The sequence below is a fragment of the Anabrus simplex genome, chromosome 1 (assembly GCF_040414725.1).
Source record: "Anabrus simplex isolate iqAnaSimp1 chromosome 1, ASM4041472v1, whole genome shotgun sequence".
Taxonomy (NCBI): domain Eukaryota; kingdom Metazoa; phylum Arthropoda; class Insecta; order Orthoptera; family Tettigoniidae; genus Anabrus; species Anabrus simplex.
The window spans coordinates 1746120017-1746368621 of record NC_090265.1 but is presented as its reverse complement, the minus strand read 5'-3'; the positions used below and the strand labels follow the sequence as shown (position 1 = coordinate 1746368621).

At 38.0% G+C, this 248605-nt stretch overlaps 2 protein-coding genes across 3 annotated transcripts; one reads left to right on the top strand and one right to left on the bottom strand.

Moving 5' to 3' along the window:
* Positions 1 to 17976: 17976 nt before the first annotated feature.
* On the bottom strand, positions 17977 to 62854 carry LOC136858737 (F-box/LRR-repeat protein 15). The gene is made up of 5 exons (XM_067138487.2): positions 62387 to 62854; positions 62125 to 62301; positions 51613 to 51770; positions 37096 to 37227; positions 17977 to 26330 (listed from the first exon to the last, which is right to left on the bottom strand). The coding sequence occupies exons 1-5, from the start codon at positions 62579 to 62581 to the stop codon at positions 26150 to 26152; spliced, it is 843 nt and encodes a 280-aa protein (XP_066994588.1). The 5' UTR covers positions 62582 to 62854; the 3' UTR covers positions 17977 to 26149.
* Positions 62855 to 63178: 324 nt separating this feature from the next.
* Positions 63179 to 247815, top strand: LOC136858733 (uncharacterized). 2 transcript variants are annotated; one of them, XM_067138482.2, is made up of 9 exons: positions 63179 to 63452; positions 84083 to 84320; positions 90691 to 91194; positions 111019 to 111344; positions 146533 to 146676; positions 157874 to 158223; positions 163363 to 163556; positions 189717 to 189886; positions 247452 to 247815. In XM_067138482.2, the coding sequence occupies exons 1-8, from the start codon at positions 63243 to 63245 to the stop codon at positions 189854 to 189856; spliced, it is 2106 nt and encodes a 701-aa protein (XP_066994583.2). In that variant the 5' UTR covers positions 63179 to 63242; the 3' UTR covers positions 189857 to 189886; positions 247452 to 247815. The 2 variants fall into 2 exon arrangements, with proteins under 2 accessions (XP_066994583.2, XP_066994584.2); XM_067138483.2 differs by lacking the exon at positions 84083 to 84320 and having other exon boundaries at positions 63280 to 63452.
* Positions 247816 to 248605: the final 790 nt, after the last annotated feature.

Sequence of the window (248605 nt, the reverse complement as noted above, 5' to 3'; positions counted from 1 at the left end):
AATGCAAGGCCAACTGTTCAAGAACGTATTTTATGTCTGGCTCTGTGGCTAAATGGTTAGCGTGCTGGCGTTTGGTCACAGGGGTCCCGGGTTTGATTCCCAACAGGGTCGGGAATTTTAACCATCATCGGTTAATTTCTCTGGCATGGGGGCTGGGTGTATGTGTCATCTTCATCATTTCATCCTCATCATGACATGCAGGTCACCTACGAGTGTCAAATCAAAAGACCTGCACCAGTACTAAAAGCATACGCCATTTCATTTCATTACATATTTTATGCTCACACTGGAGTACTTAAATCAAACCATATACATCTAAGTCTTCAAAGAATTAACTGGGAATTTAGATTTCATCACCTTCATCCTCTCCCCAAACCTCTCCATTCTTTCTAACCTGGCTGCCCTTTCTTCATCAGATATGACATATTGTTTTCATTGCAAAGATTTTAGTTTAAGTCTTATAGGTTTGTTCTTCAGAGTCTTTTTCTCTTTTCTGCTTGCAATTTACTGCATTGTAATACTCAACTCTTCTGAATCTTGGACTTCTTTGAAAAGCGCATGGTTCTGTATGGTCCTCACATTTAAACCCTGTCTATCTATCTAGGTATTCTGCCTTATGGCAGGTCTTGTCATGGGATGAACCTCTTCCACTGTTGCCTGTCCTGCGCCAAGTTTTTCATGTCCGAATATTTATTTCCTTGGATATTGTCCAACATTTGATATTTTTTCCTTCCTCTTCCTCGTTTGCCTTTCACCATTCCTTCTATTCCTTCTTTCAGTAAACAGTCCCTCCTCAAACAATGTCCGATCCAGTTCATTTTTCTCCTTCTAATGGTTTGTAACATACTTCGTTCTTCTCCAACTCTTCGTAATACCTGCTCATTCCTTACCCGGTCTTCCCATTTCACTCGTTCTATTCTCCTCCATACCCACATCTCTAGTGCCTCCAATCTTCTCTCATCTTTCTTTCTCAATGTCCAAGTCTCTGCGCCATACAGCGCTATGCTCCAAATGTAACACTTAGCAAGTCTTTTCCTCAAATCTTTATTTAGTGGTCCACAAATAATTTTGATTTTTTCCTAAAGCCTTCTTTTGCTATGGCAATTCTTTTCTTAATTTCTGTTGTGCAATACCTATCATCTCTGATCATACTTCCCAAATACTTGAAGTTACTGACTTGCTCTATTTCTTCTCCTATACTAATATGACAACTTCTACCTTTTCCTCCAATTATCATACTTTTGGTCTTCTTCTTATTAATTCTCATTCCATATTCTTCTAGTTTCATGTTGAGTTTATCTAACATTTGTATCATTTCACGTTCGCTTTCTCCCATCACAACCACATCATCTGCAAATCTTATACATTCTACTCTCCTACCTCCAACACAAACTCCACTATTTCCATTAAAACCCTGTGGATACCCACAACAAACATTATATTTTCTGAGAAAAGTGTACATGTGAAGAACTTGTACAATACCGTATCATTTTTTTAAATAACAGCTTCTTCTGTCTCTTGAAACTAATTTAATGAATAAATAAAATTTGGAAAATATTTGAAAAAGAAAACATATAACAACAGATTATACCTGAAAAGGAAACAATTAATTTTAATTTATACCTGAAAAAAGAAACAACTTAATTTTTGACCTATACAGTACTGGTCAAAAGTTTAGGACCACATAAAGTAATCACGAAATGTCATCTAGAACCAAAAATTGTGCCACTAGACCTCTGTCATTTTCTTTCTGAGCTCTCACATCTAATAGGATACATGTCGCCTGATTTCATTGAGGTAGTCCAAATACTGTAGAAGTTATGAATTTTTAACTCTTCGAAGGTCATACCAAAAAATTTAAAATTTTGGTAATATACTGTACTGCATACTCGAATTACACTAGTGTCCAAAAGTTAAGCATAATCACTAAACAAGGCAATACCACCTGATAGGAATGTCAGACGGATTGCTAAACATATGGAAGGTGAATCACACACCAAGTCACAAAAAAAAAAAAAAAAACAGGGTCAGAAAGGTTCTGATAGCTAAGGTACACCTTTAACAACAACTAACAAAACCGATGGGATAGGAAAGGAAAGCCCTAGGAGTTGGAAGGAAGAGGCCATGGCCGTAATTAAGGTACAGCCCCAGCATTTGCCTGGTGTGAAAATGGGAAACCACGAAAAACCATCTTCAGGGCTGCCGACAGTGGGATTCGAACCCACTATCTCCCGGATGCAAGCTCACAGACGCATGCTCCTAACCGTACGGCCAACTCGCCCGGTAAATATGCTGTTAATAGGGTGTACGGTTACCCCTAACGGCCACACACGCTTTGCAGCAATGTGGCATGCTCTCTATAGATGGTCCAAGAGCTCTTGTGGTAGTCTATCCCATCCCTCCAAAAGGGCAATGCGAAGGTCATGGAGGGTCCTTGGTGAAGGCAATTCACCTCCCCAATGCATCCCAGGCATGTTCTATAGGATTCACGTCCGCAGACCTTGCTGGCCAGTCCATGCGATGAATGTTTTCCCCAGCCAGAAATTCATCCACCAGAGCAGCGCGGTGTGGTCGGGCATTATCGTCCATTAGGAGGAAGTCTGCACCAACCGCACCTCTGAAGAGTCGAACATGTGGTCTCAGTACCTCATCCCTGTATCTCCAAGTGTTAACTGTGTTCTTCGGACTACCCATGAAGATGTGCAGGTCTGTATGGCCATTCAATTTTGTAATCTACGACGTGATTTTATGGCTGATGAACTCTCAAATAGAGACGAAACATATCCCTAAATATATTTAATATTTTTAAAAATGAAATAGTTCACTTGTAAACATTGTTTTAGTTTTATCGTCTCCAAAGCCTGGAAATGACACTTTGTGGCACATTCAAGGATACGGCGACTTTGGTCTGTGTCTGACCTGCTTCCAGGCGGCCAAGTATACTACCCTGCAAAACGAGGTCCAAATGGCGGTGTCGTGCTATTATATTGTCACATTCACCACGAGGCTACACTCCGCACACTATAACAGGGCAAACACTACTGAGGGAATATGGGGTGCAAGCAATGGCTGTGATTACTTTGCAGTTATGCCGCTAGTCAAAGCAGGGAACACTCCTTTCCTATCCAGAGCGAACACGTAAGGTTGGTAGGTACATATGTTGTGCGATTTGCGGTCTATTTCCTGTTGCCCTGCTTACTCGTAACTTATGCTTAACTTTTGGACACTAGTGTAGTTGCAAGTATCACGACCAAGATTTTTTTTGTGGACTTAGCAATAGGTGGGGGCCATTTTAGTATAAATATAAAAATTACAAAAATACTGTAATCTGTTTTTATATGTTTTCTTTTTTTTCAGGTATTTACTTATTTTTATTTATTAATTAAATTAGTTTTGACAGACTGAGGAATCTAGCAGTTATAAATTAACTGAGTCAAAACTGAAAAGAAGCAACTTCCACTAGAACAAATTATACAATACCATGTGCTCATTCTTTTTCTTTGAGCAAATGTACAATGCTAATATTAGGCCAAGGTAGTGATGTGTTTGCACAGCCTGTTCTCAACCCTCTGGTGGGTGAACTTTTTCTTTGTAACATGACCAATCGCATGTTACACTATGTACTAGTTTTGTCTTTCTGGTTTTTTGGGACAAGAAATACGAAGTCATTATTTCTTTTCATGTGATCACCAAGATGATTAATTTATCAACATTCCTTTTTCTTTTCATCCACTCATCAAAAGTAACATAAGTATTATGAACTGCATGTAATGAGCCAGTTACAAATTTCTGCCAGACGTTAACACAGTTGTTATTAAAATGGTGCTGCGCTATATTACAGCGTACTCCTGCCAGAGGTTTAACAGACCACAATTTCTGTCATCCCTGCCTGCTGTAGAAGAGAACTAAAGGGGGTATGTCAAGTGATGAGTACAAGATTCTGGAATCCTAACATCCTTTGCCAGCTCTTTCAAGCCCTAACAGCAGGTTTGTGGAGCCTAAGAAGTCTTTCATTTGCCAAATGCCTTCATCTTTGAAGTGTCAGAAATCCATTCTTCTCCTATGACTAGTGTCAAGAGAGGCATTTTTTTTTTTTGTTTTTTGTATTTCTCTTACAGCTGTAACCACCACTACCAACAAAATGTTACATGAACTGTGAAACAAATCTTAATGAAATTTATTCAAATATCTTATGTACTAAAACTAAAAGATCAAGATTATAAATATTAATGGAAAATTCTGAAATATCTAAGAAAATGATACAAAAGTTTCAACACAAATTCGAAACAGTCATGTACTGAGAGATGGGACCATGAAAATGAATACATGATTGGATGAAGACAATGACAAGTCAGTATGGAGAGAGGGAGCAATAGAAAGAGGAGACAAGGACAAACAAACAACAACAGGGAACGACAAACTCTCATACACTGCTATCTTTGTATATTGGTTCTCTCATCACCAAACCCAGTTTTCCCTGACATCAGAATCTGCACATTATTACCTATTATTTCTCTTGGCAGAATTCTCTTCATCCAAAAAAAAAAAAAGCAGAGCAGGCCACCTTCACTCAGATATTACAACTTGTTCAGTAATTGCTTTGCTCAGAACAGCTGTTGTTGTGTGTGCACCGGCAGGAACTACCCTTTCTTTATAACATATGACATATATCAAATGGCCTAATACATGACAGTGCAGATTATGCCCTTGCACACTTGAAGATCACTTGCAATGGGGGCTCTCACTGATAATGTTCTGCACCTGCATGAACTGTAGTGTCCTCATACTATTCCATTGCTGCGAGTCCTTTTCATACTTGGCTATATCTGAAATAATTCTGCTATAGGCTTCTAGCTCCTCCTGAACTTTGTGACAAAATGACTTGGCAAGCTTCAAAAACCATACAATCTCAACATCATCTCTTTCCTGATACGTTTCTGCTTATGCAGGTCGTTCACAGAGCCTCTTCCAATCTTCTCTTTTTTTCCCACATTCTATCGTTCATCACTGTCTGCCACTGTAGTCCTCTCCGATTTACATCATCCTCCACCTGATCCCTCCATCTTGTTCACGGTCTTCCAATTGGTCTTCTTCCCAGATTTTGTCTGTTCCAGAGCTCTTCTTGGTAATTTTTCTTGTCCCATTCTTTTGACGTGGCTGAACCGTTTCAGCCTATTTCTCTCCATAGTTTCTTTTAGAGGGTTGATCTGTAGCATGTTTCATATGGTTTCATTTCTTATCTTGTCCCTCCTTGTTTTACCCAAGATCCCTCGTAGAAAGCACATCTCTGTCACTTGTAATCTACTCGGATGTTTTTTTTTCTTTTTGTCCCAGTCCAACATTCTGCTCCATATGTCAATATTGGCAAATAATACGATTTATATATGATTATTTTTGCTTTGGTAAGTACTTTCCAATTTCTAATTATGCCTGATACACAGTAATAAAATTTTGAGCAATTTCCTATTCTCTCTGAAAATTCTTCCTTGATGTTTCCCTTCCCAGTTAGCTTACTTCCTAGGTATTTAAAAGCATCCACTTCTTTAAGAATTTTTCCATTACACCTAACATCCTTCATTTTTTGTTTTCTCTACTGATTTTCAGTACCTCACTTTTCGTTCAACTTATTTCCATGCCTGCTTTTTCAATTGCCCTCTGCCAGGTATTTAGTTGTTCTTCCAATTTTTGTTCATTTTCTTCCCATATCATTACATCATCTGCTATATGCTATGACTTTCATATCATTTGCTGTTGACCCTTGGCAAACTTTACTCATAATGTTGTCCATCACTCTATTAAAGAGCACTGGTAAATGTACGCTTCCTTGTCAAAATCCTCTGTCTGTTCTAAACCATTCTGATTTTTTGCCAACTAGTATAACACAGTTCAGACATTTGTTATACATATTTCTAATTCTGAATTGCATTTCTCTTGACAATTCCATTCTATTCAGCCCTTGCTATATCTCTTCTCTTCTAACCATGTTATAAGCCTTTTGTATATCTATGAATGCAACTGCGATGTCTTTCCCAAATTCCCATTTCATTTTTACTACTTGTCTAGCTGTAAATATGGCATCAATAGTTGATCTTCCAGGTCTAAATCCTTGTTGTTCTTCTCTAAATTGTGAATCTATCTTGTTCTTGATTTTCGTAAGATTATTTTTTCATAAATCTTCATGCAATGACACAGTAATGCTATTCCTCTGCAGTTCTCACAAAGTGCCTTATTACCTTTTTAAAAAATGGGTACAATAATTGCCCTTGTTCAATCATCAGGAATCTCTCCGTCAGTCCATACTATCTTCATTATTCTATACAGCCACTGCATTCCAATAGGTCCTGCAGCTTTAATCATTTCCACTGTGATGTCATCTATTCCAGCAGCTTTGCCATTTTTAATTTCTAATACAGCTCTTTCTACATCCAACATTGTACATCTTCTCTTCCTATTTCATCTGATTGTTTATTCATCCCTTCCACTGTGATGGTGATATTTCTTTTATCTTCATCTATTTCCTTGGGTTCATTTGTTTCATTTTGTTCTTCATATAGATTTTGGAAGTATTCTTTCTATACTTTCAAAACTTCTTTTTCTTCCCACACAGGTTTTCCATCTTAATGACTTTTGATGTATTTTGTTTTTGGCTTCTTTCTGTTACTTAATATGTGGTATAACATTTTCTTGCCATTCTTATAATTCTCTTCTATCTCCTTTGTAAATTTTTCCCAGGACATCTTTTTAGCCAGTGCTATAATTTTCCTTGCTGCTCTGCTTAGTCATTTCCATTTGTCTCTCTGATGTTCTGTTCTGTTTCTGAACCATTCTCTCCACGCATTATTCTTCTTCTTGACTGCATCTGGAATTTTCTCACTCCACCATGGAGTTTCTTTGTGTCTGACTTTTGTTGATGTCCTTCCACAGGTTTCTTCTGCTGCTTTGACTAAAGCCTGTTTGAAACTTTTCCATTCTTCCTCTGATCTTTAGGAAGTTGAGTTTTAATCCTTTCCCTATATATCCCTTGGATTTCTCTATCTTTTAGTTTCTAGCATTTCATTTTTGCCTGTCTTTTCTCCCCATATTTACCCCTTCTGAATTCCAACAATGTCCCCACCAATGGTCTGTGGTCACCGTCAAGATTAATGCTTGGTATCACTTTCACATTTGTCAAGCATCTTCTGATTTCTTCTGTTATTATTATATAATCAATTATGGATTTCTGTTGCAAGTTCCAACCGTATCGGGTAAACTTGCGACAATCCATTACCATGATCCATTTATTTCTCAGACACATGTCTAATAACATCTCCCCTTCCTCTTATCTTCTCCTGGCTTCTTATAACTGTTTCATATCCTCTTGTATTATTCCCAATTCTAGCATTGAAGTCTCCTATAATCACAGTCTTGTTAGATGTTACATCCTCCAGTTTAGTGATAAACTCTTCCTTTTCATCTATTTCACAACCTATTTGAGGAGCATACACCCTGATTATATCAAGGATATTTCCTTCCATCATTAACTGAACATTAATTATTCTGTCACAAACATAATCCACATTGAATACTTTGTTGACCATCACTGTGTTTTAAGTGTTTTGCAAAAACCACAGCATAACTTTTCATCTTTGCCTAGGCTGACAATGATGCTCAGGAAAGATAAAAGTACAGCAAGGTGCACAATTACATGTCCTCAGATATCTTATGCTCCTTGTACATCTGTAATAAATAAATAGTTACCACTGTTATAATTCCAACTCTTGTACAAGGCTCTTTTCTGTTATTACACACCCATCTTTCCTTGATGTAATTTGTACAATTCTCTTGTACATCATCTCTAAAAATATATTTGACAGAGATTTTAATTTAAGAATAATACCTAGATTGTACTTTAATTTCCCTTAAAGACAATCTTTCAGCCTGACAGTCTAGGAATAGCGAGCTTCCCTCTTACTCAGAGACCCCAGATTCGATTCCCGGGTAGGTCTGGGATTTCTCTCTGGATCTGAGGTATGGTTCGAGGTCTACTCAGCCTATGTGAGAACAACTGAGGAGCTATCCGAAAGTGAGATAAAGGTCCCTACCTAAAATGCCAAGAAATGTCTGAGAAGATCTGTTGTCCTTATCATGCATTTGGGCTGGGCAGCGGTCACTTAGCAGGCCAAGGCCAACCAGGGCTGTAAGTGCCATGAGGTTGGTTTGTTTAAGGACAATCTACAAGTGTTTTCAATACAGGAATATTGCTAAAACATTTCCACAAAAGCAGCAGTTTTCCTTTTATAATGAATATTTTATTAACAGTCGAACATAACAATATACAGTACAATATCCATAGTAGTGGCAAGGGTCACAATGCCAGTAACCTTCTGTACCCAGCAGCATGTAGGAGCAACAATATTTGGGTAATGAAGATATCCAGTCTAACAAACCTACAGCACAATATGGAAGATAACAGTAAACTTTATTATAACATTCTCTGTTGCAGCAGGTCAGCTTACACTTCATAGTTATTATTGCTTAAAATTGAGATCTTTATCCAAAGGTAGCTACCCTACAAATTGTATTCAAACAGGCACAGCAAACATGCAAATCAAAAGAAGCCATTCATGAAATATACAGCTTCATTAAATATAACTACAACTGTAACCAATAACATCCAAGATGGGGCTGAGAGGGGGTTTATGTAACAACATCCTTTTCGAAACTGTAATAATATGAGAAGTAGGACAGAAGGAAAGTAGAAGGTTTAATTAGAACTCCTGAAGGGAAAAATAAAGCAACAGAAGTGAAAATTTCATAATTTCACTAAATTTATATACATACATACAGGGTGGCACAGAAGGCACACGTGTTGAACCACTTACAACTTTTTAAATTCTGAAAGTACTGTAATTCTATTTTTTTTTTCTACCACAAGCATTAAATACCTGATTAGGAAATATATGCACACTTGTGAGAAATTATGTCTTTCAAATGACCATAATTCCCTTCCTTCACAACGACGGGCTCTTTTCATAACTTTTTGAAGTTTGTGTGCCTTTAATGAATCAATTTCCACCCACTATAATGTTATTCTTCAGCTCAACAAAGGTTACTATTGTTAACATAACTGCCTCTGTGGATCAGTGGTAGTGTGTCAGCCTCTGGAGGTAGCTGGTTCAAACCCGGCAGAGGTAGTCAGATTTTTGAAGGGCGGAAAAAAGTCCATTCGACACTCCATGTCGTACGATGTCGGCATGTAAAGGATCTCTGGTGACACATTTGGTGTTTACCCAACAAAATTCATTAAATCTCAGCCATAGATGCCCAAGAGAGTTTCGGTTTACTCGGTCTGCCATCTAGTGGGCCTAGAGTAAAACGGAACGTCAAAATTGATGAGCAGACAGCCAGATGGCGTCAAATTAAAATGTCTGCACACGGTTGCTGAGGCCATATGATTATTATTATTATTATTATTATTATTATTATTATTATTATTATTGTTGACATATAAGTTATTTAAGATAAAGAAATAAATCCAGGTCTGTCAAATGTGACGATTTGCAAAGTGAAGTTCAATAAGTTCTATCCGCTGTTTGATCAACTCTTCTATGGTTCATTTCTTAAGTATTCTTTAGAAGTAAACAGTGTGTGGACTGTGTTGAAGCTACAAATGCGCTCTTTTGGATGCAGTATACATTGCATTGGGTGTTAAAAGATGCAAAGTTAAGGTTTAGAGAGATTTTTTACCTGACTGGCCTCTCATCATGTGAAATCACAAAATCACACTATTTCCAATCTCCATTGACATGATGCACCATCTGGGTGATTTCTATCTCCACACACTAGACAGGAGAAATAACTTAAAACCTACTCTGTTGCTGCTCGTAGTGCTTGGCTTTCTTACATTGTACATAGGCTCCCTCATGCCCAGTCTCTGACAACTTGGGCTTGTTTGATTCTTTACGACTCATTCTTTCTACTTGTCATAGGCCTGGACATTCTTTAAATTAACATACTGAGACATTTAGGAAATTTCCACAAAATTCTCAAATACAATTTTTCATGCATCTAGTTTTCTCATAATATTGCAACATCTTGCAATACTTGCAATTAGGTTACAATGTGGAGTTATATTAATTTTACTGCATATTCTCTCCACTTTCTCCACAAACTGATTGGTGCATGTGCTGCTCACAGTTATGCCCTCTGACCTTGAATGCTATTTGGGTAGACTCTTTGCACCTGCCTCTTGTCAAAACATGTTTTATATTTTTGCTAGCTTTTATAGTTTTGAAAATATTGCAAGAAGTCTTGGTGTACACTTTTTTTGGGGGGATTTTTACTGAGGGACCCAATACTGGAATGAAACAATAGACGTCTCCTTAAAAATGTTATTGTAAAGGTAAGAGTTACAAGGTATTTTAACCTATGCATAACTCCTGTGTTGCCATGTATGTATGTATGTATGTATGTATGTATGTATGTATGTATGTATGTATGTATGTATGTATGTATGTATGTATGTATGTATGTGATATTCTTTAGTAGAAATTCATATCAAAATATGTCATATTAGGAACAAGAAAGGAACACATAATAGGATGAACACAATAGCATGTCACTGTGCAAAGAGGGAGCAAAAGAGATAGGAAAGAACAAACACACAAACATAAAAGACAAGGACACACACTACATCTTTATAAACTGCCTCATCAAATAGATTTGACACATGTTCGTTCCTTTCCAACACTCTTTATCAAAGTAGGTTTACTTCATCCATTCTATCCTGTTTCTACCATTAATTATGCTACATAGTGTGTCTTATAACATCTTTAATGGAACAATTTCATCTTTGTTTTCGCTAAATACTAAGTGGGTACAGAAAATTAAAGATCCTTCTTGTCACTGAGTGGTGAACTTCTAATAATTAAGAATACGGTATGTTATAAAAATAATGAATTTCCTTATAGCCATGATATAGGCTTTTTGCGCTTAAACCGTGTCAAGAAAATACGGTGAAATTCTTTACGTTTTGCAGAGAACTTTGCTCTGCGTTTTCAGAAGAAAATCTTGACTGTTCATGAGGAAATGCCTCAAACTGCATTTTGAGCAGTTGTTGTCGGCAAATGATTACTAGGTCAGGAACAAGGAACACTGTGTTTTGTGTTTCGGTTGTCAGTTGCCGAGGACTGCTGTTCAAGAATAGTTTGGAAGCGCCTCAACAAGATAGTATATAATACCTTTTTTCAGTTTCAACTGAGATAATTTATAACTGTTAGGTTCTTCAGTCTGCTGAAACTAAATTTTGACAAATACATTTACAAACTACAATAGAAACAGGGAAAATTTAAAAGGTGAAGAGAGGATATGATGATACTTGTTGTTTAAAGGGGCCTAACATCGAGGTCATCGGCCCCTAATGGTACAAAATGAAATGACAATAAAAAGTTCAAAATCATCCACTGACCAAAATAAAAAAATGCCATGAAAAATGAATGGATGGACATGAACCCAAAAAAACAAAAAGAAAAACAAGCAAACAAAAAAAGTGGATCCGACTCAAAAAAGATCATAAATAATAGTATTACTGACCAAGGGACCATTTATAAAGCACAATCCTGAATCGAGGATGCTTTATGTCTAAAGGGGTCCAAAATCTAGGTCTAAGGCCCCTCAGAATGGTACATGTCGCAAGTAAAGTAGAACCATGGTATTTGTCATGTTGGGGTACTAATCAAAAGTAGTGAAGACTCACGGTGTTCCACACAAGATGGTACTACTCACAAGTATTGTACTTCGTACAGGGAACGCAGACCTATGGTATTTCTCACACAATGGCGCCACTCATAGCCAACGCAAACCGATGAGGTTCCTCACCTAGGTGTACTAGTCATGGGTGCCAGTATTCCCATGGTGTTCCTCACATACTGGGTACTAATCACAGGCAACGCAGACCCACGGTGTCGCTCATATAGTGGTACAACTCACAGGCAACGCCCAGACCCGCGGTGTTGCTCACATGGGTACAACGCACGGGTACTGGAAACCCACAGGAGAACCAACTCTTTGCTACTACTAATCACAAACCTATTTCGTACCTAATATAGTGGTACTACTCGCAAGTAGAGGCAACCCATGGTGTTCTCCGTGTGATGGTACGAATCAAAAGTAGTTTCATGGTTCTAATTCAATCATCCCTTGGTCGCCCCTTTTAGTTGCCTCTCACGACAGGCAGGGGATACCATGGGTGTATTATTCATCTGTGTCCCCCACCCACAGGGGGTAAAAAAAGCAATAGGAGCTCAAATAGACAAAACAAATTTAGCATACAAACTAACTATGAATGTTTACAATCAGAAGACATTTCAATTAATACAAAATTGAGATATTACCAGACAGTGATCCACCCTGAAGCCTTATACGCAGCAGAAACTCTTAATCTAGTAAGAACAGGAACACTTAAGGGATTAGAAATGGTGGAACGAAAGATTCTCAGGAAGATATTGGGACCACGAAGAACAGAGGATGGTCAATTTAGAAGACGAGAAAACCAAGAACTGTATACTAAGATACAGAAAATCTCTGACATCATATGGAAAAGAAGGAGCGTGTTCTTCAAACACATCCTGAGAATGGACCAGGGGAGGTTAACACTGCAAATAGTATGGTTTCTTGTGAACAAGAAAACCAAAGTACGCTAGATCCAAGAGGTACAAAGGGATCTAGAAGAAATGGGAATACAGGACCCAGAGATATACAACAGAGTGATTTTTAAATAAAAAATTCAGGCTTGCACAGGTTTTCAGGACAGAAGTAGGTCCAGAACAAAATCACCATGGACAGAAGAGTGAAGAACATTGCAAAGTATGACAATGAAAGAATACTAGACAAGGAGAAAGACCAGAAAAAATGAAGCTGATACGAATTAACGTGGTCCTCAGATGTCCAAAATGAAAAGAAGAAGAAACTACCTGAAAAAGCAAACATATGGTAACAATATTATACTCCAAAAAGAAACAAATTTAATTTAATTAGGTTGTTTTAAAAATACATTAATTTAATTAAGTTGTTTCGTTTTCAAGTATAATACTGTTACCATATGTTTGCTTTTTCAGGTAGTTTAAAAATTTATCGCTCAATAGTTTCAGCAAACTGAAGAACCTGGCAGTTATAAAATAAATCAACAAGACAGTTTATATACCACCAAAAATAGTAGTGAATTTGTTATATTTGTTATTAATACTGCATAATGGACATCAACATTGCAAAAAAATGTTTCAAATAAGTATCAGTTTTGAACATTGTGAATATACTCTGTCATTTTTATATCAAACAAACAATATTCCAACAAGTGTAATACAGTTATAAACAACAAGTACAAGGAAATTGTAAAACAATGAATCCATTATTTAACAGATCTTTCTATACACACATACAACAAAGCACAAAAATATCTTGCTTATATAAGGAGACACTTTTAACTCCAAAGAATGCCTTTCTTTTAATTTCCTTAAAGGAAGTGTCTGCCACATCCCTAATAATAAGTAATATTATTGTTTACAAAACACCAACTACTTTTTGACGGATTTTGGAGGTGCCAGAAATTTGTCCCGCAAGAGTTCTTTTATGCGTGCCAGTAAATTTACAGACACGAGGCTGCGTATTTGAGCACCTTCAAATACCACCGGACTGAGCCGGGGTCAAACCTGCAAAGTTGGGGTCAGAAGACCAGCGCCTCAACCATCCGAGCCACTTAGTTCGGCTTTTTCTCCCCTAACCAGAAGTAAAAAGGGTTGATATTTTGCAGATATTTACACTTTGAATCTTCAGGAGAAAGTACAGTTGTGCTAATAATGTGCTATTGAAGATTCTGACGGCAAGTTTGAAATCTTCCATAGGTGCTTTGGATTCTTAAGCTCTGTCATATTTTGGAAGACATATAAGATGTTCCAGAAGGTAAGTACAAAAAAAGGGTTGTTTCAAGGAGATGCAGTTTAAAAGATTTCTGTGCTAAGTGAACTCTCCAACAGTTCATCAACCTAATTTCCTTTTTATTATTATTATTATTATTATTATTATTATTATTATTATTATTACTTCACAAGGTTTTAATTTAGGCTAAACAGGGTAGATCCAGAATCAACACAAAAGAAGCTGAGGTAACCACTGAACTGAATTTATGTAGAGGGTGGGCAAAATAAAACCGGCGCAGAAAATATTTATAAGACTGACGGTGGACTGACGCTTGTTAATCAACAGGAGAACTATCCATCATAGGAAATGCTGGAAACCATAAGTTTGATGCACCAATTGATTGATGACACATGCCTGCATTTGTGCATCTCCTGTATCTTCCAAGTTCGTTGCTGTGTCATTACGTCTGAGTGAGTGAGTGAGTGAGTGAGTGAGTGAGTGAATGAGTGAGTGAGTGAGAGGAGCAGACGTGTTTCGTGACCGGTTGAATGCAACACAAAATGGTGTTCACGATAAATCAGCACGTGTTCACTGTCAAGTGCAATGGGAAGCACGATTCCTGTAAAACCTGTGCAGAACTGTTTGCGCACGAGTTTAAGACTGGAAATGTTTGGGCAAAACCTCCAGCTAAGTCTGCAATGGAAAACTTAGTGGCAGAATGGTGTGAAACAGGCTCTGTAGTGAATGAAAACCGTAACTATCCGAAAAGAGCTTGAACATCAGAAAGCACTGCTCGAGTGAAGGAAAGCCTGGAACGCAGTCCAACGAGATTGCAATGTCGTTTATCTGTGCAGGTGGGAATTAAGATCATTGAGTTGAAACTTTATCAAAAAGAACCTGCATTTGTATCCGTACAAATTTACTGTTGTGCACGCGAACCTTCGCATGCTGAGTTCTGCCGGTGGTTTCTGAGTGAAGTGGAGTCAGGACTTTTGGATCCTCAGCTTTTCACTTCTTCAGATTATGTCATTTCCAGCATCTTCTGTGACGTTCATTAACAAAGATCAATCTCGCGTCAGTCCTATGGTAAATATTTTCTGGGCCGGTTTTATTTTGCCCAACAGGTATAAACCACAGGAAATCAAATGAAAAAAACAAAACATACAAAATAACACACAGAGAGTTCATAGGTAGGTACTCCACTTGATGATCATCTTCATTAGTGAAGTTCTCATATCACCACATACTTCCAGTATGTTTGTGAAGATTGAACTTCACAGCAATAGGATGTGTGGTAGTAGATACTTTAAGTCTTTCAACTTTCCAGGTGTTACAACTGTTGGTGAATTGTAAGTCGTGGTAAATGTTCAATCCCAAGACTGAATGTATTAATTCAATTTATGGTTTTTGGAGACGCTGAGATGCCGGAATTTTGTTCAGCAAGAGTTCTTTTACATGGTGGTAAATCTACTGACATGAGACTACTGTATCTGAGTACCTTTGAACACCACCGGACTGAGCTCGGGTCGAACCCACCAACTTGGGCTCAGAAGGCCACCAGTTCTACCGCGCAAGCCATTCAGCCCGACTGGAGATGGTAATGGTGCGTAATGGAATTGGGGCTGGGGAATTCACCCTCGCTATTTGAAACCTAATTTTTTACGGGAATATGCAAATACCTAATACCAGGTGCCTAAAGTCATATTTTAGTAAATATGCTTAAATAACTGTATATTACGAATATAACTATGAATTCAAAAATGAAACTGTGGGCATGTGTTCTGCCTGCCACAGATCTGTTTTGTGTTAAAAACCAAAAACAAGTTAGTCTTTATTATCCTGCATGCCTCATATGTTTCCCCAGCTAGTGCAGAGAGAGTAAATTAGATTCCACTGTGTTCTGAATAGTCTGAAGGTGTTAGTGCTTGGAGGGAGAAGATGCTAGATGCAATGAAACAGTCTCAAAGTTTTGTAAATATCCAGCAGTGGTACACCATGCCTTTTGTAGCTTTTAAATAGGTTTGTGCAAGATCTCAACAGAAAAAATTCTCTGCCTGCCATAAAAAGTGACTAAAACGGGGCACCAAGGGTTAGTGACCATGGAGCCTTCAGCTGAGTCCCGGCATTGCTTTCCCTTACTTGTGCCAGGATCTTCACTTTCATCTATCCTATTTCACCTCCCTTGGTCAACTCTTGTTCTTTTTCGACTCCGACGGTATTAGGTTTCCAAAGCCTGGGGAGTCTTTAATTTTCCCGTCCTTCGTTCCCTTTCTTTTGCCCATACCTTCATTTGACCAAGTGTGAGACCTCTCCATTTTTTCCCTCTGATTAGTGTTAATAGAGGATAGTTGCCTAGCAGTACTTTTTAAATTAGTAACCATCACTCCGCCTGCAATCAATCAAGAATTAATGGACAAAAATTCCTCTCTTTACAAAACGGTTATGAACTCATTGTATAAACACAAAAGTACTGCATGTTGTTCAAACTTAATCAAGATATTAGAATGAAGATACAATGATGAGCAACTACATTAGAGATACCTGGCTGGTAATATGTAGGACCACCTTTCGCCCTGAGGACGATGACGATGCGGGGTGACATGGGCTTAACAATACACTGAAGTGTTGGGAGGCCAGCCTCATCCACAATCACTCCACAACCTCCCATAATACATGGAGTTCTGTCAGAACAGTGCCCAGGATGTGCATATCCCCCTTGACAGTATTCCATACGGGCTCAGTAGGACTGAGATCAGATGACCTTGGGGGCTAGGCAAGCTTCCTTATGCCCATGGAGTGTTAATCAATGCAATTGGCCACAATTTTGGTTCGGTGAACGAGTGCATTATCTTGCTGTAGGTGTAGGTCACCTCCAGGATGCTGAAAAATTGGGTGGATCTGATCTGACAGCATTGTTCACCAGTGAGGAACACTGGCAAATGTACCAGTGGCAATATTTTCATCTCATGCGAACAGTCCCCACATGAGGTTACTACCATCACCAGCCTGAATTGTACCTTGCTGGCAAGAGGGAACCATTACCTTATGTGCTTGGCAACACACTCATACCCTGCCATTGGTGTATACCAACTTGTACCTTGACTCATCTGTTCAGGTGATCTTTTCCCACACTTTGAGTGTTCAATGGCGATGTTCCTTTGATCATCTCGGTCTTTGTTCCTTATGACATGAAGTGAGCAGAGATCCCCCAGTGGTAAAGTGGTTTCTATACCCCTATGTGAAGAAATGGTTCTGGATGGTACGGTTGCTCACACATCGTTGTTATCTAGTAAAGAATTTGTGGGTGATCTGCTGCACTGTGATCTGTCTGTCCGCTGTTACCATCTGAACCAGCAAACAGCGACCTCTGTCGTCAACATGTACACCATGACAGTTAACACTGGGGCAAATATTCATTCATAGGAAGGGGAGTTAGGGATTGGAATAACTTACCAAGGGAGATGTTCAATAAATTTCCAATTTCTTTGAAAACATGTAAGAAAAGGCTAGGAAAACAACAGATAGGGAATCTGCCACCTGGGCAACTGCCCTAAATGCAGATCAGTATTGAATGATTGATACTAGGTCTGACAACACCGCAGTCATGTACCATGATGTACTACTGCACTCACTGGGTCAACGGCTATTCATTCAATTGCTCACCAGTGTATTTTAAAATTAATATTTCTTGAGCTAGGGTCAAAAATATAAGAAACACTATGTCTATCAAGTATGCTAATTTTTAAAATTGTTTATTTTTATTTTTTAGAATTTACTTTACGTCGCACCGATACAGATAGGTCTTATGGCTATTATGGGATAAGAAAGGCTTAGGAGTGGGAAGGAAACGGCCGTGGCCTTAATTAAAGTACAGTCCCAGGATTTGCCTGGTGTGAAAATGGGAAACCACAGAAAAACATCTTCAGAGCTGCTGACAGTGGAGTTCGAACTGACTATCTCCTGGATGCAAGCTCACAGCTGCGCACCCCTAAATGCACAGCCAACTTGCCCGGTAAGTATGAGAAAACGTTAATTTAATAAAATACTAGGTTTACCATTTCGGACTTGCTATTGACCAACTACCTAGATATTTTAAGTACACATATCGTGCACAAGGGATTAACAACCATCTCCGTGCAGAGATATACAACCCAGTATAGGTTTATTTGTAATTCATAAACCTCAAAGAAAATAAATAAATAAATAAATAAATAAATAAATAAATAAATAAATAAATAAATAAATAAATAAATAAATAAATAAATAAATAAATAAATCCATACATGAACAAAACTCAGAGAGCCAAACATACACCACTGTCCAGCAACCTGCAATATCAGAATACTGACATTAGCAGATAATCAAGAAAACATTATCTCTGATATTTTTGAAGAAGTTACAGTTTATTTAATATTTGACTTCCTATGCTTGACAGCTTCCTAAGAAATTCTTGTAGAGTAAAAAATTACTTTATGACAAGTTGAAGCTGTGGAAATTTCAATAAGATGTGAAAACGAAACAGAAATTTGGATGAAATGACTAAAGAATGATACTGAGATGACTATTTGATCATGCAATACGTACTTCGGCATGGACCTTTGTGATCACACTCTATTCATAATCGAGGTTATGTAGGCATGAGGTATAAGAGTGGCATACAGCCCTTGTTGAAAAGCAATACTGTTTTATGTGGACACTGAATTTCGTCTATTACACTATTGAACATAACTCCTTACACAGAAGGTTAATCTTTAGGTCTCATGTCATGAAGGAGACCAAACTTCAAAGGAAAAGCTTGCTCTCCTCAACACAAGCAAGTAACATTACTAAGTTGGAAGTCATGGCTTCCATAATAAATTTTGAGGAAAATGACAGACAAAATAGCGCAGAAACTAACAGATACTTCAAGGAAAACAAATTTAACAAATACAGAAGCAACATACCATATAAAATCTAAAAACGAAATATGCAAATCATTTCTCCCACAACTTGAAAATCTTTAACAAATTAAATGCTTATAATATATTGAAGCTATCAAGCTTAATCTGTAAAAAAAAAAAACCCCTCCTCATTCTCTGATCTGTAGGATACTAAGACTCTGTCAAATATTTTGTAAACAACCAGAAATACATATCATTTTCCACATTTTTTATGAATTTTTTTTTAAATCTGTGATATTGTTTATTTTGTAAACTATTACAATTTGTACTCACATATGTTGGATTAAATTGATGTAGAACTCAACAAGGAATGTTTCCTAAAAATTAAGTGCATTAAATTTTGACCATGCTGTGTCCTTGGCCAACAATTGTAACCAGATCCTATTCTAATGTGTCACAGACCAATCATTTTAGTTTAAGCCTTTGAATAACCTATTGACATTCTAAATAACAATTTTTATAAGCTATTCAGTAAGAGTACCAGCAGCCTTGAAACTCTTCTGTATTAAACTGCCATAGAAATAAGGTCACATTTTTTTGGAAGATCATATACAGTTCAACACATCTCGCATCTTGCAGCTGGTACAGACAGTATATTATATAGCCAAAAGCAACCCATCACTTGATTGGTTGAAAGTTATTAGAAATAGAGAAGAGAATGGATACAGTAGACAAACAGTAGAAAGAATGAAAGAATGCACATGTACACAAATTAAAGAAGCTTCCTCTATAGATCAATGGCAGAGTGTTGGCATATGGATCCCAGGATTGTGGGTTCAAACTCGGCAGAGGTAGTCTGATTTTTGAAAGGTGGAAAAAAAATTCATTTGTCACTATATAAAGATTTCTGATGACACACTTGCGGTTTATCCAAAAAAATAACCTCTAGACTTATGTTGTCCTACAGAGATCCCATTTCTCTGCCATAGCAATACGGAACATTAAAATTCATATGTGGGCATCCTAAACGGTGTCTAATTAAAAATATTATGCCTGCACAAGGAAGCTGAGGCTGTATGATGATGATGATGATGATGATGATGATTATTATTATTATTATTATTATTATTATTCATTTTCATTTCCCCCTTGTCCAGCTCCTGACAGTTCGGGGTGTTGATGGTACTTCTCCACCGCTGCCTCTCCTTCCACCACTTCTCTTCAGTAATTGTATTTTAGTCCAATCTTCCTTTCTTATACTGTTCTTGACAGTCTGTCCATCCTGCTCTGGGCATCCCTCTTGTTAAATTATAGATGAATGATGTAACTGTATGATTGTGTATAAGAACTACTGCAGTCTTCTGCATCCATTCTAATCTGTTTTTCTAATATTTATGATCCCATTCTTCATTAAGAACCATGATATTTGAGTAGTTAATTTGCTAAAATCTACAGATGATGACTACTAACCTGACACATTCCATTGCTTGTAAATTCTTTATCACAACCAACTGAAGTTGATGATAAGAAGTTTAAATTATCCTCTCACACATGGTGAATAAACAAAAGTACATTCCCACTCAGTCACCAAGCATCACAAACAACGTGCTTTTATTATTTACACTTAAAAACTCTTCTGTTAAAATGAAACTTGCATGTCAAACAGCTCTTCACACATATACAATAGGTACATTTTATTTTCCCATAACAGAACTTAACTAATGATATTTAACTCTGTATTCAGTTTGTACCTTAAAGAAAAAATATCACAGAACTGAAAATTTAGTTCGACCAATGCAGTGTACAAAATCGGCAGAATAGTAGGCACCATACATACTACTTAGCCAGTCTGTCTAAGCTGTTTTCTAAATTCACTTTAATTCAAGTTATTTTTATCTTAAGATCATGAAACACAGAAAAAATACTAGAACAACTTACACAAGGAAGACTGAGTACAGATCACACAATAATTATGTTAACCATACAGACAGTTTTCTGTATTTCATTTAAAACACGATCACACATATGAAGTAATCCTTCATATGGTTTGAAATAACCACTGAACGATCAAGCTTAGTCTCACATTTAAGGCATACATTTAATCTAGGAGAGGTAGCAGCATATTTGTTACATTATGCACGTTTTTATTCCACTAAACACACAAAAACGATGACTACATTGAGTAGTCCACTGCTGAAGTCTAATAGCTTCCTATCCAGTTGGCCCAGGTTCAATTCTTGACTGTCATGAATTTGAGTATCACCACCACAGATGGAGAGACAACAAATGATGTTAACAGCCAGATAAATAGAGCCAGGGGCATCTTTGCAACTTTATGCCCAATATGGAGATCCAAGCTACAAGTATTTCATAGTAATGTGCAGTCTGCAAGGCCTGGAAAGCAACAAATTACCACACCCACAAGCTACAGACATTCACTAATTGGTGCCCAGCCCCCTCTGTGGATCAGTGGTTGACTGCCAACCTTGGGATCCCAAGATCGTGGGTTCAACCTGGCGGACGCAGTTGAGAGTTCTGAAGGACGGAAAAAAGTCCATGATGTAGGCGTGTAAAAGATCTCTGGCAACATGTTTGGTGTTTGCATGATAAAATTAATTTTTAAAAAACTCAGCCACAGATCGGTCAACAGAGACTCATTTCTCTGCCATGTGGTAGAGTAAAACGGAATGTCAAAACTGACATGCAGGCAGCCCAAAAAGCACAAAATCAAAATGCCTGGACACTGTAGCCGATGTCATACGATTACTATTATTATTATTATTATTATTATTATTACTAGAGCCTGGAAGTTAGGCAAAATTGCCTTTTTTATATGGGTGGTTATATGGAAGTTTCACAGAGAAACAAACATGTTTCTGTACGTTTGGGAATGGTAGAATCACTCATTATTTTGCCTTTTTTGGCTATTTTAGATTCTGTACCCTATTTGATAGTTTAATGCCCTTTTTGTTTTTTTTAAGTTGTGGATATTTTCTCCTGTTATTTACGTATTGAAATTAATCAATGGAAAAAATATATAATTCCAATGTACTGTATTAATAATAAAGAAAAATTAATTTTAACTTAATAGATAAAAAATAACATTTACACAAATGATATTTTCATATCCCACGTAGCTCCATCTATAAGATGGGTTGGCGAATGAAGCCCCTCCACCAACTTCTGTCTTTGTACTTTTCTCCTTCTTCAATGTTGCCCCAGACACAAACAATATTACATATTCATATTACACAAATCTCTATTGAAAACTTCACAAGCCAAATGGTCCAGAGGGTTGCCAGGTTTTGTCCTTGCTTAATAAAATTAAAATCTCCTCTTATGACAGACAGGGGATATCGTTGACGTTATTAACAGCGAGGAACCTGATACCAGTAAGTGGAAGGAATGCCAGACACAGTTAGGGGAACCTGTGTTGCCAATCTATATTCCCAAGTTGAGAGGCCCTGGTTCCCTTTTTAATCATCTCCTCTTACGACAGACAGCGGATATCGTTGACGTTATTCTATCATCCCACCCATAGGGGGATGTAAGATTAAGTACTAAAATGTGATGCAGATGTGTGTCACGTAGCTTACATTAAAGGGCTATTTTAGTGCCCATTTTTGTCATTATGAATGCCTGTTTTAATTATTTTACTACCTATTTCCTAAATTTTAAGTGTTTATTTGCCTGCCTATTTTAGCAAAAATAAGTGCCTGAACTTCCGGGCTCTAATTATTACCAATGCCTGAGGAACATCACGGGGATCTGGTGGCCAAATGTAATCGCCAAAGCTATGTTCTGAGAAAGGACCAATCAGAAGCTTGCAGAAATGGAAATAAGAATGAAAAAATGTCAATGGGTGGGACATACCATATAGCAGGATGATGTGGAAGTGGACAGGCTATCAACAGGGAAAGAGGCAGGCAAAATCAAAGCTCTAGCTAAGAAAACAAGGGGGGCTCCTTTATTGCAGCCCTATGCTCTCCCATGAGGAGTTAATAGAAATAAGCCACTAAACCTCAAGTTGAAAAGGTTTGCATAGTCCAGGGTATCGCTCATTTTCATGCCCTTCCAGGCCATTCCCTCTCCTTTGCCAATACCTTCATTCTTCGAAAGATCATATCTCTTCCAGTTTTTCCTCTGATAGTGTTCAGAGAGGATGGTTGGTCCAGAAAATGAATTTCTAGTAGTTTGCTGCCCTTTCTCCATATTTTCACTGTTTGATTTTTTGTTTCTTTACTCAATCCAGCCACACAACATTGTGATCATTTTCAGAGTTTTCTGATGCACTGTTGCTTTTCTTGGATCTGCCACTGTCATCACTACCACCGGGTATATTGTATATCACCTTTAACGCGGTTACTCGTTTAGCACCACCCGGGGGTCACGTGTAGGGTAATTTGAGGTAATACCTATGGACGTGAGTAACTTTACTTCAGGTACAAGTGGGGTTGGATCAGTTCACCAATGTGTGATTGTAACCTGGAAGAACAGACGATTGAGCACCCGGTCCAACACTGTCCTCTTCATTCGTACCCTGGCACTCCTGACGATTTGTTCGCTATCACACGTTTAACTGAATGGCTGAGAAGGATGGACTTTAAAGTTTGATTTTGCCTTGTGCATATATATAGTATAAAATCACTATACAATTAAATAAATCACTACCACTAAACAATTCTTCACATTTAAGACACTATCACTCTTGCTATCACTATCACTATCTCTTAGCGAAACCCCTGAAGTACATTCTCAAATCTGATTAATCTCACATGGTTGAGAGCTGCACGAGCATGCTATGTCCTGCATGATATTGCATGTCTGGGAGCTGCAAGTGTATGCCAGTGCATTAAAATGATCACCATCACCACAGAAAAAGAGTAGGTTAGCATCTTCTGCTGTTCTAGAAGGGGTTTTCCTGTGCCTTGCAACTTCAAATCACAGTAAATGCTAAGAAGGTACCTAATACCAAACATAAACCAGAACCACTTCCTTTCAAATCCTAATGACAATCAGTCACAAATACACACACCATAGCCAAGTTAAAACTTGTGGCTTCAGCTCCATGATGCTAAAAAAAAAACAAAACATAATACTCAATATGTCTTCCTTTCTCCTCTCGTCTATAACTTTCTTTATATGCTTACCATTACTTCTGCCCCCTATCCCCATTTTGAACTTGCTTCCCTCTTCATCCCCATTTAGATTGTATTCCTTTTTGACTTATCTGTCTTTCTTTCTTTCAAATTCTTCTTTCATTCTTTTATTTTATTTTTGATATATATAATTCCCCTGTGGGTAGGGACAGTATGATCAGAGGTAACTAAATGGGGAACCCCAGGGACTTACATCTTGAGATTTTGGATTAGCGACCAAGGGCCGATATGTCTGGCATTGCTTCCACTTATGAAAGACTCCTTACTTTCGCCTTTCCTGGCAAATCTTCCCCGATCAATTCTTATTTTCTTCCAACCCTGATGGTGTTAGGTTTGGAAGGCCAAAGGTGACTTGTCATACCTTTCATGGCCCTTCCCTTTCTTTAGCTGATATCCTCATTCTTGGCAGAGTTTTACGTCTTCCAATTTTTCTTGTGATTAGTATTAAGGGAGGATAGTTGCCCAGCTGCACTTCCCCTTAAAACAATAATCACCACCACCTCCTTTCATTAGCCTAATTACCTTGATATTGCCTATTTGCTAAGACACTGACGAGAAAACACTGCAGATAGAGCAAAAATAGGGAAATGAAATTCTTCTTGGAATGTAACAGCGCATAGCGAGCCATCTGGTACAGAATGCAATTATTGTTTCATCAATAGAGAAATTGTCAATTGATTTCTGACCCTTCAGCATTGACTTTTACAGTTGAGGACAGTCAAGAGTTTGTCTTCCAAGGACAAGAAGCAAAGTCTTTGAGAAACATAAAGACTCCCTGTAGTTTGTATCTTTCACATGGAAAAAATCCCTACGAACCTGGGCCATGGAAGCATTGACCTTAATTAGTACAAATTTTAGGGATTCAAAGAGACTCAGTAAAAAAATAAATACAAAACTGGAGATTCAGAATTCAATTAAAAGACTGTGCAAGGTTTCTAATGAAAATCCACAGCCTGTTTCCAGTTATTAGACTGAGTCAGGAAAGGAGTGAATGAAGCCACCTTCTAGTGGCGAGGACAGGAACGAAATGAAATGATATTGGAGAGTTGCTGGAATGAAAGGTGACAGGGGAGTACTCGGTGTAAAACCTGTTCCACCTCCGCTTTGTGTAAGGTTTCTAATGAGAAAGCAAAATTTACAAGCCTCTAGAGTCTAGTCCTTTCAAAATACTGTATGTGCTATTTGATTCCCATCACTTAATATATATTTCACAACCTAGTTAGGTTTACTGGACCTTGGAATTTAGGCTAATTCTATTTTTTTCCTCCTACAGGGCTATATAAAATAGCTAGGGATTTTATGCTGCCTAAAATGCCTATTTTCCTCATTTTGATCTACTCTAGGGTTTTAGAGCCTAAAAATGTCTATTTCTATTCAGCTATTAAGTATTTGTTTAATACTATCTTTCATGCAGTAATGAAATGAAAAGTTGTGAATATCACAGGATGAGTTTGTTTCAGAGACCTGAAATTCCTGGAAAGTACCAATTAAAATTAAATGGCTAGGAAAAAAAAAAGTAGTGGAACAAGTTACATTTACAAACATTTAATAATAATAAACTGTATAATGAATATAATTGTTATTAGAGTATGGTAGGGGTAGAAACCCAATTTCAGTGTGTGAAATGTTTTTTTTAATGGCCTGCATTTGAATTTTGGATCCCTATAAGATTATTTTAATAATTTAGAGAGCTTATTTTACATGCCTAAATGTTGACTCTTAAGGGCCTAAAATTCCTAGGTCTATTTATTACATAACCTTTTTTGCTATAAAGAGGATTATTGTCTTGATGGACCGAACTACTTGGATACTGTTCCACTCCATTACAACTGTTAGATGACCCCACAAATTTCAAGTTCAGCCTCTCAAAGATTAAATGATTCTCAATGCAGATAATCGTCCTACGTAGGTAGGATACATTGTATTAGAAGTATTTTCAATATTTGTCTATCACTTACAAATAACCTGGTTAGACTGACTAGAATTCAAGAATGTATTTTGGGAAAAGGAAGAGACAATCCTGGCTCGAAAAGACAACTTGTACAGACTACAAATGTAATGAGCATTTGCCTATGAAATTGCAATATAATCATTTGCACACTAGGTCAAAATTTTGAACATTACTCAAATGTTTTTGGCAACAAATAAATTCTGCTCTCATATCTGCCAATAATGCACTTCCTCTGGTCCTACTGGCAAGAGTTATTTCTAAACATACTATATCTGTAGATTCAGTCCAATTGTAGGGAAGCTGTGATTCATCAGTCTGAAGTAGTGGGAAAAATGAGGCTTGTCTACAAACATTCGTCCTCTTAGAGTAGCCAAACTTCTCTCACTGATGTAATGGCAGTCGTTGACAAGTAGGGACTGCAGTTTACGGCAATACTCTCCAACCATCCTGTAATCATCGGAGAAAGTGCTGTATATTAGATACAATTTTACTTCATATTTTAATTTCATTTCTTACATATATATAAGTCACGTCTTTTCTATGGTGTGGAAGCCAGGACACTCATGGAAACATCAATGAAGAAGAAGAAGAAGGCTACTTTGGAGATGTGATACTGCTAAATGCTCTGAATCAGCTCGATCAACAAGATTCAGAATGAGGTTGGCCTACTACTCCAGTGGATGGGAATGGAAGGAGAAGTTCGTAAGACCATTATGATTCAGAAACTCCAGTACTTTGGACATGTAATGAGGCAGCCAGAAACTTACATACCCTGCTGCATCTCATCTTATAAGATACAGTGGAAACGTTATAACTCTTTGATATTTAGAAATTTCATGATCTGTATTAAAGTGGAATTACAATAATTGAAATTAAAAGGGTTCCTCCTATTCAATACAAAGATATTTATTAACGTGAATGAATCACATGTCATTCACGAGGTACCAGTTTCGGCACTTTACTTGTGCCATCATCAGCCAACAAGTCACATCGGGTAAACACAATATAATTTTAAAACACACTATAACACCAGTACAGATGAATATGACATAAAATATGGTATATGATGATGTTTTATTTCAGTTTAAAATCTATTAAAATGACAATGACTCCGTTGTTGTGTACCCAGGGCGGTTTGTCCAGCTTGTATATGTCTTTTAGTTTTTTAAAAATCTGTTAAAATTATGCTGCGGAGTTTAATGTCATATGAAGTTAACACTATGTATTTTCTGTGGTTCGGTTCTGAAAAATAAATGTGTATATGATGAACTTGGTTAGATCCAAAGAATTAATTCTCACTTCAATATGGGTTTTGGAACCTGGAGAAGAAATTAAAAGTCGAATTAGGCAAAAGATAGGAAGGAAAGACTAAAAAGAAAAATCTAGAAAGAAACGAACTCACCTTGAGCAGCCTGAGTGATCGGTGGACGGAGCTGGACTGATGGATGTGATCATGAGGTTAAGGGGCGAGGCGGAGGGGAGGAGAGGATGTGGTAGTGGGGGTAAATGATGTGGGTATATACTGCGTATGGTTTGAAAGATCAAACTGTTTTTAAGCGGTCTAATATTTCTTAACCATTTAATTAAGAGATCATAAAGAATATTAGATTTCTCGGAAATTTCATTTAAATTATAGTTAGGGTTGAAATATTGATCGCAATGAATGAAACAATTTTTGACAATGTTCATGAGATACTTGAAGTATCTCAAAATCATGTTCTATATTAGTGAACTTATGATTAGAGTCGTGAATGTGTTGGCCTATGGCAGAAAACTTGTTATATCTTACCGCGTTGACGTACTCTGAATATCTGGTTGTGAAGTTGTGTCCTGTTTGTCCCACGTAAGAGGCGCTGCAGTCGATATACTTGAATCTATAGATTCCGGATTTAGAAAATCTGTTAGAGGTGTTGACTGATGTTGAATTGTGTATAATTTCTGAAGTCCTATTATTAGTTCTGAAGAAAATTTTTACGTTATGTTTTCGAAAGAGATTGGTGATTTGATGGACATCGTCACTGAATGTAAAAGTAGATGAAACGGTAGTTTTAGGTTTTCTTTTGTGAGAGTAGTCTTAGGCCAGTGTCTAAATTTATTGATAATCTGTTCTATAAATGATCTGTTGTAACTGTTAAATTTGGCGATTCTGGCCTTCTAACCCCAACTTGGCAGGTTCGATCCTGGCTCAGTCCGGTGGCATTTGAAGGTGCTCAAATACGACAGCCTCGTGTCGGTAAATTTACTGGTACGTAAAAGAACTCCTGCAGGACTAAATTCCGGCACCTCGGTGTCTCCGAAGACCGTAAAAGTAGTCAGTGGGACGTGAAACAAATAACATTATTATTATTATTATTAAATTTGGCGATTGCTCTTATAGTGTTGAGTTCGCTATTAAGGTCTTTTTTAGACATAGGTATCATGAATGCACGATGAACCATGCTATTATACGCTGCATGTTTGTGTGTTTGGGGGTGTATGGAAGCTTGATGAATAGTATTGGCAGTCTGTGTCTCTTTTCTGAAGATTCTATATGAAAGAGCAGATGGATTTCTGAGAATGGTTAAATCCAGAAAATTAATTACTTTATTATTTTCGGACTCAAGCATAAATTTGATGTGGGGGGGTCAATGTTATTTAGTTCTTGTAGGGTAGAGGTCGCATTCTTGATTTCTTCATCCATTATAACAAATGTGTCGTCAACATATCTGGCCCACATGATGTTTGGAAAAGTGTTATTTATTTTTGTATATTCCAGAAAGTCTAAATACATGTCCGCTAGAATTCCCAATGCGGATGATCCCATGGCCAGTTCATTTTGTTGATAGATGGTTTCACTGAATTTGAAGAAATTATTGTTGATGACCAGTTTCAGAAGAGAAATAAAATCTTGTATTTCTAATTCTGAAATGCAACATCATCATATACCATATTTTATGTCATATTCATCTGTACTGGTGTTATAGTGTGTTTTAAAGTTGTTTTAAAGTTATACTGTGTTTGCCCGATTTGACTTGTTGGCTGATGATGGCACAAGTTTAATGCCGAAACTGGTACCTCATGTGAACAACATGTGATTCATTCACGTTAATAAATATCTTTGTATTGAATAGGAGGAGCCCTCTTAATTTCAATTATTGTAACGTTATAACTCTGCCAGTGAGTAGCCATGGCCTTTCTAAGAATTCAAAGTGTTGAATGACTGTCATCCTTGCCGTCCCAATTTGAGTGTTATATCCTGCATAGCATATTACATCCAACCTTGCAAGTAGCACAAGTGAACAATGTTTTGTTGCTGCTCTGCAGATTTAGAAACATTTTTGTTTAGGCTAGCAGAATGTCATTCTCTCTCCACTCTCTTCCGAGAACCAATGACGTTTCACAGCAGCAGAATTATAACACGGGCACTGTAGCTGGGAAGAGAGGACCTAGGAAACTGCAAACACCTTAGTTGCAGAACTTGCAGGAATGGTTTGGGATGTCAAGTGAACTAGTGTTCTGGGCTGCCTCCAAAAATACTTACGACAACAAACAAGACCTTCAATATTTGATAAAGGACTTCCTACAATGAAAAGAGACCAAGAACAAGATATTTTCCACTTCTGGTGAGGCCATCCTGCTGTGATAAAGGAGTAGACAATAGAGCCAGTGACTTATACTCTGGACTGCTTTACTTCTAAATCAACGTCTTGGCCGTTTTTGTTTCTGTCTGGTGGTTATGCGCTGAAACATACACATCCAACCAATCCCAAGCTGCCATTCATGCCATTCATATCAACTTAGATCGGCAGAGTGCGATCTTGAAACCTAGTTGCCAACTCTAATATTTACATTCACCACGTAGTTAACCTATCTCGCTCAGTGTGTATGGTATTCAATATGATTTGCGATCTTTAGTATTTTCTTCAGTAATTAGTGTTTTTCATATTAGTATTTACCTCTCCAGTATAGTACAGTATAGCCTAGTTTACAGTTTAGCATAGCATAAGTTAGTACAATACAGGTTTAATAGTTCGGTGTATAAAAATAGCTGTAGTTTTATTTACGTCCGTGTAATGGTTAGTGTACTTAGTTTGTGCATGTTTAGCATGTCTCAGTGTAGTTCAGGAAAGACAGGTGGCAAGAAAGTGACTCTGAGATCAGTGGAGTGTTCGCTTCGTAGGCCAATTCCTCCTTCCTGAGCCAGCCATTAGCGGTGAGTCATATTTCCTCACTCACTCTTATTCTTAATAATGTATTCTCCTTTTAGTGTCAGATGTTGTTAGTAAGTGTAGTGTTTGTGGATTTGTTTTCAATCCCAATTCATGAGCTTTTCTGAGTACGGTATTATATTTTATGAGGGCTGTTTACGCAGTCCTATTTCATCAGCTGTTCTCATGGTAGTAGCGCGTTGGCAACAGAGACAAGGCGATGCTATTAGGCCAAGAGGTTAACTATATCTTAGCATAATCCAAGTTCTACAATACAATCTTGAAAGTAAGAGGAAACACAAGATAAAATATTGTTTTTTAAAAACAAGAAGAAAATATCATTTCAGTACAAATTTAGTAATAACAACATTCTAACTCATGTTTCACAAGTTAATGACCTTGGTGTTTTATTCAGTTATAACCTATTGTTTAATGAACATATTGAAAATATTTGTAAGAAAGCATTTCAAAGATTGGGTTGCATTACTAGATATTCTAGAGAATTTTCAAACTTAGCTACCTATCAATTGCTGTATGTGTCTATGGTACGCCCTATACTAGAATACTGTACATCTGTTTGGAACGCTTCTCATCAGACCTCTATCCATAGATTAGATTCAGTACAACATAAATTTCTTCGTTTATATTCATTTAGAGCAGCATTCTCATATGATAATGTTGATTATACATCCTTACAACAGTCCTTAAATATGCATAGCCTGTCACAACGCCATGAATTATTGGATACACTCTTCATTTTTAAATTGCTTCATTCCTTGGTGAATTGTCCACAACTCTTTGCAAAAATTAACGTACATGTACTAGACAGACGCACAAGGTTCAAGAATACATTGTCTACAAATTGGCATAGAACTAACTACGCATTCAATGGGCCTATTGAACGAATGTCAAGATCTCTAAACAAACTGGATATTGATATATTTAACTGCTCATTGTCAAAATTGAGAAATCACTTACATAATCTCCAAATTTGACTATTACTTTCCTGTGATTACTTGTAATATAACCTGTGTACATATCTGTACATATTTTTCTACTTATACTCCATTGAACTTTCTTTTTAGTGTGTTTTGTTTTGTTTATTCTTCTCTACTGTTATGTAAAATAGTATTATCATTAATAAAGTATTAATTAATTAATTAATTAATTAATTCGTTTTGTGAAATGTTAATTTAGAAGTAAAGCCGTGCAGAGAATAATGCTGAGTATGTAACCGGGTTCCCGCATTACACGATACACAGTTAAAAGGGAGGAAAATAAATCAAATTACATGGTACTTTAAACCCTAGACATGCAATAGACATCACATGAACTGCGCCAAAAGCACACAAACAAAATATCAGGTTGAGTAACTTGACGGCTATAAACAAGGAATGTGGAACGGGGGGCTGAGGAACCTACCAAAGGCCATACAGATGCGAAGGTTGCAAGTTTCCAGAAAATCAATAGTGATCTCTTGATTTCAAAATATTATTTTCAAAATCAACATTACAAGGTAAATTTCGAACAAAATTCATCTATCAACATAATCCAGATATACAATTTAAGAATACAAGTTTAGATGTAGTTTGACAAGATCTTTGCTATTAGGCCAAGAGGTTAACTAAATATATCTTAGCATAATCCAAGTTCTACAATACAATCTTGAAAGTAAGAGGAAACACAAGATACAAATACAACCTCTAATGGGAGTTAACGTGCTTTCTAAGACGTCTGAGAAACATAAAGGAAATAGGGGGAAATCAGAAATATTTAAACTTGGCGCAGAGGCCAGTTCAACTTACTCCCATACCAAAACTCTTCTGATGCGGGGCAGTGGAAAAACTAGCGTGCATCGAGTGACACAGAGTTACTAGAGGCACACCCCGAGGGAAATAAATTAATCTACAAATTACATGTCTAGCAAAACTAGCAAAGGGGAATGCCTCGAAAGCAAACAGGCGGCCCAGCTAAAAGCTAAGGCATCTGAAGTAACTGGGTGGTGAGTAGGGTAAACTCCTATGAGAAAATACAGGCGGACATTAAATATAAATTAAGGTGGAACTGAGATCAATAGTGCTTACCCCAAGGTAGCCCATCCCCGGAGCGAGGATAAGCTGATGTGCGTCAAAAGAGCTGGAGTGACGATAGAATGAAAGACCACGAAATCTGCCTCGCTCACTTTAAAAGGGAAGTCTGTCCTTGGTGCGATTACCGAGTGACCAATCAGAGCACAGGAGCTTGCCCATCACCACCCAGATTCACCAATCACAACTCTCTATCCAGTCGCGATGTTTATACAATATTCCCGAACATATACTGAGCCACACCCCCTCCCATCGCGGAATCAATCCCAGCACAAATGAATACCATGAGAGATATTGAGGCGTAGATCGTGACTGGTAAAGGCCAAAAAAAGCCTTGAACTGCAAAAGAACCTCTTTACAAATTAAAAATAGTAAGAGACTAATTCTATAAGTAATAAAATTCAAGTGCATGTAATAAGGGTTTATTAAAATCATAAAATAAAGGTAGGAGGAAAAGAAAAGAATCAATTAAAAGGATAAGATGGGTACATACATGAACAGTCCTGGTCCAGTTGATGGCACAACACTGTTATGTGAGCATGAAGTTACCAAACCCAAAAAATATTAAAACATTCGGCGAGCTCACTCAGTTAATTACAATACCATTATTGAATGTGCTAGTATTAATATTGGTGCCACAGACCAAAAGAGATCGTTCTTTCCACAAGTATATTTCAATTCATTTTTCACACAACAACAACACAACACAAATATGTAAGATATCAGAGAAATAACTCCGGACCAAGGAGATAATATTATTAACCAAAGGGAAAAATCCCAGACATGCGCATAGCCCAAACGAAAGGAACATAAAACATGGCGGCCCTATAGGTAAGCAAGCGGCCAAGACAGGTGCGAAGGCAAAAGAAATAGCACCATACGAAAATGCACGAATAACGTACAGAAACAAGATCAAATGTAAATTCAGCTGATTCATACGTCATTCTTTCACTCCCCTCTCATACTAACATTCGCGCTCACATTCAGGCACAGCCGGTATCAGCAAGCAAGTCACAGAGATAAAATTCACATCTCGTCGGAAAGATACGACCATGTGATACAAATTCTTACAATTCTGCTAACTACCACCTAGCAAAATTGTAAGAATTTATATCACAAGTAGATCTTGAATACGGCCAAAAAATGAAATTTATAACCTGCAAGATACGACCATCTGTGTCCAACATCGAGGGAGCTGTTCTCTCTAGTACAATCATGGAAGTTGTTAAGTCATTCAAGGTGAAGCCAGAAGAGGCCATTAGCAATGACAGAACAGTAATATTTCTGAACTTGCCATGCAGATATGGTTCAATACAGACACCACGTATACAGACAAGAAATGTGTTCCACCTATCAATACTTTATTTATTATAAATGGATTCACATAATAAATAAAGTATTGATAGGTGGAACACATTTCTTGTCTGTATACGTGCATCCAATCAATACGGAAATGAAGCTTATAAATAATAATATACAGACACCAATCGCGAACTTTCCGTTTTCCAGAATACTAAGGACATATTTCTAGAATCGACAATCGTCAAGGAAAGTCCGCGTCACAACCTTTCTGGACTGTTCCAGCTATTACAAATCAATAATTTTACAACATAGTAGTTACTTAAGTGGATAAAATGAATAAAAATAGAACATACTACAAAAATATTTTATACCATACAGGTTAGGTAGCTAAATAGAATATGAATAAAATATTCTACATTCTACAACATTCCACATCATAGAAATTCTACACAGGTCTTCAGTGTCAGGTGGACTCCCAGATGAGGCCAATGATTGTCAATGGATGAGTACCTTAACATAGGGAGATGATCTCCTCAGTGTAGAAAAGGACACTGGAAAACATCTCTGTTCTCTAAGTACACAAGTTGCAAAAGGCATGTGATTCCTTTTGAGAGGTGGCATTGATTATAGTGGGTATTTCATGTAACACCCAATGACTAAACAAATAGAGAGGAGGGACCTCTTCAGTATTTGCTTCCCATAGGACATAAACAGAAAAAGCCATGCTAGATGGCATTACATTAAACTACATTTCTGAGTTTGCAGCAGTCCATTGCAGTGGCAGTATTCGATCCTACAGCTTACAGTTCACATGTGCCCAAGACTATGGCACCATGATCACAATGTGTGGGTCAGTTCCTGATTGACCTCAAAGAAATAAACACTAGTGGCATTTCATCAGACAGTCTCTTTGTGTCATAAAACCCACAGCAATGGGATAATGTTGACAAAAGATGAGTCACGATAATCTTTCTGTACCCGTGCGACTATTCAGAAATTTGGTCCTTCATGTGTGTTGGGGCAGGTCTATTCAGGATCACTACTGCCCACCTCAAATGAAGAAGGCTCTAGAAAATATGGGTTTAAACCTTCTGTGTGATTGCAGGTGATAGTGATTGTTTTAAAAGGAAGTATAATTGGACACAACCGTCCACTCTTAACACTAATCAGACGATAAAATAGAAGAGGTCTGATGCTTTGAAGAATGAATCACCAAAAGAAAGGGAAGAGCCACAAATGGCATGGAAATGAGACTCTCTAGGTCTCACAAACCTAATAATAATAATAATAATAATAATAATAATAATAATAATAATAATAATAATAATAATAATAATAATAATAATAATAATAATAATCGTATGGCCTCAGCTACCGTGTGCAGACATTTCAATTTGACGCCATCTGGCTGTCTGCTCGTCAATTTCAACGTTCCGTTTTACTCTAGGCCCCCACTAGATGGCAGACCGAGTAAACCGAAACTCTCTTGGGCGCCTATGGCTGAGATTTAATGAATTTTGTCGGGTAAACACCAAATGTGTTACCAGAGATCTTTAACATGCCGACATCGTACGACATGGAGTGTCGAATGGACTTTTTTCCGCCCTTCAAAAATCCGACTACCTCTGCCGGGTTTGAACCCGCTATCTTGGGATCCGGAGGCTGACACTCTACCGCTGATCCACAGAGGCAGCTGACACAAACCTAATACCAGGGTTGGAAGGGAACAAGAAATGACCAAGGAAGGTAAGATAGGAAAGATTAGAGCGAAGATCCTGGCACTAGTAAATTGAAGACCGAGCTCGATAGCTGCAGTCGCTTAAGTGCAGCCAGTATCCAGTAATCGGGAGATAGTGGCTTCGAGCCCCACTGTCGGCAGCCCTGAAGATGGTTTTCCATGGTTTCCCATTTTCACACCAATGCTGGGGCTGTACCTTAATTAAGGCCACGGCTGCTTCTTTCCAATTCCCAGACCTCCCTATCACATCATCGCCAAAAGACCTACCTGTGTCGGTGCGACGTAAAGCAAATAGCAAAAAGTAAATTGAAGCAATGTCAGACTCAGCCCTATGGTCCTCAGCCCACACTCCCAATTTGGGAGTGCCTGGGTGTTTAGAAATTTTACCCAGTCTGTCAACTCACATGTAGTTGAAAAACCAAAGTCCATCGTATGAGGAAGGTGAGCATAGAACATACAATATTAGTATGTTACTTAAATTATGGTGCACCAAGCAGTAGGCACCTGAATTCCTCTTAATGACTGTGAAACACGAATCCTGACCTATGACATCAAGAATATTAAGTGCTTTTGTTCACAATAAACTCAGATAACCACCAACCTTGCAGTTCTTAAGAAAGTGTGTGCTAACAGTATAGAAGCCTACATCATTGATCACTGGCTTGTATTGATAGGGCAGCTCTACTATGAGTAATACAAGATTTACTTTTCATATCCTTCGTGGAAAGATTTGTTCTGGCACACAACCATGAGGATACACTTTCAGTAGTTTTAAAGACCAGCACAAACAAACAAAAAAGTGACAAACACAAACCCGCTGAAGATCGTTTACTTTACCATTGTATGTCTCTACTGCTGTTGATCACTTTGAACAAGAACACTATTAAACACAAACAGAAAGGTGAACATATTTGTAAAAAGTTGGTGAAATCGATGCCAAAATAGGTTTGTGCTGTTATTAAGAACAAGAAAAACAATATGATGATATAGATGTTGATTCCCATAGGGAACCTGAAATATTTGTCCCAAGTGAGTAAATTTATAATAGCAATATAGTTGGTCCGTTATTGGACATTATAAATTTTCCAGCCAACTCATTCCTGGTTAGCAGCGTTTCGCCCCAGTGTGCCAAGTTGGGCTCATCAGTTGGTAAATAGCACACCTACCAAGATGCATGGCTAGTGGGGAAGCCACTGAGTAGGCTACTCATTAGCGACAAATATTTCAGGTTCTCTATGGGAATCAACATCTATATCATCTGATGGTCAGGCAGGCATCAATTTTTGGAAATGAGACAAAGTCTCTTGTAGTGCACTGGCACTGCTGGTGGCTCTAAGTAGCCTATGCAGTGACCTCCACGGTATGCACTAGCCATGCGTCTTGGTAGGTGCGCTATTTATGAACTGATGAGCCCAACTTAGCACACTGGGGCGAAATGCTGGCAACGAGGAATGTGTTAGGTAGAAAATTTATAACGTCCAATAACGGACCAACTAAACTGGTATTAAAGAAAACAATATCAAATCTCAGACTACGTTGCAGAACTGATTTTCTGAACTTGTAACAGGTATTATTCTTTAATCTTCATTTCTGTATCTTGTTCAAATTCATTTGCACACTATTGCTGGTTTGGCATATTTCATATTCACACTGGGAAATTTATATTATTTATATTTATATTATATTAATATTAATTATATTATTGCCCACTGATTTTTATTTTAAAAATGTTTATTCAGTAAGTCAATCATAATCATCATAATTTCCTTTTACTTCTTTCAATCCAAATAACATGGAACACTAATGTGTATTTCGTTTTCTCTATAACTGATATCCCAAAGATGCCTGAAATTACAAATTCAAACTGTGAAAGGAAAATGATATTGTAAATATACTACCTGATTCCATCATCTGTAATTCGCCAGCAGCCACGAACATTGAGGTGTTCCAGCATTCGGCAGTGTGAGGCGATAGATAACAGTGTTGTATCAGTTACTGAGTAGATGTTTGAGATGCAGAGAACTCGCAATCTGTTTACAAAATACAAAGCTCTTAACATTCTTAAAGAAATAAATGCAAGCAAATAATTTATTATTCTCAAGTGCATAGATATACATCAATATTTAGCTAGAACCAAATGAGATATATGTTAGCAGTTCAATTGTTTATTCTTTTATTTATTTTTTAACTGTTAGGATCTTCAGACTGCCGAAACTAACAATGAGTAAATAAATTTATAAACTATCTGAAAAAGAAAACGTATGGAAACAGTATCGCACCAATTTATTTTATTCAAAGTTACTTTCAGCAGTCTAAAGAGCCCAATAGTTATAAAGTAACTCAGTCAAAACTAAAAAGAGATGGCTTCAGATACCACACAAAAAAAGTAGTTCAATTCTCATTTTATGAACATAAATCTCAGGCAATCACTAAGATGATACATCAATAATATGTTGAGTACACAGAGAAGCAACTTGTTTTTCAGATTTTTCAATGCTCTAAGCAGAGGTGGATGGCTTCTTTGGCAGACCTGTATGTTTAACTTGCTTGCTCATTATGAGGGAAATTTCTCTCTTAATATTAGGCATATAAGATGAGTAAAATATAATTTACAACCATGTCTCAAAGTTTTACTGTTTGCACTATAATGGAGATATTTATGATTAATTTAATAATAATAATAATCTCTATATTTAAAAAATTATTAAAAAAAGTATTTCCAGTTCACCTGGCCATTCTAGTGGACCGATTTCTTTTATTCTTTATTATTATTTCCAGAATTATCCATAGAAAAACCTAGTATGTATGAACCAACTAGTTAATAGGTAAGTTAATTCACAATTCAAAATTGTACAATCATCATATTAAAACAACAGTACAAGTTTTGGCCACATTAGGCCATCTTCAGCTCTTGAGAAATATTAGGTCGGTGCATAAGTCCGTAGTGTTTTTGTTTTGTGAGTTAGTACTCCGGTTGCTATTGGTTTATTTATTGATTGTCATTTTTTTATTTGTAGTTCAATGTTTGTATTTGAGGTTACATATTGAAGTTTTGACATTTTGCAGATAGTGAGTGGAGTTGTGGACGCTAGAAAATGGAATGCCAAAGAGGGAAATTGGAACATTTTTGACATATTCTTCTCTTTGAGTCCAATAGAGGGGCAAAAACAGTGGAGGCAGCCAGAAACATTTGCGCCGTGTATGGGGAGCATGGAAGAAAATGGTTTTCTCATTTTAAGGAGAATTATAATCTATTAGTTTCATGTCCGTATTGATGGTTAATATACATAATTGTAAAGAATGAGAACCTTCCACCTAATCAATACTTTATTGGTATATGGTTACTAAAACATGTCTGTACCTTATTAATATACAGGACCGGTTTTGACCTCTAAATAGGTCATCCTCAGCTGATCGTAGAACATGACATTAACATAATGTATATTAAAGCATCACTGAATCAAACTAAGAATGTCATGTGCTATGAATAGTAGTATTGTTTAAATATGTTTAGTGTTTTTCTCTTGGTATAAAACAATCGTCAAAGTTTATATGACATGCAAAATGCGACTTAAAACTCTACTCATGAATAACACGTAATATGTTAAAACATTGTGATATAAAGTTCTTATAACTTGAAAATGTTTTATAACATTCTTGTGACACACATTAAAACTTTGATCTGTGTTGGTAAAAACATTGGATAAATATGCAGGTGAATTTGTGCAGTATGTTCTAGTATGTTCTTCAGTGTGGAATGTTGATCTTGATGATTGCGTTCGTTCAGTTTTTGTTATTACACCACTTAATATTACATTAAAATATCATAATATGTTATCTTATTCCGTTTTATAGTATCAGCCTCGCTGTCTGGAATTTTATAGGTACGAATGCTCCCTCTTTATAGTTGTGTTTTCATGGGATATGTCAGTTATCTGTGTGAACAAAAAGAAAAACGAAGTATAAGAATTTTCATTTTGTCAACTTAGAATGTTTTTTTGAATGTGTGAAATGAGTATTTACTTACTGCTGGGATGGACTACAAAAGATTGTAACTGATTATGTCATCTCAGATGAAGAAAGGAGCAGAATGGTAACAGATGTCAGAGTAATACCCAGCCAGAGCCTTGACAGTGACCACTGTTTATTAGTAGCAGACCTGAGAAACTTCTATGTGCTAAAAGTACAGAACAGGCAAATGCTAAAAATCAAAGTATGGGAACTCCAGAAGACAGATAAGAGAAGTGAGTATCAGAACCGGATAAAAACCCTGTTATCAAGAGATGAAAGGAAAAATGGAGAGGCAGAATGGATCAGACTAAGGGACATATTGGTTAAGTAAGCAACTGAAGTTTGCGGATAGACAAGTATGAAAATAAGGGAGAAGGAAACATCTTGGTGGAATGAAAGAGTGAGAGCAACAATCAGGGAAAGAAATCTCTTGTGGAAAGAAAGGGATCAGGAGAAAAATAAAACGGATCTTACTAGAGATGAGGCAAAAATCAGAAGCCTCGAACAATTATACCGAAACAAGAAACTGGACGTTAAAAGAACAGTTACAGAAGAAAAGACCAGGGCATGGAATATATTCACTCAGAAACTGGAGGAAGACAGCAGAGCCAATAAGAAACTACTGTATAGTGTTATCAGAGGTAAAAGGAAACCAATGAATACCACAAAGGCACTTGAAGATGAAAATGGAAATCTGGTTAGGTCAGAAAGTGACAATGAGAGAAGTCCTGAAGAACCATTTGGACCATCTACTGAATAAACCAATTCAACAACAAAATACAGAACCGGAAATCCAAGCCAACAATGAAGAACTTCTCATCACCTGGACAGAAAGTGAGACAGCCTTAAAAATCTATGCCTAAAGGAAAATCTTCAGGTGCAGATGAAGTGAATGCAGACATGATAAAGGCAGCAGGCATCCAGGGTATACAATCGCTGCACAGAGTACTAAATGCAATATGGACAGACAACAAAATACCTGCAAATTGGAGCAAGGGCATTATAATTCCCCTGTTTAAGAAAGACAGCAGACGGAAACCCACCAACTATAGAGAAATAACCCCGCTGTCTCATGAGCTAAAAATTCTAGAGAAAATCATAAAAAGGAGATTGAGAACCATCACTGAACCACAGTTAGAGGAGCAGCAATATGGATTCAGAAGTAACAGATCAACAATGGATCTAATTTTTAGCACCCACATGCTGATGGAAAAGTATTGGGAGAAAGGCAAGAACCTGGTCATTGTATTCCTGGATAGAGAAAAGGCCTATGATAGTGTTATAAGAGAGAAGAGAGCCTTGACAGTGACCACCGTTTATTAGTAACGGACCTGAGAAACTTCTATGTGCAAAAAGTACAGAAGGGGCAAATGCTAAAAATCAAAGTATGGGAACTCCAGAAAACAGATAAGAAATGTGCCTGAAGGCCTGGTAAGAAAAATTCAGATGTTGTACAAAGACTGTACTTAGTTGTGTACAAATTGGGGAAAGGTCGATCATCATCAGTTTTTTTTTTTTGCTAGTGACTTTACATCGCACCGACACAGATAGGTCTTATTGCGATGATGGGATAGGAAAGGCCTAGGAGTTGGAAGGAAGCGATCATGGCCTTAATTTGAGCCCACTATCTCCCGGATGCAAGCTCACAGCTGCACGCCCCTAACCGCACAGCCAACTCGCCCGGTGTATTTCTTCTGATGATGATGATTGTTGTTTAAAGGGGTCTAACATCTAGGTTATCGGCCCCTAATGGTATGAAATGTAATGACAATTTAGAAGTCCAAAATCATCCACTGACCAGAATTCAAAACATGATGACAGAGAATGAATGGATGTGTATGAATTTAAAACAATCAGTGGATTTGACCTGCAATGCCCCATATTCCCAGAAACTAGCGTTAAACAATAGTATTACTGACCAAGGGACTACTTCAAAAGCACAATCCTGAATCGATGATACTTGTAGTCTAAAGGAGTCCAAAATCCAGGTCATCGGCCCCTCATAATGGTACTTACCCTTAGGAAAGGAGAACCATGGTATTTGCGATGTTGCGGTACTAATCAAACGTAGCATAGACTTGTGGTATTCCACACATTATTGGTACTACTCACAGGTAATGTAATATGCACATGTAACACAGACCTATGGTGTTTTTCACACTGCAGCGCCATTTACAGGCAACGCAAACCTATGGTATTCCTCATCACAGGGACTCGTACTATCCTGTCGTGTTCCTCACATAGTGAGTACTAATCATAGACAAGGCAGATCCATGGTGTCGCTCACCCATGGTGTCACTCATATGGTGGTACTAATCACAGGTACTGTAAAACCCACCCTAATTCACACACTGTTGCTACTAATCACAAACCTATTGTGTACCTAACATAGTGGTACTCCGTGCAAGTAAAGGCGACTCATGGTGTTCCCTGTGTGGTGGTACTAATTACACGTAGTCTCATGGTTCTAGATGCCTTTTAGATGCCTCTTACGGCAGGCAGGGGGTACCGTACGTGTATTCTTCACCTGCGTCCCCTACCCACAGGGGGAGTATTTCTTCTGGTAAATACAGTGATCAGTATTGAAAAGGTAGACTAACCTCAATTTTTAACTATTTTAAGAATTCTTTGTGGATATGAAATTTATTTCATGTGGCTACTTGAATGTGCCTGAATGTCTTGTGTATCACTCAGAGAATTGCCCATAGCATAATATAAGAGAGCAAAAGGAACTTATGAGAGCTGAAAAGAAAGTTAACTTTGCATAGGAACAATGGAGGGCGCTGCTGTTGGCAGCACGTTTAGGGGAGTTGGAGCTACACTATGCACCTAGTTGCGCTAGCTCAAATGCTGTACGCAAAGATTGAGGTGGTGTGTGGAAGGTTTCTGGAACATCATCGTCATCCTGCACTGGGCAGCAAATGGCCCTGTTTCCAAACGCACCTACCCCATGTCGTGCACAACAAAGGTCCTGGAGCATGCACCCCATTCACCAGACATGAGTCCCTGTGAATTCCATCTGTTCCGCAAACTAAAGGAACACCAATGGAAGCGTTTCTATATGTGAAATGCTATACTTCACGTGGTAGGTACTCCATCACAGACATCAACAAAGGCAGCGCTGCTACTGATATCCTCTGGCTTTCACACATCTGGCAACAGATGGAACATGTTACATGTTACAGGGGAGGTATGGTGGTTCTACAATAAATGATTTGTATATGTTGCCTCTATAGTTTTTCCCAGCCCTCATATAATAGGATAAATATAATGATAGGTAAGTGTGAGAAAAGGAAGCAATCAAAAGTGGAGACGACAAACATGAAAACACTGCCATTTTCAAACAGATAGTCTCTCTCTCCCCCTCAAACCCTATTCTTCAGTATCACTCCTTCTCAGCCCTCCAATGAGCTTATTTCTGCTTGTCAACAGAGTCAGGAAGGCAGGAAACAATGCTCATAAACAATAACATAGTTTACACTATGGAGACAAAGCAACCATTTGAATACTTTGTTTCCATGACCGCATTTTACTAGAAATAAATTTCCACATATTAGGTCATGTTCAGTAGTTATAAAACATATTGAAGACAATGAAATATTCATCGAATTAGCCCACAATGAGTGACTTGAATGCACTATACAGCTATGTTAGATCATTTCCAACAGAATGAATATGACCTAGGCCACCAAAGCTCAATGGGTACAAGCAATCGATGCAAAATTGGAAGGACTCATGTCCAGTTGGTCATTTTTGTTCTGTATTTTAAATCTCTATATGTACTATGAATACTGAACATGACCTAATATGCTGAAAGTTTATTTTGAGAGCAAACATTTGTTCATTAGTTTTATTAACAGCTGCATCTCCAATTTCTTCTATCTGTTATAGAGGATTCTATTCTTCGTGATTTATGAGTTTCATGTCCGTATTGACAGATTACACATCAAAATCAAAATCTCTTTATTTGCAAATGAGGTGTCTACCTCAGTGGCAAATGGTACACTAAAATACATTATTGTCAAGCACTAAATATTAAATTAACAACAGAAGAAAATTTTCCTATAATACAATATTATACAATTTATGCTAACAATTTTTTTCTATTAAACACACAGCTCAACCTTAATAAATTTATATTGTTTACAAAATTCTACTTACAATGTCTCCTGTACTACTTGCAAATATAGTCAACTGATATACAGTATGTGGAATTACTTCAAATGATACTATACAACTGGTATAAGACTGAACTTTACATTGTATTTATTTACTTTTTTTTTTTTACCCATTCTGGAACCTAAGTAGCATAACAACCTGCTGCGTCTTAACCAGAGCCCCTTTTGCCACCACTTTTCAGAGTTCCTGAAGGGCCTTCACAGCTACCGTAGTGGTCCCAGGGCCCTCGAAGTCCCCACTGTACTTCACCCCTACAGGCAGTCCCCCTACTTTGGCTGTCCAAACTCCTTAGACCAGGGGATGGAATTAATTTATTCACACACATTTTTTTATTTACAATAACCTGCACTGGTCGAATGCCCTCTAACACTTCATTTATTTTTTCTGTTGCTGTTTATACTCTTCTTGAATATCTGTACAGATTTTGGAAAAGGATCAAACACTACCCCTGGTAAACTGTTCCACTCTTTCACACCCTTCCCAATGAATGAAAATTTATCCCAATCGCTTCTGCTAAAATTCCTTCTAATTTTATATTTGTGGTCTGTCCTGCCGATATAATTATTTTCCAACTGAAGCCTCTTATGGATATCTCCCCATGCTTTTTCTCTTGTATAGGCTCTATATAATCCTATAAGTCTAGTTTTCTCCCTTCTCTTACTTAAAGTTTCCCACCCAAGTTCCTTTAACATTTCTGATACACTACTCTTTCTCCTGAAATCCCCTGTTACAAATCTTGCTGCTTTCCTCTGCACACTATCTATTTCTTTTATTAGGTATTCTTGGTGAGATTCCCAAACACTGTTTGCATATTCCAATAATGGACGAACCATACTTAAGTAACTTTTTTCATTTAATTCTTTATTGCATCCTTTAAGTAGCCTCATTATGACATGTAACGATCTGTATGCTTTCCCAATAACGTCATCAACATGACCCTTCCAGTGCAAATTACTTTCAAATCTCACACCTAAGTATTTGCACTTGTCATCTTTTGGGATAACTACCTCATCCAAAGTATATTCAAATTCAGTTTTAAAGCTCCTGTTTGTAAAAGTTGTAACAGTTGATTTGCCTCCATTGACCTTCATATTATTTTCTGCAACCGATTGTTGGATACTTTCAAAGTCCCTTTGTAATTCTGAACAATCCTCAATGTTATTTATTTCCCTATAAACAATTATGTCATCTGCATACAATCTTATTTTTGATGTTATATTGTTCCCTAAATCATTTGCGTATATTAAGAAAGGTAACGGACCGATTATACTACCCTGTGCAATTCCCTTCCGAACTTTCTCTTCCTGTGATACATTATTTCCTACTTTGACTTTCTGAACCCTTGAATTTAGAAATGTTTTTATCCAACGTGTAACCCTTATGTCCAATCCTATTCCCTCCAATTTCTTTAATAATATTCCATGTTCCACTCTATCAAAGGCTTTGGAAAGATCTATGGCTATGCAATCTAACTGACCTCCTGAATCCAACTGATCTGATATGTCCTGCTGAAATCCCACCAGTTGTGCCTCACAAGAAAATTACTTTCTAAATCCATACTGGCTCCTCATGAACCAATTTTTATCATCACATATCCCTCTGATGTACTTTGATATTAAACTCTCCAGTATTTTACAAACTATACTGGTCAGGCTGATTGATCTGTAGTTCTCTGGTTTCCTTTTATCACCCTTTCCTTTATAAATTGGTATTATTATAGATTCCTTCCATTCCTTTGGTATTACACTATTATTTATGACAGAGTTAAAGAGAAATTTTAAATAAGGCACTATGTACCACCCCATTGTCTTTAATACCTCCCCAGTAATTTGATCACTTCCTGCTGCTTTTCCTTGCTGAAGCAGTTGGATTTCTCTGAAAATATCTTCATTTGTGAATGAGAAGCTTCTTGTTTCCCTCTGTGTCTCTCCTTCTCTATCTTCTGTTTCGGTTTCCAACTCCTAACAATCATCTACTGAATCTCTGAATTCTCTACTAAATAGGTTTGCTTTTTCAGTATCTGTTAAATAGTGTTCACCCCCTTCTCACACCATTGTAGGAATTTGGATTCCTTTTCCTTTTTGATTTCTGATATATGAATACAGCTTTTTCCATTTCCCTTTGTGGTCATTACCCTCTTGAAGTATGCCATTCATATAATTCTCTTTTGCTTCCTTTTTCACTCTATTCAGTTTCCTCATTAGCTGTTTTCTAGTTTCTCTACTCTCCATACCCTCTTTGATTTTCCTGTTTACTATTCTACATTTTCTTTTTAATTTTATTTCCCTTGTATAATAAACAGGGTCGGAGGTTATTTAACCCTTCTTAACAGGTACAAATCTCTTCTCTCCTTCCCAAATGATTCCTTTAAATTTAGCCCAAAGTGTATCCACATTACTCCCTTCACTTATCCAACAACTGAATTGTGATTTAAGGTAGTAAGTCCCAAATTCATCAACTTTAGTTTTTCTGTACAATTTCTTGTCTTGTGTAATCCTCTTATTAAGCCTTTTTGGTACGAGTCCTACATCCATTATTACAGCATTATGGTCTCCTATTCCTTCAATTACCTCAGTTTTATCAACAATTTCCCATGGTTTAACCAAGAATACATCTAGTAAGTTATTGAGACAAGTCGGTTCTTGTACTACTTGTGTAAATCCTCCCTCCTGAATTAACTTATTTGCCAGTTTCTGTTCATGGGCTTCACTTGCAGCTCCATTCCATTCAACTTCAGGCAAATTTAGATCTCCCCCAATTATTACCATATCATTATTATTGTTTTTATGAGTATAATCTATTATTTTCTCAAAGATTTCCATGTCTCTTTCCTCTCTTCCAGGCTTGTATGTTCCTATAATTCCCACCTCCTTCATATTATCACAAACTAAACACAAACATATACATATAAGAAAGGATTTCCACCTTATCAATACTGTTTATTGTAAATTTTTAAATATTTTTTATCTGTATATGATTCTATTCTTGTTCTATACACATATGTATGTATGCATGCATGTACAGAGAGTTTCTCTCATTGGCTGGCCGGCAGGCGCACCCAGCTTATCTGCCTCCCGTTGTCTGATCACTTCCCGTTACACATTGCAGCGACAGCACGGGAATTATGCCCATAATTCGCAGTTGAGGTCCATGCTTAGAACGTGTATTAAGTGTTGACCAGTTGCTCCAACTGTTCTCGAGTTGTGAAGTGTTACTTCGGAGTATAATTCTCATAATGCTTCCACATGTGTTCATGGTAGCAGAAAGGGTATTTATGCACGATAATTATGTGAAAACAGAGTCTTGCAGGGAAGTTGTTAGGTGATTTGTACCACAATTTCCAGGTGTTCGTCCCTCACATAGAGAGATCGTGCAGAAACTCTTAAACAAATTGAGAGAAACTGGTTCTTTACTCGATGAGAAGGGAGGTGTTAAAAAACGTGTACTAACGAGGAAAAAGTAAATGAAATCGCAGAAAGAAAAGCACATATGCCTACAAAATCCCCAAGATGACTTGGAAAAAAAGCTGGAGTTTCAAAGAGCTCAGCATGGCAGGCTATGAAAATGTTAAAATCAGAGAGAAATAGCCTCAATTACAGAAGACGAACTATTGCGTGCAAATCAGAGTTTTCTAAGACAATGCCAGAAATGTGTGGATGCAGGAGGAGAAATTTCCAACATCTCCTGTCATTAGGTACGAGCATATTTTCTTAATTCTTAATTACTATTTTTCTTATTTTTAATGGTTATCTTATGTCATGCACGGATAAAGTGAGCTAACTGCTGTCCTTGTTGCCATGCCCCAGAGCTATTGGCTTTACGTCGCACCGACACAGATACGTATTATGGCGACGATGGGGCAGGAAAGGGCTAGGACTAGGAAGAAAGCGACCGTGGCCTTAATTAAGGTACAGCATCAGCATTTGCCTGGTGTGAAAATGGGAAACCACGGAAAACCATCTTCAGGGCTGCCGATGGTTGGGTTTGAACCCACTATCTCCCGAATACTGGATACTGGCCGCACTTACTCGACTGCAACTATCGAGCTCAGTATGCCCTAGAGCGGGGAGTGATGAGTCAACGGAAGACAGATAAGCTGTGTGTGCCTGCCGGCCAACCGATGAGAGAAATCCCCTGTATGTAATGCGTGTACATACATACATACATACATACATACATACATACATATGTACGTATGTATGTATTATCGGCACACTTTATCTTGGTGCATTTGTGTACGGGGGTGAGGAGTAAGGAAGGTTCCGTTAGTGCTGCCAACTGAATGAAAATTAAATCTGAATTGAATCGAGGATATGATCGATCGATATGAAGTTTCTAAACCGTTATTATCTTAAGCCAACAACTGTGTCACATACACATTATATAACATTAGATAACATTTCTCGATGTGAATCCTGTTCCTAGCATGAATTCTATAGTTTGGCTTTGCTGTGTAAACAACAGTACTAGTACGTAAAGTGTACGCCAGATGTCACACAACGATGTTTAAGCGATTTATAGTTTGTGTTTCAAAGGTTGCCAGTATGTATCTCGAATATTGCCGAGGTCAACCGATTCAGTACTAGGGTGTAAATGCACCAAGATAAAGTGTGCCGCTAATATGTATGTATGTAATGTGTGTACATACATATGTACATATGTATGTATACATCCTCAAAATGAAGCACAGGAAGATTAGGATACTGCATGGAATTAAATAAATACTAATTTAATATTATTTCCTTTACATCTATTAATATTCTAAAACTTCTGTAAGTATATAAAGTAGTGCACAAATGTATCAAGTTTTAGGTTTATCAGCTATGTGCATTAGCTCAACCATGCAATTTATTACAAAAAAAAACCATAGCAAATAAAACTGGTACCCATTGTCTGAGGCTTATCTAGGCAATAAAAAGAAAAAAACACACACACACACACACACACACACCACTATTTATCTCTAGTACTGAAGAAGAAGAAGAAGAAGAAGAAGAAGAAGAAGAAGAAGAAGAAGAAGAAGAAGAAGAAGAAGAAGAAGAAGAAGAAGAAGAAGAAGAAGAAGAAGAAGAAGAAGAAGAAGAAGAAGTTTGCTATCTAAGGGGCCTAACAGGTAGCTCAGTGCCCCCTAGTGGTAAGAGGTGCAACAAAATGAAACAATAATTTAAACTTCAAAATGTATCCAATGACTAGAATCTAAAACGAATGATGATGGAAAAAAAAAAAGACCATGAAACCAAAACAATCAGCGGATCCTATTCATGACGCCTTATTTTCTGAGCTGATGTTTGTTGTCCAAAGGGGTCCAAATCCAGGTCACTGGCTTCTCATAAAAAAGCAAAGTCATCTCCGTACAGGCCATGAAGGCCCTTGGAAGGGTGGAAGGTAAAGGCTTCCACTATTCTACCTCGGCACTTGATGGGGTAGAGTAGTAAGCTCTACGCCCGGCCGCCTTTGCTCCCAGGAATTAAACCTGGTACTCATTTTTGGTGTAGGCTGAGTGAACCTCAGGGCCATGTGCACCTCCGGAAGTGGAAATCTCGTTTCTTAAATTTTACGACTTCTTGACAGGGATCGAACCCACGTCCTTCCGGGCGAACCAAGCACGCCTTTACTGCCTTGGCCAGACAGCCCCTGATAATCGCTGGTAAAGCAGAATCATGGTGTTCCTACAATAGTGGTACTAATCACAGGTAATGTAGACTCATGGTGTTCCTCGCATGGTGGTACTAATCACAGGTAATGTAGATCCATGGTATGTCACACATAATGACACCACTCACAGGTAATACAGACCCATGGTGTTCCTCCCTTTAGCGTACTACTCACAAGCAACGCACGCCCACAATGTTCCTCACATAGTGGTACTAATCATAGGAAGTGTAGACGCACGGTGTATCACACAGTATGGTACCACTCACACACAAAACAGACCCATGGTGTTTCTCACATAGTGGTACTAATCATTGGTAACGCTCAAACCCGTGGTGTTCCTCACAGTGGTACTAATCCCAGGCAATGCAGACCCAGGGTGTTCCTCATATAGTGGTACTACTCATAGGTAACACAGACCCATTCTGAACACAGTGGAACCAACACATTCAAGTGCAACACTCGGCACCTACACTCACTAGACACTAGTCTGTGCAGCCGAGTGCCTCCTTCTCCCCCGCTCGGTGGGATACACACAATGGCACTAACCACAAACAATGCCCAGACCCGCGGTGTTCCTCTCATAATGGTACTCCTCCTAGGTAACATAGACCTGTGGTGTTCCTCACATGCTGGTACTAATCACAAGTAACATTGACCCATAGCATTCCTCATGTAATGGTACTAATCACAAGTAGTCTCATGGTTCTAAGTCCATCATCCCTTGGTCACCCCTTATGACAGGCAGGGGATAGCGTGGGTGTATTCTTCGTCTGCATCCCTCACCCACGGGGGTTTAGTACAGAAAAACTCCCATTATCTGAGCCCATATTCACCAAGATACTGTTAAAAATTAATTTCAAAACTAATTTACTTTTCTTGGGATTCATAAAAACTTCCCCTTTGTGTGTAAAAATCGTGAGTCACCATCTCTGGTCATGGAGTTAGTTGCTCCTTGCTTAAGAGACGGAGACCATTACACGAGAGGATGTACAGGGTGATCCACAATTATATCCCTACTTTTATTTCACTATTATTCTGTCATGAACAATGTTACATGGTTTCTTTCAATTCTATATTAAATTAATATTTCAACGTAGACACCAGCATTAGCAGCACACTGTTGCAGTCGGGGCCCAATGTTCCTGACACACCGTTGCAACATGCTACAAACTTTTGTTTATCCCATTGTTTCAACCTGGGATGAAGTGGACAATGTGCACTTTATGCACGATGGGGCACCTCTCCATTTTGCATTGATTTTGCAAGAATGGCTTGACAATGTTTTTCCGGGCCGCGTTATTGGACGTCGCAGAAATGTTGAGTGGCCACCGAGAAGTCCAGACTTGACCCCATTCGAATTTTTCCTCTGGGGGTATTTGAAAGAGAAGGTGTATGCCAGAAAACCGCGTGACTTTGACACTTTGGAAGCAGTCATTAGGGAAGACTGTGTGCGGGTACCAAACGACATGTTAGACCCCGACTGCAATGGTGTGCTGCTAATGCTGGTGCCTGCATTGAAATATGATACGGCAAGGACCATAGTACTTAACAGAATTGAATGCAACCACGTAACATTGTTAATGATAGAATAATACTGAAATAAAAATAGGGATATAATTGTGGATCATCCTGTACTTCTGTGTCTGGTGTGATGTATGCATGTTGTAAGTTTGATGATGTAGGGAGAGTGTGCAACCCGGTGTCGACCTATTCCTCTTGAATAACACCAAGGAGTCTGTTCAAGGCTGAACATTGCCATTCAACAAATGAATCACTATGCCCACCCTCCAAATGAGCATTGCAGAGAGGCTTGGAATTAAATCCAGGATTTTGGCAAGTGATCTACAGATAAGAAATTGTGTACCACCATCTCTTCTACGCCATCAGCCAACATTCTGATGGTGAAAATTCTTTCCATCTATTCTAACTGAGTAATCACTGTGTCGAATCATAAAGATTGTATGCTATAACAACCATAGCCACTAGGTGGGCTTTTAAAGGTACAATATATTTGGGAATATAATCATCAAATCAAAGGAATCAAACACAGGCAAATTACTGAGACTGTAATCTCTAGAACACGGGAATAATATAATACCAATATTGTTGGTCCGTTATTGGACATTATAAATTTTCCAGCGAACTCATTCCTGGTTGCCAGCATTTCACCCCAGTGTGCTAAGTTGGGCTCATCAGTTGGTAAATAGCACACCCATCAAGACACATGGCTAGTGCATACCGTGGAGGCCACTGCGTAGGCTACTTGGAGCCACCGGCAGTGCCAATGCACTATGAGAGACTTTGTCTCATTATCAAAAACTGATGCCTGCCTGGCGATCAGATGATGTAGATGTAAAAAAAAAAAAAAAAAAAAAAGTTTATTATCTAGTTTTCAAGTATAGGAGTTAGCACTGGCCTGCATTAACTTGGATAGCTAGAGTTCTCTGCCTATATTCAACAGAATGAAATATATATTATTATTTTCTTTCAGAGTGGTACTAAAATGTTAGCAATGTTATTTCTACACTTTAGAATAAGAAGTATGGTATATTCATAAACATGCAACTTACTTTTTGAATTTCTGTGTAAAGGTTACTAGACATGCATCACCTAGAGCCCAGCAAGAAGTAAAGTCTGCTTCCTCCAAATTACTTTGATGTTCAGCAAGGTCTTCCAAGGTACTGACTGAAACCCAATGGCAATTCTGCATCTTCAGACTTTTTAAACTCTGCAACAACACAAGAATGATATAAATTGAAGTACTGCTCATTTAACATACAATAATCTTAAGATGCATACAAATCTGCACATACAATATGAAGTAAAATATTTCTCACAATAGAGCATGCTCATTAATAATTATTTTTTCCTATTGAAAAAGCTAAGCAACATGGCAGAGGAAGTAGTCCCTCCACTATGTCACACCCCAATATTTGTAGTCTAAATGGTCAGACAGGACTTGCCTTAGAATGCTTAAAAGCCTATGAGAGTGGTCGAGTCCCGTCTTTTTGTAATTATGAAATATATACTGCCAGATATGCTCTAGATGAGACAGTTAAGTTCTTGAGATTAAATAGTCATAAACCTTCATGCTGGTATTATTATTATTATTATTATTATTATTATTATTATTATTATTATTATTATTATTATGCTAGTAGTTCAAAGCCGCACAAACTCACACAGGTTTTTGGCAATGATGGGACAGGAATGATCCGTGGCCTTAATTAAGGTACAGATCAAGCATTTGCCTGTGAAAAACTGGAAAACTATCTTCAAAGCTGCCATCTCTCAAATGCAAGCTAACAACTACACAACCCGAAACGTGAAAACAACTTGTTGGGAATATGTCATCAATCTGTTAACGATTATTAGGTAAATTGGAATCCTGCAGAATTATTTGATAAGATAATCAGCTACATGGGGAATAACATAGAAAGGAATGTTATTGCAGCAGACGATCTCAATTTTCCACAAGTTAACTAGGAATGTAATGAAAATAACAGAAAGCATGACCAAATATGGTAAATAAGTTCATCTGGCAAGAACAGGTGAACCAGAAATTAATAGAACCAACTATAGGGAAAATTACTCTTCAAATCAAATCAAAATCTCTTTATTTGCAAATGAGGTGTCTACCTCGGTGGCAAATGGTACACTAAAATACATTATTGTCAAGCACTAAATTTTAAATTAACAGGAGACGAATAAAATTTTCCTAGAATACAATATTATACAATTTACGCTAATAATTTTTTCTATTAAACACACACATCATCCTTAATAAATTTATATTGTTTACAAAATTCTACTTATAATATCTTACAAACATAGTCAACTCATATACAGTACGGTATGTGAAATTACTTCTAATAATACTATACAACTGGTATAAGATTAAAATTAACATTGAATTTATTTACATATTTATATTTTACCCATTTTGGAACCTAAGTAGCATAACGACCTGCTGCGTCTTAACCAGAGCCCCTTTTGCCACCACTTTTCAGAGTTCCTTGACAAGATGCTGATAAAACTAGATGAGCTCTACACAGAAACTGAAGTGATAGATGGCAAAAGTAATTATGAGCTGTTTTTGTTGTAGTTAAAAATAAGTGCGATAGAAAGGAAAGTTGTAAAAGTAAAACCATTAGCCGATAGCATGTGACTGATTAGAGAGGCATGGGAGAAGTTTCTAAAAGATAATTATTATCAGTAAATAGTAATAGAAAATAGGAAAGAAAAATGTAAACAGCTTATGGAATGGGTTTAAAGCAAAAGTTGAAGAGTGTGTAAACAACTCCACAAAAATTGGCAATCACAGAAAACGACATTCTCTCATCTTTAGGATGAATATATTATGCAGTAGTAGGAGTCCAAGTATCATCTCTTTGGCCACCAGCTATCCACAGTTTATGACTATCTTTGCGTTTTGATAGTATTTCTTTGCCGGCCAATTTTTGTGCGGCTGAGCATACCTTTAACCCTGGAACGCCTGATTTTTTTCCTCCCGTGGAATCCTCTTTTGTGTTTATGTTTGTACCTAACAATTACTCTTAAACGTGAATTTTCAATTTTGCATCGCTTGGTACCCCTGTTCACCATCATGTCTTATGCAGCAACTTACCAATTCTACTCTAACAAACTAATATATTACAAGGAAAGGAGACATCAATTAGGCAGTGATCATTACTGCTTGTGAACAAGATACTTGACAGAACATTGCATACAGAGTGAATTCCACAGGTGGTCATCTAACCATTCGATAAATTACCAAGTTCTTTGAAATTATTTCATGGAATACTAGGTAAACAATTGATAGGGAGTCTGTTGTCTGGGTGACAACCCTAAATGCAGATGAATGGCTGATTGATTGATTATCAATTGAGTAATCCGCTTGACGAAAAATGGAAATCCCTTCCATCCAATCGTATTGTTGGATATTAGTAAGAGTATTGTTCTACAGTTTGAAGCCAATTAGGGATGTTATACAGAACAAAATAATTCATATTTCTATCAGATAACAGGCAGTTATACAGAAAAAAACACCTGTGACTTGTTGCTATGACAAACATCTAGCGGTGTCAAATCAATCAATCAATCAATCAATCAATCAATCAATCAATCAATCAATCAATCAATCAATCAATCAATCAATCAATCAATCAATAAATACTGATCTGCATTCAGGGCAGTCCTCCAGGTGGCAGATTACCTATCTGTTCTTTTCCTAGCTACCGTCTGTTATCTTATCTACTTTTTTTGCTAGTTACTTTACGTCGCACCGACACAGATAGGTCTTATGGCGACAATGGGATAGGAAAGGCCTAGGAGTTGGAAATAAGCGGCTGTGGCCTTAAGGTACAGCCCCAGCATTTGCTTGGTGTGAAAATGGGAAACCACGGAAAACCATCTTCAGGGCTGCCGACAGTGGGATTTGAACCCACTATCTCCCAGATGCAAGTTCACAGCCGCATGCCCCTGACTACACGGCTAACTTGCCCAGTGTAATCTTATCTTAAATGATTTCAAGAAACTTGGAAATTTATTGAAACTGAGAAATTTCTCCCGCTACAATCAAGTTCCTTTCCATATCGTTTCCCATGATTATCTTACCAAAAAAAAAAAATTCCGAGACAGTGTCAGTGCTACCCTTTCCCTGTCTGTATACTCCAAAGACATCAAGTTGCCTATTATCTTTAGAGATGAGCCTTACACCTTGAATTTCATATTCATCATCATTAACTTTTTCGTAGCTTACAAGTTCTTCTTTCACTAGAATGAATATTCCCCCTCCTACCATTCCTATCCTATCTCTACGATACACACTTGTGTTCAATGAGAAAATTCCTGCATCCGTTATATCATTTCTCAGCCATGATTTAACTCCTATTACAATATCTGATAAGTATATATCTACTGTATTAACCCTCCAGTACTAACATCCGGTCTCCGAGACCGCCCGCCCAATTACTCTCCTATAACTTTAGTGCACATGCTTCGCTTACGGTTTGCACATTGGTACCTTCAAATTGGTCAGTTTACTTATTGTTGCGCGAATTGTAAGTGCCTGGCTCAAGTACTTAGCAAGAATTCCTTTATTCTGATCTCTCAGACCGAAGTTAGTACTTGTGCTACTTTCTGCTGGAAATGAAACAAAACGAATTACGAACGTGAACAAGAGTATGGGCTGAAATTACTACTGGAATCTGAAGAAAATGACGTGGCTGCAGAAGATTTTGTGGAAGAAGATCACCTTGAATGTTGTGAAGAAGATTCGGAGTCGGAACAGGATGTGGAGGAGATACAAGACGAACAAGATATTGATAATGGGACTTCTACACAACAAAAACGACAACGTAATGTTCCGCACTTCATTGGAAAATACGGTGTCACAAAATGGAAAATGCATATTCCTCCTCAAAATGTGAGACCTCGCTCAGTGAATCTCGTAACTCTTGTGCCTGGGGTGAAAGGACCGGCAAGAAATTTGACTTCTATTGTAGATACATGGAACTGCTCTTTTGATGCCAGAATTCTAAACATTTTGGTCGATTGGACAAATCTTTTTATAACCCGTGAACCTTATGACCAAGAATATCGAATTGCAAGACTTAATGACTTATTGGAAATGAAGGCTTTGCTGGGTCTCTTGTATCTTTCTGGTGTATGTAAGACAAATCATTTGAATGCAATGGACTTACATAAAACTAACGGTACATCAATCGAGATGTTTCGGCTCACTATGTCACTGCATAGCTTTAGGTTTCTACTGAGGAATATTAGATTTGACAACAAAGAAACTAGATTGCACCAACAAGAAACAGATAAATTGGCTACAATTCGGGATGTATTTGACGTTTTGGTGGCAAATTTTCAAGCGAACTACACCCCATCAGAGTTAACGAAAAAACTTGAGGCTTTCAGGTGAAGATGTGGCTTCCACCTGACAATGGTGATTTTATTTCTTTTCCTCTTTATTGTTAATAGTAACAATGCAAGGCTTAGTAATCAGTTTTTGTAGTGTGGTTTCTCTTTAGTAAGAGATTTACTTGCTTTAAAACGTAAGAAATATGCATGTTTACTACTTCGGACTCACAGACCGATGTTAGCACTCATGCTAGGATTTCTCATGTTAGTACTGGAGGGTTAAATTAATTTTATTCCTTTCTTTACAATACTTCTACAGTTCAACACTAACATTTTTATGTCATCCCTACTTGACTTTCAGATCCCTGTACCCTTATCACCGCTCCCTAGACCACCCCGTTTCCCTGAATGTACCTTCCTATAACCCTACTAAACAAATTTTCTAACTTATACGTACTACTGCAGTTTAAGTGAAGGCCATCTGAGCGCAAACCCCTATCTCCTACCCAAATGGCACCTGACAAATATTTTACATCATAGAATCAATTAAAGTACCCCATGTACAAATAACTGTAAAGTATATTACAGGCCACATGTACAAATAACTGTAAAGTATATTACAGGCCACATGTACAAATAATTGTAAAGTATATTACAGGCCACATGTACAAATAACTGTCAAATATATTACAAGCTGACATTAGGAGATACTAACATGTTCTCTAAAATGTATAAATAAAGAGAAGAAATGCTTATAACACCGTAATTACTTCAGTCTGAGTTACTACGACAAAGAAAAATACACTGTTCAGTTCAGCGTCTCAATAATCAAGGTTCTGTGATAAACAGGCAAACAATGACACAAACACTTAAGCGGGAATCTCAGACATGAGTTGTAACCACCACAGTAATTGTTTAATTTCTTTCTCATAGCAATATCAAATGATGTAAGTGCCAAGAAGAAAGTGTTGAACAGGGTGCAAAAAGGATCCAACCTCTTCCATCAAGTACGGAACATAGTATGGCATAAGGGAGTTCCTCAGAGGGCTAAACAGACCCTGTTTAAAACTTTTCTCTGGACCATCATGCCATTACATTTTCCTCGTCGAAATACTAGGCAAAGGTATATTTTTCATCTGCCTAAAGTGAGAACTGTGGCTCGGGCTAACTCATGGCTTGTAAGGGCATTAACATCACTGAATGACGTGGGTGAATCAGTGGACCTTTTACACTCACCCCCGTCTAAAATCAGACATGCCCTAATGACCTCATGAATGTAAGTCCCTATCTGTAAGATATGTAAATATGTAAATGTTACTAGATGTAGTTTAATAATGTAATTTATTTAAGGAGATTGAGTTTTATTTAATTTATTTAATTTATTTAAGGTTTTATAAATATGCATATAAAAAGGTCTCTAGATTTAGTTTGAACTTGGTTATCATTTTAGGAAATTAGTGTTATTTACTTAAGGTGTATTTGTTGTATATTATGTTTTATTGAAACATCTTTAATTGGGAAAATAACCTGTTGTTGATAAATAAATCTATTCTATTCTACAGTCTGGAGAGTTATCATCATCATCATCATCATCATCATCATTTCCCTTTATCCAGCTGTAGCCGGGTAGGGGCAAATATGGTTCCTCTCCACTTTCTTCGGTCTTTCCACCACTCCTCCTCCAACACTGTGTCCCAGTCCAGGTTCCTTTCTATAATGCTGCGTTGGATGGTATCCTTCCATCTCAATCGTGGTCGTCCACGGCCTCTCCTTCCTTGGATTTGCATTTCCATCACCTTTTTTGGCATTCTTTCGTCACTCATTCACTTTATGTGCCCAAACCATCTTAGTCGGCTCTTCTCTATTCTATCATTCATTTTTTCCACTCCAATTTCTTCCCGGATTTTCTCATTCCTTATTTTATCTCTTCTACTCTTCTGTATCATACTCCTCAAGAATTTCATTTCGGCTGCCTGTATTCGACTCTCATCCTTCTTTGTCATTGTCCAAGTTTCTGCTCCGTAAGTTGTTATGCGTACGTAATACATCTTGTACATAGTATCCTTTGCTTCCATTGGCACATCTTTGTCCCATAACATATTTCTTACACTATGATAGAAACAATTTCCAGCTTGAATCCTTTTACTAATCTCAGCATCCAGTCGAGCATTCTCCATTAATTCACTCCCCAGGTATTTAAACGTTTCCACTACTTCCAGGGGCTTGTCTGCAAGTGTAATCTGACCTTTCCCTTCTTTCTCCCCTCTAGTCATAACAAGACTTTTAATCTTTTCTACACTTATTTTCAATCCACATTCTTCAATCTTCCCATTCACCACATTCAACTGTTCTTGAACCTTCCTGTCGTCTTCTCCCCAAATCACAATATCATCTGCAAATAACATCATGTTCATTTCTCTTCCTCCATATGCTGCTTTTGCTGTTCTCATGATGTCATCCATTACTATTGTAAACAGGATTGGTGATAGAACACTTCCCTGTCTCAGCCCACTAGTTATTTTGAACCAACTTGTCCTGCCAGCTTGTGTTTGCACGCAACTACAACATTCCTTATACAATACCATGATCATTTTATTAATCCCTGTCCAATTCCTTTTTGCACCAGACTGTCCCAAACTTTCGTCCTAGGGACACTGTCATATGCCTTTTCAATATCAATGAATGTCATCACCATATCATTCCCGTACTCCCAATGCTCTTCCATTAGTTGTCTCATAATGAAAATGGGCTCTATTGTTGACCTTCCACTTCTGAAACCAAACTGATTTTCCTGTATCTGATTCTCAACCCTCAACCTTATTCTACTTTCCAGTATCCTTTCCATTATCTTAGCAACATGGGATATTAGAGAGTTGTGTCATGCATAAAAGAGAAGTAAGTCAACTGCAAGCTTGTGAAATGAAGTTCTTTAGATCAGCTGTACAGAAAACAAGGAAGGAAAAGAATAAGAAATTATCAGACATGGAGAGACCTGCAGGTCAGCCTGACCATGGAAGAAAAGGCTGAGTGTTGTAGGCTGAAGTGGCTAGAACATGTTAAAGAGATGCAGGCAACTCGAACACCACACGGAAGTATTTTGAAAAGATCGTTCTGGGATGAAGACCAATTGGATGTCCTACAAAAAAGGTAGTTAGACCAGATGAGAGAGGAGAAACATGGGGTCTCCCTAGAGAAAAAAGAAGTATACCAAATCTGTAATAAACGGAGGCACATCGTTCATCCTACCCGGCTTGCTGGAAGGAATTCATGATGATGAGGAAGAGGAATTAGGGAATGGAGAAATTTCTCAATTTCAATAAATTTCTAAGTTTGTTGAAATCATTTAAGATAAGATTAGGTACCAGTAAACAATTGATAGAAAAGGTGTCACATGGGCGATAGTCCAAAATGCAGATCACTGATGATGGTTGATTGATACATGGACCAGCATCATAGTGTAGTGGTAGCATGTTTGCCTCTCAGCCAGAGACCTCAGGTTTAGTTCGCAGACAGTCCAGGAATTTTAATTTTAGATTGAGATCTGGAATGGGGTTCACCTTAGCTGTCTGATACAAGAGGCAATGGACCTGATAAAGAAAGTCAAGCAATACAGATGAGGATTTTATCATACTGACTGCCATTATGGACTGCTGAGCTATAAGTTTCTTCTCCCCCATGGACTTTGTGACTGAAGAGGAAGGTTTATGGCTAGCATATCTGAATGATTTTGTTTACATCCATGATTAAAAATATGGTCTTGCATCTTTACCTGTACTGATAAACTCTCCTTCAACATTTAATCTATAGAATTTCTTTACGGATTCTGCAGCCTTTGAAATGTAAGAGATGCTATTGAAGCAGCCATTCAACAAGCTCGATAGCTGCAGTCGCTTAAGTGCAGCCAGTATCCAGTATTCAGGAGATAGTGAGTTCGAAACCTACTGTCAGCAGTCCTGAAGATGGTTTTCCATGGTTTCCCATTTTCATACCAGGCAAATGCTAGGGCTGTATCTTAATTAAGGCCACGGACGCTTCCTTCCCACTACTAGCCTTTTCCTCTCCCATCGTCGCCATAAAACCTATCTGTGACAGTGTGATGTAAAGCAACTTGTAAAAAAAATAATAAATAGCAGCCACTGATAGAATCCATTGTTCATCTTTGTTCAAGACAGGAATGATACATTTTCACTGATAACAGTTTTTAAATTACTTTCTGATCACTACACCAAGTGTAATGGCATAAAAGTAAAAGATGTTTTATGATTGCCACACCTAGTTAATTTCTAAATAAGTCAATGCCATTTCTGATTTTTGCCTATAATACTCTCCCTATCTACTCCCTTGTAACTATTTCTGGTAAAGCATCTCTATGAGAAAGAGGAGTCGAAAATCACTTTGATGGAGACCTAAGTGCCTAAAATTCCAGAGACATTCTGTCAGAGACCATGAGACTTCCTCGCAAGACTTTTGTTGAACCAGTGATGTGGTTTCTGGTTTCTGAAATAAATATATCTTCAAGGATCTCTAATTTCCACCTTCTTAGTGTTATGTTCTTCCCTTTGCCAATTAGCCTGACAAATGACAAATATTTTGCTGATAACATATAGGAGAAACAGGTCAGAACAGATAAATCAAACCAATAAAGTTTCATCACAATAAATCTGTACCGGTACAAGAGAAGTAATGCCCATTATCAGTCAAACTAGTATGCACCCAGGTTTTTTATTCCCCCTCTCTTAACTGCAAAGAGAGAAAGAGAGTGATTTTTCTCCAGTGGATATTTGCTTCCAGTCTGTTGCATCTACTCTTTCCTGGTCTTCTGTTATCAATTCAACACAGTAGGTTTCATCAAAAACCGATGTTCATTCCCTTCTCTCTAGTTTTGGATGTACCCAATGGGGCTGATTACAGAGATGTTATAGCCACTCAAACTCATTCCTCATTTCGCAGAGCAAAAAATAAAGAGGCTAATCATATGAAGTGTAGTTTTCCCCCTCAGCTAATAATGAAATAATTTTCTTCAGGAGAATCTGAATGAAATATAATAAAATTAACACTGAGTGAGTTGGTCATGCAGTTAGCATCATGTAGCTATGAGCTTGGATTCGGGAGAAGGCGGGTTTGAATCCCACCATTGGCAGCCCTGAAGATGGTTATCCAGTTTCCCCATTTTCACACCAAGCAAATGCTGAGGCTGTACGTTAATTAAGGTAACGGCCACTACCTTCTCAATCCTAGCCCTTTCCCATCCTTAAGTCACCAAAAACCTTTGATGTATTAGTGTGAGATTAAACCACTAGCAAAAAATAAAATAAAAATGGTAAAACCTAATCAGAAATGAATCTGAGGCAGGTGAAACTTACAAATAAAAGCAACTGGAATATAATTTGCAGTTCCAAAATGCATACTTTTAACATATCCATTTGTGCGTTTTTCAGCAACGATACATTTATTTAAATTCCATGGCTCTGATAGGGTGCGGTGTTTGTTGTAGATGATGTTTTTAACTTATTTATGGGAGTTGAGACATATCTGACTATGAGCCATTTGTACTAATGGTTATAGGAATAATCTGATTATCTCTGTTATAGGATTCGTTCATAGGAAGGGGAGTTAGGGATTGGAATAACTTACCAAGGGAGATGTTCAATAAATTTCCAATTTCTTTGAAATCATTTAAGGAAAGGCTAGGAAAACAACAGATAATGAATCTGCCACCTGGGAGACTGCCCTAAATGCAGATTGGCAGTGAATGATTGATTGACTGAGGATTTGTAATACAGTGGTTAACTTGAAACTATTTTGGCCTGAGACTGGATTAGTTAACCCAGAACTTAATGTTAGTACCAGTACGTCCACAAATCCTACAGCCTAAAGTGCGATATTATATATTGGAAGTACGCACAAATGTGCATAGTACAACAAAAGAAATAAAAGTGCGATATTCAATGTTTGTTATCTCTGGTAACTGAACGAGGATGCAGTATTTTTGCACCCTAATTTGTCCCTCTTATACATAAACAAACATTCTATTTGCAGTTAAGAGCACCTATAAATACTGGCAATAATCAAGTTGTTTACCTGTACCAATATTTCACCTAGAATATCAACAGATAAAGAACACTACACGAATTTCAACTAAGGCTGCACTAAAGTAACAAGCCATGCTCTCCTTATTATATTGATACATGTGATACTAGTAGGCTACTCACTTTGCATGACAATATTAGAGGCTGCAGACTTGAGGTTGAAAGACCTAGACAACCATTCAAGTTGACATATACAAGATGTTTGTTGTTATTCAATATAGGATACAAAAGTTCGTCGGTAAGCCATTTACACTGACTTAAATTTAAGTACCGAATGTTCTGACAGTTACTGGAAAGGACCTGGAACAGCAAAAGTACATCAGAGTAACACTGATCTACAATGCAATTTCGGTTAAGTATGAAATCAGTTTTAAAAAACACATACCCTAAATGCTGTTGGAGTAAAATACTTATATGGAGATAGATTGACTTCTTTAATCGTAATGAAGTAACATTCAACGAGATCTTTACATAATTTAGACGAAGACCGCAGATTAAAACAATCTTGAAGTGTCAGCAGAGGCAAAATATGCTGGAAGATAATATCATCCCATGACAAATGTAACAAACTCACAACCATCGTTACGCCACCAAAAACTTCTAAGACGAATTTATAAATTTGTGCGAAAAATCTTTTATCACAGTAATATTGAGAACGAGATGAAATATTGTAGCCTACTACGGATACTTTCAATAAATCTTGTCACATTTCAAATTTAATCTGGATCACTAATACAATAAATACAATTTTATCTCTGTTAGTGATTCTGGACAAAGGTCATAAAGATTTTCTCATCAGTCTTTAAGCCAAATTGACATCATTTTGCATCACGAAGTCATGGAAGAAGAAATCTGTCAAAAGGTTGGTTCAAAGAATACTTTGCTCCAACGAGATACAAGAGATGATGGAGAATTTACGTAGAGACACAGCTAAACACTAAATACGACATTTAGGCGGTTGACGTCCAGAAAAATTATATTTGTCTCAATTCTCTTTATATAATTTGATAGAGGGGCGATTTCCAGTGAAGATCAGTATTTTCTAGTTTCTACTTTGCTGTGCAGTCGCCAGTCCGACAGTCACATTTTTTCTTTCTACGGATATCGTAAATTATCGAGATATTTGACAGTATTCGATAGCCCTCTCATTACAAATTGGCGGGAAAATGCACGAAGTTTCAAACAGTTGTCAGTTTTGTGATATTAGCGTTTCGTCTCACGTTGCAATAAGTTATTGAAATATGTCCAGTAGAGAAGAATATGAAGCTCATTATCGGATTGGAAATTACGAGAGATGTGAGCACACCATTCAGTTAGTCCTTGACACATTGGCTCGTACTGAAGAAAATGCTAGTGGAGCAAGATATGAATTGAAATTAATACCTCCTGGAGTGGACCGTATGATTTGGGAATGGATTCTGGAGAACAATATTGTTGTTGTGAGGGGGTTGGTACGTTGAAATTCATAATTATGCATTTTTAATTTAATTTAAATTGAGGTTATGAGATAAACTTCAGAATAGCCACATGTATACAGAATTCTTTAAGTTATACTACGTTATCTATTCAATATTATATACCACACACTTATGCAGTAGGAGTCATTTGTAATAATATTTGTTTTCTAAATATATACTGTCCTCCGCATATATATAGGGTTATTCACCTAACATGTTACACAGAAATAACTTCTAAACCATTAAAGATATCGGCATTCTGTTTTCATATTCGTACATGGTACCCAGGGCCTTGTAAAATAACGTGCTACTTAGTCTCATGGGGTGATTAATAACCGAGATATTGATACTAACTCCATATTTTTAAATGGAATGGCACAAATTCATACAGCTGGCCTAAAAGATCAACTGCGTACAAGTTCAAATATGTAAGTATTTTCAAAATCAGATAATTACTTTTTCAGATATAAATAAGAACAGCATGTGCGGTTTTGCTGCCGCATCAGACGGCGTGAAGTCGGGCAAGGACATATTGAGGTGCAAGCTGCTTCCTGGCCTTGATTCCAGCCACAGAATGGATACCAGGCATGTACTGTAAACATAATGTGATGTACCGTAACATACCCTGGGTGTGCAAAGTTATTGTATGACTGGCGAACATACAATAGGAAAGGGAGATTAAAGTTGTATTGTTTTGTTTTGACATGTAATAGGTTGCGCTCAGTTCAGCGTTTTTTCTCACGGATGGGAATGGGAAGGATTTGAAAAGGAAGTCAGCCGTGGCCTATCACAAAGGTACCTATCCGGTATTTGCCTGGTGTTGAACATGGGACGCCCTGAAAATCACTTTCAGGTTGGGCGAGGCAGGACTCGAACCTACGCTCTCCCGAATGCACGCTACTACAGTCGCGCTGGAGCTCTGCGGAGATTAATGCGTGTTAAATAAAACATAAATAATAGTGCTGCTGCCATCGCACCACGATCAGCTCTGACCATTTGCTTTTCTAGAAGGAGGTCTTCCGGTGTTTTGTGTTATGTTTATTTCTCAACTCATAGAGTAGTATGAACTGTACACTACAATCAGTGACAATTATAGCTTTCGTTATGTTCCTTTCAAGACAAAGTACTTATTTTATTCCTTTTAAACACATCAACCCTTTCTGTCCTGTCATGTGTTCGTCTGTCATACACATTTTGCAAACCCATCACATGTGTACGAGGTGCTTACATGCCTGGTATCCGTTCTGTGTCTGAACTCACTCCCAGGGAACTGCTTACGCCTCAATATGTCCTTGCCCGACTTAACGCCGTCTAATGCGGCAGCAAAACCGCGCATCCTGTTCTTACTTATATCTCAAAAAGTAATTGTCCAATTTTGAAAATACTTACATATTTCAACTTGTACGCAGATGAACTTTTAAATGAGCTGTATGAATTTGTGCCGTTCCATTTAAAAATATGGAGTTAGTATCAATATCTCGGTTGTTAATCACCCCATGAGACTAAGTAGCACGTTATTTTACAAGCCCCTGTGTACCATTTACGAATATGAAAACAGAATGCTGATATTTTTAATGGTTTAGAAGTTATTTCCGTGTAACATGTTAGGTGAATAACCCCGTATATTACCCAAGGTCAATGGTTGCAATCTTTTGCTCAATTTGATCAGTTTCAACACATCTTCGTTTCAGGAGACTTCAATTGTCATCATACAGAATGGGAAAGTTCAACAGATACCGCAAAAGGATCAAATTTATTATCAATGTCCAATAGACATGATCTTTCAATTCTCAATGATGGCTCTCCAACTCGTATTTCACCTCTCGGTTCCCCACCTAGCGCGGTCGATCTAACACTCTGCCGTACGAACATGGTTCCAGTTACCACCTGGCATACATTGGCAGACACTTATATACTAGTGACCATTTTCCCATCCTCATCACGTAAATGCGTCGCGACATCATTATCATTGACAACAGTAAGTAACATTCGCTCATATAAAAATTTTAATCCCCATGCTTATCGGGAATACATTAATCACGTTTTGCAACTTTTTCGTCCTTATTTGCCTTTTTGACCCATTATTTAAACACATTCACCCTTGCAGATCCATCAAGACATTTAGATCTCCCCCAGTTACCTCAATCACATGATAAAGACTGTCATGATCTTATTTCTCAGCGCAAACTGTTCTTCAAATTATATCGTAAGTCCATGACTCAAGATAATTATTTGCAATTACGAACGCATATGGCGAAAATGAAACTCATTTTTAATTCTAAGAAACGTAAGGCATGGCAAACATTTCTTTCTTCTTTAAACTCTCACAGACCTGCACAATTATGGAACGCAATTCGCATGATTACACGAACCTTTCAACACCAAACCCAATATTCATTTCCACAACCAGTATTAGAAGAATTTCTACAGTCGATCACCCCAGCCTCGGCAATATCCTGATTTATATCCCTGCCAGCTCATGATCGTCAATTTTCTACATCGCTACAACCAATATAATAATAATAAAAAGGAAAAGCGCACAATGTGCAGGAAAAACAAAACAAACAAAAAACAAATAGTTAACAATAGTTATTAGGATAGACTCTCACTGCAAAGCATTTTCAATGAGCACTTCCTTTCACTGCATATCATTGCATGATATCGATCACAGCTTCTGTTGCACAAAGCACAAACACAGGTGACGTCTGGATCATGATATTTGCTGGTCATGCACACCTTAAAGTGGAAGCCATGAACGGCGTAGCGTGTCACTAAATGTCTCAGCTCATAGTTCCCTTGTTGCCAATCACTGTAGATCATAGCATCTGCAGTATAGAACTCTGACCATATTTCATTTTTCTTTTTCCAAAGCACTTCCATGAGGCCTTCATATGCAGGAGTTGCTGGCAAAAGTAGCTGTAGTCATAGTTCCTCAATGAAGAAAGGCTCCCTGGTGAGCTCGTATGCGAGCCGAGAGGGTGTGAATTTGGAAAGGCATAATCATTTTTTCAGAAAAGTGGCTTTCACTTTCTCAATCTGTTCCAGATTTCTCTGTGTGCAGTGTATCCAAATTAATGCTAGTCCATATGTTATGATAGTGATTTTAATTTTGAATAATTTCATTGCTGTTCCAATTGATAGTTTATTGATGAGTTTTATGTCGTTCATCACCTTGATAGCCGTGTTTGTTTTGTCTTCTATGTGTTTTCTGAATATGATGCCACGTGTTTGTAAGGTCATGCCGAGATATTTGAAGTGTGACACTGCTGTTAGTTTCTTTTCATGGTAGAAGAAAGAGGCCTGTGGTCCCCCTTTTCTGAAGCTCATGGACAGTCTTTTTTTCGTTAATTTGTAGTTCATTTTCCTTTGTCCATTGCACCAGTTGATCGAAGGCAATCTGCAATTCTACCTGGTCTGTTGATGTTATTACCATATCATCTGCATAGATATATAGGCGTACCTTTTCTGATGATATTGCTTGAACTACGTCAGCTGTTGCTGCAATGAAGAGCAGAGGGCTCAGTGGATCACCTTGGAGTACCCCATTTGTTTGCTGAATTGGTCGTGAGATATTTATACTGTCACTGATGATTATGCTGTTGTCGTGAAGTATGTTTTGAATAATTCGCAATAGATAGTTCTCTCTTCCAACCAATTGCTGTAGTTTCTCTATTATTAATTTCCGACTGATTGAATCAAAAGCTTTTGTGTAATCTATAAATATTGCATGTAGTTTTTGTCCTGGATTTGAAAAGGTAGTCTGTACGTCATTGAGTAGGCAGGTAATGGCTTGGATTGTGCTTCTATTTTTCCTGAAACCGAACTGTTCCTCAGGTAATTTCAGGTCTATTATGTTTGTAAGCCTCTTGCATAGTAATTTAGTCAGCAACTTGAACATCGTGCATTCGAGGGCGATTCCTCTGTATGAGTTAGGATCCCCAGTGTCTCCTTTCCCTTTGTATAACATTTTGACCATAGATTTCCTCCTTTTTTCTCCATCATTTTTTTAAAACTCTAGTCAGTGGATATGTTTTTTAAAATTTTAACATCATCTCTCATGTCGTTTATCTCATTCCATTAGGGGCCGATGACCTTCGATGTTAGGCCCCTTTAAACAACAAGCATCATCATCATCATCACAGATTTCCTCCAGCTGTCCGGAATATTGCTTTGCTCTAGGCATCCGTTAAGAAGATTGATTATTTCACCTTTCATTTCAGGCCATATTTCTTTAATATGCTCACCGTATATAGAGTCGGGTCCACTTGATTTGTTGTTCCGGATATTTGTTATGACCTCCGCTACTTCTTCCTCCGTAAAAGGTTCGACATTCGTGACATCACTTGCCATTTCCAGCTCAGGGCGTGTTTCTCTATCTTGAACTACTTTGCATAGATGTTCCTCCCATACATCTGTTGAAATGCTTCTAGGAAATGTTGGTTGCCGTGCATTTAGCGGTTTATATGGGTTCTGTTCTGCTTCACTTATCAGTTCACTTTCTTCTTTTTGGTGATGCTCTTTCTTTGCTTCCCTCACTAGGCGTTTATAGATTCTTCGTAGTTCCGCATACTTCATGCAGTTTATCTCCGATGGTTCACTCCTTGCTATGTGTAAAGCATCCAGAGCCTTACGCCGAGCCGCATAACATGCTTCATTGAACCAAGGCTTTGCCTTTCTCGCTGTAGGAAGGACCGGCGATGCCACACTTCTTATTACCTGCTCTATACCAGCTGCTCCACTGTTAAGGTGTCCTCGCCGAATGTGCTCAGATATTTGTTGTTTCAACTCAGGGTCCACTTTCCCCTTTGATAGCTTTCGCCTTAACCTCCTGGTGATCGGTGCTTCTTGTTGCGCTTCCTTGCACAGTTTGATTCTTGTTTCGACCGGTAGCAGCTACAACCGATATCCTATCACGAACTTCAAACAGTGATATCCACTGCAAATAGTTCATCACCAGCACCGGATGCCATTACGTATAATATGATTAAATTACTCCCCTCTCAAGCTTAGCTTTTATTGTTGCAGTATTATAATGATATTTTCAATTCCGTTCAAGTGCCAATGCAATGGAATAATTTTTTTATAACTCCAGTATTAAAACCCCATAAATGTCCAAACGTTCCAGAACACTTTCGCGGTTTTAGCTTCGTGCATCTGCAAAACATTTTGCAAAATTTTATTTAGAAGACTAGTGTGGACATTGGAGTACTATAACATTTTTCCTCAGTATCAATTTGCTTTTATGCGAGGACACAGTATGCAAGATCCCATCATAATACTGATTCTTGATATTTTATTAGCTCGATGGAGGAAACAAACTACTATCGCTATTTTTCTGGACATAAAAGGTGCTTACGATTCAGTCTTACTGCATATTTTATGGGAAAAATTATCTAATTATGGTTTTCCCTTTAATTTTATATCTATCTTGTACCAATTATTCACTAATCGTACAATAACACTGAAATCTTCTCAGTACCAAATCCCCAGTCGTCAAACATCACATGGTTTGCCACAGGGATCCATATTGAGTGGAATATTACTCGCCTTATGTATGAAAGATTTGGAATCTATTGTAACCCCTTACACCCGTATATTAGCTTATGCCGATGACTATGTAATTTATTGTTCCCATACTAACATTGACGACTGCAGGAAAAAGATATCACAAGTTATGTGCCTTGTTTTTCAGTGGCTAACATCACATGGACTTCACCTTTCACTTCCTAAGTGTGCTGCAATGATTTTCACTCCCAAGCGAGTGTTTGATAAAAGTCCAATCAGTTTTGATGGCCATAGCATCCCCTTTGCCTCCCAACATTCGTATTGAGGTATTTGTCTAGATCCAAATCTTAATTGGAATTACCAGCTTCAGCGATTATATCGAAAGTCAGAAGGTTATCTTAACATTCTCAAAACAGTAACTAGGCGTAATTGGGGAGCTGACCCTTCCTCAGCTTTACAGTTGTATGGAGCCACAACGCGATCTACAATGGATTACAGTGCGCACATAATTGACTTAGCACCTAAACAAACTCTCTTAAAATTAGACAGAATACAATATTCAGCTTTACGCATAAGTATTGGTGCTCTTAAAACTACACCTACTAATGCTCTGTTAGTTGAGGCCAAAGAACCACCTCTTCATATTTGTAGGTTAATGCTAGCAAAAAAATTTATTCTCAAACATATCGCTCGCTCGAATTCCATTATAATTCCCAAAATGAAATTATTGTATGAATATTATCAGCAGCAGCCCCCAAAAAGTAGAAGATACCCAGATATACACTGACTGACAGAGCAAATGCAACACCAAGAAAGAGTGGTTCGAAAGGGATGAAAGTTGGGGAAAAAACAGAGACGGCACGGACGAATAATTGATGTTTATTTCAAACCGATATGCAGGTTACACAATGCGCACGGCATCGACCCAGTAGGATGTAGGACCACCGCGAGCGGCGATGCACGCAGAAACACGTCGAGGTACAGAGTCAATAAGAGTGCGGATGGTGTCCTGAGGGATGGTTTTCCATTCTCTGTCAACCATTTGCCTGGTCGTCCGTACGAGGCTGGACCAGAGTTTGCAAACGGCGTCCAATGAGATCCCACACGTGTTCGATTGGTGAGAGATCCGGAGAGTACGCTGGCCACGGAAGCATCTGTACACCTCGTAGAGCCTGTTGGGAGATACGAGCAGTGTGTGGGCGGGCATTATCCTGCTGAAACAGAGCATTGGGCAGCCCCTGAAGGTACGGGAGTGCCACCGGCCGCAGCACATGCTGCACGTAGCGGTGGGCATTTAACGTGCCTTGAATACGCACTAGAGGTGACGTGGAATCATACGCAATAGCGCTCCAAACCATGATGCCGCGTTGTCTAGCAGTAGGGCGCTCCACAGTTACTGCCGGATTTGACCTTTCTCCACGCCGACGCCACACTCGTCTGCGGTGACTATCACTGACAGAACAGAAGCGTGACTCATCGGAGAACACGACGTTCCGCCATTCCCTCATCCAAGTCGCTCTAGCCCGGCACCATGCCAGGCGTGCACGTCTATGCTGTGGAGTCAATGGTAGTCTTCTGAGCGGACGCCGGGAGTGCAGGCCTCCTTCAACCAATCGACGGGAAATTGTTCTGGTCGATATTGGAACAGCCAGGGTGTCTTGCACAGGCTGAAGAATGGCGGTTGACGTGGCGTGCGGGGCTGCCACCGCTTGGCGGCGGATGCGCCGATCCTCGCGTTCTGACGTCACTCGGGCTGCGCCTGGACCCCTCGCACGTGCCACATGTCCCTGCGCCAACCATCTTCGCCACAGGCGCTGCACCGTGGACACATCCCTATGGGTATCGGCTGCGATTTGACGAAGCGACCAACCTGCCCTTTGTAGCCCGATCACCATACCCCTTGTAAAGTCGTCTGTCTGCTGGAAATGCCTCCGTTGACGGCGGCCTGGCATTCTTAGCTATACACGTGTCCTGTGGCACACGACAACACGTTCTACAATGACTGTCGGCTGAGAAATCACGGTACGAAGTGGGCCATTCGCCAACGCCGTGTCCCATTTATCGTTCGCTACGTGCGCAGCACAGCGGCGCATTTCACATCATGAGCATACCTCAGTGACGTCAGTCTACCCTGCAATTGGCATAAAGTTCTGACCACTCCTTCTTGGTGTTGCATTTGCTCTGTCAGTCAGTGTATATATATAGCATACGTTGAAATGCAGAATATTCAAGACTCGGTCCTCCGAACACCCCGCTTAATTATGCATTTGTACAATTATGATACTCTCACTTTCAAACCATCAATAATAATACCTTCTTCCTTCTCATCAGCTCAACCTTCCCCAAGGACAGAATCCTTCAAGTCAATTCACAAAAAATTTAAAGGATCATTAAACTCACAAGATTATAATATATTTACTGATGGACCAAAATCCCCTAATGGAGTAGGAGCAGCTTTCTTTGACTCTCATGCACATATAAGTTTTAAATATCCACTACCAAATTATATAACTATATTCACAGCAGAACTATATGCGATCTATCAAGCACTATTATATGTCCAGCGTCTTGGTTTCCGGAAAGTAAATGTCTTTACAGATTCACAAAGTGTCCTGCACGCTTTACAGTCATTTTCGCAATCCCAAAATACGTATTTATATGAGGTTAAATACTTGCTCTATCAACTTGAGAAGTCAGGCGTATATATTACGTTGATCTGGATAAAAGGGCATACTAACCTTTTCGGTAATGATCAAGCCGATTCTGCAGCCAAAGAGGCAAGTCATGATCCATCAAACACACTACAAATCAAAATTCCGATCTCTGACTTCTTTTCTCGCATTAAACAAGACGCTAATCAAACTTGGCAAACATTATGGTGACTTTCTGCTGGTAATAAGGGTAAATACTATTATCAGTTATAGCCCACTATCCCGATACAACCATGGTTTTCGAAAGGTACGTACACACGACGGCACATCATCAGTATAATACGATTACGTTTTAATCATTCCTTAACCCCGGCGTATAAATACCGTTTTCATATACGTACCTAAACAAAGAAATGGAGATAGTGATCATCTATTTTTTCAATGTCCTCAATATGCTACTCAACAAAGATTATTAATTCAGAAATTAATAAGCCTCCATGTACCTCTGCCAACAAAAGTTTCAGTTTTATTATTTGAACCGTCACCACACATCATCACTATTGTTAACCAATTTCTTGATTCTACTCAAATACGGTTGGAAACATATCTCGTTCATTTGTTTCTTTGCTACGCACAGGGAAATAACACTCCTATATGGTCTTTCAAGTGCTTAGTTTAGCAGCTTATCTTGTGTTAATAGCAGTGAAGTGATTCCTAATATTTAACATTACACTTGGTTATTCATGTGTAAATAAACTTTAATAGTGATGCTTGTGCATAGCAAATTGAATAATATAATTGGGTGAAAATACTAAGTTTGACTTGAGACTGGGAAAAAGGACGCCTCAATCCCAAACAAACTTCTCCAGAGTCGGCAGCCCTGAAAATGGTTTTCCGTGGTTTCCCATTTTCACACCAGGCAAATGCTGGGGCTGTACCTTAATTAAGGCCACGGCCGCTTCCTTCCCACTCCTAGCCCTTTCCTGTCCCATCATCGCCGTAAGACCTATCTGTGTCGGTGCGACGTAAAACAAGTAGCAAAAAAAAAAAAAAAAAAAAAAAACCTTCTCCAGAAAGAAAAGAAAAAGAAAGAAAGAAAACTTCAGAATAAGTGCTCTGTAAACCCACAGTTTTCTTTAAGTAATTGGGGGAGAAAGGTTATCTTATCGTAACACATTCGACTTTCACTCCTTCAAGCCAGTTAAATAAGACTATAGACAGCTGAACAGCTACCTACTTAAGAAGACTGTTGTCTTATCTTAAATTACGAAATTAACATCAAATCAATCAATCAGTCAATCAATCATTAATGATCTGCATTTAGGGCTGTCACCCGGGTAGCAGATTCCCTAACAGTTGTTTAACTTTTTCTTAAACATTTTCACATAAATTTATAGAATATTTTCCTTGATAATTTATTCCAGTCCTTTATTCTTCGCCCTATAAATGAATATTTGCCCCAATTTGTTCCCTTGAATTCCATCTTCATATTATGATCTTTTCTACTTTTAAAAGCTCCACTCAAGCTTTTCGTCCACTTGTGTCATTCCACGCCAACTCTCCACTGACAGTTCGAATTATACCTCATATATCATGAGTATTACAGGAATATTTATTAGGCCACCTCTTCAATACATTCCACAATTTATGTGGTTAGATTTTTACCTGGTACTACAGAGTTCTAAGCTACATGTTTCGCCCTTTGTGTAATGGGCATCATCAGCCTAACTTCATCTTAAAACAGTTTGTTGTGAAGCCTATCTATTCTTACAATGTGGTATTAAACTGTTAGTGTTGTAACACAGTGGTGTCCTAAAACTAGCAATACATAACATCTAAAAACATAGAGAGACACTGAACTTGTTTAAAAGTATTGGTAAATAATAATCTAAAATTATCACTTAGTCAGTCTTAAAAACATATGTGTCTGAAACTAAAATGGATCTTCTTCATACCGAGCTTGATAGCTGCAGTCGCTTAAGTGCGGCCAGTGTCCAGTATTCTGGAGATAGTAGGTTCGAACCCCACTGTCGGCAGCCCTGAAAATGGTTTTCCGTGGTTTCCCATTTTCACACCTTAATTAAGGCCACGGCCGCTTCCTTCCCACTCCTAGCCCTTCCCTGTCCCATTGTCGCCGTAAGACCTATCTGTGCCGGTGCGACGTAAAGCAACTAGGAAAAAAAAAATCTTCTTCATTTTATAGACAATAAAACTTATGTGGCCTTCAGTACTTGAGGTTCAAAATATCTGAGGGAACATTTGACCTGCAAGCAAACTAACACTCTTATAAAGTGAAAGACCAAAGTCTGCTGTATTTACACATCTTTTTATAAATCAGGAGTGGTTGTGCTGTGAGGTATTACCACTAATGTTGTCAACAAGTCATAAACTAAGTGGAGCTTTAGTTGACATAAGTGAAAGTTATATGGTCGGGTATTATTTGGAACTGCTGCTAAATTTTAAAGGTGATCAGCTGGACCGTAAAGATGAACTCGAAAATACAATGTCCCTTACAGAGTTATGCAATCACGTGAGGGATTGTGAGTCATCTGTAACAAAATGTGAACAGGGCTTAGTAGCTTATGTGATAAATAAGAATCTCTCGTAATACCTATGTTTAAAATGGGTACTTACTCAGTAGGGTGTGAGTCATGTGCGTCTGATTGTTTCAGCAGTGCTAGCTTGTCTGACACTTCTATTTCTGGTGTTATATTGATGTAGAAGAGGCGCTGGGGAACGTGGAGGGTAGGTGGGTCTTTGTGCGCCAGTGCTGTTTTTAGAGGGGAGTTACTTGAAGCAGCAAGGGTAGGCCTAGTACTTGGTGAGGTGGAGGGAGCTTTCAAACTTATAGATTTAAATATCTGAGGAATTTTATTATGACCTGAACTGACAGCTTCCAATAAATTTGGCATCATTTCATGTAATGGACTTCTGACCTCAGTGTCATCACTGAAATTCTGATTCTTGTTATAGGTCTGGTCCGAAAAAGTTTACAAGCTTTCTAATTCATTTAATAGTTTTCCTTTACCTATATTTCTGATCTCTGCAAATAACCTCAGCCATTGTGGTTGGGGTTAACTTCCAATAAGTGACCAGGGGAACCTGACCCCTACAGAGCACGTCCCCAGGTGTGTAGGGCAGGTTGAAATACCTAATACAAACTGCGGACCAACAGGTAGCCCAAAATGCAGTACTGAGACACCCTCTCTCCAGGGGTCATAAATATGGAGGGCCCTTGCTCTGTGTTATGGGTGAAGACCTCAATGGCATCTATGGTGGAGAAGATGTGCTTTGGTACAGTGGAGAGGTGGAAGAGGCATGAAGTACAAAATTGCCCAACGGTTAAGCAGGCGGAAGAGGAACCAATAAAATAACCCTGGTTCTCAACGGTTGTGCTAGCAGAAGAGGCTACGCCAGACGGACTGGCTACAAAGGCGTATCTCAAGTTTTGTGGAGTCTACAGCAGTTCGTTGCAGTTCCGGTGCTTGATTCCGCATGTCTCATGCTCTATGTGCTGCGGTGAATGGCTCTGGAAACATAATTGTGTGGACCACTTCCTGGCAAGTTGTAGTGTACCTTAAACAAAGTCACACCAATGGCAATTTCACTTGCTATTCAAAAGTCCAACAGCGATGGGATAAGGATGGTGGGAGCAGGTTTTGGGTGAAACTGGGAGCTTCTAGTCTGAACCTGAACGTTGGTGATAGATGTGTGATGGTCACCTTCCTGAGACCTTGTGACTACTCAGGGATCCGGTCCTGCATCTATAACTGGGCAGGCCTATTTAAGATTACCGCTGCCCACCCCAAAGGAGGAAGGCCCTAGAAAATGTGGGCTAAACATCGGTAGTCACATTCGAACCCGTCTGGGATACTTCACTCAGAGGATCGCCCCCAATTCATGCTCTCAAAGTCAATTGAAAATTAAGAGCACAATTTTAAATGTAGGCATGTAGAATGTCAGAATGTTACTTGACCTGAAAGACAATAATAGACCCGAAAGAAGGACAGCTCTTATTATCCATGAGCTAGCAAGGCTAAACATGGACATCGCTGCTCTAAACGAAACAAGACTATCAGGTGAAGGACAAATCAGTGAAGCAAGTAGCGGATACACCATCTTTTGGAAAATACATAAACTACTTCTTAGGAAGGAGAATATCGTATTCGTGGTGATGGTTTTGCGGTCAAGATGAAGTTAGTGTATGAACACCAACTCACATCAATTGCAGTAAATGAAAGGCCTATGACCCTTCGTGTGCCTCTTTCTAAGGATAGTGCCATTACATTTATTTCTACCTACGCTCCTACTCTAAAAGATGAGGGAGATACAAAAAATCAGTTCTACCAACATCTGAACACAGTTCTCGCCAAGATACCTGCAACAGATAAGATCTTATTGCTTGGCGACTTCAACTCTAGAGTGGGTAATGATAACCGGCTATGGGAAGATGTCATGGGAAATCAAGGTGTAGAGAATCGCAATTGAAATGGTCTAATACTACTTGTTCTGTGTGCTGAACATGAACTGTTCATCACAAATACACAATTCCTATTTCCCAACTGCCTTCAAAACTACATGGATGCACCCTCGATCCAAACACTGGCAACCTCATTGACTATGTCATCACCAGGCAATGCGACAGAAGAGATAGTATGATTACAAAGACTGGTAGAAACATTGATGACAGTTGGACAGACCATAAACTACTTCTTAGTCGACTCCGGATTACTATCCATCAGAAACCACATGTCCATCTCATGCATCTTCCAAGAAGAAAATTCAACACTGTTAAACTTCAGAATGGGGCTGTTGCCTCTGAATACCAGAATTCAACTTTAAACCACTCGTCACTTAACCCAGTCAACAATAATGACGTAGATTGTGAATGGATCACACTATAAAAAATCATCAAGCAATCAGCAGAATGTGCTATTGGCTTTGAGAAAAGGAAAAGACAAGATTGGTTTGATGATAATAATGAAGCCATAATCAATATTATCAATGCCAAGTGGGATGCTTTTTTATCCTCCATACAAGATCTATCTTCTCATTTGAAGAGATCACGTTTTCAAGAGCTAAAGCAGAAATGTCAGACCAAAATTAGGGAAATAAAGAACAACTGGTGGCAACAAAACACTAAAGAACTACAAAACTTGTCAGATGTCAGGGACCTGCCAAATTTCTATGCTGGACCAGAACAGATTTATGGACCTGTCCGCGCTTCATCAGGAAATTTGAAAGCTGCTGACAATACCACAATTCTTACAGACAATCAAGACATTCTGAGACGCTGGAAAGAGCACTTCAATTCACTTTTAAACTGCAGTTCGACTGCTGCTGAAAATTTTCTTCAGCATGTCCCACAACATCTATGCAATCTTCGATGTCAATGCCACCAACCTTTCATGAATTTAACAAAGCTCTTCTCAGCCTCAAACCTAGAAAGGCTCCTGGACCGGACAATATTCGTCTAGAACTCATTCTTAAAGGAGGTCTACCTCTCAAAACGAGGCTATTCTCTCTGATCCTAAGGATGTGGGAAACCAAATACGTACCTGCCAACATGAAGAACTCCATCATAGTCACCATCTTCAAAAAGGTCGATTGAAACATTTGTGGTAACTACTGTGGCATATTCCCGCTGTTTATGGTAGGTGAAATATTCGCCAGGATCCTGCTGAGTTGGCTTCATACTCTATCTGAAAAGTTACTCCCCGAATTGCAGTGTGCATTTTGCACATCCAGGAGTACCACTGACATGATCTTCTGCGCAAGACAGTTGCAGGAAAAATTCAGAGAACGACAGAAACCCTTCGATACTGTGCCTAGAGATGCTATGTGGATGGTGTTAAGGCAGTTTGGCTTCCCCGAACATTTTGTTGGACTCGTCCGGGCTCTTCATGATGATATGGTTGGTCAGGTTTTCTATGAAAACAACATGTCAGAAGAATTTCCTTTTACTAATGGACTAAAGCAAGGTTGTGTGCTTGCAAATACACTGTTTGCCTTGTACCTGACAGCTATGCTTTATGAGACATCTGGCAACAATGAAGGTGTAGAAATTAGTTACAGACTTGATGGAGGGATTTTTAATCAGTCAAGACCCCGCTCTACAAACTTACCCATCTCACTCGGGTTACTGAACTGCAGTGTGCAGATAACAATGCTACTCCAGCTCATTCTCCAGAGGACTTCCAATTGTTAGTCGATTGTTTTAAAGCTGCTTATGAGCATTTTGCCCTGTATAACAACATTCAGAAAACTAAGGTTTTAGCACAACCTGCTCCAGGAACTAGTTTGCCAGACTTCAACATTACCATCTCAGATACATCTCTTGTACAAGTAGACTTCTTTCCCTACGTTGGGAGTATTCTCTCGTCTCGTACCTTGGAGATGGATGTAGAAAATAGAATACGAGCTGCTCATTGTGCCTTTGGACGTCTATCCTGGAAAGCATTTTCTAATAAAGACCTAAATATATCCACTAAACTGATGGTGTATCAAGCTGTCGTCGTCTCCACTTTATTGTATGTATGTGGGACTCTATGCCGCTGTGACATCAAGAAATTGGAACGTTTTTCACCAGCAGAAGCTTAGGATCATTATGAATATCAAATAGGAGGATTATGTCTCCAATGTTGTTGTACTTGAAAGGGCACAGATGAACAGTATAAAGGTTCCATCATAAGTCACCACCTTGGTCATGTCCAACGCATGAATGACAATAGGCTACCCCGACAGATACTATACAGTGAACTCGGTTCTGGCAGGAGGCCACGTGGTGCACCCCTGAAACGCTACAAGGGTCAGCTCAAAGAAACCTTGAAGAGCACAAACATGGACCCCAGTAATTGGCACACCCTTGCTAAAGATCGCCCTCACTGGTGCGCAGTCACGTCCACTGCTGTACTGCAGTTTCAAACTGAGCGTCGAAGACTGCAAACAGAGGCTCGTCTTAGAAGAAATCTCAGACAAATTCAACCACGTTTACCCCCTTCTCTCAGGTGTGCCAGATGTGATCGCCTGTTCCATGCAAGAATTGGCCTGATGAGTCATCAATGTCAGTTACACAAAACTGACTGCATGAATTGCAAGCGAAAAACATACACTCGGATACGAGTAGTGGCCGACGACGACTATATTTCTGATAATTGTAAGATCTTTTCTATAGATGTAAAACAGTGTCCTACTTCCCTCATATGTGTGCTCATTGCTGAGTATTTGTTATGTTTTTCAGTATTATAATGCTCCATATACCTCGTGCAGAAGCTCCGTCCAGTTTATCCAACATAAGAAAATTTGCACTGTGTGCAAGTTAGCCTATACATACCAGAACCCGAATAACGGTTGTTGTTATAATCTATCTTATTATGATTAAAAATATATATTATGAGTTGTATTCACTGTTCTGAAAGCTATATTAACATTATGTTTCTTGAAAGTGTTCATGATCTAATGGATAGCTGGGCTATTGTAGGTGAATGTGGCAAAATTAGTTTTATTAGGTTTGTCTGGTATGAGATTTGTGGACAACTTATTTTTGATTTTATTAATTAACCGATTAACCATCTCGACTTTAAATCCATTGATTCTGGCAAGGTTCCTTATATAGTTTAGTTCAGTTTTTAAGTTAATAGGAGAAAGTGGGATTTTCAAAGCTCTACAGATTAAACTGTATAAAGACGCTTGCTTTTGGGAACTGGTTATCGGGGATTATGCGGGTTTTCTATATACTTGAAATTCAAATGTATTATTAATATGCGTAATCGTTACGTCTAAAAAGTTTGGTGAACTCTTGTCCTTGTCGTCCTTAGTAAATTTTGTTGGGGTCAATTTTGTTTAAATTCTCTTAGATTTCATTACTGTTAGTGGCATTTTTGTCAATGATTACAAAAGTATCATCCACATATCTCAACCATAGACATATGTCATTATAATTTTGTTTTTATTTTTGTGTGTAGATGTTGATTCCCACAGGGAATCTAAAATATTTGTTCCGAATGAGTAAATTTATAATACCAATATAAATGGTCCGTTATTGGACATTATAAATTTTCCAGCTAACTCATTCCTGGTTGCCAGCGTTTCGCCCCTGTGTGCTAGGCTGGGCTCATCAGTTGGTACCTAGCACACCTACCAAGACGCTGGCTAGTGCTTACCGTGGAGGCCACTGCATAGGCTAATTGTAGCCTCCGGCAGTGCCAATGCACTATGAGAAACTTTGTCTCATTATCAAAACTTGATGCCTGCTTGGCCATCAGATGGTGTAGATGTTGATTCCCATAGGGAATCTGAAATATTTGTTCCTAATGAGTAAATTTATAATACCAATATAAATGGTCCGTTATTGGACATTATAAATTTTCCAGCTAACTCATTCCTGGTTGCCAGCGTTTCGCCCCCGTGTGCTAGGCTGGGCTCATCAGTTGGTACCTAGCACACCTACCAAGATGCTGGCTAGTGCATACCATGGAGGCCACTGCGTAGGCATGAGTTAGGTGGAAAATTTATAATGTCCAATAACGGACCATTTATATTGGTATTATAAATTTACTCATTTGGAACAAATATTTCAGATTCCCTATGGGAATCAACATCTACACCATCTGATGGCCCAGCAAGCATCAAAGTCTCTCATAGTGCATTGGCACTGCCGGTGGCTACAATTAGCCTACGCAGGGGCCTCCACAGTATGCACTAGCCAGCGTCTTGGTAGGTGTGCTAGATACCAACTGATGAGCCCAGCCTGGCACACGGTGGCGTGTGCGTGATTGAGTCCGTATAGATGACGGCTAGGATGCCGGATATTGGGTCACCCATCGCTAGGCCTCTTGGCTGGTAGGTTTTCCCGTTAAAAGAAAAAAGTTGTTATTTAATATGAATGTCAATATCTTAATAAATTGATAAATTTCCAGCTTACTGAGGCCGCTATTTATTGAGATATTGTCATGGATGATATTGACAGTTTCTTTGGTCGGTATATTTGAATACATCAACAACATCAAAGGAGCACATTACTTGGTTCAGTTGTAGACTGAACTTACTTAAAATGTCACAAAAATTAATTGAGTTCTTTAGAGGTTGTTTATTGTTAAAAGCATAGTGCTTTTAAAAAAAACCATGAATGTATTTTGAAAGTTTGTATTAATTTTACTCACCTACATCATACGTAATATTTCATTTTCATTTGCAACATTTTAACCACACTTCATATTGTAAAATTATATTTTTCATAAGACTCTTACTGCTAGAAAACATGTTTTAGAATTTCGCATTTATTTTGTGTATGTTTTAATATGGCTGATGATGACCCTGAGTAGGGTTGAAACTAGTGCCGTGTAAAGTAACTACTGTAAATATAACTTAGTACTGAATAGGTAGAAAACTCTACTGTGTATTATTTATATGTTATCTCAGTTCAGTGCGGACCAACAATATGAAGTTCATAACCCTTAATGGTCTTTTGTTGTTCCATTCTTGTTGAGGAGGAGAAATTATTCATCCATATCTCTATCGGTATCTCTCTCGCCTGGGGGATTTGTCTCTTCCTTAGAGTCAAGAAGGGATCTTTTCTTGCTAATTCTGCTGTTTCCCCAATTTTGAATTCAGTGTATTTAGTTCTTTTAGTCTTAAGTAACAGATTATATTCTTCCCTCCTCTTAGCGTATTCTTCTATGTCTCTTCTGTCATTAGTGCACTTTGTTCTATACAGTGCACGCAATGTTGCTTTCCGGGTGATGTAGCACTCTTTATCAAACCATTTTTGTGTATCTCTCTTTCTTCTGGTGATGAAAGCTTTGCTGATACACTGCATCATCTAATTGATGCTGACCAATGGGGGCTCTTATTTCTTCTATACTTGTGTTGTCGTGCAATTTTGTCAGGTCTAAATTTCTGGAGGGACATGGCTCTGGAGATGATTTCACTAATGCTGCCTGTGGTGCTATTTCTATCCATGGGGATGTGTTTTCGAATATTAGAAGCTCCTGAGGCCCACATGCCTTTTTGTTTTAATATGCATATTGCTTCTGCCCTGTAAAACACATGGTCAATGGCGCTTACTCCATTATGCGCATAGTAGGTTTTAAAAGTTTTTTCGTTAGCTAACATGAACCCTTCTTCCTCTAGAGCTTCGAAAATCAGGTGAGTCTTTGTACTATTATTGCTACTATTGTTACTATTGCAACTATCGCAGTTCTCCATTCTTTTTGTATTGCAAATAGAGCACATATTGTGTAATAACGTCCGCCTTCGCAGAGTTAGCAGTTTTAGACCACATGCAGCAGTTTCAGGATCCATGTAAGAGCTAGAATGGTTGCAGCACTGAAAGCGATGAGTGACATTGAGAACATTGCACAGATTGCAGTAAAGAGAGCCATAGTACTCTTTCGAGTAAAAGTGCTACCAGTGTTAACCTACGGGTTTGAGATCGTAGGAGAATTTCTGAGTGTGAAGCAATTAGAAGATCTGGAAATGATAAAATCGAGATACCTGAAGTGAGTTCTGAGTGTATCAAAGTAGAAAAAATCTCATTGGAAATACTAATTCTTATATTCTAATGTGAACATTATTATTTCAGTGAGATTTATTGAACCTGTTGTTCACTGTTCATAAATATCTGAATAACATGTGACATGCAAGACAGTCTTCTGAATTGGATATGTTTGTTATGAGTATGTTGGATACTAGTAAATTACAAGCTTATGAAATGAAGATTTTTAGATCAGCTATGCAGAAGACAAGGGACAGAATCAGGAATGATTACATCACAAGTCACATGCAGGTGAACTCGACAGTAGCAAAAAAACTGAGAGCTGCAGAGCTGAAATGGTTTGGCCATGTAAAGCTAATGCAGGAGATGTGGATTCCCAGGCAGTACTTAAAGGGGATGGTGCCTGGTAAAATACTAGGTGGACATTTTTATTTTATGTTATTTATGTTTTTTACTGGTTAAGTGTAAGACAGAGACTCGTGTCCCTAACTTTGCCAGTTAAAATTCTATCCTAGAACGAGCAAGATGGACGAAATTAAAGGTGAGACATTGGAAGATGTAATGAAAAAAAAATGTTTTTGAACAGTAAAAGATGGAGGTATATCTTACACAGTCTTCTGGAAGGAACTACAGGTGTTGTGGTGGTGGTGGTGGTGGTGGTGGTGGTGGTGGTGGTGGTCAACTGAAAAAAAATCACTGTCATATGTACAGTACAAGGTGGACTTATCAATAAAAGACTGATACCAAGACAGAATGACAGCTTAAGAAAATAAAAGTAATGATAATGACCACTTTAAGTCCCCCTGGTGGGCATCAACTTTAAGGCATGAAGTTGACATGGTCTGACACTGTGGTTAGCCAGTTCTAGTCCTGTTGGTCAAAAAAATGTTCACCATCAGAACATTGGCCAGTAGGGTAGGAAGAGTGGTGGTAAACAATTTCTAATCACTAGATTGAGTGCCAAAAGCCTGGATTCAGTTCCGAAACTCTCCACAGTACTCAAATGGAGTGACGGCATATGTCACTGTTGATGGTGATTTGTATGTCGGATGGGGATGTAAAGCTTTGAGAAGGTCTCTTAGTGATATTCGGCAGGAGTAGGCTATGTGCCAGCACCGGTTTTCACCCTCTCCCTTCTTACTATCATATATCACATCATTCATTTCATCTCATTAACTCCTCTGATGAGGTTGATGTCAGGAAGGGCATTCGATCATAAAAAATCTCGTTTCATACCCAACCTCATACAGAAACGGGACAATGACCACTTTATTGTAAGTATAGAATGAATCCGTGATGATAACTAGTAGACAAATTATTGCAAATGGTATATTTTGCATTGATTAAATGTAAGTTGGGTAGTTACTGTACTGTTTTAAGAATTTTGTATCTCACAAATGTTTCTCTATTTGGATTAAAGATCATTTTTTAAAATCTGTATTAAATCTACAAATTTTCTAGTTCTGGGGAAGAAATCATAACATTGTATTTAGATCCGAATCTTTCATGATACTTTCTCTTGATATAAAGGAAATCCTTAGCTTAGAAGATTGAGTTTCTATTCGTACTTCATATAGAGCATTCGTTTATAAAATGAAAATAGGAATGAAAATGTATATATTTTCCATCATCTAGTTCTGCTGTATTACATAATTTAACATTTTAAATTACTTTATCACCGGACGAATTGGCCGTGCAGTTAGGAGCACGGCGCTGTGAGCTTGCATCTGGGAGATAGTGGGTTCGAATCCCACTGTCGTCAGCCCTGAAGATGGTTTTCCATGGTTTCCCATTTTCACACCAGGCAAATGCTGGGTCTGTACCTTAATTAAGGCCACGGCTGCTTCCTTCTCATTCCTAGGCCTTTCCTATCCCATCGTCGCCATAAGACCTATTTGTGTCGGTGCGACGTAAAGCAAACTAGCAAAAAAAAAAAATTACTGTATCAATCATTTGAGAATTTTTATTTTCAGAAGATAGTTTCAACTCACCAAAACTGGAATGACTGGGACAAAATATCTCAGGCAATGTTGGAGTTTCATGGAAAATTGAAATCCTACCACCGTTTGGGAAAATCAACCTTAGATTTATACTTGGTTTCTGTATATAACAATTTTTGCTGGGAGTGGCTAAAACCTTTGCCTATTCTCAACAACCATGGAAGCAATGTAGAGCATCTTCTTCAGATTATCATAGATTGTTTCTCCAAAGGTAAGACTTCAACATTCTCACGTTCTTGTAATGTTTTGAATTGGATCCTATTAAAATATTTTGAATATGTGGAAGGGGATTTTTTAAATAATTTTTTTTTTCTACATAAAAGAAAAATATTAAAGAAAAATCTTCCTTTGTTGCTAGGATGCGTAGAGAAACACAAGGAGGAGGTGCCCATGATTTCCTTCTCTTTCACAATTTTCACGCACTTAACATCATTACTGGTGGAGTAAGATGTTTGAGGGCACTTCACTCTTATTGAGACAGTTCTACAATGTTCAGTTATCAGACATGGAGAAAATTTTTGTGCAGCATTGAAAGGAGCCATTTTTGTTGAAGCACTTTCTGCAAGAGTTAGCCTAATTGGATATCTTCCAATTGGTTGTCCAGGGACAAATAAGTAAAAGTAGTTAAATTACTTGTAACAATTACATTCTTAGTAATTTTTACTTGTAATTTAATTCTTGAAATAAAATTATAATTCTTACATTGCAGTAGTTGATATATATCCCATGGAAGCAGAAATGAAAAAATAATGATGATGGTGAAGAAGATAACCTTTTAAATTCTACTGCAGTAGAACAAGTAGCTTCACTGCTGCTGGATGAGGTACTTTTTTTTTTTTAAATCTCTCCAGTACTTTGAAAGACATCACACTTATCCCAATGATGTTCTTAAAATTAAACAGAGGTTTTTTTTTTTGGTTTTTTTCTTTCTTTTACAATCTGGTTTACGGCGCACCAACACAGATAGGTCTTATGGCGACGATGTGATAGGAAAGGGCTAGGAGTGGGAAGTAAGCGACCATGGCCTTAATTAAGGTACAGCTCCAGCATTTGCCTGGTGTGAAAATGGGAAACCAAGGAAAACCATCTGCAGGGCTGCCGTCATTGGGGTTCAAACCCACTATCTCCCGAATGAAAGCTTATAAAACACAAGTATTCCTTCAAGTGTTCCTGTAAGACATCTCTTCAGTAAATACAAAGATGTACTTTCCTCCAAAAATATATATACAACAGTTGTTTCATGACATAACCTCACAAATAATGTGTGATTTATAGAATTTTAAGAAATATTTTTTTATTTGAAATGCTAAAAGTTGGTAAATTAAATAAAAAGGATGGGAAAAAATCATTTTGAAAGTTCCAAGGTAGATTCGTTGTATCCACAAAGATGCACACAAAATGCTGTCAGTTGTATACCCTATTTTATTCACAAATTATATTTACATCTTCTACATACACGCCCTAATAAGCCGCGTTCATAACAAAACACTACACAAATAATCAGAAGAAGACTGCAACAGATGCATGTCAACTACCAACCCAATAAAACCAGTTCACATACTTGACTTCAAACTCAAACACTCGGTTAACATGACTTCCACACAAGTTATTCAAAGATATGAGCTTCATTGATGTTTCTGTATTGAACTGAGATCACAGATATGAAATAGATATCCATTAGGTTTCACCTATTCAATACTAATTATGTGTTGATGTTACTAATAACTTTTTCGACACATAAAATGTCATCATCAGCCATAAAATGAATCACAAATTAATATATAAGCAAATATATAATAATCAAAACTATTGTGGATACATATTGAAATATGATCATTAAAAATCTTTAACCGTCCATTCATACCATGTGTTAAGGTTTCTAGTAGAATATGACACAACATATTTTCTAGCTCATTCAAGAGTTTCCAGTACCCTAGTTACAATGTAAAGAACTTTCTATAACTATCTAGTGCCAAAAATACGTTATTCTGGATATTACAGTGTGATGCACAATGTTACATTGCATTATACATTATATGTACAGGTAATAATAAATTATATATTATTAATTACATGTTGTTACATTAAATAAACTCTTATTAATATACATAACCTCACAAATAATATGATCGTGATTTATACCAAATAAAGTCCGAATATAATTACGTAAATAATAATAATAATACTAATGTAAATGGATGTAAATACTTCATAGCCATACCTCACAAATCAAATAATAATAATAATAATAATAATAATAATAATCGTAAAAAATACATACATACATTATTATTATAGACTGTTATGCCTTTCAGCATTCAGTCTGGAAGCCTCTGTGAATTTACTAATCGTCGCCACAATCCTCGATTTGCAACTAGTGTTGTGGCCTCATTTAGTTCTATACCCTGTTATCTTTAAATTGTTAGAAACCGAGTCTAACCATCATCGTCTTGGTCTCCCTCTACTTCTCTTACCCTCCATAATAGAGTCCATTATTCTCCTAGGTAACCTATCCTCCTCCATTCGCCTCACATGACCCCACCACCGAAGCCGGTTTATGCGTATAGCTTCATCCATCGAGTTCATTTGTAAATGAGCCTTTATCTCCTCATTCCAAGTACCCTCCTGCCATTGTTCCCACCTGTTTGTACCAGCAATCATTCTTGCTACTTTCATGTCTGTTACTTCTAACTTATGAATAAGATATCCTGAGTCCACCCAGCTTTTGCTCCCGTAAAGCAAAGTAGGTCTGAAAACAGACCGATGGAAAGATAGTTTCGTCTAGGAGCTGACTTCCTTCTTATAGAATACTGCTGATCGCAACTGCAAGCTCACTGCGATAGCTTTACTACACCTTGATTCAATCTCCCTTACTATATTACCATCCTGGGAGAACACACAACCTAAATACTTGAAATTGTCGACCTGTTCTAGCTTTGTATCATCAATCTGACATTCAATTCTGTTGAATTTCTTATCTACTGACATCAATTTAGTCTTCGAGAGGCTAATTTTCATACCATACTCACTGCATCTATTTTCAAGTTCCAAGATATTAGACTGCATGCTTTTGGCACAACCTGCCATTAAGACCAAGTCGTCAGTGGATCTACCTTTAATTCCATAGTCCCCCAGTATGGCGAATATCTTTTCCCTCGGTACCCTGTCATATGCTTTCTCTAGATCTACGAAACATAAACACAACTGCCTATTCCTCTCGTAGCATTTTTCAGTTACCTGGTGCATACTGAAAATCTGATCCTGACAGCCTCTCTGTGGTCTGAAACAACACTGGTTTTCATCCAACTTTCTCTCAACGACTGATCGCACCCTCCCTTCCAAGATGCCAGTGAATACTTTGCCTGGTATACCGATCAATGAGATACGTTGATAATTGTTGCAATCCTTCCTGTTCCCTTGCTTATAGAGAGGTGCAATTTCTGCTTTTGTCCAATCTGAAGGTACCTTACTAACACTCCATGCTAATCTTATTACTCTATGAAATCATTTCATCCCTGCCTTCCCATTATGCTTCATCATTTCAGATCTAATTTATTCTATTTCAGCTGGTTTGTGACAATGAAGTTTATGTACCATCCTTTCCTCTTCCTCAAGCATAATTTCACCAACATCATTGTCCTCCTCCCCATGAGTTGTATTCCTGATGAACAGTCCTTCCCCACACTCTGCCCTTTCCTTTTTAACACATTCCTAACAGATTTCCCGAATACAAAGTTTATTATGATATAGTCCATTATGAATCTGGTGCCCCCACCGTCCCATGTTTTGCAGTGAATAGCCTTATGATTGAAGAATGTATTCGTAACTGCTAATCCCATACTAGGACAGCAGTCCAACAAATGCTTCCGATTCCTATTAGCTTCCATATCTTCCCCACATTTACCAATGACCCTTTTGTATCCAACTCTTGCATTGAAATTGCCTATTGGCACTATCCTGTCTTTGCTGATGACCCTGACTATGATGTCACTTAATGCTTCATAAAACTTTTCAACTTCATCCTCATCTGAACCCTCACAAGGTGAATACATTGAGACAGTTCTTGTCCTAATTCCTCCAAGTGCTGAAGCTACCCTCATCATTCACTCATGTACATACCAACAGAAACTGTGTTACGTGCAGGAGTATTCCTGATGAACAATCCCGCCCCACACTCTGTTTTTCCTTTTTACCACCTGTCAAGTACACTTTATAATCTCCTATATCTTCCTCATTATGTCCCCTTATCCAAATATCATTAATTCCTAGCACATCCAGATGCATCCTCTTTGCTGACTCAGCTTGTTCTGCTTGCTTTCTTCCATAAGCCCCATTAATATTGATAGCTCCCCAACGAATTCCATTTTGTTTGCCTGTTGTTTCCAAGGAGTCCCTTGACTGTCCTTGGAAGTGGCACTCCGTTACTCCCATAGGTCCAAGGCTTGTTTAAAACGTTCTGAGTGTACTTTGTGAAAATTGTATGAAGCAGGATGCTACCCTTACTTACACATAATCCAAGTGAGGATCTCTCCTCTAACGGGTTAGGGACCACTGGTGCAGTAGATTGTATAGTCCTGGTTGCCTGAGCCAGAGGAGGGCCATGACTTAGAATATGTCCGAGATGCTCACTTCGATTCCATAGCAACTGGTATCCTGACTCTCAGGGCCACTTAGTAGGCCATTCAGCCGTTGCCCATAGTTCACGAACTAGGGCGTGACTAAAGTAACCCACACCACGAACCACATACAAGAGTATTGAAAATATGTAATTCTCAATTCCGTAGTTTAGAATAAAGTTGCAGTTCGATGATTAATAAAGACACGTGTCAAGTTGAGCTGTACAGTCAAAGTAAATTTGCTGAAGGTAAAATTGTTACACCCTCAGAATAAGAAGAAAGCTGAATAAATACAGGAAAATGAAAGAAACAGAGGTAAAGATGCTTCCCCTACATATGATTTGATTCTATATATATATATATATATATATGTGTGTGTGTGTGTGTGTGTGTGTGTGTGTGTGTGTGCGTGTGTGTGTGTGTGTGAGATTTTTTCTAGGTTGATTTCTGTTCAATGTTCCATTACTTATTTTGAATGCTGCCATGTAACATAATTTTTTGAAATGTCGAGTGAGAGTGATGATGTTAATAATAATAATAATAATAATAATAATAATAATAATTTTAATTTTTTAGTCATTTTTTCTTGTAATCATTACTTTTCACAAAATGTAATTTTTACTTGTAATTTACTTCTTGAAGTAAAATTGTAACCATTACACTTTAGTAATCAATAAGCATCACTTTGTATGTTTCACAACTTTGGCCCCCCACCACTCGCAAGGCATCATGCCGGTGGTATAAAATCAAGGAGATGATGCTCACACTCGTTCATTTACTCACAGTTCATTGTGGTTGCTGGTTGAGATTTAGATAATCGTGTACTTCATGGTCGAGAACAGAACCAGACTATAAATGTGATGGTGAAGGTGTGGGAAGTTTTCATTCTGCTGTCAGACTGCACAGCCAAGAAGTTTGCGATAATAACCAAGCAACTTGGCCGTGTGGTAAGGGGCGCGCAGCTGTGAGCTTGCATATTGGAGATAGTGTGTTCCAACCCCACTGTCAGCAACCCTGGAGATGGTCGGTTTTCCATGGTTTCCCTATTTTCACACCAGGCGTATTCTGGGGCTGTACCTTAATTGAGGTCATAGCTGCTTCCTTTCCACTCCTAGTCCTTTCCTATCCCATCATCAACATCAGACCTATCTGTGTTGGTGCAATGTATAGCAACTTGTGGAAAAAAAAAAAAAAAGTTTGCGATAATGGGTTTAAGGAATTTCCATTCCCCTATTTGAATAAATATTTTGAATTACTTAGCCCTGAAATAATTGAAACACAAATGTGAGACATGTCGGCTTTGTTTGGGAGTGATTATTTTGGAAATGTGTTTAGTCTTACTTAGTGAAAATAGCTACTTTAAGTTTCTACTCTAAGCCGAGCTGAGTAGCTCCAACGGTAGAATGCTGGCCTTCTGAGCCCAACTTGGCAGGTTTGATCCTGGCTCAGTCCGGTGGTATTTGAAGGTGCTCAAATACGTCAGCCTCATGCTGGTATAGTTACTGGCATGTAAAAGAACTCCTGCAAGACAAAATTCCGGCACCCAGGCATATCCAAAAAACTCTGAAAGTAGTTAGATGGACGTAAAATCTAATAACATTATTATTATTCTCTATTCAAAAAAACACAAAAAGAAGTAATTTTTTCCTTGCAAACTTTAGGATCATTCCAGTCCCGTGTGAAAAAAAGTAATTGATTTCCTAAAATTCATGTTCTGTGATGTAATTTATAATTGAGTAACATATTTCTCAGGTAACTGTACTTCAGCACAGTTTCTTTACTTTGTACTTTTCCCATCAATGATTGTAAGTGAGGATTTGCACATATCCTAAGCTCTTAAAATAATAACATATTTTCAGAGACAGAATATTTACTTACTTCCTAGTTGGAAAATATTCTAAATTATCCTGTGTTCCAATTTTTGTCATTGTTTTCTAAGCATTAATGTCATTTATGTCTTTATAGTTTCTGAAATTTGCAAGCTGTCTCCCCTGAGTCAGTCATCTACTGAGAAGGTTGAGCTGTGTCTACATCTTATGAAGAGAACAAGTAGTTATGTTCTTCAGTTGGAAATCCGTCATGGTCTACAGCTGGTCGAAACTGTTATGCTGGCTCTGTTGGTTTTGTTGGAATCCAAGAAAATTGACTCTACCTTAACTGATCTGTGTATGTTGGTGATGAGTAATATTCATGAAACATGGGACATTATTGAAAAGAAACTGAAAAAATATGACTGGAATGAAACCAGAGAAGAAAATACAAATCCTCAACTATTTAAATTTGGATTCCAGCAGTTGAATGATTTTGTTCAAAATTCTAACCCTCAGTTGGTGTATGATAATGTCTGCATTTTGGGGAGTTTAGTATTTGTACATCTTGGTGCAATGGAAAAGAGTCTTGGATTCTTTCATATTTCCACAGAACGACATAAAGATGTGCAGTGCCAGTTCCTGTGGCATTACATGCAAGGTGAGTGCAGTTGCGTTGTATATGCTACCATTATTATTTACCAGAGGCTATGTATTTCCCGTCATTTCTTTATAATTTTTAGTATGCAATTATATGTATCACTTTTGCTATTAGTTTCCTTACTTGATGGTGTTGAGCATTTCTGAGTAATAAGACACGGTCACAATGCCCTTGAACGTGAGTAAGGGTTTCATCTTTTGGGCATATCTGCACCAGGAACTATCCAAGGATCGACTGGAAACTACTCTTACTGCCACAACATTCATAGGTAGACTTGTTGGCAATCCAGTTATTGGTGACCTCACTGTATAATTCGATCCCTTTGCCCTTTACTCCCTCTGACAAAGTTTTTCTCTTAGGTTTCTAGCAGCTGATTTATGATTATCTGTTGGGCAGGGGAGATCTAGATGATTACATGTTTCTGTAAGTTCTTCTTCTAGAAGCCTTAAAGTATTCACATGGGGATTATTACAGATCAATAAACTAATAATAATAACTAGTGGACTCGCGCTGCTCCGCAGCATTCCTTATAAACAGGTCAGATAGCTCGTCTTTATATGCCTGTCATAGTCATGTTGTTTTGCCTGCCCTTTTCAGGAGTTTTATGAACATTTAATACTGGTACATAATAACTGATTCATTCGTTATGTAGGTTATAACACTTCTTTCCATACAATATTCACTGTGCTTCGACCATTTGGGCGTATCTTGATCTTAACATTTGCCAACGATCTTGCCGAGATTGTGCAACGTACAATTGGCTGTGACTGAATAGGGGAGAGTCCTACAGTACCGGCCGGCTTGCAGTACCGGCCATTGTTAGTTCTCGTTTTAGGTGCCATATGGCAGTAGCTTACTGGTGGCATATGAGGGATGCTACATTCCCGCGTGTCATACTTTGGGGGTTTTGTTTAGCGTTAAGTCTTGTATGAGATGTGAGTGTTGTACATTGGATGGCTTACGATCGCGTGCGAAAATTTATTTTCAAGCCCCAGGTACTCCATTTCCAGGTAAGCTGTTGATTTTGTTTTTACTTATATATTATATACATTCCTTGAGGACGCTATAGTTGGTAAGAGTTTCACGATATCGTCTGTTAAACAATATCCAGCTGGGGAAGTTCCTTCACGTGAGTATCGTACAGTACCGGCCAACCATATGTCTTCCAGTACCGGCCAATAGGACTTTTGAATAAATAAGATGATATCCACTTCTTATCACTTCTCATAGTGAAATGACAGAGAAATGGGTAAAGTACAATGAAAGTGGATCGAGGATGGGATGAAGATGGCACTGAACTACATTATTTCTAACAAAATGACTGCAGGGCAAGCTGCTGAGGCTTTTTGTGCGCCAAGAAGGACGTTAGGAGATCATCTGAGAGCACGTAGAGTGGGTGTGGCAGATGGGAAGAATTAAGAAAATCCTTTTATTATGATATGTAAAATCAGTTGGTTACTTATATAAAGGATCTAGAAAATCTTCATGTCAGGAAAAAAATATGTACAATTAGCATTCGCTTTGGCCGAGCATTCAAAAGTACCTCACCAATTCAACAAAGAAAACAAAACTGCCGGAAAGCAGTTTTATTATGATTATTATGTAAATACTAAGGAAATGGAAGAAGACACATCATGCATTATTTGTTGTGAATCATTGGATCAAGAATGGGTGCAGTGTACCAAATGCAAAGACTGGTGGCCGGTACTGGAAGAAGATTTTTGTAGTCCTTGGAAATTAAGCTTTGTTGTATTTTAAAATATTATTAACGTTTGGTAATATTTTATGGAAATCACACCCTTACATTGAAAAAGCATTTAGTAAAGTACAAGATTACTGTATGAAAATCTCATACCGTAGAGCATTTTATTTTTTATAAGGGAAAAAGTTAAGGTGGCCGGTACTGTAGGACTCTCCCCTACTGGTTCGGGTAAGTAGACACCCACTTGTTCAAGAGTTTGTCCCTGCGCTTTATTACTGGTAATGGTCATACGGAAGGCTAGTCAACTTCATACCTTACTGTCTGTGTGTACGTCGATGTTTTCTATTAGCAGCATATAAGTTATTAGGAAAGTTCTGCCATTTGTTGAATACATTTGAAAGCTGGGGAAGGTCAGAGAATCAAAGAGTATATAGCACATAACAATATTCTACCAAGATTGGAGGAAGTGTGTATTCTGGCTTGACAGGTGGTAATCAAACATGGCTGCATGCAATGGCATTATTAAGGATGAAAATTACAGAATTAGATGAAAATATTAATGAAAGTGTTAGTCGCTTAGCAACCTGCTAGTGGTGGTGGTGGTGATTATTGTTTTAAGAGGAAGTACAACTAGCAGCCATCCTCTATATAACACTACTCAGAGAGAAAAAATGGAAGGGATCCAACACTTCGAAAAACGAAGATATTGGCCAAAGGTTGGCAAGAGCCACAAAGGGCGTGAAAATAAAAGACTCTCTAGGCTTCAAGTGCTCTAATACCATCAGAGTCAGAAGAGAACAAGAGTTGACTGAGGGAGGTTGGATAGATAGATGAAATTGAGGAGCTTGGCACAAGTAAGTGGAAGCAGTGCCAGGACTCAGCTGAGGGCCCAGTGGTCGCCAACCCACGCTCCCAAGCTAAGAGTCCCTGGGACCCCTTTTAGTCACCCCTTACGACAGGCAGGGGATACCATGGGTATTATTCTACCGGTCCCACCCACAGGCATGTAGCAACCTGCTAAGTACAAAATGTATTGCGGGCTAGAGTAAGCCTCGCCTGCAATTATTGGAGTGATCATTTAATGATTTGATGTTATGATTACTCAAAGTTGGCTGAGCTGTCAATGTCTCATGATTCACCGGCAGGTAATTCCAGAGAGAATAAAATAAAAACGAAGCAAAGCGGTTCAGTAGAACAGACGAATGGATTTGTCAAAGCTGTTTTTAGTAAACTCTTTTATTATATAGATTACACTTTGGAATGAAAGGCTCCCAAGATGCTCGTACCAGACCAAAACCTCTGAACTTCTTACCGGTATATATATCATCAGACTCTGTTATTTCCTACAACAATTGATGAATTTCATTGTTTCCATATTTGTGTTGACACTATCCAATTCTCGAATGAAAGGGTCCACCTGTTCAACACTTTATATTGCATTCTATATTAATAGGAATACATGTTTTGTCTCTTCTAGAGACATCTTCAGTTCCCTGAAAGATAGGCATAACATCACAAGGACAACACTTAGTATTATTACATATTTGTTTTTTAAGATATAATATGTATGGCTTTAATCTTGAGCATCAACTTGCAGTCTATGCACACACAGAGTGTAAGGATAACCTTAAAATTACTTATGTCGGGTATTCGGCCTAAAGGCTGGTTTGATTCTCCACACCTCCATCAACAGCTGTCATAGATAGCCTAGGCATCACTGAAGAGGCATACTAGAGAAGTGAGGAATGAGGTAGTTCCCCGTTGCTTTCCTCACCAAGCCAGAAGTTGCTATTGCATATCAGTCTGCCAAGCCCACTGAAATACATGCATCAACGGACACTATGAGCGATATTTTCACACCATTCATAACAGGGACTGGCTGCATAACGAATGGTATTACTAGCATTGCTAATACCTCAGTAACTTTCATATTGTCAAAGCCAAAGATGAGACTGAGACAGATCAATGAAAGTAAGAAAATTATTCTGGCCCATACCAGAAGACACAGTGCACAGTAAACACTACATTTCACCAGCAAAGGTGGATGATACAGTTTTTAAATTATATCTTGAGAACCAAGCGTACAGTCTATATGAACACACATTTACAATTTAGAATTAGAATCTTATATATCCAGTCAGATACCGTTAAAATGATTTATAGCAATTCAAGTTTAGGGATTGACTACATACATACATACATACATACATACATACATACATACATACATAATCATTATAGACTGTTATGCCTTTCAGCGTTCAGTCTGCAAGCCTCTGAGGATTTACTAAACGTTGCCACAATCCTCGATTTGCAACTAGTGTTGTGGCCTCATTTAGTTCTATACCTCTTATATTTAAATCATTAGAAACCGAGTCTAACCATCGTCGTCTTGGTCTCCCTCTACTTCTCTTACCCTCCATAGCAGAGTCCATTATTCTCCTAGGTAACCTATCCTCCTCCATTCGCCTCACATGACCCCACCACTGAAGCCGGTTTATGCATACAGCTTCATCCATCGAGTTCGTTCCTAAATTAGCCTTTATTTCCTCATTCCGAGTACCCTCCTGCCATTGTTCCCACCTGTTTGTACCAGCAATCATTCTTGCTACTTTCATGTCTGTTACTTCTAACTTATGAATAAGATATCCTGAGTCCACCCAGCTGTCACTCCCGTAAAGCAAAGTTGGTCTGAAAACAGACCGATGTAAAGATAGTTTCATCTGAGAGCTGACTTCCTTCTTACAGAATACTGCTGAACGCAACTGCGAGCTCACTGCATTAGCTTTGCTACACCTTGATTCAATCTCACTTACTATATTACCATCCTGGGAGAACACACAACCTAAATACTTGAAATTATCAACCTGTTCTAGCTTTGTATCACCAATCTGACATTCAGTTCTCTTGAATTTCTTACCTACTGACATCAATTTAGTCTTTGAGAGGCTAATTTTCATACCATACTCATTGCACCTATTTTCAAGTTCCAAGATATTAGACTGCAGGCTTTCGGCACAATCTGCCATTAAGACCAAGTCGTCAGCATAGGCCAAACTGCTTACTACATTTCCACCTAAGTGAATCCCTCCCTGCCATTTTATACCTTTCAGCAGATGATCCATGTAAACTACGAACAGCAAAGGTGAAAGATTACAGCCTTGTCTAACCCCTGCAAGTACCCTGAACCAAGAACTCATTCTACCATCAATTCTCACTGAAACCCAGTTGTCAACATAAATACCTTTGATTGATTTGAATAATCTACCTTTAATTCCATAGTCCCCCAGTATAGGGAACATCTTTTCCCTCGGTACCCTGTCATATGCTTTCTCTAGATCTATGAAACATAAACACAACTGCCTATTCTTCTCGTAGCATTTTGCAGTTACCTGGCGCATACTGAAAATCTGATCCTGACAGCCTCTCTGTGGTCTGAAACCACACTGGTTTTCATCCAACTTCCTCTCAACGACTGATCGCACCCTTCCTTCCAAGATGCCAGTTAATACTTTGCCTGGTATACTAATCAATGAGATACCTCGATAGTTGTTGCAATCCTTCCTGTTCCCTTGCTTATAGATAGGTGCAATTACTGCTTTTGTCCAATCTGAAGGTACCTTACCAACACTCCACGCTAATTTTACTACTCTTTGAAGCCATTTCATCCCTGCCTTCCCACTATACTTCACCATTTCAGGTCTAATTTCATCTATTCCAGCTGCCTTATGACGATGGAGTTTATTTACCATCCTTTCCACTTCCTCAAGCATAATTTCACCAACATCATTTTCCTCCTCCCCATGAGCTTGGCTGTTTGCAACACCACCAGGATGATTTCCTTTTACATTGAGATGATGTTCAAAATATTTCCTCCACCTCTCCAGTGATTCCCTGGGATCTATTATCAGTTCACCTGAATTACTCAAAACACTGATCGTTTCCTTTTTCCCTCCCTTCCTAAGATTCTTTATTACTGTCCAGAAAGGTTTCCCTGCTGCTTGACCTAGCCTTTCCAGGTTATTACCAAAATCTTCTCATGACTTCTTTTTGGATTCAACAACTATTTGTTTCGCTCTGTTTCTTACATCTACATACAAATCCCTGTCTGCCTCGGCCCTTGTTTGGAGCCATTTCTGATAAGCCTTCTTTTTACATTTACAGGCTGCTCTCACTTCATCATTCCACCAAGCTGTTCGCCTTTTCCCATCTTTACACACAGTTGTCCCTAGGCATTCCCTTGTTGTTTCTACTACAGCATCCCTGTATGCCACCCATTCACTTTCTATATCCTCAACCTGCTTACGGTCTATTGTTCGAAACTTCTCACTAATCATATCCATGTACTTCTGTCTAATTTCCTCGTCCTGGAGATTTTCTACTCTTATTCGTTTGCAGACAGATTTCACTTTATCTACCCTAGGCCTAGAGATACTTAGTTCACTACAGATCAGATAGTGGTCAAAAAATCTGTGAAAAACTTGTACAATCCTTACAGATTTCCTGAATTCAAAGTTTGTTAAGATATAGTCTGTTATGGATCTGGTACCCCTAGCTTTCCATGTGTAGCGGTGAATAGCCTTATGCTTGAAGAATGTATTCGTAACAGCTAAACCCATACTAGCACAGAAGTCCAGCAAACGCTTCCCTTTCCCATTAGCTTCCATATCTTCCCCTTATTTACCAATCACCCTTTCGTATCCTTCAGTTCTATTCCCAACTCTCGCATTGAAATTGCCCATTAGCACTATTCTGTCCTTGCTGTTGACCCTGACCACGATGTCACTCAATGCTTCATAAAACTTGTCAACTTCATCCTCATCTGCACCCTCACATGGTGAATACACGGACACAATTCTAGTCCTAATTCCTCCATCTGACAAATCTACCCACATTATTCGCTCATTTACGTGCCTAACTGAGAGTATGTTGCGTGCAATGGTATTCCTGATAAAGAGCCCTCCCTACCCCAGACTCTGCCCTTCCCTTTCTAACACCCATCAAGTACACTTTATAATCTCCTATCTCTTCCTCCTTATCTCACCTTACCCGAATATCACTTACTCCTAGCACATTCAGATGCATCCTCTTTGCTGACTCAGCAATTTCTACTTTCTTTCTTCCATAAGCCCCATTAATATTGATAGCTTCCCATCGAATTCCATTTCGTTCGCCAAGTTGTTTCCAAGGAGTCCCTCGCCTGTCAACTGGGAGTGGGACTCCGTTACTCCGATAGGTCCGAGGCTTGTTTAAAATGTTCTGAGCTTGGTAAATTCATGAAGCAGGATGCTACCGTACTTACACATAGTCCAAGTGAGGATCTCTCCTCTAACGGGTTATGGACCACCGGTGAATTGTATAGTCCTAGCCACCTGAGCACAAGGAGGGCCACAACTCAGAATATGTCCGAGATTCCCACTCTCATTCCATAGCAACTGGTATCCCGTCTCTCAGGACCACTTACTAGGCCACTCAGCCATTGCCCATAGTTCACGAACTAGGACGTGACTACAGTAACCCACAAACATGAACCATGGAATTGACTATGGTGTTAAAAATGTTCTTTAAAATGTTGAAGGGAAAACTCCTTCAGATGACCATTGCGTTTTTGTGGAACGTGTTGTAATCTGCTGAAAGTTCCAGTGTGTTGAGTAAAAATAAAAGAATATAAAAAGATGTCAATTATTGTGTGGATGAAAGTGAGGTCTTTCATGGATAAATTTAAAATATGTTACTCACTTCTTCGTTGTGGATATCCTCCAGATCAGTAGGCCAGTGTGAAGGAGAGCTAAGTTCAGGGAGGGACCCAGTTTCACTGAGAAACGTGGAACCCATCAACAGCATCTTAGGCAGAGAAGGAGACCTTCGGAATGGCGAAAATGGTGGATGCATCATCTCTGGGGAAAATTAGAAGAGGAAACCACTCTCTACTTTGTGGAGAAGAGGGATCTTGAAAGGCTAAGGAAGTAAACCCCGAAAAAAAATCCTCAGATGCGTTAGACGTAGCAGGTCAGCAGATGAGTACATTTGTACTTGCTCTCAACTATAATACAAGCCTTGGATGGAAGTTTAAAAATGGAAATGGAACTGACAAGTCTCTGACTACAGTTGCACCGTACGATGGTAATGCTGATGTTCATGCAAGTTTTATCAGAGAACAAAACCTGATTTGAACAATAAATATTTTAACAATGAATGGGGAAAAAAATGAATTGATTGATTTAATTGAGAGACAAAAACTCAACATCCTGGGATTAAGTGAAGTAAATTGGAAAGGAAAAGGATTGAAGATACTAATAAAGGAGTACACCTTGTACTGAATGGGTAACAGTAAAGAGAAAAGAAATGGAGTGGGATTTGTAGTGAAACAGAATGTTGAACCAATAGCTGAAGTTGAGTATGTAAATGAAAGAATTATAATAATGCACATACATGTAAACAAGGAACTATTGAAGATAGTACAGGTGTATGCTCCACAGACAGGATGTAGCGTGGGAGAAAAAGATGATTTCATCAATGAACCGGAAACACATATTGTTGAGGATGGATCATGATAATGGAAGATATGAATGCTCATGTGTAGGGTTACCAGATGACAACGGCTCAAACGCAGGACCCTTGAGTTCAAAAAGCAGGACAAAACCAGGACAGCATTAAAATTGCTTATATTTTTTATTAAAACCATTTATTTAGCATACCTTATTCATATTGCTTGGTCACAAGTGAAGTCTCAAAAGCAGGAATGTCACTGACACCTTATTCATGTTGATTGTACTTAATATACCAAATATAAATGGTCCCTTATTGGACATTATAAATTTTCCAGCTAACTCATTCCTGGCTGTCAGCGTTTCGCCCCCGTGTGCTAGGTTGGGCTCGTCAGTTGGTATCTAGCACACCTACCAAGACGCATGTCTAGTGCATACCGTGGAGGCCACAAATATTTCAGATTTCCTATGGGAATCAACATCTATATCATTTGATGGCCAAGCAGGCATCAATTTTTGGTAGTGAGACAAAGTCTCTCATAGTGCATTGGCACTGCCGGTGGCTTCAAGTAGCCTACGCAGTGGCCTCCACGGTATGCACTAGCCATGCATCTTGGTAGGTGTGCTAGGTACCAACTGACGAGCCCAACCTAGCACACGGGTGTGAAATGCTGGCAACCAGGAATGAGTTAGCTGGAAAATTTATAATGTCCGATAACGGACCATTTATATTGGTATTATAAATTTACTCATTCGGGACAAATATTTTAGATTCCCTATGGGAATCAACATCTATATCAATTGATTGTACTTATCGGAGCTACTTATTTTATTGAGCAACTCCTTATTGTCTTTTAAATAGTCATAAAACTGGTTACAAGTGAAGTCTTTCATGTTGAATTTCACTGACACCAACCATTTCACAGAATCAACACTTAACCTATTTCCTTCTTTGGTCCACTGTGCATTTATTAAAGAAAAAATTCTTTCTATGTTGGCATTATGTGCAGGAATTGCAAAATACACTTCTGCCAATTTCAGTAGCTCGGAGGAACATGTAATATTGACACTATTTAGAAAACTAGCCCATTTTTTATGGACTGGTTCCTTCAAGAAATTTTGATTCTGCTTTTGCACTTCAACATACTCTTGAAGATTTACAAACTGGTCAAATAATCTAACATCATCAATGTGTACACCTTTAGCACTAAGATATTTAACAGTATGTTCAAGGTCAGTCCAGTTGAAATCTGAAGTTAAGGTCATCCATTTAAAAGTACTGAATTCTTCAAGTAGTTGTAACCGTTTTCCAAGGTACTCCATACATGCATTATATACATCATGGAATTCTTTCATGAAGGAATCACTGTCTTCCTGCAGCCCTTCCTTCTTTAAAGTTTTCATCATTTCTTTCACTTTCATAGGAACAAAATTATTTGAAAAACGAGCTTGTAAAATGCCAACAGTTTCTTCAAGTGCCTGTTCCACTTCAATGATGGAATTATTCTCCTTTTCAACATGAAGAATGTTCTCTTGAAAGACTGACTTTAAAGACTGGCAAAATATTAAATACATTTCACTTAACTTATTGGTGAAAAACTTGTTCAAAATTGTTGGCGGGTTATCCACAGATAGAAAATAAGACCGAAGTGCTGGATACAGTTCAAGCATCCTTTCAACAGCTGGAAAAAGTTGCAACCAACAAGTCTTTGTATGCTTCAATAGGAATTTGTAATTCACATCAACAAATTCAAAAAAAAATTTCATCTCTTCATTCCTTATGGTGAATGTAGAAAAGTAGTTGAACGCTTTTAACCCAGTGCTTTCAACATCATTCGAACACAATTATGCAACATGTGTGCTGGGTAGCCTACTCCAATCAAGGTTTCATTAAGCTGAGATTTGAGGTTAGAAAATACATTATTATCTCCTCTTCTTTTCAGGCCACCAACATTCGTATTGCAGTTATCTCCTCCAAAAGCAATGCACTTCTCCGAAATTCCATTTTGTTGCAGGACATCTAACACCACTGAAGAGATTGTTGCAGCTTTTTCATTACTAACACTGTGCAGGTCAATTAACTTTTCTTGCAGCCCTCCATTCCTGTAGCCGAATTACTGCATGAGCACAGGAAACAGTTACATATTCCCATGATTGCTGCCATCCGTACAAACACCAATGTATGATACGTCTTTGACTTGTTTAATGGCACTTTCTACACAGTGAGGTCCAAGTACATTTTTGACAATGGCTTCAGACTTTGTATGAACACAGTGAATATTTTTCCCTATTTCAGAATCAGGAAATAATTTAGATGGAAGCTTAGACATACAATCCATAGTTTTGTAGCTTCCATGATGAACAGCATTGTGGTACACAAGAACTCCCTCCGCAGCAATCACATTTTCGTTTAGTGATGTGTTCTTTTTGAAAAATGTTAACACATTATTTGAAGTTGAAGTTGATGCACTTTGAACATTAGCTTTATGTTTGCCCGTTGTATGTGACTTTCTAAATCCATATCTCCACGATTAGCCACAGAAACATATGTTCCTGGTTTACATACTAGACACATGGCTTCTTCGTCGGTGCAGCCCTTTTGGAAGCAGTTACATCTTTTCTCCAATTCAGCAGTGAACTTACACTTACACTTTCTTTTCCCCATAATACATTTAACGTACCAACAGATCACAACAGATATTGTAGAGTAGATCACAAGGATTGTGGCACAACTAAGCAGCAATTATTTGTCTTTAGCTTCCGTTTACGTATGCTATCGCCAACTTCGACTATCGACTTTGACCTGCGATAATATACTAGTCAAAGACTACAGGAATTTAAAAAGTTCAAGCTGCAGCTGAAGTCAAAGGTTATAGAATAAGAGAGTCTAAGTTTATGAAAATGGGTTTCTAGTTGGAAAAAGTTAATTTTAACATTATTAGACAAAAATACGGACAATCAGCAAATAATTAAAAAATAAATACGGATGCCAGGACAGACGCTAAAAATAAGGACATGTCCTGGTAAATACAGATGTCTGGTAACCCTACTCATGTGGGAACTGATAAAATGGGATATGAGAATGTTCTGGGCACACATAGGTATGTAATAGACAAGAAAAATGTTCCACTGATCAATACATTTATTGTGAATGAATTATTGCACTAGTATCAGTTTCGGCCTACCTTGGCCATCATCAGCTAGCACATAAATTTACAGTCATTAGACAAAATTACAAAGATGCTACGTTAGAGCATCCGGATGTCTAATGAAAAATGGAAGTAAAATATATTGCAGTATGTTGCGTTAAAATATCTCTGATTAAAAGTGGTGATGGTTATAATAAACTAAAACCTATTGATTGAGCATGGACATGAGTACATAAACACATCAAAACACATATGCCACATCATAAGACACTAAAAATATAGCATATTAAACACATTAAAACATGGTATATTTTAAAAACGTCTATTAAAATTTGAGTTCATGTTGCGTTTCGTTCATTCTTCAATCCTCTTGTAGTTCTTGTGTTGATTAAGTTGTATTAGGTGAATATCGAGAATGTTCTATGGCTGATATACTTTGTATTGGTATGTTATAAGAACTCTTGTCATTAAAATTTGAAAATTGAGTACTGTGCAATTCAACTGTTGATGTAGTCGGGTAAGATTTATATATACAGCAAGATAGGGTTTAATTTTAGAGCAGTTGGTGGTGACACCTCTCTCGTCTATGCACGTTATATGGTTGTTATTGTTGTTGCTGTGGAGGTTGTGTACTGATATGTTTGGAGATTTGTTGTGTTCTGCTACGAGTACGTCTGGGGCTCATGTTAGCTGTGTTTTAATGTGTTTAATGTGCTATATTTTTAGTATCTTATGATGTGGCATATGTGTTTTGATGTGTTTATGTACTCATGTCCATGCTCAATCAATAGGTTTTAGTTTATTATAACCATCACCACTTTTAATCAGAGATATTTTAACGCAACATACTGCAATATATTTTACATCCATTTTTCATTAGACATCCGGATGCTCTAACGTAACATCTTTGTAATTTTGTCTAATGACTGTAAATTTGTGTGCTAGCTGATGATGGCCAAGGTAGGCCAAAACCGATACTAGTGCAATAATTCATTCACAATAAATGTATTGATCAGTGGAACATTTTTCTTGTCTTCTTCTTCTTCTTCTTTTATGACCACATAGGATCACTTTAGTCAGTCCGTCGTTCAGGTCTCTTTGAAGGGATTGTTCGGGCTTTGCGGTCCTCCCAGTACTTCTTCAGACGCTCCGATCTTCGTGTCCTTTCCTCAGTTGAAAATGTGCGTGTTGTTGGTTTGTTTTGTGTAAGGGTAAAGCGGAGGTTTGTATTCTTGAGTTTTGTATTCAATTTTATCTTATTTTTGGTGTCTTCTGTTGTAAGGCCTATTTCCTTCAGATCCTCTCTTACTTCTCTGATCCATTTACATCCTGTTGTGGTATTTTTTGAGACGAGATTGTGTTGTACTAGTTGTTTCAGAAGTCTCGAGTCCTGCATCCTCATGATATGTCCAAAGAATCCCAGTCTCCTCTTACGCATAGTATCTGTAATGGGTTCTAGCTCTTTGTACACGACTTTGTTAGGTATTAACCGCCACTGTCCATCTTTCTGATATTTTTTGTTGATACAGGTTCTTCCAATCCTCCTTTCAATTTTCTGAAGTCTGTCAGTCTTTGATTGTTTATTCAGGTAAAAGAGTGTTTCTGCTGCATATGTAGCTTCCGGTTTTATAACTGTGTTGTAGTGTTTTATTTTTGTATTTATTGATAGACATTTCTTTCTGTAGATATCCCATGTTAATTTTTGTGCTTTAGCTAATCTATTTGTTCTTACTTGGATTGAGATTTTTTCATTTAAGTTATGTGTTATTACTTCTCCAAGATATTTAAACTGAGTTACTATTTTGATTTTATTACCATTTATGGTGACTTCTTTTAGCTGTGTTGGTTTTTGGGGCATAATTTCTGTTTTTTCAAATGATATTTTGAGGCCAATTTTATTTGCAATGTTTTGAAGTTCTGATATCTGGGTTTTTGCTTCTTTTATGTCCACTGCTAGTAATGCTAAATCGTCAGCAAAACCCAGGCAATTTGTTTTGATTTTTCGGCCAATCTTTATTTTGGGGGGACATTTTCTAAACCATTCCCTCATTACCATGTCTAGAGCACAGTTAAATAATAGTGGTGAGAGCCCATCTCCCTGCCGTAGTCCAGTTTTAATTTCAAATGTCTCTGATGTTTCACCCCTAAACTTCACTTTTGACTTGGTATTGGTGAGAGTCAATTTTATCATGTTTATTAATTTGGGGTGTAGTCCAAGGTGTCTTAAAATTTTAAACAGAGATTCTCTATGGATGCAATCATAAGCTTTCTTGAAATCTACAAATGTTATCACCATATCTCTGTTTCTTCTCCTGTTATAGTCCATTATCAACTTAAGACTCATGATCTGATCAGGACAGCTCCTCCAGGGTCTGAAACCTCCTTGATATTCTCCTAGTTCTTTCTCAAGTTGTAAACTTATCCTATTAAGGATGATTATTGAAAATATTTTGTATGTTATGTCTAGGAGAGAGATTCCCCTGTAGTTATTAGGGTCGGTTTTGTCCCCTTTTTTGTGCAGAGGATGAATGAGGGCTGTTGTCCAGTGTTCTGGTAGTTCTTCTTTAATCCAAATAGAGACAAGTTGTTGATGGAGGGCAACTTTTGCTGAGGTTCCTGCATATTTCCAGATTTCCGCAAAGGTCTGATCTTCTCCTGGCGCCTTGTAGTTTTTTAATTTATTCAGAGCTTGGTAGACTTCCTTTATTGTGGGGGGATTGATGTTTTCTGGTGATGTTTTTATCGGGGTGTTGGTGTCCAAATGAAGGAGTTCTGTAGGTTCCTCACAATTTAAAAGCTTGTTGAAATGTTTAGCCAGAATTTCTGCATTGTCTTTATTGTTATGGGCCAGCTTACCATCTTCATCCTTCATCAGTAGGGTCGGGGGTTCATATTTTTGGAGCTGCTTTCTGAAGGTTTTGTAGTAGTCCCTTGATTTAGTTTTACTGAACTGTTCTTCAATTAACTGCAGGGTGTCCTTATGATGTTGTCTTTTTATTCTTCTTAAGACTTGGGTAGTTTCTTTTCTCTGTTTTACTAGCTTTCTTGTCTATTACATTGAATCCAATCAATATGGAATATGAAACTTATAAATAATAACACATAGGTATGGTGATAGAAATGAAGATGGAGAGAAACTGTTGGACTTTTGTATCAGAAATAACTTGATAATAAAGAACACATGGTTTATGAAGAGGAATAGCCATAAGATCAGCTGATATAGTTGGGTAGGACAGTATGGAGCACTCATCGATTTTATAATAACGGACCGAGAATGGGGAAGATATATTATGAATACGAAGATAATCCTCAGTAAAAGTATGGAAGGTGATCATAGATTATTAATTGTGGAATTAAAACAAGTAAAAATCCCTAAAATTGTATTGAAGAAGAAACCAAAGATCAGGATTTGGGAATTGGAGGATAAAAAGGAAGTTGCCTAACACGGATATACGAAGTGGAGAAGCAGCTTGGGACAAATTAAGACAGATATTTGTGGAAACAGCAATTAATGTATGCGGAAAAACAAGAGTATCAGTAGTGATGAAGTGAATGTTTTGGTATTTGCAGATGATGTGTTGATTTGGGGGAAGGGAGAAAAGGAAGTACAAAGGAGACTGGACATATGGAATGAAAATCTGAAGGAGTTTGGAATTGTAATTAGTAAAAAAAAAACTGTAGTCATGCACTGTGGAAAAGAGAAAAAGAGAAGCCAAGTGAACATAGGAGGACGGTTAGAGAATGTAGAACAGTTTACATATCTGGGTAGCATTATTAATGGAAGTAATTAAATCAACCCTGAAATTAATAACAAAGTAAAGGTACTGCATTTTATCGTCAAATCAGAGAGCTTTTATGGGATGACAAAGTGCCCAAGAGAACAAAATTAACATTATATAAACAGTATTTCGTACCAGTTGTAACATACAGACTAGAAACACTGGTAACTAATAAGAGACAAGATAGTAAGATTCAAACAGTAGAAATGAAATTTTTTTAAGAACATCAGTTAAAAAGACAAGAAGAGATAGAATTCAAAATATTAAACTCAGAGAAGGGCTAAATATAGAACCGTTAGTACAAAAGATACAGAAAGCAAGACTGAGATGGTTCGGACATGTAAAATGAATAGGAAAGGAATGGGTAGCAAGAAGGGAATTGGAAAGAGGAGTTAAGGGAAAGAGACCAGTTGGAAGACCGAGAAGAAGGTGGATGGATCAGATTTGGAAGGACATTAGAGAAGCTGGATTGGATGTGGGAGAAGTAATGGAGTAGGAAAAGTGGAAGGACAGAAAGAAGTGAAGGAGACTTGTTAACCACACCTGGGCGACTGGAGTGGGACATTGATGATGATGTTGATGACTTCCCTGCTGTAACCTCCTGAAAGGCAATATGTGTGTCCTGTGTGTGGCACTCGTGATACTGGTAGTTGGTTAGGGAGGGGCCGAGTGACGTGTGGGCTGGAGGAGTGTTGTTGTGGTTAGGCAGGGAAAGGAGGAGGATGAGGGGAATTGATGATGTCTTTCTTATATCTCTGTTTTAATTATCTTTTTGGCAATAGTTTGTAATTTCATCAAATAGCATATTTGTGTTTTCTGCAATTTCATATTTCTGATATTGTAATTGGAGTTTGTTCTTTGATCCAACTGTATGTAAATATCTTCTAAGCTGTTCATTAAAGTGCCTTTATTTGCTAAGGCTGGTCTTGCGGTGTAGGGATAACATACCTGCCTCTTACCCGGAGGCCCTGGGTTCGATTCCCGACCAGGTCAGGGATTTTTACCTGGATATGAGGGCTGGTTTGAGGTCCACTCAGCCTACATGATTACAATTGAGGAAATGTCTGAATGTGAGATGGCAGCTTCCTAGGAAACCAAGAATATTGGCCGAGAGGATTAGTTGTGCTGACCACATGACACCTCATAATCTGCAGGCCTTCAGGCTGAGCAGCGGTCGCTTGGTAGGCTAAAGCCCTTCGGGGCTGTTGCAACATGGGGTTTGGTTTACTCGCTAATGCTGTAAAAGAGTGCTGAAATTCTTTCATGTGTGTACCCATAGCAGAAAATCTATCATGTCTTTGCGTGTTTATGTGTTCTTGGTATGTGATAAAATAGTTTCTTCCTGTTTGGCTGATATACAGTAGGCTGTTTCACATTCTGAGCATCTCACTTTGTATACTCCTGAGTAAAGAAATTTATTGCTTTTTGGAGTTAATTGAGTAACGATTATAAAAATTATGACTATTAATGATGATGATGATGATGCTTATTGTTTAAAGGGGCCTAACACCTAGGTCCCCAGTCCATTATGACTACTATTAGTGTTCTGTGTACAGAAGTTATATTATTCTTAATCATGTTAGTAACTTGGTATATGTTTTTATTATTGAAGGTGAAAATTGCAAAATTCTTCTTCTTAATCTTCGGCTCTGTTGATTAGTTTTTAATTTTGTTAAGATTATTTTATCTATGTAGTTTCTATTATAGCCATTATTACTTGGTATGGATAGTGTATATTTCTTTTTTAAAGATAGTTTTTAGATAGAGGAACATTAAATGCACAGTTAATTAGGCTATAGAATGTAGCCTTCTTGTGGGCACCAGGATGAAGAGAATTTTGAGTGCATTAATGATTTGTATGGTATTTCTATAGATTTTATATGATAATTAATTTTTCTAGTTACATTGAGGTCAAGAAAGTGTCAAGTTTGGTTTACATCTGTTTCTATTGTAAATTTAATATGTGGATCTAAGTTGTTCAGTTGTAAGTATTGCAGTGTCACTGGTGATTTGTTGATCTAAGATACCAAATTTGTCATAGACATATATAATCCACACATTTATTTCTCTTATTTAATTTATTATATTCCAAGCGATCTTTATATATTTCTGCTAGGATGACTGAGGAGAGTCCTTCTTGTTGATATATAGTGTTTATTAAATTGGAAGTAATTATTGGCCTGAACAAAGTTTAGTATGGTTAATAATTCATCTATTTTGTGTTTACTGAGTTTTTGTGTTGTACTAGATTATATTTGATGATTTTGATTGTTTCTTAGATTGGTATGGCAGCATACATATTAGTTATGTCGAATGAATTGTATTGGAAGGTTGTAGTTTTATATTTTTTGGTGGCATTACAGAAATCTATGGAACTTATAATTGAATTATTGTTATGAGAGGTGCAATATTTCTTCAAAATATTATGAATAAATTGAGATGTCTTATAAGTTGGGCTATTCTTAAAATTGCCTATTGGTCTAATAGGTATGTCTTTTTTAAATGAATTTTTGGTTGAGCTCTAGCAATAGGCTCTCATTGGGTAGTTTTCAGGATTAGTTTCAATTTTTTCTGTATTGCATTGGTTGGGTATCTGTTATCTTTTTAAAACATGCCATCTGAAAAGAATTCTTCAGATTTCTTTATTTTTTAAAAGTTTAGGGAGTTTTTCTTGATGTTGTTTTGTGTTTCAGTAGGCATTTTTGAAGACTCTATTACTTTCGTATGTCAGCGGCTTGTGTTTCATATGTAACACAAGTACTTTTTGAGAAAACATCATGTATTCAAAGGTGCTTCATTTGTCAACCATGGGCTGCCCTGTTCGATTGAATCACAAACCAGGTGGCCAAAAGATGCGTTTCATTTTCCCTACTGATTAATGTTAAGAGGAGATGGTTGCCTGGTTATACTTCCTCTTTAAACAACAACAACAACAACCGCCGCTGCCGCCGCCTTCTTCAAAGCATTCAGTGTAGTCTTGGTTACTATCCCCTCTACTAGGTCTTTTTATAAAATTAATGTTTCTTCTTCTTTCTCTGCCACTTTTTCCACACTCTGACAGGGATGCAGGTGTGATCTGGGTCATACCTGTGATTTGGCCCAGTTTTACAGCCAGATGTCCTTCCTGATGCCAACCCTGTGTGGGAGTTTATTTTGCTAGTATTTTAAAGTCTGAACAACTCAGATAGGTTTTTGGTGACAATGGGAAAACAACTAGGAAGGAAGCAACTTTGGCTTAATTAAGGTACAGCCCCAGCATTTGCCTGGTGTGAATGATGTTCCGTGCAAGTTTAAGGCTAATGTAGAAAACAGTGCAGTTCCTTTTAAAAAACATGAAGTTAGTAGTGTTATATCACCAGATGTTGACATCCTGTTAGGTACTGCAAGCATGATTATTGGCCTCTTGATAATACTACTGTGAAAACAGAACGTTGATATTTTCAATAGTTCACAAGTTATTTGAGGTGGACATCTTGGTTGAAAAACACTGTATATGATGCAATTCATTACTTGTTTGCTCCTTTATATTAATTAACTAGTTTGTACAGGGTCTGTCTTATAAACCCAGACCATCCAGCATCGTGTTTACTCTCTGAGTGCATAGTTCTTGACCTTGCAAAGAGCATGCATGTGTTTGATCTAGCATCAGTAGCCAGTCTGAATCTCATCTGTTAACGTGGTGAGACAGTTATCATTGCAACACCATATTTTCGTATGTAAAAGTTACTTTAAGTACGAGTCGGCACGACGGGTATGCAATGCATTTGTTCAGCAATTTCCTGGTAAAGTGCCACCTTCACAAGCACAGATTCACGTAACTGTAAATAAATTTAAAACTACTGGCTCAGTGCTCAATAAAAAACATGCGCACACTTGAACAGTTTTAACAGAGGAAAAGCTAGATGACATTGGTGCGAATCTTGAATGGTTACTGAATAAATCACTCACAAAATTAGCACAGCTAGTAGGGGTTTCAGTTTCTTCTGCACACAGAGCCATGAAGCTGTTACACATCTAACCGTACATGTTTACATGGCCCTATTGTTTAAAACCTGCTGATCCAGCCACAAGAGTGAGATATCTTTCATCATTGAATGATCGTTTATTTGACATACAGCTTATGTTGTTTTTGGGTGAGGCCTGGTTTCATCTTAATGGTCATGTGAACAGTCATAACTCTCGTTATTGTGCAGAAAATCCTTAAAATGTTATTTGCTTTACGTCCCACTAACTACTTTTATGGTTTTTGGAAAGGCTAAGGTGCCGGAATTTAGTCCCGCAGGAGTTCTTTCACATGCCAGTAAATCTACCGACATGAGGCTGATGTATTTGAGTACCTTCAAATACCACCGGACTGAGCCAGGATCGAATCTGTCAAGTTGGAGTCAGAAGGCCAGCGACTCAACCGTCTGAGCCACTCAGCCTGGCGCAGAAAATCTTAATGGTGTTTACGAAGTCCCTCATAATGAAGGATGACCCTTCCAGCACCTTTTAGAAGGTATGATTTCATATAAGATTGTAACACGCTTAAAGCAGGGCGGCTGCACGCGACGTAAGTTGGGCTGAGGCAGCCGTCTTAGTGCAGAGTACAAACACCGTGTGCTCGGTCTCGGTGTATAAAAGAGACCCTGTATAGGTCAGTTTACTCTTGTATTCATTCCTTTGTGTTTCTTGATTAATTGCTAACACATCTTGTTTTCTTTCAGCTTATGCTTCATATTCATTAAAAGAATGGGACATGTGCATGTTGCATATTAAAGTATTATCTTCTTTGCCACTAACTAGTGAGTCTGAGGCTTACTACCATTTATTATCTGGACAACTTCAGTCTTCTATGAAGAATTATTCTCGTGCTCATGAAGAATTTGGAAAAGCCATTGAGAGTGGCCATTGCTTGTACAGTGCAGTATATCATCTGTTAATTAACATGAAGAATGCTTTACTAGAGTCTACACTGGGAAAGATTGAAGGGAATTCAACTACATCCTTGTCTTACTCAAAATACAGAAAGGCTCTCTCCAGCCTCTATGAGGTACAGTATGTTCATATACAGGGTGAAGACGAACTCCACTGACCAACTTTCAAAGGTTGGTCAGGGATACCTTCTGAGTATGGTGGTCTAAGGGGCCCATAGTCTCTGGTGGATCATCGTTACATTGTAATTGCATTTTCTTTGGTTTGTTGCCCCAGTTAGCTTTGTACCTGTATTGCACTGAAAATAATAAATGCTAGTTCTTGACAAATGCTGGGTATCAGAATTTTGTCCCACAGGAGTTCTTTAACTTGCCCGAAGCCGATGGTGCCGCGATCGTGGTGGTCGATGTTTTGAACAATACCTATAAGGGAACAGTTCTGCATTTGCTACATACTGTACTGTACTGTACACTGACAGAACAGATTGAACACGCTGTGATAAAAGTGTAATGTTTTGTCTGAGAGTTGTTGCATTACTTTGTGTTTTGTGTTGTACGTTTTGGTTATTGCATATTACAGGCTTTTTCACTGATATGAAGGTATTTTCACAGAAATAAAGATGATTAGGGTAACAAACTGAATAAACCTTAATTACATTATTACTCTGTACCGTGGCACCGGAGGCAACGGGTCCCTTACACCTATATACTCAAAAGGTATTCCCTGAGCAACCTCCAAAAGTTTACACGTTATAATTCTCATGTTAGGTCCGTATTGAAATGTACGTAAATACATAGTATACAAGTGTTATTTTTTTAAATATCCACCTATTCAATACAAAGAGATCTTTTTCTAGAAATGAAATATTATTATAAAATGTTAAGGGACATGTTTCGCCCATATTAAGGGCATCATCAGCCTCAAACTCAAATCTGTATGATGAAAAATCAGGATCATGATTGTTCTTACAAGTCATAAAAAGAGGATATCAATGTAGGTGTTTGTCTAAACATAAAAATTATTAGGATGTCCTTGGTTAAAATCGTAGTATCAAGCTGCATGTCATAAGTTCACACAATTATCCAAAAACCTGTTGGGGGTAGAGCAATAAACAGCTCAATCTTTATAATGAAACAGAAATGTGTTTGCTTGAATAGTCCTGTTGGAGGATAAGAAAAAGTTAAGCTGATAGACTGTTAAAGATGTTAATTTCGTATGTTAAGATAAGACAACAGTCTTATTAAGTGACTGTTCAGCTGCCTATAGTCTTATTTAACTGGCTGAAGGAGTGAAAGTTGAATGGGTTACAATAAGACAACAGTCTTCTTTAAGTAGTTATATACTATGCGACTACAAGGGGCGACCAAGGGATGATTGAATTAGAACTACGAAACTACTCTTGATTCGTACCATCATGCGGGGAACACCATGGGTCGCTTTTACTTGCGAGTAGTACCACTCTGTTAGGTACTGAATAGTTTTGTGATTCGTAGCACTCAAGCGAGGTTCAGTATGGTTTTCCAGTACTCGTGAGTCATACCCATGTGAGCAACACCACGGGTCTGAGCGTTGCCTGTGAGTTGTACCACTATATGAGCAACACCGTGGATCTGCGTTGCCAGTGATTAGTACCCACTATGTGAGGAACACCACGGGAATGCCGGCGCCCGTGTTTAGTACACCTAGGTGAGGAACCTCATCGGTTTACGTTGGCTATAAGTGGCGCCATTGTGTGAGAAACACCATAGGTCTGCGTTACCTTTACGACGTACAATACTTGTGAGTAGTACCTTAATGTTTGGAACACCGTGAGTTTACGCTACCTTTGATTATTGCCGCAGCTTGAGAAATATCATGGTTCTACTTTACTCATGACATGTACCATACTGAGGGGCCTTAGACCTGGTTTTTGGACCCCTTTAGACATCAAGCATAATCGCTTCAGGACTGTGCTTTATAAGTGGTCCCTTGGTCAGTAATACTATTATTTATGACCGTTTTTGAGCCAGATCCGCTGTTTTTTATTTGCTGTTTCTTGTTTGTTTTTGTTTTTTGGGTTCATGTCCATCCATTCATTTTTCATGACATTTTTTATTTATTTTGGTCAATGGATTTTTTGAACTTTTTGTTGTCACTTCATTTCGTGCCATTAGGGGCCGATGACCTCGATGTTAGGTCCCTTTAAACAACAAGCATCATCATCATCATCATCATCATCATCATCATCATCATCAAAAGTTTGTCGGTTGAGTTCGGCTTTAGCTTATATATTTTAAAAAATAGTGATACTGATTTGTTGCATACACACATATATTTTGTTGACGATGTTGTGTAGCTTCCTGAGAGGTCTGATTGCAGGTCTTAATAGTTGATTGTACAGAGTGTCCGAGAGGTCCCCGTATCCCTAGGTCAAGACAATATATTGTAGATTAGCGTATTTACATATAGGATGCTTGAAAAAAATGAACCGCGTATATAAGCATTAGAGTGTTGGTCATGTTGATAAATAATTTGAAAAACAATTTGATATCTTGTACGGTTCTCATTTTATTAGCTGCTGAATTTAGCCAATCAGATCATTTTGTGGGAGAATTCAAATGGGCTTTGCGGCATTGCTAAATCTATATGTGACTTAACCATTCAACGTGGAGTGTTGTACACTGCACGCTGACTCCTCAACACTTTCTGTTGAGGAGTAACGTACATTGCACGCGTGTAGCAGCTTCTGATTTGTGCTTCTATCTAGCGAATATTTCTTGAACTATTACAAATGTAGTAAGATATATCTATAGATGAAGCATCATTCTTTCATTTGATGCGTATATCTATTGAGGATTTATCGATTACATATGATATAATACCAATATAAATGGTCCGTTATTGGACATAATAAATTTTCCAGTTAACTCATTCCTGGTTGCCAGTGTTTCGCCCCAGTGTGCTAAGTTGGGGTCATCAGTTGGTAAATAGCATACCTACCAAGACGCATGGCTAGTGCATACCGTGGAGGCTAATGCGTAGGCTACTTGGAGCCACCGGCAGTGCCAATGCACTATGAGAGACTTTGTCTCATTACCAAAAATTGATGCCTGCCTGACCATCAGATTATGTTGATTCCCATAGGGAGCCTGAAATATTTGTCCCGAATGAGTAAATTTATAATACTAATATAAATGGTCCGTTATTGGACATAATAAATTTTCCAGCTAAATCATTCCTGGTTGCCAGCGCTTCGCCCCAGTGTGCTAAGTTGGGCTCATCAGTTGGTAAATAGCACATCTACCAAAAGTTCTGTTGACATTGTAAAATTAATGATGTTTTACTGAGTGATTATACGGAAAGTTTAGTTTCGTTAAGCAAGGACTAGGATATAGAATTTGAGAGTGAAAGTAGTGATCGTGACAGTGATGTTGCTTTTGATACACGGGAAAATATTGGCTGTAATGTTATTGATGGTGGGTTTGTGTGAGAAGACATGGATAATTACAGACGGCAAAGGGAGATGTTAACGGAAAATTATGGGTCTCAGATTGCTGCAAAGAACTTCTTATGTCCTGTGTGAAAAATTTTCAGTTGTTTTATACTGTCGAGTTCGTAAAGATGATAGTAGTATAGGCAGATATTTATGCTCAACATCGTGTGCAGTCCCACGGTGTGATATTTCAGTTCCGATCAAGGGTAAATGAATGTGTACTGGTTAATGTGGAGGAAATGTATGTAGTTTTTGCATTGTATATGATAATGAGCATAGTACAGAAACTTGTATTGACATCTTATTTCCCCAAAAATCCGGGTACTAGCTACTTCTATATTTGGTTCAGCCATATTTTGGGTCCATCTGAAAGCTCAGAAGATTCCTCCACTTCATTGACCTTAGATAATTTCAGTAAATTATGCTGTTTTTGTGTTTATGCACTAATAATATACTGAATATTTTGGTAAAATTCACTGAACCGCTTGTCATTTACGCCCGATTAACTAAGAGCCTGCAGTCAGAGCATGCTTGGTACTATACTCCTCCCACAGCACACCGTAGCCAGGTAGTGAAAGTCATGCCACGCTGAAAGGTTAAAACCGGCAAAAAAAAAAAAATGCCAGGGTAGGGGTTTGAATACTGCTGACAGGATCGTGCCAGAGCAAGTACGTTATGGTGACACTGGGTGGAACCAATGGTGTGTTTGTGTTTGATGCTGATTTCTCGGTATTGATTACTGCACTTCTTCAAATTATTTATCAGCATGACCAACACTAGCGCTTATATACCTGATTTACGTTCTTTCCGATCAGCCTATGTGTAAGCCAATCTGCAATATATTGTTTTGACCTAGGGGTACAGAGAATTCTTGGACATCCTGTAGACTATTATGTTTTCCATTGTTCACTCACTCTTTAAGCATATGAAGAAATGAAGCGCCACCTTTATCCTCCATTTGCTAATTAGTTGTAGTAAGTGTCAAACTACTTCATCTTCCTGTTAAACTTGTGGAGTGTGAAAACATTCACCGGATAACTTTCATATATTTTTAATTAGAGGTAAAGACAATATTTTTCAGGTATTAAATTGAGTTATTTCAGTGTCAAAAACACTTAACAGTAAATAAAATAACTATGTATACAGTGAATACATTGTTACACTTTGCCCATCTAGTGACTAGCAACCTTAAGTGCCCTGTCATTTGCACTGAAAACGTCATCACTCTGTGGTTCACTCAGGTGGTCAGAGATTATGTGGTGTACTGAATCTTGTCTCTTGCCACAGTAACAAACAGTAGAACCTCATTAATCCAGACTAATTGAGGCTGTAGGTTGTTCGAATTAATGAAAGTCCAGATTAAACAAAATAACTTATGAAATGAGCCAGTCTGTTCAGTAAAAAGAAAGTGTACAGTACTGTATTTTAAATTTAACAAATCATCATCATCATCATCATCAATGTCCCACTCCAGTCATCTGGGTGTGGTTAAATTTAGGAAATACAAAGGTTATTTAGTATACAAGATATAATGCAATACAGTATTAGGCTCTACAAAATACAGAATAACTAGTCTAGTGCAGAATTAGAACATGGCAATCAAGGCACACGTTCATTGACCACACTTGACACACTTACTGGTTTGAAGAAACTGCTGATTCTTTGTTATCTTCCTTTGACATTAATTTCTTTAATAATTAACTCACGCAGATGCCTCAAAGGTTTGTAATATGCAGATATGTTTTCATCGTTGTTATCTTCAATGTATTTAATGACAATGTTTAGATGGTCTAAATTTTTATTCAACCTGGTCGTATTAATCCGTTTCAAGAGCTTTCTGCAGCGATTGTACTTTCAACAATCTCCTCCTGCATAGTTTACAACATTGTGCTCGTAACTCGGCTTTTTCCTGTAATTGTATTTATGTATCATTATGAAATAGCCGTCCAGATTAAGCGAAGTCTGGACTAATGGGGTCCGGATTAATAAGGTTCTACTGTACTTTCTCACCATTGTAACCCCAGTTCTTAGATAGATACATAATGCCTTTATTTGTGACAAAGTTAGGTCTCAAAGCCCTCTCTTACACTTAACCTCTAGAACACTGTACATCTATATAAGTTCTCAACGTATAACTTTGAACACTTCCTGCCGCTTCACTGGTTTGAACATAAGGCCTGGTCTGGAGGTCGAATGAAAACTACTTTTCTCTTCAAGATAAATTTCTAGATTTTCCAAAATGTTAATGAGTTAACCTTTCTGGGCCAAATTTTTAAATTCCATTTCACGAGTCATATCTGCGAATTTATAATCATTTTCTACCATGCGTTCTCCCATTGCTGAATATCTCTTATGTTTAACAGCATTAACATGTTCCTTATATCTTATAGCCAGACAATGTGTTAGTGCAGTACAGAATTAGAACATGGCAATGAAGGCACACATTCTTTGACCACACATGATACACTTACTGGTTTGAAGAAACTAGTAATCTTTTGTTGTCTTCCTTTGACATTAATTGATTGTCCAATGTACTGCTGCTTACATGTTTGGCATGTAAATAACCTACCTGACTTGTTATGCACATACTTTTATTCTCAATTTTATTTGATTTTAAAATTATCTTATTAGTATTACTATTAGTTCTGTATGCATTATTAATGTTCTTTCTTATGAAAAGTTTAGCCAGTGATTATTTCTAAAAGTCAAAATTACAGATGGAAATCCATTATATAAACTAGCATTTAATCATTTAGGGAATAAAAGAAAAGAAAAAAGAAGAAAAATATAAGATTTGAAGATCTTGAGTTTATTTAAGAAGTGATTCTTGTTTAACATCATCTTAATATTGCACATTTTGTGTGATAGTACTTAACTAATGTACTATTAACAGTTGTTTATTCATTGATATTATAAATTGTGATATAATAGCTCTCTAAATTTAAGCTAAACAAATGAAAATATTATATTGTTCTTATTCTCTGATGTTGTAACTTAGTTAGACTTTGATGATCGCTGATGAAGAGAATGGTTATTGTCTCGAAACATGTTCGATGAATAAATATTTTCATTAACAGGAAGTGTATTTATTGACAAGGCAGATTGACAAATAACTAATCTCATGTTTGTTCCGTATTGAAGATAACGGTAATTAAGATTCTATTAGAATAAAGTTTATTGTAGCCACCTATTCAATATGATTCATTGTATTCAGATTTAACCATAATACAATTTTAGATTTTTATAAGTTTTGATGCCTATAGGTGACATGCACATGTATGAATACAATGAATTGTATTGAATAGGTGGCTACAATAAATTTCATTCTAATAGAATCTTAATTAAAGTAGATAGAACCATAATACAGGTGGCTGCAATAAATTTTGTTCTAATAGAATCTTAATTAAGGCAGATAGAACCATAATACAATTTTAGATTTTTATAAAACCCGTTAGAGGAGAGATCCTCACTTGGACTATGTGCAAGTAGGGCAGCATCCTGCTTCATGAATTCACCGAGCTCAGAACACTTTAAGCAAGCCTCGGACCTATGGGAGTAATGGAGTCCCACTCCCATTTGACAGGCGAGGGACTCCTTGGAAACAACTTGGCGAACGAAATGGAATTCGATGGGGAGCTATCAATATTAATGGGGCTTATGGAAGAAAGAAGGTAGAACTTGCTGAGTCAGCAAAGAGGATGCATCTGGATGTGCTAGGAGTAAGTGATATTCGGGTAAGGGGAGATAAGGAGGAAGAGATAGGAGATTATAAAGTGTACTTGACGGGTGTTAGAAAGGGAAGGGCAGAGTCTGGGGTAGGGCTGTTTATCAGGAATACCATTGCACGCAACATAGTTTCTGTTAGGCATGTAAATGAGCGAATGATGTGGGTAGATTTGTCAGTGGGAGGAATTAGGACAAGAATTGTGTCCGTGTATTCACCATGTGAGGGTGCAGATGAGGATGAAGTTGACAAGTTTTATGAAGCATTGAGTGACATTGTGGTCAGGGTCAACAGCAAGGATAGAATAGTGCTAATGGGCGATTTCAATGCGAGAGTTGGGAATAGAACTGAAGGATACGAAAGGGTGATTGGTAAATGTGGGGAAGATATGGAAGCTAATGGGAATGGGAAGCGTTTGCTGGACTTCTGTGCTAGTATGGGTTTAGCTGTTACAAATACATTCTTCAAGCATAAGGCTATTCACCGCTACACATGGGAGGCTAGGGGTACAAGATCCATAATAGACTATATCTTAACAGACTTTGAATTCAGGAAATCTTTTAGGAATGTACAAGTTTTTCGGGGATTTTTCGATGATACAGACCATTATCTGATCTGTAGTGAACTAAGTATCTCTAGGCCTAGGGTAGAGAAAGTGAAATCTGTCTGCAAACGAATAAGGGTAGAAAATCTCCAGGATGAGGAAATTAGACAGAAGTACATGGATATGATTAGTGAGAAGTTTCGAACAGTAGACAGTAAGCAGGTTCAGGATATAGAAAGTGAATGGGTGGCATACAGGGATGCTGTAGTAGAAACAGCAAGGGAATGCCTAGGAACAACTGTGTGTAAAGATGGGAAAAGGCGAACATCTTGGTGGAATGATGAAGTGAGAGCAGCCTGTAAACGTAAAAAGAAGGCTTATCAGAAATGGCTCCAAACAAGGGCCGAGGCAGACAGGGATTTGTACGTAGATGAAAGAAACAGAGCGAAACAAATAGTTGTTGAATCCAAAAAGAAGTCGTGGGAAGATTTTGGTAATAACCTGGAAAGGCTAGGTCAAGCAGCAGGGAAACCTTTCTGGACAGTAATAAAGAATCTTAGGAAGGGAGGGAAAAAGGAAATGAACAGTGTTTTGAGTAATTCAGGTGAACTCATAACAGATCCCAGGGAATCACTGGAGAGGTGGAGGGAATATTTTGAACATCTTCTCAATGTAAAAGGAAATCATCATGGTGGTGTTGCAAACAGTCAAGCTTATGGGGAGGAGGAAAATGATGTTGGTGAAATTATGCTTGAGGAAGTGGAAAGGATAGTAAATAAACTCCATTGTCATAAGGCAGCAGGAATAGATGAAATTAGACCTGAAATGGTGAAGTATAGTGGGAAGGCAGGGATGAAATGGCTTCATAGAGTAGTCAAATTAGCGTGGAGTGTTGGTAAGGTACCTTCAGATTGGACAAAAGCAGTAATTGCACCTGTCTATAAGCAAGGGAACAGGAAGGATTGCAACAACTATCGAGGTATCTCATTGATTAGTATACCAGGCAAAGTATTCACAGGCATCTTGGAAGGGAGGGTGCGATCAGTCGTTGAGAGGAAGTTGGATGAAAACCAGTGTGGTTTCAGACCACAGAGAGGCTGTCAGGATCAGATTTTCAGTATGCGCCAGGTAATTGAAAAATGCTACGAGAGGAATAGGCAGTTGTGTTTATGTTTCGTAGATCTAGAGAAAGCATATGACAGGGTACCGAGGGAAAAGATGTTCGCTATACTGGGGGACTATGGAATTAAAGGTAGATTATTAAAATCAATCAAAGGCATTTATGTTGACAATTGGGCTTCAGTGAGAATTGATGGTAGAATGAGTTCTTGGTTCAGGGTACTTACAGGAGTTAGACAAGGCTGTAATCTTTCACCTTTGCTGTTTGTAGTTTACATGGATCATATGCTGAAAGGTATAAAATGGCAGGGAGGGATTCAGTTAGGTGGAAATGTAGTAAGCAGCCTGGCCTATGCTGACGACTTGGTCTTAATGGCAGACTGTGCCGAAAGCCTGCAGTCTAACATCTTGGAACTTGAAAATAGGTGCAATGAGTATGGTATGAAAATTAGCCTCTCGAAGACTAAATTGATGTCAGTAGGTAAGAAATCCAACAGAATTGAATGTCAGATTGGTGATACAAAGCTAGAACAGGTCGGTAATTTCAAGTATTTAGGTTGTGTGTTTTCCCAGGATGGTAATATAGTAAGTGAGATTGAATCAAGGTGTAGTAAAGCTAATGCAGTGAGCTCGCAGTTGCGATCAGCAGTATTCTGTAAGAAGGAAGTCAGCTCCCAGACAAAACTATCTTTACATCGGCCTGTTTTCAGACCAACTTTGCTTTATGGGAGCGAAAGCTGGGTGGACTCAGGATATCTTATTCATAAGTTAGAAGTAACAGACATGAAAGTAGCAAGAATGATTGCTGGTACAAACAGGTGGGAACAATGGCAGGAGGGAACTCGGAATGAGGAGATAAAGGCTAATTTAGGAATGAACTCGATGGATGAAGCTGTACGCATAAACCGGCTTCGGTGGTGGGGTCATGTGAGGCGAATGGAGGAGGATAGGTTACCTAGGAGAATAATGGACTCTGTTATGGAGGGTAAGAGAAGTAGAGGGAGACCAAGACGACGATGGTTAGACTCTGTTTCTAACGATTTAAAGATAAGAGGTATAGAACTAAATGAGGCCACAACACTAGTTGCAAATCGAGGATTGTGGCGACGTTTAGTAAACTCTCAGAGGCTTGCAGACTGAACGCTGAAAGGCATAACAGTCTATAATGATAATGTATGTATGTATGTATAAGTTTTGATGCCTATAGGTGACATCCACATCTGTGAGGATGTGTCCCTACCTGTGATGAATTCTAATGTTCAAGGCAGCTCATATACCCACTCTGAGCCAGAGGAAGTAACCAATTAAGGTTAAAATCCCGACCTGGTCAGTAATCGAACCTGGGATCCCTTGGATAAAAGACCAGCACGCTAACCATTTAGCCATGGAGCTGGACAGGGTCTCTCTTATAAACGCAGACCGTCCAGCGGCAGTTTTACTCTCCCAGACCTAAGCAGCTGTATGGAAGGCGCGCACATAGTTCTTGACCTTGCAAGGGGTGTGCACATGTTTGACGCAGCATCACTAGCCAGTCTGAATCTGAGCTGTTAACATGATGAGACAGTTATCATTGCAACACTGTATTTTCGTATCTAGACATTATTTTAAGTACGAGTCTGCTCGACGGTTACGCGATTTTGTTCAGCAATTTCCTGGTGAAGTGCCACCTTCATGAGCACAGCTTCATGTGATTGCAAATAAATTTGAAACTACTGGTTCAGTGATCAATAAAAAAACACTCAGAAAATTAGCACAAGAAGTAGGCGTTTTGGTTTCTTCTACACACAGAGCTGCAACGCTGTTACACATCAAAACGTACAAATTTACACAGGCCCATTATTTAAAACCTGCTGATCCAGCCACACGAGTGAGATATTGTGAGTGGTATCTTGCATCATTGAATGATCGTTTATTCAACCCACAGCTTGTGTTCTTTTCGGATGAAGCCTGGTTTCATCTTAATGGTCGTGTGAACAGTCATAACTCTCGCTATTGGTGTCTGCAGAAAACTTTTTCCCTTGCTTGTGGCTTTACGTCGCACTGACACAGATAGGTCTTATGGCGACGAAGGGATAGGTAAGGCCTAGGAGTTGGAAGGAATCGGCCTTAATTAAGGTACAGTCCCAGCATTTGCCTGGTTTGAAAATGGGAAACCACGGAAAACCATCTTCAGGGCAGCCAACAGTGGGATTCGAACCCACTATCTCCCGGGTGCAAGTTCACAGCCACGCGCCCCTAACCGCATGGCCAACTCGTCCAGTCAGAAGACCCTAATGGTGTTTATTCTTCTTAAGACGTCGTCTCCAAACGGAGGTAGACGATCCACAAGGCCAGCTCTGATCTTGACGTTGCAGCCATGCCACGTTAATTTATTGGAATATCTCTCAGGATCTTTAATGCAGTGGTTTCCCGTTGCCTTCTGCATCCTAATGCCGTTGACCAAACTGGTTCCTCCGCCTTTGGGAACAATTTCTTGTCCCCAGGACAATAGAGTGCTCATCCACTCTCCAAGAGACTGTTGGCACTTGGTATAGGGGATCTCCTTATACCGGGTGTTTATGGAGTCACTTATTATGAAGGATAACACTTACAGCAACTTTTATAAGGTAAGATTTCGTATAAGATTGTATACACGCTCAAAGCACGGCAGCCGCGTGTGACGTAAGTTGGGCTGAGACAGCTGCTGTAGCGCAGAGTACAGACACCGTGCACTCGGTCTGAGTTTATAAGAGACACCCTGTCTTCCCATGTTTCTTCTTTTAACTTTCTACTGCTACTTGTCTTCTTTTTCTTATGTCTGATGGTGCCATGCGTAGGAGAGGAAAAATCTTGTTTGTAGGCGAGGTAGAAAGAAGCCTGCAACTATGCGGTCTGTCTTATAAACTGCTGTATCTCCATGACTAGCATGAGCAAAATTCCTCCAGACTGGAGCAGTGCACTCAGCAGCAGAGAAAGAGCAAGAGCAAATGCTACAGAACACTGGGCTGCACTCCCCATCTATAGGTCATTCCATGTTAAGGAAACAGTATTGCTCCTATGATAACAGACGGCTCTACTCAACAGCATCATGGGAAAACTGTGGCATATATGTTGTTAAAACTCAGTATTTTAAGTTCAAAATAAAAGAAGGAAGAAACTAAGGTTCAATTAAAAACAAACTAAGGTACAGTGGTTGTAGGGGAGGGTGGGGGGGAGGGAGGGAGGGGAGTTAGTTATGTTTTTACGGCAACATTGGTAAACTACTGCACATACAAAACCTGTATTGAAGTTCGTTCTCAAATGCAATTTTATTTGACGGAAATATATATCACACGTTCACTTTCTTGTATAAATTACTTTATTGTCGCTGTAAGTTACAACACATATAGCAGTTGAGGCTTTCACGGCCGGCGTTACAAATCATGTCAGCGTTTTCCGGGCTTGTAGGCCGTGGTCCAGGAACGAGTGAATGTCCCGACGTTTCACCGAAGACTGCGTTCAGCATTGTCAAGGGTTCCGACTGACTTCGATAGTAACGAAGCTCTCAGTGGAATCATCTATCGAAGTCAGTCGGAACCCTTGACAATGCCGAACGTAGTCTTCGGTGAAATGTCGGGACATTCACTCGTTCCTAGACCACGGCCTACAAGCCCGGAAAACGCTGACATGATTTACAACACATAATTATACACACCAGCAAGTGACACTACAACACTTAATAGCGGAGTACCCTGACAAGTACAGATATCAACAACACTGACTCGCACACTATAACATACGCTCTCTTGAGCTCACTGACTCCACCTCGGAGCCCAACAGTCACTCACAGTCCATCCCTTGCCTTCGAGTCCAACCTGACTCCTCAACTGACAGCTCGATATATATATACTGTTTGATCAACTGTCTAGGATTATAGATTTCTGGGAGGGTTCTCACAACACACTAATGGAACACACTCGAAACATCGATCGACCAGCTAGTCGAATGGAGTACTTGAACTTTCGTTACTGTTTACCAGTACACATAGAAATCTCTCCAACATTCCTAATGTCTCTACATGTATCTGGATAATAAACCTTACAGCAGGTTTCTAGAACCCTTCATATATACCAAATTACAGTGGAATAAATCTAATATACGAACATTATAGAGTGTTCTACTACTTTCGACTATCTAGATTTTGAGGTTAAACCTATACACAATACGTATTTGAGGTTATACAAATTTATAATACATATTTTGAGGGAAACCATGTTTTATTCATGTTTAACATTTAATAAAAGATAATTTAGCATTTAATGAAATACAATTAAAATATATTAAACATAATAATTGAAGGTTTTGCACCAGTTACAATGTCGTAGCTATGACAGAAGTTCAAGGCAAATTGAGAGAAAATAGACAACAGATAATTTTTATAGGCTCAGGGTGGGGGATGCAGTTAATTGTATTTAATAAATTTGCCCAGGCAATGCTGGGTACTACTGTGCCATCATATTGCTCCATGGAAAGAATGGTAACAATTAAATGCGCTTATGAAAAAGTGGTAAAAAAAGGCAAAAATAAAATGCGCTTAAGAAACAAAAGCTAAATAACAAAAACAAGCGCATATAAAAATAATAGCAAATTTCTGTATCAGTACAAGTCTTGTCATGATGTACCGCTGCACACCGCAGCATCAAAATCTTCAGTAACAACTGCTGTACAGTACAGGAATATTAGAAAACTCACACACACACTCTCTCTCTCACACATTCCTTATTCACGAGGAATTATGAGTGTCTCAGAGGAGGTGTGTTCACTCCTTGTAGGTCCATAAGAGTAATACTGTTTTCTTAACATGGAATGAGCTATAGTGTGAGTGAGTTTGTGCTGGAGGTTATTCCTAGTGCAGTCCTTTTGTTTAGTGTCTTGAAGGGCAGGGCTTCTCAGACTTTCCAGTCCACAGACCCCTCGAAAAAATTAAAATTTTACGGATCCTTCTGAGTTTTGATATGAAATGAAGTGGCGTATGGCTTTTAGTGCCAGGAGTGTCCGAGGACATGTTCGGCAATGTGTTAAGTGCGATGTTAAACAAGTATTTAAAAAAAAAAAGAATGATTCTTGCAACAGCTGTTCCAGCCTCAACCTCAGCAGTGTTACCAGTATTCATGTGATGGCCATATTTTAAAAAATCCCATTATTCTCTGGATATTTACCATTTGGTATACAACCTGAAGATTTCTCTGCTCTCACATTGCCAATAGAGTTTCTTCCATTCTTCCATGCACTGGTAGTTCCTATCTTGGGTTTCTCAGTAAAATGATGTTTGTTCACCAACATTCTAAAGCTAGAACTGTGCCATATGATTTAATCTGTTATGCTGATTTCTTGAAGGTCTTTTTCAATTTCGATTATCCAGTTACTCTTGACTTCTAGTGAGGAGGCATAATTAAATCTCTTTTTAGTAAGTCTTACCTTGTCCATTCCTCGACTATGGCCATAAAATTTCAGTTTGTTGTTGTTTGTTCAGTTTTTCTAATAGTTTATTTACTCAAGTCAGAGGCATACAATAGAACATTTTTATTTTGTTTTTTATGTTACAATTTAGTAACAATGAAACAGAAGGAATATGCATATATACCAAAATGGTATTAAATAGTCTTTGCCCAGAAACAAGCAACTGCGATTGCATTTTCTTGTGCCTTGACCAAATCATCCTCTGTGCAAGAATCAGGGCAACACGAGCACTGACACAGATCAACGATAAGATATCTATTAGGTTCAACCTTTTCAATACTAATTAGGTACGTGTTTTGTATTGTATTGTATTGTATTTTATTTCGTCCAACTGATCATACAGTGATATGGGACACGTCAATAATCATATTTACAGTAACAAAGGATAAAACAGTAATATACATGCCAAGACAAATAAAGAGAAATATACAATGTGGTAAAGAGGCACAGATTTAAAAAAAAAAAAAAAAAGTGATACATAAGTTAATTTTCAAGAGCTAAGTATTCTTCAATAGAATAAAAACAATGGTTAGAAAAAAATTTGAATAAATCTTTCTTAAATTTTGAACATGGTTTTATCTGCTTAATGTAGTCTGGTAATTTATTAAATAAATGTACTCCTGCATAACTCAAACTTGATTCATATAGCTTAGTTTTGTGTGGTTCTATATGCAGACTGTGTCTATTTCTAGTATTATACCTATGTACATCAGAGTTTATGGTGTAGCTGTTTACATTCTCCTTCATATATACAAGTGTATGGAAGATATAAAGGCTAGGCAATGGTAAAATAAAATAAAGTTTAAAGTATTTCTTGCAGCTGGTCCTCCTGCTGACACCGGCCATTCCTCTAATTATTTTCTTTTTTAACTTAAAGATGACTTCGCTATATCATGAATTCCCCCAGTAAATGATTCCATAGGTTAGTATGGGATGGACATATGCAAAATACATAATTTGGCAAGCCTTTATATTAAAACTATTTTTCAAAGATATTATTATGAAATAAATTCTACTAAGCTTTTTCCCTATAAACTCTGTATGTTTTTCCCAGGTTAATGATTCATCCATCCACAAGCCAAGAAACTTTGTTGATGATGAGTACTCAATTATGGTCTCTCCAAATGATATTGGACTAATTTCCATATTTAAATTAATCTTATGGTGAAATCTAATCACAGAAGTTTTCTGTTTACTTAAAATTAATGTATTATCTTCAAGCCAGCTCAGGATATTACTCACTATATTGCTTGCCTTCAATTCTAACCTTTCAGAACTTTCATCAGCTACAAAAACAGTAATATCATCTGCAAACAAAGTTAATTGCACTCCTTGAATATCATCGACAATTTGGACGATATCATTAATAAATACTAAAAATAATAATGGTCCTAAAACTGACCCCTGTGGAACACCATGATCTATGTTTCTGGCACAGGAATACACATTCTTAATTACATTTTTGCTCAAATCAGTACCGGTATATGATATTTCAACAATCTGTCTTCTATCCCCTAAAAATGATATGAACCAGTCATAGGCCATTCACCGAACTCCATACATGTATAACTTTTCTAAAAGCAAGCTGTGGTCAATTGTATCAAAAGCTTTTGTTAAGTCCAAGAAAATACCTAAACATGCACCCTTCCCATCTAGTGTGTCATATATCCATTCAATAAAGTTAATGAATGCTGCGGTAGTTGATCTATTTTTACGAAAGCCATTCTGGCAACCAGCTAATATATTATGCTTCTCTAAGAATGATAACAGTCTATCGTATATAATTCTTTCCAGTATTTTGGAGAATACAGAGGGGAGGCAGACAGGCCTATAGTTACCAGCATCTTTTTCACTACCCTTTTTATGTATCGGAACAACTTTGGTTACCTTGAATTTGTCTGGAAATTTACCAGTGGTTAGTGACAAATTTATCAAATAACAGAGAGGCTTGATTATGTATTGGTAACAGCATTTAATAAGGTAGTTTGAATAACCATCTAAACCAGAAGACTTCTTTTTACCCATCTGTTTTATTATCTTATCTATCTCTTGCTCAGTCACAGGAGTAAGAAACATGGATGATACATTCCTGTGAACTGTATTCAAGTTTGTTCTTGTCACTGATGTTTGAAAATTTTCCATTAACCTCAAAACTGCTTCTAGAAAATAGTTACTAAATATTTCTGCAACTTCTTCTGGATCACTGACTTCTTTCCCTGCATTTGTAAGAGTAATATTATTTTTTAATGGAACTGGAGTACCTTTCTCCCTTTTTATAATGTTCCACATACATTTAGACCTGTTTTTCGAATTTTTTAGCTCATTCTCATTATGCAATCTTTTGGCAGCCTTCAAAACTTCTTGATATATGTTCTTATATTTCTTATAATAATCCTTCAATTCAGATGAGGTGTTACTCCTTTTCACACATTTGCTTAAAAACCTTAATCGTTTACTTGAATTTCTAATTCCTGTTGTAATCCACCCATTCCTATAATTCTTTACAATTACCCTTTTGACTGGTATTGCCACTTGATAATACTAATCAAACAAACCCAAAAACTCACTGAAGGCCTCATTAGTTGAGTTATTTCTATATACAATCTCCCAAGTTTCCTTGGCCAATAACTGGTTAAAGTATGAAATATTTTCCTTGTTACACATTCTACTACTGCTGACTTTGTATCCCCAGATATTCTTGTTGGTTGATTTACAACTGCCTTTAGACCATACAAGGAAAACAACATTTCTAGCCTTTGCTTATCTCGCCCACCATTATTCCCTAAAAAAATCTACATTGAAGTCGCCCATGATTATTACATTTTTGTTCTTATTCTGTAGGTCATTAAAATAATTTCAATATTATTATAAAAAGTTTCAACATTACTAAAAGGATTTCTATAAATGCATACAAGTATTAACTTATAATCCACTAGTTCAACAAAGCTAGCCTCGAAATGCTCCTCTACATTCAGATATTCAAATTTATCCAACTGCTTACATTTGATATTATTATTCACATATATACATGAACCTCCACACTTCATTTTCTTTCTACAAAACTTACTTGCAAGAGCATAACCTTCTAATACAAAGTTTGAAATCTCATCCTCTATCAACCAGTGTTCAGTTAAGCATAAAACATCATACCCTTGTAGGTTATCTGCCAACAGAACCTCCATACTTAGAATTTTATTTCTTAAAAAATGAACATTCTGGTGGAACAAATTTAGCTCTCCCTTTTGATTATAACTATTGCTACCTTTTACCTTAAAAAATCCTGCTCTAGTAATACTGGTCGTTTCCTTGTCCTACTTGACGTTCTTATTTCTGGTTGTTTAGCTTGCCCTCCTTCAGTTTGTCCTGATGGTGCTCCAACATCCAACTTCTCCAGTAACTCCTCTCCTCGTTCATCCAACTGACTGCTACTGACGATCTCAATGGTTTCCTCACAAGTTTTCCCTGAGTACTCGGTGCTTTCTGGTATTGCTGTCTCTGATGATTGTGGTAGAATCACATTAATCCCTTTCAGCTGATTTTCTTCTCCTAGGCATCCTTCTTTAGTGGTAGCACTCACCTCAACTATGTTACAAATACCTTTTATTCAAATTTGGGACCGGTTTCGACATATATGTCATCATCAGCCATTCTTGACGTCGCAGAAAATTGCTTCATTGACTTAGACCAGTTCATTAATGGTTATGAATTTCATGTTTTTGGTCCGTATTGAACTGAGAATAATATATAAGTAATAATAATAACAACGTAAACGTTTCCACCTTTTCAATACTAAAATATATTCACAAAATTATAAATTACACGGTACTAGTTTCGACCCATCTAGGGGTCATCATCAGCCGTATTGGAGCAAAGATCACTTTTGGCGAAATCCTAAGAAAATGTTATTTTAAAGAATAACAAGTGAAATGAGATGTTATTATGGTAATAGTTAATAATACAAGGAATATACATACTAAGAGGTTTTTAACAAAGAATAAAGTATAAATGGGGTGTTGTAAAAATTATCATCATGGAAATCAGTAAGTTCTTGTATTGAAATGACATATATAAAATTATATATGGCTTAGTAAGAGGGCTTAAGGTGGGGCTGAAGGGTGCGGGAGAAAGTGTAATTGTCTTGGAAAAGTACCTTTGATTAAATTTAGGATTGAGTTTAGGTTGGCTGCATTATGTCATTTCAATACAAGAACTTACTGATTTCCATGATTATAATTTTTACAACACCCCATTTATACTTTATTCTTTGTTAAAAACCTCTTAGTATGTATATTCCTTGTATTATTAACTATTACCATAATAACATCTCATTTCACTTGTTATTCTTTAAAATAACATTTTCTTAGGATTTCGCCAAAAGTGATCTTTGGTCCAATACGGCTGATGATGACCCCTAGATGGGTCGAAACTAGTACCATGTAATTTATAATTTTGTGAATATATTGAACCGTTCTGTTCATGGACCAATAGTATAGATTTTAGTATTGGATATTGGGATTACATGAGACCACCCACGAAGTCATTGTCTTATAGTTTATTTCATAAGAGTCCAGAAGAAGCGTTCTTGTGTGAAAAGAGCTAGAGCGTCATTATGAGAAATCTCCAGAACCTCATTAAAGGGAGTTATGTCCCACGCCAAGCCTCTTAATGAAGATTGGGGACGCTTCCCAGATCCCGGCAAAACTTACTTTCGGAGGGAAGAAAGAATTAAATTAATATCTTTGATTACGGAAGAGTTGCATTGGATTTGATACAAGAATTGCAACCTGCATAATTTCTGCTTAATTTTGATATGCATTAGAGCTGCAATCATAAATGCATTCGTTAAATAGGGTACTTGACGTGCTTTGTGCGGGAAAACTTCGAGTCGCGGGCGCGCGTATCCTGCACGCGATCAAGCGGCGTGGTTACGCTATCCTGATTATAAAAGCGAGGCCGCCTGGCACATCACATCATTCTTTGACCGTAAGGCTGCTTGAACGAAGTCGTCATGCTACCAGTCGGCACTGCGAACAACATTTTGTCTTCGAGCTGCACATACAACTAGTACTACTGTATCTGCGAGGGAGTAAGTAATCAACTTGCATATTCAGCTAAATTCTTGATGTTACCTGTGTTGATATGCTATGGTGAGATGATGTACCACCTATAATAGACTGATGAACTAGTAGCTTCATGTTTCTGTGAGGTCAAGTTGTAACTGACCTAATGCTAGAATAAATATAGGCTCAGGGTAGTTCTTCCAGAACTACATGTTGTCCGAGAGAAGGATGGAATAACAGTGTTGCTAAGAGTGGTGAAGAAACTATAGTGTACCAGGTTTAAAATTCTGAACAAGACTTGGTCAATGTAACGTGTGAGACACGATAGCAGTGGAAACAGGCATCGAGTCTGGACAGTCTGTATTAAATGAATTTGTTTTCAGTTACCCCTGCATCAAGCCAGAACGAGCTTTTACATCATCATTGCGAGGAAGCCACAACCGGAGCTGAAGCCGACACGACAACGGGAATCGATCCAGGAACGTTGGCGTACCTGATCAGCGCGACGTTGAAGGGGACATCTTCCAACCATCTAAGGAGCTATACGAAGGACTCACGCAAGATAGAATGTCTCCAAGTGTTCACCAGTATCTGCTGCAACCGTCGCAGTTGGTCATGATGTGGTAAATTCAGTGGTCCACAGGGAGGGCCGCTTCGTCATGTCATCAATCACATAAGGTCAGAGCTTTCCAATTCTGTTTCAAGCATGTCATTTAAATTTAGATAGTATTAGGGGGGCCGTCAGTCAACAGGTTAGTTGTGGTAGGAAAATTCTTGGTAAGAAAGAGCTAGGCCTCAAGCTCGAACCCCGTACATTAGGGTAGATGATAGTTTGTAGATTCCTTGTTGGTGTGTTTATATTTCATTTCGATAGTATTATATTAGCGTACGTGTAGCTGCCTCTGTGGGTCCGTGGTAGAGTGTCGGCCTCCGGATCCCAAGATAGCGGGTTCAAACCCGGCAGAGGTAGTCGGATTTTTGAAGGGCGGAAAAAATTCCATTCGACACTCCATGTCGTACGATGTCGGCATGTAAAAGATCTCTGGTGATACATTTGGTATTTACCCGACAAAATTAATTAAATCTCAGCCATAGACGCCCAAGAGAGATCCGGTTTACTCTGTCTGCCATCTAGCGGACCTAGAGTAAAAGGGAACGTCGAAATTGACGAGCAGACAGCCAGATGGCGTCAAATCGAAATGTCTGCAAACGGTAGCTGAGGCCATACGATTATTATTATTAGCGTACGTGTTATCTTCATGGGTCAGGTCGAACTCCCTTGGTCATGGTAGGTTAGTCTAACAGGCAGGCACTATTTATTGTGTCGCGTTTAGGCATTTGTCACTGCAGACGTAGGCTGTATAGTTGAGACCAGGATTCAACCCGTAATTCACCTAGCTTCACTGACAGGGCGAGCGAGTCCGAATGTTTGAGAGATGTGAGCATTATGCATGTAGCTGACTGTATGAATTGATATGAGAAAGCCCAGCACAGTTTGAGAGTGTATTGGATGTATGTGAGATGCCTTATTATGGCCATGTGATTATAGCTTAATGATTTGTGTCTTTGTATTATCAAGGTTGAGCCCATGGGAGGCGGAAATAAGATTTGTTATATTGCTGGTGATATTGAGATGAGGGCGGATAGCCAAGGTGTATTTAAAAGAGTGCTTTTAGCAGCCAGATTACGTGAGGTGTTTTGAAAGGCGAGATTTCTTAGCCTGCAGCCAGCTGAGCTCGTAAATTATGTGGACTGCCGCTTGTCAAGTGTTGGAATGGTGAGGGTTGTTGTGCTTGACGTCACAGTCTTGAAACTCGGTTATATTGCTGTCTGCAGCTTGTCGAGTGTGTATGGGGGAGGAGACGACCTTGATGTTTTGAACGCAGGGAGATATTTTTTTGTTCTATTTGTTCTACTTTAATTTTAACACTGGCCCGTTTGATATTGACCCCTTGGATATGTTGGTTGTGTTCTATTTAGATTGTTTGTATATGAATATTATACGCCTTACTCTTCATGGGACTAGGGTTCGTGACCGAGTCAGGACACTGTCCATTATGTGTTTATATTTGTTTGCACCGGGGTTCGATGGTACGAGGCATAGTAAATTTTATGGGAATTACTGTTATATGTGTATTTCAGCAGATATCCGTTTTTCTAGATTTCATTACTTACACGATTGTAACATGCTTGTTACAGCACAGCTGTTTCGTGAAGGCAGTGAACTGGTTGTCACCGGTTCAACATTATCTTTACCCAAGCATTTTGAAAGCTCTTATATTTGTAATTAGTGTATTTTATGTAATAAATCCCTGATTGTAAAACTTTGAATGCAGCGATGTTTTCTGTTAGATATTCTTTTAATTTAGCTAATTCTTACCTGCCGGGCTGAGTGGCTCAGACGGTTAAGGCGCTGTCCTTCTAACCCCAACTTGGCAGGTTCGATCCTGGCTCAGTCCGGTGGTATTTGAAGGTGCTCAATTACGACAGCCCGGTGTCGGTAGATTTACTGGCACGTTAAAGAACTCCTGCGGGACTAAATTCCGGCACCTCGGCGTCTCCGAAGACCTTAAAAAAAGTAGTTATTGGGACGTAAAGCAAATAACATTATTAATTCTTAACTGATTAGTCACATATCCTAGTGTTTTATCTTAATGTTGCCCATTGTTCACCCATGTTATCCCTGAGAAGTGCGCTGTCGTCCGGCCGAGCAAGGATGTGTGTTCAGGTAAGACTATGTGCACAAGCTCACGTTTGTGAGAGTTCCTTCACTACTGTACTCTGGGTTCGAGACCGGCTTTCGCCTGGCTGGAACCATAGAGTCCTGTAGGGCACATAGTATTAATGGCGCCCAACGTGGGGCTCGATATGTCCGTAAATGAGGGCTACCCAGACATAGTAAATTTAGCGCCATAGTTTTTGACGCCGAGCAACGTTTGGGCCCGATATTTCAGTAAAAGGGACCATAGCGCCATAGTAAATATGGCGCCGAGCAACGTGTTGGCTCGATATTTCCGTAAATAAGGGCTAACCATAGCGCCATAGTAAATTTAGCGCCATAGTAAACATGTTGCATGCCATCTTTGGGGCCTGAGATATCCGTAAATGAGTGTTACCCAATAATAGTGAACTTGGTGTGGCTAACCGAGGACCCGATATTGCAGTAATGAGGGTCATACAGCTTGTTTGATTATGCCGTCAGGTGATGCTTGATATTTGTGTAAACGAGCTCACACAGCCAAGTTGTATTTTGCTGATGTTCTCCGTAAATAGGGCTATAAGTCATAACTTGTGTCTATAAAAGGAGGACCTGATATTTTGGTAAATAAAGGTCATGCAAGGCTTGATTTCAGGCATATGTTATGGCAACTGCATTCAATTATGTGTAGTGCAGGTATACCAATTTTGGTCTTTGATCTGTACTGTTAGCTTTGTGATGTACTAGGAGTATCTTGTTGAGACTTGTGATGTTTATAGGACTGCCAGTTCAGAGAGGTATTTCATGATTTATATGTCCCTTGGTCTTACCATTAGAATATGGATATTGCAGTTGATGTTGATTAGCGAGGATGTGCTGATTTAGTGGTTACCGTGGAGTGTTGGATGATATTCGTGTGGGGATTTGATCTGTAGGGTGTTGTGTTTAACAGGTGTATAATCGTATAGCTTTGATTTTTGCATGTTGTAGTTTTTTTTGTTGTTGTTGTTTTTATGACATTTGTTGGAGAATGTTGTGTCTGTGTTGTATATATTTTGTATCATAGTGTTGTGCTGACGGTTACCCTGTGTTTGAATGACATGATGTTATATTGAGGTAGCCTATTTAGGCTTTTGAAGTTCGAGAGTTTGGCAGTTAGGAACATTTTGATAAACTAGAATTGAGGGAAATTAATAGTACTTGAAATTTAATCGGTGACATACGGAGCGGTTTTTCCGCCGGACCTTATGACGAGTGAGTGCTGAATGTCGGTAGACATGGGAGAGGTGCTGAGGCACCTGAGCGATCAGATAAAAGAACTTAAAGAACACTTAACCGAGCAACTCACGGAAAAATTCGCGGAGTGCGAAGAAAAGGTTACACGAACAATGACCGAACAATTAATACTCACAGAGACACGGGTAGCGAACCAAATAACTGAGCTAAAGGAGCACACTAGCATTCGTTTGGAGCAATTGGCCTCTAAAAATGAAGCGACTAGGGAAACCATAGCAGAATTAGATACGAAAATAGAGAACGTACGTCTGTGCTGTGTCACCACGACCGAGAAGTTGAGTCAACAGGTTGAAGAGTCGCACAGAACGGTAGAGAAACAAATTCATGAAGTAAAGGACAGTATCGAAGGAATAGAACAGCGTATAGAAGAAAAAGACAAGGAGACTCAGTCGGAACTAGGAACATTTAAAGAAAACCTGGTGGCAGTAGTAGTCCGTATGGACCATACCCAGGAAGAGCTAATGAGAATAGAAGAAAAACTAGAGGCTAGGACTCAAGAAGTAGTTGACAGATATGAGAAGATGACCGAAAAGAATAAGGCTAAGATTGCTGGAATAGAACTTAGTTTACAACAGACTAGGAAGGAAGTCAGCGCTGAGGTCCAGGGTTTGAAGAATTGCCGAGAGCAGGAACAACGGACAGCTGAGAAGCGAATACAGGGGTTAGAGCATGAAATGGAGAATATGCGTGATAAGTTGGACCAATTGAAACTCGAGGTGGAAAACGAAGTAAAGAAGCGGAAACTGAGTAGGACTCACAGCCCGATCGAACGCCAGTATGGAGGTGACAGCCTGAATGAAAGTCAGGATGAGGGACATGAACTGCTAGGAGAATCATTTAGGGCTAAGCCAAGAATAGGAAATACTACCCTATTCAGTCAGGACAGTGTTTTCCCGGGTTATAATTGGATTAGGGCACCCGAGGAGAAACCGAAGAAATTCGAGGGGAATGGGGAGGTCACGCCCCGTTCATTCCTTAAAGAGTTAGAAACATACATGGACGAATGCCAGATACCACCAGAGCGCAGACTACGCACAGCAGAAATGTATCTTGGAGGGATTGCTGGAGCCTGGTTCAAGGCATTTGGGCAAGCATTTAAAAATTATGATGAGTTCAAACGCGCATTCCTGAATAAGCTCTGGAATCAGGGGCATCAGCTGGCGCTTAGAATGGAGCTCTACGCTCGTAGGTATGCAAATAGTACTCCCACAAGACTAAGCGAGTTCTTTATTTCCCAATACTTACGTTTGCAAGAGCTAGATCATCCGCCCGAAGAAATGGAGATCGTAACGACCATTATTAGGCAGTTGCCTGTAGAGCTACAAAGAGCTCTAATCGCTGCGAATGTTACGACGGCGGTGGCCGCTGAGGAAATGCTTAGGCTCTGGGACCAGACGTCTGCACTGCATCAGCCACGTATACGGGCCATAGAAACTGTCCATCATGTGAACGTCCATGCGGAAGAGCAGATTGGAGAAGGAAGCCACAAGGAGTGTCAAAATTCCGGCACTCAAACGCCAACCCAACCCTGAGGGAACGAGAAGATGAAAACCCTAAAAACAGAGGAGGCACGAACTGGCGACCTCGAAGGTGGATCACATGGCAGGATGAACCGGACCGATGGAGAGGACAAGAACGCCGAAGGAATGCATTTGAGCAGCGAAGGAATGACCGGCCGTACTGGAGACGAGACGGAGATCATTACAACCCCAGAAATAACAGCCAGCGGTGGAATGGAAACCGAGCGAGGTATAACAGAACTAGGGAGAGTTCACTGCGCCCGAGAGATGCTGACAGACAAGAGGGCGCCTTCCACTCAAGAGTAAAAGGATCGGGGGATGTATCACCACAAGACACATGGCAGGATGCAATACGAACCCACAGTGCTGCCAATTCTCCGGGAGCTGCGAGCTTGGCTTACCAAGAATTCCACAACGGAGCCAGGCAGAAGAATCTAAACCCAAATGCACCCAGTTTTGGTGAAGTCGAGAGGGAGGATAAAAAAAAACGAGGAATTTAATGCAAGGCGATAGAATATTTCACGAGGATGCCGGTTGGGTGACAGTAGCTATTCATAATTGGGTTATCACTCCAGATGATCTACTAGAGGATCCTATTAAAAGTAACTTGCCCCGACCTAAAGAATTACCAGTAATTTATACTAGAATTCACGGTTTGAATGTATGCTCACTGGCTGATACAGGAGCCACGGTCAGTGTGGTTTCACAAGCCTTAGTATCGGAAATTCAAAGCCGAGTTCGTATCCCGTCCATACCAATTTCGAAAGTCAAAATTAAGGGTATTATACCAGACAAAGCAACGTCCTGTAAAGAGCAGGTATTACTGGACATCCAAATAGGAGATTTACTGGTGTCCCATCCATGTATTGTGCTTCCCAGAATGGAATATAATCTTATATTAGGAGCCAATTTCTTAAGAGAATACGAAGCTGTTATTGACATGGGTACAAACTCTATCCTGTTAAAATTAAATGGTAACCAGGAACGAATAGAGTTAAACAAGAACCAGGATTACCAACCCGGTGAACGTATTTGGACAATGGACATGCAGACGGAAGAACTTGGTTCAGAAGGGTGGCTGCAGGGTCATGAAGAAATAATACCGGAGTTTGAAATCATGTTATCCAAATTGGAAGAACAACGAGAGAGAGAAATTTTTTTAGATCTGTTGCCGGGTAAAATCGAAGAAGCGAAGATTAGTCCAGAAGACAAGGGGCGGCTGCAGGAATTATTGAAGAGGCATGAGACGGTCTTTGGTTCGAGGCCCGGAAAGATCCCTAATTACCAGTACAAATTGTGTGTGAATAACTGGGAGCCTTTCAAACAGAGACCTTATCCGATTCCAGAGAAAATGCTACCCCAGGTCCGGGAGGTAATCGAAGATATGGAGAGGAACGGGATAATCGCCAAGTCCCCGAGTCCGTTTTTGAACCCATTGTGTGCAGTGCCCAAAGCAAACGGGACTGTCCGCGTGTGCCTGGGCGTACGTGCTTTGAACCAACGCATAGTCCCCGAGTATGAGAGACCTCCAAACCTTAAAGACATTCTTAAGAAGTTCGGAGGTATGGAATTCTTCAGCACGGTAGACATGACCTCAAGCTTTCACCATATCGTCTTGGATCCAAGTACTAATATGCTAACCGGATTCTTATTTGATAATCAGACGTATATTTTCTTACGGCTTCCCTTTGGCCTGGCTTCAAGTTGTGCCGCTTTGATACGGGCACTGGAATCAAACCTCAGTCCCGAGGTAAAAGAGTTTACGATTAGGTACATCGACGATATTTTAATTTGCACTAAAACACTAGAAGAACACCTGGAAAAATTGAATTTACTCTTTCAGGACCTCGAGCGATGCAATTTCAAGGTCAATTTTGAGAAATCGCACTTCTGTCAGCGCAGGGTACTGTTCCTGGGACATGTTGTTGACGGTCAGGCCATTCGGCCTAACCCAGCTAAAATTGCAGCAATACAGAATTTTCCTAGGCCAATCAAGGTTAAACACGTTAGGCAGTTCTTGGGCCTAACGAACTTTTTCTCCAATCATTGTCCCGGTTACACGGAAACCGTGGCGCCACTTCAAGACATGTTAAAGACTAACAACAGATGGAAATGGGGAGAAGAGCAAGAAAAAGCTTTCGTAAACACTAAAGTGCTTTTAGAGAATTCCGTAAAATTGGGGTACCCTAGCTTCGATAGAAAATTCATAATACAGACGGATGCTTCTGCAGTAGGAGTCGGAGCAGTGCTTTACCAGGAAACACCCGAGAGGGAGCATAAAATATCCTATTTGGCTTTCATGAATAGAAAATTACGAGGACACGAGTTGAAATACACTACCACCGAGTTGGAGATGTTAGCCATAGTTACTGCCTTGGCACACTGGAGAAAATATGTGTACGGGTTCCCAGTAGTGATTAGAACAGATCACAAAGCCCTTACTTTTATTCTCAAAACGGACATGGCTAATGCACGGGTCAGTAGATGGGCACTTTACGTCCAGCAGTTCGACCTCACGGTGGAACATTGCCCAGGGAAATTAAACGTACTCGCTGACGCGTTAAGCAGAAATCCATATCCGGAGGAGCTCACAATACACTTAACTATGTTAGACCAAGAGGATCAGAATATTCTGGAGAGACTTCGAAATATTCATGAGGAACAGGCAAAATTACCCAGAGACCTGACGGCTGATCCAGTACTTTCGGAAAGAACTCCAACCCGGGACTCCACAGTACGCTGAAGCGGAGCGCAAAGCGGCAAATTATCATTACTTCAATAATATTTTACATAAATTTGTGGATGAGAATCACACGAAATTTAGAATTGTTGTACCTCCTCGATTACAGATTGACTTGGTGTGGATAGCCCATCACTCTACAGGACATTCGGGAATTGATAAAGTGGTAGCAATACTGCAGGAAACTTTCGTTTGGCCTAAAATGAGGACAATGGTACAGAAAATCCTGCGTACCTGTGACATCTGTCAGAGGGTGAAACCAAATCCTTACCTTCTGAAGCAACCACCCCGACCACTGATACCCACGGGACCACGTAAATTATATGCAATAGACTTCTTCGGTCTCTTGCCCTCTGCTACTAGGGGCTTAAAGTACATCCTTGTCTGTATAGACGTGTTCAGTAAATTTGTAACGTTATGCCCTATTCAGAAGGCGAATACTCGCTCGGCACTATCGCAGATCAAGAAGAAGATAATACCCATTATGGGTAAGCCAGAGAGCATCTTAAGTGATCATGGGAGCCAATTCACTGCTGCAGGGTTTAAGCGTGAATTAGAAAGACTAGGAATTAAGCATGTCTTATCCAGTATCAGACATCCGCAAGCTAACCCGAGTGAACTTGTCATGAGGGAAATATCCAAGTATTGTAGGATATACTGCCCGAGAGAACATTATGAGTGGAACACTGTAGTGCCCATTATTACTGAGTGTATTAACTCAACCAGATATGAATCCACCGGTATGATTCCGGCATGGCTTCACAACAATGTGCCGCCCAAACGTCCTTGGGAGAATGTAATTCCTTGCCCTAGGGATCCTCAACTAGCTCGAGAGATGTGTATTGGAAACGTTGCGGATCACTTGAAAGCACAGGCTGAAAAACGGCTGCGAAGAACAAGGAACAAGAGGTTTCATAGACCCCTACAAGTGGGCGAGTTGGTTTTAGTTAAGACACCCACTGTCTCCAACCCTACAGAGAGATACTACCACAAGTTTGCTGAGCTATATACTGGACCGTATAGAATAATTCATAGTTATGAAAATAACTCATACAAGGTACAAAGCTTGGACGCTACGGTGACTAAGGTCTTTAACTCGGCAAATCTTAAGCCATTTTTCAGACCCGGCCAAGACCAATTAAACAATCAGGAAGAAGAAGAAGAAGAAGAAGAAGACAAAGAAGAGGAAGAAGAACCGAAGATGTTGCAGGAGAGGAGTTTGTCATTCCAGAAGAAGATGAACATGACGGCGGAGAAGAACAACCAGAGGTACCCAGTGGTGAAGGACAAGAAGAAGAAGAAGTAAATATGATTTCTTCAGGAAACCGTCATAAACAGCTATCTGAGCAGCGAGAAGAAGCGGAATGTCAAGGCTGCGAAAGTAACCACCGGAGATTTCTAGCCCTGCTAGATGCCTATTACCAAGTTAGGAAGGATAGGGAGGCTATTATGTCTGTAGCCGAAGATAGTCCCGTGCCATGAAGTTTTGAAAATTTACAGCATAAATGACTGTGATGAGAAGATGATCTCGACATTGAGGAAAATAAAATTTTTGACAAAATTTTATTTTGTCGTTCACGAAGGGCTATGAACCGTTCTGTTCATGGACCAATAGTATAGATTTTAGTATTGGATATTGGGATTACATGAGACCACCCACGAAGTCATTGTCTTATAGTTTATTTCATAAAAGAGTTCAGAAGAAGCGTTCTTGTGTGAAAAGAGCTAGAGCGTCATTATGAGAAATCTCCAGAACCTCATTAAAGGGAGTTATGTCCCACGCCAAGCCTCTTAATGAAGATTGGGGACGCTTCCCGGATCCCGGCAAAACTTACCTTTTCGGTGCGACGTACAGCAAAAAAAAAAAAAAAAAAAAAAAAAAAAAAAAAAAAAAAAAAAAAAAAAAAAAACTTACCTTCGGAGGGAAGAAAGAATTAAATTAATATCTTTGATTACGGAAGAGTTGCATTGGATTTGATACAAGAATTGCAACCTGCATAATTTCTGCTTAATTTTGATATGCATTAGGGCTGCAATCATAAATGCATTCGTTAAATAGGGTACTTGACGTGCTTTGTGCGGGAAAACTTCGAGTCGCGGGCGCGCGTATCCTGCACGCGATCAAGCGGCGTGGTTACGCTATCCTGATTATAAAAGCGAGGCCGCCTGGCACATCACATCATTCTTTGACCGTAAGGCTGCTTGAACGAAGTCGTCATGCTACCAGTCGGCACTGCGAACAACATTTTGTCTTCGAGCTGCACATACAACTAGTACTACTGTATCTGCGAGGGAGTAAGTAATCAACTTGCATATTCAGCTAAATTCTTGATGTTACCTGTGTTGATATGCTATGGTGAGATGATGTACCACCTATAATAGACTGATGAACTAGTAGCTTCATGTTTCTGTGAGGTCAAGTTGTAACTGACGTAATGCTAGAATAAATATAGGCTCAGGGTAGTTCTTCCAGAACTACATGTTGTCCGAGAGAAGGATGGAATAACAGTGTTGCTAAGAGTGGTGAAGAAACTATAGTGTACCAGGTTTAAAATTCTGAACAAGACTTGGTCAATGTAACGTGTGAGACACGATAGCAGTGGAAACAGGCATCGAGTCTGGACAGTCTGTAATAAATGAATTTGTTTTCAGTTACCCCTGCATCAAGCCAGAACGAGCTTTTACATCATCATTGCGAGGAAGCCACAACCGGAGCTGAAGCCGACACGACAACGGGAATCGATCCAGGAACGTTGGCGTACCTGATCAGCGCGACGTCGAAGGGGACATCTTCCAACCATCTAAGGAGCTGTACGAAGGACTCACGCAAGATAGAATGTCTCCAAGTGTTCACCAGTATCTGCTGCAACCGTCGCAGTTGGTCATGATGTGGTAAATTCAGTGGTCCACAGGGAGGGCCGCTCCATCATGTCATCAATCACATAAGGTCAGAGCTTTCCAATTCTGTTTCAAGCATGTCATTTAAATTTAGATAGTATTAGGGGGGCCGCCAGTCAACAGGTTAGTTATGGTAGGAAAATTCTTGGTAAGAAAGAGCTAGGCCTCAAGCTCGAACCCCGTACATTAGGGTAGATGATAGTTTGTAGATTCCTTGTTGGTGTGTTTATATTTCATTTCGATAGTATTATATTAGCGTACGTGTTATCTTCATGGGTCAGGTCGAACTCCCTTGGTCATGGTAGGTTAGTCTAACAGGCAGGCACTATTTATTGTGTCGCGTTTAGGCATTTGTCACTGCAGACGTAGGCTGTATAGTTGAGACCAGGATTCAACCCGTAATTCACCTAGCTTCACTGACAGGGCGAGCGAGTCCGAATGTTTGAGAGATGTGAGCATTATGCATGTAGCTGACTGTATGAATTGATATGAGAAAGCCCAGCACAGTTTGAGAGTGTATTGGATGTATGTGAGATGCCTTATTATGGCCATGTGATTATAGCTTAATGATTTGTGTCTTTGTATTATCAAGGTTGAGCCCATGGGAGGCGGAAATAAGATTTGTTATATTGCTGGTGATATTGAGATGAGGGCGGATAGCCAAGGTGTATTTAAAAGAGTGCTTTTAGCAGCCAGATTACGTGAGGTGTTTTGAAAGGCGAGATTTCTTAGCCTGCAGCCAGCTGAGCTCGTAAATTATGTGGACTGCCGCTTGTCAAGTGTTGGAATGGTGAGGGTTGTTGTGCTTGACGTCACAGTCTTGAAACTCGGTTATATTGCTGTCTGCAGCTTGTCGAGTGTGTATGGGGGAGGAGACGACCTTGATGTTTTGAACGCAGGGAGATATTTTTTTGTTCTATTTGTTCTACTTTAATTTTAACACTGGCCCGTTTGATATTGACCCCTTGGATATGTTGGTTGTGTTCTATTTAGATTGTTTGTATATGAATATTATACGCCTTACTCTTCATGGGACTAGGGTTCGTGACCGAGTCAGGACACTGTCCATTATGTGTTTATATTTGTTTGCACCGGGGTTCGATGGTACGAGGCATAGTAAATTTTATGGGAATTACTGTTATATGTGTATTTCAGCAGATATCCGTTTTTCTAGATTTCATTACTTACACGATTGTAACATGCTTGTTACAGCACAGCTGTTTCGTGAAGGCAGTGAACTGGTTGTCACCGGCTCAACATTATCTTTACCCAAGCATTTTGAAAGCTCTTATATTTGTAATTAGTATATTTTATGTAATAAATCCCTGATTGTAAAACTTTGAATGCAGCGATGTTTTCTGTTAGATATTCTTTTAATTTAGCTAATTCTTACCTGATTAGTCACATATCCTAGTGTTTTATCTTAATGTTGCCCATTGTTCACCCATGTTATCCCTGAGAAGTGAGCTATCATCCGGCCGAGCAAGGATGTGTGTTCAGGTAAGACTATGTGCACAAGCTCACGTTTGTGAGAGTTCTTTCACTACTGTACTCTGGGTTCGAGACCGGCTTTCGCCTGGCCGGAACCATAGAGTCCTGTAGGGCACAATATTTTAGTATTGAAAAGGTGGAAACGTTTACGTTGTTATTATTATTACTTATATATTAGACCAGTTCTTCAACTCCAATTCGAATCTGAACGAAATCTCAGGAAAAACTTTCTATTTGATTTTTAATTAAAGTATTTAAGTATTTTAATATTTCGATTAGGAGGTCAATATTTACCGCGATACACAGTACCCTATCACGTTACAAACCCCAACCACATTGTTCACAAGGCCCATCTTAAACCTACTATTCCCCTAACAAGATCTTTTTCTTTCCCCCCATCTTCCTCCCCTCCAGTCCTACCACATTTTATATCTCCTTCTCACAAGACTAACGTCTTTTACTACTGACTGATTTCATATTGATCAGTATTACAATTTTATCAGGTATAAATTACAAGTGACTCAAATAAGTTCTCGACGCTCTGGTTGACGCATATCACGTGTGAGTGTTTTAAATGACTCTTTACTTTGGAAGCCTATCAGAGCCTTCTATTGAACAGATGCACAAAGACTACATATTGAAGAACTTTCTTTTATTCTTTGAATAATGAGGGACTTTATGTTTACTTCAATGTGTCACTGCGCCAGATTTAATTATTAAGACGTTAGTCTTCTGTTATAACACATGGTGTGAAGAGTCAGTTACAGATTATGTCTTTGCTTATATATTGTGATTAATTTTATGGCTGATGATGACATTAGATATGTCAAAATCGGTCCCAAAGTTGAATAAAAGGTATTTGTAACATAAACAAGTACCTAAATAGTATTGAAAAGGTTGAACCTAATAGATATCTTATTGCTGATCTCAGTTCAATACGGAAACATTAATGAAGTTCATATCTTTAAACACTGACACAGATGCTTGGTAGTCTGCACCTCTCTGCATTCACATAGTGGAGATACATCCAAATTTCCCTATTTCACTGTCCAACACCTGTTCTTAACCTGTTCTTTGATCTCCATGTGATCCAGTCCAAGTTGTGTCCGGTTGGTAAGCATTCAGCTGGTTTTGTCCAAGTTTGAAGATGACTTGTTCTGACTTGCCCACAATTTTTCTCTGGTTTTCTTTGGAGATGTATTTAGTGGAGATGTTGACTGTAAGAAGCTGCTCCTAAATTTAAATCTAGGCTTTGGTGGAGTGTGTCTGTGTAGTGGATGTAGCTAATTTTCTTCAACTTTTTACCTTTCGGCATTTGCGGCTACTTCCTGGCGTATATCAGGAGGAGCAATTTCTGCCATACAATACAATATGTCAACTGAAGTTGGCTTCAAACATCCAGAAAATGTAACTGCGAGACCAATAAGGGCCGCGGATTTATACCACACTGGGCAGGCATATTTATTGGCGGAGAAGCAAAGTGCCATGGCAGAAGTGTCTGATATTTTCTCAGAATGCTGACATAATTTGGGAGACCTCCTTTCCATCCACGTTCCTTCTATGTATACTAGGTCAAAGATTTTCCTAAGGATTTTCCTTTCTTGCTTTTATCAAGTTTTGGTTAGTGATCTGCCTCCAGTGATCAAGCTTTCTGATGCGTATAATGCTTCAGGCTTTATTATAGCGTTACAGTGTTTTAATTTAGAATTCTAATATATCAATTTTCATATTCCATATGATACTACAGGCTTTTTATAATTTAGAAATTATCTCTCTGCTTCACGATTTAATCCAGATGGTTGGATGATTTCCCCTAAGTATTTGAAATTAATTTACCTGAGGGATTTTGACAAAGTTACCAGAGGTGGTTTGTCTAAATATTGAGGAGATCCTTCCATGTATTGGGTTTTCTCAGATGAGATTTGGAATCAAGTTTTAGATCCAACTGCATGAAGTTTCTCCAGGGACTGAATTGCCTTTTGCCTATTGTTGGAAAGAATTACCAGATCATCTACGAAGGCCAAACATTTGATGTGAATTTTATCTTTAACTAGCTTGTGTTGTTGTTGTTGTTGCTGTTGTTGTTGCTGCTGCTGCTGCTGATTAATTACAGTGTTATAGTGTTTTAATTTAAAGTTCCGACATATTGATTTTTTTAATTGTGCCTGTCCCATGTGATTCTATAGGCTTTTTGTAGTTTAGAAATTATCTCTCTGTTTGTGTCACAATTTCATTTAGATGGTTGGATGATTTTTGTTTGTTTTACGTTGCACCGACACAGATAGATCTTACGGCAACGATGGGATAGGAAAGGGCTAGGAGTGGGAAGGAAGCGACCGTGGCCTTAATTGAGCTTCTGCCTGGTGTGAAGATGGGAAACCATGGAAAACCATTTTCAGAGCTGCCGACAGTGGGGTTCGAATCCACTATCTCCTGAGTGCAAGCTGATAGCTGCACGACCCTAACCGCGCGGCCACTTTCTCGGTATTATTATTATTATTATTATTATTATTATTATTATTGTTGTTGTTATAATCTACCAGTTCAAGGCTCATGTATTTGAGCACCTTCAGATACCACCGGACTGAGCCAAGATCGAACCTGCCAAGTTGGGGTCAGAAGGCCAGTGCCTCAACCCTCTGAGCCACTTAGCCCAGCATTGTTGTTGTTGTTGTTATTATTATTATTATTATTATTATTATTATTATTATTATTATTATTATTATTATTATTATTATTATTATTATTATTATTATTATTATTTCCCATGTAAACCATGAACAGCAATAAGTATGGAAGAGGCAATGGTGATGATAAATGATTCTTGTTTCAAAGGGCCTAACATAGCGGTCATCTGCCCAAGAGGGCAAGATTACATACTTGTTTTATTCCTATAACTACTTTGAATCAAGAACTCATTGAGCATCCTGGTTGTCAACATAAAGACCTTGGATTGCCTGTAATAACCTACCATAGTATAATTCCCTTATTATTCTGTCATGGTATATTTTCTATAATCTGCAAAACATAACTATAGCTCCCAGTCCTGTTTTGAAGCATTCCTCAGTTACTTGGCACTGGTCTGATTAACACTGCTGGTTTCTCTCCACGAGCGGTCACCTTCTCTTTTCCACAGTGCCAAAAGAATTGCCTTGACAGTTGTTGCAATCCTTCATGTTCCATTCTTAACTTGTGTGATCCAGTTTGGAATGCAGGTCATGCTGTGTACTATATGCTAAAATAGGAATACTGTATGTGTGTTGCAGTTTATGGAATTATCGAAGCACAACAGCTCTGATTATGGTGAAGTCAGTTTTGGTCATAAAATATTAACCTGTTTATATCAACAAGAAAAAGTCAGCCCTGCTCAAGTGTTTTATATGATTGCACAAGAAATGTTTCAAATGAAGGTGAGTGTAAGAATTTAACAGATATGTACAAATAAATTTTACTGTGTGGTCCATTATGGATTAAATATTTACTTCTCAGCCTGTGAATTTTTCATTCATTGAACATTTCCTACACTTTTCAGATGTGTAGGTGCAATGTAAGCTCACTGGACAAAAAAACTAGTCACCCCTGGAGAAATAATTTCAAGCATCATTTAATACCGTGTAAGTGTGCCTCTGGACTTGATAACCACCTGGATTCATTTAGGAAGTGAGTCCTCAAGGTTGTACAGGTATATCACATCCAGGTTAAGCCACTCACTGAGGATTTGATCGAGCAATTTCACCAAAATGCAGGGGTGGTGATGTCGGCGTTTTACCCGCTGTTCCTATTGCTATTTGCTTTTACGTCGCACCGACACAGATAGGTCTTATGGCGACGATGGGATAGGAAAGGCCTAGGAATGGGAAGGAAGCGGCCGTGGCCTCAATTAAGGTACAGCCCCAGCATTTGCCTGGTGTGAAAATGGGAAACCACAGAAAACCATCTTCAGGGCTGCTGACAGTGGGGTTCGAACCCACTATCTCCCGATTACTGGATACTGGCCGCACTTAAGCAACTGCAGCTATCGAGATCGGTCCCCGCTGTTCCAACATGTCCCACAGATTTTCAGTGGGTTTCAAGTCGGGTGATTTTGCAGGCCAATCGAGATGTAATAGGGTGGGAAGTGTTCACAAAACCAGTCATACATGTGTCCAGCCCGATGAACTTTGCTGCTGTCATGTTGAAAAATTGGGGTATCAATAGCATACTCATCATGCAGATGTTGACTGAAAGGCAACACCTGATCATCCAGAATGTTTAAATAAACATGCTGGTTCACGCTAGTGGTCACCTGAGTGAGCGGGCCCAATCCGTGATACGAAAAACACACCCGAAACATCACAGACCCACCTCCGGCTTAAAGCTGATCTTGCACACATCTAGGATGAAATGCTTCATTTGGCCTTCGGTGCACTCGACGATGTACGTCATTGGAATACAGACAAAACTTTGATTCGTCAGACCACATTACGTTCCACCAGTCAGCTACTGTCCATGTTTTTTTGCTTTACATCGCACCGACACAGATATGTCTTATGGTGACGATGGGATAGGAAAGGCCTAGAAAGTGGAAGGAAGCGGCCGTGGCCTTAATTAAGGTACAGCCCCGGCATTTGCCTGGTGTGAAAATGGGAAACCACTGAAAACCATCTTCAGGGCTGCTGACAGTCGGGCTCGAACCCACTATCTCCCGATTACTGGATACTGGCCGCACTTAAGCGACTGCAGCTATCAAGCTCGGTACTGTCCATGTTAGATGAATTCTAGCCTATACAAGTTGTGCAGCTTTATGTGCCTGTGTGAGCAATGGCCTCTTGTGAGGTGACGAACTCCAAAATGTTCATTGCATGCAGTTCCCATCGCAATGTTTTCTCGCTAACACTCTGTCACATCTTTACATCTACCCATGTTGATGTACACTGTCCACTAGGAACATCAGTGTCTCACTGATTGCTGCTGCCTTATGGTCACATAGAGACAGCGCGGGTGTGGTTGAGCACGGGACTTGTTCGTTACGCCATCTGTACAGGGTTAACGGTCCATCTGTGCGTGCACACTAGTGGACTGATGTTTTGTCTGGTGAGCTTACAATAATTCAGTAATAATAATTTATCTCTAAATTCAGTATAGGTAAAATAAAAAAGGGGGGAAACTATTGTTACAAGAGATCTTGCATGGATTAATTGAGATATGGCTTTAAGTATGACAATCTTGGGTGTGTGTCATAAGAAACAACTTTGTTGTGGTTGTTGTTTGACATCGATTCCTGAGCCTGAAGGGTGGTTGGATCCTTGACAGCACCACCAACAACTGCCATAGATAACTTACATGTCGTTGAAGATGCATTCTAGGAAAATGAGGCTTGGGTAGTTTCCTGTTGCTTTCCTCACTGAACCAGGACATATCACTGTGCACAGCCCACTATCTGGCTGCTTGGCTGAATCATCAGCAGAGAGGTCTACGATTTCTAGTGTACAGATTCAATTCCTGGTCACGCCAGAGAATTTAACCGCTTCTACTTAATTCCTCTTGCTGAACGGCTGGGTGTTTGTGCGTGTATCTTAATACACCACAGACACATGCTATACATTCCGCCACACCACCTACCATATAGGTCGTCAGGAAGGGCATCTGGATGTAAAACTGGGCCAAATACATGACATACTGAAGCCAAGTAATTGGGGGGGGGGAATGCCAGTGAGGAGGAAGAGATCTGCCAAGCCCACTGAAGTATGCACACCAGTTAATCCTATGAGTGACAATACCTTACCATTCATATATGTACTAAAAATTTTGTAAAGAAGTAAAAAGAAAGTATATATAACAAAACCTTCTGATTAGTAAGTGTGGGACAACAGATTAAAGTTTATGTGATCCCAAGAGAGTGAGACTGTATGTGGGTATGAATGAGCCGGTGTGTGGGTGTGTGTGAGAGAGAGAGAGAGAGCAGAATTACATGAATGTTGAACAGATCCTGTGAATATGATGTAAATAATACTTCTGTATAAATACGGTAACTGTATATAAGCACATTCTGTAGCCTATAATATTGTAATTATTTAATATTGTAATTTTAAGTGAGGATGGAGGCACATTCGTGTATGTGGGGCTATGCCCTTTCTCCATTCACCATCCCTGAATTGTATCTGCAATTTGTGGAAAATAAATGAATAGCAACAACAACAACAATACCTGCAGTTGTCACTGGGTGGATTCAGAAGAAGAAACGTTGTGTTAAATAAGTTCACACGCGCTCCTTAGTTGGGCATAACAAAAAAAAAAAAAAAGAGAGATGTTGGCAGATAAAAGATATCTGGTGACTCATTTGGTGTTAATTCTACAAGATTAATTAAAATTAAAATTTGGGTATAGACACCCAAGAGGAATCCAGTTTACACAGTCATCTGTAGGCCTAAAGTTAAAAGTATTGACTAGGTGGAACCATTATACCAATTTTTCAATTTATATAACAATTGTCAATACAGATCCAAAATGAAATTTATTTCAGGTTAAACACAACGTCAAAACTGACGAGCAGGCAGCTAAATGGTAGCAACTTAAAATGCTTGCACAGAATTGATGATCACATGATGGTGAAAAAAAATCCACAACCTGTTTCCAGTCATTTGATGCGAGGGATTTTCTCAGAAAAGCAACATCTACTTGTTTACAGAGAGCCTTAATGGGTGGTGACCGGGCAGTGTTTTATTAGCCATGTTGAGCAATTAGTCAGTACCATTTCAGCATGGTGTTTAACTCCCCCTAATGCCAGGAAGGAAGCCTGTATTATTATCAAATAGGCTGTCCAAACTGCTTTCTTTCTAGCTCCCAGTGGAGATCTGCAGGTAAATCCCAAGACTCTATGTGCTTTGCACCTTATTTCCTGTATGGGCTTGTTCCATTTTAAATTGCTTGCAAATATGAATGCCAGGCAATTTAATTGAGGTGCAAGGCATCAGGTTTTTACCACACAGTGAAACTTGATGATGTAACATGAAGTGTCAATCAAATGGACTTCTTTTTTCTTGCCGATCAAATATCCGACTACCTCTGCTAGGTTTGAACCCATGATCTTGTGATTCGGAGGCCGACACTCGACCACTGATCCACAGAGTGAGCTATACCACAGTTAGTTTAATATTTTCAAAGCCAAGTATAAGACTGTGGCAGGCCAATCTTCTTCTGTCAGTTCTTTTAGCGTTTGTAATTGGCTCTCCTATAGATGATTCCATGGTAAGAAAACAGTATTGCTCTTATGGACCTACAAGGAGTGAACACATGATTAAGGAATATTATAATGTAATTTATATTGTATCAGGAAAGAAAGAAAAAGGATGAGGCATTCTTTTGCCTGTGAGTTAATAAAATCCTGGGGCTGTACCTTAATTAAGGCCATGGCTGCTTCTTTCCCATCCCTAGCCCTTTCCTATCCCATTGTTGCCATAAGACCTATCTGTGTCGGTGCAACGCAAAGCAACTTGCAAAATAAAAAAAAGTTATTAAAATAACTACTTAACGTTCTCTATTTCATAAATACATTCACAGGGAGGGAGCACTTATGCTGTCAATCGCTAGCAGCTTGTCTCTGTTGAAGACTTTCAATATAACAAATTTGGATTTTTTTTTTTTTCTAGTTTAAAATTGGGAGATAGAAAATGCATATAACAAACAATAGCACAAGTAATAAATTAGCTTGTCAGCTTAACAATATCTGGGACTTAGAAGTCCAGAATCAGCTACAAAACTTGAGGTAGTTAACAAGTTGTTAATTTACATACAGAGGAGCATTATTGCTCCGGGCAGTTCATCATCATCATCATCATCATCATCATCATCATCATCATTTTACAGTTCCAGTTTCCCACGTACTGTTGGCGAGCCTCGTCCATTCTGTCTTACTGAGATACGTTCTGTTGTTAATGACGTCCTCCAGTGTCCTTCCCCGTTCTGCAATGTCCATCTTTACGATGTCCATCCAGTGGGTTCTTGGTCTTCCCACCATCCGTTTCCCTGCCACATGTCTCTGCAAGTTAACATGAATGCTGTCCTCGTTGGCTCCATCCTCATTATTTGCCCAAACCACCTCAGTCTGGACATGCTGACCCAATCTAACAATGATGTCTCAATTCCAGCTTCCTTCCTAACCACATCATTCCTTAACTTGTCCAGTTTGGTTTTTCGAATTGTGAACCTGAGGATCTTCACCTCGGATGCCTGCAACCTTGATGAGTTTTAGTGAGGATGCAGGTTTCAATACCATAGGTTAAGATTGGTATGAAGTACTGATTGAACATCACCAGCTTTGATTTTGTGGGTACTTTGGGATCCCAGAGGAGTGTTCGTGCTTGCTGGTAAAAGTGAGAGCTTTTCTGTACTCTATTTGCCACCTCCATTGTGGCTAGTGTATCTCGAGATATTACACTGCCGAGGTATGTAAAGCTTTCCACACTTTCTAGTGGATGGTTTCCTAGCATGATGTTTGCTGGTCGTCCTTCTTTCTTTATTGCCATCACTACTGTTTTGAGTTCGCTTATCTTGAGATTGAATTCCTGGAACTGAACCTTGCATTCATTGAGTCTCGACTGTACTTCTTCCTCAGTTTCTCCCCTGATCATAACATCATCAGCAAAGGCCATTGCATTTAGTTCACCAGAGGTTTTCTTGATCTTCATTATGTCATCCATGATGGTGATAAACAATAATGAGGATAGTACACGGCCTTGCTGAACTCCACTTTCGGTCTTGAACCAGGATAAATGTCTGTCACCCAGTTGCACACAGCTGATACAGTTCTCGTACAGCATCTGAACTTTCCTCACCAGTCCCTCTGGCACATTCCTTTTTCTCAGGCATTCTCATATCTCCTCTCTTGCAATGCTATCATATGCCTTCACTTTACAAAGGTAAAATTAAGTGTATCCTCCTAATTCAATACATTATATAAGTCCATCATTAGATGGAGTAATCAAATTCAAACATGTTTCGGCTCATTTGAACCATCTTCAGTGAAAAAAAAGGGGGGGGGGTGAAATAATTTACATGATAAAGCTAACATTAGGAGTATACACTTAATTTTACCTTTGTAAAGTGAAAACCGTCAACATGGAATGATTCTAATATCTTGTAATCATATGCCTTCTCAGTGTCAAGGAAAACCATAAACAGATCTTTGCCTTTTTCCCAATACTTTTCCATTAACATACGGACACTGAAGATTAGGTCTGTTGTGGACCTGCTAGGCCTGGAGCCATACTGTTCCTCTTCAAACTGTAGCTCTAAGATGATTCGCAATCTGCTCTCTAAGATTTTCTCAAGAATCTTAAGCCCATGAGAAAGGAGTGTTATATCCTGGAAGTTAGAGCATTTTAGGTGATTTTTGTTCTTAGATGGGGCAATAATGACACCCTTGCTCCAATCAGTAGGTATCTTGCCATCTTTCCAAATTGCATTGAGCACTCTGTATAGTCACTGTAAACCCTGGACTCCCGTTGCTTTAATCATGTCCGTACTGACTTCATAGATTCTTGGCGATTTCCCTTGCGTCATTTTCTTAAGGGCTGCTTCTGTTTCTGCCCATGTAATGAGAGGTTCCTCTGTGCAGATTTCAACAGTTGGTTCTTTTGTTCTCTGATCTGCTTTTGTCCTGTTCAATAGGTGATCAAAATGATTCCTCAGAAACTCTCTGATGTCCTCTTCTTTCCTGGCCAGGTTTCCATTAGGATCCTCAATTGCTTTGATGGTTTCAACCGAATTCCTTTTGTTTTTGATCACTGAACAATAGTTTCATATTGCCTCTTGTACCAGGAAGGCCTAGGTCCTGGTCCATATTAATTGAAAGAAATGTTATTTCCAGCATTAAAGATCCGACCGACGTACGAACATCCATGTAAAGAATGTTCCAGTATGTGCCAGACCCTACGAGTACGCTAGGCGGAGTCAAGTGACGTCACCTGTCGCTCGAAGCTCACCTCCCCTAGAGACATTTCTCGAAAGAATTTTTCTTTTAACAGCTTTTTAACACCTTAACCAATTTCAACGGGACAAACGCTGAATTATAGCAAACATCATATCTCGTAGAAAGACTGTAGGATTTCAAGTGTGTTGTATAACGAGATTGACGAACTGAGAACTGAAAACTTTTAATAATTTCTCATATCCATTTACCATTATAAAAGTGTGCTTAGGTTTAAAAAGACTTTAGGTGGAAATTCACACATATGAAAGACTTTGAAACCAATGATATTTATGCCATTTTTTTTCTCAAGAAGATTAATTTCAACATTTAATTTCAATATAAATTTTGAGTCAACAATCATACCGCAGGGTGAGAAATTAATAAATTGTTTAAAAAAAAATTATTTACCATCTATTATTCGCTCTGCGAGACTATCCTTCTCTGTATCGGCTCCAAAACCCAGTTCCACTCCCTGAGGTACTACTCATGCCCTTTGCCCATAACTTTTCCTGGTACACTCTGCTGTCTTCCTTGCGTTTTTGAGTAAATTTCTCCCAGCATTTTATCTTCTCCTCTTCTGCTACTCTTTTAACTTTCAATTTCTTGTCCCGGTAAACTTCTCAAGGTCTCTGATCTTCCCCTCATCTTTTACCTGTTCTGGCTTGGATTTCTCCCTATCTCGTTCTTTTTGTGCTATGTTCCTTTCCTTTATTGAGGATTTTACTCTTTCATTCCACCAGGGTGTCTCTCTTTCCCTTACTCTCACACTTGTCTTCACACAAACCTCTATTGCTTCTTTTATCAAGGTGTTTTTAAATCTTGTCCACTCTACCTCACCAGTCTCCACTTCTTCTGTAGGCAGTTGTCCTCTTATATGGTCCTGATAGTCGGTCCTTTTTCCAATCTGTTGTAGTTCCCACACCTTAATCTTAGGTAATTTCCTGGTTATTATCTTTGGTACATTAATGTCTTTCAGATCTGCTACTAATAACCGGTGGTTGCTATTGAGGTTCTCACTTGGAATCACCTTGACATCAGTCACAAGTTTACTTCTTTCTTTATCTGTAATGACATAGTCAATGACCGTCTTGCTCTTTCCATCCCAGCTGTAACGGGTAATCTTGTGACTGACTCTTTTGTTGAACCAACTGTTTTTTACTGCCAAACAGTTTCGTATGCAGAAGTTTAGGAGATGTTCCCCTTCTGAATTCCTTCTCCCATAGCCATGTGGTCCCATCACCTTCTCATAGCCATTCCTGTCTATCCTGAGCTGTTGGTTGAGGTCCTCAATGATGATTGGCCCTCTCTTCACTGATGGTCTCTTCTAGGTCTTCAAGAAATTTGTTCTTTTCATCTTGACTGCAACCTGTCTGAGGGGCATACACTTGCACCAGTGTCAGCTTCTCTTTCCCAAGGTGAACTGTTGCCTTTATAATCTTCTCATTGATGTACTGGATCTCTGTAATACCATCTAACTCTTTAAACAATATCAGTCCTACTCCATTTCTCATCTCTCTGTTGTTACCATTCCAGTAGAGGGTATAGTTTTTCCTCAACTCTTTCTTCCCTTTACCTTTCCATTTAGTCAGTCCTAGGATTGATATTTTCCTTCTCTCCATGATGTCCACTAACTATTCACATTTCCCAGTCAAACTCAGTACACTGATTGTTCCTATTCGAGTGTGTTGTCTTCTCTGGGGCTGTTGCACAATTGCAAGGCTTGACCTATCATCAGGCTGTAAGCCATCATACCTGGCATAGGTCTGCGGTTGCTGTTCTCTACTCCGAGTTCTTTGTTTGCATCCGAGGCTCATGTAAGTGTTGAAAGCGATTGCAGTTAATCTCCAACTGATTTGCTAGGCCTAACGTTAGAGAAGATTTTCCCTTAGCCTTTGGCAGTCCCTGCCACATCTGCAAGGCAGCAGCTTCCAGTTGAATATATGTGTCATTTCCTACACAATGGCTTCAACAAGGGTGAACTCCGGACAGTTGCAAATAAATATTTTACAAGAGCAAGGTTTGCTCCTAGCATTTACATTACACAGGAGTCTGAGCTCCACAATACCATAATCTAGCCTTGCAGAGGCAAACAGTTTCGTTAGACGCAATAACATTTCCACCTCACATTAAGGGGTTCATGCGCAGTTGCCCCGATGTGGGCTTATCCATTATTCAACAGTTATATTAGTCACTGTTCACAAAGGGAACTAACACAAGAAAATATTTACATGCTGAAATTAATAAACAGGGGCATAGTTGACCATACTACATGGCCTTAATGGTAAAAAGAAAAGCTTGCACATAACAGACCATAAACAAAAGGCAAAGAGGTGAAACACCAGCACTCCTTATATAAATCTCTAAAACCCTAAGTGGGCTTACAGCCTGAAGGTACAGGGGTTATTCCTATACTACACCAGGTTGACTACAAGAGAAACATTAATGCCAAGACAAGATTTACAAAATGTTGAGGTTGAAAGCTTTAGTCACCCAATGCAAGGTTGAATGGGAAATGACGGAGGGTCAGCACTCTTCGTTCCCTTACTTGACATCTTTCCCATTAGGGAATAGAAAAGGAGTCCTCAGACTTCGCAGAAAAACTGACATTAAAACACCAGATTACAAATTATATTAAATGAAAAACAGCTGAAACTTTCCCCTTGAACAATCCGCAGGCGCTATCACATGTCTAGGTAAATTCTGCCATTACCTTGTGTCGCTGGATCTTCCTCAAGCAGGCCACACCCCTGCCTTCTGAGCTCATGTCAGGTTGCACTCCTCAGCACTGGAGCAATTCAGACAAGACGGCCCTAAAGTGCCCTGCTTTTATAGTGCCGTAAGGGGAAGCTCTCAGAACACTTTGCTGATTGGCTGGATTCCTTTACACACCCCCGGTTTTAATTGACTAGAGAACATATTTACAAGCCTCTGATAGGTAGATTACAATCGAGGAGGAACCAGCTGAAGTGTTGACACCTTTGGTACATTAAAAAAAATCCTCAGAAAGAAAGGTTTACCAACTCCATAAATAATTATTACTCTATCAAGTGGTTTGTTTCTACTCCAAGAGGGAGCGCAAGCAAATTGATGGTAGAGACATATAACTGTAGAAGACGAAAGTTTCTGGGAGTTCACAAATTCAAGTCTGTTGACAGAGATGGCCTTAGAGAAGGTGCGCAGTTTAAATAGCTGGGGAAGGTATACCCCTGTTACAATTATCATAGGTAAATTTCAGTACTTCGCCAGTATTTGTAACCTTTTCTGCCTGGATAGTTTCTTATAATCAACTATCTTTACATACTGCTGACTGAATACTTCTGCCTTCTGTAAGTCCTCACATATAATTCTCCTTGTTCATTAATGATCCCTGGAATGTCCTTCCTAGAACTTGTTTCTGCCAAATAGTACGCTTTGATAGTGACAATTGTCAATACGAGCCATAATGAAATTCATAACCTATAATAGCAGCTATACATACTATTCCATTTTTTTCTTCTTCTAAAATTCGATCCTGTGTTGACTTGTCTAAATCTATTAAAGAAACTATTTAAAATAGTTTATTTTGGGTCCACCATGTCAATACACTATCAATGATAGAATAAATATGATGTATTATGTTTCAGGAACATGTATGATGGAATAAATAATTTTCAATCTTTAAAAGTGTATTGACAAGGTGGACCCAATATAAGCTATTTTAAATAGTTTCTTTAATAGCCTGCAAATACATTGTTCATCTCCAGAACTTGGTCATTCATGAGTCGGCACATCCAATAACCTGGCCTTTTTTTGACTGACGTACTATGTTGAAACATTTGTTTATGAAGAGATCACAAGAAAAATTCTGCAAAATATCTCTTCACGTAAAAAAGCAAACTACTGAAAATTACAAATTACAAATTTCTCACCGATAAATGAAATGTACAGGCTACAAAATACAATGTGCAATGTTATGTTTATTCCAGTGGTATGTAAGTGTTTGTAATTGAATGTGTGTTTTTGAGTTAATTACCATTAATATTTCCAGTTTGTACAATCATACATGACATAGAGTACATACAATATTAAAGAAAATGTGGATAAAAAAACCTCTTTGAATATGTAGTTTTTTCCCTAAAACAAGAAGTTATAGCTAGTCTATAATGCCCAGTAATCCAGATAGGGCCAGATTACTGAGGTTGTACTATAGATTACTGTAGGTTTTTTAAAGGAAAAAGTTATATAATTAATGAACGTAGATTTTCGTGGCTTATTGTATTAAAATAAAGAAATAGGTAAATATGCGAACTGGATTAAGTCACATATATATTTATCAAAGCCAAGCTTTTTGCCAAATTAATTGGCCTTCATCAGGGTATGTCAAGTACATATCCTCTCCATAGAGGTTTCTAATTAATGAACGTGGGTTTTCGTGGCTTGTTATATTAAATATATAAAAGTGGCTTTAATTCAGTTTGCATATTTATTTATTTTAAAAAGTTGTATATTTGGTCATCTGTATTTCTCAATTATCTGTGCATACTGCAGCCCCAATTAATTTGGATGATGATGAATTGACCTTAATAAATTGAAATATTTTGACTCTTATATCTTTAAGGGTTATAAATTTGTGTTGTTACTCATATCTTATATCTTACTTCAGTTGTTGTTTCCCTTAGACTTCATCAGATGAAGATGATGATGATGTTGCCGTTTGTCCTTCAAGAGTAATAGCAGAATGCTTGACCAGTGCTCTAGAACTTATAAAGAAATCTGATGGTATGGATAGTTTTAAGCCAGTGAGGGTGTTATATCATGAAGCTGCCGTTGCTCTCTTGATGGATGGCCAGCTGGCAATGGCAGAATCTGCATGTGCTCTGCCTATTGAGCATCCGTTATCTACGGATACACCTGACACGGAAGAAGGAATTCTGCTCTCTTTGCATGAAGATATTGTGGGATTATTGCTTCTTGCTTATATAAAGAGATGCACTGAGCAGTATGATGAAGAGGCTGAGCTGCTAAACAGGTGAGTTAAGTTTCTAATCTGTATGTTAAAGTATTCAAAGTGACCGCTGCCACACTGCGGTGAAATGCTGGTAATAAATAGATGAATATGTAAAATATCTATCCTGAGGCCGTGAAATATTGGCCAATACTTTAAGTGTTCATTTGGTGACTTCTGTAATTTCTCAACCACAAACAGCAGTTGTTTAACACATTGATGACCGACCGGCCCTGGAGATCTCCGTAGTGTCCTCGTTTTTACCAACAAGGTAATTTGCCCCAGACTAGTCAGCCGATCCCAGGTGTGCTCAGTCCGAAATGTGATAAAAATAAACAAGATAAATATTTAAAAATAGCAAAGTATCAAATAATGAGATTTACATGACTCAGATTGTTGTTTTCCTTTACAGCTGGATAAAGTCCATCTTGAGAATCAGAATATTTTACAAATTCACAAGTATGCCGACACACATACTTAACATATCAAATCAAATTTTTAAGTTTCTAAAAAAATTAATTTTAACACACGGCTTGCGTGCACGCACCACACTCCTGGCTTTACTTTTTGCTAACACTTTTAACTGTAGATGAGTACGTTCCCCATTTCTGCACACTTGACATTGCAGTGGGGTCCCTAACCTTAAGAAAAGACATGGCCTAATGCGCAAAAGGGGTGGGGGGAACTAACCTAACTGTACAATATATAACACGCTGAGTGGTAAAATATCCTACGCACAAAATATACATCTCGAGCCATGAACGAACTCATGAGCATAACAAACAAATGCGGATAGGAGCCACACAAACAAAACATGTAAATGGAAATATATACATTCAAAGAAACAAAAACCAAGGAACGCAACTCGCATCCACTTAAAGCCACAATGAAAATGAAAGGAAACATAATTAGACATTAAGCAACATTTCCTATTTAACACTGGTTCCTGAAAAATAATTACAGGACACAAAAACAAACAAACAAACAAACAAAAAAAAAAGACAGAGTAGGCTTTACCTTTCAACACCTATTTCAACGTTGTAACCTGGAAGAGATGACATGACACAAATAATCCTCAGTGCGGTTATATCATAAAAGAAAATCCTAAACAAACGTCGCGATATAAAACTCTTGTCAACTGCCACAACCGTAGAGACATGGACAGGAACAATAAAATCACGAAGTATAGGCCGCTCATATAAAACTCTCCTCAGTAGAAAAAACGTATCACCCTCGTCAACACACGGCGAAATGACTCAAAGGGGAGATCGACGTCTCCCAAAATAAAGCAGCAATACTAAAACCACAGGGTCCAACCCTTTACACACGCTGCTCAACAGTCTACCCGAGGCAAGTCACACAATCAAGAAAATGCAGGCCTTTCAGACGAGGAACGCGTCCTCTTACTCAAAATCACACAAATAATATCTCATGTCCTAAAGTTGCGTAAAACTGAAGAAATATGTAGAACGTCGTCGAACATTCACTCGCATGAAAAGAAACAAGACTGCGCTGGTCGCAAAGCACTTGAGCATAAAGTAAACATTAATAATAAAGTTGCCAACTCTGTAATAAATATGTTAAACTGAAACTAAGAAATTGCCACATTGACAATCGATCATGTCTGAACATTGGAAGGTTACTGAAATATCTCAATCCCACATCGCGAGAAACTCATATGGATAATAATAATAATAATAATAATAATAATAATAATACATTTTACAGAAAATTTATTCTAATATTCGGAACTTGAAATACGAAACTGCGTTCGTGGAACTCGTGAATTAATAATTAATTTACCACCTAGATATACAAAATAGTCATGAAGATGACACTAACAACTTCGTGGATCCACACTCTTACTCACTCTCATTCACTCATCATGCAATAAATCCCGGAAAACTTGACGGCATGTTTCTGTACACTTTGAGCTCCCATTAATGATACATTACTCTAGTCCTTCCTGACTTTAATTTGAATCCTAATCTACATTTACAATTAAGCCCTGAGACGTACACTGCGTCTCCAATATCGAAACAAAACAAATAAAAAAAAAATATATAAGGCAAAAAAAAAAAAAAAAAAACTGACTCGTAAAAGAAATGACGCTAACCACTCAGCTAAATAAATAAATCAGAATAAAATGTAAGAAAGCAAGCTGTGACCTCATGCAAACGGTCCACATTTATGTTACAATTATATTTACATTAACAAGCTTCCTATCATTTACTTTAAATAGGACGTAGTCCTTCCAAACAAAGCTACATCTACAGAAATTAAATGTCGAACTAACCTATCCCCTTTTGCAGCATTAAACACGTTCACACTCACGTAATTACATTAAAAATCTGTACTCATTTGTTATCTTGACTTGTGGCCGCTCGTCCTCAGGAGACAGTCGATCCCATCTTGCTTTTTATCCCGCCATATCGAGGATAATGCTTGGATCAGACCTTTTGTCTCCATTGAGGGGTACACAGGTGATGCCGTATTTCCGTTGCTGCTTCTGGATGTCGTCTAAAACATCCCCTCGTTCACGATGTAGAAATTAGGTCAAGATCAACCGGCCAGTTACTAGAATACTACAGCCGGGGGGTAAATTCCACCGACCGTGAAACCAGTTCCCATTCAGTCGCAGAACAGCTTCTCTTATCTACACCCGTAACTAGGTCAAATATTTCCCATATTTTACACGGCTGAACTGGAAATGGTAAAGTTTATGCCCTCGGAAAACGATTTACACAGGCAGGCTATGCACTTTGAAATAATTAAATGGAACTGTTCTCTCCCTTTCGTAATCGTAAGTTAAATGCCATTCTGCCAGTATTAGAAAACTTGAATATATCAAATGTAGACTGAGCATCTTCCAACAAAATCTTACGAGTCCCCACACGATCACTCGCGTAAATAAAAACTTCTTCTTACGATGTTACCTGCACAGAATCTCGCTGAATAATAGGGTAACTAACTGATGCGGTCATCATTTTTATTAACTCGTCCTCGAAGACGCCGTCGTATCCTCGATTGGGGCCATCTTTTCCCTAGACCAATGTCTAGCCATATCGATGGTGGCTCTATCGTTTTATTGGCTCGATGCATCGTGTACCTGACGCTTACTTCAAACATTTCTTATAAGCGACCCTAGCCTCTCGCCCGGGCATCCGAAATGTTGTCCGTTGGAATTCTATTGTCCCCTTGTTCGGCTTTGTGTGCGTCATGTCAAAATTCCACCTTCCAAACTTAGCTGGTGAGCAAACAAATCCGAGCTCCAAGCTCCCTGCAGAAATTGCGACATGGGCTGCTGAATGTAGATGTTTTCCTGCCAGCATTAGCACTTAATAAAATGAAATATTCTCTGTACATTCGAATAAATGACTGATTAATTAAATGAGCACTTCAATAAGGGCTCAGTAGTACTGAGGCCAGCGGTTGTTGGTGGGCCCCCGGGATCCCTGTTTTTACACATGGGCATTGTTCGTAGTTTGTTTTGCTATCTGTTGGCTATAATTTTAACTACTTTCAGTCATGTCATGGTGTAGAGGGATCACAGATTTTAGTGTCAATGTATTTTAAAATTGTAAGATCTTTGTGATCATGGAAACTTCGTATATAGACGGGTGTTCTTATGCGCCAAGAATCATTATAAAAGATGGTGTACCCATGGCAACGTGCCCTATGTGACAACAAAGTATTTCAATATTTATATGCAGATTCATTATCTGATGTGCCATATGGGTGATGAGCCCCGAGAATTCTCGTAGTTTCTCAACTGACAGTAGGTGACGGGCTACGAGAATTCTTGCTTTTACGAACCTTGTATTTCCTTGATTATTGATAAAATTGTAGGCGAGATTATGAGTTCCAAACGGTGTAGTCATTGAATATAAATTATCGCTTCATCTTTCTTCCTTTAAACCTTCATGTACTTAACAAAAATATTCCACAAACGGTATTGGTTTGAAAAGTATCATAATGTACAGACTACAAAGAAACCTAGCGAGTACATGTTCCAAGTTTCAGGTCGATATCTTGAATACATCTTGAGTTACAGTAGTTTAAGTTCAGCAGTGTAATTTCTTTCCTGGAGGCTTGAACTATCTGGTCTACACGGGGCAGCAGCCTCCATTCAGGGCCCGCCATCAGTGTGTTAAAATACTAGTTGCTGTGATTTACTCATTGCCCATGTTATACTAGCAGCCGTGACAAGAGCTAGTTCAAACGTGGACCGTTCGAGTTCTGCTATTACCTGCTAGGCAGCACTTGTATGACCTGTCTTGCAGGTTACGTGCAAAGAATATTTTATGAATAAGTACACAATTTACTTTTTCTAATATCACTAAAAATAATTTTAGAAGTTTTGTGATTACAGCTTACCTCATAAAATATGACTGCAGATGATCAAGTTTTCAAATGCTTGTGGCTTATAAGTTTTCTCACAAAATTCCTGGGGATATCCAGTTCATTGCTGATGTTTTTTGCATGATCGTTGAGAAAGGGTTTTAAAATTTTTGTCACAATAGTGACATTGTATGGAACAAAGATGTGCCAATGAAGTGCAAGAAGGTTTTATACTCGTCTTATTATAAACCTATACTGACCTATGCTTCAACAGCCTGGACGTTGACTAAGCGGAACCAAAGTAAGATATAAGCAGCTAAAATGAGGTTCTTGAGGAGCATACAGGGAAAGACAAGACAAGATAGAATATGAAATGAGGAAATAAGGAGAAGCGTGGGAGTGTGTAAACTTCAAGAAGAGATTGTTATAGCGAAGCTAAAATGGCTTGGACACGTGATGAGAATGCCAGGAGAGTGAATACCAAAGAGAACATTCATGGATTTCTGTCATGTCTCTTTTGTTTTTCATTTGTTCCTTCATTACGTTTTTAACACATTTTTAGCTACTATTATGTAAATAACTTTAACCCCCTTTCTTCACTGAAGGTGGCTCAAACGGGTCGAAACGTTTGACTTTTATTACTCCATTTAATGATGGAGTTGTTATGTATTGAATAGGATGACACATTAAATTTTCCTTTGCAAAGTGAAAACCATCAATATAGAATGATTCTAATATCTTGTAATACTTCGTTTATTACTATTGTATAATTGCAAGCAAAATGGTTCAATCTCATGTCTATTTTCTTTTCCTTTTTATCAGATGTAAGAAGACTGTTGTGAATTACTTCTTTAATTATTCCACAAAAGGAGCACAACTAGCATCTACATGCAAATCACACTTAATGGATGCTCTTGCAGCTAGAATGTATCTAATGAAAGGCCTCATGCATCTCAGAAACCAAAATAATGTGGATGCAAAGGAGAATTTCGAAAGAGCATTTCAGCATAACCCAGGTAATAGAACACATGCTCTGTTTTTTCAAATATTAGTTTATTTTGGCAAGTGGTAGGACATAGAATAGTTCTTAGAAAGAAGTTCATTATAACTTAAGAGCTATCATTATATAATACTTTTGCATTACCACCAGTAGTCTTTCTCCATATTATGAATGTCATAAAAACTTGTTTTCAATGTTATCAGTCACATAAATATTTTTCCTTTAAGTTTTGCATACAGCATGGTGTGAAATTTGCGGTTGCCATTGGCGACCATGAATCTGAATAAGCGACCAAGTTTGAGTACTTCTAAACTTTTCAAGTGAATGGAGAGGGATGAAGTTAGATAGTTTGGACAGGTTAAGAGGATGAAAGACAATACTGGAGTGGTTGGTGGAAACCCAGATAGAAGGAGGGATGGTGAAAGGGAGACCCAGACCAAGGTCGTTGAAAACAATCATCAAGAATAGTATAACTAGAAGAAACCTGGATCGGAACACAGTTAAGGAGGAACAGTGGTGGTCATATAGAGGAAGACAGAAAGATGCCATAAACATCCCACCCTGGCAGGAGGGAAATGGATGATGATGATGTTGATGATGATGTATTGGTTCTTCATGAATGATGACAATGGACAGTAATGATTCCTTATTGGTTTATGTTCTTATACTGTGTATGATATTAGAAATTTTCTGTTTACAGTATTTTGTAATACTTTAATACTGTACCAGAAAATAGCTTGAAGAGCATGAGATGAACGCAGGACGTGTACGGTACAGTAAATTGGAGCGGGTACAGAGAGCGAGAGGGTTTTGATTCGAATGAAGTTCATGTCTATTTTAAACTGCTGATTTGTTCTGAAAGAATGTTTAAAATGCAATTTAATACCTAAGTTTCTGAGGTCTGCCCAAAGAAATAACAAATCAGGTCCAACATTTTTTGAAACCCAAAACAAGGTAAATAAGATATGGCTAGAAAATGAAATAAAGTTGCTATATAGAAAACTAAACTTACAACTTGACAAGGTACTCTTAAGTACGTCCCAAGCAACATCCCCATTAGAATGGAGATCCATTCGACAGTTCACCAATGAAAAACTTGTCAACATCTTAGATAACAAGCAAAAAAACTCTGGGAAACAAATTAGGACACCTAAAAGAAATTCTAATTTCTACCAATTATCCATAAGATAAGTGTACATATTTATTATGCATTGTTTTTGTAACCTTAAGTTGTTATTGTCCGTTTTCAAGTTTATGGCTGAAGATGATGCATACACAAATCAAAACTGGTCTCATTATTAATAAAATGTTATAATTCATTTTATAACATTGTGTTGTATTGAATAGGTGGACCCAACTATTTTGTTCCCATTATTCTCAATTCAATACGGATTTAATATGAAGTTCTTAAACTTGAATGAAGCAGCCAACCAGGCAAAAGTTACAGCCCATCAATATTTGGGTTTAAGGATAAAAACTGGAAATATAGGCAAAGACATTAAGTTTATTAAACAATGTATAAAATTAAATCTTACCCCAAATTTTTAAAAAAGTGCATTAACACACAATTTCATCCCTTCTCATCAACGTAATGTTTAACTTAAGAATAAGCTAGTGTTATAAGTTATTGTTCCAGGCTCATGTTCTTAATCATGTAAATTTCTACCAATTATCCAATTAGTGTAAATATTTATTACGCATTGTTTTTGTAACCTTAAGTTGTTATTGTCTGTTTTCAAGTTTACGCATCAAAACTGGTCTCATTATTAATAAAATATAATAATTAATTTTATAACATTGTGTTGTATTGAATATATGGACCCCACTATTTTGTTCCCATTATTCTCGGTTCAATACGGATTCAATATGAAGTTCTTAAACTTGAAATTTCTGCTGTAGCTTAAAGTTGTTTACTGAGTGAGACAATACATTGACAGACTGTTTAGCACATCACTAAGGAGTGTTCTATATATGCTTATGCAAGAGACCCAAAGGACATTCTCTTTTTAACACCTCAGCTAACGGAATATGTCCAGAGTTAAAATTTTAAATTGTAGTTCCATTATTATGCATTCAATGTATTGAAATATCATTAGTTAATTGCTATAGTATATGAATAATTTTAACCTGGAACACTGATAACAACTGTCGACTTTACTTAACAGTGACCTTGCGAAAAGTATTGTACCAGCAAACTTTAAAATACATGCCATGCGGCAAGCTAGCAACCGGCTACAGTGACATGTGGTGAGTGATGTAGTTAGGCTAAGTTACATCATTCATACAATTTTCCATACATTCTACCCTTAATTACTTGTATATTAATTATGATATGAATCAATCAATCAATCAATACTGATCTGCATATAGGGCAGTCGCCCAGGTGGCAGATTCCCTATCTGTTGCTTTCCTAGCCTTTTCCTAAATTATTTCAAAGAAATTGGAAATTTATTGAACGTCTCCCTTGGTAAGTTATTCCAATCCCTAACTCCCCTTCCTATAAATAAATATTTGCCCCAGTTTGTCCTCTTGAATTCCAACTTTATCTTCATATTGTGATCTTTCCTACTTTTATAAACGCCATTCAAACTTATTCGTCTACTAATGTCATTCCACGCCATCTCTCCGCAGACATCTCGGAACATACTACTTACTGAACAGGTGGACTTATAATATTGTAATAATACTTGAGACATACGTTAACTTCAATACGGAACCAAATGAGAATAGTTACTTGTAACTGAGACATACATACCACTTAGTCGAGCAGCTCTTCTTCTTTCTCTCAATTCTTCCCAACCCAAACTTTGCAACATTTTTGTAACGCTACTCTTTTGTCGGAAATCACCCAGAACAAATCAGGCTGCTTTTCTTTGGATTTTTTCCAGTTCTTGAATCAGGTAATCCTGGTGAGGGTCCCATACACTGGAACCATACTCTAGTTGGGATCTTACCAGAGACTTATATGCACTCTCCTTTACATCCTTACTACAATCCCTAAACACCCTCATAACCATGTGCAGAGATCTGTACCCTTTATTTACAATCATATTTATGTGATTACCCCAATGAAGATTTTTCCTTATATTAACACCTAGATACATACAATGATCCGCAAAAGGAACTTTCACCCCATCAACGCAGTCATTAATACTGAGAGGACTTTTCCTATTTGTGAAACTCACAACCTGACTTTTATCCCCGTTTATCATCATACCATTGCCTTCTGTCCATCTCACAACATTTTCGAGGTCATTTTTCAGTTGCTCACAATCTTGTAACCTATTTATTACTTTGTACAGAATAACATCATCTGCAAACAGCCTTATCTCTGATTCCACTTCTTTACACATATCATCTATATGTATAAGAAAACATAAAGGTCCGATAATACTGCCTTGAGGAATTCCCCTCTGAATTATTACAGGGTCAGATAAAGCTTCACCTACTCTAATTCTCTGAGATCTATTTTCTAGAAATATAGCAACCCATTCAGTCACTCTTTTGTCTAGTCCAATTGCACTCATTTTTGCCAGTAGTCTCCCATGATCCACCCTATCAAATGCTTTAGACAGGCCAATCACAATACAGTCCATTTGACCTCCAGAATCCAAGATATCTGCTATATCTTGCTGGAATCCTACAAGTTGAGCTTCAGTGGAATAACCTTTCCTAAAACCGAATTGCCTTCTATCGAACCAGTTATTAATTTCACAAACATGTCTAATATAATCAGAAAGAATGCCTTCCAAAGCTTACATACAAACTTACTGGCCTGTAATTTTCAGCTTTATGTCTATCGCCCTTTCCTTTATACACAGGGGCTACTATAGCAACTCTCCATTCATCTGGTATAGCTCCTCCGACCAAACAATAATCAAATAAGTACTTCAGATATGGTACTATATCCCAAGCCATTGTCTTTAGTATATTCCCAGAAATCTGATCAATTCCAGCCGCTTTTCTAGTTTTCAACTTTTGTAACTTATTGTAAATGTCATTGTTCATCATCATCATCATCATCATCATCATCATTTCCCTTTATCCAGCTGTAGCCGGGTAGGGGCAAGTATGGTTCCTCTCCACTTTCTTCGGTCTTTCCACCACTTATCTATACTTTCCACCACTCCTCCAACACTGTGTCCCAGTCCAGGTTTCTTTCTATAATGCTGCGTTGGATGGTATCCTTCCATCTCAATCATGGTCGTCCACGGCCTCTCCTTTCTTGGATTTGCATTTCCATCAACTTTTTGGCATTCTTTCGTCGCTCATTCGCTTTGTGCCCAAACCATCTTAGTCGGCTCTTCTCTATTCTATCATTAATTTTTTCCACTCCAATTTCTTCCCGGATTTTCTCATTCCTTATTTTGTCTTTTCTACTCTTCTGTATCGTACTCCTCAAGAACTTCATTTCGGCTGCCTGTATTCGACTCTCATCCTTCTTTGTCATTGTCCAAGTTTCTGCTCCGTAAATTGTTATGGGTATGTAATACATCTTGTACATAGTATCCTTTGCTTCCGTTGGCACATCTTTGTCCCATAACATATTTCTTACATTATGATAGAAACAACTTCCAGCTTGAATCCGTTTACTAATCTCAGCATCCAGTCGAGCATTCTCCATTAATTCACTCCCCAGGTATTTAAACGTTTCCACTACTTCCAGGGGCTTGTCTGCAAGTCTAATCTAACCTTTCCCTTCTTTCTCCCCTCTAGTCATAACAAGAGTTTTACTCTTTTCTACACTTATTTTCAATCCACATTCCTCGATCTTCCCATTCACCACATTCAACTGTTCTTGAACCTTCCTGTCGTCTTCTCCCCAAATCACAATATCATCTGCAAATAAAATCATGTTCATTTCTCTTCTTCCATATGCTGCTTTTGCTGTTCTCATGATGTCATCCATTACTATTGTAAACAGGATTGGTGATAGAACACTTCCCTGTCTCAGCCCACCAGTTATTTTGAACCAACTTGTCCTGCCAACTTGTGTTTGCACGCAACTACAATATTCCTTATACAATGCCATGATCATTTTTATTAATCCCTGTCCAATTTTTTTTGCACCAGACTGTCCCGTAGTCTCCTCCTATATCTTGACATTATCCTTGTAACCTTGAATATGAGAGTAACATCACCATACACCTCATTTTAATACCTCCAATACTACTAAGTTTCATTAAAATCCACCACGGATATAGAAAGTTATTGAGAGGAATGAAACAGCTCCAGTCTCCACGACTTCAGTATAAAAGAAACGCGAGAATTGGGCACAAATCAGTCGAACCTGTACGGTTGACTGCTGGTGGTTGTCAGTGCTACGATACGCCAAAGTTATAGAGTAGAACTCTTCAATACTCTGCAAAAATCTTGTTATATTTCTCTGTCAACGGACTTAGCCGAATATTGAGTCGTCGTAATCCAGAGTAACAGTTATCAGTGAATTACTTGTAAATTTGATTGTGAAGTGTGAATATAATTTCAAGCCATGATATATCTCGTCTGTGAAACTAAAAGGATACCTCACCAAAGTAGGCTTGAGATACCTATAGGTGATACCAACTCAAAGGAATATTACATAAAATCAGCTTCATGGTCCGTATCGCACTTCAATAGATTCACAATTAAGTATTTATTTATTTTCCACCTAGTCGATACAATGATTGCTTAAGGCAATTTTTAATGGTTAAAAGTGGTACATGTTTCATATATTATCAACATCTTCAGCCACATAACATTGTTTAGATGAAAAATATATAAAATTGACAAAGTAATGCTTTAGAGGAAGTGTCCTTAAAATTAACATAAGATTGACAAGATTAAAACAAACAAATAACTCAAGAGAAAATATATAAATTATTTCTACAATAGAAAGCAGTCATCAAGGAAACACTTGTACAATATCCCATAGAGAAATTGTCCTAATAAATATTCTTTTCTTAATAATTCATGAAAAAAGATCAATTTATAAATTAAAAATTATACAATTTATAATTATCGAAATGAAGAAATCCTGATATCACAGTGCGGCTCTTATTATTAATGTAGATGAAAATATAACTAATTCCTAGTTGTCAAATCTTATTAAGCCTGATTTCCTTTGGAACAGTAACTCCTGTCATTCTTTCACAGTTTTGCGCCGGGTGTAATATTGATGATGCGTTCTTCCTTGCTCTTGCACCTGAGGAGGTGGAGGAGCGGGGGGTATAGGTGTGTCAAGAACTTCTTTGCTGTCACCTATAGCTTCAACTGAGGAGGAATAAGTTGTAGGGCTATCTGTAGGTGGAGAAATTCCAATTCTTTTTTCTTGATCCTTCTCAAGCATTTTCAAATATATTAGAATTTGATAATGTAATGGATTCTTATATTCTACAGCCTCATTAAGGTTATCATTTTTCTTTACAAGTTGGTCTAGATGAATGTACAGGTCTTCATATGTGTTCATTAAGCTGCCCTTTTTTAACTTTTTTATGATGGTCAGGTCTTGTTCTATGTTGGTAAATTTATGACCTGTGGCAGTCATGTGTGATCCCATTGCTGAGAATCTTCTATGTTTTTCAGCATTCACATGTTCCAAATATCTAACTTTAAAATTGCGGCCAGATTGTCCTATGTATGTATTCTTACATTCAAAGCATGCGAGTTTATATATACCGGAATCAAAAAATTTATCTTTTTCCGAGAGATTTATTGTATCATGGTTGAAAATACTATGTTTCATGTTGTTATTGGTGGAAAATGTTGTGTTATATTATGTTATGTGGCTGAAGATGTTGATAATATACGAAACATGTACCACTTTTGACCATTAAAAATTGCCTTAAGCAATCATTGTATCGACTAGGTGGAAAATAAATAAATACTTAATTGTGAATCTATTGAAGTGCGATACGGACCATGAAGCTGATTTTATGTAATCCTAATGCCAACCAGGCAAGCAAAGAAGCTAACACCTACCTCAACTTAAAGATGAAAATAGCTAAAGTGACAAAAGATATAGTGTTTTTGAAGGAATGCCTTAAAAATAATTTGACTCCCAGTTTTCTAAAAAGTGCCCAAAGAAAAACTATATATTCTAATCATCATAAGTTTACTCAAATGAAGGTCAATAAAATATGGTTAAAAAGAGAAATTCAATTTATGTATAAAAGAAAGAAACTTCTTAATGAGAAAATGTACTTCGCGCACCTCTCAGCACCACCGAACTTGCTTCCTCTGGAATGGGATTCTTTCCAGAAACATATCAATGAAAAAATGGAGAACACACTTAAAATGAAACAAGAAATTTTGGATAATAAATTATTTAAGTTGAAAAATTTAGCATCTAATAGAGAAGAAAGAAGGTTAGTTCCTAATGTTACGTTTGATGATAGTGTTTATCCACCTCCAATTAAAAACTTGTCTGAGATAGAATTTAATGAAGAAGAAACCTCTATTTTAAGTCAAGGCCCTAATTTCAATTGGCCAAGTTCAAACAAAAGTTATGAGTTAATCACCACATTAGCTGAAACAGAAACAGCAATACAGAATCTACCTGTAGACTTACAGAATGACATAAGGTATGAAGCTAAGAAGAAAATTCCTATTTTAGTAAAAGGTTTACAATCACTTCGAGGCGCCAACAAGTCGGTTAATAACTTGAAACAAAAAATCAAACTAAATAACTTAATTATCACAAAAGCAGATAAAGGAGGAACAGTTGTAGCCCTAGATAGAAATGTTTATATTGAAAAAACAGAAACATTTTTTAATAACAATTCGTTTAGTACACGTATTCAGAGGGATCTTAAAAAACTATTAAAAAGCACGTCTTTCTTGTTTAATGAACATGATGTGCAAACATTAATAAATATGAACCCTAGACTCCCGACTGCGAGAGCACTACCGAAATTACATAAACAGAGAGAACCGATTAGACCTATCATAAATTTCAAAAATAGCCCCATTTATAAAACTTCTAGATTTATACATAATTTCTTATCAAGTAAATACGTATTTCATTGTAAAACACCTATCAAAAACTCAGTGGATTTTTGCAATCTAGTTAAAGATTTTAAACTTGGATCATCTCACACGACATGTTCGTTTGACATAACCAACATGTATACAAACATTCCAATAGAAGACACTATCAGAATCATTAAGAAGAATTTAACGAAGAACAAATTAGTAAGCATACCAGAAATTGAAGATTTTATTAATGCTTTAAAATTCGTGTTAAATCAAAATTATTTTACGTTTAATAATAAAATTTACCGACAAAAAGGACTCTCAATGGGAGCCGCAGCATCAGGAATATTGGCTAATATATACTTAGACTATTTGGAACACACGAAAATTATTAATCAAATAGAGGGTTTGGATTTTTGGACACGTTATGTGGACGATGTTTACGCTATAATAGATAACAGACTCACCGATAGCAATAAAGTTTTAAATATATTGAATAATTTGGATTCCAATATAAAATTCACTTTAGAAGAAGAAGTTGAAAAATCACTGAATTTTCTGGACATAGTCACAACAAGAGAAGAAAAAGGATTTTCTTTCAAAATACACAGAAAATCCACTTTCACACTGACCACTATCAAGAACAACTCGTTACACCCTGAGGCACAGAAAAGATCAGCATATTATAGTTACGTTAACAGAGCGTTTAGTATTCCTTTATCCAAATCTGAAAGGAATAAAGAACTGTTGTTTATCCGACAACAAGCCCTCTTGAATGGTGTCAACAATAACATGATTGATAAAATAATTAATAAATTTTCGGAGAAGCAACAATCTAAATTAGCAGTCGAACCTAGTAAAACTGAAAAATATATCAAGTTCACATATAATAATCCAAACATTCATGTAATAACAAATTTATTTAAGAGAAAAAATTTCAAAATTGCATTTTCCACCAATAACAACATGAAACATAGTATTTTCAACCATGATACAATAAATCTCTCGGAAAAAGATAAATTTTTTGATTCCGGTATATATAAACTCGCATGCTTTGAATGTAAGAATACATACATAGGACAATCTGGCCGCAATTTTAAAGTTAGATATTTGGAACATGTGAATGCTGAAAAACATAGAAGATTCTCAGCAATGGGATCACACATGACTGCCACAGGTCATAAATTTACCAACATAGAACAAGACCTGACCATCATAAAAAAGTTAAAAAAGGGCAGCTTAATGAACACATATGAAGACCTGTACATTCATCTAGACCAACTTGTAAAGAAAAATGATAACCTTAATGAGGCTGTAGAATATAAGAATCCATTATATTATCAAATTCTAGTATATTTGAAAATGCTTGAGAAGGATCAAGAAAAAAGAATTGGAATTTCTCCACCTACAGATAGCCCTACAACTTATTCCTCCTCAGCTGAAGCTATAGGTGACAGCAAAGAAGTTCTTGACACACCTATATCCCCTGCTCCTCCGCCTCCTCAGGTGCAAGAGCAAGGAAGAACGCATCATCAATATTACACCCGGCGCAAAACTGTGAAAGAATGACAGGAGTTACTGTTCCAAAGGAAAGCAGGCTTAATAAGATTTGACAACCAGGAATTAGTTATATTTTCATCTACATTAATAATAAGAGCCGCACTGTGATATCAGGATTTCTTCATTTCGATAATTACTTATAAATTGTATAATTTTTAATTTATAAATTGATCTTTTTTCATGAATTATTAAGAAAAGAATATTTATTAGGACAATTTCTCTATGGAATATTGTACAAGTGTTTCCTTGACGACTGCTTTCTATTGTAGAAATAATTTATATATTTTCTCTTGAGTTATTTGTTTGTTTTAATCTTGTCAATCTTATGTTAATTTTAAGGACACTTCCTCTAAAGCATTACTTTGTCAATTTTATATATTTTTCATCTAAACAATGTTATGTGGCTGAAGATGTTGATAATATACGAAACATGTACCACTTTTGACCATTAAAAATTGCCTTAAGCAATCATTGTATCGACTAGGTGGAAAATAAATAAATACTTAATTGTGAATCAAAGGAATATGTCGTAATAACACTCAAAGTGTTCCAGGTACAGTCAAGTGAACAGTGAGGGATAAATTTCTTGTATAACTTTTAAATGTCCAGTCAAGAAGATTTCAAATTTTATGCCTACAGTTTCCTTCAGTTATAATGTCAGAGTTTTATATTATCTTTTGAATTATCGCAGCAAGTCTCACTCGTTAAAGTCAATTTTTAAAGAATATATTTTGTTCATTACCAAATATAATTGATTGTTTCATTTCTATAGTAGATTAGATAACCTCACATTTTAATGGGGAAACCAAACACCAATCTCCTTTTCCCAGAACCGATATGTTATGCTGTCTAAGTAAGGGTATTACCTCATACCCTAGAGATATTCAGGATTCTCATTCTATTATCGCTACATCTATTTGTAGCTAACGCCCATCAACAATTGTATGTGTAAGTAATCGGGTAAATAGTAAGTGTGAGTACATAGTCCGATGATTGAGCAGTTTATTTCATGAATATTTTAATATTGTATTTCATTTAAATTCAGCTTCACATTTTAAATACTGTATGTGAGAGGAGTAAGCTTCAGGTATCTAGGATCTCGCCTATAGAATGATGGTGGAAAAGGTGATGAAGTGCAAAGTAGAATAAAGGCAACATGGATGAGATGGAGGGAAGTCACAGGCGTACTCTGGGACAGAGGGATGTCACTACATCTGAAGTCAAAAATATACCGCATAATAGTACATCCTGTTGATTTATACGGCGTTGAATGTTGACCAGCTGACAAAGCTATGGAGTGCCAATTACACACCATGGAAATGCATAGGCTCCGTTGGTTGATGAGCATCACACTCCTGGATCATGTCAAAAAATGACACCATTCACCAACAAATGGGCATTGCACCCATCACCGAGAAGGATTGGGTAAAACGTCTCCAATGGTATGGTTACGTCCTCTGTGCTGCACCTGAAACAGTTGCCAATTTACTCACTCCTTTAAAATTAATGGGCAACGTCCATGTGGACGTCCAAAGCAGCGCTGGCACGACACAGTAAACGCTGATATGAAGACCCTGATCTTAAGACCAGATGATGCCCAAGATCGTGCCAAGATTAAAACAGCTGACCCTGCACCAGTGGGAAAATGCTAGGAAGAAGGAGATTTAAATCAGGGGAACGAGCGAGCCAAATCCACAACTAATTATTCACGCATTCAACACCTGTTCTAAAGCACACATTGACCGATGAGCAGTATGGGCAGTGCCGTTGTCCTGCTGTAACTAGGCATATTACTTTTCTTGAGTTGATATCCATTCTTGCTTGAATATGTGCAAGCTTCTCCTCTGGTTCTCTCTTTTTGTTTAAAATAGACTGTTTCTTACCATTTCCGGAATAACTTGGGTATTGTCTTGAAAACATTGGAGTGCCATGGAAACGACGTATACATTTGCAAACGGTTCTGTTGTAGGATTTCTTCTTTACGAGAAATGTCTCGACGAGAAATATCTCCATTTTCCAATACTATACATCACCATCCTGATAATTGACACACTTCGTTTGACAACAAGTGTAGATATGCACCACTAATAACATTCACTCAACAAGAACTCCACTTGTAAACTAAACATTCATTCATTCTGTTATTTTACTGCTAACCATGCTCACTGCACCTTCTATCCCTGCCACTCAGGAACAAAGCAATATTTCCCCAGTTCACCTGCACGGCAGCACCTTGAAGCTACTCCTTTTTCATTTTTACTTTCATGAAATAATGTATACAGAGTGTCCACGAACCTACTATGGTGGTGGATAGTGGGGTCCTCACCAGCTTGCCAGCGGACTTAAGCGAAATAAAATAGCTCGCAGACCAAACACACAACAATCTCTATGGTTAACAACCATAGTTGTAAATCAAAACTGTTGATAAATTTAAGTATTTTGGAGAAATCATAACTTATAATCTTAATGAGAAACCAGCTTGCCATAACAGAATAAATAAATTAAACAAAGCAAATTATATTACCAAGATTACATATAATAAAAAAACTTAAAATTAAGACATTATAAAACAGAAATAACTTATGCTAGTGAAACCATTTTTAAAACTACTAATACAGCTGAAACAGACAAAATACGTAAGGCAGAAAGAATAATAATTAGAACATGCATAAACGAACTGTATCAAGTTAATGGACAATAAAGAATAGCATCAAATAAAACAGTTTATAAGGAAATTGAACCAGTACTGAGCACGATTAGGAAAAAGAGTGTGTCATTCTTTGGACATCTTATCAGAACACCTGACACCAGAATTAGCAGAAGAATAATTGAAAAATTATGGAATAGCAAGATCAAGATTAAATGGATCATGGAAATTAAGGAGGATATTAAAGAACTAGAAATAACAATAGATGATCTCAAAAACAAAACAGAAAAAATTAAGATACTTCAAGACACACACACCAGGCTACAAACCAAAATCAATAAGAGGTCTAATGGGAGGGTATTTTCAACAGAACAAAGGAAGGCAGCATCACTCAGAATTAAAAAAATACTGGGCTGATAGGAAATCAAGAAATCCTTTGTATAATTGACTAGAGTAGTCCAGTGTAGGCCATAAAATGTAAAATGAAAATGAAATGAAAATCCACAGCCTGTTTCCAGTCATTTGACTGCGTCAGGAATGGAATGAATGAAGCCCCCTTCTAGCGGCGAGGATGGGAATTGTGCCGGTGCCGAGGCCTGTCGCACTTCTCTGGGGCAATGATTAATGAAATGAAATGATATTGCAGAGTGTTGCTGGAATGAAAAATGACAGGGAAAACCGGAGTACCTGGAGAAACCTGTCCCGCCTCAGCTTTGTCCAGCACAAATCTCACATGGCTGCCACCTGAGCCACGGAGGCTCCCAAAATGTAAAATAAAATAGATAATATACAGAGTGTATCAGAACTATATAAAAAAAAAAAAAAAACAATGATCAGGGATGCTCTTCGTGTTATGTTTAGAATGATGGTGCAATCAGATTGGCAGAGAAAATGTTTTTCTTTGAGAAAATGAGGTTACTTTGTTACTTCCGGATGCGCTATTCCAGAGCACAACCTGCTGCCGTGTTTCGGGGAAGAGGAAGTGGGGTGTATGATGAAGACAGAGATAATGCTCCACGCGTATGCACAAGTTTCCTCGTTCGACTCGCACAGGATTGTCCTCGTCTTTTACAGGCAATATCCACAGTTCGTTTATTAAACAGCAGTAACTCACACATAGTACAAGAACACATTTGTCAGTCAAGGAATGCACCAGATCGTTTCTCCTCTCGTCTGTTGGTCGCAGTAACATTCTTTATAATTTAACCATAGAACTGGCAGTATTAAATCTTGTGGTATCAGCCATATTTGGCAGCTTTTACTTGTCTAAATAAAATCCAAAATATCCAGGAGGTATGAAATAAATCTACAAAGTTTTATATATCTAGGTAAAGCTAATCCACTGATGCAGAAACCCTACCAGAGCTTCTGGAACATATCCATGATGTCAGATTACTGTTGAATGTTATGTCATGATTACTCAGAAACAGCATAAAAGACAATCATCTTCTAAGCACTTTTAGCCTCCAGTTCTGTTCACTAATCTATTTTCCTTAATTGAGAGATAAGAATTTCATATTGTTCTGTATTGAAGTGAGTTCACTAATAACCTAAAATAAAGTATAAAATGGTTCAACCTTTCAATACTATTAAAATAAGAAATGTAATGAAATAAGGATGTAAACTTACATTTCTTATTTTAATAGTATTGAAAGGTTGAACCTTTTTATACTTTCTTTTAACTTATTAGTATCCCCTGTGGGTGGAGGATGCAGACAAAGAATACACCCACGGTATCCTCTGCCTGTCGTAAGAGGCGACTAAAAGGGGTGACCAAGGGATGATCAAATTAGAACCATGAAACTATTTATGATTAGTACCACCACGCAGGGAACACCATGGGTCGCCTTTACTTGTGCGCAGTACCACTATGTTGTGTACCAAATAGGTTTGTGATTAGTAGCAAACGTGGGCACAACGGCTTTTACAGTACCTGTGATTAGTAGCACTATATGAGTGACACCATGGGATGAAGGAACTCAGGTTCTGGCTTGCCTATGATTAGTACCCACTCTATGAAGAACACCATAGGTTTGCGTTGCCTGTCAAGGGCGCCGCACTGTGCGAAACACATTAGGTCTGTAATACATGTACGAATTTCATTACCTGTGAGTCGTACCATAATGTATGGAATACCGCGAGTCTACGTTACTCTTGATTAGTACCGCAACATGGAAAATACCATGGTTCTACTTTTGTAGCGATAAATACCATTACGAGGGCGACCTGGATTTTGGACCCGTTTCGAGAACGAGCATATTCTAATCGATTCAGCATCGTGCTATAGAAGCAGTCCCTTGGTCCGTACTACTATTGTTTTGTGCCAGCTTCTGTGCACGTGAGGCACTGTGGGTCGGATCCACTGATCGTTTTAACTTCATATCAATCCATGCATTCATTCTTCGTCCTCTCGCTTTGAATTCTGGTCAGTGGAGGATTTTGGACTTTTAATATTTCATCTCATTTCGTACCATTAGGGGCCGATGACCTTGATGTTAAGTCCCTTTAAACAACAAACATCAATCAATCAACTAACTTATTAGTGAATCTATTTTCCTGTTTTCCGTTCTCATTATTATAATTGTCATAATTTATCATATGCATATTTCTTTATTTTGTGTGTGAAATAAGTGTTGTTGCATTGATCATATTTATCTCCAATTGTATGTGTAATTTAAAATCTGTACATGGTATGAAGAAACGGAAGGTATATCCATAATCTACATGAAATATTGGTCTCGAAAAGTGTCATTTTATCACTAGCAGTTTTTTATATTGACCAGTGTAGTAGATCCCAGGAAATCACTGGACAGGCGGAAGGAATATTTTGAAAGTCTTCACAACATATAAAGTAATCTTACTGTTAATGTCGCAAGCAACCTAACTCATGGGGAAGACGATAATGATGTCAGTGAAATAATGCTCGAGGTAATGGAAAGGATAGTAAATAAATTCCATTGTCATAAAGATTAAATTAGACCTCAAATGGTTAAACGGGTATAGTGGGAAGACAGGGATGAAATGGCTTCATCTATATATATAAAATAAGAGTTTTGTCTGTACATTGCTCAGAATTTGAAAAGAATGGTATTTCTGTATCGATCACGTCCACAGTAACAAGAAAATGCAGTTTTTACTTTTCCGTAATTTCTGTCTGTCTGTATGTATGTATGTACATGCATCACTAGAAAACGGCTGAAGAGAATTTAATAAAAATCGGTATGTAGAGTCGGGGGGGTAAGCCGCTACAATCTAGGCTATAAATTATTTTATTCACGCTGAGTGAAATGGTAGTTTAGGGGAAGGCCTAAAATTCAAATCTCAAATATTTATATTATTAGTGGTCATATCGATACATACTACATAACTAAAGTTATATAGAATTAAATTTCTGGTCATTTACGTCTTATGCATTTTTACCGTACCGGCTATGAGAACACAGATATTCATGAATTTGGATTTTTGTTGCTAAGTCCATATCAACGCCGAGCGCCGACAAAATGGGTAAACAGAATTTAAAGAAAATTGGTATATAGAGCCGGGAATAAGAAACTACAGTTTAAGCGATAAACAATTTTATTCACCCTGGGTGAAATGGTAGTTTAGGGGAAGGCACCTAAAATTTAATTTTTAAATACCTATGTTCTTGGTCCTATGGAAAAGTACTACATAACAAAAGTTATAGAGAATATAATTTCCGATCATTTATATTTTGTTCAGTTTTACCATACTGCCAATGATAAGAGTGGTACTTCAGAACCGGAAGACAATTAATAATGTGAAGGCCTACAATATCGAAAGCGCGTAACATAGATCAACAATAACATTACACTGACCGTTGTTTGTTGTAATGTTCTTTGTCTCTTACGCTGACATTCAACTCCGATAGATGGGATTACTGCTGCGTACCGAGTATAACAGCCTAACTGAATATTGGCGGGAAATAGCTGAGGAGTTAGATAACTTTCTTCTTTAGCATGCCATTCCTCTGGTTCATACATTTTCTGATACTGCTGGTGCGTAACACACTGGTTCATCATAGTATGCCACGCTATTCGATACCTACTCTGACGCGCTGCTTTGAATGAGCAGTGTGCGCACTTAAGTCAGAAGCTCAGTTAGTAGTAGTAGGAGTAGTAGTATGAACTGGTCTGGAATTACAATTTAGCCCTATTCCAAATTATAGTACCACAATTCACTTATAACTCAAAATTCAACCCTGTAAAGAGCCGTTTCTTAGGAAAAGCTTCTTCCTCTTCACTTTCATTAAATCTACATTAATTTTATTCCAAATTAGCAGCAAAGATGTGGTTTCTTCTCTGGCTTGAAGGAAAAATTGCCTCCACGTCAGATAGTTCTTTCCTCCGCCAGTGTAGTGAATTGAGATTTTCCGACTCATCGGTACTCCCAGGAAACAGATAAGTAAACGGGCATAGTTTTTGCCCTGGGACTATCCACTATTTGACCTACCCCCCCTCCCCTCCACTGAAAAAAAGGAAGAAGATTGTTCACGGATCACGGATGTCTGCGTCTTGGTTATTCCAGCTCTGTAGCATTGGACTAATAGTTGGGCAGCATAGTACTGTTCGTTAAAAGTGAGAAAATGTGTGGTTTTTCATATGATCGAGTATTTCATATGAAGTTATTACTTTTAATCGCGCCATTCCTACTGACGTCATTGTAATGACCCATGTTCATTTCAGTTGGGAAAACCAGTAAGAGAGTCTTTCTGAGAATCTATAAAGGCAGTGAGTGTCTGCCATTATAATGAAAACTCCCCAACCTGATTGTGACTGACGGTAGGCAAGCTGGCCTACCATTACAATGAATATTACCCAACCCAGTCTTCATATGAGAAAATTGGTGACTTGCCCATCGTGCTTCTACGGCAACGTTACGAGCTATGCAACTTAATACAATCTTGCTCACAACGTTTACACTACCTAACCTAGAATTCTGTATAAAATTTAGAATTCCGTAGTGAAGCACGGGTACATCAGCTAGTAGAGTAATAAGATTAGCATGGAATGTTAGTAAGCTGCCTTCTGATTGGACAAAAGCAGTAATCACACCTATCTATAAGCAAGGGAACAGCAAGGACTGCAACAACTATCGAGGCATCTCATTGATCAGCAAACCAAACAAGGCGTTCACTGGCATTTTGGAAGGAAGGGTGCAGTCGGTGGTTGAGAGTAAGTTGGATGAAAACCAGTGTGGTTTCAGACCACAGAGGGCTGTCAGGATCAGATTTTCAGTATGCACCAGATAACTGAAAAATTTTACGAGAGGAATGGATAGCATTGTTTGTTTCATGGATCTAGAGAAGGCATATGACAGAATACCGAGGGAAAAGATGTTGACATACTGCGGGACTATGGGATTAAGGGTAGATTATTAACAGCAATCAAAGGCATTTATAACAATTGGGCTGTGGTGAGAATTGGTGACAGAATGAGTTCTTGGTTCAAGGTTCTTACAGGGGTTAGACCAGACTGCAATCTTTTACCTTTGTTGTCTATAGTTTACATGGACAAGTGAGTTACCACCCAGTTTGAGTCACGTAGCTATGAGCTTGCATTTGAGAGATAGTGGGTTCGGATCCCCCTGTTGGCAGCCCTGAAGATGGTTTTTCATTGTTTCCCATTTTTACACCAGGCAAATGCTGGGGCTCTACCTTAATTAAGGCCACAGTCATTACCTTCCCACACCAACGTCGCCGTAAGATCTACAGTATATGTATCAGTGCGACATAAAGCAGATTGAAAAAAAAAAAGTTTACATGGACCATCTACTGAAAGGTATAATATGAAAATTAGCTTTCCCAAGACTCATGTGATGTCTATAGGGAATACTTAGGTGATGTCTATAGGGAATACTTAGGAGAATTGAATGTCAGATTGGGAGTGCATAATTGAAACAGGTAGAGGGTGGAATGATGTTATGCACAACCACACTTCACAGAATTTGTGAACAAATCTTAAACAGTGACAAAACGTAGTTCCCCCCGTAAGTTTACAGATTAAAAGGAGGCATTGGACCATTGTTATATTTCCCATTTAGATTATCTGTGGTAAAATATAAAAACCCCATGACGGGAAGATTTTTTCTATATTTTGATGCCGAGTTTGTTGCACCTCTGTGTGTACATTTATTTGGTTGCATAAAATGATTAAATAATTAAATAATTTAAACCAAAATTTGACACATCAGAACCTGAAAATTTCTTGAAAGGTGACGATTATAGTTTTCAGGGAAATATAACAAAATAATCATCTCATCTAAAACTTGAATAATGGGAGAAAGAGGAAGGACTAAGAAAGGCAGGTAAGTGAAACACTCCCTAGACCTTGCAAGTCCAATATTGTAAGGATCAGAAGAGAGTAAGAGCCAATAATGGAAAATCTTTTAAAAAATGTTGAAAGTGAGTATCCTGGCGCAAGTATGTGGAACTGTTACCAGACTCAGCTGGGGCCTCCTTGGTTGCCCCCAGGAGGAAATATGTTAATGACCGTTATTTCAAGGAGTGTAACATGAAGATCATCAGCTCAGAAAAGTTGAAATGCCATATTTACTTGTGCATCTCATTCTTTTCTTCTGAAAATTCGAGCTTAAAAATCAGGGTGGAAGATATATGGTAAATTAGCCATGGCTCACCTTTGGTTCCAAGTGGTTAAAACCCTGCTTTGTGGTTATTTCACATGCTTTATAGAAGTAATAAAGCCTCATGATTTCTTGTATCAGTACAGATCTATATGATGAAGTTTGTAAATTGAAGCAAATGAGTGTCCGGGCAGTGCAGAGATCGACCTTCTATGGATGCATGTGTTACACTTCACAAAATGAACTTCATCAGCGTTCACTAAATGTTCAAAACAAACCTTTAACTTGCATCACGAGCACCGAATTAAAAATGACGTGCCACAGTGATCACAAAAGTTGGCGCCAGGAAGATCAAAAGCGAACGCCTTGGGAGTTATAAATACTTCATTTATTATGAACAGATTCACATCAGTACCGGTTTTGGCCACCTATGGCCATCATCAGCTGATATATTACAATATTGTAGCCATTAGACATTGGTGTATGTCACAAAGATGTTATTATTGATCAGAGCACCCGAATGTCTAATGGGGTTAAAGATAAAATGTATTGTCTTAATGTTTTGTCTATATGACCAATGTGGCACCGAAAGGCTACAGTAAACTAAAAACTTATTGCATATACATTAAACACATTAAAATACACGAAACATAGTATAAAACACTTGATAAGTTTAAACACACTAAAATATAAGGTACATATATGTTAAAACACTGTTAAAATTTGAGAGTTCATGCTCTGTGGAGTTCCTTCTTCAAGCTTCCTTGTAATTCTTGCACCTCTGTGTGTATGTTGATTTGGTTGCATAAAATGATCTTTGGAAATGTTCTATTTGGCTGGAATATGTCATGTTTGTTCATTGATATAGATGTTGATTCCCATAGGGAATCTGAAATTTTTGTCCTGAATGAGTAAATTTATAATACCAATATAAATGGTCCGTTATTGGACATTATAAATTTTCCAGCTTATTCATTCCTGGTTGCCAGCGTTTCACCCCCGTGTGCTAGGTTGGGCTCGTCAGTTGGTACCTAGCACACCTACCAAGACGCGTGGCTAGTGCATACCGTGGAGGCCACTGCGTAGGCTACTTGGAGCCACCAGCAGTGCCAATGCACTATGAGAGACTTTGTCTCACTACCAAAAATTGATGCCTGCTTGGCCATCAGATGATATAGATGTTGATTCCCATAGGGAATCTGAATGAGTAAATTTATAATACCAATATAAATGGTCTGTTATTGGACATTATAAATTTTCCAGCTAACTCATTCCTGGTTGCCAGCGTTTCACCCCCGTGTGCTAGGTTGGGCTCGTCAGTTGGTACCTAGCACACCTACCAAGACGCGTGGCTAGTGCATACCGTGGAGGCCACTGCGTAGGCTACTTGGAGCCACCAGCAGTGCCAATGCACTATGAGAGACTTTGTCTCACTACCAAAAATTGATGCCTGCTTGGCCATCAGATGATATAGATGTTGATTCCCATAGGGAACTGCTGGTGGCTCCAAGTAGCCTACGCAGTGGCCTCCACGGTATGCACTAGCCACGCGTCTTGGTAGGTGTGCTAGGTACCAACTGACGAGCCCAACCTAGCACACGGGGGTGAAACACTGGCAACCAAGAACGAGTTAGCTGGAAAATTTATAATGTCCAATAACGGACCATTTATATTGGTATTATAAATTTACTCATTCGGGACAAAAATTTCAGATTCCTTATGGGAATCAACATCTATATCATCTGATGGCCAAGCAGGCATCAATTTCTGGTAGTGAGACAAAGTCTCTCATAGTGCATTGGCACTGCTGGTGGCTCCAAGTAGCCTACGCAGTGGCCTCCACGGTATGCACTAGCCATGCGTCTTGGTAGGTGTGCTAGGTACCAACTGACGAGCCCAACCTAGCACACGGGGGTGAAACACTGGCAACCAGGAATGAGTTAGCTGGAAAATTTATAATGTCCAATAACGGACCATTTATATTGGTATTATGTCTGTTCGTGGCGAAAACCCTTCAATCAATCAATCAATCAATCAATCAATCAATCAATCAATCAATCAATCAATCAATCAAATCACTACTGATCTGCATTTAGGGCAGTCGCCCAGGTGGCAGATTCCCTATCTGTTGTTTTCCTAGCATTTTCTTAAATGATTGCAAAGAAATTGGAAATTTATTGAACATCTCTCTTGGTAAGTTATTCCAATCCCTAACTCCCCTTCCTATAAATGAATATTTGCCCCAATTTGTCCTCTTGAATTCCAACTTTATCTTCATATTGTGATCTTTCCTACTTTTAAAGACACCATCCAAACTTATTCGTCTACTGATGTCCTCCCACGCCATCTCTCCACTGACAGCTCGGAACATACCACTTAAATACAAAGTATGTTAAAAGTATTATTATTTTTTATATCCACCTATTCAATACAAAGAGATCTTTTTAGAAATTAAATATTATTATAAAATGTTAAGGGACATGTTTCGCCCATATTAAGGGCATCATCAGCCTCAAACTCAAACCTGTATGGTGAAAAAACAGGATCCTGATTGCTCTTACAAGTCATAAAAAGATGATATCATTGTAGGTGTCTGTCCAAACATACAAATTGTTAGAATGTCCTTGGCTAAAATTGCAGTATCAAGCTGCATGTCAAAAGTTCACACGATTATACTTTCTGGAACGTTGAAAAACTTGTTGGGGTAGAGCAATAAACAGCTCAGTCTTTATAATGAAACAGAAATATGCCTCCTTGAATACTCCTGTTAGAGGATAAGAAAAAGCAAAGCTGATAAACTGTCACAGATGCCAATTTTGTCTGTTGTGAAAAGACAACAGTCTTCTTAAGTGGCTGTTCAGCTGCCTATAGTCTATTTAACTGGCTGAAGGAGTGAAAGTCGAATGCGTTTTGATAAGATAACTGTCTTCCTTAAGTAATTGTGGGAGCAAGGAAAAAGCATTCGGTTGTCTATAGATGTATTTATCTTGTTTGAAGGAGCGAAAGTCGAAGGTTTATCGACGCTGATAGAGCTCTTTGGTGTGAAGTCCTTTCGTCTGTAAAGATGTAAATTAGTTATGGAAAGGTTAGTTGAAGAAAAACAACGTTATGTGTAGGTTCATTTATTTCTTTGACTGTTATGCAGTTGCTGTGGTAGCGTTGAATGCCTGACACTTGTGCTTTTAGTATTGTATTGATGTGAGATTGGCGGAGGAGGGTGTGGTGGAGGGGAGAGGGTAGGCGGAGCATTAAGTTTATGTGTTGTTGGTTGCGAGAGATTTGCATGGTCGGACAGGGAGGGAATCGTGTTGGGTTGCGGGAGAATTGTGGGGCGGACATGAAGGGAGTCAAGTTAGTTAAAGTAGTGGAGGTTCTAGAATATATAAATAAAAAAAATAATAATATAAAAAATAATAATATTTGTAACATACTTTGTATTTACGTACATTTCAATACAGACCTAACATGAGAATTATAATGTATAACATACCACTTAGTCGAGCAGCTCGTCTCCTTTCTCCTTTCTCCCAAGTCTTCCCAGCCCAAACTTTGCAACATTTTTGTAATGCTACTCTTTTGTCGGAAATCGCCCAGAACAAATCGAGCTGCTTTTCTTTGGATTTTTTCCAGTTCCTGAATAAAGTAATCCTGGTAAGGGTCCCATACACTGGAACCATACTCAGGTTGAGGTCTCACCAGAGACAAATATGCTCTCTCCTTTACATCCTTACTACAACCCCTAAATACTCTCATAACCATGTGCAGAGATCTGTACCCTTTGTTTACAATCATATTTATGTGATTACCCCAATGAAGATCTTTCCTTATATTTATACCTAGGTATTTACAATGATCCCCAAAGGGAACTTTCACCCCATCAACGCAGTAATTAAAACTGAGAGGACTTTTCCTATTTGTGAAACTCACAACATGACTTTTATCCCCGTTTATCATCATACCATTGCCTACTGTCCATCTCACATCATTATCGAGGTCATTTTTCAGTTGCTCACAATCTTGTAACCTATTTATTACTTTGTACAGAATAACATCATCTGCAAACAGCCTTATCTCTGATTCCAATTCTTTACACATATCATTGATATATATAAGAAAACATAAAGGTCCAATAATACTGCCTTGAGGAATTTCCCTCTTAATTTTTACAGGGACAGATAAAGCTTCACCTGCTCTAATTCTCTGAGTTCTATTTTCTAGAAACAGAGCCACCCATTCAGTCATTCTTTTGTTAAGTCCAATTGCACTCATTTTTGCCAGTAGTCTCCCATGATCCACCCTATCAAATGCCTTAGATAAGTCAATTGCAATACAGTCCAATTGACCTCCTGAATCCAGGATATCTGCTATATCTTGCTGGAATCCTACAAGTTGGGCTTCAGTAGAATAACCTTTCCTAAACCCAAACTGCCTTCTGTCAAACCATTTATAAATTTTGCAAACATGTCTTATATAATCAGAAAGAATGCTTTCCCAAAGCTTACATACAATGCACGTCAAACTGACTAGCCTGTAATTTTCAGCTTTATGTCTATCACCCTTTCCTTTATATACAGGGGCCACTATAGCAACTCTCCATTCATTTGGTTAAGTTCCTTCATGCAAACAAAAATCAAACAAGTACTTCAGATATGGTACTATATCCCAAGTCATTGTCTTTAGTATATTCCCCAAAACCTTATCAATTCCAGGTGCTTTTCTAGTTTTCAACTTTTGTATCTTACTGTAAATGTCATTGCTGTCATAGGTAAATTTTAATACTTCATAAGATTGTCAAGTACTGTTGCGGTTCAACTGTTGATATATTTTGGTGAGTTTTAAGGCAGATTATGAAGTCTTGAGTTTTAAATTCAATTAAAAGGAGTTTGTTGGTAGCGACCTCTCTCTTGTCTGTATTCGTGTTGTGGATTTGCTGTATTGCTGTTGTTGTCGAGGTTGTGCGGTGTTGTGTTTAAGAACTTGCTGCATACTCACTGCGTAGACATTCAGATGCTCTAATCAATAACATCTTTGTGACATACACCAATGTCTAATGGCTACAATATTGTAATATATCAGCTGATGATGGCCATAGGTGGCCGAAACTGGTACTGATGTGTAAATAAAGTATTGATAGGTGGAACATCTTTCTTGTCTATATACATGCATCCAATCAATACAGAAATGAAACTTATAAATCATGATTGGGAGTTTCGTCCAGTACGATCATACCCTAGGTATCCATTCTCACAGAATGCACAGATAATTAGCTGATATAATGTAGTGGCGAGAACTGATGGAAAGTGATGGCATGCAATCCAATACGAACCAGTCTGTTGTGCATTTTATTGTGAAACTGGCTATGGCGTAGCTGCAGATGATGCGCTAATATGTTTTATAGGCTCGCAATAAACAGACATCCAGAAGTTGAATTTGTCCTGTGGTTCCAGATGGTATGAATTACAATGTCACACACTTTCCAGGAGGGATAGTTTTCTCTAACACAGTATGATTTTTATAGACAGACCGGAGTCAAGCAACATGTTCATCATTTTCAACATTTTCACCAGCTATGGGCCAAAAGCAGTGTTCATACCAAATAGCACATTTTCCTACTCTTGCTTGCTGTGACGTAAACATTCCCTAATGCCCATGCTAGGTCCATGACATGAAATAGAATCGCTGGAGGCAGACAACCTCCTACTTCTCACAGCACAATAAATAACTTCCCAGCCAATTTGCCATCCAGACTAACAGTAGGCATATTTGTATACACATGCATTAGGGCACTGACGTTCATTGCTCGTGCTATAACTCTCTTGGTACCTATAATTGCCAGGGTGCCTTCCCTATGCATTTCCTCGTCAAATCCTGATTTATGATATAGATGTTGATTTCCATAAGGAACCTTAAATATTTGTCCTGAATGAGTAAATTTAAATGATATTTTAAATCCTGATTGGTCGGTGTTGAAAATGAATTCTGCACTAAACAATGGGTTAAAGTGGTTTACCTCATCTATAAATACTCAAGTCGATTCTGTGTTACTGTGCATCCTCAAATTGCCGCTTTGGAATCTCGTTGTTTTATGTTGTCCAATGCTGTAGTTCCGTTTGAAGTTGTGCAGCCATCCACTACATCCGTTGAAGTCACTGTAATCTATGTTGTGTGCAGTTTTATGCCCACAACATAGTAGGTCACTATCATGCACATCGTGTAACTTGTCTTGAGCGTCCTTGAATCGCACCAACAATCTTTTTATCAGGTTCGCCTTGCCCTCCCTTGAAGTACCATAGTTTTCTTATGCACCACACGGTCATATTGCTGCAGACGTATTCAAAATCTGTTAGTAATAATTTTTTTACTACGTTGTGGATGGTCATTCATGTATGTAATTATGTCTTGTACCCGCTTGCTGGGCAGCGATTTTTCTGTACTACGCTTCACTGGAGTTGGAAGTTGTGACTCTGACACGGACGATCAACTACATGTCTGGACATCTATATCACTTTCATCCGCATCAGTGCAATTCGCATATGCATTGTCCACATAGTCGAGAGTATACAAAACTACACATTCCATTGACTCATCTTGCAAAAACGCTAATATATCATCTGCCACTTGCTTCTCACTCTGCAAAATATTTTGCTCTCCTTTCAGACGGAATGTCAACATCCGCAACTGTTGTTGTAGATATAAAGCAATGTTTGCTTTGTTTATAGTTGCCATTGCACTGGTTTATATCAATACTACGAGCAGTACAGCACTGCTGTAATGTACGTGTTGTCAGTGCAGTTTAACTGTGTCTCATAGCCTCACGCCCTATTCACTTTTGGATACCTACAGCTCTGCCTCCTCTTGCCATTAGCAGCCAATACTGCGCATGCAGGGTAGACGATAGACAGGGCTTAGAATGCATTCAATATCATTGGCCGTTCGTGACCTCGCATTCATGAGGGTTCCTTGTCGGTCTTGCAGATACCACATACTGAAATTACATTCAATTTAACAGTGTCACATTCCATGTAGCTCATCAGGCCAGGCAATACCCTAGGATCTGGAATTACCTACCTGCCTTTCACCAAACAAGCGGAAAGAGCTGCTGCGACTAAGAAAAGGGGAAGGTTATAGAAGACAGTTTGACCTCGAGTTGGGTGCCACAGGGTGTACCTTGTTGTATTTAGATTGACACATAAAAATAAACCGATGCAAGATATAAAAGGGGATTATTTTTCTCCTTCAATTCCATATAAAAAATTATGGTGCATGATATATGTATGTATTGAAAAATGTGTCTCATTTATAATAATTATTCATTCAATCACAACTGTAAATTTTTCTGTTTTGATTATATATGGGTCGTATGTAGTAATTGGTAGCATGTCAAAATATCCATAATGTATTTTTATTACAATACAGGTGATCCTCTGATTCAACGCCACTGCACATCAGCCTGTACTGCTAACGGAAAAGTCAGCTTGGCAACTGCACCTATAGCTGAACAGCATTCAAATATAGCTCTCCAGTACCTTTTAAGTAATGATACATCTTTTAAATAAGAAACTCATGGATATCAGGAAGATGTAGAGGTATTTTTAGAAATAATTCACATTTATTTTCAGTGGTCAAACATCATTAAAATGTAATATATTTAATAGCAGATCACTGTTCAACACACTGTACAACAAAATAACTGGTAACAGAAAACAATAATGGATTCTAAAAGTAACACTTATAAATTTTTCCAGTCACAAATATTATTAACAAATAAGTAACACATTACATTCAAACAGTTACATGCTATTTACACACAAATATATTTTTCAGTATTTTACAAATAAACATTGAGTTTATGGTAGGAAGCAAATAAAAATGAACAGTATAATTTGTTAGTTGACGAGTGCCCACAAGATTCAGGAAATGTTGCAAATGACTGCATATTTTGTGGATGCCAGAAGACTGATGAAATTCTGATATGTTTGTGAGACACAGGGAATGTTTATTAATCCTATGTTACACTATGGAGGCTAAGTTTATTCATCTGGATGACCTACTAATCAAATGAAGCATTGTGCAGCTCTTTGATATTAAAGTAAATAGTCAAAACCAGTTTGAAAACACAGTTATAAAGCATGCTTTAAATAATAATAAGTGGGAGGGGAAAAAAATAATCATTTATTAACAAAATTAAGCTGCTTGCATCTACACAAGCAATATAATCTTATGTTTTATTAATAATTGTTGCACTTATTTCTTCCATTTTATGCCATTATAAAACTAAAAATTCTAGATCCCTTTTTCTGTCAAAAATTTAGGAATGTAGTATAATTATTATGGTTAGATTACTATGAGCACCTTAAGAATAGAAGAAAAAAGATCCAATTAAAAAAGGAAACCATAGCATAATGCATATCAAAATTATGTATTGTCTCCTGTGTTTGAATTATTAGGGATGTAATTGACCAGAGTAAATCCATGTGAGCACCCTTCAATCACAACTTAAATGAAAACATGTCTATCCTGAGAAAAGGTATTGTGAGCAAATATTGAGTGAACCATGGCTTCTTGGTATGCTGAAATGCCTGTATTTAATGAATGAGGTTCGACTCAGTATCAGCTGCTGACAGTAATAAAATTACTAAGAAAAATGTTTCTACTAGCACACTTCATTCTAAGTATGAAAAGTCTTACCTTCCTTAAAAAATACATAATTGAATATTTTAAAAAATGTGTTTTATCACAATTTTTCATCTCTTAAGGTATTAGAAATACCACAAAACAAAACAAAACTATTGTTCTTAATACAGGTTTCACATTTGACCAACTGACCAACCATTTATTGACAAGTATAAAAAGGTTATACAATGGCAGTTTCTCTCCTGTGAATACTTCTCAATAAGCCAACATTTGTTAAAGGATATACAAGTCAGTCATACATCTTAAAACTTTCAAACACAACTTTTGTTGTTTGTTAAACCTTTCATTCTTAAGGATAATTGTACTCAAACAACTTAATATCTCCTCTTTATTCTTGCATACACATTTCATCTTGCCAAAAGATTATTTTCATTCAAAATCAAATCTAGCTTCAGAGGACAAGAAGTACATGACAACTTGCAAGTATTCCTCTATGCTTAACAAATAACGGTTATAAGTACATGTAGATGTGATACGTGTAAGAAACAAATTTAGCAGGTTCTAACAGTGATACAATTTAATTAGAACATATACCACCTAGACTGGACTGCATGATTTATGTAACACACATGGAAATCAACAGCACATTTCCTGAAAATTCTTCTTCTTATGTAGATGATTACTTTGAATACCGACCGTAACAAACTAAAATGCTGCAGTGATGATTCCCCATCCCACACGGCTGCCATAAAGTAAGTTATGTAAAACTCGCATACTTTGCAATTTCTTGTTCTCCTACTCCCCCTCTCTAATGGCACTAAAGCGACTGCTGCTCAGCAGATTACAAGGTGACACGTGGTCAGCGTGACAAATCCTATCGGCTGTTCTTCTTGGCTTTCTGGACTGGGGCAGAAGGGCCTCCAGGTGAGGGGTAGACATACTACCTCTATAGAGTGTAGGGCCAACTTCTTGTTCTCCTATCAATTTATTTTGTTGTTTGTAAATATTAAAATATTACAGTTATTGGGCATTGTTTGGATCCAAGTTAGAATACTTCTGGTTTCTTAAAGGATCTAATTTGTTTTTCAATATTCTGAAGTTGTTGCTTTATATTTCTGTCACTGTAGAGTAAATTTTTTAAAAAGTAATAAAGTTTAAATTTGAATTTATAATGGACATGCTGATAATATCAGCTATATTATATATGTCTGCAGTTTAAATGTGTGAAATCCATGTCAGTAGATCTAATGACATGTTAAAGAACTGATTTCCAGGACAAAATTATGGAATTCTGACATCTCTTAGTAGTTGAAGAGATGTTAAATTCACAGTATTAGCAGTTTTCAAATACAAAACATCCCTTCATCTATAAATCGTAACTTTAGTACTACAATAACTTGAATTTTTCCACTTTCAAGTTATTTACTGTTGAATTACCTGGATGAAGTGTTCTGTTGAATGTTACAGCATAATGCACGCTTCAGCAAGTAGATATGTGTAAGATTGAAGTATTTGTTATCCAGTTGAGAGCATTTGTTAATGACTTGAAGGATGGGTTTGAGGGAATTTTGGAGTTTGTACTACTACTACTACTACTACTACTACTACTACTACTACTACTACTACTAAAGTGAACAATGTGGTAGCTACATTTTATAATTAATTTTTTTTGTGGTAGATTTCACTATTTCCTTTCTTTATCCTCTTTTCGAGGGAATCAGAGAGAAATGTGACCTTTTAATTTTTCATAATTTTTTTTGTGAAATTAAAGAATACACCATTTTTAACGTACTGAGCAGTGGCTGCGTGTGTTAACGTGTTATGGCTATAAAGCCAAGTTCTGCATTTAGGAGACGTGGGAGTTCGAAGCCCACTGCCGGCTGTTCTGAGAATGGTTTTCTGTGGTTTCCCATTTTCACTTTCAGGAAAATGCTGGGACAGTTCCTATTTGTAGGCCACAGTTGATTCATTCCACCTGCCCAATTTCGTTCACTGTAATTAATTTTATCATTAACTCTTCAACTGAGATTAGTGACAGGAAGGGCATCTGCCTGTCAAAACATGCCATATAAATTCAACTCACCTTATCCCTGACTCTGTATCAAGAAACAGGACTAAAGGGTAGATAGAGAAAAAAAACAGCAGCCCCGTGAAACTGTCATGTTAATTCTACAGTATCATTGAATGTTAGTGACAATAATCCTGATTCAGAAATAGAACCCGAAGATTTCAGCCCTTCCATTTTGGAATATGAATCATTTAATTATGGGTTTGATGAAAGGCCCGAAGGCATAAAGATGATAATAATAATAATAATAATAATAATAATAATAATAATAATAATAATAATAATAATAATAATAATAATAATAATAATAAGTTATTGGTTGTATATCCTACTAACTACTTTTACAGTTTTCAGAGATGTAGAGGTGCTGGAATTTTGTCCCAGATGAGTTATTTACATACCAGTTAATCTACCAACACAAGGCTAATGTATATGAGCAACTTCAAATACCACCAGACCGAACTTGCCAAGTTGGGCTTAGAAGGCCAGTGCTCTACTGTCTCAGCTACTCAGCCCAGCAAGGAAGAAAGGCAATAAGTCTAAGAAGTTATTCATGTTTTGTTCTTGAAAGACCATTGAAAGGAAAATAGTTTTCTGTGGAGAAAACACCTGAAGATGAAATTGTTAATTTCCAGCCTTTCAGAAATAGAGCTGGAAAAAATGGAAGAAATACCCGTAAGAACAGACAACCTCAGGAAATGACTTAGACATCCTGAGTGGTGGGCGAGAAATGTTTTGAAAGCTACTGCAATGAGGAGAATGTTTTATTTCATCCAAAAAGAAGCCTAAAGTGCCCATGTCGAATTTATTCACAGTAACACAGACAAAGTCTACAAAAAGAGTACAACTGGGCAGAATTCTTGGAGGAATTTTAATGTGGTTTTTATTTACCTCGAAACATACCATAGAGTTCAAGTTTATAAGGCCATGTTTTTAAGCACACTTGGTATTTGTAAAAGTGTTGCGAATATAGTGCAATGAAGAAAAGTATGTGAAGAAGGTAGGAGGGGTCACCACTTAAGGAAAGTTACTTTACCAGAACATTTGAACATGTAAGGAATAATACATTGAGTTCAGTCTTACTGCTGCCAGTTAGCGTCAAAAAGAAAATACATCACACTAATGTAGTACTCCATATAGAAATCTGCTTGCACAGAAAATGGCCTTGAAGTTGCTACTGCTGCTACAGAGAGATACTTATAGAGGAGTACAATCTTGGTTTTCACCATTGCAGAAAGGACGAGTGTTACCTCTGCATGGCCTAGAGAATTCCTAGGATCATTACTGAGCAGGTTAAAACTGATTATGATGGCAGTCTTTTAGCAGAAAACAGGCAAGGCAAAGAACAAGCTCAAAACTTAAATATTTTTCCAATTGCAACTTCGATTTACAGCAAGTTTTGTTGGCTTCAACTGATCTAGCCAACAATGCTCCGTTTTACAAGCAACCATTCAAATTTTTTAACTTCCCAGTGTACAAAGTGAATTCAAAGTTTCATGTTGCTGGAAGTAGAGGAAGCTGGCAGAACATATTCTGGTTGAATTTATCCAAATGACCACTATTCATTATGATGTTCAAAGAACACTTCGACAAAGGCTCCAGGCTGTAACTAAAGAACAAGAAACATCAATTGGGCCTCACTGTTGGACAACAAATCTGTATATGCATCCTTCCTGCCTATAACCAAGGAAACATATCTCTCTGTTCTAGTCCATTCCTTCATCATTAGGACCAGAATAAAGACCATTTTATGAACATCTTTATTACAGAGACCCAAAACGTGGATGTGAAGAAGACTATGCAATGTTTGGAAGCATGCAGCTAAAAGCATTCCTTTAAAAATAAAAAGTTTTTAACAGGTTCTGCTGAAACTAATTTATGAATAAATTTTTTTTAGAAACTACCTGAAAAAGATACAACTTAATTAAAATTAGAATGACATGTTTCGTTCTTGAAATTCAGAAATGTATAAACATGCATGTTTAAAATCTGTTTAAATCCTTAGATAATTGAAATTTGGAACTTTTTTTAATGAAGTCCTCACTTCGCTTCAGTCTAGCATCAAATGCAAGGTGGTATAATACTCTCGTCGTTGGCTAGTTAGTTAACTTTCCATTACGTCATATTACGGTTATGTCAATGAGACTCTGAACTGTACTGTTTTATGTGTTATTATTATTATCATCATCATCGTATTTTATTAGTCTTGTGAATTTTGTAGGGGTTCTTTATTGAGCATTTAATGGGCTGGCTAGTTTACTGGTACTTTTCCAATATATCATTTTCTGTTGACATCAATGCCTTTTTCTGGAAGTGTACTTTTAATATTTCGATATCTTTTAATGCCTGTGTAGGACTATTTACTTTTATTTTCAATTTGTACATTTTTAAATCTATGTTTATGTCTTTGACCTGATGTAAGTTGTCATATACAGTATGTGCTTTCTGAAGGCTAAATGCTGACTGCATCTAATCACATTTTTGTGTTCTTTGTATCTGGTGTGAAAATTAAGTTTTGTTTAGCCTATATATGTGACATTGTAGTTTGTTTCTTGATATTTGAGTTCACTGAACTTATGTTACCATTTCTATTATTATTATTATTATTATTATTATTATTATTATTATTATTATTATTATCATATTTTAATTATTTTTGAACATTAGTTACGGGTTCTGTAATGAGCTTTTCAAGGGTTGGCTATTTTTCCATTCATTTTCCGTTATGCCATATTTGGTTCCACTAATGCTTTTCATGGAACTATACCCATAGATCTATTATTATTATTGTGAACTACTGTGTGCTTTATCCCTTAAAAACGTTCTTCCACTGGACCTTAAACAAGCACTTCTATTTCCAATCTTTGACTACTGTGACAGTATACTGATGTGACCTAACCTGTGAACAAGCAGTAAAACTACATGTACTGAACTCTGCATTCGATATGCCTTCCAGCTCGAACATGATGCTCACATAACACCATAATACAAAAAGTTGGGATGTTTACGTTTAAATGTCCGTAGAAAAATCCACCAAATGACCCTCGTCTATGAGTTGCTTTCTATAAACAGCCCCACCTATCTATCATCCCATTTTAGGCTTCACTCCACAAAATGAATATTCGTTCTGGATCATTATCTGAAATACCGCTGCATCAAACAAATACCTAGTCATTCATTCCTGGTCACTGCTTCTATGTATGGAATACAATCCCGGTAGATATTAAAAAGTCTTGCTCATCTAGGACGTTTAAAACAGCCTACCGTAAAATCCTCCAGAGTTCATACAGTTCACTGGAATCAATGCAAGAGGAATGACATGTGAATGAAACCAAAAGTTACTTATTAAAGTATCTCAGGCTATCCCATTTACGTTTTTACTCTTCTCATTTAACACTATGCATTGTTCCTAGAAATATATAACATAGTAACATGGTTTTTAGTGAACTCAGATTGTAACATAGTAATATTCTGTTAATTTCTTTTTGCCTCATACTAGAATGAGTGTTCCTTTAAGCTACTTAGATATATTCTTTAGCAATTAATTTGATTACTTTCTGTTGTTGTCTCTTCTTATCTCATAAACTGTAATTGATTACCATGATATTTTAAATTAATGCTGTAAAAGTCTAAAAACTGTATGTGGTTAAGTGTAAGAGAGGGCCACTTTATAAATACAAAAATAAATAAATAATTGTGTATTTGGGAGTTAATTTAATTTAACGATTTGATGGAACAATATATGAACTCAATTAAAGAGTATCTTGAAAGACATTATTTTTATTCATAAATGATAACCTAATAAAACGTCTGAAGTGGCCAAGACACTGCATAAATTCAGAGAATAAGAATATTCTAACCCACATTCTAAACCTTTAAGTCAAGAGTAACCTCCAGTGGGATACATTAAGGCACAGTACCAGTATTTGCCTGGTATGAAAAATGGGAAACCACACAAAACCATCTTCAGGGCTGCCGACAATGGCGTTCGAATCCACTATCTCCCGCAAGAAAGCTGACAGCTATGCGACCCAAACCACATGGCCAGTTGCTTGGTAAATACTTATAAAAATACAATTAAAACACAATAATAATAATAATAATAATAATAATAATAATAATAATAATAATAATAATAATAATAATAGGCCAAACAAAACTTAATTTCTACATCGGATACAAAGAACACAAAAATGCAATTAGATACAATCAAGCATTCAGAAAGCATGTACTGTATATGACAACTCATACCAGGTGAAAGACATCAACACAGATCTAAAAATTTACACACTGGAATAATAATACAAGTACAATTCCAGAAAGAGGTGTTGACGCAAACAGAAAATTACCGGTAAACTAGCCAGCTCATTAAATGTTCATTAAAGAACCCCTACCTAATTCACAAAACAATTAAAATACAATGATGATAATGTATGCATGTTGGGTATTCAGCCCGAATGCTGGTTTGATCCTCCACAGCTCCGCCAACAGCTGTCACAGATAGTCCAAGTGTCATTGAAGAGGCATACTAGGGAAATGAGGAATGAGGTGGTTTACCGTTTCTTTCCTCACCAGGCCAGAAGTTGTTCTTAATAATAATAATAATAATAATAATAATAGGAGCACTAAGAATAATCGTAATAAAAACTTAAAATACAGTTTAGCATGTCGCTGACCTAATTGGAGCATGAAGTAACGTAAAGTTAGTCCGGCCCTGCGGTGTAGGGGCAACACGTCCGCCTGTCACCTGGCAACCCCGGGTTCGATTCCCAGCCAGGTCAGGGGTTTTTAATTGTAATTGATTGATATCCCTGGCCTGGGGACTGTGTGTTTGTGTCGTCCTTAACGTTCCTTGCCTCACATTCAATACTCTACACTTCCACAATTCCACTTACATGCAGGTTCCTCTCAAATGGTGAAATTAGTGGCAAAAGATCTTCATAGGTCAACGCCACGAACAAATATCATTAAAAATAAATAAAACAAACAAAGAACGTAAAGTTAACTGACTGACTATCCAAGTGAACTCATGCCAACAAGAGAGTATTACACCACCTTGCATTCAATGCTAGAATGGATAGAAATAAAGTCTTCATTAAGAAAAGTTCCAAATTTCAATTATTTAAGGATTTAAACATCAATGTTTACACAGTTCTGATAATTTTCAAGTTCGATTTGATAGAATTTAATGATGTTCTTTCAAGAATGAAACATGCCATTCTATTTTTAATTAAGTTTTTTTTTTCAGGTAGTTTCTAAGTTTATTTATTCATAAATTAGTTTTGAAGTTAGAATTAATATCTCGCGTTAATTCTAACTTTTTCATCATCATGTTCTATTTCTTAGAGGTTCTATTGGTTCCAACTTGGATTGGGAATTTTTCTCACACCATAGCAAGAATCCATTATATTATAAGAATGTTGCATGGTTATATCTACATTTAATTTCTGTATCAGAAATATTGGACCTCAAGCAAGACAGACACCCTCTGTGCCAATGTTCAATTCTCTACCTGAAGATGCACTTGGAATTTTAGAACTCAGTAGAAGCATCTGGACCTTGCATTCAACTGTCATATTACGTTTTTAAAGTGCAATTTTAGAGCATTCACTAATGAGGGTATATTTTAATCATCACTGTAAAAGTTGCATGATAACTATTCTTACAGTCTGATTGTAACTGACATAAATCCTAAGAATGTTATTTGTCACTCATCAATATAACATTATTTTATTTATAACAGTTCATCAATCCACCATTTTATATGTACATTATCGCATCACATACACAGTTCATTCTTTTAAATTTTATTTCCACATTGTAATTCTGACTTAGGACTTCGGCAAATCCATAAGTGTATCTTAGTTAGGCTGATGATGACCCATATAGGGTCGAAACTAGTTCCTTGGTAATATATTGTAATGTATTTATAGACATTGCAATTAGACATTGCAAGTATTGAGTAGATGGAATAAACTTTGTAAATTATATGTAATCTCAATTCAATACGGAACCAATAATGAAATTTATAACCTTGAATGATGACGCTAACCAAGCAAAACAAAAAGCCTTCCAATACCTAGGCATAAAACTAAAAATAACCAAGATATGCAAAGATGTCTATTTCCTTAAGCAGTGCATTTTATTTGATTTAATGCCAAACTTTCTAAGAAACAACAAAAAGAAACACCGGATCACATCACAAACTATTAAAACTCAAAATAAGACTAATAAAATTTGGTTGAAAGACGAAATCAGATTCTTATACAGGAACAAAATCATTCTTAAATCACAAATTATACGAGACTCACCTTGCAGCAACAAAACTACTTTCTAATGCGCACTGGACACTATTCTATCAACTAGCTGAAGACAAACTATTTAAAGATTTAGCCAAAAAACAACATAATTTAGAGCAAAAACTTAATAAATTAAAGAACTCTAAACTGTACGACGACTGGTAGACGATTGCACGCAGTTCCATCCACCTATCATCAATTTATCCAAGACACCCCTAAGTGAAAATGAACTAGTAATTTTAGCCAAGGGACCCAAGCACAACAGGCCCAATTCGAATACAATTAGTTCAACCATTACAATGATTACAGAATCAGAGCTAGCTATCTCAAAAATGCCATTAGATACACAAGATGAATTAAGAATTGAGGTAAAAAAGAAGCTCAACAACATCCTTTCTCATAATAATTTACTCAACCTTTCTGACAACACTAGTAACAAGAAAATAACAGCTGAGCAAAAACTTCTACATGCCCTAAATGAGAAAATAAAAGACAACGATCTAATTGTGACTAAAGCTGACAAAGGCAACACAACAGTAATTATCGATAAAAATGAATACATCAGTAAAACACCTGATTTCTTCACAGATAGTTCTTTTTCCGTAATTAAAAAAGATCTTACTCAAAAAGTCCAAAGACTCCTCAAAAAAGCTCTAAAAAACACCTCCTTTCTGCTTACCCAACAAGAGAAAAGTCAACTTATAAGTATGAACCCGGGTCTTCCTACTGCCAGAGCATTCCCGAAGATACGTAAGTCCAGTGTTCCCATTCGACCAATCATTAATTATAGACCGAGTCCATTGTACAAAATATCGCAATTTATCCAAAGGTTCTTAAGGAATAACTACCAATTCTTACCCAAGAAGTCCATTAAAAACACATATGAATTAATAGATAAACTAAATAAGTTCAGCATGCAACCCGATTATTCACTCCACTCTTTTGATATTATAAACATGTACCCTAGCATCCAAATTTCCAAATTAATTCCCATCATTGAAAAATAACTTGAACAAAAATAGTCATTTGAGTAAATTAGAGATTCAAGACTTTATTACGTTACTTAAATTGGTCGTAAACAACAACTTTTTCACGTTCAATGGCATCATTTACCAACAGAACGGTCTGGCAATGGGTTCACCAGCCTCAGGTATTCTTGCGGAAATTTACCTTGATTTCCTTGAGAACACTAAAATTAACAACAAATTTGATAATATTCTCTTCTGGGCCAGGTATGTTGATGATGTTCTAGTAATTATAAATGAAAAATCAACAGACGCTCCTACCACCCTTCAAGGGTTAAACAGCATCGACTCCCATATCAAATTTACCCTGGAATCAGAAACAGATCAAAAGATCAACTTTCTAGATCTAACCATCATAAAACATCCAGATTCTTTAACCTATAAAATTAATAGAAAACCCACCCAATCCGCAGTTACTATTCGTCAAGATTCAACGCACCCCAACCTCATAAAAGAGCAACATATAATAGCCTAGTTCACAGAGCATTCAACATACCCATGACCAAGAAAGATCTTTCCATTGAATTGAATACTATTCGCGGTATAGCAAAATTCAACGGCTTCGGTAGCCACTTTATAGAAAGTATTATCAATAAACATAAATTTTGTCCCAAACCAACACTTAAGAAAGAACTACCTAAATATGAATCCTTTTCCACTTTCACTTTTAATAACGAAATTCATAAGATCACTAATATTTCCAAGAAAAAAGGCATAAAAATAGCATTCAAAACTAATAATAACAGTACACACATCCTACATAACACGTCACACATCGACAAGGTCAATAGGTACGCAAAAACAGGTGTTTACAGGCTCAAATGTAACTCCTGCGCTAATATTTCTTATGTAGGGCAAACTGGAAGAAGCTTTAATATAAGATATTTGGAACACATCAACGCAGTCAAATATAATAAATTTTTAGCTATCGGCCAACATAGGGTTGATTACAATCATAAATTCACGAACATTGAACTAGACATGGACATTCTTAAAACAGCTAACAAGGGCCCTCTGGTTAATATAACTGAGAATTTTTATATTCATCTGGACCAGTACTTTAATACTAACTATAACCTTAATGAAATAACGGAAAAGTCTAATATTTTAATTTGATTTATTCATTACCTATTTCAGAAAAAACAAGTTAGCAGATCAAAAATCTTTCTTTAAGATAATAAAAGGTCCTCCGCCGTTACAATTGCCACCATTTTCCCCACCCGCCGGCCCTGCCTTAAGCCACTTCCCATTTCCCCAGCCCTCCCTTCGCATGTCACCCACTCCACTGGATTGCTCCTCCCTTCACCAACTTCTTCCCCTCCTATTCCATGCCATTCTCATTCCCTTAGTTGCACTCTCCCGGTAAGGTTGTTCGCATTGCGTCCAAGGTGAGTACTCGTTGTTTTCTCTTTTCGTTTTTCGCCATTCCCTTCTTTAAAAAAAAAAATCTCACGTCAATTCTTTTTCATCATCAGGTTCTATTGATTCCAACTTGGATTGGGAATTTTCCTCACACCATAGCAAGAATCCATTATATTATAAGAATGTTGCATGGTTATATCTACATTTAATTTCTGTATCAGAAATATTGGACCTCAAGCAAGACAGACACCCTCTGTGCCAATGTTCAATTTTCAATTCTCTACCTGAAGATGCACTCGGAATTTTAGAACTCAATAGAAGCATCTGGACTTTGCATTCAACTGGCATATTACATTTTTAAAGTGCAATTTTAGAGCATTCACTAACGAGGGCATATTTTAATCATCACTGTAAAAGTTGCATGATAACTATTCTTACAGCCTGATTGTAATTGACGTAAATCCTAAACATTTTATTTGTCACTCATCAATATAAAATTATTTTATCTATAACAGTTCATCAATCCACCATTTTATATGTACATTATCGCATCACATACACAGTTCATTCTTTTAAATTTTATTTCCACAATGTAATTCTGACTTAGGACTTCGGCAAATCCATAAGTGTATCTTAGTTAGGCTGATGATGACCCATATGGTCGAAACTAGTTCCTTGATAATATATTGTAATGTATTTATAGACATTGCAATTATTGTACAGTACTGAGTAGGTGGAATAAACTTTGTAAATTATATAAAATTTAATTCTCAAATATATATATTATCAGTGGTTCTATCGATAAATACTACATAACTAAAGTTATACAGAATTAAATTTCCGATGATTTATGTCATACATTGTTACCGTACCAGCTTTGATAACACAGATAATCAAGAATTTGTATTTTTGTTGCTCTGTCCATATCAATGCCGAGCCACGAGAAAATGGGTTAACACAATTTAATGAAAGTAGGTATATAGAGTTGGGGAGTAAGAAACTACAGTCTAGGTTATGAACAATTTTATTCACCCGGGATGAAATTGTAGTTAAGGGGAAGCCTCCTAAATTTTAATTTGTAAATTCCAATGTTATTGGTCCTATCAAAATGTACTACATAACAAAAGTTATAGAAAATATAATTTCCAATCATTTATGTTTTATTCACTTTAACCATGATAAGAGTGGTATTTCGGAGCCTGAAGAAAACTAAATGTTGAAGGCCTACAATATCGAAAGCGCATAACATTGATCAACAATAACATTACACTGACCATTGTTTATTGTGATGTTCTTTGTCTCTTATCCTGCCACTCAACTCCGATAGATGGGATTGCTGCGTACCGAGTATAACAGCTTGGCTGAATATTGGCAGGAAATAGCTGGGGAGTTAGAAAACTTTCTTCTTTAGCACATCATTCCTCTGGTTCATACATTTTCTGATACTGTACTGCTGGTACGTAACACACTGGTGCATCATAGTATTCCAGCTATTCGATCCCTACTCTGACGCGCTGTTTTGAATGAGCAGTGTGCACACTTAAGGCAGAGTAGTATGACCTGGTCTAGAATTACAATTTAGGCATATCCAAATTATAGCATCACAATTCACTAAATAACTCAAAATTCAACTCTGAAAAGAGCCGTTTCTTGAAAAGAGCTTCTTCCTCTTTGCTTTTATTAAATTCTACATTCATTTTATTCCAAATTAGCAGTGAAGAGGGGGTTTCTCGTCTGGCTTGGAGGAAAAATTTGCCTCCAAGTCAGATTTTTCCACCGCCAGTGTAGTGAATTGAGATTTTCAGACTCATTGGGTACTCCTTGGAAACAGATTAGTAAAACAGCATAGTTTTTCCCTGGGACACTCCACTATTTGACGCCCCCCCCCCCCCTCCCCAAAGAAGACGAAGAGTGTTCACAGATCACGGCTGTCTGCGGCTTGGTACTGGACTGTTAGATCGGCAGCGTAGTACTGTTCGTTAAAAGTGAGAAAATGTGTGGTTTTCCATTTGATCGAGTATTTCATGTGAAAGCATTGCTTTTACTCGCGCCATTCCTACTGACATTAGGGACCGATAACCTTAGATGGTAGGCCCCTTTAAACAATAAGCATCATCATCATCATCATCCTACTGATGTCACTGTAATGACCTATGTTCATTTCAGTTGGGAAAACCACTAAGACAATCTTTCTGAGTATGTAAAGAGGCAGGTGGAGAGTGAGTGTCTGCCATTATAATGAAATTCCCCAACCTGATTGTGACTGATGGTAGGCAAGCGGGCCTGCCATTACAGTGAAAATTCCATTACCCAGTTTTCATATGAGAAAAGACGTTTGGTGATTTCTTCGTCGCGTTTGTAGGATAACGATGAAAGCTATGCAATTTAATACAGTCTTGCTCACAACGTGTACACTACCTAGCCTACAATTCCGTATACAATGTAGAATTCCGTAGTGAACCACGGACACATCAGCTAGTGTTGGAATATGTGTAACCCCTAAAATGAACATTAATATCATGGAACAAGCTTCTTACGAATTAAATTACCCTGAAGACAAAATCAGGCTTTCGGATTCCAGGGTACCTGACATTTTGAAGTTCGTGGGTGAATCGAAGCACCACAAGAACATTGCTAAATTCAAGAATAAGAGAAAATACTATTTTGGAACATTCAACATCAACTCCCCTATTCGGGTTGGAAAATTAAAACAGTTAACAGCAGAGCTACATAGACTCGACATCTCGATACTGGCCCTCCAGGAAATGCGTTACATGGATGAAGAACCCTTTGGATCAGATGGGTTCAGAATCTTCAAAGGAAAGGCCGGAAAAAAGATCATGAAAAACGTCCCGCAATTGGGAACAGCCTTTGTAGTAAACAAAGAGTTTCTAAACACTATAGTCGACTTCAAGAGTGTAAACTCAAGACTATCGCTCATGACAGTCAAATCAGCGAATAAGAAATACACGCTGATAAATACTCTTGCACCAATTAATTAGGATAATAAAAAGAACCCCGATATGGTTGAAGAGTTTTGGGACAAACTGGGGAATGAAATGCTCAAGATCCCAAAAAATAACATCAAAATTCTTTAATGCACAAGTGGGGTGGGAAAAGAAGTACATTGAAATAGTTGGACAATCCCGGCACACAACAGGACAAATAAAAACGGAGAAAGACTGATCAATTTATGCAACATGGACAACTTAAAACTCATGTCTACCCATGTCAGAGCACACCCAAACAAAAAGAAAACATGGCTATCACCAAACCCCTTGCTAGGCAAATTTCAACTGGACCCTGTAGCAATATCCAAGAACAATTACAAGGAAATTCATAACGTCAAAGTTAGATAAGCAGTTAATGTAACATCAGACCATTACTTATCACAGATTAAGATGAAATTCATACCCGGACGAAAAATGCATACCTGTGGCAACAGAGTGCCAAAAATTCACCGTGAATTACTCATCCAAGAAAAGAGGGAAGAATACAGGTAAAAGCTACAGGTGCCAAAAAATTGGAATGAAGCGACAAAAAATCTGCAGGAGCCAGCAGTTGAATTAGCATCTACGAAACATCGAAGCAAGTATGCAGGGTGGAATGCAGAATGCGAAAATGCAATCAAAGAAAGGTTTGAGGCGTAGAAATCATGGAACAAGAAGAAGACTGTGACAAATTTGGAAAAATCACAAGAAATAAGGAAACACACACACCAAACACTGAGAAGAGTCAGAAGAGAACACCTTAGGGCAGAAGTCACAGAAATGGACGAGACCTTCAAGAAAAACAATACCAGATTATCTCCATAGGGCCTTTAAAAATAGAATCAAAGGCTATAGAGCACCGAGCCTGCATTTCAAGAAAACAGACTGAACTCTTGCCCTGAACAATAAAGATAACTGTGAGATCCTTGCAAAGTACTTTGAAAACCTTCCTAACTGTGAATAGCCACGGGAAAAAACTGGAGACTGAGATGGACACAATCCAGAACCCAGATTCTGAACCACCAGTCGAGGAAGAGGTAAGGGAAGCAATAAACTCCCTAAAGAACAACAAAGCATCTGGTAAAGATGGAGTAATGGCAGAACTGTGGAAGACAGCCAATGATGCCTTTATCACTCAAGCGACAGAACTGTTCCGGAATATTTGGAGAGATGAAAAAATACCAGAAGACTGGCTAGTGGCATTAATACACCTGCTACATAAAAAGGGACTGTACTGGGCGAGTTGGCCGTGCGGTTAGAGGCGCGCGGGTGTGAGCTTGCATCCAGAAGATAGTGGGTTCGAATCCCACTGTCGGCAGCCCTGAAGATGGTGGTTTCCCATTTTCACACCAGGCAAATGCTGGGGCTGTACCTTAATTAAGGCCACGGCCGCTTCCTTCCAACTTCTAGGCCTTTCCTATCCCAACGTCGCCGTAAGACCTATCTGTCGGTGCGACGTAAAGCCAATAGCAAAAAAAAACCGAAAATAGACATCAACTACTACTGAGGAATATCACTTTTATCTGTTGTGTATAAGATTTTTTTCTAAACTCCTACTGAACAGACTGACACTGCAAATTGACCACAAGTTGGGAGAGTATCAGGGTGGCTTCAGGAGAGGGCGCTCTTGACAGGATCAAATCTTGAGTCTAAAAATGATAATAAAATATTACAATGCACGACCAAAGAACATATTAACCAGCGTTTCGTCTTAGGTCTGACACTAGACTCTTCAGAGTGGGATGTGTCATACCCTACCCACTGACGCTGGGTGTATGCAGGTAAACTTATCAGAAGCCTATTTATGAGGCACAGTCTGATAACTGCATATGGGAGATAAAACTCCACAATGGAATTAATGCCCGCCTAGCAATTCCGAATGGAAATTCTAAGTTCCCATGGATGGAATTAGATATTTTTCCACCAATAGAGCATATCAAAAATCAGATCAACAATTAGATGTATAGCTTTTCAGGAGTTTGCTCTATTAACCAGCGTTTCGTCTTAGACTCCTGAAAAGCCATACATCTAATTGTTGATCTGATTTTTGATATGCTCTATTGGTGGAAAAATATCTAATTCCCTCCATGGGAACTTAGAATTTCCAAAGAACATATTTATCTTTTTTGTTCACTTTCAAAAAGCATACGATTCAACAGACAGGCACACATTGGTGGACATTTTGAGAGAATATGGCATCGATCAAAAAACACTCAACTTACTTAGGTTAACAGTAGCAAACACCATATCCAAAGTGAAATTTTGAGGAGATAACAGCAAACACTTCCAGATAAAAACAGGTCTGAGACAGGGTGACATCTTATCACCAACACTGTTCAACGTGGTTCTAGATAAGGTCATGAAAACACTGTGGAAACATAATGACTCAAGTGCTATAGTAGGTAGTAAAAATAAACATGTCAAACCTAAGTGTTTGGCCTTTGTTGATGATTTGGCACTTTTCAATGAGACAGAACAAGAAGCAATAACACAGATAAATGAATTACAGGAGATAGCAGAGAAAACAGGTTTAAAAATCCCCTTCACAAAAACAGAGATGATGAGCACAGATAGGAATTACATGAAAAGAACAATGAAGACGAAGTATGGCGAAGTGAAGGTCACAAAGCAGTTTAGATACCTGGGAGAGATTATCAGCAGCAACGGGATGGATAAAGAGGCCATGGAAAATAGGAGACTTAAGTTGGAAAGGCTAAACACTGCCACCAAAGCCATTTACAACAAAAAGAATCTTTCCATTGATGCCAAACTAAGACATTATGATGCTGTGGTAAAACCAGTGATTCTGTATGGGGTGGAAACAGCAACACTAACGAACCTACGAACCTGGAAAAACTACTAAAGATTGAAGGAGAATATTAAGGAGGATTTACGGCTCAAGGGTGGTAGAGGGAAACTACAGATTACGATCAAATAAGGAGATATACAAAAGAACAGAAGACCTGGAAACAACAATAAGGAAAAGACGGCTGCAATTCTATGGACACATGGTCAGAATGGATCCAGCAAGGTTTAAAAAAAAAAAAAAAAACTACTTAAAGAGCCAGGGGGGGATATGTCAAGCAGATGAAGGAAGAACTCAAGAGGTTAGGAATTGCAGATGAAGAATGTCGTAATAGAGACTAATTCAGGAAAAGACTTTCCAACATAAACGTTCTCGTGGAAGAAAAGAAAGAGCGCAGAGGGGGAAGATGGACTGAAGAGAGAAGAGCACAACATTCTGAAAGAATGAAAGCACTGTGGAGAAAGAAGAAGGGATGATTAGAAGGAAGTGAAGTGAAGTGAAGTGGTATTAGCGTGGTCCTAAGTTTGGCCGGTTCACAAGAAAGAAATAAAGAAAACAATCCTTTAAAAGTAGCAAATCTCTCAAAACAGTTTCAACATTCTAAAACTGGTCTAGTTTTGATCCATTTGTACATCATCACAACAAATCACTATTTAATTCAGTGAGTTAGTACTGTGAATTCCCCATGCATGGACTGTCTAAGAAGAATCTGCAATTTCATCCATTGTGACAGTAGGAGAATGAGCCTCCGTGGCTCAGGCGACAGCGCGTCGGCCTCACACTGCTGGGTTTTGTTGTTCAAATCCTGGTCATTCCATGTGAGATTTGTGATGAACAAAGCAGAGGTGGGACAGGTTTTTCTATGGATATATATATATATATATATAGAGAGAGAGAGAGAGAGAGAGAGTGTGTGTGTGTGCGTGCACACAGTGTTTATGCCCCACATCTCATGCAGATGATATCTCTGTGCATACCTTTTTAATTTTGTGCACTTCATATCAACTACAGAAAAAATTACTATTGGAACCAGTTACACATCTAGCTCATTAAGAGCTTTGGTGTGGTCAGTGTGACAGCTTCCTTAGTCATATTACTTGGCTTTCGTCACCGAATGTGCTGCCTCTGATGTTAGACAGCAATTAATTTCGGCAGGAGAATCTAAAATCACTTAGCATTTTAGCTACTCATAACTTGAAATAGAATATGAATATTCTCTGTACTAGCAAACTCACCAGACACAATCCACTTAATATTCAGCATACAATAAATTGTCCATCTATAATAGAGCAGATATCTGCATGGGTTGAAAGAAAAAAAGGAACAATAATATAGCAATAAAACTCTCAATTTCATAACACATCAATAACCATTTTCTTTTTATAAAACAAACATCTGTATGACATATACTAACACAGTTCTGTCTGAAAATAAAACCTGATATATTTGTTTTTCTTTTGGATTATTTTTTTCTTTTTTCCAAGTATTGAACTTGTAAAACTGCAAGTCTTTTTTAAAACTATTTTCCTAAATGTCAAGACTAGGGCAAATATATGTGTACACATTTTCAAGTTGGCATCTTAATTATCTATACACGTAGGTATACTTTAAACAATAAAATATCAGTATATCAATTAATACTTTGTTTTCTCCAATTTTATTTTTCATGGTTGATTATTGCTGGAATTTGTGATTTTTTCTTTTTCTTCTGCATATCCTAACATGTAATATGTGCTCATTTAATTGACCAAATCTGCCTATAGCACACCAACAAAATTAACACTACCAATCTTCATCATTATTAATCATAAATGGAAATGCATTGCCTTCACTGAATCTTTCAAACAGCAGTTCACAACAAAATAGGTATTTCAAAATAACATTTAATTTATCAGTCATTTATTAGTATACACGTACAGTTAGTATAGAATTAACATTTTTCTAATGTACTTTTTCATAATAATCTGCATGACCTGTTTTCATCTGTGTGAATTAGAGGTTGAAAGCCAATCATATGATGACCTAAAGAAACCTATTGGCTTCTCTTTTCAAGAGATTATGGGTAATCAGAGAGGTTCTTTGTGGACTTCCTAGTCAGTGCAATCAATAAAGAATGCAGAAAAAGGACCTTCCCCAAGGAAGTATATTGGCCTCAACTCATACAATACAAATGACTAACCCATTGTCACCAAATTCAGGAGTTTCCGGCATTCTGATGATCTTGGTTTGGCCACACAGAGCACAGACTTTGAAACATTGGAGAGCAGTGTGACTAATGCCACCAAAGATCTGTTAAGTTACTACAGTGCAAACCAGCTTAGACCCAGTTCTCTAAGGCACACATCATCATCAGGTAGGATGTTTATGAATGATTTGCCTCAATTTTGCTCTTATCTTGATATACTTCTGTTTTATTATAGTTGCTCAAGTTTCTCCTCCACAGCTGTCATGTCTGGTACTATTCATACCACAACAAACACGTAGATGTAGCTTTCAGCGACACTTGCAGACTGACTAAAGTCTAGTCCAATCAAATGGCTTTATCCCTTCGCAGGAGTACCACCACTTTTAGCAGCAAACAAGGAAAGAATGAAAATGGAACATGAGAGTACTTAACTCCTCCATGGACAAGATACCCCACCTCGTGCAAAAACTGAAGTCCAAGAAGAACTTCTAAAGAAAACTTGCCTGAAAAGGCCAACCTGGAGCTGTGAACAGAAAAGAATCCTCTTGCGTCTGGTTGGAAAAAAAGGTTGCTGAAGTTTACCAAATGGCCATGACAAGGGATGGTTGGTATGGAAGTCTTAGATCAAACTGAGGTGAGGAGTGGACAGGTCAAAGGTTAAAGCTATGTCCAACTTTGTGTTTGGAAGATGACCTACATCAAGGGCTTGGAGAATATGCTGGATGTGGCCAGATTCTGGTCAAAAATGATACAATGTTTTAAAAAATTAACCTGTCCTGCCTCTTCATCGTACTCGATGAAATTTTATTACAAGGTGCAGAATTGAAAGGCATCACCCACTCTTTGACAAATAAAAATAATGCACCCAGAACAAACACCAGATCACTGCATTACAGGACATTCAGATAGGCCACAGGCAGATATGTAAATTCTGTTATGGAGGGCTTTTTAACTGCTAAGACATGCTTCTATGAGACACACAGAGACCATTTGTCCCATTAACAAACTTAGAAAACAATCACTGGATTGAGAGAAGCTGGATGGTTTTACTGATGAATGGGGAACCATTCCATTTAGACCTAGCTGTGAGGGTATGTTGGGAACAGCAGGTGCATGATAGCAATCACAAGGCGACCGGGCACTGGATAGCCTTGGACAGGCCACCAGGAGAAAGGACCGTTTCATCCACAGTTCAGCATGATCAGTACACTGAGTGTTGTTGAAATTCAGATACATGTGGCACCAGCCTTATAGACTCCTGTCTCTGCCTGAACCATTTCTGGATGCTTAGTGAAAGGAAATATGGTGTCACAGTGCTCATTGCAGGTCCTGCCATTCTCCAGCCTCAGAGTCTGCGGTGGTGTTGTGAACAACAAACCTAGAACACTCAGATGAGAACGTATTGATTGCTTATAATGATGAGTCCAGGTTTTGAGTGAGGAGCAATAATAGTCATGTTTGAGTATGGCAGTCTCAAGGTAAATGCTTCAATGATACCTCTGCTGTGGAATGACACACTGCCCAACTGTTGGGAAGCTATAACCTAAGACAGTCTCCCTATTCATAATGTGAGGGACATTTACAGCTTCGTGACATTTGCAGGGCATCCTGCAGTCACATGTATTACACTCATGGCAAGGCTTCCCCGGGAACACCGTCAGGTAGCCACACTTCTTTGGTCTGCCTGGTCACCAGATGTATTGCTGATTGAGAATTTGTGTACCCCAACTGGGTATTTGAGCTACCTTTGATATGTAGAGTTTACCCCACTAACATTATCCTTTCCCCTCATAGTGAACTCGCATACCTCATATTTACAATGTAAAGTTTCATTTAATTCTGACAGCTCCTTGTCAGTGCATTATTTCATTAGTCAGTGGGTGCACATAGGACTGTTACAACTGGCACAATTTGGATTAGGAAGTTCAAGATTTGAGTTCTCTTTTTGATGTTTGAATGATGATTCATTTTCTTTGAACTCACAAGAGGATGCTTATGTTAAATGACCCTTACCTCATCACCATAAAGCAATGATATCTTTAGCAATAAAATTCTTGCATAACTTGTGTAAGTGTTCTCACATTTACTGAACAGTACACAGTCAATAAGCCCACTATGATGTTTTCCAGAAGATTAAGATAAAGAGCTGCACTGACAATAATATTACAAATACTTCTAAAATGTTGCTACTCATATACCATACTTAGAGAGTCTTCATTCCTCTTCCTAAATTAACATATTAATCTAAAATGTTCAGGTGCAGACTCATAATTAGAGCTAAACACAATGAAATCCTTAACTAGGCTTGTACTGAGGTGCACATGATCAAAAATAAACCACAACTGTTCTTAAAAAAGGACTATTTGAATTTAAAACAGACCTTCAACCTTCTGAAAGACAACAGATAACACAGAGACAAGGCAATCAACGTTAGTTAGTAACATAATCTTTTCAGATCATTTAGTTAAATTTCTCCTCCAGATATTAAACACATCCACAAGTGTCCTTCAAAATCTGTACGTTATATTTTAAATCAAAATGCTGTTTTTTTTTTGCCATTTACTTGCATATTTATCAAAATGCAATGCATTTCTATAAATGACAAAAACATCTCAAGAAAAATATTGATATTTTACATCCTATGCACCAGAAATTAATGCACAGAACATTATTCTGGATTTCTACAGACTTGCACCCAGCAATATTTCTAAAATATTATAATTCCTAATGAAAATAAGAATCTCTATAATTATTGAAATGTCATTAAGAAAAAAAATATTTAATACTGACTAGTTACAACATTTCTGATAGAGCCTATACATTTTTAAACTGTCTTCAAATTTCATACAAAATGTTTAAAACTGGGTGCTTCTTATATGAGTTTATATAAAAAAGTGTAGGAATTACTTCCCTTGGTGTAACCAGTCATCTACTTCTAATTTCTTAAATTCTCTTATTAATGGTTGATGAATTTGGCTTCATTTCAAGAACAAATTACCAAACTAAGGTCATATCTTCAACATAAAATTATTACCATTCTTCACACACAACCATCAAGTTAACATATTCCATAATTCATTCATAATACATGCTCTAACATTTTCATAATAGTTTCTATGACACACAAAGAGTTAAAAATAGTGGCAGGGGACATTTTCAGCCTTCATCCTTGTATTACTTTTTTACAATGCTAGATTTTGGATAACTTTGAAAATGGACAAAATCTCTGATTTTAATTGCTCTTCCAACCAAACCTGTTGATTGACAGTATGAAATCCAACATATAACTTAATAGACTCCAAGAATAAAGCAATACATCATAGTTATGAATTATAATGTATAGGGGCCGATGACCTAGATGTTAGGCCCCTTTAAACAAGCAGCATGCATCATATAATGTAAAGAAATCATGATAGCACAACAGAATCAATTAAGGTAGATCTTTATTTTGAAAAAATAACTGTTATAAGCTGAAATTTACCACCAAATTAGCTCCCTCTCTGTGGATTGGTGGTAGCCTCTGGATCCCAGGGTAGCAGGTTCAAACCTGGCAGCAGAGGTAGTTGGATTTTTTAAGGGCAGAAAAAGTTGACTCTGTGTCGTATGATGTCAGCATGTAAAAGATCTCTGGTTCACCCAACAAAATTCATTAACAAAAAATTCAGCCTGATGCTCAAGAGATTTGATTTGCTCTACCATATAGTAGGCCTAGAGTAAAACGGAACGTCAAAACTGACAAGCAAGCAACTAGATGGCGTCAAATCAAAATGCTTGCACACAGTACCATCAATGTCCCACTCTAGTCACCCGGGTGTGGTTAACAAGCCTCCTCCACTCCTTTCTGTCCTTACACTTTTCCTGCTCCATTACTTCCACCACATCCAGTCCAGCTTCTCTAATGTCCTTCCAAATCTGATCCATCCACCTTCTTCTCGGTCTTCCAACTGGTCTCTTTCCTTTAACTTCTTTTTCCAATTCCCTTCTTGATACCCGTTCCTTTCTCATTCTTTTTACATGTTCGAACCATCCCAGTCTTGCTTTCTGTACAATTATTTCTGGCATTATATTTTCTCAAAAAGTTTTGTATTCAAGATAAACAACTTTTCAATTATCACTTCAAGTACTGGTAGTTGACTGACTGAATAGCTGACCAACTGACTGATTCTCACTAAATTTGGAGTAAGGAAGCATTCAAGTGTTGTTTTACTCTATGCTTTAAGGCATGGTTGTAGCAGTTGCTACTACTTTTCATTCTCATCTTGGACAAAATGATCCAGGACTTTGGAGTGGAGCGTTCCTTGGATTTGAGGTGTATTGTCTTTGATTTCAGTCAAATTGGCATTCACTTGTCACAAAGTATTCCTTTGGGACCCATTTATGCTTGCATGCATTTTATCACTGATGGCGAGACTCAAGGTACCTGAAATTAATTTCTTCCTTCTTCTCGGAGAGTGCTGTCACTATGCTTGATTTGCAGGTACTCTGTTATGCTGATGTTTAGACAGAAGCCATACTGGGGGAGGAGGTAGTTCCATTCTTTGACTTGGTTTTGCAGTTCTGCTTGCATAGTGTCTGTGAGCATGACATTGTCTGGACAATGAATATGCTGAAGGGTCACTCAGTTCAGAGTTTCAGTAGCCTCCAGTATTCACTGAACATGTGCTGATGTAGTTGTTTAATGGATTTAATTGGAAAAGTTTCCCAGGAGGAGTGTGCACTTTGATCAGATGAAATGATCATGTAATGCCACCTTCCAAAATTAGAATCACTAAAAGAAAGAAGAGACAAGAAATTTTCATGGAGATTGCACAAGATTGTATGGAAAAGAGTAAGAAAAACTTCATAGACAAAGAATTGACAGAAATGTATGGCTGCAGATGAAGACAACTTGAATTCAGAAATCAGACTGATGAATGATGGAAATATTAAAATGCAGGAACTGAAGAGAGAATAAGGCAGGCCATTCCAAGTACTGTAGGTAGCTCCTGTGCTTGGCTCAGGACAGCTCTAGGCTCTCATGGCTGAGAGCGAGCTTAGGAGGGAAATAGCGAGTGAGTGGGAAAATAGAGAGAGGGAAGGGAGATGTACGGGTGGCACATTTTATGAGACATAGAAAGAATTCAAGAACTACAAATTTCAGCCTTTAAGAAAATAATGCAACAAAATAAAACCACCCTTTTTTCCACTTTTAGGACGACACCTGAAATTTCTCAGATTTTACCAAGTTAGTGCTGTCACGGAAAATTGTCTGAGCAGAATGAATGCATAGCCCTGCTTCCAATGCAAAAATTGACAGACATGACCTAGTTTTACTCTTATTCAGAATGAGTTTGCAGAGATATGTAGAGCCAAATGTAGTAACTAATTTGTATGCCAGTGCATGGATATGCGGAAACTCTTTTTGTTCAAAGTTTTTATAAAATTCAAGGAAGCTGCCTGGTATATTGTAATACCTATCGTTCAAAATTGTGTTACACTGAAAATTGACTGGAGACTGCCCAAAATGTACATAAAGTGGTGGGGTGGTGTCATAAAAATGTTTAATTCAGGCAACATTTATATTAATAATGTTACTGGTTTTGCATCCCACTATTATTTTTACGGTTTACAGAGTTCCCAAGGTACTGGAATTTTGTCCCCCAAGAGACGTGCCAGTAAATCTACCGACATGAGGCTGATGTATTCAAGTGCCTTCAAATACCATTGGACTGTACTTGAATCGAACCCACCAACTTGATTTCCGAATATGAGCGTTGTACCGTCTGAGCTAGTCAGCCCAGCAGGCTCTTCGATATTTTTAAACCACGGCTGAATTGTTGAAAGATTTCACAGTTACAATCAGCATTACAACTGGACAACTCGCATCCTTTTAGAGGGGGGAATTCTTCACAATCTTTCTTCTATAAAATTTTTGAACAGTTCCACATTAACCACAAGTTCTGTCCCACATAGCACTGATCAACAAGTTTTTGCTTTGCAAAGAAACATTTAAATTCACTCAAATGGTTTGTAAGGCTGACTTAAAAGGCAAGGTCAGCAATCCACTGTATGCTTTCTTACATCACCACAGCGGCAGCTAAAGAGAGTAGTGAGGTCAGCCCTGGGCAGTGTCATGGCTCCCTAACCCTCAACTCAAAAGAAACGCAGGATACTTGCATGTATAGGATAATGGATAACTTATTTTATTTATGAGTTTGGTGATAGGATGTATAATTTTTTAGTGATAGGTGGCACAGGAATTGAAAGAAGATAATATCCCAGCATGTTAGGGGATGAGGGGAGACACTTTCAAGAGCAATACTTGGGATAGCTGTTGTTTGTGCCAGGATTATAACCTCAGATTTCTAAATGATGGAGCTTCCCATTTCTATCATGTCATATAATTGGACGGCTTCTACAACGATGAGTGGAAAAAATATATAAAACTGATGAAATCTGATTTACTGAAAAAAAAAAAAAAAAAAAAACTGCATGCACAGAAATCCAAGAGACTTTTGAGGGAAGCAAAGCAGTTGTTTAAAATCCTGAGTTGAGATTATTGATTATTTATTTATTTATCGTATGATGTACACAGAAAGATTATGTAAATAAGTATGCAATATATACACAATATATACAAACAGAAGCCTATAGTTCCAAATCAAGCCCTTTGATCCATTTTAAGGCCTCCTCAGTTGCGTTATGAATGTCCTCCAAAGGACCTTGAAATGCTCTCTGTGGACACTCGACAATTACATGGTGGATGGTCTGTGAGGTAGCTCCACAATCACACCCAGGAGACTTCTGCCAGCCCCATTTATAAAGAGTATAGCCACATCTTCCTTGATTGACTCTAATCCTGTTTAGAGTCCTCCATTGACGTCTGGGTAGATGGAATCCGGGAGGTTGAACATAAGGTAGGGTCACAAGATGTTGATTGGGAACAGAAGACTGTTGCCATTGATGTAACCAGGCGTTCGTGATGGAGAACCCAGATTCTTCCAGTGTAAGTGCAGCGCGCCAGGATGGAGATCTAGACTTAAGTCGTGGAGAGGCAAATTGATTAATATCTTGATGAACGGGGAGGTTGGAGTCCTGGCTGATCTTCTTCCACAATTTTAGAAGAGCTTCAGACCTTCTTAAGCAAGGCGGTGGAATATTGCTGAGTGTAGGCAGCCAGGCCACGTTTGTAGAGCGAATGCAACCAGTTATAATTGATAAGAACAAGACTGAAGGCATCTAACATTAATGATAACCCATACAAGTTCCTGGGTGCCTTGAGAAAAACCCATAACAAAAATATTCTACGCATCATAGATATAAGATGCAAAAAACAGACGATTCTCCAGTTGATTCCAAGAATTCTCCTAATGTAACGTTGGTGACTCTCTATGAATAAGTAACAGGTTGCCTGGGGTGGAGATTCACGCAGTAGAAGTGCCGTCTAGATTTTTAAAAATAGGTTCATGAATTCTGTATAAACAGTGCTAAATTTAAGATGGTTGAATCAATAAATCAGCTTTGACAAGCAGAAGTGCAGCAGATTATGGAAGAAGACACCTACATGGACAGAAATAAGTGGAGAGCGCTCATTCACCTCACCCGGGAAACTGGAGCTGGTTCAAGATGATGATAATGATGATCTAGAGAACGAGTGCCTCAGTCACAAGCAGCTTTACGTGACATGCTCTCGGGTGTTGAGGGGGCTCGATATTTATGTACCCGAAGAGATCGTAAATATTGTCTACAAGAGCGTGTTGTAAGACATGCATACACTTGTGGGCCATCTTAATTTAACCACTTCAATCCTTGCTCATAAATCTATAGAAATAACGGGCACTTTAGCAAGTATTCCTATAAGTGACAAAGGGACATAAAAGTTCAATCAATCAATCAATCAATCAATCAATCAATCAATCAATCAATCAATCACTACTGATTTGCATTTAGGGCAGTTGCCCAGGTGGCAGATTCCCTACCTGTTGTTTTCCTAGCCTTTTCTTAAATGATTTCAAAGAAATTGGAAATTTATTGAACATCTCCTTTGGTAAGTTATTCCAATCCCTCACTCCCCCTCCTATAAACTAATATTTGCCCCAATTTGTCCTCTCGAACCCCAGGTTTATCTTCATATTGTGATCTTTCCTACTTTTTAAGTCCCCATTCAAACTTATTCGTCTACTAATATCATTCCACGCCATATCTCCGCTGACAGCTCGGAACATACCACTTACAGACAAAGAATGTTACTAGTGTTTAATTTCCACCTATTCAATACAAAGAGGGATCTATTAATTAAGAATTAAATCTTATCATATTAATTACAGGGACATGTTTTGCACATTATAAGGGCATCTTCAGCCTTAAGGGGGGAGACCTAGCTCAACACGGGGAAAATAGGCCAATATTTATTCGATTGTTATATATGCTACAAACGTTGTTGACAAATGTTGCACATGCCACAGGATTGCCATGCTTAAGAGCAATCAGAAGCAACTTCAATAATGTCAAAATTCTAATTATAACATTTTAAAATAAAATGTTCAAAATTTCCCGCCTTTTTAACAATATATCACGGTTTCCTTCATAACTCTCTTACTGATTCATGGATAATTATGATTTTTTCAGAGTTTCCTCCCATAATGTTGTACTACAATCTGTATCTCATTCAGGTCAATAGGATTTAAATTCGATTTTATATAACATTTTTATTTTAAAAGCTATTAATATTTTCTGGTGCTCGGAATAAAAACGCGACAAAAATCCAAATCACAGTCTATGTTAATGATTGAGGTTCATTTTGTAGCTGGAGTTTTGATACACACTTTAAAAAAGGAAAAGTATGAAAATTCTTATAAACTTGGAATTTATAATGGAAACAGTGATATACTGTTCAAAAGGCAGGAAATTTTGAATATCTTATTTTAAAATATTAAAATTATTAAAATTCTGACATTATTGAAGTTGCTTCTGGTTGCCAGGAAGCATGCCAATACTGGGATGTGTGCAGCAATTGTCAACAACAATTGTAGCGTATTTAACAATCGAATGAATATTAACCTATTTTTTTCCTTTGTTAAGCTGGGTCTCCCCCCTTAATCTCTAACCTGTAAGGTGAATAATCAGAATCCCGATTGTTCTTACAAATTGTAAAATGAGGATACTTATGCAGGTGCTTGTTTAACATAAACTTATAAGAATGTCCTTGGTTAAAACTGTGGTATCAAGCTGTATGTCACAAGTTCTACAAGATTATATTCCTTGGAGCGCTGAATGGAATGAATCTCTCGCAACCAATAACACATCAATTTACGCCCCGCCTACTCCCTCCCCTCCACCACATCCTCCTCCGCCAATTCTCACATCGATACAACATTAGAAGCGTAAGTGTCAGTCATTTCAACGTTACAATAGCAACTGACTAACACCATAACAGTCAAAGAGATAAATGAACATACACATAACATTGTTTTTCTTTAACAAACCTTTTCATTAACTGATTTACATCATTACAGACTAAGGGGTAAGTGATTATACACTCACCGGTTTTTCTTTTAAACTCACCTTCTCTTTAAATCTTTCCTAAGTATTTACTCTCCTCTTGTTACAGACATTACACCACAGGCTCTAATCAACATCAAAATACCTTCGACTTCCGCTCCTTCAAGCTAAGATAAATACGACAACAGACAGTCTAATACCCTTCCTCGCTTCTACAACGTACTTAAAGAAGACTGTTGTCTTAACATACAAAATTAACATCTTTAACAACTTCAACAGTCCAGCAGCTTTACTTTTTTTTAACCTGTACTAGGAGTGATCAAAAAACACATTTCTACTTCATTATAAAGATTAAGCTGTTTATGTTCCAAATGATTTTTCTTACACACTCAACAAGTATTAGGTAAACCAGGTTCCATTCAGCGCTCCAAGGAATATATGTAGAACTTGTGACATGCAGCTTGATACCACAGTTTTAACCAAGGGCATTCTTATAAGGCACCTGCATTAGTATCCTCATTTTACAATTTGCAGGAACAATCAGGATCCTGATTATTCACCTTACAGGTTAGAGATTAAGGCTGAAGATGCCCTTATAATGGGGGAAACATGTCCCAGTAATTAATATGATAAGATTTAATTCTTAATTAATAGATCTCTCTTTGTACTGAATAGGTGGAAATTAAACACTTGTAACATTTTTTATCTTTACGTACATTTTACTACAGACCAAACATGAAAATTATAACTTGTAACATACCACTTAGTCGAGCAGCTCGTCTTCTTTCTCCCAAGTCTTCCCAGTCCAAACTTTGCAACATTTTTGTAACACTACTCTTTTGTCAGAAATCACTTAGAACAAATCGAGCTGCTTTTCTTTGGATTTTTTCCAGTTCTTGAATCAAGTATTCCTCGTGAGGGTCCCAGTTATTACCAGTTCCATTTTTTACAGAAAACAGTTCACTGATCGAAGAGAAAAGAATCCAGTCTTCATGGCATTAGTTCAAAACTAGGATGATCAAGTCCAAGCTCATGTAAACACTTTAATGGTGTGGAACACAGGTGAGGTGAAAAATCAGCTTCTAGTACGGCGGCCGATGGTGGCCCCAGCAACAAGTAGTTCATGTTGGATGTTCATCAGGAAAGTGTACTGTGATATGACATGAACTGTTTGAAGGTCATTTTGAGCGAGTATTTATACTTGGTAGAAGTAATGAAAGCGGGAGGGAGAGAGAATACAGGAAACATCTAGAAAGAGTGCTGATGTCACAAGCAGTGATATGGAGTGACCCTGACGCAAGGCATAGCAAGTTAGTTTGATGCGGGCTAGTTGGGGTGATTCATGTTAAAGTAGGTGCGTAGTAAGATAAAGATTTTGAGATTAAAAAAATCCACAGAGTTCTGGATGGTAGTAGGTAGTATCACAAGTTACACCATATACTTAATGAAACTGGTTGTAACCTTCCTTTCCCACACACATCTTAAGCATCCCAGACAAAATTTTAGAACAAATTATGTACAAAAGAATGAAATAATTAGTTAAGTTTACAAGGAAATTTAAGTATGTTTTTGTAATTTTGATCATCCTTTTCTTTTGCTAGAAAGTTTTCAGCAACACATTTTGATCCATCAATGATTACAGTAGAAGACAATAAGAAACATCAGGCATTTATGGCATTTACATACTTCAAAAAGGATAATGCTGAAGATATCTATAACCAACTGCTGATAAAGCAGAGTTTTCTGCAATCTATATAACAATAAAAAAATTATAGTGATTAAGAGCCAAATGATCTGGAAGCAATCATCTATGCAATTGCAGCTTCCTTTTCAATGAGTATATCAAAAATGTCTTGGAGAAAATCATAGATAATGTGGAAAAGAAGTCGGAGAACAAAAATAAATAAAAATTAAGACTTGCCGATTGTATTGTCATCTAATCCAATAATATTAACGCACAAAACAAGATGAGCATAATCATTAACTAAAGGAAATGGAATGTAGTTATAAGAAGCCAGATGACACTGGTTTTACATCATCAGAGAATGAATTATTTAAAAAAATAGTCCACAAACTGAACCATGTTTGTCATATCATGACAAGTTTTTTTTTTCCCACCATTGATAGGCCACCTTGCATAGAGTGTGAAGAGAAGATTATCATGGTACATTCTTAACATTTTTATTTTATACCCATCAGTATTTCCTGTCTTAAAATACAAAGGAGAAATCTGAGAATATCCAATGCCACTGAATTACACCTATAACTATATAGTACTCTGTAGCTTATGCCTGGCAAACTCACCAACAGATATCACAGTTAAGAATTCTGTTACTAGGATTTGAAATTATACACCCAAACTACTGCAAAGAGGTGGAATGGGCTGATCATATTTAAAACAATAAGAGGCCAAACCTATGATTGCAGCTAATAAAACTACACAGTGGGTCTCAATTTAAGTAACAGCTTGCATCAGATCAAATATTAGATTTTAAACTGATCCAAATTTTACATAGTGAAAGTAATTTAATACTGGATTTGTTAAGAGTATCCTGCAATATTTACTTGCACTCCTGTAGTTAATGAAATAATCATTTAATGTGGAAATCATTTAAATGAAATGTTCCACTAGTATTTTTGTTTACCACAAAGAAACATCTGTACCAAAGCTGTGTTCCAATGCCCATTTATAGAAGCTACAAGTCTAACCACCAGATTTTGTTGCCATCATTTAATTTAATCCTTGGTTATTAACCATTAAGTACATTTAGTATAAATCTGTCTATAATAATTTGGGTCAGAGGTTGAATTGTTACCAACGGATTTGATTTGTTATGACATCTCTTTTCTTGGAAAAATTCAGGAAATTGCAGTAGCCTGGATTTTGAATGATTTAATATTAGGCTTCATAATCTTAACATTGAGCATGATTTAGAGTAAACTCAGCTTTTAAAACTCAATGGAGCCAACAAATTTGACTAGACAGTATTTTTACTGTATTTAAGCTCTAGGCCTTTTCAATTGCAGAATTACCAGAGTTTCTTTTGAGTGTGGCAGTGGGCTTGTCTGTTGGATTGCCACTCCTATCCAAGATGCTGGTCGTCAGGGCACTGTTGAGACACCAATGTAGGCCTCCTTTTTGTGCTACAATGCAGTGACAGTGCACTAGGGGATATACAGTATATATATATATATATACTGTCACTTGTATAAATGTCTGCTGTTGGTTTTTATATTTTTATTACATGCTCTTGGGTGATTCAAGTATGAAAATACTGTAGCAATCTTCTTGCCATAAAGGGTAACATCTGAGAAAAGAAAAGATATGTGTAATATAAATTCTGAACCTTGTGCACGTAGGTCAAGTGCAAAATAACGATATCCTTCACAATTTCACTTTTGATGGAGTCAACAATCTGGAGTTTGATGACTTTACTAATTGTGTGGCATTAATATAATGTTGCTGCATATTCATTTAAAGAACTGACATATTTTAAATGATGAGCAGAAATGTAATTAAATATTTTGGGTCAATTTGCTTTTCTTCACCTGTTGAGGCTGATGATCCTATTGGTCTTCCCCCTTCAAATTAGGAATCTAGAGGTTTCTGCTATTGTAAACAAATATACCATTAGTGCCATGTAGTGATTACAGAAAGAACTACATCAAGTTAAATGTAGGTACTCAAGGGATTAAAGTAGAATACAGATGTCCAAAGTGCTCAGTAATACTGATTTTACTTCCATCAGGATAACCCCTAACCACATCTGAAAATGTTTATTGTCACGAGTCAATAACTTTCTTAATAATACATACAGGCTTCTCATTCTAAAAACCTGGTGAGTTGGAATGGCACACCTTCTTGACTTTTAATTGGGGACCAAGATGTGCTCAAGAAAAGTGATTATTTTAAAACTCACAACCCCAACTCAATGATTTCTTCCACAGGAGCAAGCATTTTGGAAATTTCTACTATTCTGCATTCAAGCTGACTTTCTGATTAACAATGAGCATCCATGCCAAAAGGAGGGGAATACAATACATCCACAGTATTCCCTGCCTGTTATATGAGGCGAGCAAAAGGGGAAATCCACCCAGGGACTCAACTAGGTTTGCTGACCAAGAGACTACTCGCTGAGACTGACATTGTGCGAGGCTCTTCAAGTTTTTATCTTTTCTACCTGAGTTCCCTTAACCACCTTTTGCATTCTTCCAAACCCATTGGTATTAGATTTCCGATGCTTAGGGATCCTTTCATTTCCCCTCCCTTTGTGCACCCCCCCACCCCCCTATTTTTGTGCTGTGCCTTCATTCTTTGAAGAATGGCACCTGTTCCTTTTACTCTTCAGATGTATGTTAATGGGGGATGGTTACCTAGTTGTCCTAAGAGCACAATAGTAATAACAAAACGAGCAGACACGTATCAAAGGTCACTCTTTTGATGGTTGCTGTACATGAGTAGAACCGAGCATTAATTTTTTTTTTTTAATTTCCATGCCTGCCTGTTCAAACTAAAAGAAATCTTGTAGTTTCACATGACTGTTACTGTGATCATGGCCACAGGACTTCCCAGTTTTGTGTGGAATCTGAACCACAAGGACATGAATTCTCATTTCAAAAAACCCAGAAGCCTTACCTGGGATTTGAACCACAACCACCTTGGTGAGAAACCAGTGACTATGCTACCCAGGTATCATGCACCCTCAGTTGAAACTATGGGCATTTAAAGTAATATTATGACATAATGACATTACAAAAAGAAGAATATCTCGATCAATGCAAAACTCGGATGCTACCAGACAGTGATCTGCCCGGAGGCTTTATATGCATCTGAAAGTTTGAACCTGATAAAAAACAGGATTGGTCAAGAAGTTGGAACTAGTGGAGAGAAAGATTCTGAGGAAGATACTGGGACCCCAAAGAACAGAGGATGGATCGTACAGAAAGAAAGGAAACCAGGAATTATATCTCAAGATGGAAAACCAAACCAAACCAAACCAAACCAAACCAAACCAAACCCCATGGCACTACAGCCCTTGAAGGGCCTTGGCCTACCAAGTGACTGCTGCTCAGCCTGAAGGCCTGCAGATTATGAGGTGTAGCGTGGTCAGCACGACAAATCCTCTCGGCCATTATTCTTGGCTTTCTAGACCGGGGCCGCTATCTCACCGTCAGATACTTCCTCAATTCTAATCACGTAGGCTGAGTGGACCTCGAACCAGCCCTCAGGTCCAGGTAAAAATCCCTCACCTGGCCGGGAATCGAACCCGGGGCCTCCGGGTAAGAGGCAGGCACAATACCCCTACACCACGGGGCCGGCCTCAAGATGGAAAAGATCTCAGATACCATCTGGAAGAGGAGAACCATGTTCTTCGGACATATCTAAAGAATGAGCTCAGGAAAACTACAGTGCGCTGGTACCAGGAGGTGAAGAGGGGCCTAGAAGAAACGGGAATACAAGGAACAGAAATCAGCAACAGGGATGCTTACAAGCCGAGGATCAAGGCCATGAAAAGCTTTCAAGAAAAAGTTAGATTCTGTACCCAAGCGCCATGGACAGAAGAAACAAGCAGATTGCAGAGTGAAAGGATGAAGGAAAACTGGACGAGGATCAAAGCCCAGAAACAGATGAAGCTGAATTCGAATTAATGTGGTCCACAGTCAGCCAAAACGAAAGAACATACCAATGAAGACATTTCTGTCAGAAGGATGGTGGTAGTCATCGTGTTTATAAACAAAGCAGCCATAGTATCAGGAAAAAAAAAAAAAAGAGTTCACTCATGGCATTAAAAACATTTTATATCTATAATTTCAAATCTCTGCAGTGGAGTGAGGGCACATGACGCTGTTGATGGCGATTCGTCCATTGGATGGTGACGTTAAGCCTTAAGCAGACTCCTTGGTGTTATTTGACAGCAGTAGGCTATGAGCCAGCACCGGTTTCCACCCTCTCTATCATATGTCATGTTGTTCATTTTATCTCATTAACTCCTTTGATGAGGCTGACATCAGGAAGGGCATCCAGTCATAAAAACTTGCTACGAAGATTCATCTCATCTCATAACCAACCCTGTAGAGAAACAGGACAAGGGCTGGACATGATTTTATTCTTAAGTCTCTCGATATTCCTTGATATCATAACCTTTAGATTGGCTTTTATATATTATAGAAAGACAACACAATACACTATCAATGTTTATCTCCAACAGATTTCTTGTCATCTAAGTTTATATTAAAAACATATAAAACAAATGTTATCAAGAAATCAGAAGTGTTCAAAAAAGAATGTGCTAGTTGAGTTGAGTACGAGACCAAATTATAACAGAGATACATAGCATCTTGGTTTTTACTCCTGTGTCCTTGCTTATATGATTGAATCCCAGCACAGTAGGTCAGCATTTAAAAGAGACTCCAAATCGAAATATTTACTGATATATTAAAGAATCCTTTCAGAACAACATTCTGGTATTCCAGTGTCTCTTAATACCAATGCTGAAGGGATAATAAATACACAGCAATTTAATCAGGCTGCTTGACTCAAGATAGTCTGAGGTATGCAGTGGGCCAAATTTAAGTTGCTTCCATTGTAAGTATGTGTGTTTAAATACAGAGTCTTTATTTTAAAGTTGTGCGATGTAGGTGCAATGTTAGCTGTAGGGTGACATCATGTGCAAAGTTATCTGCAGTCTCAGGCCATCAGCTGTGTGGGGCGATGTAATAAAGTAAACTCATGTCCTTGTATTTTTCAAGGTGGTGTAGCTCACTAACCGATTATAGACTTTGGCAAGAGTTTAATATTGTTGCCATTGCTCTAGTTTTAATACGATTATTTTGGCAAAGCAGTTTGTGTTTTGATCAATAATATTAGATATGCAGATGACATTCTGATTCTGTGCAACACTATAGAAGGCCTTCAAGAACTCCTGAACAGAATCCATGTCAAAGGTTTACGGTATGGTCTCAATATCAATGTAGCAAAAACTAAGTTAATGGTATTTAGCAGAAATAGTAAATGTCACCTTGTCATTAAACAACCGTAAAATAGAACAAGTCCACCAGTTCAAGTACCTCGGCAGCATAATAACAGACAGTATGAATCCAGATAAGGAAATAAGATGCAGAATTGAGAACGCTAGAGCTGCATTTCGCAGGATGAACTCTTTGTTCTGTAATAATCATCTGAATCTGAAGCTCAGACAGAGATAAATAAAGTGCTACATCTGGTCAGTACTGTTATATGGAGCAGAAATATGGACCTTAAAAGCCACAAGTATCAAACGACTTGCTTGCACAGAAGAATGCTTAGAATACCCTGGACAGATATGATAACAAACGACGAAGTCATAAGGAGAGCTAGGACGAAGCAAGATCTAATAACAACTATAAAAGTTTGCAAAATAGCTTATCTAGGCCACATATTAAGAGGAAACAAATATGGCCTCATAAAACTCATTCTCCAGGGTAAAATAGAGGGCAAACGGCGAGTTGGCAGACCAGAGATAATATGGTTACACAACATCAAGCAGTGGACCGGTATTGAGACGACCAAGAGACTCTTCTGACTGGCAGAAGACAGAAAAACTTTCTCCAGAGTAATCGTCGACATCTGGGCAACCGGATATGGTACTTGAAGAAGAAGAAGAAGAAGAAGAAGTTTGTGTACTAGTGTTTTAAGTACATTGATGCTTACGTTAGAACAACAGCACACACGGCTAATAATTGGACCATGACAGTATTAAGGGACAATTCTGAGGATCACGTGGTCAACTGTACTAGTCCAGCTCCTTGGCTGAATGGTTAGCATAGTGGCCTTGGGTTCAAAGAGCCGCGGGTTTGAATCCCAGCTGGATCGAGGATTTTAACCTTGTCTAATAATAATGTTATTTGTTTTAAGTCCCACTAACGACTTTTTAAGGTCTTCGGAGACGCCGAGGTGCTGGAATTAGGAGTTCTTTTACGTGCCAGTAAATCTACCGACACGAGGCTGTCGTATTTGAGCACCTTGTCTAGTTGATTCCTCTAGCCTGGTGGCTGGGTATTTGTGTTTGTCTCAGTAAGCACCTTCATTTACCTACAATATATTACATTTCATACCATCACAGAAACACGCAACAATGAATATATCCCTCCACAAAGGGTTGGCATTAGCAAAGGCATCCAGCTAAAAAACTGGGCTAAATCCATACATAGTGCCAACTCCAGGTAATTGGGAAAAGGCCAGGAAGAACATGTGGTCAAGTGGACTGCTAGATCCCCCCCCAATTTAAATCCCTGTGATTATTACTTGTAAGGAATGTCCAAAGGGGCAAAATGTATAGAATATCTCACTGGACAAGATTGGCTGAGTGTCTGCAAACCTGTTTAGGAGGTGCTAAGTGTGTTTGAGAATTGAGGGACGTCACTTCTGAGCATCTCCTTTAATGCAAAGTAAGTTTTGGTCTCTTAGTTTCACCAGAAATAGTTTTCTGACTTATTTGACAGTGAGCAGTATGCATTTTACTAGCCAGGAGACGAGCGTCAATGCAGCAACACTGACTTGGCCTGTCCTAATGCACAGTTATAAAATAAAGGTCCTGTATACCTCATTTATTCTTAGAAGAAAATATGCACCTCACATTTAACACTACAGTATTTTTCCATCTATGCAAACTGCTCTTCTTATTCTGAAAGTACAGTGGTCACCAGACAAGAGTTTATGGTAAACTCAAGTGAGGCATGCATAGTGAGCTGACAGACAGGACAGGCTGTATTCCCCCAGAACCCTGCCGGTCCTTCAAGCGGCAGACAGCACCTGTTCTCTTCAACAAGAAGGAATTAGGAAATAGTCTCATTATCATATCTGCCACCTTTGAACAAAATTCTCTGATAAGTGTCATAATTTTTCTTCTATTATGTCATATATTACTCTCCTAATTTTGTTTTCTAGGGTCTCAGTTGTACACGGATTGTTCTGATGGACATCCTGTTTCAAATTTCCCCACAAATAGAAGTCTCGCATTCTGAGATCTGGAGAATGACCTCCTCCACACAGTACAATAATAATATGTAATAATAATGGCTAGTAATGGAACTGGAAGAAAGGAGAACAACAACAAAAGAAAACAAGAAATTATTTATCTTCTCCTTGTTCTTCCTCATGCCCACTCAATGCCAGCATGCTTAACTATAGTAATTATAGACTTGATCATAATGATGATAATCCATGTGTATCCATGTGTTTCTACAGTCAACACTTGTTGCTCAATAGTGTATTTAACCATGATGGATAATTGTTACTGTGCACTTAATAATCATAGTCATTGAGCACATCATGTCTCACTAGCACAAGCAAACGACAGAGCATTACAGGACAGAGGATGGGATAAAGAAGCTGTTGTTTCCCACCAGGTAGCTCCTTGCTCATCCCTTGAGTGTGCCATAAACTCATAAGCCATGCATAGTGAGCTGACTGGAAGGACATGCTGTATTGCCCCCCAGAACCATGCCGGTCCTTCAAGCTGCAGCTAAATACTGAACTTTAATTTTGAACAATTCTATTTATGATGTGTTTAGCGAATATTTTAGGTCTACAATCATTTCATACACAACCAATATTGCAGTTTGCAAGCTTCTGTAAAATTATTATGTGATTTTAAGGATGCTGGATGCTTGAAGATAATATACCTATACTATATTGAGAACCACTTGTGTACAATCTAATAATGTATATCACACTAATAATTTCATCCCATTCAGGATAAGATATAAATTCAGTCAGCCAATTGAAAGTTCAGCATATAGTTCGTTGAATGTTTCAAGGCCTAGTCCCAATCCACCACTTAATACAGGCAGCAAGAGCAGAGCACATGCATTAGAGCACCGTCTTAAGTGCCGAAGGACCCCGGGCAGCCTAACTGTTATCGTTTATACCCTTTTATGATATGTTTCACTGACGGTATTCAACAGGAAAAGGAGAAAAGAACTAAATAATAAATAAAAACATTCCTTTCCATGAACTGGAGTGTCACTAACCTATTGCTTTAGCACAGATAAGTACAAATTATAGGCTATGTTAAGAACAAAAAAAATGGAAATTAATTTACATACAATTGAAAATTTTTCACAGTTAAATATAATTTATATTATAAATGCATTTACTCACATACATACATCCATCCTCATTATAGACTGTTTTGCCTTTTAGCGTTCAGTCTGCAAGCTTGTGTGAATGTGGATATTTACCTATGCACCTAAAATTTTATTTCAAGAAAAAATGTCACATAAGTGAATTATCTTTAACAAAATATATTTCATGGACTTTCTGAACTCAATGTGTAATGTGAAATTGTAAAGTTATTTACAATGCCTGTTGAAAATGATCCATGAAAAATTTTCAGAGAAGGGGCAATCTCCACTGTCAACCCCTAAGGTGAACTAGCCACTACTGTACATATAAAATTTCTTATCAGAATATGACATTAAAAAAGATACCTGAGAACTGTCCATTTCCTACAACTCCAGCTCATGAAATGACAGACTTATTTTTTTTTTAAATATACAAACATCAGGTATACAACACAGCTGTGGAAACAAATAAGTCTGCAAAAACAATCGGTTAGTAGGGACTAAACACAGAAGTTGAAGATAGATCAGGGTCGACAGCTGCCCAGCCAAGCGGTGACATCACGTCACGTCACATCACGTCACATCACGTCACATCACGTTCCATGAAGACAAAACTTGCTTCACTCTGTTTAAGAAAGGGGTGGTATAAATATATTCAATGAGTTCAATTTGGCTATTACTACTGAACTACAACATTGAAATTACTGGTCTAGGTTGATCCATACTAAATCAATTATACAGTACATACATAGAAACAACAAACTGTCAGAAAGATGACTAATTCATACAAATCCTTGGGGCTTTCAGTTATATCTCATTTAATATACCATTGTTTGTACATTATGTACCAGTTTAATTACAATATACAGTTTTCAGCTGCATAATTTATAGTGAACCTACAGCTGTACAAATTATGTTGCTGTCAGGATTTTTTAATGCATTGTGTGTCAGTTGCTCCTATCAATGTTTTCTGTGGCCATTTTATACTTGTTCCTCTAAATAGTCCTTTTCTTATGGTAACTAAGTTGATACAATCAATTTCATTTAATATGGCACTACAAATTCAAATTATTATAAGGTATATTCAAGATATTAATATACAAAATTATTATTATTATTATTTTGTAAGTAGGACTGTATCAGACAGAAATGCAACAATAAGTAATTTAGTAGTAAATAAATGAATGAAAATTCAATCCTGTTTGCCATTAATATGAAGGAAATATTGGATAATGCACACTCTTGATTAATGCCTTATGGGTTATATTTTGAATAAGTCAACAATAGTCCCTGCCTGTCATCTGAAGTACCACCTGGATCTGCAATTTAGCTTCTATATACTTTTCAGCAGATCTACTGCAAGGCTTTACCCACCAACAGCCCATTCATGTAGATATCAATGGCTTAAATATTGATAGGTTTCAATCATGACATCCACTTATTTGTATGGCAGAAAACTTTTAGCTATCAACTTGAATTTCCGTGAACAGTGGTCACATACATTTAGACAGTTTGAGCCCCCAAAAGTGTAATAAAATGCTGTCCATCATGGAGAGGGTACCTGGCTTTGATCACCATCGAAAGATTTGGACCACATTAAATTGGATTCGGACTAATCACAGGGTATGTGGAGACCTCCTGTACAAATGGAAAGGCAGACCTTTGCCATGTGACAGCACTGCTGAGAAGCAAACAGTGAGGTATATCACTCAAGATTGCCCTCTGAGATTCTACAGGAGTGAAAAGAAAGACATCACAGAGGGACATCACAGTCAATTGTTTATATTTGTAATTTAGATATTGAATTGTAATTATTTCTACATATATGCCATATGATTTATTTTGAAGAATTCTGTCAGTAAACTAAAAATGATTAAATCCAACAATAACCATATAACTTGACGAAAAGTTACTGGTATAATTCCTGGAATAAGTAGGGAGTAATACATTTGGAATCACAGAATATCTTTAATTATCAGGTAATTGTGTGACAGTATGCAAGGATTCAATTTGGATAAAATATATACATATTTTTTAACATTCCATAATATATTTTCATTAAAATTGTCACTGTCATCAAGCAGAGATAAATGTACAATAATTATCATTCAGTAGTTTGTACATCCACATTTATATTGGTGACAAAATGGCTTCCTTTAATTTGTCATACACAGTGATGTTGTCAGGTTAGACTTAATTGAGGAATTTTGAAATACAAATACAGAAATGAAAAAGATAGACTAATTTGGAACTCAAACCTACTCAGCTGATAAGTCAGACACACTACCCCTTCATCCAGCAAGGCAAACGCAAGGCATGCCAAAGGAGCTAGTTTACACTCATTTTTTAGCAAGGTAAGTAAAGCGCAATCTTGTAATATGAATGCAAACTGCAAGCAACATACATTTTTTTGCTAGTGATTTAATGTTCCACAAACATATCAAAGGTTTTTGGTGAAGCAATGATGGGAAAGTGCTAGGATTGGGAAGGTGTGAAAATGGCAAACCACGGAAAGCCATCTTCAGGACTGCCAATGGTGGAATTCGAACCCACCATCTCCCGAATGCTAACTCACAGCCATGCGACTCCAAGCAAAATACAATTATCATAGTTGCTGCTATCAAACATTTTTGAGGAATATCTGCCACAAGTTATATACATACTGTACATACATACACTATGCTACCTAGGGCTTAAACGCGAGTCCTCTTTATTGTTAATCGAAGTGTTAATTTGAATATGAGTCGTATGCGAGCAGAGCATCTTCAAATTTGTATACTGGTTAATAAAAATGGACAGTAATTCACTTCAACTATACCTATACAATAATTTTGAAACATCTTAGACAAAAAACTGATTATCATAAGCTTTATTTCTCAAACAATTTATTTTCTGTCCTCAACACTAAGCACTAAAGTTGAAAAATTTTAAATAGCAATGTGAAAATAAAATACAGAATAAACATAGGCACACTTTACTTCAATGTACAACATGCGAAATGAATCATGTGCCACCACAATCCCTTGTTTACAACCAGTTATATACTGTACCTCAAACCACAAAGAAATTAAATAATGATCCTCATCTGTTGTACGACATGGTTTTACAGCATAAACTTGACTCATATCTAACATTACAATTCATAATTTAACCTTCATTCAAACCATCCTACGGTCATTATTTCTTCCTGTTTATACACGCAATCATGCTTGCAATTTAATGTCTGTAACATTGTGTTGGAAAACAAAGTAAACTGTTGTTTTGAAAAAAATACACTTCCTAAACAGAGCACCAGCTTCCCTTATCTAGAAAGCCTGATCACCAATGACAACAGGTGCAGCAAAGAGATCAAAAGGTGAATAGCACTTGCCAAACAGGCATTTAATAATAAGAGAAATCTTTTAATCAGTGCAAATTTAGATTTTGGAATTAGGAATAAAGTTGCGCTTTCTTTTGGATGGAGTGTGCTATTGTATAGCTGTGAATCTTGGACAATCGGAGATCAGGATTGGAAACGACTGGAAGCGTTTGAGATGTGGGTCTGGGGACAAATGCTAAGGATTAAATGGATTGAAAAGAGAACAAACAAAAGCATTCTGCAAGAAATTCAAGGGAAGAGAGAACTGAAGTTAACGATAGAAAGAAGAAAAGCTAAATTCACTGGCCACATCTTACGACACAATACCTTTCTTACCAATCTATTGGAAGGAAAAATCATGGGGATGAAAGGTCAAGGACGACTAAGGACAAAATTCATTCGAGACTTGGCACAGTCTCCATTATGGTTCTTATTATGAAATGAAATGAGGAGCTGAGGACAGGAAAGAATGGTTACATAGACAAGGCATTGCCTTTAGACACTGATGATGTTTAATTGAAAACCATTTAACAGGAATAGTATGATCAGGACATAATATTAAAAGAACAACTTGTTTAATTGAATCAACACCTTGACAATCAATTGTTAACAAAGGCTAATAGATTAGACTCAGTTAATTGCTTATATCTAGGACTGGCTTCACAACCATAATGTCTGTGTTCTCAATATTTCAAAAATATACTTGCCATAACCGTCATTAAATAGTTATTCTTATGAAAAAATATAAATAAATTGTGCCGAAAGCCTACAGTCTAATATCGTGGAACTTGAAAATAGGTGCAATGAGTATGGTATGAAAATTAGCCTCTCGAAGACTAAATTGATGTCAGTAGGTAAGAAATTCAACAGAACTGAATGTCAGATTGGTGATACAAAGCTAGAACAGGTCGATAATTTCAAGTATTTAGGTTGTGTGTTCTCCCAGGATGGTAATATGGTAAGTGAGATTGAATCAAGGTGTCGTAAAGCTAATGCAGTGAGCTCACAGCTGCGATCAACAGTATTCTGTAAGAAGGAAGTCAGCTCCCAGACGAAACTATCTTTATATCGGTCTGTTTTCAGACCAACTTTTCTTTACGGGAGCGAAAGCTGGGTGGATTCAGGATATCTTATTCATAAGTTAGAAGTAACAGACATGAAAGTAGCAAGAATGATTGCTGGTACAAACAGGTGGGAACAATGGCAGGAGGGTACTCAGAATGAGGAGATAAAGGCTAATTTCGGAACGAACTCGATGGATGAAGCTGTACGCATAAACCGCCTTCGGTGGTGGGGTCATGTGAGGCGAATGGAGGAGGATAGGTTACCTAGGAGAATAATGGACTCTGCTATGGAGGGTAAGAGAAGTAGAAGTAGACCAAGACGACGATGGTTAGACTCGGTTTCTAACGATTTAAAGATAAGAGGTATAGAACTAAATGAGGCCACAATACTAGTTGCAAATCGAGGATTGTGGCGACGTTTAGTAAATTCACAGAGGCTTGCAGACTGAACGCTGAAAGGCATAACAGTCTGTAATGATAATGTATGTATGTATGTATGTATGTATGTATGTATGTATGTATGTACTACTCCTATTACTTTAACAAAATTCCACAATTTCTCTGAGACATGTATTTACCCACTCAGTTACAGTATCTATGGAGAATCTTTTATGAATTGTAAGGAATGTAGTGTAATGCACTAACAGATTAGCCTTAGTTATCTGAGGGTTAGATAATTGGGGTTCTACTGTACATCCCTACACACATAGGCTTGGCAGCAGGAAGGGCACCAGGCAGTAAAAATAGGCTTAATCCAAAATGGTACCAATCTCAGGTAATTCAGATAGAGGTGGGAAGAAAAAAAGGAAATATTGATTTCTAATGGCAGGCTATCCTCCCCTGCGAACCATGTGACCTTGCCGTGGTGGGGAGGCTTGCATGTCCCAATGATGCAGATAGCCGAGCTGCAGGTGCAACCATATCGGATGGGTATCTGTTGAGAGACCAGACTAAGGAATGGTTCATCGAACGGGGGGTAGCAGCCTTTCGGAAGTTGCAAGGGCGGCAGTCTGGGTGTGACTGATATGGCCTTGTAAAAAAACTCAACATGGCTTAGCTGTGTTAATAGTGCTATACGGCTGAAAGCAACGGGAAACTACAGTCGTATCTAACTCCCGAGGACATGCAGCTCTCTTTGTATGAATGATGTACTGATAATGGCTTCCTCCCAGGTAAAATATTCCAGAGGTAAACTAGTCCCCCATTTGGATCTCCGGGTGGGGACTACACGAGAGAGGGCGATCATCAGGAAGATGGATACTGACATTCTGCGAGTCGGAGCGTGGAATGTTAAAAGTTTGAATCGTTATGGTAGATTAGAGAATCTGAAAAGGAAGATGGTTAGACTAAAGTTAGATGTAGTTGGTATAAGTCAAGTACGTTGGCAGGAAGAACAGGATTTCTGGTCAGGCGACTACCGAATTATCAACACAAAATCAAACAGGGGAAATGCAGGAGTTGGTTTAATAATGAATAATAGGACAGCGGGTAAGCTACTACGACCAGCATAGTGAAAAAATTATTGTCGTCAAGATAGACACCAAATCAATGCCCACCACAATAGTACAGGTCTATATGCCTACTAGTTCAGCGGATGATGAGGAAACCGAAGGAATATATGAAGAGAGAGAAGATTTAATACAATATGTAAAACGTGACTAGAATCTAATTGTGATGGGGGACTGGAATGCAGTGGTAGGCCAAGGAAGAGGAGGTAATACAGTAGGAGAATTCGGATTGGGACAAAGGAATGAAAGAGGAAGTCGGCTGGTTGAATTCTGCACTGATCATAATTTAGTCCTTGCCAATACTTGGTTCAAACACCACAAACGATGGCTGTATGCGTGGACGAGACCTGGAGACACTGAAAGGTATCAAATAGACTTCATTATGATTAGGCAGAGATTCAGAAACCAGGTGTTGGATTGCAAAACTTTCCCAGGAGCAGATGTGGTCTCTGACCACAACTTGTTGGTCATGAAATGCCATCTGAAGCTGAAGAAATTGAAGAAAGGAAAGAATGCAAAAAGATGGGATGTAGACAAGTTGCATGAAAAGAGGGTGAGGGATTGTTTCAAGGAACATGTTGCACAAGGGCTAAATGAAAAGGCTGAAGGAAACACAATAGAGGAAGAGTGGATAGTCATGAAAAATGAAGTCAGTAGGGCTGCTGAAGAAATGTTAGGAAGGAAGAAAAGATCAACTAAGAATCAGTGGATAACTCAGGAGATACTAGACCTGATTGATGAACAACAAAAATATAAGAATGCTAGAAATGAATACAGGCTATTAAAGAATCAAGTGGATAGAAAGTGCAAGGTAGCTAAGGGAAAATGGCTGAAGGAGAAGTGCAAGGATGTCGAAGGTTGTATGGTCCTAGGAAAGGTATATGCTGCATACAGAAATATCAAGGAAACCTTTGAAGAAAGGAAATCTAGGTGTATGAATATTAAGAGCTCAGATGGAAAGCCATTTCTAGGGAAGGGAAAGAAGACAAAGCAGAAATATGGCAGGAACATATCCAACAGTTGTATCAAGGTAAAGATGTAGATAATTTGGTTTTGGAACAAGAAGCAGCTGATGCTGATGAAATGAGACCCAATTTTGAGGTCAGTTTGATAGAGCTGTGAGCGACCTAAATAGAAACAAGGCACCTGGAATCGATGACATTCCCTCTGAATTACTAACTGCCTTAGGAGAAACCAACATGGCAAGGTTATTCCATTTAGTGAGCAAGATGTATGAGACAGGAGACGTCCCGTCCGATTTTCGGCAGAATGTTGTTATACCTATTCTCAAGAAGGCCGGTGCTGACAAATGTGAAAACTACCGCACCATTAGTTTAGTATCTCATGCCTGCAAAATTTTAACACATATTATTTACAGCAGAATGAAAAAACAAATTTGAAGATCAATTCGGCTAACTTTATGCCTGATCTTAGCAGATCGAATCAAGAAGGACAAGCCCACGTACATGGCATTCGTAGATCTAGAAAAGGCATTCGATAATGTTGATTGGACCAAGCTATTTACGATTCTGAAGGTGAACGGGATCAGATACCGAGAACGAAGAATTATCTACAATCTGTATAAAAATCAGTCTGCAGTGATAGGAATCGAGGGCTTTGAAAAAGAAGCAGCAACCCAGAAAGGAGTGAGGCAAGGCTGCACTTTGTCCCCCCCTCCTTTTCAGTGTTTACATAGAACAGGCAGTAAAGGAAATCAAAGAGGAATATGGAAAGGGAATCACAATCCAAGGAGAGGAATTCAAAACCTTGAGATTTGCCAATATTGTTATTTTATCTGAGACTGCAGAAGATCTCGAGAAGCTGCTGAATAGTATGGACGAAGTCTTGGTTAAGGAGTACAAGATGAAAATAAATAAGTCCAAAACAAAAGGAATGGAGTGCAGTCAAATGAAGACAGGTGATGCAGGAAATATTAGATTAGGAAATGAAGTCTTAAAGGAAGTAGATTAATATTGTTACTTGGTTAGTAAAATAACTAACGATGCAGAAGTAAGGAGGACATAAAATGCAGATTAGCACAAGCAAGGAAGAGCTTTCTTAAGAAAAGAATTTGCTCACTTCAAACATTGATATAGGAATTAGAAAGATGTTTTTGAAGACTTTCGTGTGGAGCGTGGCATTGTATGGAAGTGAAACATGGACGATAACTAGCTCAGAAAGAAAGAGAATAGAAGCTTTTGAAATGTGGTGTTACAGAAGAATGCTGAAGGTAAGATGGAAAGATAGAATCATGAATGAAGAGATACTGAATCGAATTAGCGAGAGGAGATCGATTTGGCTAAATTTGATGAGAAGAAGAGATAGAATGATAGGACATCTTAAGACACTCAGGACTTGTTCAGTTGGTTTTTGAAGGAAGTGTAGGTGGTAAGAACGGTAGGGGTAGACCAAGGTATGAATATGACAAGCAGATTAGAGCAGATGTAGGGTGCAATAGTTACGCAGAAATGAAAAGGTTAGCATGGGATAGGGTGGCATGGAGAGCTGCATCAAACCAGTCTATGGACTGATGTCTCAAACAACAACAACGGAAGGCTATATGCATGATAAAAATGAACGATACAATTGAGTTGTACTGTACTAATTTTTAAAGGATTTAAAATAAGATTTACATGCCTGTTTGATAGATTTTTTAGCACCTGTTTTCCAGGTTTTTAATGACTTTTTGCATTTTTTTGAAGAACCAAACACCCGGTCTCTAATTATAAGTCCCAAGTTCTTGACACAGTTTGCCATTATAACCGGCCACATGCCAGACAAAATATAATTCCATCTCAACAGTGCTATTCTTCCTGCAACTTGTAAGAATACTTCTTTCTTGGATACATTTTACTCTGAAAAGTTGAGTCCCACCTTGAAGTTTGTTCATGAACACAAACAATTTCTCTTCTATAAACCATCCATGAGGATGAATAGCATATATTGAGGTTTGTGGCATATTGACAGAGAGGCAGAGGAACAAGCAAATAGACTGAAAGCTGGGCTGTTGAGGCTCAGATGGTTGAGGCGCGCTAGCCTTCTGACCCCTGCTTGGCAGGTTCGATCCCGGCTGTGGTGGTATTTGAAGGTGCTCATATGTCAGCATCGTGTCAGTAGATTTAATGACATGTAAAAGAACTCTCGCAAGATTAAATTCTGGCACCTCGGCATCTCCGAAAACCATAAAAGTAGATAGTGGAACGTAAAGCCAATATTATTATTATTAGACTGATATTACCTCTTCAGAGCAGCACTATATTCTTTAAGACAAAACATGAATGGACCCAAGGAAATATTAATTAGAAAATTTAAGGTGTTTTATTTGTTTAATGGTAATGACAACCTTCTATCTATAATCTCAGTGTGTTCAAAATAAGTTTGTACATACAGTGGAAAGTAGATGATATTTCCAACATTGTTTGACATGTATAGGTACAGACAAGATGCACCAGGTAAAGGTTATATGACATTCCAAAGATATGACAAAATTCAAGGTAAAAGGTCTGGGAAGGAATAAAGTAACCCTTGTCTCCAAGGAAAACTATTTAATGAGGAAAGCTTTGTTTTATTTGCAACTAACTGAAAACTCAAGAGTGGTTCTCAAATCTGTAGATGCATATATTAACATGACTTTTACTCCAAGGATACTTTTTAACTCTTGAGATCTTCCATCTAATGTACTAAAGAAGATTGTTACTACCTTGTTTCCATTAATCCAAGATGCTCTGTTTCATGCATATTTCTATGTTCTACTCTAAGAGGAACTAACACTTGAACATGTGAAAAAAGAAAAAAAACAAACAAACTGTGAATCAGCAAGCTACAATGCATTAAGCTTAAATAAACAGCAAGCAAGTTTGTAGATTTTTATGACTGTTGACATCATGATCATAGCCAAAGGACATCCATTTTTTGCAGGAATGCAAACCTTCCAAATATTCCACTTTCATTGGCCAGGATTTGAAATGCCATCTTGATGAGAAACCAGCAACAATGTCACCTGGGTACTACATCCCCCTTAAGTTGCAGTAAATAAATACTCCCTAGGAAGCATATCCCATCACAGAATTTGCTAGATTGTTATGTGTACCTTAATTCTATATATAAGCTTTTCATATTAGTCCATGCCATATTCACTAACCAAGGAAAGAGAAAATGGCAGAAAGTATTTACAAAGTTAGCTGATGAGAAAACTTTTAAAATATTGCAGAGCAAAGTTTAATTTCTCAACATTTCACTGAATTGTTAAACTGTTCACAGACTAAGGGCCCTAACAGTATAACGAATCTAATCCTCAAGGACAAGGAATTATTAAATTTGTTTATGTATTGACTAGGAATGATTTGTAATCACTTTGTAAGAGTTATGAAGTCTGTGTTTTGCCTCAGTTTTTAGTCTTGCTTTAATTTAAAACCATAATAGGAAGAGTATGATCATCCAGCTATAATATTAAAAGAAAAAGTTGTTAACTGAATCAATGCCTTGACAATCAAGTGATAGCATTGTTTACAGTCTCTGTTCTCAATATTTCAAAAAACTACTTAAGAGTAACCACCACTAAATAGCTATTTTTATGGAAAAAAGAATTTACTCCTATACACAATGCAGATGTACATTCTCACCCATTAACTTCTGTGTGAATGCTAACCTACCATTTCATAAATAGATATAAGTAACTTGGGTTACCATTTCACCTGGCATCAAAGACTTCAGCAGACTGAAGACCGTGTAGTTAGTTCTCTATAATAATTTCTGCAACACTCTGGGGGGTATTATTCAACGATTTCTCACAAAATCATTTGTGCTATTCTGAAGTCAACACCGATATTTATTGAGAACCATTGAATGAACAATGAGGATAAACTGATCTGGTATATGCAAATTAAATCTGGCAACTGTGAGAAATAACAATCCAAATATTGCTTTCATACAATTGGATGGGAGACAGAGAATGCAGCCATGGTATCCTCTGCCTGTCATATAAGAGGCAACTAAAAAGGGTCACTCCCAAGATTATCTCATCTTGAGAACATGGGTTGGTAACCATGGGGCTTCTAGTTGAATTTAGCATTGCTTTCACTTATGCAAGTCTCCTCCCGTTCATTTTTCTTGTCTGACTGTACTTGGTCAACTCTTGTTCACTTCTGGATCCAATGTATTAGGTTTGCTAGGCCAAGGAAGTTTCATTTTCGTGCTCTTCCTTTTCGTTTGCCAATACCTTCACTCTTCGCAGGATCAAACATCTTCCTTTCTTTCTTCTCATCAGAGTTAAGAAGGGACGGTTACCTAATTGTACTTCTCCTTCCTATAGAGGTTGAGTCAGGTTCCAAACATCTTTTACTGCTCTGTCTCTCTCCCTGTGGGTGGGGTCAGTAGAATAACAACCACGCTATCCCCCGGCTGTTGTAAGAGGCTATTAAAAAGGGACCAAGGGCTCTCAACATGGGAGCGTGGGTTGACACCCATGGTTCCCCTAGCTGAGTCTGGCATTACTTCCACTTACTTGTGCTAGACTCCACGCTTTCATCTTTCCTATCTGACCTCTCTTGGTCAACCCTTGTTCTTTTCTGATCCTAACTGTATTGGCTTTGCAAGACCTAGGGTGTCTTTCATTTTCACGCTCTTTGTGGCTTTTGTCTCTCAGGACGATACCTTCATTTTTCCAAGCGTCCGAGCCCTTCCATTTTTTCACTCTGATTAGTGTTAATAGAGGATGGTTGCTTATCATTAATCATGGCCACAACCACTACTCTCCTTTTCTCATAATTAAAAGGCATCATTAAACCTTTCGGATTTTACTCCAAGATAAATATTTTTATGATCTGCTGTGCAAATTCTAGCCTGGCCTGCATTCTAGGGGTAACAACCTTGCCAGTTACTTGGAGCCCCAGCTTTGGTTCCCAGCCAAGTCAGGGAGTTTTAAATTGATCCGAGGGATGGTTTGAGGTCTGCTCAGGGAACGTGAGAACAGTTGAGGAGCTATCTGATGGTAAGATAGCAGTCTAGAAATTCAAGAACAATGGCTGAGAGGATTTGTCACTCTGACCAATTGTCATGTAGTAATCTGCAGGTCTTTGGCCTGAGCAGTGGTCACCTGATAGATCAAGGCCCATCAGGGCTGTAGTGCCAAGGGAAAACGCTGAATATTTACCTATTCACATCAGACGCTTCCACTGCACACCCTCATTCTTTCAGCCTAATTAATAACTGCACATTTCATTGTGTCTAAATAGTTTTAAACATTTAAAATAATAAGTAGACATAAATACTGTCAGAAGTACAACCTGCACATTTTTTCTACTAAACATGGACTCTAGGGTAAATTTTCTATAAATGATATGCTGGTACAATGTCTTACCTGTCCTAGTCTTTATTTTCCTTACTTCTGTGCGAGCCTTGGAGACTGCCAGCTGTAGTAGGGTCCTCTGTATTCCTATATGTAGATTGGAACCTCACTCTAAGCTTGGGGCTTCCGGATAGCTCAGATGGTAGAGCACCTGTGCGTAAAGAGGGTGGTTGCGTGTTCCAGTTCTAGCCAGGAATTGTGATATTTGTTTACAATTAATATTATTATAATAATGCTCCATTCTATCCTTTTCAACATCAGAGAATTAGGGAATTGAACATTTGGAATATGTTCACACAGTACATACTGATCATTTCCCATCTGAGCAATTTTTAGTTGAATATTAACAGTACCTAACTGGTACTTCCAACATTTTTCTTAAAAATAACACAGCTAAGGGTCGAATTTCTTTACTGCTCTATTGGTTCGCAATCATGCTCAGTAACTTAATTAAATTAATGTAACTACAGCTATCCAATTCTGTTCCGATGATGACGACGTTTTTATGCTTATCGGGATATATATAAATAAAATCATTTCTGCCTGCACTTTGGAAGGTTTTTAAAAATTGGTATTTGTGTGTCAGTCATGTCCAGAATAAAAAGGAAATTCAATTTTTTACATTTACATGTCATGCACGCCACAAGAAAACGGCTGAACAGAATTGAATGAAAACTGGTATTGAAGGTCAGGGGAGAAGACATTACAACCTAGGCTATAAATAATTTTATAGACACAATGAAATAGTTTAGGGGAAGCTCTAAAAATTCATTTTCAAATATATCCGTTAATACCGGTTAGCCAACCAGGCTAAGTCCAATAGATACCTGAATCTCAAAGTCAGAGTTAGCAAAATCTCAAGAGACATTAACTTCTTGAAAGAGTGCTTGAAAAGTGGATTAGTACCCAAATTTCTAAAACACCTACAAAGAAAAAACATTCCCTTTTCAAAAATCAACAATACTCAACAAAAGATTAACAAAATCTGGTTAAAGAGTGAGATCAAGTCTCTTTATAAAAAGAAATTGCTCCTGAACCTACAACTATAAGAAACTCAAATGGAAGTCTCCCAAAGCATGCCCCCATTAGAATGGGATTCATATTTAAGATTCGTGAACAACAAAGTGATGGATGTTTTAAACAAAAAACAAGAAACACTAGACAAAAAACTAGCTACTCTAAAAGACACTAAGCAGAAATCAACCAAACCTCCCAAAAAAACGAACACACATACTTCGCTACTAGGCAACACCCCTGCAACTATAAACTTCCACTGTTTTATTAAACAAGGTCGACTACGTCAATAAAACAGAACTTTTCTTTTCCGACAATATCTACACTATAGTGAGCAAAAACCCCACACCAAAAATTCAGCGCGACAAAGATTTTGTTGAAAAATTCATCATTCCTTTTGCAAGAGCAAGCATATCATAAACTTACTATCATGAATCCTAAACTACCAACTGCAAAACCATTACCCAATATCCATAAAAAAGAAGTTCCCGTGCGCCCTATTATAAACAGCAGAAACAGTCCCACATATAAAATCTCAAGATTTTTACACTATTTTCTTAACAAACATTTTAAATTCAACAATGAAGCATACGTAAAAAATTCCATTGACTTCTGCGAAAAATTAACTCAATTTAAACTACAACCCAACCATATAATGGTCTCATATGACATCACTAATATGTACTCAAACATTTCTATTAATGATACTATAAATATTATCAAAAAGAACCGTACCAAACACAGTAATTTAAGCAAATTTGAAATAAATGACTTTATCAAATGTTGAGCTTTGTTTTGAACAACAACTACTTCACTTTTAACAACAAAATCTACCATCAAAAAGGACTGGCAATGGGAGATCCCATTTCGGGCATTTTAGCTAACATTTTCATGGATAATCTAGAGGCTAACAAAACTGTAGACAAAATCAACGTCTCCATCTATGGATAAGGTTTGTTGATGACACGTTTGCCATCATTGACAAACGGCAGAACAACAGCAACAGCATTTTAGAATTTCTTAATGGACTCAACAATAACATTACCTTCACAAAAGAAGATGAAACCAACAACTCCTTAAATTTCCTGGATGTAACCATAAATAGAACCCATAATAAATTCAAATTCCAAATCTATAGAAAACCCACTTTTGCCCCTCTGACTATAAAAAAAAGAATCTATGCACCCGCATTCTCACAAATTAGCAACCTTCTACAGCTTAATCCATAGAGCATTCAAAATTCCTCTTTCCAACGACAACCGAAAAAAAGAACTACAATATATTAAAGAACTAGCGAAACTTAACGGCTACAAACCAAACACAGTTAATAAAATTATAAACAAAATCAAATTGAAAACTGCTACTAACCTAACCCCTGAAAGACCAAAAAAAAAAATTTTGCTGCCTTCACCTTCACTAATCCGGCTCTTTACCAAATCACCAACCCAATCAAGAAACAGGACATCAGCATTGCATTCAAAACCCGCAATACAAACAGAAATATATTCTTTAACTCCCATACAGTAAATTCAACACACGACAGATACTCTAATTCAGGAATTTATAGACTCAAATGCACCCAATGTGAATTTTCTTATGTCGGGCAAACTGGACGCAGCTTTCAAACAAGATATTTAGAGCATTACAACGCATCTAAGCACAACAAACACTCCGCTATGAGTAACCATATGAAAGAAACGGGACATAACTTCACCACTATAGACCAGGACCTTCAAATCTTAAAGATCATCAACAAAGGTAGTCTAATGACTGAATTTGAAAGCACCTACATCCTTTTAGACCAACACTTCAAAAAAAAAAAAAAAAAAAAAATCTAAATGACACCGCAGAAACAAAGAGCCCAGTCACAGAACAAATTCCTAACTTATTGTCATCTCTAAACATAAACAATAACAATTTTTTTAACATCTTCAATTATAAATCCAACAATAACCCAACTCACTCCCTGCCAACAATGACACACCCTTACAATACGAGAAGCAGAAATAAAGCAACTGTTCAGACCACCTCACACAAGCAACACAACAGGACCTCCTCGTAACGTCTAAAGGGTAAGTTTCAAGAACATTAAATCTACTAACTAATAACTTACTTACTTAATCCGGTCCTCTTGTACCATAAGGTGTCGAGGATACGAGAGATCTCCATCTACTCCTATCAGCAGTCCGGTGTATCTCTCGTTTTGACTTTTCATGAGAATTATTTCGGGCATGTGAGATATGGGCCCACAGTGCCTATAGGGCAGTGAGGGGGCTGCCCTCTTTTGGCCTCTGCCCCTGCCATGCTGCAACTTCAGGACTGGTGGTGTTCTCATTCCCTACTCCCTGAGACAAAGATTTTCTTCCTTCAGGACCTACAGCTGAAGGTCTGTCATTTAGTCTGGCCCCTCATCCTCGACCTTACCGGCAAGGGTGACCCTGCCAGGAGCCGAAGCTCCCGCCGGCATCGCTCTCGGGATCACTGAGGCACGCAAGCCTCCCCACCACGTCAAGGTACCAGACCATGGGGGAGGACTAACTAATAAACCATCCTAATATAGCACTCTCACACTTTTTTTTTGTTTTTTTTGTTTTTTTTGTTTTATTCCACAGACTTTAATGCACCCACCAGCTACACACTACATCCAGAAACCAGTGAACTGCTCTTCAATCCACACTGAATAACTTCAAAAAGCTCCAACAAAACAACATACAAAAAGTTTATATGGTTATGTAATAATCTGTTATCTAACAAAACTTGATCAAACTCTCTAACAGATTTCTTGCCATCCACTTTAAGGCACCTCACCTTAATACTGATACTCATTCTTCTAGAAGTGAGGTTGACTACAAAATATTTAGACCTTCCCAAAAAAAAAAAACAACAACATATAAGCTGAACGTGTTTAATGTCCTACAAATATAAAAAGAAATATTTAAATGCTATGACTTCAATAGACTACAATACCATATCAGTATCAGCATTATCTCCATTCGACAAGACATGAGTAAGACATCCCATTGAAACTTCAAGACAAGATCGACCAGTTCAGTTCCAAAACGTAACATAAGTTTGTATACATTAGTGTAAATTGTGTAAAAAATAGTTTTAAGAATAGTTCTAGCACAAGTTAATCTCCAATAAGTTGTAAAAATGTACAGATGGTTTAAACCCATGTATCATGCCGTTCTCATTACTAACTCCTGAACGTTGACAGTTAATATTATCTCCATTAAATGTGAACAAGATTTGGACATCACATTAGTACTTTAAAACATGGATGGCTTGATCACTCCATTGCAATTGTTATGTAAATAATATTTACTACGATTAATCCTAATATAGCATCCACTCAGAGCTCTGACTTGGAGATAGAATTCATAGCTGATGATGCCTGCAATGCCAGGCGAAACATGTACCATACTCAAACTTAATGTAATGACATTGTTATAGTCATAAAGACTTGACTAGTATTGAATAGGTGGTTTCAATAAATTAATTGTTTAACATTTATTAATTACTGATAAATGCATAAAAAATAAAAAGAATTGTAGATTTTTTTTTCCAATTTTATGCACAGTACAATTCCATTTTATACTAAATAATAATGGAAATAGTTATGACTTCATAAGTACTTATTTCCTGCATCCTATTGTTGTTAATGTTAATTTTACTGAGGAATCCTTTGTAACAAGGAGAGGAGGAATAGCAACATCTGATCTTACATGCCTCATTGCATTGATGAGATTATCCTGGATGCAGAACCTTCCACAGTGGTTTGACATTCACAACATGGCAACCTTGATATGGGGAACTCAAAACAGGAAAACTTAATGCGTGATGGTCGTCAACCTTCTGTCAGAAGACTGCATCAGCAGTAGAAAGTTACTAGTTCCGATACTTGAACTATTGTCTGTCCCAAAGCAGGCTATTATCAGATGTCTGTGTGACTTGTGAACTACGGGAGTTATCTCACCGAGTGGAACAGCCGGTCTGAATATGGGCAGGGAGGAGCTGGGGAGTTGGATAACTTACTTTCTTATCTTGCCATTCCTCTGGATCATACACATTCTAATAACTAATGGTACTAGCTGCCTCTGTGGATCAGTGGTAGAGTGTCGGCCTCCAGATCCCAAGATAGCGGGTTCAAACCCGGCAGAGGTAGTCAGATTTTTGAAGGGCGGAAAAAAGTCCATTCGACACTCCATGTCGTACGATGTCGGCATGTAAAAGATCTCTGGTGACACAACCAAATTCATTAAATCTCAGCCATAGACGCCCAAGAGAGTTTCGGTTTACTCGGTCTGCCATCTAGTGGGCCTAGAGTAAAACGGAACGTCCATATTGACGAGCAGACAGCCAGATGGCGTCAAATTGAAATGTCTGCACACGGTAGCTGAGGCCATATGATTATTATTATTTTACTAATGGTACTTGATGAATTGGTCCTTCATAGAGTTTGAGCTATTCACTCTATGCTATGGAGACAGTGATAGGAACGAGGAGCTTACACACTGAACAGAGCACTTAAAGTTACTCAGTGCCACCTGCAATGTGTTTCACACCTACACTGTTCTCACTTTGAGATTAAAAGTTTACTTATAAAGGAGCCTGTCCTTTTATAGACAGATTGCCATGTACATACTTCCACTTCAACTGCAAATCAGATTGCTTTTCTCCCTTTACCTGAACCATCTACATGGCAAACCTGTCGAAGACAGGTACAATAGCTAGTTTTGAATTAATGTTAAATTTTGAGTTATTCTTATTCTCGTTCTGATGTATGTATGGACATAATTACAAACGTTTCTAAGAAAATGATTTGTTTTACAAAGTTCAGGACTGCTGCAAGGTACTGTTTAATGATGGACATGTTTAATGGGAATATGGAAATGCTTTATGTTTCAGACACAGAGTAGAGTGAATGCAGCAAAGTGGAGGCTCTGAGACGTTTTAGAGTGGCATAATATGGGGCCAGGGCCACTGTTCACTTCCTCTGGTCATTCAGAGCAGTCTCAAGACTCCTCAATACTGCAACAATTTCCCAGCATTTCGGAGAACTATTGTCTCATGGACGATAGCTTCCATTTACATCATCCATATATTGTTGATATCTGCCTTTGCAATACTGGAGTCTAAGCCTCAGATTTCTGTGACCTACAAATTCTCTGAATATGCATGCCATTATGTCCTAAAAAATACCCAAATATGATCTAAAAACTTGGATATATGATACAAAAGAAATTAAATATTGCCCAAAATTTGCTTAGAAAACCAGCAGCAAGCTGACAATATTCCTAAAATTGTTTTATTCTTCTTGTGTTCTGACAACCTACTGCTCGCAAAACCCCGTTATCAAATTTCACTTAACCATAAAATATTTCTAAGGAAAGAAAATCCAGAATAACTAGATGCAGACAAAATTACTAGGTATTATCAGCACAAAATATGTGGATAATATTTGTACAACGGCTATTATTATATAACCAAAAATAAGCCTTTATACCATAGTTTTGGTCAAATACCGTATAATTTTTTAAAAATGATAAAATATAGTATGATATGCATTTATCATCTTAGCTGGCTCCTTGGCTGAATGGCCAGTGCAGTCACCTCTGGTTCAGAGGACCCTGGGTTCGATTCCTGTATGGGTCGGGGATTTTAATCTTAAATGGTTATTTCCCTTGGCTCTGGGTCAGGGAGTCTGTTCCATCTTCAACATCCTTGAACTCATTCACCAGGCCTAACACTATCCTTCACCACAATAACACGCAGATACCGCCTACCCTCGTCGGAGGGTCTGCCTTACAAGGGCTGCGCCAGGCTAGTAATACCCCCTAAATTATTTATCATCTTCTACTGTTGTTCCCCACATTCTGGTGGGGATGTGTTTGCAAACTGTATCGCATGTGCAAATTTGGCCCTGTTATGTCTGGATGATCTTCCCGATGCCAACACCATATGGAAGGAAGTATTCACTACTATGTGTTTCTGCAGTGGTTGGTAGTGTGTTATGTTCATATGAAGAGAAGTGTATTTGATCAAACACAAACATCCAGTAG

Bases quoted from the DNA above. Each gene is read 5' to 3' on its own strand.
- LOC136858737 (XM_067138487.2), bottom strand. From the start codon at position 62,581: ATGGTTGTGAGTTTGTTACATTTGTCATGGGATGATATTATCTTCCAG. The intron at 62,302-62,386 runs GTATGTGTTTTT...TTGCTGTTCCAG, and splicing joins TTACTCCAACAGCATTTAGG to GTCCTTTCCAGTAACTGTCA. The intron at 51,771-62,124 runs GTGAGTAGCCTA...GTGTTGTTGCAG, and splicing joins CTCTAATATTGTCATGCAAA to AGTTTAAAAAGTCTGAAGAT.
- LOC136858733 (XM_067138482.2), top strand. From the start codon at position 63,243: ATGTCCAGTAGAGAAGAATATGAAGCTCATTATCGGATTGGAAATTAC. The intron at 91,195-111,018 runs GTGAGTGCAGTT...GTTTTCTTTCAG, and splicing joins CCTGTGGCATTACATGCAAG to CTTATGCTTCATATTCATTA. The intron at 146,677-157,873 runs GTGAGTGTAAGA...TGTTTCCCTTAG, and splicing joins AAGAAATGTTTCAAATGAAG to ACTTCATCAGATGAAGATGA.